This window comes from Sinohyriopsis cumingii, chromosome 15 (genome assembly GCF_028554795.1).
Source record: "Sinohyriopsis cumingii isolate HCF-2022 chromosome 15, ASM2855479v2, whole genome shotgun sequence".
Lineage (NCBI taxonomy): Eukaryota > Metazoa > Mollusca > Bivalvia > Unionida > Unionidae > Sinohyriopsis > Sinohyriopsis cumingii.
In genome coordinates, this window is record NC_142975.1 from 55,285,239 (window position 1) to 55,573,596 (window position 288,358).

The 288,358-nt window shown below is 34.2% G+C and overlaps 6 protein-coding genes across 19 annotated transcripts in view; 1 reads left to right on the top strand and 5 right to left on the bottom strand.

Moving 5' to 3' along the window:
* The first annotated feature begins 3,289 nt into the window (after window positions 1–3,289).
* LOC149781831 (uncharacterized) lies at window positions 3,290–27,938 on the top strand. 6 transcript variants are annotated; one of them, XM_089934792.1, is made up of 10 exons: window positions 3,290–3,338; window positions 14,780–15,036; window positions 16,483–16,552; window positions 16,883–16,933; window positions 18,554–18,610; window positions 19,002–19,037; window positions 21,867–21,908; window positions 23,890–24,062; window positions 25,997–26,110; window positions 27,698–27,938. In XM_089934792.1, exons 2-10 carry the CDS (start codon window positions 14,812–14,814, stop codon window positions 27,788–27,790), a joined length of 861 nt encoding a protein of 286 aa, XP_089790918.1. In that variant the 5' UTR covers window positions 3,290–3,338; window positions 14,780–14,811; the 3' UTR covers window positions 27,791–27,938. The 6 variants fall into 6 exon arrangements, with proteins under 6 accessions (XP_089790918.1, XP_089790913.1, XP_089790914.1 ...); XM_089934787.1 differs by lacking the exon at window positions 3,290–3,338 and adding an exon at window positions 12,425–12,527; XM_089934788.1 differs by lacking the exon at window positions 3,290–3,338 and adding an exon at window positions 12,435–12,535.
* A 3,280-nt stretch (window positions 27,939–31,218) lies between these two features.
* On the bottom strand, window positions 31,219–42,899 carry LOC149781832 (uncharacterized). Of its 2 annotated transcripts, none has more exons than XM_089936014.1 (2): window positions 38,852–42,899; window positions 31,219–34,024 (listed from the first exon to the last, which is right to left on the bottom strand). In XM_089936014.1, exon 1 carries the CDS (start codon window positions 42,897–42,899, stop codon window positions 42,246–42,248), a length of 654 nt encoding a protein of 217 aa, XP_089792140.1. In that variant the 3' UTR covers window positions 31,219–34,024; window positions 38,852–42,245. The 2 variants fall into 2 exon arrangements, with proteins under 2 accessions (XP_089792140.1, XP_089792138.1); XM_089936012.1 differs by having other exon boundaries at window positions 38,819–42,899.
* A 9,643-nt stretch (window positions 42,900–52,542) lies between these two features.
* On the bottom strand, window positions 52,543–103,322 carry LOC149781833 (uncharacterized). Its single transcript, XM_089934793.1, has 18 exons — window positions 103,221–103,322; window positions 101,696–101,836; window positions 100,959–101,147; window positions 97,403–97,522; window positions 92,473–92,648; window positions 88,946–89,152; window positions 88,386–88,467; window positions 85,359–85,436; window positions 84,331–84,464; window positions 82,885–82,954; window positions 79,524–79,617; window positions 75,890–75,976; window positions 74,660–74,737; window positions 72,452–72,617; window positions 70,064–70,197; window positions 64,717–64,825; window positions 61,751–61,771; window positions 52,543–54,887 (listed from the first exon to the last, which is right to left on the bottom strand). The coding sequence occupies exons 2-18, from the start codon at window positions 101,794–101,796 to the stop codon at window positions 54,517–54,519; spliced, it is 2,217 nt and encodes a 738-aa protein (XP_089790919.1). The 5' UTR covers window positions 101,797–101,836; window positions 103,221–103,322; the 3' UTR covers window positions 52,543–54,516.
* Window positions 103,323–110,258: 6,936 nt separating this feature from the next.
* On the bottom strand, window positions 110,259–193,725 carry LOC149781834 (transcription initiation factor TFIID subunit 10-like). 4 transcript variants are annotated; one of them, XM_089936017.1, is made up of 5 exons: window positions 193,643–193,725; window positions 126,476–126,645; window positions 117,189–117,253; window positions 114,513–114,624; window positions 110,259–111,085 (listed from the first exon to the last, which is right to left on the bottom strand). In XM_089936017.1, the coding sequence occupies exons 1-5, from the start codon at window positions 193,656–193,658 to the stop codon at window positions 110,996–110,998; spliced, it is 453 nt and encodes a 150-aa protein (XP_089792143.1). In that variant the 5' UTR covers window positions 193,659–193,725; the 3' UTR covers window positions 110,259–110,995. The 4 variants fall into 4 exon arrangements, with proteins under 4 accessions (XP_089792143.1, XP_089792142.1, XP_089792144.1 ...); XM_089936016.1 differs by lacking the exon at window positions 193,643–193,725 and adding an exon at window positions 174,366–174,508; XM_089936018.1 differs by lacking the exon at window positions 193,643–193,725 and adding an exon at window positions 158,595–158,660.
* LOC149781835 (chloride intracellular channel exl-1-like) lies at window positions 161,015–166,839 on the bottom strand. Its single transcript, XM_089936015.1, has 2 exons — window positions 166,704–166,839; window positions 161,015–165,269 (listed from the first exon to the last, which is right to left on the bottom strand). The coding sequence occupies exon 2, from the start codon at window positions 165,103–165,105 to the stop codon at window positions 164,350–164,352; it is 756 nt and encodes a 251-aa protein (XP_089792141.1). The 5' UTR covers window positions 165,106–165,269; window positions 166,704–166,839; the 3' UTR covers window positions 161,015–164,349.
* A 21,685-nt stretch (window positions 193,726–215,410) lies between the features above and the next one.
* The window catches only part of LOC149781836 (ephrin type-B receptor 1-B-like), a 196,980-nt gene continuing 124,032 nt past the window's right edge, over window positions 215,411–288,358 (bottom strand). Inside the window, exons 4-18 of one of the 5 annotated variants that reach the window (XM_089936022.1) lie at window positions 270,219–270,374; window positions 262,785–262,965; window positions 261,789–262,125; window positions 248,872–248,944; window positions 245,333–245,450; window positions 244,446–244,510; window positions 240,172–240,213; window positions 234,274–234,423; window positions 232,926–233,111; window positions 232,346–232,407; window positions 229,175–229,273; window positions 226,285–226,398; window positions 223,985–224,179; window positions 223,106–223,248; window positions 215,411–220,378 (exon numbers count right to left, since the gene is read on the bottom strand). In XM_089936022.1, the coding sequence (XP_089792148.1) occupies window positions 220,096–220,378; window positions 223,106–223,248; window positions 223,985–224,179; window positions 226,285–226,398; window positions 229,175–229,273; window positions 232,346–232,407; window positions 232,926–233,111; window positions 234,274–234,423; window positions 240,172–240,213; window positions 244,446–244,510; window positions 245,333–245,450; window positions 248,872–248,944; window positions 261,789–262,125; window positions 262,785–262,965; window positions 270,219–270,374 (2,204 nt within the window). In that variant the 3' untranslated portion in view covers window positions 215,411–220,095. Of the gene's footprint in view, window positions 220,379–223,105; window positions 223,249–223,984; window positions 224,180–226,284; window positions 226,399–229,174; window positions 229,274–232,345; window positions 232,408–232,925; window positions 233,112–234,273; window positions 234,424–240,171; window positions 240,214–244,445; window positions 244,511–245,332; window positions 245,451–248,862; window positions 248,945–261,788; window positions 262,126–262,784; window positions 262,966–270,218; window positions 270,375–288,358 lie in introns of all 5 variants that reach the window. The other 4 variants (XM_089936021.1, XM_089936020.1, XM_089936024.1 and 1 more) reach the window with 4 other exon arrangements.

Here is a 288,358-nt window from a genome sequence, read left to right on the forward strand (position 1 = left end):
AATTATTGGATGAAAAAAAAATGTTCAGACAAGAAAACTATTGAGAATAATATGTACTAATAATACAGTCTATGATGCGCCACATCGTCTTCACCAAATATTAATCATAGTAAAATTACGGACCAAAAACCTGCTCCGGATCGGATAACGGCCCTTCATTAACATTTCGATTTACAGTAGCTTGTAGCCTCTAATTTTCCTATCAAACATGTTTTCCTTTATTTAAAAAAACAATGTTGCCAAGGAAAACACTAATTTATTTATTTATTTATTTATTTATTTATTTATTTGAGCAGTTATACAATTTGCTTCAGTCGGCTGAGATTTTGAAGCTAATGGAGACAAACCAGAAGTGAGATAAATGCTCGTGATTTTGGAAGATGCGATTGCTTATATTTGTAAGACTATGCAGAGTTAAATTTCAAGAGTTTCAAGTCGTCGTTTGGAGGAGTTATAATCTTTCATTGCCCATCATCCTTCGTTTATGTTTCAGCAGCAGGCCTCAGAATTGACTGGCACCTTTTAACCGTTTAACATGCAGTACTATATGTATAAGATATTTAATTATGTTCGACTTGGAGCGTTTCGTTTCACCAGTAACAGAGTTATAGCCCCTGGTTTTCTACCCTCTTGAAATTTATATTCTGCAGCAAAAATTGCTTATTTTCAGATAAATCTCGTGTGCAGTTTTAAATTGATGAGATCTCTGAATATTGTAATAAGGTTTGGATTGATTGTAGGAATTCAGTATAATTAATTCATTGAATCATAGCCCAAGAATGCAATTTGCTTTAAATTGTTGCTCTCTACCAGTACCAGGAATCGCTGGATTTCAATCGAATTTCCCGTGCAGCTTTATCTTGTTGAACTCTCGCTCCATTTCTGTTGTCGGTATTTTACAACCTTATCAAGTAGAGTTATTGCCTTTTATTTTCGATTCACACACTTTCGTTGTCATAAAGTACCTCCAGCAAGGCATGTTCACACAATAGTAGCGAGTGGGCTACTTTAAAAAAAAAAAAATCCATTGTTATGATCTCCACGTTTAGGCTTTTTACAAAAATGTAACCTACATTCGTTGTGTCTGTGCAAAATATACATACCTGTGTCCAAACCACACACACACACACACATTATATCTTGCAATAAATACTGATATAGACTACTCCCTAGGACATCACTGTTTACGAGGAACAATAATAACCAAACTGACTATTGTCAGTTCCATAAACCTTTAAAGCTGATTATTCAGATTTTTCACTTTTCTCGTGCGTTCACGTTGGTCTGCGTCCATCTTTTATTCTCAGTGACACCTTATCTCCCAAAATGGGTCAACTCACCAAATGACATTTATGTTAATCAGTATTGTGTTCACTTCTACTCGAATTTATGAAGTTACTCTAATCTACCAGCAAAGATCTCTTGTGTTAGGCTCGTAAATGTACTAACTAGCTGAAGATGAAATTTGTCGATTCTTACAAAAAGTCTGGCTTCTTATCATTTGTCGATTCTTACAAAAAGTCTGTCTTCTTGTCATTTGTCGATTCGTACAAAAAGTCTGGCTTCTTGTCATTTGTCGTTTCTTACAAAAAGTCTGGCTTCTTGTCATTTGTCGATTCGTACAAAAAGTATGGCTTCTTGTCATTTGTCGATTCGTACAAAAAGTATGGCTTCTTGTCATTTGTCAAAAAGTATGGCTTCTTGTCATTTGTCGATTCGTACAAAAAGTATGGCTTCTTGTCAAAGTTAAAATAGATGACCTAAACTTTTGATAGGATGTTTAAAACAAAACCTGGAAAAAGTACGATGCTTCAAGAACGCATCCTCAGCAGTAATTACCTATATTTTCTTTCGTGAGCGCAGCTATTTTTTTCTGTACCTACAACATCGACATTGCTGTCTATTGCAGCAGTGTTAACGCATGACAATCTCTCTCTCTCTCTCTCTCTCTCTTCGTTTTTTTTTCCAGATTCAAGGAAAATCTTTATTAATTTTTATTTATCATATTCCACCACCGTCGTTTAAATCATGTTTTCATTCTCCATTTTTCATGAAAGGCGCCATCATTAAATTTATCTATTTATCGTATAAGGGCTTGATGTGTTTACCTTCTGACTGCAATCTAATTGGTGTACCGGAACTATTTTATGGGTTGAAGCATTCAAGGTATTCCAAATAAGAATTGTTACCCAGTTGTTGGGTACTTGCATCATACTAATGTTAGTCTGGTTCTGTGTTTTTCAGTTTGATTCCGTTGCCTCTCAATGTAAAGACATTCAGGGAATCAGAGATGTGTTATGGCTTACGTGACCAGTCACATATTTTGACCAGTCACATATTTCTCCGTTAAGATTTTGCATTATATTAGGCTGTTTTACTGACCAGGTAACAATGGATCGACATGGTTGTTCAGATCAAAGTGTAACCGAGATTTGCCCTCAATTTTAAAATGGCGGACTAATGAAAGTATCTATAAGTAAGTAAACTACGTAAGAAAAAGCATCAAACAATTAAACAAAGTTAATACCTATAATTATTTTAAATCAGAAACAAATTAAAAATAACTGAAAGATAACTTTAAAATCCTTTTGAAACAGACAACAAGTAATTAAGTGAGTTACGTGTCCTTTTTGCTGACAAGAACCTGTATTGGGTCACCTAGTACAGGGCAGAACAGTCGTGTTTGGTAAGGTTGCCAGAACGCACTTGGAGTCGGTGGAGGTAAATTGCCACTTCCTCATACGCAGACAATGACATCAGCTAGAAGGACTTCACCGATTGGCGCTCGCTTCTATAAATGAAATCAAAATAACACCCGACACTGAGTGTCATTAGGAGGAATTCTACTTCCTGAAATAGATCACAAAAACACCAATTATTCAAGAAGAATCAAACATGGCGAAACTCCTCAAAACATCGATACACCGGAATCCTCTCAAGACCGACATTTTGGAACAGTCCCAAATTTATATTCTTTAATAACATCATATTTGCCAGTAAACCGAAATCTCTTAACTCTGTATACCGTCACAAACTTCTATCACAACAATTTTACAGTTATACAAAGCCCGTAAAACCGAAACTCACTTCAAAGGTACAGATGAATTTAGCTGCTAAATTCTTGGCACATACAAATTAATTAGGGTTAAAGGTACACGATCTATATATTAGGCACATCTGTCTGACAAAAACCCCTTAAATTGTCCTAATGGCATGCGAGGTTAAAAGAATGCTGAACACTGACACAGATTAGGACTGATAACATGCCACTCGGAAGTCTTTGCACCTTAAAACTGAGCTAGCTATTAAGGAGAATTATTAGCTGTCCATGCTTCTAGGTAAGTCATGTAAGAACAATTATGTTCTTCTGATTGTTACTAAATTACTTTTGATGCATTTGTATACGTGATGGACTGAACATTTTTGTTTGTCTTTTTAATTAAGTATCGGGGCTTTATTAACCAGACATGCTGTCTGGTTTTTGATGATTTGCCACAAGAACGTCAAAATAGTGTTTTAAACACCAGACTCACTCAAATGATTGTCAAATGGAGAAAATAATTGCATACATTTATTTAAGTACCATGACTAACATTTGTCAGAATGACCAGCTAAGAGTCGTCAGATTGAACTATCCTTACTGGATAAAATATTCCAATCAATGAGATAAAATTACTTCAATCAATGGGATAAAATTAGACCAATCAATGGGATAAAATTAGTCCAATCAATGGGATATATTAGTCCAATCAATGGGATAAAATTAATCCAGTCAATGAGAATGAATCTATCCCAAAACCTACATGAACAAACTATGAAAACATCAGGCATTTGAAAATCTATTGTTTCATATATTCGAACGAAAATTTAAATCTACACGAATAAATTTGTAAACAATAATGATGCCAAGATAATGATGCCAAGATGTGTCGTTTCAACATTACCTGTAAATTTAACGAACTGAATGGTCTTGTGTAGCAATGAATTAGCCAAGACAGGACGAAAACCATTTTAATACCAGGCCCTATAATACAATGTATTATCCAAGTTAGGACCAAAAGACCAAAACCATTCTAATATCAGGCCCCATAATACAATGTATTAGCCAAGTTATTACCAAAAGACCAAAACCATTCCAATATCAGGATTTTATAATACAATGGATTAGCCAAGTTAGGACGAAAAGACCAAAGTCGTTCCAATATCAGGATTTGTAATACAATGTATTAGCCAAGCTAGGACCATAAGATCAAAATCATTCCAATATCAGGCCCCTTAATACAATGTATTAGCCAAGTTAGGACCAAAAGAACAAAACCATTCTAATATCAGGCCCCATAATACAATGTATTAGCCAAGCTAGAACCATAAGATCAAAAACATTCCAATATCAGGTCCTATAATACAATGTATTAGCCAAGTTAGGACCGAAAGATCAAAACCATTCTAATATCAGGCCCCATAATACAATGTATTAGCCAAGTTATTACCAAAAGACCAAAACCATTCTAATATCAGGCCCTATAATACAATGTATTAGCCAAGTTATTACCAAAAGACCAAACCATTCTAATATCAGGCCCCATAATACAATGTATTATCCAAGTTATTACCAAAAGACCAAACCATTCTAATATCAGGCCCCATAATACAATGTATTAGCCAAGTTAGTACCAAAAGACCAACACCATTCCATTATCAGGCCCCATAATACAATGCATTAGACAAGTTAGGACCAAAAGACCAAAACCATTCCAATATCAGGCCCCATAATACAATGTATTAGCCAAGTTATTACCAAAAGACCAAAACCATTCTAATATCAGGCCCCATAATACAATGTATTAGCTAAGTTATTACCAAAAGACCAAAACCATTCCAATATCAGGATTTTATAATACAATGGATTAGCCAAGTTAGGACGAAAAGACCAAAGTCGTTCCAATATCAGGATTTGTAATACAATGTATTAGCCAAGCTAGGACCATAAGATCAAAATCATTCCAATATCAGGCCCCATAATACAATGTATTAGCCACGTTAGGACCAAAAGAACAAAACCATTCTAATATCAGGCCCCATAATACAATGTATTAGCCAAGCTAGAACCATAAGATCAAAAATACTCCAATATCAGGCCCCATAAAACAATGTATTAGCCAAGTTAGGACCAAAAGAACAAAACCATTCTAATATCAGGCCCCATAATACAATGTATTAGCCGAGCTAGAACCATAAGATCAAAAACATTCCAATATCAGGCCCTATAATATAATGTATTAGCCAAGAGAGGACCGAAAGACCAAAACAATTCCAATAGCATGTCTTATAATACAATGTATTAGCCAAGTTGGGACCAAAAGACCAACACCATTCCAATATCAGGCCCCATAATACAATGTATTAGCCAAGTTAGGACCAAAAGACCAAAACCATTCCAATATCAGGCCCTATAATACAATGTATTATCCAAGTTAGGACCAAAAGACCAAAACCATTCTAATAACAGGCACTATAATACAATGCATTAGCCAAGTTACGACAAAAAGACCCAAACCATTCCAATATCAGGATTTTATGATACAATGTATTATCCAAGATAGGACCAAAAGACCAAAACCATTCCAATATCAGTCCCTATAATACAATGTATTATCCAGTATAGGACCATAAGACCAAAACCATTCTAATATCAGGTCCTATAATACAATGTATTAGCCAAGTTAGGACCAAAAGACCAACACCATTCCAATATCAGGCCCCATAATACAATGTATTAGCCAAGTTAGGACCAAAAGACCAACACCATTCCAATATCAGGCCCCATAATACAATGTATTAGCCAAGTTAGGACCAAAAGACCAAAACCATTCCAATATCAGGCCCTATAATACAATGTATTATCCAGTATAGAACCATAAGACCAAAACCATTCTAATATCAGGTCCTATAATACAATGTATTAGCCAAGTTACGACCAAAAGACCCAAACCATTCCAATATCAGGATTTTATGATACAATGTATTATCCAAGATAGGACCAAAATACCAAAACCATTCCAACATCAGTCCCTATAATACAATGTATTATCCAAGATAGGACCATAAGACCAAAACCATTCTAATATCAGGTCCTATAATACAATGTATTAGCCAAGTTAGGACCAAAAGACCAACACCATTCCAATATCAGGCCCCATAATACAATGTATTAGCCAAGTTAGGACCAAAAGACCAACACCATTCCAATATCAGGCCCCATAATACAATGTATTAGCCAAGTTAGGACCAAAAGACCAAAACCATTCTAATATCAGGTCCTATAATACAATGCATTAGCCAAGTTAGGACCAAAAGACCAAAACAGTTCCAATATCAGGCCCTAAAATACAATGCATTAGCCAAGTTAGGGCCAAAAAGACCAAAGTCGTTCCAATATCAGGATTTGTAATACAATGTATTAGCCATGTTAGGACCAAAAGACCAAAACCATTCTAATATCAGGCTCTATAATATATGATCCATCTCACTCTCTCGTCACTTAAGCGCTAAGATAAAGACATCTTTTCACATGCGAAAAAAAAAAATATTCAGTAAACCGAAAATTTCTCCTAACCGAACATATTTTTTTTGTTCCGTGAGTTTTAGGTTTTGAGGGGTTTCACTATGTGTGTGTGTGTGTGTGTATGTGTGTGTGTGTGTGTGTGTTTCGCGTTTTAACCCAACGTAAGAAAATACATTACCAACTTCTGTTTCTTTAATAAACCTACAATTAATAATTAATTATTATTATTATTATTATTATTATTATTATTCCCATCAGCCCTTTTTGTTCACTAACATGATTTGTGGAACCTACATTTTACTACTTCCACCTGATATTCTATCATGAAAGATGCATGTAATTCCATTGAATTTCACCTCAGATATATTACATAAAAAATGTAACATTCGGTACTCGTAAATCTACAGAATTGAACACCAAGCCAAATACTGTGTTGACTTTTCTCAACCGCCTAATTTCCTTGTTTCCATTGTGAATTAGAGTCGAAAATTACCTTCAAGGCTTTTCACACGTAATCATGCTTTTTGTGTTTTTGCTTTGTGTTATTAACTTAACAGAAGGATATGTTTCTTTTTACAATCCTGTAAATAATCTCTCCTTCTTACAGATGTTGTGCATTGCGTTTGTTTTGTCTTTGTAATTACCATTTACCCCGTGACGAACGGAACGGATTACCAAGCACGAAACATTAAGCTACAGCTATGTGTGCATGTTTCATGTAGAGTAAGCGAAATTGGTCTTTACAAATAATGAAGAGTCCGTCATTCGGAATTTATAGCCTGTCGCTCATAAACAACTTCTACTTCATAGCGTCGCGATGCTGGAACTCAGCTCATGACCGCGCAGTTTCAAAGAAGGAAACTTTCTTATACCGGTCACTAGTGTTCGAGTTAACCTACATTTTTTATCATTTCTTATCGCAAATGACTCGATATTCCTTCTCGTGTACACTTGAAGACAGGACGACCCTCCGTCCCATTGCAGTTGATCTGGGTCCCGCCAAGATATTGAGACAAACAAGAAAAAATATTTTGGACAAAAAGCAAAAATAAAGGTGGGATTTACTAATCTTATTTTACGTAAGAGATTCGTTGTATATTTAGCATTGTATTTTATATTGATAAATATTTAGATAGTTCGAGAAGATAATTTCATAAGCAGTACCGAAAGTAATTGATTCATAAAATGAATCTCCTTTTTGTTAATAAGAAAAGCTGTCATGGGTCACTAGATATCAGACAGAACACGCGTGTTTAATCAGGTCGCATATTCGAGGTCAATTGGTTAACTGCTACTTCCTTTTAGGCCCACAGTCATATCAACTAGAAGGACATCTTTGACTTTGGCTTCCAATCATGTTTCGAATGTGAATAACATCTGGTGTCCAATTTGATTGGTATGAATTATATAAAGAAACATAGAGATAATACGTTTAGTTCTGTGTGTGTGTGTGTGTGTGTGTGTGTGTGTGTGTGTGTGTGTGTGATTTGGATTTTTAACTTAGCTTTAACAATTGTAAAGTCATATTGCTACTATGTCTGCAGTGTGACAGTTTATAGTGATGTCTAGCACTGGTGCATCATGCCGCAGACATGTGGCATCATGTCACATTCAGTCACATTATCCTGACACCAGGCCTACAAGTACTAACACTAACTTCTTAATGCTGAGTGACAAGCGAGGCAGCTGTTAGTACCATTTTTGTAAGTCTTTGGTATGTTTCGGCCGGGATCAAACCCGCGACATCCCGCATCAGAGGCGGACGCTCCAGCCACTAGGCCACCGGAGCGGTCACATTTAGTCCTTCTTAAGAAAATTTCGTATGTACTCATACTTCTTTAATAATAATAATAATAATAATAATAATAATAATAATAATAATAATAATAATAATAATAAATCAGAATAATAGTATTGATCTGATCACAAAACAAAGACTTTCTCATTCACATCCTTTACCTCAAACAATAAATATCAGCAACACCAACATTAAATTCACACAATCAGTACGAAACCTAGGTGTTACTCTGGACAGTACTCTCACACTGCACTAACATGTCATGAACATATGCAAGGCTGCATATCTTGAGCTGGGACGCATCAGCTCAGCTCGCACATATCTTTCAGTTGACGTCACTAAAACACTTGTGTGTTCATTAGTACTTTCAAGACTGGACTATTGTAACTCAGTTATGTCTGGTTCATCTCAATATCGGCTCCAGAAACTTCAGAAAGTTCATAATACAGCTGTTCGGATCATACTTAGAGTACCACGATCAGAGCACACCTCCCCGCTGCTCTGTACCCTACACTGGTTATCCATTCGATCCAGGATCAAACACAAAATTTGTTCTCTGTGCAAAGTTTCACTGTCGGACTCTAGTTCAACATAGCTATCAGACCTCACCCATGTGTACACACCAGCAAGATACTTACGCTCCTCCTCTGACAATCGTATACTCATTATTCCCACTATGAAAACAAAGTCATATGGACTGCGTTCTTTTGCATACCAGGGCCCAGCAACGTGGAATGAATTGCCCACTGAATTTAGACACAAAGACACAGTGATCACATTCAAGAAGGCTCTCAAAAACTCACTTATTTCGACTGCAAGAGCAAACTTAAAGACCTAATAATGTTTCCTACCTTAAATATTCTCATCATGTTTTTTATGTTTTCTAATTTCATGGTGTTTGTTTTTGTAATCATATCATTATGTTTTTTTTATCTTATAGGTGTTGTCTAATGTTGTAAAGCGCTTAGAGCTTCTAAAGATTAGGCGCTATACAAAGTCCTCATTATTATTATTATTACCATGTTATTATTATTATTATTATTATTATTATTATTACCATTGTTATTATTATACCTACCAGCCATTTTGTATCATCCACTTTTATTTTTTTAAACTAATTATTCTGGACTATTAAAACAGACAATTATAATTTTATTAAACTTCACGTTAATTATTTTACCCCGAATGTAATTGTCGGCAGTAATAAATCTATGAATTTTGTCACTAGATCAAATCGGGTGCTGACTTCTATCAATTGCATCATACTCTGTGCACACTATGAAACAGAGTTCATGGTTTCCTTCGTTGCTTATCGTGCATACTCGTTGTTCATATTTTTTTTTTCTGTTTTGTTACTTTATGATGGAACCTTTTGATTTCGATTAATACACCCTGCGGGTGTGTCTGCTAAAAAATGTAGTTCTACGATTTTTCTTGTTGTTCACAATCACATACGCAAATTGATAACGCTGACTGTTTTCTTTTTGAGTTTCTATTTTTATTCAGATTTATTAAATCAGTATAAGATACATTCATGATTTAAACATGAAATATGGATTTTATGTTGAAAGTAGTGCACTACAAACACGGTTAGCTCTTATACACTGAACCTGAACTATCAGACATTCACGTACTGGCGTATGGAAATTAGTTTGGAATAGAAACTAAGCGAAATGACGAACCAATAAGAGGTAATTAAAATATTTTAATATAATGACAGTTCATCAAATCATTATTCTGCTTTAATTAACACTTCTAAAGACTATAAAACTCTCTCTCTCTCTCTCTCTCTCTCTCTCTCTCTCTGGGCCCCGAGTGGCCGAGTACTAAAGCGCTCTCCGTTACGGATTACTGCCATCTCACCTCTGTCTGCGTGGGTTCGAGTCTCGGATTCAGCCAGTGTGGGTATGTGAGAAAGCTTGCCCTTCTCGTGGGTCGGTAGTTCTTCTCTGGGTTTTCCCGGGATCTTGCTCCATGATCAATACTGGCTGCCATGCATAGCCTATCGTGTGCTGAAAAATGGCGTTAAACCCTACAACAACAACTCTCTATCTCCCCCACCCTCTTTGGACGGTGACTAAACTTTACCATCTAGAGACATCGTCGTATGACACAAGTTAAAATCCCCAACGCTTGTATTTACGTGGATTTTCGCCCGTATCTAGCTACGACAATCCACGGCGAGAGAGAAAGAGGGAATGGGTCGAAGGTGACCATTTGGACATTTTTATATTCCTATGTCACTTGTGTAGGCTCGAATAAACAGTAACACAAGAAAGAGTGAAAATAACAAACTTTTAAAAATACAATAATTTATTTCTCTGGAAAAATTCTGTAAAAATGAAAAAATATGAACTTACGGTTTTATAGAATCAAATCCAAAAATGATCCAAAAATAATCCGAGAATAAAATTTTAGTAGTCCTAACAACAAAATGTTCTACTGATTTCACGTTCGAATCCCGACGAACAATCAAATATGGAAGACGATGACGTATGCTACAATCTGTTGTGTTGAAGTCTGCAGTTCATTGTAGAAATAAGAATTATCACTCCGGTTTTGATAGCTGAATACATTTTTATTACAAAAAACTGTCCTTGTTCCACAATATGACATGAGCACATGTATTTTCCAGGAAAATAACAGAATTAATTCTTTTGAATCCAAGTAATTTGAAATAACTCCAAACCAAGTAATTTGAAATAACTCCAAACATCACAACATACAACTAACAGTCTAACAGCCCAACTTCTACTGAGATTAATTCTCCAAAACATGGGTTGTATGGGCTTTCTAAAACGTAAACAAGGGTCACATGATCATCTTCTGGAAGATTATAGAAGCAAGTACTTGATACAGATCACGTTTACCCAGTGTGACCCTGACGAAAATAAAATAGAACTTGTTTACGAAGGTTGCTACACATTCTGAAACACGGTCAGGATTTAGATTAACACTTGGTGTTTATAAAGTAACACTCAAGGTCAAACTATTTTCTACAAAAAGTATCATCTCTAGTGAATAAATTTACATTACATTATCATCTAATGAAAAATAAAACAAAATTTAAAACTGACAGACAATTAAATTGAAATAAATATATATTAAATCAGATATAATTCAATCAAATAGACATAACAATATTTAATAATTAATAATCGATTTTTAGAACATTACAAAAGGTTTAAGAAACAACGACAGCAAAGCATTAAATACGCTACAGTATGTGTGCCTTGTAACCGACAAATGTAACATATAATCCTAATAACAACTGGCTATTGCAACTATATATCACTGATATTATGAACACTGTAGATAGATCCCAAACATAACTTTACGACGAACCAGATTATTATAGGTTACTTGGTACAAGTTCAGTTTTAATGTTTTTGTCCAGTGCAATATGTTTTTTTCTCTCACTCCAAGATTTTTGCTTATTTTGTCCTTTACGCTCGAGAGGGGAGAGGGGAATGGAAAAAAGAAAGGATTCTGATGAAAATGTGCACCATTTTAATTTCATTTAGAAAATAGTGACTATTAGTACTTTTTATCATTATTTTCTTATGTCATTTATGATTAAAGAATGAGTAGAAATTCATCATTGATCTATAGGCTTGCAGTTAAAAGAATGTGTATATATTCGTATTATTGCACCATGGGCGGATCACAATTTGATATACCAATATTACAACAGTATTGGTATATCAATTTGCTTTATACCAATACTTTAAATGACATGTTATTTTTAATGTATGTGGAGTATATATATATATATATATATATATATATATATATATATATATATATATATATATATATATATATATATATATATATATATATATATATATATATATATATCAGCATAGCGGATGAACTCTTAGAAGTGCAAACAGCTTAACAATCTTTCATATGTCATAATTATTGTTACTAGTTTCCTTGTTCCACAGACTGAATTTTCAAATAAAAGGGAAATATATTGCATGATCGCTAGGGTCTGATTTGTCCTACGCTTTTATCATTTCTTATCGCAAATGACACAATCTTCCGTCTCTTGTACGCTTAAAGACAGGACGATCCCCCAACCGTAGGCAGTTGGTCGGGACCGTGCATTTATATTGAGACGAACCAGAGATAAGGCATAACATCATCGACACAGAACAGGTATAAAGGTGGGATTTGATGACTTGATTTTTACGTGAGAAATTATTTTGTGTATTTACCATTGCATTCTATATTCAGAAAAAATTACATAGTTTGAAGTCGCGGGTTAGTGACAGAGTCTAAGTACAAGGTTTGTTTTGCAGTTTTTATACATATATTTGCTTGGTTCACTTAAGTAAGATTATTTGACCACTAAACACAGATATTAAAAAGTATATAAATAGTTTGCTTTTCAGCTTGATGAACTTCATCGGCAGAGCTTGGCTTTATTTATTCTAGAAGAATATTACCTATAGGTGGCTAGCGAACATTGTAGTGACCTTGAGTTGTTGCATGCAAGCAGCATATCTACGGTCATTCCAAGATTTGTATCCGTTCAGGAAACTCGTTTTGCCATCCTGGAATATGATCATAAAGATATACATTTAAGACAGAAAGACTAACGCTTAATGTATGTGAATGTTGCGGCTGTCAATGACGAAGCGTCCGACATTCATTATAAAGACGAGGCAGTGGGTAATAAAACCCTCAATGATTCAAAGACTGCACAGTCAATTCAACATCCAGCAGAATTATACTGGAGAATGAATAAAGGTTTCACGGAATGTATTGCTGTAGGATTTCCCAGGCATATCATTGTTGACAAAATAGACGAAACTATGACACGTTGACACTGGAGAAAATACTTGTCTTTCTTTCGTTGACGTAACCATGACAAAATGCAACTTATAATATTCCAAGAAAATTTAACCTGGTTATAATTTGTATGGTCTTAATAGTCTTTCTTTTGCCGCTTTAACGCCAGTCACTGCATGTATACAATCATGTCCACGTCAATTCCATGCACATTTTCTCTTTGAAAAGGCGTCTATTCTTGGAGCAATCACATGATGGGAATTCTAAAATTTTGAAAAAGCATTCTTTCCTCATAAAAAAGTAGCCAATTGGCTCCATGGATACCAACCACTTGCCATCTAATACATCTGCATAATCTGCCAAGAATGTTCGCAAAGTATACCGTATGTGCGTGGGTGCGCGTGTGTGTGTGCGTTCGTGTGTGTGTGTGTGTGTGTGTGCGCGCGTCGGGATGTAATTCTCCCGACCTTGTAAGACCAGATTTTCTAGCTGTTGTTTATTCATGTGAAACAGTTTTTAGCAAATAATTTGATCTAAAATTGATTATGTTGTATGTTTTTTCCAAGACCTGATCTGCAACAGCATGTCAATAGTTAAGTAAGGCGGGACTTGCGATTGTGACATATATAAATGGAGTTTCCACCAAAAGACTTCTTGTAAGATCTAGATGGTCCTTACTGAAAATTGATCCTCTCACACATCCAATAGAGCCGCCACAGTGACTATCTTCTAAATCTTCGCTATCGACATAATGTTTTCGCTAAAAGACGCCGTGCAAAGTTTAGATGGCTCAAAATGAAAACTGTGCGGATTTGGTATCTAATATGGCCGCCACAGTCTATATCTTGAAAATCTTGTTTTCACTCTTGAATGGAAAGTGGTTTGTACTTTTGCACATCAGACTGTCAAAATGTATTATGTCTCTTTGTCAGGCTTATATAATTTCAGTTATCAAAATGCTCGTTTAAATATCATTTTTCCTCAATCAATTTTAAAATTGATTTTTTTTCTTTCCTGCAAATAATTAATGCTATAATTTTTACAAATATTTTATCTAAAATGCTAAAATGCTGCTATTATATCTCGGTCTATAATTAAGTTGTGTCGATTTAATACCAAGGAGAAAAGAAAGAGGTCATTCTCAAGCGGAAAAATATCATGAATATTTTCTAACAAATAGAACCAGTTGTTAACTCTATCTGTTCCAGTCATAGTGAAGGCCAACAGCGCTATAAATTATATTCTGTCTGTCTGTCTATTTCTCCTATAACATTTACTTTCATAATTTCCTGATTAATTCTTTCATTAATTCTTTCTTTGTTCCGTTAGTTTCTTCCTTCTCCATTTCTTGGTCTTAGTTTGCAATCTTCCACTGCTAGTTCTCGTCCAATTATCTGAACAATCACCAAAAACGAACATATAAATATAGAACAAGTGCTCTTTTTTTTAAACACAAAACGAAATTATACAATTCAGTCTTTACTCCCCCCATTTAGCTGAATTTTAAAATAAATTGGTTTTGCATAGCCTTTGACAATTTTCCTTTTTTTTTTCTTTTTTTCGGGCAGGAGACAATTCGCAGTTTATTATATACTTATACAAATAATTTATTACAGGGAGAAAACTACATTGAAGGACAATAGATATTATGAGTCTCATACTTGGTTTTTTCTTCCTGGGATTGACCCTCCCATTGGCTTTAACCAGATGTATTTGCAATCGCCATGTTGAGAGGTCCCTCTATGGATGCCCTAAGGAAAACCAGTATCCAGTCGCGTTTATGTATGCGGACGAGCTGGATGATCCCTGCCTGCCAGTGGCCAAGTACGCCAACCCTCCACAGGGATGGGGATCAGTTATTTATCGGCGACGTGTAAGGCGACGATAATCATTTTCTGCTTCCTATCCTTTAAAGAAAGGCAAAATATTTGTTGTGAAACACGACATCTTCAGTAGTCTGGCTGTAAATGTAGCAATGTAAATAATATCAGCACTAACAGGAAGAGGCTGAGGAGAGGGTTGTTGAAAAAGAAAAGCTTACAAATAATTTGAAACAAATACGTTTGCTGTCATTTGCAGAACACAGAAGAACATATGTTACCCACCATTATATCAGTTGACAAAGATTGTCTTGAAATAAAAGATGGAAAATCTATCCTGGATGGAGAAGGGAACGAAGAAAAAAAAACAGTTCCCCTCCCCCTTCCGATTAAATGATGAATCCCTAAAGATCGAGGATCGGAAGGCTGGAATTATTTTTCCATCTTTAGTGCAGCTATTCATATCAAATTAGGTCTGTCATTTTAAAAAATGTATTATGTTAATAATTACCCTGAGCGTCAAACACGTAAACCATCTGCTTAGAACAACAACAATTGCCAGATTGTTAATGGAAAGTCTTTTCAAGGGCTTATCTCATATTAGAAAGCTTATATTGGATACGTGGTTATAATTTTCATGGGCTTATCTCATTTTAGAAAGCAAATATTGAATACATAGTTATAATTTTCAAGGGTTTATCTCATTTTAGAAAGCAAATATTGAATACGTAGTTAGCATTTTTCAAGGGCTTATCTCAAATTACAAAGCAGATATTGAATATGTGGTTAGAATTTTCAAGTGCTTATTTCATATCAGAAAACAGATATTGAATACGTAGTCAGCAGAGAAGAACATAATAGAAACGAACTTTATTGTCAGATTAAGTTTAAATACAATTTTTTTATTAGTATTATAGCGGATAAAAGACAGAAAGAAAAAGGTAAAAGAAAGATATCGGATATTTTGGATATACGTGGTAAAATGGGATAAAAAGCTAATTGGCATAGCTAATTTTTATTTTAAATCGGAATCAACGTGATTTAGATATCACTTCTATAAATTTACTTGATCTATACAGTGTTTAAACATTTGCGTTATTTAGCAACACGATAAATTTGTATGTAATAACATGTTTTGATATAATTCTTATTTATATATTGGTTTCTTATCTCTGCAATATAATGACATGGTAAAGACTAAATTTGTAAGCTATATCATGTGATGCAAATAACAATCTCATTTTTTTCTTCAGACATATGTATATCCAAATTGTCCTACCTCATATATCATCATTCTGTGTGTTGAGCTTCGTTAACATCATTCGACATGTATGTGGTATTCGACTTAACAAGGGTTCATCATTGAAACACTTGTTTTAAATATCAGATAAGTTCGATTTGTAGAGGAATCAAAACGCTGGAATGCCTAATTTTTGAGTTTTAATTTAGCACATAAAATTATGAAAAATTTGTACTCCTTGTTTCACATATTTTAATAGGTGGTTTATCTCCAACTGGACTACAACGCATACGAAGATCCAAACAAAGTATGTGAGGAACCACCTGACGGTGAGTTATATATATGTGTGTGGGTGGGTGTGAGTGGGTGGGTGAGATATGAGATATAAAAATATTAAAGAATTAAAGAACTTAAATTGTGGTTATAGGTTGTGATATATTATTTTTTTAAAGTGCAATGCAGTTTATGGATACCTGAAGCTGCAGCAGCAAAAATATGGCATGTTTCTCGAAATAAACAATTGAATCTCTCGTTGATTATCGGGTAAATACTAACAGTGCTTACTACATTACTGAGCGTTCCACCACTGTTTGATTGCCATTTTGCTCTTAACTTCTAGTCAATGCTAAGCTGATACAATTGCTATTTGTTTTTCGCAGATGCTCTAATTTCTACAGATCCGGCTTGCCATATTCCAGCGTATGACCCCAGTAAGTAAAACTCTACTGCAAGTAAGTTGAGAAATTATTTGAGATGGAAAAAAAATATAAATTACAAGATGCAAAATAAGTTTCCAAACGTTTCAAGCTAGCTCTTTGTCAGGGTGTAGTAAAAAAAAAACAATTACATAAGCAAAACAAAGCACTTGAGAAATTCTTGCCTCCTATATGTTTGAATGGCTGGGAAATATGTAAACAAAGGATAAAGAAAGAAGAACAAATTAAAAACGGTTTTAAAACTGGTAAATTATATATCGATTTTATGCTGCCATCAACTCAGCCAAGTTGTATATCAAAGATAAAAGGGATTGGCCTTGTTCAAGGTTGAGAACAAAGGACGGACACCATGTACAAAATGTATAAGTTATACATGTTGTTACTAAGGAAATATTAAGAGTATGATCTACTGTGTAGCGTGATAAAGGAAAATAATTAATTTACACAGCTAATTGTGCTTAATATGAGTGGTATTTCACTGAATTTAGCTATGCTGAAAGATAACACAAAATTAGTCCATGTCTGGAAAGTAGTTCAGTCCTACCGAATCGATGATTTGCAAAGATTGAAAATCATTTGTAACGCTTTCAAGTAGGCCTATCGCTACAGTTTGAACCAAATCAGCTCCACACACTTCATAACTTCTATTGATGTTTTTTGCCTTCTTCTTTAAAATCGGTCGCTTCTATTGATGTATTATGGGATTGTGGAATACATACAATATGTATTGACCACCAAAACTGATGGGGTTGGCAGCACATAAAAACTACGCACCTTCGAAGCTGAAGATATGACAAAGGAATTGCTCCAGTACAGATGGGCAATTTTACGTTTCGCAAAAACACACGTGAACACATTTTTACGAAGAATTTTACTAAAGTCCAACTACAACGAAGACATATTTCAGATTGACTATAAGGTCACAACAAAATAGGTCCAAGTGTTTTTAAATATTTCCTTGGACTCATACCATAGATAAGTGCTACCAAGATGGAGGATGAAGGGATGATATCCAAAAACTCGAAAGCAAATCGTTAGATAGCAGAGGTGCTTAATTAGCGTTTATGGTACAGTGTGACCAGCCATATATGTAACGTTCGCAACTCATTTCGAGTATTCAGAGTGGCGGAATGCTGGGAAAAAAAACAGAGATGTGTCCAATAAGATGTGTATGAGATGTCATTCGGATACATGTTCCCGCGATTTTCAACCACCGTCAAAACGGTAAATTCCAATGGTTTCTCTGCAGCAGCAATCTAAGGGTAAATAAAAAGAATTACAAAATGTTTAAAATATCTAAGACGGCTGAAGAATTTATAACCGTTTTTCAATACAGTTCATACCGCAATAAACGGCAAAAGCTGAACATAACGATTTTCGTTGCAAGAGTATGTGTTGTACTTCAGATACCTTATTTTAACAAACAGTCTTGGTAAATTTTTAAAGTCGCATTAATCGCAAAAATTTCAAAATTCTTACAAAATGGCGTATTGTGCCAAGTAGTAAATAACTTGGGTGACGATCCAGCACCTGCTCCTGAAGATTTTTGCTTGTATTATTATTATTAATATTATTATTATTATTATTATTGTTATTATTATTATTATTATTTAGCGACGACAAGAGCTCCTACAACACCTAGGATGACTACATCATGGATTGTTAATAGAAGTAAATTTCGTCCTTTCACTGTCTGTTTGTCTGCCTTTCTTACGTCACTTTTGAGTCTTTCATAATTTTCTTTAAATTATCTTTTCTAACTCGATATACATGGGGATCGCAAGCTCGTCCCATTGTACGCCAGTCTTACCCACAACATCCAACGGAAAAAGCACTATTATTATTATTATTATTGTATTTGTTGTTGTTGTTGTTGTTATTGAAACCGTTGGCAAAGTGGTAGTAGAAGCATTAGTAGCTTCTGATGGCGATATTTATGTTGTGTTAGCAGTTTTATTATTGGATAGTAATCGTTTTTATTTCAAAAAAATAAAATAGCAAATGAAGGTTTTAATGTCTTTAATTAAGACTATTTTAAATGTTTGCCCTTCATATATTTCAGCACATCGTCTTACAGTCCAAACGATACAACCAACAGGTCGTTTCTCTCTCTCTCTCTCTCTCTCTCTCTCTCTCATTTTTTTAAATTGTAAATTCCGAACGCGAAGCAATGTCTAAGAAAATTGCACACTATAAATTAAATTATGTGTCCGAAATGGAACAAACTTTTGAGAATGTTAGCTCACATGGCCGTAATGAAAAGTAGGACTATGGTATGGCCTTGCGTCCGTTGTCCATCTGTCTACCGTACTTGATGCCACTCTAGGTCATATTTCTTGTCCGATTTTGTTCAACCTTCAGATCAGGGCTTAAATCAGAAAAAGTCTACATCGAGTTCGTTAATAAGCAAGATCCCAACACAGGTGATACTGCATCTGTGTGTTGGATCTTGGCGCCCTTAGTGGAGGCCATATGTCTGATCTTGAGCTTGATCAAACTTGGAATAGAGGTTTATATTAACAATATCTCGGACAGGTTCCAGAGTGAGCGATATCCATGAATACTAATGGAGTGATCGTGCATCTGATTAGCTGCGCTTGTTACCATTCTAGACTCCGTTTATCCAACGATTTGATCAAGAAGTTTATGTCATCAAAAAGTCCGATGTCTTTTGCTATGAGAGAGATATAACCATATTAATGAGGATTCTGATTAGCCTAGCTTATCAACAGAGTCCTTATTTCTGATCCGAATTTTGATCATGTTCAATAGAGGTGTATCATCAAAATGTATACTGATTGTATTGGGTTGATCGCATTGAGTCTGTATTTTATTTATAGGAATTAATCAAACTTCGTAAATCTTGTTACAGCGTCAAGATCTTGGATGTGTACGATTATGAGCGAGATTAATGCGTATTAATAAGGTTATCTCGCGTCTGAATGGCAGTGCTTGTCAACACTAAAGCGACTGTGATCAAATTCTGATCAAACTTCTATTCATTATTAGATTTTTATGAACCTTGTTAATTCTATCATCAAGATGTTGGTTAAGTTTCATTATGTGCCAAATCAAAGCACGTTTATGAAAGCATATTTATGAAGAACTGTTGCATTTGATTGGCTGAGCTTGTTAACAATCGCCTCAGCTTGATTTGATGTGTGTGTGTGTGTGTGTGTGTGTGTGTGTGTGTGTGTGTGTGTGATTTGGATTTTTAACGTAGTTTTAACAATCTTTCAGTCATATCGCTACGATGTCTGCAGTGTGGCACTTTATTGTGATGTCTAGCACTGGGGCATCATGCCACATACATATAGCATGCTGTCCCACTCAGTCACATTATCCTGACATCAGGCCGACCAGTCCTAATACTATCCTCTTAATGCTGAGTGCCAAACGAGGCAGTTGCTTGTACCATTTGATATGACTCGGCCTGGGGTTCGAACCCACGACCTTCCGCACCGGGGCGGACGCTCTAACCACTTAGACCACCGGAGCAGTACTTGGTTTTTTACCGTCATTTCACATATTCTAAGAAGCTCTTTAGCAAGATTGCGCAAAAGCACGACCTATGCAAGTAAAAATTGACAAGCATGCTTGAATGCACATATCGATGTACTCAATTATATTCTCATGCATTTACGTTCGTTTTTCTTTTCTTTCTATTTCAAAAAAGTATTTAACTTTTAGACTTCTCTTTACGTAAACTTTCTAAGAATGATTAATAATACAATCGCTTGAGGTAAAAAAAAAATTCGATGGACATGTTATTCATATGTAGAAAACCTAATTAGAATTTCAGACCTGTACAGCCTGCTAATACCTTTTTCTAGGCACATTTAAACTGTTGGTACTTAGATATAGATCTTGTTGGCATGATTTTTTGACGTCGATATTGTTGGCATGATTTTTGACGTTGACATTGTTAACGTGATTTTTAACGTCGATATCGTTAACATGATTTTTGACGTCGATATTTTGACGTCGATATCATTAGCATAATTTTTTGACGTCGATATTGTCATCATGATCTTCTGATGTCGATATTGTTAGCATGATGTTTTGACGTCGATTTTGTTAACACGATTTTTGACGTCTATATTGTTATCATGGTCAAGCAAAAACCACTTGAGGCACACAAATGAAATTTGACATGCATGTTTATATGCATATATAGAAGGATTGTTTCGATTTGAAGCTATTAAATTAAAAACATTAAAAGTTTTTATTGACTCTTTTTTATCTTTATGATGTAAGACCTATTTTAAATTAAGATTGTTAGCGCGATGAATACTAACATCCACTTGGGGTCGATAGATTCATTGTCATGTTTGTATACCAGTGCAAATGACTTGATTAAACTTTCATGCTATTCTGGAAAATGTTCGAAATATTTCTTCGATTAGTCTTTCATTTGTTGGATTCATAATTTTTGTGTATGCAGTGCTGTTTTAAATTCAAAACCAAGTATGTCTGGGTCCCAATCTCTAACTGTCTTTGTTGTAAGGTCATGAAAAATGCAGAAATTTAAACACCTTCGGTGAAGAAAAGAAAATCAAAATATTTTTCGAAAAGTATGTCACTGGAATACATATTTCAAGGTTTCATTGATATTTGGGATTAATGATAATCGTTATCCGCGAACATCTCTACAATTCTTAGACAAATTTCCAACATTCACAATTGATTACTTTAAACTGTTTTCCTTGTTCCAACTTTATTTACATTTTCCTTGTAAATCATTATTAACAGCGTAGGATGTCTTCAATACGAATGAACAAGGAGGGCATTAAGAACCAAAATGGCTACATTTGCAGATTTTAAACTATATATATATATATATATATATATATATATATATATATATATATATATATATATATATATATATATATATATATATATATATATATATATATATTTGCAGCTCGACAGACTACAATCAATATAGTACGACCACCAGTATCAGGTACGTATTTAGATTAAGCCTCCGACAACGATTATGATAGTAAGGACAACGACGACAATGACGGCCATTATGATGATGATGATTATCCTCCTCCTCCTCCTCATTATTATTATTATTATTATTATTATTATTATTATTATTATTATTATTATTATTATTTGCACAGTGCAGAGTAAAGCTGGATAGTATGACAGCGAATAGTCTTGCACCATTTGTAGACGGGTCCAGTGTTTATAAATACTCAATGAAGGGAGTAATATTTTGGGAGCTGTGGTAGCTAGCTTGGTAGAGAGTCGAACTTTAATCCAGTGGACGCGGGTTTGATACTTAACTTAAACTGAGCCAAGTACATTGTTCGGCCATACATGCAAATGACTGGTTATTTATACAAGACAATACAGTACAGAAGCCCATTTATTACAGAGAGTAATTAATATCACGTTTACTGCATGTTTCTGTGCATAAATGACGCGAAAAATCATTACAAATATTGCAGTCTTTTGACAGAAGTGTTTATCATGTTTTGGATATGGGGAATGATGTATTCCTTTAATGCACATATTTCCTTCCTTCTTTCTTTCTTTGTTATGCTTATTACTTATAGCTCGAAACCCGTATTGGGCGGAAAGAAATAGAAGAAAGAAAAGAAGGAAGAATAAATAGCAGAAAGCACCGAATACTGATCTATTTCCATCACCATTTGTTTTTCATATCCGAAAAATGTATCAGAATTCAGTGATTGTGATGGGGGGGTTGTTAGGTAAATAAATCTCTTTTTTCATATATAAAGCAATCACATTTTTATTGGGTAATCATAACTCGAATGTAAATTAAATCCAATAGGATTGCTTGATTGAAAACTTTGCTATATTTCCTGGTTTTCTTTAAACAATAATAGCTAAAAGAAATAAAAGGCAATAACCTTCTTCCCATCCGTCTCCAACTTGAAAAACTATTTTTAAAATGACGGCAAAATAATGATTTAGGCAACATTTAAGGACGGCGGTATTTAATAATGTTGCATGACTTGATTCTGAGGACATTTAAGGACAGGCAAACATAAACAAAGTTACAGTGTGCAACTGAATTCATTGATGTGAATTTTTAATGCACTTCTTTAATGGTCAATAGTGACTTTAAAATTAACATTAAATTCGATTATGGCGTGTATTCAGTAACCTGAAATATTATGTTTATGTCGCTGGAAAATTCATGAAAAGACAAGGATCTCAAAATTGGCCACATTTAAATATGAAGGAAAATGCTGTTGAATAACTGATCCAATAAAGTATTATGATATACTTTCCTTGTATTTTATAGGCAAATTTAATTGCAAGTATTAATCAATCGGTAAAGTAGACCTTTTGCTATTCTGTTTAGCTACGTGTCATTAAAACACCGTGCAGTATTTTTCGGCATAAAGAGTAAAGTTGTACTTGAAGTGTGCAGCATTTTTGTAGCAAGTGTAGTACACATTCTAGCAACAGTTGTCGTGATTCCCAGAGATTTAGGAAAAACAAAGAAAGAAACGAAATGGAAAATAACAAAAAGATAGAGGTTGACGTTGCATAAACGTATTAATATATGGTTGCTGTTAAATTACCAGAGATGAACCTTTCGTAGGAGTGAATAAAGTGATTCTACATTTCATCACATATATATTATATATACCAGACCGGATCAAGACAAGTGTTGGAGGGGGCGGAATTTCAAAAGAGCTCTGTTTTTCCTCGATAGGGTACCAAAGCAAAAGCCTATGTGTCTATTTATTCAAAGTCCATGCAGGAATAATACCAAATAAACGTGGGCAACAATAAAATGATGGTCAAATTTCAAGTGACAAGTAACTGTACATTTGTGTGTGTGTAATTTTTTTAAATCTGGGGATCCGGACCCCCACCCCCCTTCCCCGATCCGCCCCTGTATATAGACACATTGTTGTAATTGCCCATTTAAAAGAATCTTTGATTTCCCATATTAGTGTCCACGAAGTGTGACCATCACAAGGTACTAGACTTCGCAATGAACAAACTTCCAGCCATTGATCCGTCTGCTAGACAATGCCCTGATGGAAGCAATGCACATGAAGAGGCACTGATACTGGCTTCGTGTAACGGTGCTACAGGGATCCAAACCTGGAAAAAAGATAAGCAGGTATAAACCCCCCATTCTGCTAAGACCAGTCTCATATAGCAATCGCGTTTGGTCAGTCCCACTTACCATTTACAGTACCTGGCTCATCGCCGGAAACGAGAGTTGTGAGCATTTATCGCACATTTTCGGATCTCTCTGTCTCTTTGTCTGTATGTCTGTATATATACGCATGGATGCATGTATACATACATGCCTCCTTACAGTACAACCTGTTGCCGTGAAAGCTATCTCTTTTACCCTAAGGGTGCAAGGTTGTTTTCCTTACACTAAAACAATATTTAATTTAATTTAACATGATGAATATCTGTTACGAAAGTTAGATGACATTTATAAATTTGTAAATGTTTCATACCAAATTATTAATAGGTATATTAATAACAGCAGCACTTTGCCCTCGAAAGGATACATACATACATACATACATACATACATACATACATACATAGAACAGGTGACATTTTTATCTCAAATAATGCACGCATAAATATGCGGTGTATCGATGACACGTATATATAGTAAAAAATAGACATCACCATCACACGATCGTTCCTCTCTGCGAGAAAAGGTTTAGTTTTATTAAACACGTCGCTAAGGGTTTTCCTTTCTCGAAATCACTGAAATTATTCAACAAGTCCAACTGCGTGCAGTATATTCAAACTTTTGTTACGCCGAGGTTTAGGCGAGTTCAATGCAAAATAAATTGGAATAATGATCGTTGTAAGATGGTGTGAACATGTTGTAATTGCCTTCTGGTAAGCATATTTCCAAAATAAATTGTATACTATACAGATCTGGATTGTTTCGATCGACCGCTGAAATGCATAAGGACGGGAGACTGAATATGGCGCAAGACAGAGGAATCTTTTTTTTTAATTGCAGGAATAGTTTTCTCCCTTTAGTGGCTATTCGATAACAACGGATCTGTGCATCAAAAGTGAGACATTAGCGTCATGATTTTCAGAATGACTATCCATGAAACTAAGCCTACTGGCTCACCAGTACACTTCCTCCAAGCTTGGATTATGTCTATATGGATAGACAAATGCATCATACATATACATTAGATTTGTACGACTTTAAAATCCTAAAATAATTAACAGGAAGGACAGAAAATCAACAAGTCATGTAAAATTTAAAATATCATTTATTTCCATAAAATATAAAGTGAATAAGTAAAAATAACTTACATTGTAGTGAATTAATTCCAAAGTCCTAAATGTTCTATCAATTCAAAAGTTTCGAGTGTTCCGAATGATGGTCAGTAATGTACTGATGTATCAACTGTATCGAAGAATCAGTATAGTATAATCCCAAAAGGTCTTTAAATGAATTCACAGTAAACCCGTACAGCTATTATTCCAATGAATCTGAAATATTCCAAGCACTGTAATTCCAACAAATGATCAAAGTAGATAAATGAACTCTTCTCAATATAACATCCAAGATTTATGTTTACTGCTAAGAATGTCTAATTCTACATAATAATTTTCTTGTATAAATTATTAAAAAGGGGTAGAGAGAATGCAATACGAGGCTTGAATAAATCATCTTGTCATTTGGAAATCACTATCAGTAAACAGAACAGCTGTTTTAACACCGAATGGCTTCTCAGTAGAACTCATGTCTTGAAGTACAATCACGTGATGCTTACCTGAATTATAGTATATCTCAACTTTGGATCTTTATGACTGAATCTACGCACTTGATACATGTATGATTCATATATAAAGTACTCAGATCATTGGGGAAAATTAGCATTTAAAATATTATTAACACTATAACCCTTGCAAAACTATTATTATGAAAATAATATAATTGATATAGATATACATAACAATATAGTATTTCATTTTGTCAGGGAATTTCTGTGTCTACACCGTAACGAAATTAGTTTATATGTATTTGTAATGTGTGTGTGTGTGTTGATTTTGTAGGTAATCACAAACTGCAATAGTATACCGAGAGGTGAACCCATTGAAGTGTTCGTTGGCCCTCGTGCTCTTGGCGTTGCGGCAATATTCTGGGAGTGTACAGCTACAGCCTTTAAGGTATACCTTGCAGTGCCTGATTTTATTGTTTGCGTCATACACTGAATAAACCAATCAGAAGTCAGTATTATTTCAGCTGAAGAGATCATTACTCCGACTATATAACAAAAGATCATTTTGTCTTCAATGACCAAACAAAAAAAAAGCTCTTTCTTTTCGCTTTCTGTGAAATTATTGTTATTTAAAGCTTGAAAGTGTTTTACTTCATCGAATTTCAGAACATTACATGAATGTGAAATTTAAGAGTTTAGAATGTTAGTACATTACCATGGATACGAACTACATGCGTGTATATATATATATATATATATATATATATATATATATTCTAACATGGTATTGACTCCGTTTTATACATGGAGGCCTTTAACTAAGATGGTCAACCAAATTCTTCCAGCCTACTAGTTTTGGTATAGAACTAAATCTGCATTGTTTGTAGCATAAGCAAACGTATTCTGCAGATTGTCAAAAGTTTAATTTTGATGCATTCTACGATATTGGAATTTAAGAAATTTTAAGGCAGCACGATAAACAAGACCCAAGTAAACCAATTGTTTTAATTTAGCACAAACTCATGATCTGGCTCGGTGTGTCCCGTTCTTGTCCGGTGTATCCCGTGTGTTCGATATTATGGAATATGTAATTTGGATAGATTGCAAACGGAAAGAAAAATAAACTTGACACATCTTCATTGGATATGCAAGTATTTACCTTCATGTCGATGAGGACTTACAACACAGTCATTCAAAATCGCTACTGATGGAGTTTTTCATTTTGTCGGGAAAATTCGGTATTTAGTCCGTAACGAAATAAGCTAATATATTCTGGTTCACGTATTACAGAGTAACAGGATTGTGTAGACTGGGAATTTACAGTGAATAATTTTTTTTTTTGGTATGGATTTAGGACACCTGGGATACGTAACGTGCAATGAATACCACCAATCTGATTTTGTATTATGGGATAAAACCAGAATTTCGATTGGATATGTGATAAATGAGGAAATAGAGGACAATATCTATATGGAAATGAAGATGTCGGACAACACTAGCTATGCCTGATACAAGCCTCGTAGACCTCATGTCATCAGATAATAATAATAATAATAATACGCTTGCGGTATATGCAGATTATAAATGTATGGTTCGCTGTCTTGCAGTTTGAGCACATGAATAACCACAGAATATAATATAACATATATACCAGTCTAATGTTTCAACCTTCTAATGCCGTTTAAACACTAAAGGGCTTACTAGAACAATCAAAATCCATCTACAAAGGTATTTAAACTGAACCAATATCAAATACCCAGTCATCATAAAGGATGGACCATATTTATTTCTTATTTTCTTTTGCTATCTTTACTTCAATTCTATAAGTAGGGCTTACATCTGGATTAATGCATAATATGAACTAGAATAGACCGGACTCGACTACTCTAGAGTGGAGAGGATAAGACCAGATCAGACTGGAGTCTCAAGAGACCAACGCAAACACGACAGACCTAATAAGAATATACTTGACTAAAACTGGATCTGAGTTGAACTTAATTGTTAGGACTAACACACAAGTTTGTATTTATTGCAGATAGCACAGCAGGTCTGCGGCAGTTCAGTAGAAATCGTGGATGTCGAATCCAGAATGTATGCAAAAGAACTCTTTTTTACATTCTCTTGGTAAATTGGGCTGTTGTAATGACTACTCGCATCAACGAAGGAAATAAACAGTCATATTATTTACTAAAGCAGTGTTTGTAATTGGTAACAATATATTTAATATTATTCTCTATATATGAACAATATAAACTAAATAAACAATTCAGAATGTTTTATGCATCTGCCTTTCTCATTAAGATAGAAAAGCATTTATTTTACGAACTGTGTTCAAACGATACGTCTTTCTTAAAACTTGAATATGCTTGCGTAATGGAACATTTAAAATTAAAACTACACCCCACCCCATAAAAAAGCCACCAAAACAAGAACACCAACAACATAAAAACAAAAAGAAAAGTAGAACTTCGACAACTTGAAGAGCACCAAACCATATTTGGAATTCGAGATTTTGGTAGTTTTAAGCCTTCCAAAGTCAAAGAATACAGAATACTCTAAACAGTCAACACGATATGCTATTTTCAAATTTAAAGTATCTTTTACAAAATATTCTTTACACTTTTCCTCAAAATATATATGCAAAATGCAAATTCTGTGACTTGTTTTTCGCCGCGTATTTTGGTGAAAGTACATAAACTGTACAGTGATGACAGAGATGAAGAGTTACTTGACAGGCACACACACACGCTTGACAGGCATGCAAAGTAACCAACTTTCACGGCATCTGTACCACAGAGCATTAAATCAATCAGTTGCTAAAGAGGTATGTAATTTAATTATTGACTTGGTCCTCAAACACACAACACTGAGTACTCTGCGTAACATGCACCGCTCCGGTGGCCTTGTGGTTAGAGCGCCCGCCTCGGATGCGTGAGGTCGTCATACCAAAGACTTACAAAATGGTACTAACAGCTGCCTCGCTTGGCGCTCAGCATTAAGAGATTAGTGTTAGGACTGATCGGCCTGGTGTCAGGATAATGTGACTGGGTGGGACATAATGATTCATGTCTGCGGCATGATGCCCCACTGCAGACATCGTAGTGATATGACTTAAGAATTGTTAAAGCTACGTTAAAAATCCAAATCACACACACACACACACGCGCGTACCATGCCTTGAGTGCTCATGAAAATGAGAAGAAAAAATAAAGAGTACAAAGGTTCATTCCTGTACTTCATACGGTCTTCAAGTTATAAAGCAAAACAAAACAGAGTTAAAAATATTACCGCTTAAACATTGGACCCTGGAAATAGTAGTCGATACATAGTGATGCCAGTCTACCAGGTTTTGTCATGTGACCTGGACATTGAAGATAAGACCCCCAATGTGATATGCGGCAGTCCGTCTAGTAACGCAGTATTATGTATACCAAACTTTATCTCAGATGGTTCTTAAGGCTTGGAGCAGAAGGTGAATTTACGGAACTATCGCCACTTGTCAATAACGCTCTTCAATAAACCAATTAGGGAACGTAAAAATAAACACACACCTCCAAGCAGCGTTGACGCCCGCCATTTCCCACCGACAAGCAGGTTGTCGTGATAATGAATTGGTTATCGTATATATTTGCAAATTTTGCAAGGGTTCGTCCATTGTTTGCTCTATAATGGTGAAAGGAATCCATGGGGCTTTGTAAACTGTAGCTGATTTCTAGATCGACTAAAAGGAGGAATAGATTTATTCCTTCCCCGAAACCTAGACGAAATTTAGCTGGATAAAGACTTGTGGTCGCCTGCACGATCTCCAGAACATGCACATAACTGATCTACAAAAATATGTGGAAAAAAATCTGCCGTCGATATTTTGAAGAAAATTAAATAGAAATTGAGAAAAATATGTAAAAATGAATGTGTCTAAAGTACAAATCACACGGGTCATGTAACTACATTTACTGAGATAAATTTAAAAAATAGTTTTATTTTTAAAATTTAAACGTAATATAGTTATAGCAAAGTTTATTCAATCGTGAATTAATTACACATTAACTGTTATAACAAAATTTTCAGACGAAAATTATCGATCGCTATGGACTGTACAATGGCAGTTTTGTATTACACTGGGCCAAGAAAGTCGATATTGGCTTTAATTATTACTAGTGCAGGGGGAATGAAGGTACGATCGCGTGAACAAGATGTCGCGCGCATCTTCATTCATCTCCTGTACACAGGGGCTCGTATCGTTGCTTACAATTGACCTGTTACATGTACTATATAACAACTAAAAGGGAGGACACTTTTCTCCTTTCTCGCGCGACCCATTTAAGAATAAACGCTATTATTTCAAGCAAATTTGGTACCGATGTTTAGCTCAGGCATTCGACATTGTATGCGTATCCAAAGTTTGGCTTACTATCATACCTTTAAGGAATGCCAGACCATTTTCCCACGCTACTGCTCGACATGGCCGTGATCGCGGCCGCTTAATATGCAATGAGAAGACAGTATTCCATTCAGTGGGATCTCGCTCACATATTAAGCGGGCGCGATACGAGCCCCTGTGCTCCTGTGTGGATGTTTAACTATAAATGGGATAGAGGAGTAACATACAACACATTTATTCTTAGCTTGTTCATGTGACATTTCTTCAAAAATGATAATTTGGCATGTCATAAAATTTAATTAAAATAAATCTGAATTGACAGCCGTGTTTCAAGCCTTCTGCGTGTATGAAAGCACATACTTGTATGGGAAAAATAGGTATTATGCACGAATTGAAATAAGACATGACATACCATACATTAGATATATACGAAGTTACATAATTGCCTCCTATTTATTGGACTTGTGTGCCGATTTTTTTCCTTCCTGCCGTTGTTCTCCCAGGCTTTGTATATAAAGGACGACATTGTCGCGTCTGTTTATGTTTGTAGTACAACTTTTTCAAAACTGCAGGCGCGTTCCCTCTTACTTCATAGCGCGCGACAAAACCAGTTTAAATGAGCTCACCCCGCTTGCTTAATTGTGCCTAAAAATGTCTAAGTACGTTATCACTGAATTTGCCGTTCGACATTTTTCGAGGAATTTATACAATAATTTTCAATGGAATTTTTAAGGACAAGGCGTGAAATAAAATGAATAAACGCCATTTAAAGGTATGTGTTGTCAAATTCTCATGTAGCTGCAAAAAGTGACTTTGCGGGCGTATATGAGCTATATGGCTTGTACTACAGAATAGTATATGAGCTATATGACTTGTACTACAGAATAGTATATGAGCTATATGACTTGTACTACAGAATATGAGTGGAGAATCCCTAACATCGGGCTTTGTTGTGTATGTTGTTTTTTCTTCTTTTTGTCTTCTATAGGAAGGACTGGACCCCAGATTATATCTTTAAAGTTTTGTCCAAAAAAAAAACAACACTTCATCGTCTAGATCTTTCAACATTTGCGTGACTCTTTATTTTCAGTCATTGACTTGAAGTAAGGTGTGTGTGTGTGTGTGTGTGTGTGTGTGTGTGAAAACTGTAATGAATGATAAATAAATACAAAAACAATGGCTTCAGATATTTATCTTACGATATATTAAACTTGTATTTACATGTTTACATCAACATACATCACTAATCAAAATTCCATCTCACGATCAGATGAGAACGTTAAACTTAATACGTAAAACAGTGTACTTCTAAACAGTAACTATTTAAGTAAAACGGTATACTTCTAAACAGTAACAATTTAAGTAAAACAGTATACCTCTAAACAGTAATTATTTGAGTAAAACAGTATACTTCTAAGCAGTAACTATTTATGAAAAAATATTATACTTCTGAACAGTAACTAATTAAGTAAAACAGCATACTTCTAACAATGTATCCCTTAGGGGTGTACGATTGAGGGTAAAAAAATCCCCATGGTGTCAGAACTGGGGGTCAGACTGAGTAAAATACAAACTTGGATATGAAAACTGTGGGTGAAATTAAAAGTGTGAGGGTCTCTGAAGCACAAATGAGGGTAAAGGGAAACACTGATTCTAAACAGTAATTATTTCAGTTTTGTTATGCATTTCTAATTCATTTACCTCTAAGGCAGCACAAACAACAACAAAAAGTCAGTTACAATGAATAAACACATGAAATGCATTAATATCTTATGGAGTGAATTTCCTTTTACATGAATATGTTCTGAAGCCGCTTTAAAATTGATTTTCACAGTTCACTGAAATGAAACACGTAGGTTATTACTATACAAACTTGAAAATGAGATATAAATATTGTCTACTGCATTATAATTTTATGTAACTTGGTCATTTTACATTTTAAGAATAATAAAAATCATTTGTAATAAACATACCACTGATATTGAAAAATATGTCTTTGCCTAATATTGAATGTTTGTCGGAGGTTAACAGATCGTCATGCCACATGATTCGGTAGGCGAAACGATCTATTATCTTGCGTAAGGTCAATTTTAATAGAAGATATAGATTGAGATGTGGCCTTGACCTTGAAGATTGGAAGATAGTATACAATTACTTAGTAAATGCAGAAAATATGACTGTGTAGAAGATGTAAAAGATGATGGCATCACTTGTCAATGAAGACTTTGATAAACCTGTCATAAATGATTGCTCCAATCGTGGTGTCTATGTGACCACCAAGTTAATGTTAAGAACATAGCTGGAACTCCTAACTATAACTTTGGATGCCTTAGGAATAGCATTGTAATTATTTGATATGCGTAGTTTGTAAACCAAAATCAGCTGACAGGGATACCTTCGTTATTACCATCGTGCGTGTCATCAATCTTGACAAAACATTATTATACTCGGGAATCAGAACTAGGACTTATAAAAGGTAATTAGACAAATCTAAACGATATAATGGCAGTCAATATAGTAACTGACATTATGACCTGACTGATATCTCATGTAGATTAATTCATCTTATTGTATCTAGCACTGTAAACATTTGGCAATTGATTATAATTCCGACCGAAACATCAATAAGTACCGATCAAGTTACGTTTCTGACCTATGAACCTAAAAAAAACCATCAAAGACCAAAGTTATACTTTTCTCCACAAATTAGACCCAGTTTTCCTGATCTCTTCTTTCAAAATGAGCTACTGCCAATTACAAAGTATGGCTGCCACAACTAAAACTTGAAAATCTGGAAGAAATTTCTCTTCAAAAACTGCTAAACAGTGTTTTATATGGTGTCTTTTAAAGCTTTTTATTAATATATTTTAATTTTAAATAACAGCAGCTGAGTTTGATAGTAGATTCGAGTTTGTAAGTTTACAAGTTTGTAAAAATCGAAAGGCTTGCATACAAGAATGCTTTTGTTAAATTTTCTGATCATTGTAGAGAAAATGACATTTAAAGGTGTTTTTTAATTGTGGCCATATTTGATGGATCAGCATCCTTTGTAAAAAATTTAAAAGTCCATTTGCTAGGATGCTTTCAGTCTGTTTCTGTTTAGCAGTTTTTGAAAACAAATTTCTTAAAGACTTTTCAAGTTTTAGTTGTGGCAGCCATACTTTATCACGGATCAGCATAATTAGTAACAGATTTTTAAGGTCTTTAGATCAGGATTCTTTCTGTAAATTTTAGTCAGTTTTCATCTAGCAATTATGGAGTAGTTTAATTTTTTGGGTTCTATTTTTAGTAATGGCTGCCATATTTGCTGTGAACTGACATCATTTGTTGAAACTGTCATTTGTAGGGGTGTAATGATACACATGTGTCGCATATCGATACGATTCACGATACGCGGCCTGCGATACGATAATATCGATACACATATGAACTTGATGGTCTTCCCATCTTTGGAAGGTAGGTGGTGCCCTTTCATGTATGTTGACAGTCTATTGCTATTCCTGAGGAGAAGATAACAACAATACTTTCAAACAGACTACCTATTGGTTGCAGTGAGTTTTATTTAACGTTTTAGGCCATTTAATGATGACTCCATTTAACTCCCTTTGTTTTGTACAACATGAATGATTTGAAAACATATTATTACCAATTTCGTCTCAGTTACACTTGGAAGACATTACGATCTTATCTTCAAAACAGAAGAAATAATGCAATTTCCTCGTGCAAAGAAAATCTCATCATGGGAATAAGGCTGAATACCAACAAAATCTATCACATTTTGTTTCCCGCAGATGCAAAAGACTGCTGTAGCCACATGTACTTGTATTTATTAGTTAAGAAGGAAACCTATTGACTACACTCAGTCCTATTCTACAATTTTATTTTCACTTACACAAGGTGATAAACTTGAGCACTTTGAAATCTGCCCCATCGCTAATTTCACGCATTCCATCAGCACCTTCATTCAATGGTTACATATCTCTGCATAAGAAAGAGAAATTCAAAATTTGTTTCCCATGTACAGTTTAAGGAGAGATGATGTCAGAATTTTATCTTATCTTTTATCTTTCTTTATCAAAGAATAAAGGATGGGATGAACAATGGTCATAGGTCAATATTAATCTAAACCTCAATATATGTCTCTCTGTCTTCCTGCGTCACTTTCTTATAGCTCTACTGAAATCAATTAATACGTTAATTAATTCTGAGCATACTATGCTCCTTTTCTTTGTATCAATATTGTTCTGTTCTTCTTTCTGAAGGGGATATACATCGATAGCTTTGTCAGCTTGAACTTGTTGGAACTTGATCATTGTGCCTGTTATGTACAATTTTCCAGAGATCGCATATATTATCTTTTGGATACATCTGCTCCAAAATAGGAGTTTTCACTGACATAAACTTCCTTTGTTAAATTATTAGTTTACTGACTAATATGCCAAAGTTCTTATCTGTCCAATAATGTTGCATAACGGTATTTAATCCATCAATGTTTCTGCAGACAGAGAAATTAAAATAAATATCTCTACTTCTTAATTGCATTTTTAACCCTTATTTTATTGAATTTATCTTAACCCTGATATGGAGACATGTATCCGTTGTTTTCACGTGACGCCACAAACGTGTGTACTTCCACAAAGCTAGTTGTTAATATATAATTTAATATTTCTAAAAGCATTTCAGGAATATTTCGTTTTGACATTCGACACAGTCATGTTCCGTTAGGCACGTGTTTCGTTTGAACACAATGAAGAACACTTCTTTGAATGGTTATCGTTTTGATTCAGTATCATCCTACATCCATCATTTCCACCACAAATACAATATCTGACCATACTAATTAAATTGGTTTGTCAACTGTCTTTGGCACAAACACTTGTTGACGCGAAAAGAATTTGTACATACATTTTCTGGCATAAAACACATGCTATGAAATTTTAATTTGTACCTGATATTGAATCCCTACAATCATTGTCTGGAAATACTCTTTCAAGATGACAAGCTTAGGGATATGATACGAAAGACTTTAAAAATGTCAGTATTGTCTGTTTGTAAAAAAAAAACAAAAAAAAAAACAAAAAAAAAAAAACAAAAAAAAACAACAACAACAACAAATGACTGCATTTCTATTTGGTAGCAATTTGCACGATTACGGTTCAACTTCTTTATTCTGTCTTTCGATATAATTAAGGGAACTTCCAGCTTTATTTTTATTTTCATGCTATAGGGTAATTAATTTTAAGTATAATCTATTTATCCTTTCCATGAAGTAAATGTCCTTGTCGACAGTTAAATCAGATTAATATCTTGAATATACATGAAAACTAATGTTGGCAAAGGTTTGTTAGGGACTCGAGATGGCGGCGCAAGGTATGCGCGCGTTGCATTGTTGGTAAATGTGTACTCAATAGTGACGTCTGTGAAAACAACCCATATGGTTTTGTAGCATATGATCTGCACCGCGAATTTGATTAATTAAAAAATGAAAAATGCGTTATACTTTTAAATTGTCTGTATAGTAATTAGGTTCAGTATTCTGTCCACTGTACATTTAATTTCGAAAACCACTGAAAGGGTCCTACCGTCTATTTTGTTTTGTCCATTCAGCATGTATATCTGACTCGTATTTAACGCCATTTTGGGCTCAGATGGTATCTCCAATTTGTTCGGCAAATACTTGCTGATGCTGGTGATGATGACAATGATTTTTAATGTCAAGATGTATATCAGATTATTAGAGCTGGTAAAGTGTTTTTCCCAGCTCCAATAATCTGATATACTTCTTAAGATTAAAAATCACTGTCATCATCAAAATTATCCGCAAGTATTTGCCGAACAAAATCGTAATGAACCACGCCAGGAATCAGACATTCTGTGTTTTCTAGGTAGCCCGTATTGTAAACATTCATTTGAAAACTTTCCTTATGAAAGATTCAAACAACGCCATAATTTGTATTCCTGGGCACGCTGTTCGAATCAAATTTATTTTAACAACCATTCAAGACGTACTTGAAGAACCCATATATGAAACAGTTGCAACCCGAAAAACAGATGTTGCGACAAGAACAGTTAAATAAATATTGTATACTTCGCCGAGCACATTTCCATATGTGGGATTTTCAACAAATTTGAGAGAGTTCTTGCGTTTCACTGTTCTCCAAGCACGCGAATTCGTACAAATTTTGCACGATTCGCGCCATCTCACACTATGACAGCATCTCCACTTCAGTACTTTACACATCTAACGACTTTCCGTCTAAGTCTCCCTGCTGCTCTGCCAATACATTCTGTTTGTCACGCAGAGAATAAGCTACATTGATTTCTGATCGATGGTTATTGTTTAACCTGGAGAGACACAAGCAATAACCACAAATGAGAATTCAGTGTAACATATTTCAATGTGCAACACACCAGTAGCCTAGCTTTCAAATCGACCAAAGGAGTCAAGATACAATTCAAATTAGAAACTTCGCGTGAAAATGGTTATTAAATGATAAGTAAAGTACTTCATTCAACATGTAGAACAGGTTTGGAATGCATAGCATATGCTGAACATACTTCTGGGTTAAGATAATTGGGGGTGGGGTCAGATTACGAACCATGTCACTTTGTGTTAACTTGTAGACGGCGAGTGGGTATTGTCAAAAAATCGTTTTCGTTTTTGCTAATAAACAAGAGTGCCTTGGCTGCTAATGCTGTTTCAGATGGATTATAATTTTCCAGAATAACAAGGCAACTAATAATAATTATTCACGACTACTGAAGACTAATATAAAATGCATACGTTAAGTATCGTTTTGTATCGATTCTCCGTCTCTTGTATCGATACGTGTAACGTTTCAGCTAAAGTATCGATGCATCGAAATATCGATGAATCGTTTCACCCCTAGTAATTTGTGACATTTTTAAATGGGGGATATTAATGCTTGATTTTATTTGTGTGTACATTTTGATAAAAATAACACATTCAAAAGATGGTATGTTAACACTAAATTTAAAAAAAAAATGAAAATCAGCTTCTAATGTACAAGAAGATAAGTATCAAACGTCGTCATGGGTGACAAATTACAATCAAATGGTTTCATGTGTGATACATTACAAATGCTTCTGGTGTCAGATGTGATAGACTACAATCAAATGGTGTCTTTGGTGTTAAACTACAATCAAATGGTGTCAAGCCTCGTTTCCTTTTAATGAAAAATGTATACATCTCGTGGTATATCATTGATAGTTCGTACATACTATATATATAAATGAATAATGTGCTCTTTTTTTCTTCGTTAACTTTACATATTTTTTCATACTGCACAATACATGTGTCTAAAAATACTATATTGTATTAGGAACTACTTTGTAAACAAACAATGTACGCTCATTTAGTGCATGCTTTAGCTTTTGGTTTATTAGATTTGTTTGTAGATGAACTAAACAAACTGTTTCGTCCATTTGAAAGCTGAGATGATAAAATTAACAATGAGGATGAGTTAACTGAGTCAAAAATGAAATTTTCAAACAAGCCAATGAATTAACATGATATTCGCATTGTCAGCAATAAACGTGAGAGACGCAGTAATTAAAAATACCATCCTGATCATAAGAAATTGATTCTCGCATTGTCAGCAACAAACGTGAGAGACGCAGTAATTAAAAACCCGATTTTTAAATATATTCATAACTTCTTGCATGGTTCAGACTATGACCAGTGCAGACTATGACCAGTGCTCTCGAGGGTCCATACAAGTAACACAGAAAAGCATACTGAGGCTCATGGCTATTGCATATCTATCAGAGAAGTACCGTTTTACAAGACAGTCAAAACACTCAATTTGTGAAAAATGAAACTAAACGTTTTGATAGAAAACTAAAAGCCTCATAGCCAATAGGAGAAGACAACAAGAAGTATTAATTCCATTGACTAAATCAACTCTCATACAACAACTGCTTTGCAATTTTCCCCATTTAACAATTTTGATACAATATTAGGCTAGCGATACAAGACATATAATGTATGATAGATGTCATAGCTGGGGTCCCTCCAACAGTGAACATGCAAGTGACAGGGCATAAAAATATCATCTTTAGCTGGCGATAAGAATGGAGATAAATATACCTACATTTTTGCACCTTGAATTTCTTCAAAATGTAATTTTTTAGTTCTGCAAATCCGAATGACATAACCCATCTCATGGAATAACTGATACGCACCAAAATGGTACTGTAATTTCAACTATATTTCCAACTGAAATCACATTCTCCTTACTGCACTGAATTGACACAATAAATCCAGTCCATCTTAAGCAGAAAAGCATAATTTTGTTGGATCAACAAAAAAACCAAACAAAATCCATCCATTCTGGGCCAACTGGAAAAGTTATTTCAATTTTCATTCATTCAAAATATGATTCTAAATTTTAATTTTAAGTAGGCCAAAATAAAAACACTAATGTCAATCACACGACCAAGTTCAAAGGTTGCTGGGTGGTACTATGTGTGCATTAATATTTTTACTGTGTATTGATGACTCTACAGTTGTGTATTTATTTTGAAATATAGCAAACATTTGTTTATTGTAATGCAATTCTTAATTATTAAGCCTTAGGTAGAAAAACAAAATTAGTCTATAATGAAAAGGTAACTACACATGGGAAAATATGAACTCGTTTTATTTGAATAATATGCACTCCCAAGGTCATGCAGAATTACTCAGAAAAAAAACCTTGTTCATATTTTCCCATACGAATGCAGTAACCTATAAATACACACACGCATTCAAACCTGTTCTAATGGTCACCTTTACTCAGCAGTCACCTGTTCACAATGGCCACTCCAGTTTCCCTCTCGCATATTTTCTTTTTATGAAAGTGATGAATGTAAGTCAGCTGCCTTCTGTGGTGGCCAGCCAGGTGTTTCCTAAGCAAACACTTGTTTCTCCCTGCCTTTAGTGGTCACTGGCACTTATCTACATCAGTGACTGGACAGTCTTTCACTTCATGAGGAAGGCATAGATTAGATAAAAGAAATATCATGTGAATGGAAGTGCAAATATGTCTTTTCTCACTTGTACTAACTTCACTCTAGTCCTATTTATAATGTAAGTCAATGGTGTCACTGTCAAATTTAAAAACAAGCCAGTTTTTATCATTATGGTATGGGTTCGGAGCTATTTGTTGCTGGATGGTGGGAAAAGTAGTTGCGTAATATCAGCAAAAATGGAAGTCATCTTGTGTGCCAGAATAATAGGTACAGTTTGATATTGTTTTCTATTTGCCTGTGAATTAAAACTATCCATGAAGAAACAAAGTTCACTTTGAAAAGCAATATGAGTTACAACTTTTTTCATTAGGGTCAGGTGTCATTCAGTATTAAAAACTTGTATGTAAAATCATGTCAAGTTTTGGTACATAGGTCGCAAATAATAGTCATATATGGCTAATTTTGATTTCTTGTTCATCATAAGTTTCTCCAATAAGTTTTGACTGTCTTTTGAACAACTAACTAAAGCATGAACAAACCAAGATGAGTTTATATTCTAAAACAGCAATGATTTCATTTGTAGGATTGATTAAAATGAGCAGGATATAATAATCTTGTGTGAGACATAAATTTGGGAAAGAACATATACATATAATTAATGATTTTGTTGTACATTGCAAATAAAACAATATTTAATAATAATAATAATAATAATAATATTAACAAAAATAATATCAGTACATATTGTTTGTTTAAAAAAACAATTTTAAAAGGTGAACCTGTGTACAGAGGCCACCTGTGTGCAATAGCCAGTTGTGCCTTTTCCCATGAGCGGCTGCAAGTGACAGGGTTTGATTAAATGTATATGAGTTTGTTACAACTGAGATATTATTCACAACACTGGAAGGGTAATTGCAGTATATTTCATAATATCCTTTATTTCGTTACATTCAATTTGTTATAAACAGTTTACTGTACATATGCAGTGGCATTATATTAAAATATTATATACTGGTTCAATACTGGATGGGACCCAACTATACGCTTCATATATCTGATTTCATTACAAATGAATTTTATGTAATGATTGTTGTTGTTGTTGTTTCTGGTCTAACATCGTTCTTCCAAACAGGATAGGCATTAAAACAGTAAGGTCAGTATAACTCATGGAGAAAGAACCTGGTAAAAACCAAAACCCATGTACTACATCAACATACATGTATGTTTGACATTTTAATTGTATCCATGTGAAGTAATCAGTTATGTAAACATATTTAAAAAATTTATGGTCAACATTTTTAAAAGATATTCAAGTTTAACAATGAACTTTACCAATTTTACTCATGTATAAGTCAAATCCAGCTGCAAACAACATGGACTCTATCTATCATTGCATAAGACAATGGCATATCAGGGTCTGTGTTATTTGTTCTACTGATTACTCCCAACAAATTACATAGACCCAGATATGACAGCACATTAAGCAGATCTTGGCCTGTGCAGCTGGACTCAACAGTGATTAAAGATGGTAAACATTCAGAATTGAAAAATTCAAACAACAAACTTCTTAAACCTTGTATGTTAACAAATAGGAGTGCTGGTACCAATACTGATACAACTGGAGAAGCTGTGGTCCAGTAACAATAATGACACAACTGTGACAAGATTGGGTCAGGTACAAATAGTGATACAACTGTGACAGGACTGGGTTAAGTACTAATATTGATACAGTTGTGACAAGATGGGGTCAGATACCAATACTGGTACAACTGAGACAGGACTGGGTCAAGTACTAATATTGATACAGTTGTGACAAGATGGGGTCAGGTACCAATACTGATACAAATGGGACAAGACTGGGTCAATTGTGACAAGATGGGGTCAGGTACCAATACTGGTACAGCTGTGACAAGATGGGGTCAGGTACCAATACTGGTACAGCTGTGACAAGATTGGGTCAGGTACCAATACTGATACAAATGGGACAAGACTGGGTCAATTGTGACAAGATGGAGTCAGGTACCAACACTGGTACAGCTGTGACAAGATGGGGTCAGGTACCAATACTGGTACAGCTGTGACAAGATTGGGTCAGGTACCAATACTGATACAAATGGGACAAGACTGGGTCAATTGTGACAAGATGGGGTCAGGTACCAATACTGGTACAGCTGTGACAAGATTGGGTCAGGTACCAATACTGGCACAACTGTGACAAGATTGGGTCAAGTACTAATATTGATACAATTGTGACAAGATGGGGTCAGGTACCAATACTGGTACACCTGTGACAAGATGGGGTCAGGTACCAATACTGGTACAGCTGTGACAAGATGGGGTCAGTTACCAATACTGGTACAGCTGTGACAAGATTGGGTCAGGTATCAATACTGATACAGTTATGTCTTCCATATAACTTGTTTAAATTTTTATTAATGGAAAATAATCTCTATTTCTTTGTTTTTGAACCGAAACACCAAGATTGGTAAATATGCACATATTTTTGCACTAGATATCAAATTATTTTATTGTTGTGAACATAAACGAATACTTTTCATGAGAAATTTAAAATCTTTCTTTAATAGCTACAAATTCATAAAATGTAATGGTCTTGTCTGTATAAATGCTACCTATTTTATGGCAAAAGCTACAATTTCTTTTTTTTTATAACTTGACTGAAATTCTGTTGAAAGCCAAACAATTCTAGGCAGACAGGTGAATTGTTACTAAATGGAATAAATGGTCAAAGAAATTTTATTTATCTGAAAGTTAAATATGCAATTGTGTTTGGGCATCATACCAACAAAAGAAATCTGTAAATACAAAATATGGACATCTATAACTTAAACCACTGACTCTAATTCTAAACAGGGGGAATACAATTAAAAAATACAGAATGACCACAGAAGCATTCAAGAAAAATCCAAAATTTTGACCACATTTACAGTAATATGAAATTATACATCCACCCACCCAGACCAACCTGGGTTGACTGTCTCAGTATGTCCTTGTAATACATACCCAGACCAACATGAGTTGACTGTCTCAGTATGTCCCTGTAACACCCACCCAGACCAACCTAGGTTGACTGTCTCAGTATGTCCTTGTAATACATACCCAGACCAACCTGAGTTGACTGTCTCAGGGTGTCCTTGTAATAAACACCCAGACCTGTCTGGGTTGACTGTCTCAGTACATCCTTGTAAAACCCATCCAGACCAGCCTGGGTTTACTGTCTCGGTATGTCCTTGTAATACCCATCCAGACCAGCCTGGGCTGACTGCCTCAGTATGTCCTTGTAATACGCACCCAGACCAGCCTGGGTTGACTGTCTCAGCATGTCACTGTAATACCCACCCAGACCAGCCTGGGTTGACTGTCTCAGTACGTCCTTGTAAAACCCACCCAGACCAGCCTGGGCTGACTGTCTCAGGATATCCTTGTAATACCTACCCAGACCAACCTGGACTGACTGTCTCAGTATGTCCTTGTAATACCCACCCAGACCAACCTGGGTTGACTGTTTCAGTATGTCTTTGTAATACCCACCCAGACCAACCTGGGTTGACTGTCTCAGAATGTCCTTGTAATACCCACCCAGACCAACCTGGGTCGACTGTCTCAGTATGTCCTTGTAATACCCACCCCAATCAACCTGGGTTGACTGTCTCAGTATGTCCTTGTAATACCCACCCAGACCAACCTGGGTTGACTGTCTCAGTATGTCCTTGTAATACATACCCAGACCAGCCTGGGTTGACTGTCTCAGGATGTCCTTGTAATAAGCACCCAGACCTGTATATGTTGACTGTCTCAGGATGTACTTGTAATAAGCACCCAGACCAACCTGGGTTGACTGTCTCAGTATGTCCTTGTAATACATACCCAGACCAGCCTGGGTTGACTGTCTCAGTATGTCCTTGTAATACCCATCCAGACCAGCCTGGGTTGACTGCCTCAGTATGTCCTTGTAATATGCACCCAGACCAGCCTGGTTTGACTGTCTCAGTATGTCCTTGTAATAAGCACCCAGACCAACCTGGGTTGACTGCCTCAGTATGTCCTTATAATACGCACCCAGACCAGCCTGGGTTGACTGTCTCAGTACATCCTTGTAAAACCCACCCAGACCAGCCTACCCACCCAGACCAACCTGGATTGACTGTCTCAGTATGTCCTTGTAATATCCACCCAGACCAACTTGGGTTGACTGTCTCAGTATGTCCTTGTAATACCCACCCCAACCAACCTGGGTTGACTGTCTCAGTATGTCCCTGCAATATATACCCAGACCAACCTGAGTAGACTGTCTCAGTATGTCCTTGTAATAAGCACCCAGACCTGTCTGGGTTGACTGTCTCAGGATGTCCTTATAATAAGCACCCAGACCAACCTGGGTTGACTGTCTCAGTACGTCCTTGTAAAACCCATCCAGACCAGCCTGGGTTTACTGTCTCGGTATGTCCTTGTAATACCCACCCAGACCAACCTGGGTTGACTGTCTCAGTATATGTCTTTGTAATACCTACCCAAACCAGCCTGGGTTGACTGCCTCAGTATGTCCTTATAATACGCACCCAGACCAGCCTGGGTTGACTGCCTCAGTATGTCCTTATAATACGCACCCAGACCAGCCTGGGTTGACTGTCTCAGCATGTCCTTGTAATACCCACCCAGACCAACCTGGGTTGACTGTCTCAGTATGTCCTTGTAATACCAACCCAGACCAACCTGGATTGACTGTCTCAGTATATGTCTTTGTAATACCTACCCAAACCAGCCTGGGTTGACTGTCTCAGCATGTCCTTGTAATACCTACCCAGACCAGCCTGGACTGACTGTCTCAGCATGTCCTTGTAATACCCACCCAAACCAGCCTGGGTTGACTGTCTCAGCATGTCCTTGTAATACCCACCCCAACCAACCTGGGTTGACTGCCTCAGTACGTCCTTGTAAAACCCGTCCAGACCAGCCTGGGTTTACTGTCTCGGTATGTCCTTGTAATACCCATCCAGACCAGCCTGGGTTGACTGCCTCAGTATGTCCTTATAATATGCACCCAGACCAGCATGGGTTGAATGTCTCAGTATGTCCTTGTAATAAGCACCCAGACCTGCCTGGGTTGACTGTCTCAGGATGTCACTGTAATACCCATCCAGACCAACCTGGGTTGACTGTCTCAGTACATCCTTGTAAAACCCACCCAGACCAGCCTGGGCTGACTGTCTCAGGATATCCTTGTAATACCCACCCAGACCAACCTGGAATGGCTGTCTCAGTATGTCCTTGTAATATCTACCCAGACCAGCCTGGGTTGACTGTCTCAGCATGTCTTTGTAATACCCACCCAGACCAGCCTGGGTTGACTGTCTCTGCATGTCCTTGTAATACCTACCCAGACCAGCATGGGTTGACTGTTTCAGCATGTCCTTGTAATACCCACCCAGACCAGCATGGGCTGACTGTCTCAGGATATCCTTGTAAAACCCACCCAGACCAGCCTGGGCAGACTGTCTCAGGATATCCTTGTAATACCTACCCAGACGAGCACGGGTTGACTGTCTCAGCATGTCCTTGTAATACCCACCCAGACCAGCATGGGTTGACTGTCTCAGCATGTCCTTGTAAAACCCACCCAGACCAGCCTGGGCTGACTGTCTCAGGATATCCTTGTAATACATACCCAGACCAACCTGGATTGACTGTCTCAGTATGTCCTTGTAATACCTACCCAGACCAGTATGGGTTGACTGTCTCAGCATGTCCTTGTAATACCCACCCAGACCAGCCTGGGCTGACTGTCTCAGGATATCCTTGTAATACCTACCCAGACGAGCATGGGTTGACTGTCTCAGCATGTCCTTGTAATACCCACCCAGACCAGCATGGGTTGACTGTCTCAGCATGTCCTTGTAAAACCCACCCAGACCAGCCTGGACTGACTGTCTCAGGATATCCTTGTAATACCCACCCAGACCAACCTGGATTGACTGTCTCAGTATGTCCTTGTAATACGTACCCAGACCAGCCTGGGTTGACTGTCTCAGCATGTCCTTGTAATACCCACCCAGACCAGCCTGCCTTGGCTGTCTCAGAATGTCCTTGTAATACCCACCCAGACTAGCCTGCCTTGGCTGTTTCAGTATGTCCTTGTTAAAGGTACTCAGTTCCCATTTTCTCAGCATCAAATAGTCAAACAAAATTGCTGAAAGTAGCAATAAAAACCATCCAACATGAATATCAAGAAAGTGTTGAATGGAGAACATTGTTTGCAACGCTGCATAAACATAATCACATTGATGTAGTAATTACATTTTTCATTTTTCATAATATTCTTCAAAAACTAAAATGACTCGTGGAGTGTAATTATTTGGAAAAGTTTTAAATAGCTGTTGAGATACAGTTTAATGTCTTATTAAGGTTGGCATGTTCACCTAGCTCAAGTACAAGTACTGCAGTGGTTATGAAGCTAATTAACTGCTGGAGATTTCTATGCTGTTTTACATTTATACTGAAGCAATTATGATGCTAATTAAGTATAATTTGAGATTTTTATGCCATTTTATATTTGTATTGTCCCAAATGCCTTGTTTTGTGTACATCTGAATTTGTAACCTGTGCATTTTACATGTGGAACTTCAATAGAATTGTTGACTCACTACTGATATAATACACAGCACTTCAATTAGCAGTTCTTAGCCTCTTTGGGCAGCAACCCAGATTAGGATTGTAGTCTTAGCCTTGTGACCTCTCACCTTCCACCCATTAAATGCTAAAAAACCACTTATGTAGGAAATTTGAAATCATTTAGGTTGATCTCGGTAACCCACTCAAAATAGCATGGCAACCTGAATTAGGGTCATGACCCTTGGGTTAAGAACCACTGACTTGAATAATAGCTATGAATGTTACCTCAAAGTGGCAATGAATTTCACATTAATTTTTTTATTGTCATTTACCAAGGAGAGTTTTTTAAAAACAATTATAGATCTAATGAAAATGACAATATGATACTATCCCAAATGAAAACACAATAATGAAAGAAAATAATATAAGCCACTGGGTGATGACACTTTTTTATACAAATCTGATAAGAATTATGGCTTTCTGAATATAATTAAGCTGAACCAAACCATCTCATTCATATTCATATCTATTACTCATTATCAAACCTGTCCAACATCTTGACGACATAAGGATATATTCCAAATTTAATTAAAATCTGATCATCAATACAACCTCCAGAGTGGTATCAAGCTGCCAGTGTGATGCATGATAACCAAAAGGGGTCCATGCCCCTTCATTAAAATGTGTGGATTGTCCTCGTTATTAAATCTATCCAAGATCTTGATAACATAAACTCATATTTCAGTTCGGACATGTGGCTGCCAGAAAGGTCACAATCCAAGATCTTATTGATATAAGCATACATTTCAAGTTTGATCAAAGCTAAATCTGAAATATGGCCTGCAATGGGGTGACAAGCTCAGCCAATGAGATACAAGACCACCTAAGATGCATAAATCTCACTCATTATTGATCTCATATGTGATCTTAATGACATAAGCAGAACAAAATTAGATCAGAAATATGATCTCATGAGGGGTAACAAGCTCAGCCTATCAGATGCAAGCTCAACTAATTATGCAAATGGACTTAACTCATTATCAAAATTGTCCATGATACTAATGAACTAATTATGCGTATGGACCTAACTCATTATCAAATTTGTCCAAGATACTAATGATATAGGCAGATATTCCAAGTTTCAATGTCGGATCAGAAATGTGGCTTCTAGAGTGGTAACAGTTTAACCAACCAAATAAAGATCACTTTATTAATATATACAGACTGCTATCAAACTCATCAGAGATTCTTATGATATAAACTCGTATTCCAAGTTTGAATGAAATCAGATCAGAAATATATGCTCCAGAGTGGTAACAATTAATTGTTGACAGACTGGTGATGGATGTTCACAGTGAATGCAGGGGAATACCATTAACTCACCTGAGCTCAAAATTGGTGTAGAAACCAAGGGCAAAATACACATAAAACACTAAACATTAGAATTTTTTTTCAGTTACACTTGTCAATCACAGGACTCAATTATTCAATCACATAACTCTGTGATTTATATACTGTATAAAAAAATAATTAAATGAACACAACTCTGCAAACGTTATATTCATATGTATAATGGCACAAATTTAAGATGTATACCCAGTACTGGTCAGTAACTGTAATGTACAATTCACTTTTGTAAAATCCCTTCACCAAGAAAATAATCCAGCATTTTGACAAAAAAGAATGATATAACAAACACTCTCTAATAAAAATGTTGTTAAATTTAAATGAAAATCAAATCATTAAGGTTCAGAATAAGGGTTGAAAAGATAGTATGTGATGTTTTCTTTCAACTAATCTGACTGGATAAAATTACATTATATCTTCTGCAAGGTCAGTGTGTGGTCCAAGCATAATTTTCATAGAGGTGGGGTTATTATTGCATGAAAATAATATTTTTGTAAATACTTGCCATAGTTTTGTAAAAGTAATGGTGTGTTTATCATCAAGATAGTGGATACTGATGGATAAATATGGTATGTTTGGTGGTAGGACATGTGAAAAAATATGGATACTAACTGATAATGACACCAGAATAACAGACAAAAATGTGGTGAAAAATGAAAAACAGCTTCAAAGACCTGCAGAAAATACTTAAATGCAATATGTTTATCATAATGAAAAGTTTTAATGCTTAAAAATATTTTTAAAAATGTCAATGCAGGTTTCTAATGCTACAATACGAGATTAATTGAATCCATCAGATGCATTGCAGTGGGATATTTAAGTCCCACTTAAGGGTAAGAGGATTATCATGTAGGATTATCCCACATGACTTTTTCACATCACAAATTGTATTACACATTTACTGGAATGAGTATACCTCTAGCTGTATTTATTCTGGTTTTAAATTCTTGTATATTACAGTGGTTAAATTACTAATTGGAACAAATGAGTATTACTAATAATGACTAATAATGAGTATTACTAATAATAAGAATGACCAATGATGGGAAATGTCAGATATATATTACTCCATGTAATAACATAAATCCAATAAATCCATTTTAAATCACACTGAGGTATAATGGTTGGAAAGACTCCTTATTAAGAACAATTTTATATATGTACACAAGACTATTTATTTCATCTGTAAGTGATAGGAATGGCCTTTCTACATCTTAACGCAGGATCTTAGTTATTTACTATTATCAACTTCATTCACATATTAAAAGCTTTAGACTTACGCCATTTTTTTCAGTTATTTTATTCATTTTCAGTTTTTGATATTTCATTCCACAGCTGTACTTGACACAGTTTGCATATAGCCAGTAAATCAGACGTCCTTGTTATTTTTGTTGTTGTGAGATTTTCAAGACAGTGTATAGATCAGGGGTCTCAAACTCAAACCACCCTGAGGGCCGCATGAGGGCATTTTCGATGGCCAATGGGCCACACCACCTTAGTTATTTCTCACGACACATTGTGACCCCAATCATTTTGCAGGCCAAAGAATATATCTTGGTGGGCTGCATGCAGCCTATGGGCTATGTGTTTGAGATCCCTGATGTTTAGCATAAATTTATATGAAATGATACAGTATTTCTCCATAATGCAGTGTTGAATTTAGAACTGCCTATGAGTAGGTCAAAAAGTGGACCATCTTTTGTTTAGCAGAGTAAAGATGGGTTAGCCTTTCTAGCAGATACCAAAGAAAAAGCAATATAATCAACATATCCATGCAAAAATAAAGATTTAGAAAGGCTGCTGAACAGAATAAATTAGTTCCATGCAGATGTGAAAAATAAAGATTTAGAAAGGCTGCTGAACAGAATAAATTAGTTCCATGCAGATGTGAAAAATAAAGATTTAGAAAGGCTGCTGAACAGAACAAATTAGTTCCATGCAGATGTGAAAAATAAAGATTTAGAAAGGCTGCTGAACAGAACAAATTAGTTCCATGCAGATGTGAAAAATAAAGATTTAGAAAGGCTGCTGAACAGAACAAATTAGTTCCATGCAGATGTGAAAAATAAAGATTTAGAAAGGCTGCTGAACAGAACAAATTAGTTCCATGCAGATGTGAAAAATAAAGATTTAGAAAGGCTGCTGAACAGAATAAATTAGTTCCATGCAGATGTGAAAAATAAAGATTTAGAAAGGCTGCTGAACAGAATAAATTAGTTCCATGCAGATGTGAAAAATAATGATTTAGAAAGGCTGCTGAACAGAACAAATTAGTTCCATGCAGATGTGAAAAATAAAGATTTAGAAAGGCTACTGAACAGAACAAATTAGTTCCATGCAACATGACAATTTTAATAACACCTTTTTTTTTCATTTACCCATTCCTGAGAAACACTGATATTCTTTTTAATGCTTGGTCAAAGAAACTAAATGAAACCTTTCATGACTGAAACTTCACTAAACTGGAATCCTCCTGAAATCCAAACATTTTCTGGTTGAGAATTTTTCTTCTTTAATTTAAAAAATAAATTCAGTAACTGAAATCCATCTATTTTGAAACCTGAAACAAATCTGTGGTCCCAGGATTCATTTTTACACTGAAATTAACCTCAACAAAACCAAAACTACCTCAAAACAATGGCAGAGAGCTGCCAGATCCCAGTTATGAGATTGGCTAATGGTCAGGAAATAGCCTACAGTCATGCTTTAAGAAAACAACAAAGAATGGCTCTCACACCGGCATTCATTACAGTGTAAACAAAAGGCTGATTAGAAACATTTACATCCAGCTGAATTTACAACTTTCAAAGTTAATTGCTTGTAATATCAGTCAGTATGCAAAGCAAGGGTGATTATGTTGATCTGCCAATCACCTATGTCCAATCATGCCTAATCCTCAATCAACTGGATTCTAAACTAAAAACATGACTTGTGCTGTAACAATTGACACTTTAGCTGACAAATGCCAACATAATACAAACATTTTCAACTCATATTTACTGGCTTGTCACATTCTGTATAATCATGTAATTTACATAAACGTAGAAATGTGTGAAACATTTACAGGATAATGTCAACATGGACATGATCATTATGTTAATTAAACATTAATTAGGCACTAATCAATATAAACATTATACATGTACTGCAGCTCAGGGGACATAACTGATCACATCTCATTTTATATGAAATCTGAGAACCCCATTAAACCAAAAACCTCTCCATCCAAAACTTTCAATTGGTTCCATGAAATTTCTGTCTTAGGAGGTTTCTAAGTACAAATAAATTTCAAATTACTGCTCGCTTACTAACTGCAAAATAGTGATCAATGAAGCAACTAGGTTGACACTTTACATTATAGTCCATCAATAATCTTTACTTATCACAATGCACAGCACATGATGAAGATCACAAGTCTGAAATATGACAGAGTTCGAACGATTAGCAACCAATAAAAGCAAACTACTGGAAATTGAAAAGTCTAGAGGATGATACCAATTATAAAAAATAAATAAAGCATAGGAAATTAAGTTTTGCAAAACTATGATTATTTTATGGAACAAATATCCCACAGGACTCAGATTTTGCACTGGCTTTTATAAACAGGAATTAATTATTCAAAATGCACTCCAGAAGCAATGCTGCCCATGTATATTATTAACATAACTGCAGATCCTGATTTGCTGTCACATAATGCACTGGCTGATCCAGCTCACACTGCTGACTTGAAATCATGTGCAGAACAACCAGCATAGACCCAGATCAGCTGTTCCATAATGCACCAGGAAGTTCTATCTTATACTATTGGATTAAAATCATTAGCATATATATATATATATACACCTCTCCCTTGACAACTCACGCACAATGGGGTCCACAAACACTGACCACACTATAAGCGAGGGTGCAAGTTATCAAAGTACCTCCAAATAATGAAAAAATCAGCTTAAACATCGAGAAAAACGTGAGGGAGGAAGTTAGAGGACCAGGCTGTTTAATGACTGAATCCTCGTTTTACAATAATAATTGTTAATAACATGCTTTTTCTAATGAAGTTGTTCATTATTCTGTATAAATAACATTTATTTTCAAAATGTCCAATATGTGAAAGATCATTCCAACTGGTTTGAACAACCATTACATTTATGCGAAAAAAATCTGTGTATAATTTCACTGCTTTCTGTTTTGTTGTTAAGTCTGGTTCCTGGAGTGGTATTTAATTATATCCTCCCAAATCAGGAGTCTGTTAGCAGGGAACTAGACAAACTGTTGATACACCACCAAACAAGATTCCTTTTTTTTTATAAAAACGACATCATTTATTTTGTGAGACAATCGTCTACATCTAAACTCAATTTTTGATTTCTTTAGTTAGTACAATATTGATGTTGTGATTTCATTAAAAGCAATAGTGAAACTTCCTATCATCCCTGAGAATGTCTCTAAATGCCACTTCAAGAATTCTCTGAAACTCACTTGCCCACAAAATTCTCTATCTGTGAAACCAAGCTCATTATTTTACAAAGTATTCCTTTAGCTTGGTTGCCTTGTTATCTTTGATCGCAGTTATGAATGAGTTGGTTAATTTAAGGTAGCTTAATTATGTTACATACACAATAATATTTTTAACAGTGTTCAATTGATCCATGAAGTGAGTTCACTCAACATATGACTGGGGCCTGCTAGATTTTAAATTATAGGATTTGCATGCCTTTTTAACTTTTCTTTTAATCCACCTCTTTTATTTGATTCAAAAGACATAATTAATATGATAATACAAAGTAGGCCAGCTTTAAATTCAGTGCAACACTACAAGAAATACTTTGGTAAGTCAGCTATTAAAACACGGTCGGCACTTAATTAGGTTCTCAAAGAAACATTTGCAGACATAGCTGTTATGGTAGATTTACACATTTTATATTAAAATATACATTGCATTTATGATGATTACACTTAAGTGAAACTAAAAGATAGAATTAAAACACAAATTTCACTTAACAAAAATTATTTAATTGGTATTTAATTATTAATGTACAGCCTACACTAGGCATAAGTGACATTTTCATTGATCAAAATTTCCTCGAATATTTTTAATTACGGTGTACTAAGAGTGTCGTTTTGAAAAAGAAAATGTAACCACTTATACGACTTCTTATTAAGAGCTGATAATTTCAAAATGTCGATTAAAATTTTGAGGTCCTATCTACCATTTGCAACTATAAAATGAGCGATATGTAAAGTTTTCAGTTACCAATTTTGACTGTGATTTTCTTCAAGTTTTAAGAAATAGGGATCATTTTTTTTGTATTTTCTGGTTTGAAAAAATGGGATCCATGCCTGACCCTGCATTATAAGGGAGTTTGCAAGTTATCAGGGCGCAAGTTATCGAGGGAGTGGTGTGTGTGTATATATATATATATATATATATATATAGAGAGAGAGAGAGAGAGAGAGAGAGAGAGAGAGAGAGAAAGAGAGAGAGAGAGAGAGATCTGCCATCACATAATGCACTGGCAGATGTAGCTTATACTGCTGGCTTGAATACAGAGAAAAAAGAAACATATAGACCCTGATCTGCCACCGCATTATTCAATGATAGATTTGTGTATATGCTGTTTGCAGCTGGATTGATATAAAGCACAGATAACTATAGTGATTCAAACAAATACACTTTGTAAGAAAAGTAGATATTACTTGTGACAATTACCATATTTATCCAATGATAAATCCATGACGGCTGATAATCCCACCCCTAACTTTCTGAAAATTCAGCAAAACATTTACCTATGATATATTCTGCTGGCAATAACCCCATACCCTTCCTTAAGGAAATTTTCTAAGGCTAGCTTACCGGGCTTATCATGGGAGAAATACTGTAATTTAGCTTTTCTAACTCAATTAGCATACATTTTAATGGTCCCCTACTTGTACATAATTTATCATAGTAAAAGTTCTAAGTTTGGAGATCTTTGAAAAAAATGTAAGATGAATAATACAAATGATATTAAAATAAATCAATGATATTTGTTTGTGCAAGATTATTCATAATTTCATTATATGATTCGCAAATTAAGTTTATGATATTCATAAGGGAAATTGAATTTCCATTATGAATTGTGGCAAGAGTTTAAGATGACACTGAGTATAAACATGTTTTCGGTCAAACTTCAATAAATCAAATATCAATGACTAATGGTTGGCATCACTTGAATAAATTATACAGTCTTCATACAAATCTTTCCTTTGCCAGTGATGTCAAAAATTCAGAAGAAAAATTTAAACTCAGATATAAAAGGTTGAAATCTGCAGCACTTTGTACTATTTAAGTTTGAATGTGTTTACTCTAACATTCAAACTTTATACATGTATGTATTTTTATAACTCTAGTTGTATAAGACATTGAATAATATGATACAGTTAGAGCTTGCTTCACAGTACCAGAGTTAATTCAGAGTGGTTTTTAACAGTAACAGAAACCAAGAAACCACCAAGCAAGGACAAATCTCTAGTTTTAACTAAAAATTACAACACTGAAAATCTAACCTTGGACCTACTAACTGCAGTGCTACTGCTCTACCACATCATCACCCTCTTGTCACCATTGGACAACCAGACTGAAAATTACATATGTTGGAAAAACATTCAAAATACACAAGTGGTAAAACTGCCACTTAACTCATTCGGCCCCAATCCCGTCTGTAGGCGTGATGAGGTTGTATCCTATTTCCGAGCTCTGCAGCATCAAGGTCATTTAAGATACACCAAAGTATGTGGTATTACAAAAAAGCAGACAGATATAGCTCTACAATGATACCAAATAATCTGGAAGTACTAGTTGTACTACAAAACACAGAGGGAAAAACTTAATTTTTTGGACCCGCTTCTTTTTCACCCAAAATTCGTGCGTGGTTGGAATGCGATTTGGTGTCAGGATTTCAGACCTTTTGGCTTCAGATCTAAGGCAGACCAGTCTGAACTGCACACACACACAGGTGAACCTTTGCAAAAACTAGGATAATGTTGGCATTTGGAATAAAGAGAGATCTCCATACAAAAATGATGGGTCCATTAAAAAAATATATAAAAATGAAACAAAAAACTTCAACTTTTACCCTTCTGCTCATGCGCAAGCAAAATAACCAATGGAAAACGATGTTTCTAATCCAACTAGGCATTAGTCTCATGGAAAATCTGTTGAAAGCCAATGTATTACGATGTATTCAGAAATAGCCCCCAAAATGTCTTTACTACTCGCATTTCAGGTGAAAACGACAAAAACCTCCAGGGCCGAATGAGTTAATGAATGGCAAACTTAGATGTCTGCAATTGAATTGTTGAAAAATATGTAACTACTGGCAATTATTCCATCACTGTCACAGTCAACAGAATTAAAACATTATACATATATTTATATTTTTAAATGCATCTCAGGAAATTTATATAAATAAATACTTTGCACAATTTTGTTATTTTCGTCCTAAAATTGCTGCTATTCTTCTCCTGTTTTGTGCTAAAGTATTTGTTGCTTTTGGTTTTCCCACCTCTTGTGGTCCACCCATATCCTTTGGGAATGTTAAATTATTGTTCTTCGTAACAGTATATTCTTTTTGTGGCGCTGAGAAAGCTTTATTTCGTGATCCTGAACTCGTGTTGGGTCGTGGAGACTGTGACGAGCTTGGGACAGAACTACTACGATGCAAAATTTCTTCTTTAGCGACTGATTTTGCTCCACTTTCTCTCAGCTCTGGAAGATGTTTATTGTTGTTTGGTAACCGAGCTGGGCTAAGGGTTCTGGGAGATCTAGTTCCCCCTGATGGTTTCTTCACAGAATATCCTCCTAAAATACATAGCACAATATATTTAAAGGATTGTCCATGTTACCATTATCTGTTTTATTATACATATATTTTTCAGAATTTTAGCATTATTACATTTTATACTTTACAATGATTAGGAAGTGTCTTTCCTTCCAAAGATTGTATTCATTTCATTGTTACATTTTTAGAACATTTACCATAGGAATTATATGTCCATTATTGTGCTGAGTACTGTAAACTCTACTACATACACTGTACATGGTTGTCAAATAACAGCTTTGCTGTACTTCATTTTTACACTTAATATCTGAAAGGGTTATCTTTGTAATGTTTTTATGCAATTCATTTAAAAAAAATTCAAATAATTACCTTTAGTTGACACCTTATAGCAACTAATGTCATGAGGTGCCATAAAAGTATACTACCAACCTCAATACCTACATACACCCACACATGCATATATACATACTAAAATAGAATTTCTCAAATGAAGAATGATTTTTTGTCACCAAGTAAAACTGTAATAAGGAGACAAATATACTGCAAACTGTAGTATTGTGGTGTTTTTCTTCTACATCCACATAATACAGTAATTTACTGTATGTGAAGTTAAACTTAATATGTCAGAGAGTCATTCCAATACACATGTCAGAGAATCATTCCAATACACATCAGAGAGTCATTCCAATACATGTGTCAGTCATTCCAATACATGTGTCAGAGAGTCATTCCAATGCATGTGTCAGAGTCATTCCATGACAAATGTCAGATAATCATTCCAATACATGTATCAGAGTCATTCCAATACACATGTCAGAGTCATTCCAATACATGTGTCAGAGAGTCATTCCAATATGTGTCAGAGAGTCATTCCAATACACATGTCAGAGAGTCATTCCAACATGCAAGTGACAGTCATTCCAATACACATCTATTATTCCAATATATATGTCAGAAAGTCATTCCATTCCGATACACCAGTCAGATAGTCATTCCAATACACATGTCAAAGTCATTCCAATACATATCAGAGAGTCATTCCAATACATGTGTCAGAGTCATTCCAATACATGTGTCAGAGAGTCATTCCAATACACGTCAGAGAGTCATTCCAATACATGTGTCAGAGAGTCATTCCAATACATGTGTCAGAGTCATTCCAATATACATGTCACAGTCAATTCAATACATGTGTCAGTCATTCCAATACATGTATCAGAGTCATTCCAATACACATGTTAGAGAGTCATTCCAATACATGTGTCAGAGTCATTTCAATACACATGTCAGAGTCATTCCAATACATGTGTCAGAGAATCATTCCAATATGTGTGTCAGAGAGTCATTCCAATACATGTGTCAGAGAGTCATTCCAATATAAATGTCAGAGTCATTCCAATACATGTGGCAGAGTCATTCCAGTACATGTATCAGAGAGTCATTCCAATACACATGTTAAAGAGTCATTCCAATACATGTGTCAGAGTCATTTCAATACACATGTCAGAGTCATTCCAATGCATGTGTCAGAGAGTCATTCCAATATGTGTGTCAGGAAGTCATTCCAATACACATGTCAGAGAGTCATTCCAACATGCAAGTGACAGAGTCATTCCAATACACATCAATCATTCCAATACATATGTCAGAAAGTCATTCCATTCCAATACACCAGTCAGATAGTCATTCCAATACACATGTCAAAGTCATTCCAATACATATCAGAGAGTCATTCCAATACATGTGTCAGAGTAATTCCAATACACGTGTCAGAGAGGCATTCCAATACACGTCAGAGAGTCATTCCAATACACATGTCAGAGAGTCATTCCAATACATGTGTCAGAGAGTCATTCCAATACATGTGTCAGAGAGTCATTCCAATACACGTTTGAGAGTCATTCTGATACACATGTCAGAGTCATGCAATACATATATCAGAAAATCATTTCAATACATGTGTCTTTCTGTGATAGTATCAGTTATTTTCATTGGTTAACTGTCCAATACTGCAGTTTTGAATTCTGTCTGTTTGCTGACTGCTAATTTATATTCTTCAATATTTTCTAATCAATAACACAAAAAGCATATTTCTGATTCTGCCATCTAAATGCACAACTGAACTACCACTATAATGAAGATGTAAAGTATACCTGATAAACTCAGGTATAAGTTGATTGCAAACAACACCGAGCCTGATTAAACTCAGGTATAAGTTGATTGCAAACAACACCGAGCCTGATCTGTCATCACACAATGCACCTGAAGACACTTGTTGTTTGTGCTACTAATCACTCCTAAGAAAGTCCCAGATCTGCTGGATCATTATACAATGGCAGGACAGGGTCTGTGTTGTTTGCAGTTGGACTCACTCATAAGCGAGTATATATGATAGAATTTAACACTCAGAGACAAAACAACAGAATCATTTGAATGGGAATCATAAACTGTATTATCATCACTAATAAAGAAAGATACATGGAGATTGCAAATGTGATTACACACAGTGTGATTGTTACTTTGAGAGATATAATCAGGTTTCCAGTCTGTCATATAGAAAGCCAAGTTAGGATACCATTCACCAAATAGAATCAGGTTTCCAGTCTTTACTAAGGAAACCAAAGTTAGGATGCCAGTCACAGAAATACAATCAGGTTTCCTATCTTTACTATGGAAAGCAAAGCTAGGATACCAGTAATAAGAAAGAACCATGAAGAAGTTAAAGTAGTGATGGGTACACATGGGCTGAAAAAGCGATGAAAGCGTGATCAAATATCCCGAGACTGTTTACCCAAAATTGCCAAGTCGTACCACATATACTTATTTTATAAGTCAAGTCTAAGCGCAAACAACATATACCATGATCCCCCATTGCATCATGCACCAGCAGATTAGGGTCTATCTTGTTTGTCTTACTGATTACACCTAACAAAATGCATAGACCCAGATCTGCCAGCATATTATGTGACAGCAGACCTGAATTTATGCAGTTCGCAGTTGGACTTTACTTATAAGTGGGGATATATGGTAGCTAAATATTGTACATCAAATGCATGGCAACAAGAAACATCAAGCATACAACAGAAGTTGTGACTCTTATAATCATTCTTTTTGCTGTAGAAAAAAGAAAACCATCTTTTTATGGTATGAATCCTGAATATAAAAACTGTATTTGACATAATATCTACACTATAATTTTGGCAAATTTTTTGGGGTATGGTTGAAATGTCAATGCATGTCACCATTGCTTGCATGTCAATACTACAAATATTGGCTTTTTTGAAAATTCATCACATTTGGAGGTTTATTCTCACTACCAAGAATTGAATGATTGCCCCGAAAAAAACATGTTTTTCTAAAGACTAAATGAACCCAAGCTGTATGAAGACATCACACATGTATGATGTTAATTCCAAGAAAATCATTATGTTCCAAGCAGCTTTTAGAATCTGCCTTCAGCCCAAACAGCAAGTATGCTGAGAAGTTCCAAGAAAATCATGCTGTTCTGCGCAGTTTGCAGAGACTGCATTCATCCTAAAGAGCATGCATGCTGCTGATTTCCAACAAAAGCATGATGTTCTAGGCAGCTTTTAGAGGCTGCTTTCATCACACAATGCATGCTGGAATCGATAAATGTCCTTGTAATGGCTATTATTACACAAGTTTTTAACAAAATGAGAGGTGTGTACTTATTGACCTTTCTGGCAGATCAGTCCTCTTTTCTTGCTCCATTTTATCAAATTAACTATGACCAAGGGAAGAGTTGTCAGGTTTGACATGGTGTATCAAATTAACTATGACCAAGGGAAGGGTTGACAGGTTGGGCATGGTGTATCAAATTAACTATGACCCAGGGAAGGGTTGTCAGGTTGGGCATGGTGTATCAAATTAACTATGACCATGGGAAGGGTTGTCAGGTTGGGTATGGTGTATCAAACAATTAACTATGAAGAAAGGAAGGGTTATTAGGTTGGGCATGGTGTATCAAACAATTAACTAAGAACAAAGGAAGGGTTATTATGTTGGGTATGGTGTATCAAACAGTTAACTATGAACAAGGGATGGGTTATTACATTAGGTTGGGCATGGTGTATCAAATTAACTATGACCATGGGAAGGGTTGTCAGGTTGGGCATGTTGTATAAAATTAACTATGACCAAGGGAAGGGGTGTCAGGTTGGGCATGGTGTATCATATTAACTATAACCACGGGAAGGGTTATTAGGTTGGGCATGGTGTGATTAGTTGTATCATGTTAAATTATGTGGCTCAACATTTGGGAAATGTTCTCACAGCCAGGGCTATATTCTTGGAAATGTACAATAATTTTGAGGAAAACACCTTTTATTTTTACCCATATTCTGAACTTGTCTTTCTTTTAGTTCATGTAATCCATCTGTAAAATTTCATATTTGTTTTAGGTACAATTTTTTTTAATTGTAAATGAGTTTGGGCACATTTTTAAAATGTCCACTGACTAAAAACCCAAATTCAAACCTGGCTACTGGTATATTTAAATTAAAATCCAGCATTAACTGACTATTTCACTCTATGTAAAGTTTTCTTCTTTTTGTCTCCTTGTTTGGGTTTAATACAATATTTCAGCACATGATAATCAACACATGCCAGCGAGGTTGTCTGTTGGAGGAAAACCCAGGGGAAGAACCACCAATTCAAGGAAAGCTATTGGCAAGATTTCTTACATACCCACACTGGCTGAGCTGAGACTCAACCCATGCAGACTGAGGTGAGATGTGAATGATCTGTAAAGATGAATGCTTAAGACCACTTGTCCGCACATGACCCCCATACAGGCTATCTTAGCAATGCTCCTAAATTATAATTTCAGAACTCTAATGACAATTAGCTAGTAATATGGTGATGTATACAGTTCATTCCTCTTGCCATGATAATACTGTCACTGGCTTGTGCTAAGAGAAAAGACTGGTACCATATATACCTGTGTAAAATTAGGATCCAATTGCAAACAACATACACTTATCTGCCATTGCATAATGTGCCAGCAAATCAGGGTCTGTGTTGATTGTTCTACTGATTAGTCCTAACAAACTGCATAGACCCAGGTCTGACAGCACATGAGATAGTGATTCTGGTTATATTTTATCTGCAATTACATGCCACTTATACACAAGTATATATCATAAATTAAATGGTATAAAAGTTTGAAAGCAAAGGGAAAAAAGAACTAAAGAAGGAAAAGCAATCTACATTCAAGCCTGTGTTAATCAGCCATAAACAAAATACCTGTAGATCTGTGAAAATACTTTCATGCCTTTGAAATCAACTGGATATTTGGTAAATTTAAATTTTACATCTGCTAAGTGTGCAACAAATCTTTACAACTTACATGAAGTAATCTCAAAAGTTAAGATGATGGGATAAGGTAGTTTTGAGGTAATGTAAACAGGACTTTTTTCACAGAACCCAAATTTCATGCTCCTGACATTTTATAGTGCTTTAATTTGCACAACTCCCATTTTAAATTAAAATTTATTATAACTATTTCATTTTCATATATCCTTTTATAAATATGTTCACTTATATTTTATTTTCATGGAGGATTTGCTGATAAAAAATATTGTGAAAATAAACCTCTGGCTAAAATAACTTGTTATACAGACTAAAGGCATCCAGAGATTATGGAGAGTATTACCAACCTGAATGGTTCTTGTTCTGGGTTGAACACCATTTTTTAGCACATAATAAGCCTTAAATGGTGGCAAAAATAACTGGTGGAGGAAAATCACGGAAAACCCCCAGCAAAAACCACCCACCCACTGGTCCTAGACCAAGACTCAAACTTACATAAACAGATGTAAAATGGCAATGACCTGTAAAGGTGAGCATTTTAGACCACTCGGTCACCCAGGGTCCACCATCCTGAATGGATGACCATTTATTCAAGCATAATGTAGAACTGGGGATCAAACATGAGACTTTAGAGGTCTAAAGCAAATGAGTTACAATTATGGCACTATCTAGACATTCCATACATGGTCAGTGAAATTTATCAATGGATATCCATAAATATACAGATCCTGGCAACAAAATGTATTAACATTTACACAGTTGTCAGTCTTGAATGATCTAATTTGGCTGATGCTGATAAAGGATTGTGCATCATAAAATACTCTATTTTAAGGGTTGTGAATACAACAATCATAACTATTCTGACAACCTTACCTACCCTTGTTTGTCCTAAGTTGGTTAAAAACTTCAATCACTTCAAAAGTTTGTTGATTAAACCAATTCTGAACTAATTATTAAATTGGAAACTATGATGGAAATCAGCTGTTTAACACAGGCTTCTAACAGAATATGGTTTAAAAAGGTCCAATACAAAGGAGTCTAAAGAAAGTGGTAACTTGAAATAAATCGATTAAGAAGATGGTGGGACTGTTGATACTGAGAGTAATAATCTAGGTTCACTGAGTTTCCATGACAACAATATTTCCAAAATCTTAAGCATGTAACCCTATCTCTCATTTTTGATGTCCTGAGCACACCCAGCCTGAATTTAACTAGACATAAGACTTATGTTGGCAAATATAATATCTTGCCTCAATTTCACAAACACAAGTCTTCAGCTAAATCTAGACTTCATACAACTGATTGGTCAATTTTAAGCCACATCTGAATTTTAGTCAGTCATATCACTAGATTCTAAACTTATATTTTTGTCGTGACTTCAATTCTACAGGTGAATTCAGGCCAGGTTTTTATTTTATCACGATAATTCCAAACATGTGAAACAATAACGTTTAATCAAAATAAGAATCAAGGAAATTCAGTAAAACTAACATTGATGGTATAGTATTGTGACAAGAAAGAAAATGGGTACTGAAGTCCTCCATAAATTTACCCTGAGGCATCCACTCACCACCTGAATAAACAAAAGGACTTTACTAAAATAGGTCCTCACAATGAGGACAATTAAAGTCCTCAAAAATAAGAACAAGTCCTAAGAGAAAGAGTAACTCCTCACAACTCACTATTTGGATCAAAATGAGTGTAACTGTACAGCTCTCCCTCATTTTAACACATTGTTTAGAAGCAATTCCAGGTATAATGCATTACCACTATGAAACTCAAGACCAAAATTTAACCACTGCATTTTAACTGGTTTATGAAATTTATGACAATACAGTCTCAGAGAAAATAACACTACTGTGGAAGCTTAGTATTATAGTTTTTATTTCACTTTAAAACATTATTATTGATAGAAAATGATAATTTTTATTTATAATGTGGATTGCTAAATAAGTGGTTCTCACTATAAAATGGTTCACACATAACACAGTTCTCGTTATTCCACTGTTCAGTACAAAACACAGTGAGCAATTATGGACCCCAAATACCATGTTATAAGAAGGGATAGCTGTCCAACTCTAGCTGAAAATATTCCATTATTATATAATTATTATAATGAGGTAGTCAAAGTCTATTCAAAATGACATTTTTGTAATAGTTTTATAACATTAATCTATCCTTATAGTGACAACCCTAATCATTGGAACATACATTTTTATATTTATACACATTTCACTTATTCAATAATCTCATTACAACCAAGATCTACTTATGTTAAGTAAAACCATTAGGCGACAAAAAATGTTCATTGTCTGGTGACCTTTGGAATCTACTTAATTTTAGTAACTTATCAGAGAAAAAACTGCATTTCATGTTTTAGGGAAAGTTGTTGTTAGAAATATTATATTTTGAATGATGTTTTTCAGTTTAATAATAAGTGTGAATGTTGTAATTTGATTATGAATCAAAAGGTCAACAGAACAAGACCTTGCATTGGCATCCATCACATCTCTGTTTTGTCAGTGGCTGAGATCTCAACTTTAATCTGACTTCTTGGTAAAGTGAAACAAAATGTCCAATAACTTGTTACTTTTTATGCCAAATGATAGTTTTAACAAAAGAAAAAATTAATTTATTCCAAAAAGTATAAAATTTCTTAAAAGTGAATCAATATTTTCAAAGTAATCATCTTTAAACTTTCAAAACATGAAAAATCATAATAATAACAGTATGATCACAATGGTGAGTTACAGTTGGATTCCTCCTCCTGACAGTAGGTCCTCACAATAATGACTTAGAGTAGAGCCCTCATAAGGACAGTAGGTCCCCACAATAATGAGTTATAGTATGAGTCCTCATCATGACAGTAAGTCCCCACAATAATGAGTTTCAGTAGAATCATCATAATGACAGTAGGTCTTCACAATGACAAGTCACAGTATGGAATCATCATAATGATAGCAGGTCCCCACAATGGCAAGTCACAGTATGGAATCATCATAATGATAGCAGGTCCTCAGTATGATTCTTGTATGAATCCTCTTAATGATAATAGGTCCTCACAATAATGAGTTAAAATTGTTGTCATAAATTAATAATTGAAACAAAGAGAAACAAATACAAATAAAAATAATAGGTCTAAATTAAGCACATTTCATGGGCTCTATAACCCCAATAATACTATAAAATGGGTCAGGATATATAGAGAGGCATTACAATGATGGTCCACTTCATGCATTTTGGGATTACTACCAGGATAAAACCAAAATGACTAGAAAGAGCAAGCTAGGTGATCAGGACCCTGAGTATTCTAGTCTTTTCTAGTGGATAAAAAACCGATTTTGTCTTACTTAGGACACTTCCAATTTAACATACACAATACCAAAGAAAGACCCTCCAAAATGAAACTCGTAAAGCAATGAAGGACAAGCTAGTAAATTTCATGTCTAGACATAAGTACAATGTCGGTGTTTAAAATACTTCATGGGCCAAAATTGTAATGCTGATCATTATATACTGTGGGCCAAAAATTGTACTGTGATAAATTTTACACTGTGGTTCCAAACTTTTTTTAAAATTGTACTCTTGATCAGTTTTACACTGTGGACCAAAGATTGTACACTTGATCAGTTTTATACTGTGAACCAAAGATTGTACTCTTGATCAGTTTTACACTGTGGACCAAAGGTTGTACTCTTGATCAGTTTTACATTGTGGACCAAAGATTGTTCTCTTGATCAGTTTTATACTATGGACCAAAGATTGTACTCTTGATCAGTTTTCACTGTGGACCAAAGATTGTACTCTTGATCAGTTTTACACTGTGGACCAAAGATTGTACTCTTGATCAGTTTTACACTCTGGACCAAAGATTGTACTCTTGATCAGTGTTACACTCTGGACCAAAGATTGTACTCTTGATCAGTTTTACACTATGGGTAAAACAATTATACTGCCGATCAATTTTACACTGTGGGCCTAAAACTGTACATTGAAAAGCTTTACAGTGTGAGCCAAAAATTGTATTGTTGATCAATATTTCATTTATGATGGTATAATCAGTGTAATGTAATATAAGTTTACTAAGTACTGTATATTCTCAATTATACTTGAGTCCAACTACAAACCCTGATCTGTCAACACATAATACATTGGCAGACTTGGGTCCATGCTGTGTGTTCTATTGATTACTCCTAACAAACTGCATAGACTCAGATCTGTTAGTGCATTATGCAACAGCATGTCTGGGTCTTTGCAGTTTTCAGTTGGACTTGACTTATAAGCAAGTATATACAGTAATTATCCAACACCCATTAACCACAACCTTGATGTGACCTTGGCATGTGAATTTTGCCACCTTTTATATGTGCTTGACTTTTCATATGACTGCAACTGTAAAAATCAAACACAAAAAATCTGAATATAAGCTGTAGTGCATTAAGAATTTTAAAAAAATGCATTTGTAATTAGAAAAGACCATGACATATGATTGCTACAAAAATTATTAACATTCTTTACCTAGTGGCTTTTTCATCTGCAATAATTCTTCTTTAACTTCACCCAATGCCTCTGTCAGTTCCATTCTCTCTTCACACTCCTTGCGGACAGTCTCTTGCAATACACCAATCTGATAACATTTCAAAGATCGGTTCTGTCAAACCATCAAATACAGCATAAATGATACATTACTTTGTCATTTTCAATGGAGATGAAAGACAGGTACAATATTCAGACCAAAAGGAAACTGGGTTAAGTATTGGACACATAAGGAAAACTGTTTGAAAGTATTTGGATGCAAACACATAAGGAAACTGTAAAGTAGACAGGCATATAAAGAAAATGGATAAAGTATTCAGACAGATAAGGAAACAGGATAAGTATTCAGACACAAATGGAAACTGGGTAAAGTATTCAGACACAAATGGAAACTGGGTAAAGTATTCAGACACAAAATGAATCTGGGTAAGGTATTCAGACATAAAAAGAATCTGGATAAGGTATTCAGACACAAAATGAATCTGGGTAAGGTATTCAGACACAAAATGAATCTGGATAAGGTATTCAGACATAAAAAGAATCTGGATAAGGTATTCAGACACAAAATGAATCTGGATAAGGTATTCAGACACAAAATGAATCTGGATAAGGTATTCAGACACAAAATGAATCTGGATAAGGTATTCAGACATAAAACGAATCTGGATAAGGTATTCAGACACAAAATGAATCTGGATAAGGTATTCAGACACAAAATAAATATGGGTAAGGTATTCAGACACAAAATGAATCTGGATAAGGTATTCAGACACAAAATGAATCTGGATAAGGTATTCAGACACAAAATGAATCTGGATAAGGTATTCAGACACAAAATGAATATAGGTAAGGTATTCAGACACAAAATGAATCTGGATAAGGTATTCAGACACAAAATGAATCTGGATAAGGTATTCAGACACAAAATGAATCTGGATAAGGTATTCAGACACAAAATGAATCTGGATAAGGTATTCAGACACAAAATGAATACGGGTAAGGTATTCAGACACAAAATGAAAATGGATAAGGTATTCAGACACAAAATGAATATGGGTAAGGTATTCAGACACAAAATGAATCTGGGTAAAGTATTCAGACTCAAAAGAAATCTGGATAAGGTGTTCAGACACAAAATGAATCTGGATAAGGTATTCAGACACAAAATGAATCTGGATAAGGTATTCAGACACAAAACGAATCTGGGTAAAGTATTCAGACACAAAAGAAATCTGGATAATGTGCTCAGACACAAATATAAACTGGGTAAAGTATTCAGACACAAAAGGAAACTGGATAAAGTATTCAAAGACAATTAGAAACTGGGTAAAGTATTCAGACACAAAAGGAAACTGGATAAAGTGTTCAAAGACAATTAGAAACTGGGTAAAGTATTCAGACACAAAAGGAAACTGGATAAAGTGTTCAAAGACAATTAGAAACTGGGTAAAGTATTCAGACACAAAAGGAATCTGGATAAAGTGTTCAGACACAAATATAAACTGGGTAAAGTATTCAGACACAAAAGGAAACTGGATAAAGTGTTCAGACACAAATATAAACTGGGTAAAGTATTCAGACACAAAAGGAAACTGGATAAAGTGTTCAAAGACAATTAGAAACTGGGTAAAGTATTCAGACACAAAAGGAAACTGGATAAAGTATTCAGACACAAATGGAAACTGGGTAAAGTATTCAGAGACAAAAGGAAACTGGATAAAATGTTAAGACACAAGAGGAAACTGGATCAAGTGTTCAGACACAAAAGGAAACTGGATAAAGTATTCAGACACAAAACTGGATAAACTGTTCAGATACAAAAGGAAACTAAATAAAATGTTCAGACATGAATGGAAACTGGGTGAAGTGTTCAGACATTTAAGGCAAATGGATAAAGTGTTCAGACACAAAAAGAAACTGGATAAAGTGTTCATACACATAAGGAATCTGGATAAAGTGCTCAGACACAAAAAGAAACTGGATAAAGTGTTCATACACATAAAGAAACTGGATAAAGTATTGGACACGATAAGTGTGTCCATTGTGCAAATGAAAGAAAACAAGTCCAATGTAGAAATGTCACATATATCTGAATTAGTTTCAAAATCAACAGCTGTGAAATTTGGTTCCAAACAAAGAAATGTTTAACTAAACCATTCAGTTACAGCTAAGAAGTTATGAACTTTCAATGTTGTTACAAAATTTTAATTCAAAAAGTGCAGGAAAAATATCTAACAACTGTCTACAGGTCATACAAAGCAAGTGTCACTCTGTAGGTTATACAAAGCAAGTGTCACTCTGTAGGTCATACAAAGCAAGTGTCACTCTGTAGGTTATACAAAGCAAGTGTCACTCTGTAGGTTATACAAAGCAAATGCTTGCTCTGTCCCCTTTTATGTGTCAAGAGTAAGAAAAGTACAGAAATACATCAAAATAATCAAATGGATAGTTGGAATGCTCTGAAACATAAAATCTGAGTTGAATGTAACATGTAAATGATGAAAAATGTTTACTTGTTCACATGACCACGTATTTTTGTGCACCTAAAATAACTACTGCAATGAAGGATAAAACTTCTATTAATAGTTGGGTCAAAATTCACACTTCCTAACTAAGTAGGATTTCTGTTGATGGATTTATTCACCCACTCCACACTTGTCATATGAAGTACATTTTGCTTTCTCAAAATTGTCTAGACTGAAAGCAGAGCAAGAATGGTAAAGCATTGACACTGTGTGGGATTTAGTAGGAATGGTAAAGCATTGACACTGTGTGGGATTCAGTAGGAATGGTAAAGCATTGACACTGTGTGGGATTCAGTAGGAATGGTAAAGCATTGACACTGTTTTGGATTCAGCAGGAATGGTAAAGCATTGACACTGTGTGGGATTCAGTAGGAAATGTGCGTCTTCAATATGTCATACACTACATCTTGCTAGACGAGATGTTTGAGCATAAAATAAACATAAAATTGGCTTATTACAAGTGAATAACATATATTTCAGCTTATGAATGAAAAACTTACGTATTTTCACTCATGGCTTTGACATTTGTGAAAATACTGAGTTTTCACCCACTTGATAAAATATATCCATTATTCACCTGTTTCAAGCAAACTTCTTCTCAGTAACTAAATGAAAACCCAAGTCCTAATATTACCCACTCGGCTTACATAATTGAACACCTGACCATTTCACTATGCATGCTAATTAATAATTGTAGGAACACAATCCTATCTAAAATATAACTGTATATCATGTCAACTTTATCAATTTTATAATGGTAAGAAAATTTTATATCTAAGGATAAAAACATAATTAATATCCACACTCTTTTGTGTATAATCCATAATCTTGATAATAAAAACATATTTATGAAGTTTTAATTCAATCGCATAAGAAATGTAGTCTCTGGATCTAGCTAGAGAATACCATTAATACACCCAGATTCCACCTATAATATACATAACCTCCCTAAGACCATAATGAGATAAGCCCTTTTTACCAAGCTGGTGAAAATTACAATTTGGTCATCAGAATAGCAACAAAATCAGCCAATGAGGTACAGCAATAACTCATAAATATGCATTGATACTGCTCATGATCAAACTTGTCAATCATAGTGATAATCTAAGACTATTTATCAAATTTGATCAAAATCTGATCAGAAATATAGCTGCTAAATTGTTGACAAGTTCAGCCAATTAGATGCAAAAGCCCATAATTTATATACATGGATTTCACTCATAATCATACTCAACCAAGGTCTTGATGATGTAAACCTATTTACCAATTTGGATCAAATTTGTTTCAAATATGAAGTCTCTTGAGTGGCAGAAAATCACAGCCAATCATATGAAAGATCACCTCTTAAAACAGGCATAGGTCTTATTCTTGATAACACTCATCCAGCATCTTTATGACATTAGCTTATTTACAAAGTCTCATTAAAATCTGATCAGAAATTGAGTTTTTGAAGTGCTGAAAAGCTCAACCAATCAGATACAAAATAACTTCTTTATTATGTGTGGATCTTCATCATAATTATACTCAAATCTATTTATTAAGTTTAAACAAAATCCTATCAAAAATGCAGTTTTTAGAGCAGTAAACCAGCTCAGCAAATCTGATGCAAGATCACTTCGTTAATATGCTTGGATCGTGCTCATTAATATGCCTGAATCATGCTCATTAAGGTGGCGCTCTACAGTTTTGTATTTTGCATAGGATTTTAAAGAAAAAGAATTTCCGTGGCTTTCCTCACTGGTTATACTGGCTATTTAAAAATAACCTTGTATATCTTAGGTATAATTAAAAGAACCTTTAATTCCCTTTATTTTGGTGTATGATTGATGGGTGTAATATGGGTTATAGAGTATACAGCTTGGCCTTACTCCAGATGTGCACCTTTCAAAAAAGTGCTAGCTCCATTTGGTCATTTTCACTTCCTCAACTTCAGAGGTAAGTTGTATAAAAAAAAAGCCAATCACCTTTTTTACATTTTATATATTTGGTAGTTCATTCATTGCACTTTCAGAAGCTGGTATTGTCTAGTCTGGCAAAATTCATTTTTTTAATATTTTAATAGCTGCTATCGATAGTGTACTTTAGACTAATTCAGGCTGATTTTTTAACACAAGGGAGCAGTCATTTTAGTAGGCAGTGTGTTTAGATCATGTACAATTTCCAAAAGTACAATATCCAAAAGAAATATCATCCTCATTACATTAATGTAGCACAGAGATATGCCACCATTCTCTCCACTGTGCATGTTTTACATGCAAACAACTTCAATGAAACAAAACTGTTAAAATATTCAGAACCTTGAAAGACCCCTCTTAAAAGACTTCATTAAAAATTAGGCAAGTCTTTCTTGTTTATGGTCAACATAATTAACCTAGCTCTTTCCATTTCAATGAATTAGTGGTATGTGATCCTAAAATTGTCACATGTGACACCAATAAAATTAGGCACGCCTTTTCTGTTTTGAGTCAACTAGTTTATCGCATAAATGGAATCCAAGCTCAGTAAAGAAGCAGTCAGTGATCACATGGTCCAAAAGAGATCTCAAAAGTAAACCCAGTCAAAATATTATGCTATCTACTATTACCTTCACAACTCTGAAATCACTACAATTAAACTAGCAAAATTTTTAAATTGCATGTCTTTCTCTGCCAAATAAATTTTATGTCAACAAAACACCCCCCACTATATGCATTTTTTGTGCAATTCATTAAGTGAAGATATATTTTTTGAAAATGAACTGATATTGACCACATATACATAATTAATGAGATCATCATGGGTGAAACAATTCTGTGTTGAAGTACCTCTTGTTTTGCCCCCATCAACTCCCTGTCCTTCATTTCTAGAGTATTACGTGTGCCTTCCAGATCATGGTGAGTTTCCTGAAGCTGTGAGCGTAGTTTATTAACCAGTTCTTCATTCTCATAGTCAATTCGAGCTTGAAAAATGAGAACAATAATTTCATTACGAAACATTTTTGATACACTTTGCCCATGACAAAATTGCCATGTGTGATATGCCTACGAAAACAAAGTGAAATTAATGACTATATATGACGATACATGTGATATATGTCTTCTGTGTAGCAAAAGATTTGTATCTGAAGAATCAGAGTTACCAGCAGTTTGTACTTCCCCAAAATCTTGATTCTGGTGCACCCCATGGTCATGTTCTTCATTGCTGTGTGCTTAGATATTGCAGGGAAAAATCCAACTATCAGCCTATAGTTTTTCTACGGGGCACATCTGTTTTCAAATACATATATGCTGGCACTAGAGAGCACCTTAATCACCAAAGGTGATACAAATTTTCTGATGACAAGAAGTTCAAACAAAACAAAAAAAATTGGAAAATGTTTATTCAAAAAGTTTGTTTAGTTGCTTGCTGAGTCTCAGTGCAAAGTATCTGACATCTAATAGTGTTACATATTTTCAAGGTTGAATTAAGGACAAAAGGGACAACACAACTATTGGAAGAACTTGCAGAAATACATAATTTAGCATGTAATCAATGATTGTGATTTTATCTTTTACAAGAAAAATAACTCTGGGAAAAGCAAATTTTTATATGTAGCACTACTGGATCATGGGTGAAGACTTTAGTTATGACAACAAGATCAGGAATTGAAACTTCCTCAATGAAACTCTTTTCAGGTAAAGCAGATATTTGAACAAATAAATCAGAGTTTTAAGAGTTACTTGAACCCTTGATAAAACATTTTGAACAATAATGTAATCAGTGGAAATGAAGGGCAGACAATGAAGTTAAAAACACCACTAAAGTAAATAAGAGTATCTCATTATTTCACCACTGTTAGTGCTTAGTATTTTCTAGCATATTTTTCTAGTCCTTTTTAAATTTGTGTGTCCGAAAGGTTTAGAATACACTTTCGTATCCAAGGTGCAACATACAGTAAATGAACATTTTCTGACATTGTAAATTAAACCTATAGACTTTTTATAAGGATGTGAAATTTTTTTAAAAATATTCCATTTTTTGTATCATTATGTACCTACAAATGTGGCCTGATTCATGGGTGGGACTGTCTTTTCCACTGGTTCCAAACCACTAGGTCTTGACCATAATCAGGGAGAACATTCAATAGCATTGATACAACACATACACAAGCATAAAAGTTACACAGGCTCTGTAATCTTTGGAGTTACATATATACACCCATGATCAGTCAGCAACTTAATTGTTCAGTCACAGATTTACATCCAACTTTTCAGTTACATATACAAATCCAAAATCAACCATAAATTTAATTGTTCAGACATGTATACACATCTAAGGTCAATTAGTAAGTTAATTGTTCAGACCTGCATACACATCTAAGGTCAATCAGTAACTTAATTGTTCAGACATGTATACACATCTAAGGTCAATCAGTAACTTAATTGTTCAGATATGTATACACATCTAAGGTCAATCAGTAACTTAATTGTTCAGACATGTATACAGATCTAAGGTCAACAAGTAACTTAATTGTTCAGACATGTATACACATCTAAGGTCAATCAGTAACTTAATTGTTTAGATATGTATACACATCTATGGTCAATCAGTAACTTAATTGTTCAGACATGTATACACATCTAAGATCAATCAGTAACTTAATTGTTCGGACATGTATACACATCTAAGGTCAATCAGTAACTTAACTGTTCATTGTCACATATACATATCCAAGATCAATTAGGAATTTACATGTTCAGTCATATCTACAATTCCAAAATCAATGAGCAACTTAATTCTTCTTGGTCAAATATATACATCCATGATCACTCAGCAATTTAACTGATGAGTCACATTACAAATCCAAGATCACACAGCAACTTACTTATTCATATAAAACACATACACATCCAAGATCAATCACCAACTTAATTGCTGAGTCACATATACATGTCCAAGATCAATCAGAAAACTAATTGTTGACAGTCACATATACATGTTCACGATAGATCTGCAACTTAATTGTTCAGTTACATATACATTCCAAGATCAATGAGTCACTTAATTGCTCACAGTCATACATCTATGATTAATTAGCAACTTAAAAAACTGTTCTATACATGCACATTTGCATGCAAATTTCTTCACTCACAAACTGGCTGGAACACACACACACACACACACACACACACACACACACACACACACACACACTGAAAGATAATAATTTAAACCTAATCTGTTCTCCAGATCCCTTATTAAGCTCTTGAGATTCTCAATTTCCCTTCTGAGTGCTGCCTCCATCTCTTTAGCTCGTGTCTTGTTCTCTGCTAGAAGTGTCTGCAAGTCATCAATCTCAGCTTTGTACTTGCTCTCCATTGACATCATATGTGCCTTCAACTGTGAAAATAGGGGCAATATGAGATATTCACCAACTTACATCATGTCTTAAAATGTGAAAATAATGGCAATGCCAGATATTCATCCACTAACATGTTTTTTACAGTGAAAATAATGGCAATGTGAGATATTCATCTACATACATCATGCCTTAAAATGTGAAAATAATGGCAATGACATATATTCATCCACTGACATCATATGTGTCTTCAACTGTGAAAATAGGGCAATGATTGACATAAATAAACTGATATCATATCTTAAACTGTGAAAATAATGGCAATGTGAGATATTCATCCACTGACATCATATCTTAAACTGTGAAAATAATGGCAATGTGAGATGTTCATCCACTGACATCATATCTTAAACTGTGAAAATAATGGCAATGTGAGATGTTCATCCACTGACATCATATCTTAAACTGTGAAAATAATGGCAATGTGAGATGTTCATCCACTGACATCATATCTTAAACTGTGAAAATAATGGCAATGTGAAATATTCATCCATTGACATTATGTCTTAAGCTGTGAAAATAATAGCAATGTGAGTTATTCATCTATATACATCATGTCTTAAGCTGTAAAAAGAAGGACAATGTTAGATATTCATCTATATACATCATGTCTTAAGCTGTAAAAATAATGGCAATGTTAGATATTAATCTATATACATCATGTCTTAAACTGTGAAAAGAATGGCAATGTTAGATATTCATCTATATACATCATGTCTTAAACTGTAAAAATAATGGCAATGACAGATTTTCATCCACTGACATCATATGTGTCTTGAACTGTGAAAATATATCAGTGTGACACATTATTGAGAACATGTGTCTTCATCCGTGAAAATAGGGCATTCTGAAACATTTATTCATTGACATCATATATGTTATTAACTGTGGAATCAGGGCAATGTGAAATATGTATGCATTTTTTATTTCATTACATATTATCTTTCATTACATTATATATTTTCAACCCCGTCACTTTGCCCATGCTCCTTACTATTCATATCTAGACCTGCACCTGACTACAATATATACTTCCCATAACACTCCAATAATAGCAATGCAGTTGATATTTCCCATAACACTCCAATAATAGCAATGCAGTTGATATTTCCCATAACACTCCAATAATAGCAATGCAGTTGATATTTCCCATAACACTCCAATAATAGCAATGCAGTTGATATTTCCCATAACACTCCAATATTAGCAGATGTGGTTCATACTTCCCATAACACTCCAATAATAGCAGATGTGGTTCATACTTCCCATAACACTCCAATAATAGCAGATGTGGTTCATACTTCCCATAACACTCCAATAATAGCAGATGTGGTTCATACATCCCATAACACTCCAGTAATAGCAGATGTAGTTGATATTTCCCATAACACTCCAGTAATAGCAGATGTAGTTGATATTTCCCATAACACTCCAACAACAATATTCGAATTCATACGCAATCTCTTCCCCAAAATTGTAATACATTTTTTATACATTAATTCACAAACTTGGACCCGAAAAATATTTGTTCACATGCCAATGAATAAACAAAATTTCGGGAGCCATGCCACAACTGCGTTATATCCATATTTGCATTATCTATCTCGAGGCGCATTATGGCAGGGTTGCACTACATTTGAAACAATAACCACACTTTAATGATAAAAACATTTGTTGCTTTTCCACTTGGTAGGGGAGCCAACCGATTCATAACTGTGATTTGGAATATCTTAAGATCAGTTAAAACTGGCAGGTCATTCTGAAGAAGCTGAAAATTGGTTTTCCATCTGCTTGTTATGGAAGTGATTCTATACTATATTTAGATACCCATGGTAGCTATAAACTACAACATGTACAAGAACTTTTTTGTACTCAGTCCAAGTGCACTGACATTTTGCCTTTACATTTTAAGTAAATCTTATTTTCCTACATCCTTCTACTCGTATAAGAGATATTGGAACCAACCAATATGAATATAAAAAAATGCCGACACATTGCATTCACAAATTATATCAATGTTTACCATGTCTTCGCTTGTTTTGCTCCCAGACTGATACTTCCTCAACATTTCCTGATATTTTTGTTTCTCAATCTCTAATTCCTGAAAAAGACACAAACAACTTTATAACTGCATATAATGACATGTTTTAATGCATTCCAGTGGTATATTGCATTACAATTATGTTGAAATTGTCATGGGATATTGAGATTGTTATCATATAGGCCATACATTAGTATTCTACCTATGGCAAAAACATCAATTATCCAGATTAACTCAGATGGACTCTTCCTGAGTGCTTCATTTCTTTACTTGTTCAACTAATATATGGATCCTAATGTTAACACAGAAATTAATAAAATAAACCAAACATACACAGTTGAATGTAACCTCATACAATCAAAATTACAATGATTTCATGAATAACTTAAACATAACCAAATAAAAACTGAATGTAATTAAGGAAAAGAGAAAGAGGGTGTGAGAAAAAACAAAACGGTTTATTTTTACACAGTGCTGTTACAATATTTAATTTGTCAAACAGAATTCTTAAAGTAATCAAGCATGTTTAAATACTCATCATGGTTTGATCAAAGACATTATGTAATCCAGCTATCTAATTACATACACCTCCCAATCAATAATCAATGGTGACTTAATGGGGGATAGAAGTTAGTCACCAACTGGCACAGGTGCAAATGGAATACATTCACAGTACTTTAGGACCAAAATTTGATTATCCGGACAACCAGTTCTATATGAAATCTATATGCACCAATGAGTCTGGATAATCAACATTTTACTGTATTTGTCTTCATCTTTGTACTACTATATGTAGGACTGTAGCATTATTGTGTCAAAGGCTGCTGCTTTCAAATACTACATGATAATCAATCATCATTCATGTATACACTGCAGCACACAATGAATCACTTGATTTCGGGGCTCAACATTTCCAACAAAATTAATAACCTGTCTTATTTTAAAGATAAAAAGATGTTATGCCTTTGAGTTAGATTGTACAAAAAATTCTTCAATGCTAAATCATGGAACCTAAATGGATTTTAAATACAATTAATTTTACATTGATTTTAGTCTTTTTATGACTGAACTCAAGCTTCTAAATTTATTAATTTTTTCTATAACCAAAAAGTAAAAATGTTTAAATAAGTACACAATAAATAACTCACAATTCATTAATGTTATCAACAATCCAATTTATTTCAAGAGTGTACAGGAGTGATTTTAGCTCACCATAATAAAGCTTTCTTTCAATTTCTGTTCCAGAGATCTCAGATCCCCTATGTGTCTATCCCTTTCTTGCCTCAATGCATCTTCCAGCTGAAAGTCAAAACAATCATGATATCTTTATATGTCCACAACACTAAAATAACCTACACAATTATCTAAAACTTCCAATTAGCTGATCTATTTACACTTAAAAAAGTGTTGGTAATTAAGGGTTCACTATCCAAGTAATGAAACAATATAAATAACCAGATGATTTTCAAAATGAAGAATATTTATATAAATATCTCAAGAACATTGAACTAGAAAAAAGAAGATGGTCAGTTTCATCCTAAATATCATTTATTTCACATTTTCAAAAGAATATTTATGCTGAGTAGGATGCAACCATCAACACTCCTCTTCCTTATGATCTACTGATATCACCAAGCTATTCCGTATCAAAGTAATGTAAACTGGTTGACTGTAGCACTGACATGGTTCCTCACTATATGGATTTCTTACTGGTCTTCATTCACAAGTACATGAATAAAATCTGCATCAGTTATCTGAATTACGACAGTGATCAACACCACAATAAAGAGACAGAACGACAGAGTGCAACAGATACAGGATGAATGTAACACTTGTTTGACCTTGTCTGCACTCCAATGCATTATAATTACTTATTTAGGGATATAAAAATTGTCAGAAAGCAATGTTGCCCTCCAGATAATCAGACTTCAAAAATCTGGTTTTCTAGCAAAATCATGTCTTTCCAACTAGACATTCCCTAATACAGTTTCACTTCAAAATGTTTACTCAATAGTAAATCAAATCGATTTTGCCAATAATCTCGCTCATTTGTCAATAAAAAAAATATAGTTTTGTATTTAATCAAAATTAAGAATTAAATATAAGTTAAGAATTACAATAGACACTTTCTTAATATTAAGCTTATGCCAAACCTTTCAAAATTTGTTTAACTTACTAATTTTTTTACATTATTTGACTTTACTTCATTTTCTAAAGGTGATTTGTCTCTTGATAACTGCATATGAATGTATCAATCAAATTGTAGAATATATCCTTATCTGCCCCCTTCCCCCATACAAAAAGAAAGAAAGAAAATGCAATCGTAATAAGCACCAGAATAAGTACTGAACATTTAACAATGCATCTGCCAAGAACGATGAAAGTCTGATTGATGTTGGAAAACATGCATAAATAAGCACTACACGATGTTGCGACTCGGAGAGCAATTTCAGCTTGTGACAATTGAACTTTAGGTGATGTAAGAATGGTGGCTAAAGAGAATGTAATTATTGTTAGAAAAGAGTTGTTCCTGGGATCTCCTCCCTTGGATAATTGTGGTTTTGTTTACCATATATTGGGTCAGACATGCCTATCATACTGAGTTACAAGGAGTGGAATTATTTTGAATGACTGGCCAGCCAAGTAGGTATTATGTTTTAAATAAACAACTGGCATGAAAAACACCTAACACACCTTCATCAAAGTAATCAAACATTATAAAATACAGCCATCAAAATCAAGTTGTCTGATGGGGCTGTAACTGTTAGACATAATGATTACCAAAAATAAAATTGAGTTGTCCTGGGCTGCCAGGTAGTGGATTTTTTCTACCCCCTATAACTATTGATGTTTTTTTAAAACAGTCATTTATAAATGTTGGATTTTGTTAAAACTGTATTTTAAAAATTATAAATTTGACAACAAATTTGCAACCATTCTACTGATATCCTTTTTTTTCTCAGAGAGAGAAAGAGAGAAAGATTCATGAATCCCACAAATTCTGCCTTAAGTTAACTGGCACATTTTCAAACATTTTTAGGAAAACAGTTTTTATTTTATCCAGTTTCTTAGCACAATAATAATTTTATAAACTCATAAATGATCACCTAATTTAGCCACAGAGAAAAATACACACCATTTAAATTCCATCACCATCATTCCTGTGAATATTGATGTACCACCAGGTCAGGGTCTATGTTTATTCTACTGATTACTCAACAAAATGCATATACCCAGAATTGCCAGTGTATTATGTGACAAGAGATCTGGGTCTCTGCATTTAAAAGAGAGTTTACATGGTGCAAATGGCACACTTTGATGCTCTTTACTGACACTGAAGAAAAAAGTTGTTATTTCAAACATCACACCTTGCAATACAAAGGATTGAGAAACAAGCTTATGCTTTTTTCCAATTCTTTCCTTAATAACAACAATCTTTACTTTGATAATCTGACTGATTTGCAGAATAAAAGACAATAAACAAATGCAGAATCTGGTACAAGCTAAAAAAATATTTACTTTGTCCGTAAAATATTGTAATAGTATCAGATGGAAAATAACAAGTATCCATTACAGAAACATAGTACACACTAATGGACAAGATCCCAATAAAGCCAGTGCTGAATGATAGGATGGGAGTGTGGATAGGCAGACAGGATGGACCTGGGTAACATTGCAACATGTGTATCAAAGGGCTAAAAAGCTATACACTATATGAGGTAAAGGGTGAACAAATGGGATCCATGACTGACCCCGCATTATAAGCGGATTCGCGAGTTATCAGGGTGCGAGTTATTGAGGGAGTGGTCTATATATATATAGTCCCAAAATATAGATTTATCATTGTATGTTGGGTAACCCTTGCAATTGCTTGAGGCAAATAAGGAGATGTTATCAAGTTCCAAAAAATTCTCAACAGAACCTAAAACATTTCTGTTTTTTTTAAATAGCTTTTCACTTTTCTGTTATGACCCCTAGTGCATATGTTTATGTAGTCAATGTTTGTGGATCCCATGTGCATGAGTTATCGAGGGTGAGGTGTGTGTGTGTGTGTGTGTGTGTGTGTATATATATATATATATATATACAACATGAAATGTTCTGCAGTTTCTGGTTCACTGCATGAACAAATTATTGTTCTTCATGACAATGATTTCTGAATAGATCATTATACAATCAGCTACAAAGTGCTGAATGTAAAATTTGTGTGTGTCTCAAAAACATAGACAGTTCTAGATTCTTGTTTAAGTATAGATTAATGGAATATAATAATGGGTTGTACCTATTGTCTAATGGGTCAAGATTCCATTCAGTAATAGACTTTGATTAAAATGAATCTGGATATAAATCTGTGATGGCAAAGGTATTTGCAGGTTAAATCTATAATGACCTTGCCTGTTACTTACACGCTGGACTTTATATCTGATGCATATATTTTTTAAAATTTATTTATTTTGCAGTTTATAAGATGAGTTTGATGCTCTGAATGCAATTACATGGGATTTATATAGAATATGTCATAGATTTGATCTCACACATGAATTCATAGCATGTTAGGGGTATCATTGGCAATTTTGGAAATGTAATATTCAAATTTATTACATCATGTAAATTCATGTCATCAATATTGTATGACACACTGTGGCTTAATTATAAGCATTCAACATCACATGACTGACTGATGTCAGATTTGTGCAACTATGTTATAACTGTGATATAAAACTCACTATACAATATATGCTTCTCACTCCATACAAAACATAGCAGTCGTAATACTCAAGTTGTGTCACAAATTTCTTTCCAGAATGCAAAGTCATACAATAACTTTTGTATGTGTATGACTCACCCTTTGAGGCCATTTCTCAGCATCTGAAATCTTCTCCTTAAAACTGTCTCGGAGCTGCTCTATCCTTGTTTGATGTGATGAAATCATAGCATCTCTGTAAAGACGATAGGATGTAAGTAATACTATTTATAAAAATACCATATATACTCACTTATAAGTTGAGTCCAACTCCAAACTGCACAGACCCAGATCTTCTATCACATCATGATTCAGTAGATCTGGGTCTATGTAGATTGCTAGGAGTAATCAGAAGAATTAAACAAAACAGACCTTGATCTGCCCGCGTGTTATGTGACAGCATATAAGGGTCTATGATACTCTGCAACTGAACTCAACTTGTAAGCGTTATGACATTATGATTTTAACTCTTTAACTACTACTGTTGCTGTAGTGGTTCAATGCTCTGCCTGGTGGCTGATTTGCATGCAGACTACCAGCTGATTTGCATGCAGACTACCAGCTGATTTGTATGCAGACTACCAGCTGATTTGTATGCAGACTACCAGCTAATTTGCATGCAGACTACCAGCTGATTTGCATGCAGACTACCAGCTGATTTGGATGCAGACTACCAGCTGATTTGTATGCAGACTACCCGCTGATTTGCATGCAGACTACCAGCTGATTTGTATGCAGACTACCAGCTGATTTGCATGCAGACTACCAGCTGATTTGTATGCAGACTACCAGCTGATTTGCATGCAGACTAGCAGCTGATTTGCATGCAGACCACCAGCTGATTTGCACTACCAGCTGATTTGTGTGCGGACTACCAGCTGATAGCTCATGATTTGTGCACTTTTTGTTATTTTCCTATTACCTAACTGTTTTAAAATTATGCATATATTAAAGTTATGACTACATGTACCTTTTGTCTCTGTGATTCTTTTATCCCAATGACTTCCATAAACTTGATGAAAAAACTGCATGAATTGAGTTTAGAACACACTATTTGTAACACTATAATTTGTCATCATTATTTTATACAGTGATATGTCAGATCTGTACATATAATTATTTACAAATATTTAAATGGTCATTATGTTATATAAGTTTTTAATTTGCTGTTTGTGACAAAAGTAGTTTTATTTTACACAAAGACAGACATTAAACGGCTTGCACATTATGGACATCTCGTACTACATCTTTTTCTTCAAACTTCATCATCATGTTTCTAATTCATTCATTTTACTCCAAAACTGTTAGTTTCAGCCACATTTCTTTCATTTAATACCCGGGAAAAATATTTAACTAAAAAATCTATCAATTTGTTTTTCCTCTCATCCAAAAGTAGGACAATGCTTTCAGTGAACTTGGTGACCTGTAAAGCACATGGATCTCTTATTCACACTGCACTGTCTTCATTGTCTGATTCAGTCTCAATTTCTGACAAACTGGACAAAGATGATGATTCGATGTCACAGTTAACACTTCTTAAATTAATGTCATCAATCTTATTCTAAAAGAACTACAAATTTTGTCTAATCACAAACAAAAGCCATTGTTTCCACTATCAACAACTGCATGTATTAACTATCACATGTTTGTGAAATTCCTGAAAATTCCCATATTGAGTAACCATATTTAGCATATATACAGTAAGTACAATTGTTTCCTAAATTGGCATCATATTATAAATGCATGCCACTCAAGCATATAACACCCAGATATGACGTGTATAATATATAATGGGTATCACCCTAATGTGAATGCTCATAAAGGTCAAATCATAAATGTCAAAAGGGTCAAATCAGATCATAATACTTTTAAGGGATAGAAAAGGAAATCTTATCAGATAAGAATATGCACTGCTGGGCATTGATTCAACCAACTAACTCAACCTATGTGCCTTACAATCAGAGTCATCTAAGAATACATAAGTCTGATCCAACCCAAAACATGTCATTGCTAATTTCAAAGTTGATCAGAAAAGCAATGTCCTTCCACATCTATCCCCAAATAACTTGCAAACAACAGGTTCCATTCCAAATTCCTAACTGCCATTTTTGAAATATAATGAGCATCATACATCAAGATTTCCTGTATCAATTTAGATCAATATTTATTTTTCATTTAAGGAACTTGGATCAAATTGGTTGCCCTTTCTACATAAAAAAATGGGATCTTAGCCTGTCTCCACATTATAAATGGGTTTGCAAATTATCCAGGTATAGCAAAATGAGGGAGGAGTGTACTAAAATCTAGACTAAGTGTAGATTTACTAGTCAACAATACACTTGTACCTCTAATTCTTTAATCTCTTTAATAGCAAATAAAAAATATAATGGAAAATACATTTCAGCAGTAATTATACTAAGATATTCAAGTGTTAAAAAGATTTAACCTGCAAATACCTGGCAATAAGTTATATGTAGTTCTTTGATCTCATGCATGTAAACCCATGGGAGTAAGTTACATGCATGTTAGTTTAATCTCACATATTAATCTCACACATAAGCAACTTCTTTAACAGAGAGCTGACACACACCCAGTCCCAATTCAGCCATCATTTTCAAATGGGACGAGTGTAATGAGAGTAAAGTAGCTAATTAAATAACTTAAGTACTATATTTAATCCAGGGTTTTGCCAATTTGTTATAGAGTGTAACAGGTCAGTCAAGTTCAGTCAATGACAATTTGTATCAATTATATAGTAAACTATTTTAAAGTACTTGAAACCAACCTGCTGTTGTTTGGAGCTTGTTTTAGTCATTATTTATTGCTTAGTACATATATCAGTATCTATGTTATTTCTCCAATTGATTATTTTAAACAAAACACATAGACCCAGATCTTCTGGAACATTATGTAATACCAGATATGGGTCTATGCAGTTTGCAGTTGGACACAACTTACAAGTGAGTATATATGATAGTTCCATAGGTTATGTTGCCAAAATGCTGATACCAATCTATCACCACTTTGGTGATACCAATTTTTCTCTGGCTTATACATTTCAATATATCATTATGAAATATATAATAAAAAATGTGTAATATATCATGTTATATGGATTTTTTTCTTCCTTGTTTTACTCAACAAAATGGTTACTTTGTTTAATAGTTTTATGAGGCAAATGTCAAGCATATAAATCTATGGTTTCATTTGCAATTATTAATAATAAAGTATTATTTCACATGATTTCAATGTCATTAGGTCCACAACTTTTGCAACTGAGCAAATAAGTGTTATCGAAATCCTGTCCACTTGTAAAGTATTTTCAACCAAAGATGCATTACAGCGTCACAAATTAATTATTTCCTACATAGGATTGAGCGAACTATCGGATATATTGATGAGTTATGCACTAGAAAATTCCATTACAAAAGGTTACAGATTACAATACTTGACCATATCATACCTCTCCTCTTTAAGTGCAGCAATCTCCTCATTAGCTTTCATCAGCAGGTCTTTTAAATCTTTTGTTTCATCTGGGTTAAAGAGAGATACATGAGAAAAAAATTGCTATGTAAAATGGATCACATCTGTTATATGTACAACAAAGCAAAAGCAGTTAAATGTAGAAAGAAAGAAAAAAAAACATTTATACAAAAAAGGGACCTAACTCCATAGGTCTTACGGAAATCTGACAATAATGTCAAGCACTTGTCTCTCCATAAGGCAAATTACAAACAAAAAAGGAGATATTATGTTTTCTTCATTTTTTAAATTTTCTCCATCTGAAAAACTACTTCAAACAACTCCTATCATAAAAATGACTTCATATCCTATCAAACAGCAAGTCAAAGTCAAAAACAAATTTTGTTTTCTCAGATCTAAAAAAAAATATAAAAAAATCTATAAAACTTACACAATTATGCAGATTCAAAACATAATTATTTCTTATTATTTATTTAAACTGAATTTTTTCAAGAATAAATAATTTAACCTCATCTGGATTTTTAAAAAATTCTTAATATCCTGGAAGACACTTACACCATGAATATAAATATAAACAAGATCAATAATTAATAAAACATTAAGTACTCACCAATTAATATATACCTTATGTTATAACAAGGGGAACATAACTAACTGCATCTTATTTTAGGTGCATTCTGAAAAATGGAATCCCCTCAAAACCAAAATTTTTACTTGGTCAGACTGGTTTCAGTTTTGAGAGTTTTCATACTATGGTCTATGAAATACTAAAATAACACAAATTCACACTATAGTCTATGAAATACTAAAATAATGCAAATTCACACTATGGTTTATGAAATACTAAATAACAAATTCACACCATGGTCTATGAAATACTAAAATAACACAAATTCACACTATGGTCTATGAAATACTAAAATAACACAAATTCACACTGGTCTACGAAATACTAAAAATGTATGCTATCACTGCTTCCGAGTATGATAGTGGTCATTTGCATATGCTATATCCTTGAAAGGACATAAGTTTTGAAAGTGGTCATTTTCATATGTTATAGCCTTGAAAGGACATACGTTTTGAAAGTGGTCATTTTCATACGTTATAGCCTTGAAAGGACATACATTTTGATAGTTGTCATTTTCACATGCTAGAGCCTTGAAAGGACATAAGTTGTTTCAACTTGATTGATAATTAACTAATTCATTGACTGATTGGTGTTTAATGGCACATGAAAGAATGGTCAGTGCTTGGGCAATGAGAGTAAAATGCCCTGCTTAAAGACACACCATGAAAGCCAATCTGGTTGGGTCTGGTAAGGATTGGAACCTGCAGCCCAATCTTTGGAGTATTATACATTACAACAAGGTTAAGAATTATTACAGAGTGATCAATAAATACAATTGTAGTTTCAAACTTTTCTTACTAATTGTCCGGGAAATTTTCTGACTGACACTCTCTTCCTGCTCTTGTTGTTCCTGAAACTGATACTGCAGGGATTTTAATTCTTTTTGTGCTGCCACTAATTCTGCTTCTTTTCTCCTCAGTTCTCCCTGAACTCTGAATAGACATAAATTCAAAACTTGAAAGTTTTAATTATAAATAACTAAACACAAATGACGCTACAATTTAAAAAGTTTATGATCCTCTCAAATGTCACACACACACACATACATACATACATACATACATACATACATACATACATACATACATACATACATACATACATACATACATACATATATATATATATATATACACACATACATATATATATATTCACATGATATTGGATTGTAGTAGTACAACTGTTATTAACAGACTGTTGTAAAACAATGGGGCTTTCACTGACAGTGCATACTCTCAAACAAACAAACATTTTGCAATATATCATGACATGGACAAAGAAATATTAAGAGGAATTTTTTTCTCCATGGAGTTTTTATAAGAAATAATGTAATGTACTTATTACAGTTTTATTACCTACCACAGTATTCACTGTATACTTTGAAATCATTTATTTTGTGGCTTTCAATTTATGTAGTACAGTAAAAGAAGGCTACTTAACAGGAACTTAAACTTGCAGATTTGGGAATGTTAGTTTATTGAATTTTTAATTTGTGCTTTGTAGCAAGCTTAGCCAGCCTGTAAAACTGATTTGTAATGAATTCACAGTGACTCTGTTGTTGCAGTAAATACATTATTAGCATTTTAAATTCTTAAATGCAAAAACTTTAACATCTAATTGTAGAAATATGAAAACATCTAATTTCTTGAGGTAAAATATCTTTGTGACTGCAATCTTCAAAATCTCTTTAATGCTCTGTGAACAATGCCACTGTAATTTATAAAACAGAAGCAATACACAAAGCATTTGCATTTACCTAATTAAAAAAAATATATCTGTATTTGTGAAAATACCAAAACAAAATAAAAATTAAAAACATTTACTTTTGTGAAGCCATTTCAAGATTCTGTTCCTTTTTTCTGAAGTTTGCTGTCAGCTCTTCCATCTCCTGAGCTTTAATTCTGAACAATATAAACAAGTCATAATGTAGACTTAATTATGAACAATATAAACAAGTCATAATGTAGATTTAATTCTGAACAGTATCAACAAGTCATAATGTAGATTTAATTTTGAACAGTATCAACAAGTCATAATGTAGATTTAATTCTGAACAGTATCAACAAGTCATAATGTAGATTTAATTCTGAACAGTATCAACAAGTCATAATGTAGATTTAATTATGAACAGTATCAACAAGTCATAATGTAGATTTAATTATGAACAATATCAACAAGTCATAATGTAGATTTAATTCTTTACAGTATCAACAAGTCATAATGTAGATTTAATTCTGAACAGTATCAACAAGTAAGTCATAATGTAGATTTAATTCTGTACAGTATCAACAAGTCATAATGTAGATTTAATTCTGTACAGTATCAACAAGTCATAATGTAGATTTAATTCTGTACAGTATCAGCAAGTCATAATGTAGATTAATTCTGTACAGTATCAACAAGTCATAATGTAGATTTAATTCTGAACAGTATCAACAAGTCATAATGTAGACTTAATTCTGAACTGTATCAACAAGTCATAATGTAGATTTAATTCTTTACAGTATCAACAAGTCATAATGTAGATTTAATTCTGTACAGTATCAACAAGTCATAATGTAGACTTAATTCTGAACAGTATCAACAAGTCATAATGTAGATTTAATTCTGAACAGTATCAACAAGTCATAATGTAGATTTAATTCTGAACAGTATCAACAAGTCATAATGTAGATTTAATTCTGAACAGTATCAACAAGTAAGTCATATTGTAAATTTAATTCTGTACAGTATCAACAAGTCGTAATGTAGATTTAATTCTGAACAGTATCAGCAAGTCATAATGTAGATTAATTCTGTACAGCATCAACAAGTCATAATGTAGATTTAATTCTGAACAGTATCAACAAGTCATAATGTAGATTTAATTCTTAACAGTATCAACAAGTCATAATGTAGATTTAATTCTGTACAGTATCAGCAAGTCATACTGTAGATTTAATTCTGAACAGTATCAACAAGTCATAATGTAGATTAATTCTGAACAGTAACAACAAGTCATAATGTAGATTTAATTCTGAACAGTGACAACAAGTCATACTGTAGATTTAATTCTGAACAGTATCAACAAGTCATAATGTAGATTTAATTCTGATCAGTACAAACAAGTCATAATGTAGATTTAGTTCTGAACAGTATCAGCAAGTCATAATGTAGATTTAATTCTGTACAGTATCAACAAGTCATAATGTAGATTTAATTCTGTACAGTATCAACAAATCATACTGTAGATTTAATTCTGTACAATATCAACAAATCATAATGTAGATTTAATTCTGTACAGTATCAACAAGTCATAATGTAGATTTAATTCTGAACAGTACAACTAAGTCATAATGTATATTTAATTCTGAACAGTAAAAACGAGTCATAATGTAGATTTAATTCTGAACAGTATCAACAAGTCATAATGCAGATTTAATTCTGAAGAGTATCAACAAGTCATAATGTAGATTTAATTCTGAACAGTATCAACAAGTCATTATGTAGATTTAATTCTGTACAGTATCAACAAGTCATAATGTAGATCTAATTCTGAACAGTACAAACAAGTCATAATGTAGATTTAATTCTGAACAGTATCAACAAGTCATAATGTAGATTTAATTCTGAACAGTACAAACAAGTCATAATGTAGATTTAATTATGAACAGTATCAACAAGTCATAATGTAGATTTAATTCTGAACAGTACAAACAAGTCATAATGTAGATTTAATTATGAACAGTATCAACAAGTCATAATGTAGATTTAATTCTGAACAGTATCAACAAGTCATAATGTAGATTTAATTCTGAACAGTACAAACAAGTAATATCGTAGATTTAATTATGAACAGTATCAACAAGTCATAATGTAGATTTAATTCTGAAGAGTACAAACAAGTCATAATGTAGATTTAATTCTGAACAGTATCAACAAGTCATAATGTAGATTTAATTCTGAAGAGTACAAACAAGTCATAATGTAGATTTAATTCTGAACAGTATCAACAAGTCATAATGTAGATTTAATTCTGAACAGTACAAACAAGTCATAATGTAGATTTAATTCTGAACAGTATCAAGTCATAATGTAGATTTAATTCTGAACAGTACAAACAAGTCATAATGTAGATTTAATTCTGAACAGTATCAACAAGTCATAATGTAGATTTAATTCTGAACAGTACAAACAAGTCATAATGTAGATTTAATTATGAAGAATATCAGCAAGTCATAATGTAGATTTAATTCTGAAGAATATAAGCAAGTCATAATGTAGATTTTACAATTTAAAATATGAAATAAGTTTGTATCACATCTGTGTCATACCTTCAAACTTAAAAATTTGTAAGTGGAGTGTATTATCTGTCTTTGGTAATAATTTCCACATATAAAAAAATCCAACTGAAAGAATTTTCATCTACAATAAAATTATTTTAAAAGAAACAAATCCAGGCTTGCCAATGCTAGCAGATGATGAAAATTCAATTTAACTGAATGGAATAATACCTTGGCACAACACTATATTTAACAGTTGTCAAATATAATGTATGTCCGACCATAATACCTGGACCACTCTAGAATATAGATGTATATCTTTTGGATAAATATCTGTACTTTATACAATCTGAGGTCCTTTATACTTTTTGTCTACTTTTAATTTGCACTTTGCAAAAATTTACATATTTTATTCGTGTAGTGCTGAAATAATGAATAATTAATTAAAGTACTGAGTTTAAATTATTGCACTTTCAAATCATGCTGTAAAATTTTTGAAACACCCTAATCATGGAATACCAGTAATTTAAAAAATGATGCATTATAAGCTCTTTTTTCCAAAAAATTGTGTATGATAATACAACATACTTTAACTGATCCTTGAACTGTTTACATTCTAATGTAAGACCTCTGGTACATGCTATGGATTCTTCTAGTTCTCTCTTTATCTCTAAAAAGGAAGAAAAGAAAAACATTTCTGGTATATTTCATGTATTGCGTTTCTTAAATTTAAAAAACAATGTAATTGTAAATGCCTATGTTAAGTAATCAACAAAAAGAAATGAATGTACTCGTTTTTATCAAGGACAATAAAAAAATAGAATGTCTACAAATATATACAATTAAAATGCAAGTCCAGATTTTGCCATTAAAATTATATGGTTTTGAGAATGATAATTAATATAATTCATTTATTTAATTCTTATGAATCCAGGAAAAATGAATTTTGGAATTTGAATCAACTGAAGAAATATATTCATATACAAACAAATATATAAAGAAAGAAAAAATTATTGAATGAAAAAAATAAGGAGAAAAAGATATGATGAGCTCATCAATATTTTTCAGAGACGTTGCTGGTCAAAAAGATCAGATCACAACTACCTTAAAAACATCTGACATCTGATCAAGTTATAATCTTTACTCACTTTCAATATTCCCTTCCAGTTCTGAACACTTCTTCTGTAAATGCCTGTTTTCATACTGTACATTCTCCAGGTTTTTAATATGCTGTTCTTTTTCTTCGAATTTTTGCTTCATCTCTGATGACACGTTGCTAGAATCCTTGTACTTTGACTCCATCTCTTTGAGTTTGGTACTTAATGCATTCTTTTCTTCTCTCAATTTTTCTTGTGCTAGAAATACAGAAATAAAAGGCTTTAGAAAAATAAGATGAATTCATAATAATTTTCAATGATTTCATGATTAGTATGAACAAAAAAAATAAAGACAATGTGCCTTCTGTTAAAATAACATGACACATTCATCAATTGACCACTTTATGTAATGACATAAATGTCATTTTTCACAAAAACACAACAAGTGAAAATAAACAAATTCTCAATATTCCACTTTTCCCTCAACAAATATGCATTTTATGGCTCACTTACAGTGTGATAACCTTGTACGACTCAGTGTAGTAAACTTACAGTGTAGTAAACTTATATTACCAACTTACAGTGTGGTACACTTGTATGGCTCACTTACAGTGTAGTACACTTGTATCATGCTCACTTACAGTGTGGTTAATTTATATAGCTCACAGTGTGGTACACTTGTATGGCTCACTTACATTGTGGTAAAATTATATGACTTAATTACAGTGTGGTCAACTTGTATGATACACTTGCAGTGTGGTAAACTTTAATGGCTCATTTACAGTGAGGTAAAGTTGTGTGGCTCACTTACTTGTGGTGCACTTGAATGGATCATTTAGTGTGGTACACTTGAATGGATCATTTAGTTGGTACACTTGAATGTACCACTTACAGTGTGGTACTCTTGAATGAATCAATTAATGTGGTACACTTGAATGGACCACTTACAGTGTGGTACATTTGAATGAATCGATTAATGTAGTACACTTGAATGGGTCATTTACAGTGTTAGACTAGTATGGCTCACTAATGCAGTGTGATAAACATGGATGACTCACTTACATTGTCACTTATTGTGGTACATTTAAATGGAACATAGTGTTGTAGACTTGCATGGCTCCCTTATATTGTATTACACTTGCATTGTTCACTTACAGTGTGATACGCTCATATGGTTCACGAACAGTGTGATACACTTGTATGGATTACTTATAGTGTGATACATTTTTATGGCTCACTTGCAGTGTATACACTTATACAGTTCCTGTACAGTTTTGATACAATTGTTGTTGTTGTTGTTGTGGAGTTTAGCGCCATTTTTCAACACATGATAGGCTATGCATGGCAGCCAGTATTAATAGTGGAGGAAGAACCTGGAAAACCCAGGGAAGAACCACTGACCCACAAGAATGTATTGGCAAGCCTTCTCACATAATCACATTGGCCGAATCCTAGACTCAAACCCACGTAGGCAGTGGTGAAATGGCAGTGATTCGTAATCAAGAGCGCTTTAGACCACTCAGCCACTCAGGGCCCCTGATACAATTGTATGGCTCACTTAAAATGTGACACACTTGTATGGCTCACTTGCAGTGTGGTACACTTGCATGGTTCACTTGCAGTTTGATACACTGTTTAGCCTCACTTATAGTGTGATACATTTTTACGGCTCACTTGCAGTGTGATACACTTGTATAGTTCCTGTACAGTTTTCTTGCTGTAGGGTTCAACACCATTTTTCAGCACAAGATAGGCTATGCATGGCAGCCAGTAGTGGAGGAAGAACCCTGGAAAACCCCGGGAAGATCCACTGACCCATGATAAGCTATTGGCAGGCTTTCTCACATACTCATGTTAGCAGAGCCGGAGACTCGAACCCATGCAGACAGAGGTGCGATGGCAGGGATTTGGAATTGTGAGTGCTTTGGACTACTTAAGGCCCAATGTGACACACTTGTATGGCTCACTTGCAGTGTGGTACACTTGCATGGCTTCCTTACAATGTGACACACTTGTATGGCTTCCTTACAATGTGACACACTTCTATGGCTCACTTGCAGTGTGGTACACTTGTATGGCTCACGTGTAGTGTGATACAATTTTTTGCCTCACTTATAGTGTGATACATCTGTATGGTTCACTTATAGTGTGATACATCTGTATGGTTCACTTATAGTCTGATACATCTGTATGGTTCACTTACAGTGTGATACATCTGTACGGTTCACTTACAGTGTGATACACTTTTATGGTTTACTTACAGAGTGGTACATATCTATGGCTCACTTAAGGCATTGCATGTTTCTATTTCTGTGGCTCAATTACAGTGTGATATATTTATACGACTCACTTGTAGCATGGTACACTCTTTTGGCTTAAATGAATAGTAATGAAACTGTATTAATAACCTCTTAACCATGGAACCTAAAACAGAAGGATACCTTGATTCTAATTTTCAATATTTGTCTTTGTTTATTATTGTTTCTGTCTTCATCCCTCCTCCTCACTGTTAAATTAATTAAACTGTCTGCCTGTATCTTCTACAGTAATTTAAATCTGACAGTCTGCTCTCTGCCCATTCCTAACACCTTATGCAATGTCTACCTGTCTGACAGTCTGTTCCCTGTCAATCCTTAACACCTTATGCACTATCTACCTGCATGATAGTCTGTTCCCTGCCTATTCCTAACACCTTATGCACTATCTACCTGATGACAGTCTGTTCCCTGCCAATCCCTAACACCTTATGCACTATCTACCTGACTGACAGTTTGTTCCCTGCCAATCCGTAACACCTTATGTGCTATACACCTGACTGACAGTCTGTTCCCTGCCAATCCCTAACACCTTATGCACTATACACCTGACTGACAGTCTGTTCCCTGCCAATCCGTAACACATTATGCACTATCTACCTGCCTGAGGGTCTGTTCCCTGTCAATCCGTAACACCTTATGCGCTATACACCTGTCTGATAGTCTGTACCCTTCCTATTCCTAACACCTTATGCACTATCTACCTGACTGACAGCCTGTTCCCTGCCTATTCCTAACACCTTATGCAACGTCTACCTGTCTGACTGTCTGTTCCCTGCCTATTCCTAACACCTTATGCACTTTCTACCTGCCTGACAGTCTGTTCCCTGCCAATCTCTAACACCATATGTGCTCTCTAGTCTGTTCCCTGCCATTCCTAATACCTTATGCACTATCTACCTGATGAGTGTTCCCTGCCAATCCCTAACACCTTATGTACTATCTACCTGCCTGACAGTCCTGCATAACCCTAACAACATATGTACTCTCTACATGTCTACCATGTTATGTTAGATTCATTCCATCAAACACAAAACATAAAACATAAAATCACTCCCACCAAAAACATCAATTTGTCACTTCCATTTACTTTGCACAAATAGCAAATTCAGCCTCTGAATCTGGCCATCTCTATAATTTAACTTTTTTATTTTCCTAACAAATCTTCACAATCACATGAGCATTCTTAACTGGGAGGTGTCTGCAATATTTATTTATTACATATTAAATGATTTTTCCATTACAAGAAAACATTAAGTGTACCTTTTATTTGTGTCTCACATGATGTCCTGACATGAGACAGCAGTAAATCCATTTCTTCTTTCATGGCTTGATCTCGTGCCTCCATAAATGCATGAATATCCTGCAGGGCTGACTTTTGCTGACGCAGTGAAAACTTTATTCCTGGAAGACCTCGTTCATATCTACGCACTTTTTCTCTGAAAATACAAGCAATTTTACATGAATTGTAAACTGAAACAATCTTTTACTCATATTCTAATTCATACAGCTATATCCTCTTCATGTAGGTAAGTTATTGATTAGAAAGGTGTATAATAAGCATACATTCTGCCAATCTGATTAATTTCTAACATCATCTGAGGTCAAAGTTGCTATATTATATTTATACTATTTTTATATTTATACTATTTTTATATTTATACTATTTTTATATTTTTACTATTTTTACCATAATAGATGTAACCCATCTCCCAGATATAAAGTTTTAAATTATTACTCTGAGTGTCATTTGAATTTGTTTATATAGGGTTATTTCATATATATATATATATATATATATATATATATATATATATATATATATATATATATATATATATATATATAACAGAAGGGAGTTAGGGGGAGAGGGACACTTTTTATGAATATTAAATAAATGAAGTAAAATCTACAATGATATAAAAAATGGAAAAATATTAGTTCAGATCCTTCTCAGCATCTATCTTGGACATAATCAAACATCTACACAAATCCTACTGATATTCAATGTTTGATTGTTTAGATTACCATATGTACTTGCTTAAAAGTTCAGGCCAACTGCAGACCGCACAGATTAAGAACTGTCATTACCACCATGTCGGCCAATTCTGCGCGTTGGGTAATTCTGCGCAACGATACGTCATTTCTGTAAACATTGGATCACATGCTATTTTGGGTCAAAAATCCATTTTGTCTCCAGAAAGAACAATCAACATTAATTAAGAAAAGTGATATTCATAAAGTGTACAAAAATATCCCACATTTAGACTCAAAATAAACATAAAAATGTGATTTCTAAATGGCAATGTGAAGACCCACTCCATGACCTTCTTGAACCTGTAACCCAGAAAATTTTATTTAGACCTACTATGCATCTTTTAGAATCATACAAATAAATACATTATATAAAAGATGGAAATGTGTACCTTAAAACAAAACTGTATTTTAATCCAAGTTTCCAATTTTGCAAGAAGTTGTCCCACACGTACAAAATCATCTGCTACCCAATGTGTCTACTTGCCGCTAGAACATAAATTATCAACAAATTCCCCGGCGTATAGTCTGTTTCTAAATTCTGTAGTAATCTTTCCCCATCAACAAGATGTTGTAATCACATTACATCCTATTCATTGTTGTTTCTCTTCCACGTAATAGCTTATTTTTCATAAAATGTTGAGCTTTACTTTTTTACAAGATCAGTTTAGTTTCCTTAATATCTCTTGCCAATTATTGGCATTTTTACATTGAATTTTGTAAAACTAGCTATAAACCTGACCTAATTACTTGACTAAACTGCTGATGGAAACAGTCCAAAGTAACATATTTCAATTCTGTAGCCCGATGGATAAACATTACATCTTTTCAAAGCTATGTGCAGAATAGGCAGACATATCAAGAGTCAGGAAAACACGGGAGTGGTATCCTATGTGTCAAAAATTAATATTATTTTTAACAGAATATTCTGATGACAATTCCATCTTTTCAAATGGTAAGCATTGCTGTATTTTATTTTTGTCAATCGCTCGAATTCGGTATGCGTTTTGCTTCAATATTGGAAACAAAAACCTTAAGTGCGCAGAAATGCCCGACAGTAGTGTACATAATATGCCAGCAGATCTGTGTCTGTTTAACTTATTACAAGCTAACAGTAAAACAAGAGCTTAGATCTTTATCTGCTGGCACACTATGTGATGGTGGATCAGGGTATATGTTGTTTGCAGTTGGATTCAACTTATAAGAGAGTATATACAGCATCTGAATCTTATAAAGTTTTCTAAGCCCGTATTTCTTAAAGAAACAGGTTGATACAATTAAATCAGTACTAACATTGTGATAAACCAGAGAAAACAAGTAAATGGCAATGTATCATGAACAGCACATGATACAATGTTATTTCAACCTAATGACCTTGATTTTTGTGATCAGGTATAATATGGTGTGGACATGGGTAAAGTTTTAAGTGATGGCCTGGATAAGGAAATAGACCACTGACTCACATTATCCTTGCTTTGACTTTGACCCTTAGGCAGTAGTACAATTGTTAACGTGTCAGACACTGTCAAGTCATGTCATATCAAGAGCTAAAGTTTCACTGGCTCAAAAGTTATATCTGCATATAGAGATCTATATCTTACCTTGCCATGACACTGACCTTGAAGCTGGAGGCATGGCCATGGTATATGACACACTGTCCAGTCATGATATATAACTGGTTACAGTGTTATTATATATCTTCAGTAGTTCAAGGACATGGATAACAAGGCAAAAATACATTATCTCTCCTACAACCTTGACCTTCAGAAATACGGTATGGCGGTGGCAATCAACGTGCCTGCCAGTCATGAGATAAATATGTGGGTAAAGCTTCACCAACTGTTAAAACATTAAGGGTCATACAGTTTATAGAGATATGGACAAATAAATGGGCAGATAAAAGATGCCCTAACACAATACCATTCCCCAACTTGAGACAGGCATATAAGAATCAATACCTTTACTTCTTTGAGGGGTCAAAACAAATAATATACCCTAAATATAGTTATGGTAGACACCAACAGCATAACTGCCATATTACCAGACAGTATTGGTGGTGGGGTCTGGGGACTCAAAAAGTGTTATGAAGTCACAATGGGGGAGGCAGTGTCTGCCCTGTAAAAAAGTGGTATCCAATTTAGAGTAAGTTATATTTTCATATAAGCCTATTAAAAATTACTGGAATTCAAGTCTGATAAAAAAAGAAAGAAAATAACATCTCTGTTTTCTCTGAAGCATTTAATATACTTACAAGCCAAAAATAGTCTGTATTTTAACATTTTCCAATATAATCATCATTTACATGTGCCCAAACTCAAAACCACACAAATTTAACAGATTAATATTTTCTTCACTAGATGCAGCCTTTGCTGCTTTCAATAGTTAAGAGATTGGGTTCAAGGTCATACAAATGGCATCTGTGTTCATCTTGGCAATCATCTGAGACTGGATGGCACTGTTATTTAAACTTCCCTTAAAGATCTTGTTGAACTTTTCTTAGCATAGAAAACAATCTTTCTTGATCTGCATTACTCAGAGGGAGTAGCAAATATGCTCAGTGGCACTGCTATATTGACAGATGTCATACACTACAGAATGACTAATGTTGATAAGGTCTTTACAGTGCAAAAAATAAAATGCTTCCCCTTGCAGCTGCACTTCATAAAATCAAACTCCATTCAGCTGTTCTGAAATTTAGTTTTTCTTGTTTTGCAGATGCCTCATACTTATGTAAATTACAGCTCCATTGCTTTTAAAAAGTGAACCACACTTGTACACTTGCCAAATTAATTGTGAGTGGAATTTTATATATGGGGTAAAATCTAACTTACAATAAACATTTATGCTCATCACAAACTTGCCAGAAATCTTTAATAATGATGGCTTAAACATTCTCATTCTAGGCACTGATGTGTAATAACATTCTCATTCTAGGCGCTGATGTGTAATAACATTCTCATTCTAGGCTCTGATGTGTAATAACATTCTCATTCTAGGCACTGATGTGTAATAACATTCTCATTCTAGGCTCTGATGTGTAATAACATTCTCATTCTAGGCACTGATGTATAATAACATTCTCATTCTAGGCTCTGATGTGTAATAACAGTCTCATTCTAGGCTCTGATGTGAAATAACATTCTCATTCTAGGCTCTGATGTGTAATAACATTCTCATTCTAGGCACTGATGTGTAATAACATTCTCACTGTAGGCTCTGATGTGTAATAACAGCCTCATTTTAGGCACTGATGTGTAATAACATTCTCATTCTAGGCTCTGATGTGTAATAACATTCTCATTCTAGGCACTGATGTGTAATAACATTCTCATTCTAGGCTCTGATGTGTAATAAGAGTCTCATTCTAGGCTCTGATGTGTAATAACATTCTCCTTCTAGGCTCTGATGTGTAATAACATTCTCCTTCTAGGCTCTGATGTGTAATAACATTCTCATTCTAGGCTCTGATGTGTAATAACATTCTCATTCTAGGCACTGATGTGTAATAACATTCCATTCTAGGCACTGATGTGTAATAACATTCTCATTCTAGGCACAGATGTGCAACAACATTTGTTCTTCAGTACATGTCTTTATTGTTATACTTAACTCAAACAAAGTGTATTTTACTGTAATTTTAGCTTGATGGCCTGTCTACAGCAGTGTTCAAAGGACTTGATATGTTATCATTTTAGCTCAGTCAATTATGTAATACGTGAAATGGAGGTTGTTCATCTTTGATTGCTTTACATTTCAATCGACTCCACGGTAATGAGATGTATAAACTGCCTAGAGAATCATTTTACATGGGCTCCAAGCAAGACTTTTTGCTGTTAAAACATACTACACACTTTGGACATGTACAGCTGTGGTAAAAAAAAAATCTTTTTTTATTCCAAAATTATTGAAAATAATTTTTGTTCTAAACATGACTGTCAGGAGATTTGGGAGTCCAAAATTGAGTTTTTCACATGAAATGTTATGTTGTGGCAGGTGAGCCAAAAACTAAATAAGAACCCCTTATTTCACATACAATGCATAGTCAGGGTACATTGTTTCAATGAATTCCCTGCATTAATTAATAACTTATACTTTCCCAAAATTTGCCATTACAGAAGAGGTTTATTGTAATAACAACATTTTTGCAACTTAGAATTACCTGTACTGTTCACAGGATTTGTCAGCATCTGTCAGTCTATCCTGGATATCTTCCTTCTCCCGTTTTAATCTGCATGAAATGTCTTCTTGATTTTTCAAGTTATTACTTAAGGTGGCAATCCTTGAAAACAGCAAAGGAAAGATGAATCAGCTTCATATGTCATTTTTATCAAAACAGCTTATGCTGAAACATGAAGTAGAGTAGAAACCTGTTTATCCAGTACCTAAAAAGGAGCTACAAAACTTGTCCTTTATGGACTGTTGTTCTTACTGAAAGGGTTGATAATAAAATTAACACAAAGAGAAAGACAAGTTCAACTGAACTTATTTTTTGGCCTACAAAAGATTCAAATATGGACAATGGTGTCTTTAATATAGAAGGCTGTCCCAAACCCCTTGGTCTTAATCATTCATACCTTTGCATTATATTAGTTTTCATTTTTATGCCACATAAATTATAATATGAAAGATAACATTTTACAGAAGCAAATGCATAGGATTTAAATTTGGCATGTCCCAATCAACAACCCTTATAATAATTTACAGTGAGAATTATTTGGAGGGATAATGTGGAACAGTGGCTTCTGTCCATTTTGGACAGGTGTCCTTTAATAGGTATTATTTCAATAAAGATTTCAGTGGCAATTCCCATAATAGCAGGACCAAGTGATCTTAATATTACTCACTGGCATATATAGCTAAACAGTTGGTCATTTCACTAAACAGGCTTATGTCTTATTATTACAACAAAACATGTGTAAACTATATGCCTAACCTTATAGCACATTGATTTTACTTATTTTACCATGTCCTGATACAACTTTCTTCTAAAGATATCAGTATAATTAATTTCCATAATCCTAGTTGTCCAAGATTTTTTCAATTATAATCAGAAATTGCATTGTTACTGCGTTGACTAACACAGCCAGTCAGATACAAAGATACCTCATTAATAACCATGGATGTTGACCACAACTGTACTCATCCAGATTCTTGGGTTAATTAAGCCTAATAATCAGTGTGTGTGTGTTTTATTGAAATTTTAACGTAGATTTAACAATTTTTCAGTCATATTGCTATGATGTCTGCAGTGTGGCAGTTTATAGTGATGCCTAGCACTGGGGCATCATGACGCAGATATGTAGTATGATGTCCCACACAGTCACACAATCCTGACTGTTACCAGGCCAATCAGCCCTAACACTAACCTCTAAATGTTGAGTGCCTTGCGAAGCAGCTGTTAGTACCATTTTTATAAGTCTTTGGTATGACTCAGCATTGAGGTCAAACCCGCTACCTCTGCATCTGAGGCAGACACTCTGACCACTAGGCCACCAAAGTAGCCTCATATCAACCAAGTTTGATCAAAACTGGATAATAAATATAGTCTGTAAAGTGATAAACCTCATTTGTGGCTCTTATTCTATATCAAACCAACCAAAAATATTGATGATGAAAGCCCATATTTCAAGTTTTATAGAAACCAGATTAGAAATTTGGTTTCCATAGTGGAAACAAGTTTAGCCAATCAAATGCAAGGCTACCTGATTAACATGCATGGATCTCTCATTATCAAATTCATCCAATATCTTGTGATCTAAGCATATTATTCCAAATTTAATCAAACATAACAGGAACAAAGATACCTGCATGGTAATAGGCTTGGCCAATCAGATGCAAGACCAACTCATTAATATGCATGGATCTCATCAATCATTATCTAACTTGTCCAAGGTCTTTATATATATATATATATATATATATATATATATATATATATATATATATATATATATATATATATATATATATGTATGTAATAAATTGACTACAAACAGTGCAAAACTAGTATCTAGCTAGCCTAAGCACTTTCGACTCTTAATGAGTCTTTTTCAAATGCAAATACAAAACATAGACAAGGCAAACAAATAAAACAGACAAACCGATGTCTTTGTAAAACTTTACATGACTATGACTTGTTGCAGATGCTGAAAGATATTTTATATTGACCAAGAAATCAATGAGCCATAGCGTCATCTGTTATTTTATGTAAATTTATGTACACACAAATTATATCCGGGATATTTCATTGTTATAGTTGTAATTATAGGTTATTGGGTGACTAATAAGCAAATTTAGAGAATCATTGAAAAGAGAACATGCCGTCTGCAACAAGGTAATTTTATTTGTGAATGGCTGTCTTTTTCTAGTCTTCTTGGTTTAAACCACTAAGTTTCAATATTCTATGGCAGCACATCCAGTAGATTCCTTTTCTTTCCTGGTTTTGGAACTCCATTTTGGGTTGTGAGCAATTGCTATAAGTGTTATATCACCGAAAGTGTGGCCATGGCAGGAGAAGTGTTCTGAGACTGGGCTTCTGTACAGCTTCTCTGTCATCCAATCAGATCTAAGAAGGTTTATCCTTTTGTGTAGTTTTTCAGTTTCTCCAACATTCTGGATGCTACAGATCTTATATGTGATGAGATAAATTACATTCTCTGCTTTGCAAGTTTTGTTTGATCCATGTGTGTTCAGTTTTTCTTTATGCAAGATCTGTAGCATCCAGTATTGTCAGAGAAACTGAAAAACTTTTACAAAGACAAAGGTTTGTTTGTTTTATTTGTTTGTCTTGTCTATGTTCTGCATTTGACTTTGAAAAAGACTCATTAAGAGTTGAAAGTGCTTACACTAGCTAGATACTAGTTTGGCACTGTTCATAGTCAGTTTATTACATTTATCTTAATCAATCCCTGACAAACGTGATCCCTTGCTGGATCCAGTGCAATTGAAAGGACTGTTATTCACCATGGTCAGTCAATCATATGCAAAATCACCTCAAAAACATGCATGGATCCCTCTCATTATCGAATGTGTCCAAAATCTTTATGATAGAAGGCAGTATTCCGAATCTGATCAAAATCAGATGAGAAATATGGTCTCCAGAAATGATAACAATCTTTGCCAATCAGATGAGAAATATGGTCTCCAGAAATGATAACAATCTTTGCCAATCAGATGCAAGATTGCCCCATAAATATGCATAGATCTTGCCAATTACTGAATTCATCAGAGCTAGAAAGGGTAGATGGCATGTGTTACACATACACTGATTTTTCAAGGGCAGCCTTAGTAATCAACCACATCAAACTGATCTCATGGTGGATGGAGCTGCTTGCTAATTAGCCTACCTCTACAGTCAAACTAATACTGTCAAGCAATCAATAAGGCATCAACCTTCATGTCTCAAGTAATGTGTCAGGTAATAACCCAATCAAACTTACACTCTAATTGAACCTTGGTAGAAATCTATCCTTTTTATAGAAGAGTTTCTGTCTTTGCAATCAAGTATCATTTGAAATCAGTAAAACCTAACTTAAAAGATAACTCCTATGACAGACCACCTGTCCTGAGAGCTACTTATCAACACACAGATTTATCAATTATATAGTGTTATAACTTGTCATAAGAGACCACTTGTCTTCAGAGATCATGATTTTTGGCAGAAGGGGTGGTCTTTCAAGAGAGGTTTTGTTAAACAAGGAAACTGATGTACATACGCTGCCTCCTTGACTGTGATTGTCATCTCATATTCTCCCCTCTGATCCTGGAGTGCTTCTACCTCCTTTTGAAGGTCTGCCTCTCTATCTTCTAGACCTTTATATCGCTCAAGTTCTTTCTCCAGGGACTTCATCCTGTTCTCCAAATTCTTAATTTCACTATGAATTAGGTAGCTCACTCCACAGTATCTGAAATTATTATCATTATTCTTCTCATTTTTGTAATATACGTGTAGTTTCAAAAAACATGCCCAGAGACATGGGGATGCAAGACTGTTGGTTCTGGGATACTGAATTCTGGTGGTACGTTTTCCAAACATAAAATAACTCACAAAGAGAAAATTGAGTAATAATTCAAAACAAGGAAGATATTATGGTTGCAAAGATTACAATATTTAAGCATATTCTCCAGTCATCTGAAGCAAACACTGGCTATTTTTGTTTTAACCTCCTTCAAGTTTTAGATTTTTAAATTTGTTGGACCATTTAGTATCAGTATCAGTAGCATTATTTTATAATCCTCCTACTCTTCCTTATCATCATCATTGCCGTTACAATGATATCCTACATTGTTTCTGGTTTACCATCTAACTAAAGGATGGATGAATGGGCTGACAGGCAGAGAGATAGGTAATGATATAAATAATAAAACACAAACAAGCAAATGATTGAATGAACAAATGAGTACATAAATATACAAATAAACAAACAAACAAAAATTGCAAAATCAAACTTACTTGCACACAGTTTTATCTTTTTCCATTTTTCTAATTTCATCAGGTAAGGGATGCTGTGGATTGTACCTCTCAAATGTTTCTTCTACCTTATCCGCCATCATGGTTCTACTAGTGGTAATCTCATAGTTCTAGTAGTGTTATCTGTTTTACAGTAAAAAATATAAATGTAAATATTCTCTAAGGTTATGTAACTGTAAAAGAGCTCAAGATAAAGATTTCAGAAATTGGTTACTTTACTCCCTGAACAGAATTAAATTAGATTGGATGTATTTTGAAAACCACAAAACATAAACATATTCTTCCAGCAAAGAACCTTAATCATCAAGGTATTAATGATGCCTTTTTGCATGCATCAAAGTCTTAATGATCCAGATTAATTACGGGTAGATTTAATTATATGAATCTGTTTGGGTTAATGTTCTCACAATGATGAAGTATTATTATTTCAGACATGAAACTGATATTATGCCAAACACACTGTTTGCATTGATCAGACACATCATCACAAAACATGGAATGTGCTAATTAGAGTAGGAGCAACATAAGCACATAATACTGGATTAAATGCCTCAAATCAAACTAGTTTGCATAATTTGATTGTATGTAACAATATCATAATGCATTTTTGTCAGTTTGTTTGCATATCTAGAGCTCTGCTATAAATAAAATGCTAAATATAAAACTGACATGAATGCATCTATCATGACATGACATACATGGGTTTATCTCTGCACGGAATTGTGCAGCTGCTAAGAATATGTACTTGTCAACAACATCTGATATTCCTCGTTTTTAATTATTTTTTATTTTAGGTAAAGTATAATGAAATATCTGACATATGCTTTTGAACAACATTTCAATTTTTAGTTGCCATATTCTCTTCTCAAAATGGTTGTGGCACATCAGTTAAAGAATCTGGTGTTACTTGTCTTGTTATATTTCCTTTTAAACAAGGTAAATTAATTCATGTTGTGGTGATCCATACTCAAACAAGAACACTTAAAACATCCTGTGCTAAAAGCATCAAATCACGTTATTCATTCTAAGAAATCAAAAGTATGTATGCAAAAGCTGGTACACCTCCAATGTAACAAAATATTGTGACACTCAAATATGTACAAATTTTGCAACAAACCACACACTGAGTGAATATAAAATGTATGAGAAAGTTCTGATTCACATTAAAATATAAATATCATCTTTCTTCACTACAAATGTAAATTCAATATTTTTATTGGCAAAGAACATATTTTTTTCTCGGTCGTCTATATATTCTTCTGTGCAGTTGAAAGCCAAATATCAACCTAATATTTAAATTTTCTGACTGATACATATTGCAAAGAAAATGTTTAGTACGTTTCCTAAAGTGAAAAAGTCATGATTATATAGCACTTATTTTTTTATGCTTCATCATGTCCCTTGGCGCTGATCTGCTTATGGATTATATCTGTACAGTATAGTTCTCTACATTTTTCCACAGAGACTACTGCAGTGATTTCAATTCAATAACTATTTTCAAACTTACTAAAAGTATTATGATCAGCTATATGTATTAAAGAGTCATTGTTTCTTCATGGAAACAGTGCTAGCCGATGTGTTGTGCAGTAGAAACGAACAGACTTTCGCCATGTTGAAACCAATGACAACATCCGGGCACCTGCTAAGTGGTACAAAAAATTATCAACACGTATTCCGCTCGTGTGCGACAGAGAAGCTGTAACTACGATTTACCGTATACGGCAATATTTCCACAATAAATAACAAAACCATATGACCAATCAATAAGAACAGTAAAGCAACAACAACAAGAATACCAATAATAATAATAATAATAATAATAATAATAATAATAATTTTTTAAAATCATCATCATCATCGTCGTTGTCATCGAGCAGTGTCTATTAGATGAAACATTGTGCTTTATATTTATGTTATCAGTCAGAACATTTAAAATGATTTTAATGATTATTTGCAATTTTGTCAATTAATTTAAGCGTTTAGTCTCAGTTTTATTATTCTTGAAATTCGTTAAAAGAAGATAAGCAAAATAAGGGAAGAATAAGTGAAATTCAGTAACTTTCTGATCAATAATGCAAAGAACAGTTATTTCTTATGTGAAAATGCAGATCAAACATGAAAATGTGGTTGACTTGTAAGCACAACTTACAAATGTTCACTAAAATCAACAAAGCAAATGATTTAAATAATTAAGTTCTTTTATTCTTTAGTTGAATTATTAATTTATTTTCTCTAATCAAGTGATTTAAATTATTTTTTAAATTAATTAAATCCTAAAAGAATTAGAAGAAAAATAAGTTATGAGACCACTAAAAATATGATAGATTTGGACTTTGATAAATCCTCACAAAATCATGAGGCACTTGAAGGGACTGATGTCCAAATAGATATTTCCAGGAATTTAAATGACCATTTCTACTTTTTAATTGCTGAATTTTGAAACCATTTTTGAAATGCTTGAGAATGATTTTCAAATTAGCCACTGTAGTAGTTACAATGGATGTAAAAGATACACCATTTTCATTTAGGATAAACTAATGAATTAGTGAAACGATTTTCAATATGTTCATTGTGGCTGTCGAATTTGAGGTCAGACTGTTTGTATTCAAGACCAACTAGATATCAAAAGGTGTCTTCTGATTAAAACTCTACATCATTATGATTTCCCATTTAGGAGAAGAAGAAATAACAAGATTTTCATTATGACCATGATGGCTGTACTGGATGTCAGATCAGCAGCACCATTAACACCATTTTCATAACGGGAAACTAGACATCATAAGAGGTCTTCTGGTGAAAAACACAATTTTGATATACCTTCCATTCTAGGAGAAGCAGCAATACAAGTTTGAAGATGGGCACTGTGGCAACCACATTGGATATCCTATCTGCACAATTGTTGTATAAGACACCTAACCAACATAAGAAAACCCAATGATGACTTTCTGTTCAAGAGTACCAATAACAAGACATTAAAGATAGCTTATGTCATGGCAATTTTGAATTTCAGATCAGCACCATTTTCAATGAGAACCAACTAGACTTCATAAGAAGTCATTTGGTGACAGGCTGACATGACCATGCATTGAGGTTGACAAGATTTTCAAGATGGCTGCTATAGTTGCCATACTGGATGTCTGTGATGTACTACTTCATTCTGGACCAACTAGACACAAAAGAAGTCTTCTAGTGAAACCCAATGTTGAAATGACTTCAAATTCAGGATGGATGATAACAAGATTTTTTTTCAAGATAGTCATAGTAGTACTGGTCATCAGATTAGCACCATTTTCAATTAGGACCAACCAAGTCATATAAGAAGTCTTCTAATAAGAACCACAGGCTAATATGACCATCCACTGATGAGGAGTAGCAATAATAAGATTTTCAAGATGGCCACTTTGGTGGCCATATTGGATGTCCAAGTGGAACTGTTTTCATTTAGGACCATATAGAAATCATACAAAGTCTTTGAATAAAATGATGTGATTATCCATTCAAAAAGAGTAGTACCGGTAATAAGATTTTGAAAATGGCTGCTGTAATGGCCATGTCTGACCAAACAGACCTTGGGAAGAATCATCCAGAAGTTCAGGATCATTGATAACAAACTTGGATGGATCAGAAGATGAACATTTCAATGAAGTGGCATAAGGTCTTCTGGTCTAAGATCAGCAGAGTTAAAATAAAGAGTTTCTTGTCATACTGAGTTATTTAGGGTCTGTCTGTATGTATGTATGTATGTATGTATGTGTGTGTGTGTGTAATTATTTTTATTTGTTTTTACTTTGCAATGAATATGAAAGTGGGTATACAAGGGATATACATGTACCCATACTTGTCTCTTCATTGGTTTGTCTATCCATCCATCTCATGGTCATGTTTTGCTTTTAGGTCAGGAAAGTCATAGGAGTGGGGCTGGTGGGGCATTTATAAGAATACATTTCTATTTCTGCCTTATTTTCTGTTGCAAATAGCATAAATCCTGATCTGATGGCCCATCATGCAGTGGTAAATCTGGTCTCTGCTCTTCTGAACTGCAGTGGTTGATATGGGTTTCTAATTGTGTGCACAGTGCTCCATCACTATAAGGCACCTCATTATAAGGTGATCTGTTTTATAAGGTGTGTATGGTAATGGATCCTATTTCATTATTTAACATAGTACCATCATCCTCAGTGGGTTACCTCCCTTTGGTAGGTAATACCACTGCCACAACAGTGTAAATTTGTTAGCAAAATGCCACCCAAGAAAATTGTATGCTTAGCTAACTTAGTTAACTGAGATTGCATCTGCTCAGGTCTTGTCTTGGATTCAAGGCAAAAACTGAAAACTTTACCTGATGCATAGGAAGAAAATATCAGGAATTATTAAATTGCTGAGAACGAGCACAGTGAGGATATTATAAAGTTCCTTGCAACAGATTTGACAATATACCAATGCCATCACCATAAGGTGCATCTGAGATGTCATACACAGTCTGGTTCTTTTCTCTTTGTTTGATTGATTTCAATTTGTGATGAGAGAAGTATGGTAGCATCCAGTCAAGATGCTTCACTAATAATATGCATAAAAGATGATGTACTAAGGTTTAGATGACCCAGAGGTCAAAGCAGTATAATGACAGCAATATATTCTGAAAAAGTATGAGCTGTGAGGAATGTGATATGTATAACATATAAGGTAACCATTAACAACATCATAGTGAGGGAATAATGTATATGTGATTTTTTTTATAATGGCAATTGAGGTTTGTCACAGTGAGGAACCACCTGGGTAATATGCAACCTCTCTTTACCAGACAATGAAGGAACAGAACAATTTTTACAGTTTAATAACTTGGAAGCTGATTAAATGAAGCAAAATGTCTTGAAGAAATAAGACTTTTAGTTTAGAAAACAGCTGGATGGTGGCCATTACAGAAAGGTAACAGCAACAAGAAGTTTGATTGAATGTGAGAGAGCCTTGGTGGGAAGAGTCCAAAAAAGAATTAAGAGAAAATCAAGATAAAAGTATTTTGTGTTTGTGACTGCTGAGTGTTTAACCCATCTTGTATTTTGTTAGTATTATCAAGATCATATTGGATGTAAGACAAAAACCATTTTCATTTAAGATCATCTAGACATCATAAGGAGTCGTTTGGTGAAAACGTCATTGGACAAGACCAACCATCAAAGAGTAATAGAAATAGCACGATTTTCAAAATGTCTACCATGCAGCCATAGTAGAAGTCAGATCAGCACCATTTTAGTTTAGAGTAGACAAGATATCATAAGAAGTCTTTTAGAAATCCATGTTGATTTGGCAATCCATTGAGAAGCAGCAATAACAACATTTTCAATATGGCTTCCATGGTGGCTGTTTTGAAACTTTTGTTATTGCTACTCCTCAGACTGGCATATTTCAATCTAGTACCAGCTAGATATCATCAGAAGTCATTTTAGGTGGTGCTCTACATTTTTTTGTTGTTGCATTGGGTCATATTTTTAAAGAATTTCCCTAATTTTCCTCACTGGCTATTTGTAAAAAAGACCTTTATGTCTTAGATATTGTTAAAAGTACTTTTAATTCCATTTATTTTGCTTATGATTGATGGATGTAAATTAGGTTGTAGAATATACAGCTTGGCTTTGATTCAGATGTGCATCCAAAAACTGCTAACTCTGCTTGGTCATTTTCACTTTCTAAATTGTAAAAAAAAAACAATAACATTTTTTCAACATTTTATATATTTTGCAATTCATTCATTGCACTTTCAGAAGCTGGTATTGTCTGGTCTGACAAAATCGGTTTTCCCTATGTTAATAAGTGCTAAAAATAGTTTACTTTAGACTAATTCAGGCTGATATTTCCAGAAAACGAGAGCAGCCAGTTTGGTTAGCTGTGTGCTTAGATCATGTACAATTTCCACAAGTACAATATCCAAAAACTTTCAGCCACAGTACATGAAAGTAACGTACAGGTATGCAACCATTCTCTCCACTGTACATGTTGCAAATGCAAACAACCTCACCTTACACCTGTCACTCTCTTAGAAGTTCATATCCACTGAACATGTGACCCCTAATGAAAACCCCATACTGATATGACCATCCATTCTGGAGGGGTAGCAATAGCATGAGTTTCAAGATGGCCACTGTGTTGGCCACAATGGATATCTGAGCAGGGCTTTGGCCACAATTATTACTTCTGCATCAGTACCCATGAACTTACTCTATTTATAGTCTCTCATTTGGTGGTGATATAAGAGTTAGATTAAGGCATTCTCGATACTGGTTTAAAGGTAACCATTTATTCTTTAGAATGTGAATATTACAGTGTGGTTATCTGTGTGTATTTTGGCACCAGTACACTGTGAGCAAAGAGGCACTTATGCATGTCCTGAAGTAAAATTTGTAACCCATGGCCTGTTGCTTTGTTTCCAGTCCAGTCTCTCAAAAAATGCCATAAAACCTTTAATACAACTTTCAGTGTGAGTTCATCTTTGAAGATACTTTAGATTAGGTACGATTTATTAGGATTTGAACACACTAGAAAGTTATCCCAATACATAAAAGTATCCCACTATACCACTATGTAATAGGATCCCACTATACCACTATGTAATAGTATCCCACTACACCACTGTGTAATAGTATCCCACTATGTAATTGTACCCCACTATGCCACTATGTAATAGTATCCCACTATACCACTATGTAATAGTATCCCACTATACCACTATGTAATAGTATCCCACTACACCACTATGTAATAGTATCCCACTATGTAATTGTACCCCACTACACCACTATGTAATAGTATCCCACTACACCACTATGTAATAGTATCCCACTATGTAATTGTACCCCACTACACCACCATGTAATTTTATCCCACTATACCACTATGTAATAGTATCCCACTACACCACTATGTAATAGTATCCCACTACACCACTATGTAATAGTATCCCACTATGTAATTGTACCCCACTACACCACTATGCAATGGTATCCCACTATGTAATAGTATCCCACTATGCCACAATGTAATAGTATCCCACTACACCAGTATGTAATAGTATCCCACTATGTAATTGTACCCCACTACACCACTATGTAATAGTATTCCACTATACCACTATGTAATAGAATCCCACTACACCCCTATGTAATAGTATCCCACTATGTAATTGTACCCCACTATACCACTATGTAATAGTATCCCACTACACCACTATGTAATAGTATCCCACTACGTAATTGTACCCCACTACACCACTATGTAATAGTATTCCACTATACCACTAACATTATCCCAATACAGCTGTCTACGAAAAATTCCACTTTGGTATTTGCATATTTAAAGATATCAAATTCAATATTTATTACATATAGCTTCTTTCTAAAGTATAAAATGATAAACAGTAACATTTGTACTTACTTCTACATTAAGCTGAGAGTCAGGGGTTAGTTGTATAAATAGATTTGACTCTGTGTTGGACTTTAAAATTGGCAATCATTGTTACTGCGATGTAAGCTACTTGGGATTGTTTTGTTCTTTGTTTTTGTTTACAAAAATTAATTTGGATTCTGTGATTTTATTTGCAAAGACAGTGGGGAATTTGGCAGCTACATGCATACTGGGGGAATTTGGTAGCTACTTGCATACTAGGGGAATTTGGTAGCTACTTGCATACTAGAGGAATTTGGTAGCTACTTGCATACTAGAGGAATCTGACAGCTACCTTCATACAAGAGGAATTTGGAAGCTACTTGATTACTGGGGGAATTTGGTAGCTACTTGCATACTAGAGGAATTTGACAGCTACTTGCATACTAGAGGAATTTGACAACTACTTGCATACTAGAGGAATTTGACACCTACCTGCATACTAGAGGAACTTGACAGCTACTTGCATACTAGAAGAATTTGACAGCTACTTGCATACTTGAAGAAATTGACAGCTACTTGCATACTAGAAGAATTTGACAGCTACTTTCATACTGAAGGAATTCAGTAGCTACTTGTATTATAGAGAAATTTGGTAGCTACTTGCATACTGGGGGAATTTGAAATGTTCTCTTGTCTCTGCATGGCTATATGGGATTCATCTATTATGCAGGACATGTCATAATATCATAGGAGCTTCCAGCAAGCATTTTTACTAGCAAAGATATTCCCTTTCAGATAGCACTATATACTGGCCACACAAATGGCAGTTGTTTATAACATATATATGGAAGCCTATGTATGGAGATCTCTAAGAGGCACTGAAATGTGCTTACACTAAAATGTGCTTACACTAAAATGTGCTTACACTGAAATGCAGTAAAGGCATCAAAACACACTTGCATAAAAATGACACAGGAGCATCCAGATCTGTGTGTACAATGGGTAAAGCAACCACCTGTCTTTAGAGGCCACTTGTCCCACTTTTCAAAGTTGTTTGCTAATAACTGGATTGATTATAAATGGCTCGGAAAGACAATGATGAGTTAACTTTCTAAGGTGAATCATCAATGAAAGGACAAATGCAGAAGATAAATAACACAACACAAACTGTACCTAAATGTGCTTTATTTGTTCCTGCCTTTGCTGTATGAAGTTTACAAGTGCTAAATTAAGATCTGCATCCACAAGTAAAATTTGCAACAATAATACGTTAATCTAAATGATTAATGACAGCTGTACAAAAGTTTGCATGCACAAGTAACTTGTGTTCTTACTTTTAATCAAATAGTTTATAGTATTCTGAAGTAACTGGTGTCCCTGACCTTCACAAAATAGCTTATGTATGCACAATCAACTTATGTCTTTGACCTTAGCAAATTAGCTGATCTATGCACGATCAACTTGTCTTCACCATTTAAAAAAAATATTTCACTGCTCTGAAGAAAAAAAGAAATAAGTATAAAAATGCAGAATCTTCATGATTATAGACCAATTTAACGGATCATCAAAAGAACATGTGTGTTGATGATAAAGGCATATACCATATATGGTGTTGTCACATCATTGCTTGTTCATATTGCAAAATGCGGAAATGATATCGGAGGTATATGCATTATGGTAAGTAAACTTTCATGCAATATATTTATTCTGATCAATGATTTAAAATCTCTGTTCCACCTGTAAAACATGGATTCCATTTCTGCAATTCATTCTATCTTCTCTGTTTCTACTATAATTTTACTGTTACTCTCAAACTTGCTCACGGGTTTTAGAATTTCAGTAATTTTGTTAAGTCATGTAAAATTTCTTTCACTATACACAAAGTCCATAATTATTTCACTATAGTTATGTGTAATAGTGGGGCTTTTTGACATTTATGCCATATTCTGCCAGTGCTGGTGTCAGGTCTTCCATTGTCAGAGTGAACTTCTTGTCCTGAAAAGGAAAAGTAAATGATGATTTTACATCTTAAAATTTTTTTAAAAAATTTTAAGACTGTTTGCCTTTTTAACAACTCCATTCAAGTTTATGAAGTCTAAATGTATGTAGTTTGGCTTATGTTTGTTTTTTACAAATCATTAAAATAAAAGAATAAAACAGAGACAAACAGTCATTCATATAATTATATTGTTATAAAGGATATACAATATATCAATTTAAATTATACAATTTTATATAATGCATTGGCATGAAGTCCATTAGGATACAAAGTATGTAACTTATGAATCCAGTAAGTTTCTTTTATGAGTCTATTCATGTCACCATGCACAATATCTATTGGCATGAAAGAAAAATCAAGTAGAGAGTGATTATTGGTGTTAAAGTGTGTTGAAATATTAGAGGTAAACTGTGGATCTCTATAAAAAAGATTTAAAATGAAAGCAATCATTGATTATTCATTCTCTTAGAAACTTGTTGAAGTGTTTGTCCAACATAATGCATGCTACATTTTTTACAGGTTATGAAATAAATCACATCAGTTGATATCCAGTTAGTGTTATAATGTAGAGAAAATAGCTCTTTTGTATTAGCGCTACTGAAAGAAGTACTTTCTCTTATGTTTGCACATTGAGAGCACCAGTGTCTGTTACATTTTGATGATGAAAACTGTCTTTTTTTATTTTCTGTCTGTTTAGTTTTAATTATAAAATCTTGCCAACTCTTGGGTCTTCTATAAGTGAGAATTGATTTAATTTTGTAAAGTGATTTTATGCTGGTTTTATTTGATAAATTTAGGAGACTATAATATTTATTAATTATACGACATAGATTAGGCAATGAAGGATTATACTGCATTGTGAAAGGAATTATATTTTTCTCTATTTTACATTCTACTGTGTTTAAAGTTTCATGTTGAGTAAGATTATGGGCTTTGTTCAGTGCAGAATCAATTATATGTGTAGGATAATTACTATTTTTGAAATACGTTTGTAATTTATTCAACAAATTTTGTAACTGACAATCATCTGAAATAATGCTTCGGTATATTTTGGCCTGGCTATATGGTATACCATTTTTACATGACATAGGATGACATAAAGAATATTCCACATATCAGTGGATATTAGTTTCTTTGATATAAATATTTGTAGAGATAGAGTTATCAATATTTTGTATTACATTTACATCTAAAACTGAAACATGCATACTAGATGCAGTATAAGTAAATTTAATCATTGGGTGAAAATGGTTTAGGCTATCAATACATTTTTTTCAGTTCTTCATTTGAATGGTTCCAGATCATAAATATGTCATCTAAAAATCTGAACCAAACAGATGGATTAAACTTTTCGTTTTGAAGAAAATCTTTTTCTAATTTACCCATGAAAAGGGAAGCGTATGAAGGAGCCATAGGACTACCTATTGCTGTACCCATTATTTGGATGTAATTTGTATTATTAAATTGAAAATAATTATTTTCCAAGATAAGTTTTTTTATTTTACAAATATCTTCACTGAAATGTGAAACTAGTTGCACAGAAGTTTTGGCATTTGTGTTTTTAAAAAAATCCCAATTACAAATCAGTAGCAAGGACCCTGAGTGGCCGAGTGGTCTAAAGCGCTCACCATTCCGGATCACTGCCATCTCACCTCTGTCTGCATGGGTTTGAGTCTAACGCTCGGCGAGCGTGGGTACGTGGGAAAGCCTGCCAGTAGCTTCTCGTGGGTCGGTGGTTCTTCCCTGGGTTTTCCAGAGTTCTTCCTCCACCAGTTAATACTGGCCACCATGTATAGCCTATCTTGTGCTGAAAAATGGCGTTAAACCCAAGAACAACAACAACAACAACAAATCAGTAGAAACTCATAAACAGCTTAAAAGATCTTGGTCTCTGCAGTTTATCAGAAATAATCAACAAACAGCACAGACCCATATATGCCAGTGTATTATGTGCTTGATCAAAATTAATTATTTCCAAGTTACATGAAACTTAACTGAATTATTTTTACCTGTTTGTCAGCTGAGCTGATGTTATGAGTAATGCCAAGGAATGAAGAACAGCTAAGAAAAAACTGGGAGCCATGATGTGACTGTGTTATATCTGAATTTGTGTTATAACAAAGTGTGTTATAGTGGGGTTCCCTGTGTACAATATATTTCATCTTCTACAAGTGACAATCTTCAAATAACTGGGATTGATAAATGCTGTTTCTCTATGTTCATCATTCATTCATAAATTAAATATAAACCATCAGGTTTATGATTGATTCATGAAGCTATTCAAGCACTTTTGATTGGATCTGATTCAGACTGTTTGATAAAGTCTTAATTCCCATGTGACTGTTTGATAAAGTCTTAATTCCCATGTGACTGTTTGATAAAGTCTTAATTCCCATGTGACTGTTTGATAAAGTCTTAATTCCCATGTGACTGTTTGATAAAGTCTTAATTCCCATTTGACTATTTGATAAAGTCTTAATTCCCATGTGACTGTTCGATAAAGTCTTAATTCCCATTTGACTGTTTGATAAAGCCCTAATTTCCATATGACTGTTTGATAAAGCCTTAATTCCCATGTGACTGTTTTGATAAAGCCCTAATTTCCATATGACTGTTTGATAAAGCCTTAATTTCTATGTGACTGCTAGAATAAGCCTCAGTTCCCATGTGACTGCTTGATAAAGCCTTAAGTCCCATGTGACTGCTTGATAAAGACCTAATTCCTATGTGACTGCTTGTAAAAGCCTTAATTCCCATGTGACTGCTTGATAAAGCCTTAATTCCTATGTGACAGCTTGTAAAAGCCTTAATTCCTATGTGACTACTTGATAAAGTCTTAATTCCCATGTGACTACTTGATATAGCATTATTTCCCATGTGACTACTTAATAAAGCCTTATTTCCCATGTGACTGCTTGTTAAAGTCATAATTCCCAAGTGACTGCTTGTAAAAGCCTTAATTCCCTTATGACTGCTTGATAAAGCCTTAATTCCCATGTAACTGCTTGACAGAGCTTTAATTCCCTTGTGACTGCTTGATATGTCAAGAAAATCATCTGGATTCTCACTTTATGAGAAAAGTCCTGTTCAAAATTTACCTCTATTTTGCCTATCAACCATCTTTTTAAAAATTTGGTAAGTGTACTGACTCTCCTTCATATAATACCTCTTATAAAGTACTTTCTTTCCAACATTGCTGAAAGGATGATTACGAAAGAATACCAAACATATTATTTCGGTAATGAAAAAAATACATAGGAAATTTTCTACCTAGTTTAATTAGGTCTGTGCAGTTTATTAGGAGTAATCAGTAGAACAAACAATAAAGACTCTGATCCGCAGGTACATTATGGTATGGCGGATCAGGATCTTTGTTGTTTGCAGTTTGACTTGACTTATAAAAGAGTATATATGGTATATTACCTTTCCCTGCTTCTTAGAACTCTGTCCTGAGGCTTTCATCTTACAGTGTTGTAAAGCATCGTTGGCTATGTCTGAGATAAACTTCTGAGATGCTAACGATATTAGTCGTACTCTGAAAAGAAGGGGAAAATTAATTCCAATTATTTCATTTCTTATTAAGTCATTACACTTGTTGTTTACTATCACATGCCACCTCAGTGTAACACTATTATAGTCATATATCTTATTAAATTTAGTAATGCTACTCATTTCACCCGATTTTAGTTCTTGCCTCTTGAAAATCAATTGTTGTGTGGTTTCACATATAACAGCACTGTTTTTGTGATTTTGTACATGTATACCAACCAGGAAAATTCGGCTACATCCAAATCTAACAACCTTGGACAATTTTATTTGTGAAAATGGAAAGAAATTAAAATGTTTGGATTTATTTCAATTTTCAAAGATTTTTAAAAACCTCAGGGTAATCTGCTTGGTTTTCCCGAACTTACAAGGCCTTGAAAATGTAACCTCATTTTTCCCAAACTGTCAAAGACCTCCAAAGACCATTGGAACCCTGCAGTGATTGGTAAAAGTGAGTGCCTAAGACCATTTGGCCACCCGCAGCCCCTAGTTTGTTGTCTTGTGTCTGCTTGGTAAATGTGCTTCAAAAGATTTATATCGTTTAAACAGAGATTTATAAATCTATCCTTTTCATATACTATTTACGCAGAAGTGAATGTAATAGTCCATACAATTATTTGTGATAAATTTAATCAACAGGTTTTAAACAAAACTCAGAATGGAAAATTAAACTATGTTGTTGAAGATTTTTCAAAAATAAAGTTTATTTGAATTTATCAGCTCACCAGGCTGTGAGGTCAAGTACACTTATTGACCTGTTTTCATTGTGTATCATGGAGTGTCTGTCATCTACCATGTGTCATTGTGTATCATGGAATGTCTGTCATTTATCATGTGTCATTGTGTATCATGGAATGTCTGTCATCTATCATGTGTCATTGTGTATCATGGAATGTCCGTCATCTACCATGCATCTATTAACAAATGATATTTTCAACTTCTTTTCAAAAACTATTGGAAAGATTTCAACCAAATCTGGTAGAGAGGATTCTAGCTTGAAAAGCCTTCAAGGTTGTACAAATGATGCTGTTTTACCATGATGAAATGCATGGTTGCTGTTACCAAAACTTGATAAATCTTTTGTCAACTTCTCATACACTGCCCAATGGAATCTGAAATTTTTTTACAGAAAGCATCCTAGCATGAAGGGGTATGAAACACATCAAATGTAGCAATCACTACTAAAAATAGAAAAGCATTTTTTGCAATCTCTTTCTGAAAATAACAAGATTTGACCAAATTTGACAAAATGCATTTATACAAGTCGGGCTTGAAAAGTTTTTTAAATAATGCAAAGCCATCATTTTATGTGGCCATTGTAACTAAAAAAAGAAAAACATTAAAATGATTTCTAAAAATGCTCAGCAGAATTTGACCAAATTCAACAAAAAGTATCTTAGCACAAGGGCTATTAAATTTGACAGAAAGTATCTTAGCACAAGGGCTATTAAATTTGACAGAAAGTATCTTAGCACAAGGGCTATTAAATTTGACAGAAAGTATCTAAGCACAATGGCTATTAAATTTGACAGAAAGTATCTTAGCACAAGGGCTATTAAAATCTGACATAAATTATTTTAGCACAAGGGCTATTAAAATTTGACAGAAAGTATCTTTGCACAAGGGCTATTAAAATTTAACAGAAAGCATTCTAGCTTGAGGGCTATTAAAATTTGAGCATCGAAGCCCATGGCTATTAAAATCTAACAGAAAGCATCCTAGCTTGAGGGCTATTACAATTTAATAAAAAGCAGCCATGCTTGAGAGCTATTAAAATTTGAGCATCGAAGCTCATGGCTATTGAAATCTGACAGAAAGCATCCTAGCTTGAGGGCTATTACAATTTAATAAAAAGCAGCCATGCTTGAGGGGTATTAAAATTTGCAACAAAAATGCAAATCCTCCATCAAATATGGTCAAATATATTACAAATAAAAACTATTTAAACAATTTATCTCAAAACAACCACTCCACACAATATGACAACTCTGACTGAAAGCATCTTGGTATAAAGGCATTTAAATATTGGACAAAATGATGCAGAAGTGACATCAGATATGGATGTAGGTACATAACAGAGTAACCTACAAATATTTACTTTCATAAGCAATGTAGTAAGTAGAAATGGAAGAAATTCAACAGAAGGCACACTACTGACCAAGATATGGCCATATGCCATCGTATTTGGCTATTAGGCAGATGTCAACTAAGTGAGCAACCTCTGACACACTTGGGCCTCCTGTTTGATATGCTTAATTTGTATTTCTTACATTGTCAAAAGTAAAAAGCTATGAAACTTTCCAATATTAATAAAGTCTGTAATTCATTTCAAGAAAGAAAGAATTCTGAAATAATTTAAAATTTAAAATTTTTGGTCGATGTGATTAAATTTCTGACAAAGGTTTGCAGGCACATGGTTGATTCCAGCAATATAAAATTGGGGTTTCCATCCTTACAATTAGGAACTGAGTGACAGTAAATATTCCGTTAATCAATTTCCAAGTGACACTTTTGAACAAATTTTCTAGATATAATCATGGAGAATAAACTTACATTCTAGGATCTGTTGCCTCAAATCCAGCTCTGTTGAGGTAATAGGCAGTCACTGAATCTGGAATCTGAAAATGACATGACTACATTAAAACACATGCATTATTGAATATATGACTTTAAATTCAATGATTTCATGATTACATACACTGAAACTGTTGAGCCTTACTTGTATAAAACTCAGATTCAACTCGAAAAAATACAGATATGCCATCACATGATGTACAGATCTGGGTTTCTGTTGTTTAGTTTACTGATTGGTCCCAACAAACTGCAGAGAACCAATCAGCTGGTGCATATGGGATGGCAAATGTGGGTCTATGCTGCTTGCAGTTGGATCTGACTTGCACATACTATTTCTACTGCCACCTCCATGATACAGATGAAAGAAGGATCTGGCTAAATAGTCCCTTCACAAGAAAGGAAGATTTCTGCTGAATGTAATATCTCAACTGTGAACAGTGGTAAGACAGAAAAATCCAGGCATTTCAATGGCTCAGACTTGAAGCATATAGTACATTTCTAGCAAAGATGCAGTTAAATATCAGGTAAGGCAGAAACTATATTGGGGATACAAACTTGAAAGATATATTATAATTCTAGCAAAGATGCTGCAATTGAAATGCAGGTAAGACAGAAACTCCAAGCAAATATTGGTACAAACTAGAGACATATATTATTGTTGTTGTTTTGGGTTTAATGCAATTTCTCAGCACAAAATAGGCCATACACCATAGCCACCATGGCCAGTACAACTGGTCGAATAGGAACCAGGGAAACCCATGGTAAGAACCACTGACCTATGGGAAGCTACTGGCAAACTTTCTCATACACCCACATAAGCTAAACCTGAGACTTGAACCCAAGAGGACATTGGCGAGATAGCAATGATCACTAGTGAGCACTTTAAACCACTCGGCCTACTAAGGCCACTGAGACATATATTAAAATTCTAGAAAAGAGGCAGCTGAATAGTTAGTAAGTAAGACAGAAACTCCAAATAGGGCACAGATTTGAGATGTAACATTCTTTCAAAGATGCAGCTAAATAGCAGGTAAGATTGAAAGTCCAGGTATGGCAGGGGTACACCTTTAAGACACGGAGGAAAATTTAAGCAAAGATGTAAATATATGTGATTCTACTGGCAGTAGACAAATCTACCATTTTAATGGCAGCCCGCTACACATATTGTTTTATAACTGAAATCTACTGCTTTTGAAAATTAAATGTTGAACAACAAAAATAATTAAAGAAAAAACAGTATTTTTAAGAGTTCTATTTGCATAAACCAGTCATAACCAGTCAACTGGTGACAGGAATTGTTTCCACCAGTGCAGCAACTGGCACAATGATAAATGTTGAGCGATTACCAGCAAGATTAAGAACTGTTATACAATGGCTGACTCACATACATAACAAGCTGTAAATTTTCTACCTTAATGTTATACAATGGCTGACTCACATACACAACAAGCTGTAAATTGTCTACCTTAATGTTATACAATGGCTGATACATGTACACAACAAGCTGTAAATTGTCTACCTTAATGTTATACAATGGCTGACTCACATACACAACAAGCTGTAAATTTTCTACCTTAATGTTATACAATGGCTGACTCACATACACAACAAGCTGTAAATTGTCTACCTTAATGTTATACAATGGCTGATACATGTACACAACAAGCTGTAAATTGTCTACCTTAATGTTATACAATGGCTGATACACATACACAACAAGCTGTAAATTTTCTACCTTAATGTTATACAATGGCTGATACACGTACACAACAAGCTGTAAATTGTCTACCTTAATGTTATACAATGGCTGATACGCGTACACAATAAGCTGTAAATTGTTTACCTTAATGTTATACAATGGCTGACTCACGTACACAACAAGCTGTAAATTGTCTACCTTAATGTTATACAATGGCTGACTCACGTACACAACAAGCTGTAAATTGTCTACCTTAATGTTATACAATGGCTGATACACATGCATGACAAGCTGTAAATTGTCTACCTTAATGTTATACAATGGCTGACTCATGTATACAACAAGCTGTAAATTGTCTACCTTAATGTTATACAATGGCTGATACACGTACACAACAAGCTGTAAATTGTCTAACCTAATGTTATACAATGGCTGATACACATACACAACAAGCTGTAAATTGTCTACCTTAATGTTATACAATGGCTGATAAACATATACAACAAGCTGCAAATTGTTGATCTCATTATTAATACAATGGCTGACACATGTACACAAAAGGCTGTAAACTGTTGACCTTATTGTCATGCTAAGGCTGATACATGTACACAACAAGTTGTAAATTGACTACCTTACTGTTACACAATGGCGGACACGTACACAACAAGCTGTAAATTGACTACTTTATTGTTACACAATGGCTGACACACGTACACAACAAGCTGTAAATTGACTACCTTACTGTTACACAATGGCTGACACATGTACACAATAAGCTGTAAATTGACTACTTTATTGTTATACAATGGCTGACACATACACAACAAGCTGTAAATTGACTACCTTACTGTTACACAATGGTTGACACACGTACACAAGCTGTAAATTGACTACTTTATTGTTACACAATGGCTGACACAAGCTGTAAACTGACTACCTTATTGTTGTAATTTGGAGAATTTAAGGTCACAGGTGGGATATTTAATGAGAAGTCATAAGTAATAAAGGGATCAAAGGTGGTCCATAGTGGTGTCTTTGAATGAAGAACTGACCATCCTATGGTAGAGGTGAGATAAAAGAGAGACACCAGCCAAAACATTATTTTTTTAAATACCGAAACACTTGTATAAGCATTATTTCTGTCCTGGTTATTATTGTTTTTCAATATGTTTTAAGATGAATTTTTAAGTCAAGATCATATTTCTGGTCAATTCATGTTACAATGCCGAAAATTTGCACTTCCTCGCAATTCTAAAATCTACCAGCTAAGAAATGTCACATGTTCAGCAGTGCATGGAAATCATTAAGTGTGTGTAGGCAAGTAACAAAGGTTCTTAGTTTGCATTGTGTGTTTCAAGGAAAGTGGTTTTTAAGACAGTATATGGAGGAAGAAATGACATTACCAGACATATGCAGACACCATCACACTGTGGAAATCTGGACAAGAAAACTACTGACAGCCTGTTATATGTGAATCTCAATAAAAACACAGAATGTCATCAGTTCAGTCCAGCAGTAAACTTATGAAGCACACTAAAAATCCTTGTTGATTTAACAACAACAATCTTCACAGTTAACTATGAGATATACAACTGTTCCGTTTTAACTGAACTGATACCAGTGCTTCTGTCACCTCCAGAAAGTTAATACATTGTACCCATGTCTCACCATTCACACGCAGTAGAACATTACAAGAAATCTGTTCCCATATTGAATTGTCAAAAAAATGTATCTGTACTAACTTGAGAGGTCTGGACAAAGCATGGCATTAACACTTGCCTTTTCTCTCTGTGCTCCTGTGTTCAAATCCCAGTTTCAATATGCATATATATTGGTAGGTGATAACACATCAAACATTGCCGGTTTTCTCTGGCTCTAATTTCTTCAAAGACCATCTCAAATAAGCAGGAAAGCAATCAAGTGATTTGTTACACTTGGTATTCTCACACACTTTTGTGTGTGTACAATTCTGGTTCTTAAAATTCTAAACAAGGTTCCTCAAAAGAGAAACTGATGCTCTAAGAATTTCCAGGAATTCAAGACTATTTCTTCCTTTTAACTGCTGAGTGCTGAAGCTAGCTCTGATATTCTTTAAATTAGCTGCTGTGATGGACATGTTCTCAGAATGCCACCATTTTCATTTAGGACAATGTAGACATCATTGGATGCCTTTTGATGAAAACACCTATGTCAATATACCATCCATTCAAGTGATTAGCAACAGCAAGATTTTCAAGACAGCTGCCATAACACCTGTACTGCATGTACAACTGGCACCATTTTCATTTTGGACCAACAAGATACTATAAGCAGACTGTTGGTGAAAGCGCCACGTTGATATAGCCATCCATCTCAGAGGAACAGAGATAGCAATATTTTCAAGATGGTCTCCGTGGTGGCAATATTGAGGGTCAGTTTGCATCGTTTTTATTTCAGAGCAACTAGGAACGATATTAACTCTTCTGATGAAAAGACTTTCCATTTAAGAGGAATGGCAATAATAAGATTTTCTAGATGGCAACCATATTGGATATTGATCAAACCATTTTAATTTAGGATCAAAAAGACATCATGAGAAGTCTTTTGTTATAAAAAAATGTGAATATTATTTCTCGATCTGAAGGAGGAAGAATAACAATATTTTCAAGATTGTTGCCATGGTGGCCATATTAAATATCATGTTTGCACCATTTCTATTAAGGGCCAACCAGACATAATAAGAAGTATTCTGGTGAAAGCACAATGCTGATATGACAAGCCGTCTAGGAGAAGTAGCAATTACATGATTTTCAAGATGTTCATTATGGTGGCCATATTGAAGGTCAGATTGTCACCGTTTTCATTTATAATCAGCTAGACATCGTAAGAAGTCTTTCAGTGAAAATCCCATGGTGAAACAAACATTCATTCAGGAGAAGTTGTGATATCAAGATTTGAAGTAGCACCATTTTCATTTATGACCATCAAGACATCATAATGAGCCTTCTGGTGAAAACCCCATGTCGATATGACATTTTGTTAAACAGAAATAGCATTAACAAGGTTTTCAAGATGGTTGCTCTGGTAGCCATATTCAACATTAGATTGGCACCATTTTCATTTAGGGCCAACTAAGACACTTTTTTAGTGAAACGCAATGTTCAATGAAGATAAGTAGAAGCAGTTTTTCAAGATGGCCAATTTTTCATTGGGACCTACTGGATAATGGGACAAATGTGTACGTTAAATTTCATCGTGATCCTCCAAGTTGTTTAGGATGAGTATCAATGACAAACTTGCACTGAAAGACTAACAGACAGCAGATTACAAACAGATGACAGAGCATCCTATAAGGTCTTTTGGACTATGACATGCAGAACTTGAAAGCTTGATGAGACACTAAGATTATATTTTTGTCAATACATTTTGGCAATAAAGGACAGGAACTTCAGTTATACCATTTTAATTAAGTGAAGGAAACCATTACAGTTTTATTTAAAGTTACAAACTGTTAAAGTTTAGTGAACTTGACCTTGACCTTGAGTTTCTTGCTTAAAGCATTTGGAGAAAAAGGGAGACTGGTTGATTAGTTTTGGTGGGTTTTAATTGCACATTTTACACATTACTGGCTATATCATGCCAAGGAAATGGGAGCTAAGTGCATTTCCCAAGGACACACCAATGTGTCAAAACAGTAACCTTTAAACCACGAGTCCATCATTCAATTATCAGAGTTATCATGAGTCCCTGGCCTGTTGGAATATGTGATGCAAAAAATAAACTTTAAACATTGAACTGATTCATCAAAAATTAATGGAGGTCACTGTGTCATTTCTGCAAATGGTGTTATGATATACATCAATGTATATATCATCAAAAATTTCCATAAATCCTTTGCACAAAACATTACTTATGGGAAAATGACACTTATTTCTCACTATGTGCTGATGCAGGCAAAAAAAGAGGTCCAAGTGGGCCTGATATCATTCACCTAGGTAAGTGACATACTTACTTCACACGTGTACTGAAACTGTTGAGGGAAAAGATTGGACCTAGGAATTGCTACATTGTCTATGTTAATGTTGGTGTCATTTTTCTTCTTTTCTATATCATATAATAATAATAATAATAATAATAATAATAATAATAATAATAATAATGATAATAATAATAATAATGTAAACTTAGTACAGAACCTAATCTTTAGAAGCACTCAATGCTAGATAACACATACAAACGTATTCAATGACAAAACATCTAAAACAAACACCATGAAATTGCAATCAAAAATATGCTGACATTAATTAAGGAAGTATACAGTATTAAGACTTGAAGTCTGTTCTTGTAGTTGAAATAGGTTAGTTTTAAGAGCACTCTTGAATGAGATCACAGTGTCCTTGTGTCTAAGATCTACATGCAATTTTTTCAAGTAGCTGAGCCATGGTACACAACAGATTGTTGTCCATATGACTACATTTTAACAGTGGGAACAATGAGAATTTGAGTGTTGTAAAAGAAGCATAATTTTCTAGATGGGGTGTACACATGGGTAAGGTAAGATAGGTATAATGGACTGGAGTTGGTCAATGAAATGTAGCATAATGAACAGATTTTGTATTTGATTCTGGATCAAACAGGTTGCCTGTGGAGGTTACAGAGCAGGGAGGAAGTGTGCTCAGTTCCATGTATTCCAAGGATGATTCCACAGCTGTGGTTTTGAAGTTTCTGAAGTAGATATTGAGATGAAACAAACGGAATGGAATTACAATAGTCCAGTCTTGAAAGTACTAAGGAACACACAAGTGTTTTAATGGCATCAACCAAACGAAAATTGCAAATGGAGCTGAAGTATCTCAGCTCCAGATATACATGATCACTTCCTGGAATAGAAAGGACACATCATTAACAGAACCAGCCTTGTTACCCCTAGGAAGCAGACCATAATTCGTAACTTAGAAACTATTCAAAACCAACCCCTCAAGCAGCATATACACTTACTGTGCATTACAAGGGGAGTTAATCAGTGCAATCAAAATTGATTCATGGGTCTAACCTTACTCTCTGGGGGACCTGCCCCATGAAATATTAACTTTAAAACCATTGAGAATCCCACCAAAGGACACAGCAGTTGTTCACTGGTTAAGGTTCTGGACTCATGACCTGAAGGTTGCAAGCTCAATTCCCACATCTGATCAAAATCGTTTCAATACCAAATTTGTTAGGATTTTTTAAGGTTATCTATTGCCTGATCATAGTCATTTTAACCAAACATATATAACTTGCTTAAAAATATTCATCAATAATTCTTTAAGTGAGGTTTAAAACTATCATTCTCTGCACACATTTTTTTTAAAACATGTTCAAGACATTTTATAAAAACAAAAGTTCTTCTTAGAGCAAAATCTTTCTCATGCACATAATTAACTAAGTAAAGAAATTCTGATACTGAAATATATTTACTAGAATTCATTAGCATGCATGTGAATTTCACAGATGGGAGGGTTTCCTCTGAGATGAGGGGTGTCTCTTGTCCCTCCCATCTCCCAATGAATTCTCCTGCATATGCAAAATTATAAGTGAAAAATTTTATTTTATTGTATTTTTTCACACCTTGCTTTCAGTTTAGTAGATTTATGGTAATGCTAATTGTGATCATAGGATGGTGAACTGGCTTAAACCATGCAAGACCATTTAGTTCCTAATTTCACGCATCATAAAACAATTAACATCCCTTTGATTCTGTAATTTGGCATCAGTGTTTGAAGTCTGTAGACATGGATTATATTATGTGTGATCAGAATTCCAAAACAATTAATGAGATTAACTAATTATGGTTTCAATACAAAAGAGCTCAAGCAGCATAAAATAGGGTCAGTTTGGTTTCAGTGTTAAAAGTTTACCAATGCTAAAACTCAAATTTAAGCAACCAAAATAAAACATAATTCAGTGAAGGATAGAAGAAAGAATATCAGTGGATGGAATCAAATTCAAAGGACACACATTCTGTTCTTCCTGTAAAGTGGATTTTAAAAACTGCTATGGCCACAAGAATGACATTATTTGTCATGTAGCATAATAAAGAATATTAAATTGGACAACAAATACACCAACACTGAAATCTACATTTGTGGAATCTGCAACAAATGTGGAAATATATGAGCCGGGACAGTTTGCCAAACATAATCTCACATTTACGATAACAGGTCATTTTTCAGATCTAGTCAAAATAATGTTCCCTGACTTGGAAATCACATAAAAGTTCTCAAGCAATGAATGAAAACTACTCACATTGTGACACAAGCACTGGGTCCTCATTCTCAGTCAAAATCCTTCCTCTTTTTAAGTCAAAATTTTGCAAATCACCCAGTTTGTCCAAAGCTGACTTTTTCTCTGTTCTGTCTCATGCACGTGCCAGGGATGCTTTCAGTTGTTCAGCTTAGTGGCTACACTGAATTATCAGTAAATTTCAACACGGCTTTTTTCCTTATTAAAAGCCAGACACAGTATTACAATAATTTACTCATATTTTACAAACTATTCCTCTATTTATTTTTCCAATTATTATCAAGAGTTGCTTGTTTAATTGTTATTTCATATTTTTCTTCAGTATAAAATATAAACCATATTTTGTTGTATGTATAACTTGTTCTATTGAAATTTATGCGTCCTGTCTTCTGATATTATTAATTTTTGTTTCTCTGCTACAACTCTGCATAAACCCAAACCTATGAGTCTACATAGTACTTACCACTGACGATTACTTCCCATGATTTTATCTAATAAAACTGTCATGTAACTGCATGCTCTGTACCATGGATAAACATGATTTCAATAAGAATTGACTTTATCTGACTCTCATAAGATTCAGTATGTGTTATAAACTAGAATCTAAATCAGCCAGGATCTGAGATCTTGATGACATACCATAAGTGATAAGAATACAATCAGAAATAAGGTCTTAAGAGTGGTAACAAGCTCAGTCACTTAGATGCATGATCACCTCATTAATAATCATGAATGCAGCACATAACTGAACCTATCTGAGATCTTGGCTATATAAGCTTTCATAACAAGTATGATCAAAATCTGCCTCTACAGTATTCACAATCTCAACCAACTAGATGCAAGGTCACCTGACTAATATGCATCAGAATGTCATCCATAATTAAAATCATCCAAGATCTTGCTGATACAAGCTTACATAGCGAGTGTGATCAAAATCTGTTCAATCACCATATATATCTCTATAATGTTCACAAGCTTGGAAAATCAGACGCAAGATAATCTCATTAATATAATAGTTGTCTCATCACTGAACTCATCTGAGACCTTGATGATACAAGTTTACATAGAATATGGCCCTTAAACTGTTGCTAGATCAACTTGTAATATTCCTTGATGTCACTTACAATCAAACTCATCCAAGACTTGATGATATAAACTTAAATACATTTTATCAGAAATGAAGCCTCTAGAGTGTTCAAAAAGAAGTAATGACAGATAGATGGACAATGGACGCATGGTCAAACCATAAGATCACTTTGCTTTAGTCAAGTACAAAAAACACCAATTAATTAGTTCATTTTACAGTAGGGGCATAGTCTTCCAGTTGCTGGACAAAGTCAGTCAGTGGGATGTTAGGTAGCCGAGACTCTTGGGATGGCAGGCTAATATTTGGCATGGCAGGGGTCATAGGTGTGGCTAGGGTGGTGCTAACAGGCAACATGCTGGCACTGGAATCGGCTGTCGCATCATTTTCTATGAAAAGTAAAACAAAACAAAGGGATTAAGAATTTATTAATTTCATAATTCTTATATAGTCATTCTAATACAAGATCATAACAGAAAGGCAAGGCAATAAAACCCCATTTAGCTTTTAAGGTTAGAAAGTTTTGTGTTATGAGCCGACATATTTTTATTTGCACTCAGATGCTGATCGATGATTCACTTGTTTCGCATACTCCTTGATTTCGAAAAAATAATACAGCACTCCCTTATTATAATGCTGTTTATGGGAGCTATGAAGGTGTAGCATGACAAGGATAAGGTATACTCATACTGGGGTACATAATACATAGCAACATAGTTCCTCATTCTAATGCTGTTTAAGGGAGCTAGGAAAGTATATTATGACATGATTGTAAGTTGAGTTCAAATGCAAACTGCACAGACCCAGATCTGCCATTGAATAATATACCAGAAAATCTGGATCTGTACAGTTTGTCGGGAGTAATCAGTAGAACAAATAACATATAAACCTGGTCTGCAGGTGCATTATGCTATGGCAGATCAGGGTCTTTGTTGTTTGCAGTTAGAATCATCATATAAGTGAATATATATGGTAAATTGTTGCAGGTCTCTGTCATTGTTGTGTGGATGTCTGTTGTGTGTATTTGAGAGAGACAGAGAGAGAGAGAGAGAGAGAAAGAGATAGAGATAGCGGGAGAGAGTATACATGACTGAGCTGTCTTGTGTCATGGTGACTACATGTGATTACCTTTTAATGAGGTGACAAAAACAAATTCCTGGAAAAATCTAGAGCAGTAAATACCATCAATTAAATTAAGGCAAATTAGTTGGGAGTAAAACAGGATAGAGCATTAATGACCTTGCTGAAACCTTATATGTTTATTTACCACAAATACTGTAAACAAGTGTGTCATCTTAAGGACTAAATTTCACAAACGAAGTCCTGATATTGGGCCATTTCTCTCTCAGCCACCCCCATCCAGTTGCATAAAATATCAATGGTGCCTTCTCTGAGGTCTGGCAATAATATTCTTTGAGATTTAACCAATTTCCATGCGATTTTGGATTTTTTTAAATGTTCATATACATTGGTAAAATAAAAATTGTTATGTGGGTTCACTTAACTAAAATGTACAAGATGTGAGCATCAAATACATGTATCAAAACTTGTTGATAGGTATAATATAGGTATAATGTTTGGCTTCTGTTTCATGATTAACAAAGAGGCTGGACATTCATCAATATATATATATATATATATATATATATATATATATATATATATATATATATATATATATATATATATATATCGAAGTTCATGTATGTGTGTGTGTGTGTGTGCTATAGAAAGACAGACAAAGGGAGACAGAGAGACTGATAACATCCGTGTTACAGTATTTATCCTAACATAAAACAAGGTAGCCTGACTCATATTTCAGGATTTATTAATGGATTAGAAGGAAGAAAAAAAAACTTTACAAAGAGACTTGTCATGGCAGAAAATATGATGGGTGGTTTCAGAGGGCAGTGTAGAAAGGTGGTGAGAGAGATAGTACCTCCCATAATTTTGCCAAATGGGATTAGTTATTTTAAGAAATCCTCCACTAAACCATAAGAGTTTTTCAACTATAACGTTTGTTATATCGCAGCTTTGTGTTGTTAAATTACAGATTATTCAGATCGTTTGAATCATATACTGTAAGTGCTCACTATAAGTCTATTCAAACTGCCAACAGTACTGACCCATATAGGCCACTGCATAATGTGCAGACAGATCTGAGTCTATGCATTTTGGTGTGAGTAATAATGTGGTGGCAGGTCACAATCTATTGTAGTTAACTTATGCATGTGTATATATGGTATTTATTTATGATTATCAGGTACTCTAAACAATCATTTGTTCCCCTTCAACCAATTTTCAAAAGTAATACCTACTTGGAGGTGATAGTCTCTTATTTGACTATAATACAAGTGTGAAATATTTCATACATCTATGACTACAGGACTGCATAAATAATGTCTAATGTTATTAAATTATCATATTAAACAGAATACAGAATTCCCTTACAATAACAGATTGAGGTCATAGAAGTGGATCACGTTTAGATGAATTAGCTTTATACTCAGGTATTTTTTTAAATAAAAAAATGAAATGGAACCCATGACCATTCCTACCACATATACAAGACTCTGATACTGAAGTCCATTACAGTGAGGTAGTTCTGTACAACATACACAAACCAATCTTACAATAAAATGCAGATCTACAACTGTATATTGTAGATGCTGATCAATATTGTTTGAAGGCAATGATAAGTAAAACAGTACAGACCCTGATACTATCTGCATTATGCAGCTCCAGACCAGAGTTGATACAGCTGCTGTACATACATCACATATACGAAAATAGATTAAGGATGTCTGCAAGCAGGTATTTTACATCCAAGAATTATCAATGCTATGATATACATACCAACTATATTCACTTATAGGTTGCATCAAACTGCAAACAACATTGACTCTAATTTGCCATCGCATGATGTACCAGCAGATCGAGGTCTATGTTATTTGTTCTACTGATTACTCCTAAAAAACTGCACAGACCCAGATCTGCCAGCACATCATGTGATAGCAAGTGTGGGTCTATGCATTTTGCAGTTGGGACCTGACTTATAAGTGAATATACACAGAAGGTAAAAAGGAATGTCAATCAGTGATGTCACTGAAAGGTGCAATATAATCACTATGTTACAAGAGTAGACATATTTATCATTGACAAATACTAGTGACTACTGAACAACAAAAAAAGACAATGAATTAAATAGGGAAAAAATATATATGGTCTTTAAAGCTACAAATAAAGTACAAATTACAGCTGTTATTTTAGTTTTAATTTTGTCCTCACCTTACCCGATGACTCACTTTTGTTTCTGGTGGAGACATAAAATTCTAAGCCCACACTTGTGTGAGGTGTGGCCATGTGTATAAAGTTGGTTGGAAACACATGTAATCAGTGATGATTAAGAATGTCATAAATGTCACAAAGTAACAACACAAAGTAACTTTATCAAAACATATACAGTAAATTCATTTTAAAAATTGAAACCCCAATTTTAGTAGGTTTCAATGTTGACTAAAGCAATGAATTTAAAAAGACATTGTTAATATTTATCAATATGTAATAACAATATCATGGGACCCACTTTTAAAAAATATCAATTACAAAAATGCCATTTTTCTTTGCAAAAATGTAAACTGATACCTAAAAAATTTATTAATTTATGGTTATTGACTTCATTGTTTTTTAAGAGTTTAGCTGAATGGAAGTATTGGACCCACACCTGTTTGATTGCAAATCCAAGGCTCTGCCAAGTGAACTACTGCTACACCAGGTGCAGGATATATCAATAAATACCCACTTATAAATCAAGTAAAACTGCAAACATAGACACTGATCTGCTATAGCATAATGCATCAGCAGATCGGGGTAGATGTTGCTTGTTCTTCTTTGTTTTACTGATCACTCCATACAAACTGCACAGACCCAGATCTACCAGCACACAACCTCTCTATACATCACTTTGAGTTACAAAAAAGTGGATGCCTCTACAAAAGTTAGTCTAGAGAGTTATGTGGGGGTATGATTTGTATTAATCTTTTTTTGTTCAAGATGAAGAACTAGCAGTTATTCTTTCATGTTCTTACATGTGTCAACATGTTCCTTAATACATTAAATATGATATGTTCTGGTAGTTATCATACATACCAGCAATAAGATAAAATTTTTCAACTATTATAATTGATAAAATTAGTTTTTTTCTTGATTTGGATTTGGATTTTTAACGTAGCTTTAACAATTTTTCAGTCATATCGCTACGATGTCTTCATTGTGGCAGTTTATAGTGATGTCCAGCACTTGGGCATCATGCCACAGACATTTAGCATGATGTTCCACCCAGTCACATTATCCTGATCCACCCAGTCACATTATCCTGATCCACCCAGTCACATTATCCTGATCCACCCAGTCACATTATCCTGACACCGGGACGACCACCAGTCCTGACACTTAACCTTTTAATGCTGAGTGCCAAGTGAGGCAGCTGTTTGTACCATTTTTGTAAGTTTTTGGTATGACTCAGCTGGGGATCAAACCCACAACCTCCTGCACCCGAGGCGGACACTATAACCACTAGGCCACCAGTGTGGTCTTTTGATAAATCATAAAATCAGAGGAAGATTTTTTTCTTCAGGCTATTGGCCCACCAACCAGTCAACTTCCATTTTTATAATTTTTATATACATACATGTATTTTGAAAACTGTATTTTGGACAATCATTGGCAATTACAGAAAAGTGAACTTGCTGAATCTGTCAAAGACAGAACATGCAAAACAATTTTGAGGTACATTCATATTAACCTTATTTTGATCTTGTAACTGCTGAAAAATTTTGATTTCACTTATAAAAAAACATATTTAAAAAAAAAATATTCTAAAACTTTCTATGACTTTCATGTCAGTTTCATATTTAAAACTTTTCAATTCGAAAGCTTCGCAAGCATTTTCCAAATAATTGAAAACATTTTACTGAAGATATATTGCTGTAAAACAGGAAATGGCAATTTTCGTTCACTTCACATACTGTATACTGCTGCTTACAAGTCCACTTGCAAACCCAGATCTACCATCACTTAATGCACCAGTAAATCTGGGTATATGCAGTTTTTCAAAGTAATCATTAGAACAAGCAACACAGACCCTGATCAGCTGGCACTTTATCTAATGGCAGATCAGGGTCTATGCAATTTGCAGTTTGCAGTCTTGTAAATATATACACTATGTTCAACAACTAAATTCTACACTTTTCTCCTCATTCATATTTCCAATAACTTTCAAATCTTTGAAATATATTTTGTATAAACTTCAGTTTCAAAAGCTTCCCAAGATTTCTACGACTGATGGGTAAGCTCCCATAACTATACAGTATATCATTGTAAAGCTGATTAACCCAAGCTTAGGTTTAAGAGAAAGAACTTTATCAAGGAATCAAATTTGGCTCCTTTCACAAGAACCTACTGAGCTTTGTAGATCTATTTAACAATCTGACAGGAGTTTATTAATTTCTGGAGTCAGCAATGTCATGATTATACACAGTAAAAGCTTAGATAACAAAAATTGTATGTGACAAGCATCTTTTAAAATCACAGACTGTAAGAAAAATGAATACTACTGTTGGTTGTTGTTTCAGTGTCTGAAATAGACACCTAGAGGCTTGCAATGTTTGGACCAAACTGAAAATCGAGTTTTATTTTCAATTTATTTCTTCAAAGTGATCCCTTATTGTAATTACTCCACTTGGGTACTAAACTATGCTGAAACCAATCCCTTGATACATTATGTTAAAACTTTTGTTTAACATTTCTGCAAGTACCATTTAACTCGCACACAAACTAGAAATAAGACATATCTCTTATGATACACCCACATTTAATAAAAACACATTCCACACATTTGCCAACCTGACTGTAATCAGTGAATGAATATGGATAGGGTCACCTCTACAAAGTTTCTAGTAATCTCTAGCAGACTGCACTCAATGAATATGGATAGGTCACCTCTACAAAGTTTCTAGTAATCTCTAGCAGCCATTGTAAACAGGAATTTTCATTCCCGTGATAAGCCTACAACCCCACTTAAAAAAAAAATTGAGTGAATTCTACTTTCAGCTACTAAACTTTATCAAAATGACAAGACAATTTCCCATAATTCCCATTTTCATATTATTTATCATACAGGCCCTGGAAATATATCATGGAAGAAATACTGCAAAAATAAAATGCAGTTTTCCCTCACTATAACACCAAGAAAGGGGACACTACAACTGCACTATGTTATAAGTGACATTACCTTATACTGAGGTAGGTTCAATATCAAAACAATATTAATCCTCAAAATTAGATCTGATCATACATATATGTACGGGTCTGCTATACTGAAGTGATTTATACTGAAATAGTCTGCTATACTGAAGTGATTTATACTGAGAGAGTCTGCTATACTGAAGTGATTTATACTGAAATAGTCTGCTATACTGAAGTGATTTATACTGAAAGAGTCTGCTATACTGAAGTGATTTATACTGAAATAGTCTGCTATACTGAAGTGATTTACACTGAGAGAGTCTGCTATATTGAAGTGATTTATACTGGGGGAGCTCAAGGATAAATTATATTCAGCATGCATATATAGTGAATTCATCATGGTGATATTAATTCTGGAAACAAAACATTACTTATGTAATGGTGGGTGGAGGTCAGTATCTTAAAAACTGTCAAATACCGTATGTACTCGCTTTTAAGTCCAGTCACATTGAAAACAGCAAAGATCCTGATCTGCTGTGTCACAATGACCTGCATATAATGATCCATTTTTATTGTTCTACTGTTCACTATTAACAAACTGCATAGACACATAATACGTATTGGCAGATCTGTGTCTGTGCAGTTGGCAGTTTGACTCATCCTATGAGTGAGTATAATTGGTCTATTTTCTGCGTCTTGTTACTAAAATCCTATATACCAGGTAACACTACACACAAACAGTCATACAAATTGAAGTTTTAAAAAAAATAATGTGAATTTCACACACTGAAGCCATGTTAACATTGTGTGGCTGGTGAGTTATGAATGTTGAAAGATAAGTAGACTCAATGTTTATTGTGGAACACACATCTCTGGATCTGGCATTTGAACCCACACAGTGATTATACTTTTTTTTTACAATGCCCTATTTAAAATATGAGTTCCAACAACTAAGAGGTATAATTAACAGCAAAAAGAAACTCACAGACTTGCATGGCCACAGACAAATATCTGTCCCCCCCCCCATGTTGTCTGGTAACGTTTGTACTCATTTACAGGTCCAACTGCTAACTGCATAAACCCAGATCTGCCACTGCATAATTTATTGGCAGATCTGGGTCTGTCCAAAAGTTTCTTAGGAGTTATCAGTAAAACAAACAACACAGACCCTGACCTGTTGGTGCTCAGTGCTATGGCAGATCTGGATCTTTGTTGTTTGTAGTTTGAACTGATTTATAAGTGAGTATATACAGTAGATTGGTGCAATCAAGTCATTCCAAGTGTACTAGTGATTTACAAGATCTGAATTTATTTTAGCTTCCATGACGTGAAGCAACTTAAAATGTATTACTCAACCTAGATAGGATTCCAATCCATGCAAACTTAACTGATAGTAGCTGGTAACCATTTTAAAGCTTGGTCAAGACAGGTCCAAAGCCTTTCTCAAAGACAAAACATAATGTCAGAATAGAATTCCTTCTTAGGTCCTTCTGACCATTGCACCATGTAGATGGAGTGTGTGTGTGTGTGTGTGTGTGTGTGTGTGTGTGTGTGTGTGTGTGATTTGGATTTTTAACTTAACTTTAATACTTTTTCAGTCATATTGCTATGATGTCTGCAGTATGGCAGTTTATAGAGATGTCTAGCAGTGGGGCATCATGCCGCAGACATGTAGCATGATGTCCCACCCAGTCACATTATTGTGACACCAGGTCGACCAGTCCTAACACTAACCTCTTAATGCTGAGCGCCAAGCGAGGAAGCTGTTAATACCATTTTTATAAGTCTTTGATATGACGTGGATGGGGATCGAACCCATGACATCCCACATCTGAGGCAGACACTCCAACCACTAGGCCACTGGAGCATGTAGATGTAAAGTTAGCACATGAATGTGTCACTGCTTAATTAACCTTGCACTTCTACAAAGAGCAGGCATACTGTCATCTCTGTTCATTGATCTATCCATCCATGAGGAAGCCTGGAGGAGTCCATCAATCTATCCATCCATGAGGAAGCCTGGAGGAGTCCATCAATCTATCCATCCTTGACAAAACTTGTAGAAGTCCATCAATCTATCAATCCATGACAAAGCTTGGAAGGAGTCAATTGATCTATCCATCCATGACAAAGTTTGGAGGAGTCCATCAATCTATCCATCCATGACAAAGCTTGGAGGAGTCCATCAATCTATCCATCCATGACAAAGCTTGGAGGAGTCCATCAATCTATCCATCCATGACAAAGCTTGGAGGAGTCCATCAATCTATCATTCCATGACAAAGTTTGGAGGAGTCCATCAATCTATCCATCCATGACAAAGTTTGGAGGAGTCCATCAATCTATCATTCCATGACAAAGCTTGGAGGAGTCCATCAACCTATCCATCCATGATTTTTAGTATCTGGTTGGTGTTGATACACAATAATGATTTTTAGTATCTGGTTGGTGTTGATACACAATAATGATTTTTAGCATCTGGTTGGTCTTGATACACAATAATGATTTTTAGCATCTGGTTGGTGTTGATACACAATAATGATTTTTAGCATCTGGTTGGTGTTGATCCACAATAATGATTTTTAGCATCTGGTTGGTGTTGATGTACAATAATGATTTTTAGTATCTGGTTGGTGTTGATACACAATAATGATTTTTAGTATCTGGTTGGTGTTGATACACAATAATGATTTTTAGTATCTGGTTGGTATTGATACACAATAATGATTTTTAGTATCTGGTTGGTGTTGATACACAATAATGATTTCTAGTATCTGGTTGGTGTTGATGTACAATAATGATTTTTAGTATCTGGTTGGTGTTGATGCACAATAATTATTTTTAGTATCTGGTTGGTACTGATACACAATAATGATTTTTATTTTTTCCTCTCCCCATTTCTGGAGAAATTTTAGATGTAGTTTAGATATATGGTTGAAGTAGATGTATAATAAGGTTTTTATCTGGTACATGTATAATTTTGGGGACCAATACTGAAAAATTATCAATAAATATATATTTTGAGAGAATGGTTTGTGATGGCTTCTCCAAACACATAGTTTCGAGGATTATATTGAGATCTGGTAGGTTAGATATGTGGTTTATATCAATGTACAACAGAATTTTACTAATACCCTCTGGTCCATTTTGGGCAAAAATTATTGCAAAACTCTCCCCCAAAATTGGATTTTTTCAAATTTCAGCTTGTTTGTTTGGTAGTCAAGCAATGTATTCAATATTAATACTGAACATTTACAGATCTATAAGAAATATTCTGATCTTTCATGGCTCCAAACCAGTCCTGGGAGAGAGAAGCATTACACTGCTTGTCGTATTTATACAAGCATGTTCAGAACAAAAGCCTTATGGGATTGGCATGTCTGTGACTGCATGTTCATGTTCATTGAAACATGTTCATACTTTTTGCTGACGATTAACTGCAACAGAATTAGATACAAAAGATGAGCTTAATAAACAATTTATTATGAACGTATTCCATATATACTCACTTATAAGTTGAGTCAAACTGCAAAAAACAGACCCTTACCTGCCATCATATAATATGCAGGCAGATCAGGGTCTATATTGCTTGTTCTAATGATTACTCCAGCAAAATGCATAGACCCAGCTCTGCCAGTGCATTATCCAATGGCAGATATTGGTAAGTGCAATTTACAGTTGACTTGACTTATAAGCAAGTACATATGGTACTGACTTATTTATTGACCTTTTATACCAGATGTGCACAACATGTTCTGTCTGGCCCTCAGTGCTAATTAAAACAACACAGAACTCTGGCCCTTGGGGCAAATTAAAACAACACAGAAATCTGGCCCTTGGGGCAAATTAAAACAACACAGAAATCTGGTCCTCGGGGCAAATTAAAACAACACAGAAATCTGGCCCTCGGGGCTAATTTAAACAACACAGAAATCTGGCCCATGAACAGTAATTATGTTAAAGAAATTAGTGTTTGCAGCCCTCGAGTGGTCTAAGAAAATGCAATCTGGTCGAAAAAGGGTGTGCACCCAAAATGGAGAATGCTCCCTCGGTATAAGTGGGTTAGATATGAAGTAGTAGCTAGGTGAGAGAGACATTAAGATTGTACATCAAGTATTTTGTATCTGTTATCTTGACACAAATTCTCTGGTAGTTTATTGGCAAACTTACCTGTTCATATCTCATATACTGTTACAAGAAACCTATCTCTTTGCAAATTCTTCCTAAGCTTACAGATCTCATTTATTACATAGATTATATGACTTATGATAGGCCTGTGACATGGTATTTTCCAGAAATAGTTCCAATAGACTGGTGTTGTCCAGATAGGTCAAATTTTTGGGTGGGTTTTGTCCAACTTTGCGTGATCCCTGAGCGATAATTAATCTGAATGCATGCAGTACAACATAACATTTATCATCAAATCTGCAATTTTCAAATACTGTCACCACCACATTTATTTTGATATCTACAGTGATGGGTGCAATGCTCCTGAGGAAAACATCAAAAAACAAAACTATTTTGACCTTTATGCCAAATTTTGTTTTGTTTGGACTATCTTCAAACAGTTTCTGCAAAAAGTAAAGCAAACCTGCAGGCAAACAGGTCTATGAGAACAGTAGGTGAGAACAGTAAGTGGTGGTGGTTGTTTATTCTCCTGGTTACATTGGTAAATTGGTACATAATATTTTCTACATGGCATGGAATAAAGCACATCATTGCCATTGATCTGGCTTAAACCCATGACTACCACATTTAATGATACTCCTTCCAAACAAGCCCTTTAAACCACTTATGACGGATTGTTTTGGTGCACACACCTCACAGGGCACAAATTACTTACTCATTAAGTTGCTGCAGGTAATGGATAAAGACCGTTCATATAACAATTGTTTCAGTGAACCAGTGTACAATCTAATCAAGTGCATACAAATTTACCAATTTTTTTAATGGACATTCTAATCTCTATTAAAGTGCATACAAATTATCAACTGTTGTAGTGAACCATTCTAAAATCGATTAAATTGCATACTGATTATTAAATATTTGAGTGAACCATTCTTAAATCTTTTAAAATGCATACAAATTATAAAAAATTAAGTGAACCATTCTAAAACTGATCAAACTGCATACTGATTATCAAATGTTTTAGTGAACCATTCTTAAATCTATTAAAATGCATACAAATGATCAATTTTATATAATTACATGCACAAACCAACATCCAATTGTAGTTATACACCTCCTTTTAACATCCAACTCTAAAATACATTTTCTTTCCCTCCTGTTAGTTTATGCTACATATAGATATTATGAGGGTTCTCTTTACAAGCTCAATTTGCACCAGGGCCAATTTTGGCTCCTATTTTCCTCATACATGTATTCTATTTTAGTTTACATGCCATGACACAGCTGTAATGCTACATGTAACACAAACAAAATGAACCATTATAAGGCTCCACATGAATTTGTAGGCAAGAACATGTTTTTGCTGGTTCAGTGGCATGCTTAACACATTTGGGCTATAATATACGCAGGAAATGGGAGCTAAGGCTAAAAGTGACTGCTAGATGGAAATATAAGGTAATTTCAGTTCTGTTCATGGAGTATCCATTTTTGTTTAACATTGATAGAAATCATTGTCAAATTCAAAGATCCATCTATACAGGACCTGCTTCTTAAGAACAAAGGACCAGCTCCTTTACATTCATAGATATTAAACATCTACATGTATACAATCCCTTGAATATAAGGATATACTGATAAAAATGAAACTAGAGCTATTTACATTGTTATGATTCTATGGTCATAAACCAAGTAAAAGAAAGAAGCAAAACTAACAAGTTTTGTAATACTTAACAAATAATTTATCTATCAAAGTTATAAAATGAAATTTAAAGAAGAACATACAGTATTACGAATTAAAACCAAATAATCCCAAAACAGTTCTACACAAATCCAAAAGAATAAGAATGTTCTGATTGAATTTCAGATCCTCGAATGTACTGGTCTGCCAACAGTCCTGATGTATCACAATGGCATTTTCAAGAAATCTTTTGAATAAATTCACGACGGTTCAAGAATAATATTTTAGTCCAATGAGTACTTGGTAATTCCGATGAATAATCCAAACGTCTCCTCTCAAATTATATCTAAACAAAACATTAAAACATCTGCAGACTGATTTTAACATGAGAACATATGAAATAGGAATCCAAAAATAGGAATGAACTTCTCATTTTTCTTCTTATATACAAATATACAGGCCTAAAACTCAATTTTCTCCAACTTATCATCTTCACTAGCCAAGGTTCCAATATGATAACCCAATCTACACCTTGGCAGATCGAACAGATATTTTAGTGCTTTGTCCTAGAAACATCTATTGGATTTCACGAGTTTCCTCCCTTAGTTTGTAATGGCAACTAACCGATAGTGTGCAACAGTGGTACACTATATATGGCAGTAATGGAGGCAATTGGCTTAAAAAGGATACTTTGTAAGTTTAACATCAAAATTATGACTATGTATCAAAGGAAAGCCATTATATGTGTATTTGAGTGGAAGGTATTTGTACAAACTTGAACTGGCAGTGAAAAATTGCTTATTTATCAGTTCACTGAAGTTGTGTGCTCCTTGTCTCGATCATGTATGAACAGTGTTTAAATATGAACAACTTAATTTTGATTGGATGCAGTGGCTTGCCACTGCATCCAATGAAATTCACAAACCCAAAGCACAGAAATATCTACTCATTATGCCAAGGTGTAGATAGGGTTATCAATATCGGAAGGCTAGCAAAGATGCCAAATTATGTGACAATATCGGAAGGCTAGCGAAGATGCCAAATTATGTGACAATATCGGAAGGCTAGCGAAGATGCCAAATTATGTGACAATATTGGAAGGCTAGCGAATATGCCAAATTATGTGACAATATCGGAAGGCTAGCGAATATGCCAAATTATGTGACAATATCAGAAGGCTAGTGAAGATGCCAAATTATGTGACAATATCGGAAGGCTAGTCAAGATGCCAAATTATGTGACAATATCGGAAGGCTAGTCAAGATGCCAAATTATGTGACAATATCGGAAGTGAAGATTCCAAATTATGTGACAATATCGGAAGGCTAGTGAAGATGCCAAATTATGTGACAATATCGGAAGGCTAGTGAAGATGCCAAATTATGTGACAATATCTGAAGGCTAGCGAAGATGCCAAATTATGTGACAATATCAGAAGGCTAGTGAAGATGCCAAATTATGTTACATTTCTTAATACCCCACATTGTAAAAGAATCTATCTGACTGACCTATCCAACAGGAAGTAACACCAACCTCATTAACAGGTTTATAATAAATATTATAAAGGATTGTAAACACCTATTTAGAGATCCTATGCAATCTACATTTGCTATTAGTATTTTTAAATAGAACATACCCATGTACAAAAATTACTCATCTAATATCTTGCTTAAAGATGATCACTACAATATACAGACAAAAACAAAAAATTTACACAAAATAAAGATAAATTCATGTACCAAACGTTAAACAAAATATAGCAAAATGGCTCACTATGGTTAATCCATAAATGGGAATTAAAGATTCCCCACCCCCACCATATCCCCTTCTTCAGGTGCAAGACTCTGAGAATGTAACCCAAATGTAACCCTAAATACACTGCATATATTATGTGTTCACACTTGGTGAATGCCTATATAAACTAGGTCCCCCAAAAAGTGTTCAATTTATTCATGTAACTGGGATTCTAGGTAAGAGAAGATAAAATTACACCCCCACCCTTCCTGAAAATGGTAACCAGAACCACGTATGTTCCAAGTTTGGAAATTTTCTTCCAGCAATTAGTAGGAGCGAGATTTAGGGAAAGATAGATGGATAGAATCCTCAACATTGAGATAAAAAAGAAAGTGTTGACAAAAACACAAAGACAACATCAAAGAAATTAAATAAATATACAAACTGCATTTCAAATACGACTGATTTGTAACAAAAATTGTTCATTAGATTTCTGAAAGAAAAAACAAAATCATACTAACATAAAACTGTCGACTATTAGGTATGGCATTGTTTTCTAGTCCTTAAGTGTTCTGATTAGGTGCTTTGTATGTCTGACATATAGATAAAAAGAACACTGATACCTGTCTAAGATAAATAATGATGCCATTCAACGTCCATTATGTGTCAGATGTAAGCAAAAATAACTTTTCATGTAAAACATGTTTATTCATGATGTAATTAGTCTGTTGTCTCCCTTACCAGGACTGCCTCAGTCTTTATTGGTATGCAACCTACCATTATTGACAGAAAACAGAAATAAATTAATTCACGTCCATAATAATGTTGAGTTTTATGAAGAGAAGACATTCAATAAACCTTAAGAATTTTACTTAATTAAACAAGTAATACAGTCAGCACTGCAAAACTAAGGTCCTAAACGTGATGACTGCAAGAAGAAAGCAAGAGTTTTAATGTCAATCAAATGAGGTACACTTCAAAATATCTGGACATAAAAACTATTATTTCTAGAACCAAACCTAGTTCTAGTTGCATTAATGTAATGAGCATTATGACTAAGGATGAAACTTTGCATGTGGTCCTGATATGTCATTTGCATATACCTCTTAGATGCATACTGGTGTATTGGGGGTGTACATATTTTGGAAGATGCACATTTATCTTGGGTTGTTTAATTGTTAGTATGGGGGAGTCTTCTTATTTTTTGTTTATTTTATGATAGTTGTGCCTTTGATAAGCCTTCATAGCACCAAAAATATCATACAAGAGTACCTACTTTCGGGGCCCCGAGTGGTCTAAAGCGCTCTCCGTTACGGATCACTGCCATCTCAACTCTGTCTGCGTGAGTTCGAGTCTCGGATTCGGCTAATGTGGATATGTGAGAAAGCTTGCCGGTAGCTTCTCGTGGGTCGGTGGTTCTTTCCGGGTTTTTCCGGGTTCTTCCTCCACCATTAATACTGGCCGCCATGTATAGCCTATTATGTGCTGAAAAATGGCATTAAACCCTACAACAACAACAACAACAACCTACTTTCACAACCCTTAGGCTCGTACTTCAGCCACTGGATAAAATTAATTGTGTTGGACACATAAACCTTCCACATCTTTAGTTGAGATCAATGAAGCAATAAACCTTTCAGCAAAGAAAGCTCATAAGGTGCCATATATACTCATGTATAAGTTGTTTCAGGCTGCAGACAACAGTGACCCAGATCTACAGTCCCATCATGCACCAGCAAATATGGGTCGATGTTTTTGTTCCATTGAACCCTTCCAACAAACTACACAGACTTAGATCTGACAGTACAATATGCAATTGCAGCTCAGGGCATATTTAGTTTCATCCAACTTGCATGTAGATATATATGGTAGCCATATCTTAAACTCATTTATATTTCAATACTTCTAATTATCTCAAGTGGAGGTCAACTGATACTGTCCATCCTGAAGTGCATATGCCATCATGGACATACATGCATAATGATGATGCCAATACAAAAGTATATATGCCATCATGGACATACATGCATAATGATGATGCCCATCCAGAAGTGCATATGCCATCATGGACATACATGCGCAATGATACTGCCAATCCAGAAGTGTATATGCCATCATGGACATACATGCATAATGATACTGCCAATCCAGAAGTGTATATGCCATCATGGACATACATGCATAATGATGATGCCCATCCAGAAGTGTATATGCCATCATGGACATACATGCATAATGATGCCCTTCCAGAAGTGTATATGCCATCATGGACATACATGCATAATGATACTGCCCATCCAAAAATGTATATGCCATCATGGACATACATGTGCAATGATACTGCCAATCCAAAAGTGTATATGCCATCATGGACATGCATGCATAATGATACTGCCAATCCAGAAGTGTATATGCCATCATGGACATACATGCATAATGATACTGCCAATCCAGAAGTGTATATGCCATCATGGACATACATGCATAATGATATTGCCCATCCAGAAGTGCATATGCAATCATGGACATACATGTGCAATGATACTGCCAATCCAGAAGTGTATATGCCATCATGGACATACATGCATAATGATACTGCCCATCCAGAAGTGTATATGCCATCATGGACATACATGCATAATGATGATGCCCATCCAGAAGTGTATATGCCATCATGGACAAACATGCATAATGACACTGCCCATCCAGAAGTGTATATGCCATCATGGACATACATGCATAATGATATTGCCAATCCAGAAGTCTATATGCCATCATGGACATACATGCATAATGATACTGCCAATCCAGAAGTGTATATGCCATCATGGACATACATGCATAATGATACTGCCAATCCAGAAGTGCATATGCCATCATGGACATACATGCATAATGATCCTCCCCATCCAGAAGTGCATATGCCATCATGGACATACATGCATAATGATACTCCCCATCCAGAAGTATATATGCCATCATGGACATACATGCATAATGATACTCCCCATCCAGAAGTGCATATGCCATCATGGACATACATGCATAATGATACTCCCCATCCAGAAGTATATGTGCCATCATGGACATACATGCATAATGATGATGCCTATCCAGAAGTGTATATGCCATCATGGACATACATGCATAATGATACTGCCAATCCAGAAGTGTATATGCCATCATGGACATACATGCATAATGATACTGCCCATCCAGAAGTGTATATGAAAACATTTCTAAGAACTTGCACAAGTCCTCATCCTCTGTTCATGTTAGAAACTTGAAACTTGATTAGGGTACAACATGTTTGTCGATTTATACGCCAACTGCTGGTGGGGAAGCTTCAGGGTAAGTGGGGATCCTTTTGCATCAATGTAAAATAATTTTAATTTGTGGTACCATATGTACTTGCTTATAAGTCAAGTCCAACTGCAAACTGCACATACCCATATTTATCATCCAATAATGTGCTGGCCGATCTGGGTCTATGCAGTTTGCAAGGCATAATGAGTAGAACGAACAGCACAGATTCTGATCTAACAGTGTTTTGTAAAGGTAGATCAGGATCTATGATCTTTGCTGTTAGATTTGACTTATAATCAACAATACATGGTACACTGTATTTCAAACAAGACCAGTCTGGATAAACAATATTCAATATTCTTCTGGAAGTCAAGAACAGAATACTAACATAAAACTGTCCACTATAAGTATGACATTGTTTTATAGTCCTTAAGTGTTCTGACTAGGTGCTTTACATGTCTGACAGATGGATAAAAGAACACTGATACCTGTCTAAGATAAATAACGATGCCATTCAAAGTCCATTATGTGCCAGATGTAAGCAAAAGTAACTTTTTATGTAAGATATGGCTGTACATGCAACTCAGGCCCTCAGTATTTGGGGCTACACAGGCCCGTACTCCTCTTTTGGAGGTCAAAATTTTGTTGGGTGCTGAATTTCAGCTGGTATTTGTTAGGGTGATCCTGATGATGCCTGTATTTTTTAACATCACCCTCTTCAAAATATGTCTATGTCAGCTGTTTTAGACATATACAGTAATAAAATTACCATTTAAATGAAACATTTTATATCACTAACTAATATAGCTACATACAGTGCTGTAAAGCAATAATGCAAAGGGGTACTATACAACAGTCTATTGTCATGAATGTACAGACAGGTTTTTCTTGATTAATTGGTTTATTGTTGTCTCCCATACATGGCCCAACTCAAGTCTTTATTGGTATGCATGCCACCGTTATTGACAGAAAATTAAAATAACTATACTGAGTTAATCTCCATGAACATGCTGAGTGTTATGAAGAGAAGGTCACTGGATCATGCTGGACAGCAAAGATTCTACATCTTGATGATGTAAACCTTTCAGTAAAGAGGGCAAACAAAGTAATGAATTTACTCCTTTGTAAGTCCAGTACAACTGCAAACAAATAGAGACCCAGATCTATAGTCCCAATATGTTAGCAGATCAGGGTCTATGTTTTCATTCTATTAATTACTCCTAGCAAAATATATAGATCCAGAGCTGCCATTGCATTATGTGATGACAGCTCAGGGCATATGCAGTTTGTAGCGTGCAAATATATATAGTTGTCATATCTGAAGATCATTTATATTTCCATATTTCTAATTATCCTTGCATTTCTCAGTTGGGATGAACTGATGCTGCCAATCCAGAAGTATATATGCCATCATGGACATACAAGCATAATGATACTGCCAATCCAGAAGTGTATATGCCATCATGGACATACATGCATAATGATACTGCCCATCCAGAAGTGTATATGCCATCATGGACATACATGCATAATGATGATGACCATCCAGAAGTGCATATGCCATCATGGACATACATGCACTGACAATCCAGAAGTGTATATGCCATCATGGACATACATGCACTGCCAATCCAGAATTGTATATGCCATCATGGACATATATGCACTGCCAATCCAGGAGTGTATATGCCATCATGGACATAAATGCATAATGATACTGCCAATCCAGAAGTGTATATGCCATCATGAACATACATGCATAATGATTCTGGTGCAACATTTATGTAAATGTGTAAAGTGGGGAAACTTGGAGGTAAGTGAGGACCCTTTATATCTAAATAAAACTGGGTCATATATACTCATTTACATGTGATGTCCAACTGAAAAATGTACAGACCCATAACTGGCTTCACATAAGGAAACATCAGGACAATGGCTTATGTAGGTTGTTAGTAGTAATCAGCAGAACAAACAATACAGACCTTGATATGCTGGCACATAATGCAATGTCACATCTTAATCAATGTTATCTGCAGTTAGGCTGTACTTATGTGCAAGTATATAATGTAATTAATGAGTTTTGTTAAAAGACATTTCAGTTAATCCAAGTAAACATGGAGGACAGATGTGCAGCTCAGTGCTTCAATAAATTACTTGTCAGACACAAAATGAGGGTGGGTAAATTGCCTCAGGGTTAAAGCTTGAAAATTACTGAGATTTTTAATCTAGAAATATACATGTACATATATATTTACTTGCCATGAAATACATTTTTGTGTATGCATGTAGGACTGACTCCAAGGCATGATGTATGGTTAGATGGAGCTGAATGCATGCTGTGCCTGCATCATAATTTAAATTATAAAGGTTTCACCTTCACCCCCATATATATATATATATATATATATATATATATATATATATATATATATATATATATATATATATATATATATATATATATATACTAGATTGGCCCTTAATGTATGATGTATGGAGTGGAAGTGCTGCTACTTGTTCAAACATGGAAACTATCAAGATCCACACTCTGTAACAATATACATGTACATGTAAGAGCTTACTGACTTAGGGTGACCCAATTAGTAGCATTAACTATTTCTAATTTTGGTTCTCTTTATTTCCATATTTACCAAGTACATACATATTACATAACTGTAAACACAATGAACATTATTCCAAATAATGCAAGCAAGTAGGCTACATGACTAAATGAAAAATAGTGTCAGCAATAAAAAAAAGTTCTATCAAACAAGCTTTGCTTCCTGTCCAGTGAATTAGATTTTAATGAAATTTATATTTGTACTTTCTCTAATTTTCTTAGGAATTCTGTTCCAAATTAGTGTCCCTGAATAATAAAAACTCTTACTGGTAATCAAGAAAATTCTTTAATTTAGTTTTGGAACAGAAAGATGGTCAGTCAAAACTTATCTCAAATTTGTTTAAACCTTAAAATCTATATTTTTCAATAGTTACAGATCCAAGAAATCAGAAACTACTTAAAACGCATAGGTCAGTGTACATTTTCTTGCACTACTCTTCCATGGATTTGAAACAATGCCCAATTAAGGGTCATTACATGTGAATATGTGCCCAATTAAGGGTCACTACATTGAATCTCTGCCCAATTAAGAGTCATTACATAGAATATATATCCAATTAATGGTCATTGCATAGAATCTATGCCCAATAATGAGTCATTACAGCGAGTCTATGTCCATTTATGAGTCATTACATAGAATAAATGCCCAATTAAGGGTTATTAATTAAATCTCTGCCCAATTAAGAATGATTACATAGAATCTATGCCCAATAATGAGTCATTACAGCAAGTCTATGCCCAATTATGGGTTATTACATAGAATCTATGCCCAATTAAGGGTCATTACATAGAATGTTTGACCTCATTACATAGAATGTATCCCCAAAAAGATGGGTCATTATACAGAATCTATACCCAACTAAGCAAAGAATACCCAATTAAGAGTCATTACATTCAATTTATTCCCAATTAAGGGTCATTACATTGAATTTATTCCCAATTATGGATCATTACATTAAATTTATACCCAATTAAGGGTCATTACATTGAATTTACTCCAAATTAAGAGTTGTTGCAATGAATTAATTCCCAACTAAGGGTCATTACATTGAATCTATGCCCAAGTGACAGTCATTACATTGAATCTATTCACAATTAAGAGTCATTAAATTGAATTTATTGCCAATTAAGGGTCATTACATTGAATCTATTCCCAAGAAACAGTCATTACATATAATCTATGTCTAATTAAGGGTCATTAGAATGAAACCCACCCTGTCATTAACTGGTCATAAAATAATAACTGAATGAAGTTTTAAACATCATATAATCCTCTTATCAAATGCACACAGAATAGGCTATGCTGGGTGACTGACAAAACCAACAACGCCAACTTCCTTAAAAGGTCTCATATTCTTTTCATTATTTTCTGTTATGTGATTCTTATTAGAGTTGATACAATTGTGTAACAGTCTTATTTCATAATATAAATAGGACCAGAAGTCCAATATTTTACATTTCTCTCATAGTTCATATTATTACAATTAACCTAGGCAAAAAGTGAAATCATACTGATGACATCACAATGTAATTTTCACATCATAATCATTATAAGCTGTGCACTACCTTAAATAAAATCTGAATTGAAAAAGAAAAGTTTAATTACGTTCTTCCTTCTAACACACAATGTTTCAAAACTTGTTTCCTATATAAGCAAACCTACACATATATACTGATAGGAAAGTAAGTAATGCATGTATATGAAACATAAATGCATGATTAACATTTATTACAATCTGTCCAAGATAAGCAGTCTATGCTGTTATGACAGCTCCAAGTGTCGCAAAGTCAAAGTTGTATCTGTCTGCAAGTTGTCACACTCAGGGTTGGATCAGAGCTTTCAATAGCAAGATGTCTAACTCAGAGAAGGAGCATTTAATACTAAGCTGTCACAATCAGGGTTAGACAAGGAGCTTTCAATGGCATGTTGTCACACTCAGGGCTAGACAAGGGGATTTCAATAGCAATTTGTCACAATTATGATTAGACAAGGTGTTTTCAATAGCAAGTTGTCACACTCAGGGTTAGAAAAGGAATTTTCAATAGCAGATCTTAAACAGTGATCACAGATGATGTAATTTAAATCCAACAATTTAACTGACTACCACCTCTGTACTTTCCAATAATTTTATTTTTTAAATGTTTTGAAAAATTATTTACAAAATATTTCACAGATGAGGAATGTAAGACCTTACATATGTGAAGGCTCAGCAAATAGCAGGGATTTTTGTTTTGTTTTTATTTTTCAAAATAAGGGTCCAACATAGAAACTGTCTGCCTGTGAACATTATTAGATGAGATAGCTTTGTCAAGCTGGGGTAGAAGTTAAAACATTTGGAATTATAATATCAAACTTTCAGTTAAATGCAGAACCTGATGTAGAATATATGCAACTTTCAAAAACTTTGAAATAAATCTTAAAACCATTAAAGCAGTTAGTCACTGCCAGAGTAGTGATACATATGTTACATATGTTACCATTAACTGGTAAAAAAAGTTTTAAAACCCCTATAAATAAATTTTGACATGTTTATCAAAATGTGATCCCCACAGCTGAATCAAATGGCATGCAATGCCATGTAAGCTGGCCTTTTTGACTTTTGATTCCATCCCCACAGCTGATGAAAATGGCATGCCGTAACATGTTTTGTAAACTAGCCTCTTTAGCTTTCAGTTTCTATATTTGAACAGTTAAGCTTTCTTATCCAGGTGTGAAATGGCAATGATATAAGACAGAAGGTTTGCATAATGCTTGTATATGAATAATGTGTGTGTGTGTATATATATATATATATATATATATATATATATATATATATACATCTTAATTGGGTACAGGCAAGCCTTTCAGCTGCCAGTTGAACAGTGTCTGTTTACTGTCTGTCAGTGTCTGCATAATACAAATATCTGCGGTTTGTCATAACAATCTGAACACCTCACGGTTTTTCCACCAAAATCCATCTCTGAATAATCAGAGTGAATGAGTAACAGCAGAAAAGCAGGAAATTGGTGAACAACTTATTCACATTCTGATGTAATATAAACTAATTGACAGAACCATGTATAAAGATATTTGCACACGTTCAGTAAAAGAAAGTTCTGTAGCAAGTTCACACTTTAGAAAACAGCGTGGGAATATTTTGGCTAAGAACAGATCATCTGAAACAATAAGCGATCATGATAAAAGATGATGGTGTGTGTGCACATGATGTCAATCATTTAAGGTGTGTGATGTGCATATGTCACACTATTAAGATATGTGACATTTTTATATGTCACACTATTAAGGTGTGTGACATGCACATGATATCACAATATTAAGGTGTGTGACATGCACATGATATCACACTATTAAGGTGTGTGACATGCACATGATATCACAATATTAAGGTGTGTGACATGCACATGATATCACAATATTAAGGTGTGTGACATGCACATGATATCACAATATTAAGGTGTGTGACATGCACATGATATCACAATATTAAGGTGTGTGACATGCACATGGTATCACACTATTAAGGTATGTGACATGCACATGACATCACTATTAAGGTGTGTAACATGCACATGGTATCACACTATTAAGGTGTGTGACATGCACATGATATCACACTACTAAGGTGTGTGACATGCACATGATAACACTGTTAAGGTATGTGACATGCACATGACATCACACTATTAAGGTATGTGACATGCACATGATATCACTATTAAAGTGATGTGCATATGATAGCACACTATTAATGTGACGTGCACATGATAGCACACTATTAAGGTGACGTGCACATGACATCACTGTGCAAACAAGGTAAATATAAATGCAATGGCAGCTGCTCTTGCATTTCAGATCAATGGTATAAAGCTAAAACAGGTTCGACTGCATGTTAAGGAAAATTAATGGCGGAAAAACCAAAACATTTTGGTCACACAATTTCGAAATAAGTGATCACTCTTGTGATTGCAACTATTGCAAAAGTCAGGGGTTAGCTGTATCATTATTATTTTTGTTATCACATCATAAAAATCATGCCACAGAATGAAACCTAGCTGCATCAGATGTAGTAAGGGCAAAGTCCCAAGTCCTTTGCATTATGAACTACATTGTACATCAATCATGTGTTCATTTAACAGAAATTCCATCAAACCAAATAAAACATCATGTCACACTATGAAAGCAACTCAAGGCACACAAAAAATTCAAATAACTGTGTACAGTTTAAATCAGATGAACAAGCCTGTAAGATCTGCTATACATGTACAAGTCACAATAATAATGATAATAATAATGACAAGAAGAAGAATCACAAAACATGACACTTTGATCTTGTGATTCTGATGGCCTTCAGAGTATGCATCTTTTAAAATCTTGGGTCTAAACTTCATTCTTAGCCAATCAAAAATACAATAATGATATTAAAACAAGACTCCCTTGAATGAACAGATGCTCTCCTGGGTGAAAGGATTTCTAGGAATTCATGACAAGACCATTTCTTCCTTTTACCTACTAAGCATTAAAATCATCTCCGATTTTCTTCAGTGATAACAAGATTTTCAAATTAACTGCTGCAGTGGACATAATGGATTTTAAATTGGACCATGTAGTAGAAATTATAATAAGATTTTCAAATTAACTGCTGCAGTGGACATACTGGATTTTAAATTGGACCATGTAGTAGAAATTATAATAAGATTTTCAAATTAACTGCTGCAGTGGACATACTGGATTTTAAATTGGACCATGTAGTAGAAATTATAATAAGATTTTCAAATTAACTGCTGCAGTGGACATACTGGATTTCAAATTGGACCATGCAGTAGACATGGTAAACATTCCATGTCAATATGACCATCCATTCTGGGAAAGCAGCAACTAGATTTGTTTTCAAAACAGCTATACTGCATTTACAATTGGCACCATTTTCATTTACCATATATACTCTCACTTATAAGTCAATTCATATTGCAAACAACCGAGATCCAGATCTGCCATAGCATAATGCACCTGCATATCAAGATCTATGTTGTTTATTCTACTTATTACTCCTACAAACTGCACATATCAAAATCTGCCAGCACATGTTGCGACGGCAGATCTGGATCAGTGCAATCTGCAGCTGGACTCACGAGTATAGACAGTAGGTCCAACTAAGTACATGTATAACAAAATTCTATTTGTGAAATGCCCATGTTTATATAACCATACATTTGGAAAGAACTGAGATAACATTTTCAAGATGAGTGTTAATTTGCATTTTTTTAATTTAGGACCACAAGAACTCTTCTACTGAAAACCTGATTTCAAAATGGACTTTCCATTCAAGGGCAGCAGCAATAACAATACTTTTTAGCTATATGATCCATACCATTTTAAGGCCAAAAGAAATTATAAGATATCTTCTGGTGAAAATACAAAGTTGATAAGACTTTCCTTTCAGGAGTAGTGATAACATGATCTTCAAGATAACTGCTGTGGCAGCTCTTTTGGACATCACACTGGCACCATTTTAATTTAGGACCAACACGACTTTTAGTGACAAACCCACGTTGATATAATAATCCATTGAGAAGTATCAATAACAAGGTTTTCAAGATGGCTGCTGTAGTGGCTATATGGTACGACCAAGTGACAAGATGTGTCAATCATCCAAATAGTTAGGCGGAGCAGCAATAACAAACTTGCACTAATGAATGTGGGTCAAAACCATCCCATAATGCTATGGTCAACCCAGCTACAAGTACCTTTAACTAGCATGGCCATCTATTAAAGTTGACGGGTGGGTTGGCAAACTGGGTGTGTGTGGGACCGCCCCCGATGCGGATATAGGTGTGTGTGGGGGGTATGTAACAAAGTCTATAGTAAAAGTAGCCAGGAAAATCCCCCCGATCTCAGCTGACAGAGAAAGCCCTGACTAGTATCACAATCACTGCAGGGTGTGGTACAGGTATGTATTCTCGGTTGCTTCATGTCATAGCAAAAAGATATACATTCCATTCTCCTGAACGAATATGCCCATGGTTGAAATAGTGCTATCATTTAAATATATCTCTCATCATTTATTTGGATGCATCAACCTTTGGTTCCCTTCCATGCTGGTGCTAACCCTGTCTATTTAAAAAAAAATTGAAGTGTGTAGTGGACCATTCATTCACTGCCAGTGCACCACAGTGAGATGTCACTCTTGACTGTTTCAAGGCATGCAAAGAGCCCTATATTGGATTAGTGCTTCTTCACAAATATAACACTATTTCAATCACAGGTATATTATTTTCTGGAAGAAGTATTGTATTTGATAACACTATTTCAATCACATGTATATTATTTTCTGGAAGAACATGTTGTGTTTGACAGCACTATTTCTACCACATGTATATTATTTTCTGAACCTTCAAGCTTGGCAAGGAAGTATTTGGGAAAATATGCAAAACATTTTCAAATAAAAACAAAGCAAAAATGTAATTTTTGCTCACTTTAATAGCACTTCAGCATCGAAACGCTGTCATTTACACATAATAATAAAACATGTAGATACTTGCTGTAAATTTAAACAAGCATAGTCGGATAAGTAAAACTCTGGTCACAACTCTGTGTTACAGTAGATGAGTAAGTAAACAGTCTTTAATATTCAGTCTAATGGTGGCAAAGCAAAACTGACCCATCAGGAAATATATAATGCTCCATTTGTTCATCTGAATAAAATTCTTTAAAACTGACACAATACTGGAACTTTTTTCTAATTCAATAATGTACTTAAAATACAAACTAGTCCTTTCAAGCCATTTAAAGTAAAAATACTATGAAGAGATCCCTGTAGCTGTGGGATTCAAACATCTTGCTTTTTAAGTCAACAGAATGACACTGCCTTTTGTATAAAAAAAATTGTTTAAAGAAATTTCTGAGGCTTTACAACTTTTGAAGAACTTTAATAATAATCTATTTTATATCTATTATCATATAGAAGCAAAAATGTGATAGAATAAATGACATGGTTTACAGTAAAGCATCACAAAAAATTTCTAAAGCCCTGCATATTCATTCCCTGGGATTTCATACCAAAATATCCAGTATTGGGATTACCACATTCAAACTGGCAGCTATCTAGTGCCTTTGCTTCTATATGAATAAAGAAATCATTAAACTTGAAACAACTGCCGCCCCCCCCCCCAAAAAAAATGTATCCAAGGTGCCCACCTCTTTCATGCCATCATCTAGGCCGAACATTCCTAGCTTCAGCAGAACATAAATGATGTTTTACTACACAGCATTTGCCTAGATCATGCATCCTTAGATTTTGGTCTAACTTTTGTCCACACCCTGTATAAATACATCTACTGCATGTGCACTAACTGAACCTCAATATACAAAAACTCACATAAGCACTTCAATCAGAAGCAAGGCAAGCAGATTTTGATGCATACATACCACTTAATGCCTTATCAACACATCAAGTTTTAACAGGAAAATAAGGTCTAATCAATCCTTAATGTTTTATGATCTCTGAGATGACAGAATGAAGTGGGTGGGTGGGAACATTTGTTAGCCAGAAGAATCTAAAACATTTCTACTTGCTCTCAATATAAATTTTATTGAAACTGTACTCAAATCCGACTTCAGACCACCAGGCCACCCAAAGCAACTGAAATCTGAATGTAGACTACTAGGCCATCCGAAGCCACTCAAATCCAATCTTAGACCACTAGGCCACCTGAAGCCACTCAAATCCGACCTTAGACCACTTGAAGCCACTCAAATCTGACCTTAGACCTTAGACCACTAGGCCACCAAAAACCACTCAAATCCGACTGTAGACCACTAGGCCACCAGAAGCCACTTTAAGCAATGGACCACAGTTACAATACACAGCAACTTCTTATAAAGAAAACCTGAAGAACACGACTCTGCATCAGCAAGACGTGTAATGCATGGTGCAGAAGTGACATTAATGGTGTACAACAAAAGAAATTATTGCATATTTGTTTCTGAAATGTACAGATCAGATTGACCACTAACATCAGAAATACCACTGAGACAAAAAAAGATTACATAGCATCTATAACATATTGTACCAGTAGATCAAATGAGAAATACCATTCGAGACACAAAAATCCAGTATCATCCAATACACATGTACAATGGTCCCGCACTATATGGTAATTATGTATAACAGTCACGGGGTATAATTATGGATCTCATAATAATCGATGAATTCTATTTTTAAAAATTCCACTTAATTTATTTTACGTTATTTCACATAAAATATACACCATTATAATGTGGCTTTGACTGAAACATATCCATTGTTGGATAACCATGCTTTTGTCTTGTACCCCAATTGTAAGTCCTCTTGCATATAACAAAATCTTAAAAATATAATCAATTCCATAGCAGAACTGCTGACAAGACCTTCTCAGTAAGGTAGTCAATTTCTTTTGGAAAGTTAAGCCAGTTTTCATTAAAGTGTAACAAAATATCATTTAGAGTTACTGACAAGCTGAAAAGCTCATTTTAAAAAGTTATGTAGCTTATCGATCTAACTTTAGTGTTTCCAGTTGTTTCAAACACAACATTACCATTTACTAAACATTTCATTCAAAGCTATGCCTCAAAACTTTATTTAACTGTTTGCAAGGCCAACAATATGAAACTTAAAAGCTGCAGTAATTGAAGATTTAGACTAAATAAAACAAATATATAGCATTATATCACTCTCTAAGATTTTTTACAAAATGTAGTGCAAAAAAATGTACTTTTTAGAGATACATATGCATTTTATACCGCATATACATGTATTAATGTGAGAAACACAAACTGAACCCTGTATAAATCTAGCAAATAGCACTAAATGGAGATGAGACAACTTTATAGTATAATCAATCGTAAGTCATAATATATAAAAATGTAAACAAAACGTACACAAATGATGATGTATAGGTAGACATATTATTTTTGTAAATGTTTTCGTGCAGAAACTATACATGAATAAATGTGCATAAAAAAGAAAGCTCCTATTCGTGTTTCCACTGGTAACCAAGAAAAATGTATACTTGGAGGATTATATTAAATTAAAGATGGAAGAACTTAATCTTACAGTAAAAATGGCAAGTGATTATGCTGGTACATCAAGTAGTCAATTACATGGTTAAGAATGAAATCTTGAAAACAAAATCATTCTTCTCTCAAAGAAAAGTGTCAGAACCAATTTAATGAAGCAAATCTACATGAAAGGCTCTCTGTCCAATCCAGAAAAAAAAAGACAGTGGTCTACTAAAAAATGCGTCATATGGAGTGCAAATTTGTCAAAATACATATAAAATTTTAATAACTGTTTAACTGCTGAAGTATTTATATTTTTAAATCACTTTAACTCAGTCTTTTTTCATGACCAAGTAATAAATGGACAAACACATATACATGTAAGTACACATGTATTCATGAAGAAAGAAAACTATAATATGACACCATTACACTGATCTAATACACAAACTAAACTTGTCCATAAAAGGACTGTATTAAATAAACAGGTATAACATATCTTTGAATGTAATCATATAAAACAATACACAAAACAATAGCACATAAACAACAAATGTATAATAAAATGACTAGTGGAATACAACGTATTGAGACACTAAATTGACAATCAATACTGATCATCTTTAAACCAAAGAACAACAAGCATGAATACAAAATAATATTCAAAACATGTGCTATAAATTTACCATATATAATCACCTAAGTCCAACTGCAACTGCACAGACACAAATGTGCCATTACATAATGCACTGGTAGAATTGGGTTTTATAAATGTTTTAAAAGTACAGCTCTCCTCCCTTATAATACACCTCATCATAGCACCATTTTGGATACAAAGTGGTACTAATATGGACCTTGTTATCAAATGCAGACCAATGTATAATAATAAGGGTTGAAATAAAACATGAAACTAGGTCTAATATTTTCATTTGTTTTTCAAACCAACATTACTTAACGTTGACAGTGCCATTATACCATGGTTGTGTAAATTATGCTATTCTCAATTTATCACAGCTTCAGATATATCAAGTTTCTTGTTTGGTACATGAGGTATGCGGTAATAGGCCCTTAATATTGCATTATAACGAGGAATAACTGTAATATGAGGAACAAACAACACACACCCTGATATGCTGGTGCAATATGCAATGGTAGATCAGGGTCTATGTTGTTTGCAGTTGGACTCAACTTGTGAGGATATACAGTAAGTAATCATTCATGCTGCACTTAAGCTCAAAATTCATAATTACAACAGCTCAGAAATGAACCACCTTAAAAGCGTCATTCAATTTCTTGCACACATATGCATCGTTTTAACAGCACATCAGCACATTCCTAGCTACTGGTATATAGTTCCAAGTAAAACAATACTACCACTGCTTCAGATATTACATAATGAGATGCACCTTTCTTGTTAAAATGCTAATGACTTCACAAGTTTCAATCTAATGCAGATTCTGGGGGCTTTGTAAAGTCCTGGTAGTTCAAATGACAGTGTCCAACTCATAATCCAAAGTTTGCCGGTTTCATACCCACCCAGACCAGCCTGGGTCGACAGCCTTGGTGTGTCCTTGGGAAAGACACTTGGTTCCCATAACAATATTTGCAAATTAGGATTTGCCATGAAAACTATGAATGTTAATTTTTAATTTGCACATGTTTTTATGGCCGAATCTTAGCAACAGAGACAGCTCAGAGTGTTGCCCATGTTCATCAACCTCGTTACATCAAGTTGAAATTTTGACCATTTTCCCAAATAATTTCATGAAGTAATGGCCCAATTTTCATTGCACTGCCTACAAATGCATTATATTGGCAGAGACATCTGTGTCATATGGACAGATTTCTAGCTATTTTTTCAGCATACAGAACATGAACCACATCGACTTGGGGATGAAGAATAGGCCTGATGTACAAGTCAATAGCAGAAAAGCGATGTTGCCGTGTCAGAAAACACCAAACCAATCAGAACTTAAAATCCACTTGGATTGGTGAGATCGAGTGGTTGATGGAAGCTCTTTTTTTTTAAAGCAAGAAATTAGTCGCCTTATTCTCTTAGATATCAAGTAAAACTCTACCTCACAATAAAGCGCTTCATTATAACAATTTCTACAAGGTAAATATTATGGAGCCCATTTCCATTAAGTGGTAACAATATCAAATGTACCATACATACTTGCTTACATGTTGAGTTAAACTGCAAACAACAAAGATCCTGATCTGCCATAGCATAATGCATCTGCAGATCAGAGTCTATGCTGTTTATTCTACTGATTACTCCTAACTGCACAGACCATGATCTGGCAGTGCATTATGTGATGGACTCTTCATATAAGCAAGTATATATGGTAGTGTACTTCACCATAAGGCACTATATTCAACAGAACCAATCATTTTAATGGGGTAGTACTGTACATATGGCATTAAAAAAATGTTAAGGTGTGAGCTTATTGTTCTGTATAATTTGAATCCCTTTTGACTACAACATATAGAACCAGTTCAATATGACTTTGCTAACTGCTGCAAGATCTTGGTTAACAATATTTCAAGTTTAAAATGTCAGTGATGCGCTAGTACAATATTTCTAGTTTGACATGTCAGTCTTATGAGCTAGTACAATATTTTTAATTTAATATGTCTGTCAGTCTGATGAGGTAGTACAATATTTCTAGTTTAACATGTCAGTCAGTCTGATGAGCCAGTACAATATTTCTAGTTTAACTTGTCAGTCTCATAAGCTAGTACAATATTTCTACTTCAACATGTCAGCCTCATGAGCTAGTACAGTACTTCTACTTTAAAATGTCAGTCTCATGAGCTAGCACAATATTTCTAGTTTAACATGTCAGTCTGACGAGCTAGTACAAAATCATGGCATGGTCAAGGGATACAAATGCTAAAGTTAATGACAGGAAAGTACAAAATTAACCCCTATAAGTAATCAGTGTTTTATGGCAGAACTCAATCTCTGTTCTTTGATACCTACACATTTATCTGCAGGCAGAACATGAAAATGAACATGTCCTAACATTACTACTGTACTTGACAAGATCCAACAATGATAACATGTGCCTACTGCTAATGTGTACAATACAACATGAACAGTCTCTAAGTGTTTTGGTAAATGTCAATCCTCAAACTTCTTTAAAAACTGAACAATTAGTTCATGATAAGATTCTGCCCATAATGCCTATTATGTTTCAATTCCTCCATGACTTTTCCAACAAATATTTCCAACTCTAGGATACTGATATGGCTGCTTTTTAGATTTGCACAATTAACTGCCTTAGAACCTTGACATATATGTGCACACCACTGGAAGAGGGATGTCAATAAAAGATTAATTGAAAAAAGAAAAAAAACTATTTTTTTACCCAGATAATCCTACACGCCTGATGTTCAACCCTGTATTTCTGAATAAAAACCATTAAAATGTCATCGACTCAAATTTACCTGTGCCTAAAAGTTATTGGTTTCAAAAAGTAGTTGAAATAACATTAGCTGTTCACTATTATTCATGAATTTCAAATCATAAATTTTGTTAAAGGTTATGCCACAATCATAAAATCACAGGATTGTTTCATACCTGACAGTATAGATCAGTCTGTTGATATACAATAAAACATTAAAGCCAACAAGGTGTCCTTCAAAAACAAAATAACCAGTTATACTACCTGTTACAAACTGCATGTGAAATGTTATTTGTGCATTTCAGATCATAAATCTTCATACAGTTATACATTAAATATCCTTGAATATTCTTGTCAACAGTAATACCTGGAAACAGCTGCAAGCGACATTTAACAACCAACTTATAAGTGGAGTTCCAACTGTTTGTAAATCATAGCATTTTATAACAAGATTGATTTGTACAGTATGCTACCATGGCAGTCCAAAAAGTAAAAAAACTAAAATTGTACCAAGAAGATAGTAAGCTATTTTTACATTCCCCCCCCCTCCAATGCATCCTTCAATGTGCCAGCTCAGGGATGTAGAAAAAGAAGAATGTACCCTCCCCTGTTTTAAGAGGCAACAGAGGCACAGTCTATACATCCTTGCATGCATCCAGACATGATCATCTGACAGGTGTGACGAACCTTTCAAAAAGCATGAAGGTTATATAAAAAATTGAACTTAGCATTTTAAAGATTTTACCCATTCTGAATTGCCTTTTTGGAGATGCTTAAACTTACGGTACTCAGCACTATATTGTCAGGATTGTGCTATCTGCTGTACACAGACACAGACACACACACACACCTTATTTACTTGGGGATGAAGAATGGGTCCAATGTACCATTCTGCAAGTCGTACAAGTCAATTAATGGAGACAGGAGCTGTATTATCTCTATGGTTAGTATGCTGGACTCATGGGCAAAATCATGCTTGTTTGAATTCTATGACTATCAGCTACCATAATGTGTTCTTGGGCAGGACACTTTACTCCAGTTGGCTTTGCATTAAAAAAACGTACTTGTATTGCTGTGTCATAAAATATCCCAAAAACCAAATGTGCATACACATCTCTCACGTCTTACCTCTACCACTATAATGGATGGGAACCTATAGCCACAATATGAGGCAAGTTTTACAGTGACCTATCAAAAACTGCAACACAAGTTGCATTCACAAGAGAATGTCTTACACTACGTCCAGCAGCAAGACAAGAAGGGCAATAACTCCAATAAAACTCAGGAGTAAAGTGCATTTCTAGATCCGTAAAATAAGTTGAAAGTATCAAATTAATCCTTTTAAAAACTCAAGACCAGTCGAGTTCACTACACTGAAACAAGGGGAGTTTTTGACAAAAGCATCTGAAGAGGATTATTATATTGACCAAGATTCATGGCAATCCATCAAAAACTGGAACTACTGTGTTCGCAAGATTGTGCGATGGACAGATAGATGGTAGGACAGATGAAAACTGGAATAATGGCATGAAAATCATCAAATCATCTTCACATGAAAACATGCCAACAAAATACCATTTCTCCACCTTTAAATGGATTTTGGGTAATTATTCTATCCATGCTTTTGTCAAAACAATGTCAATGTCCAAAAAGCTCATATAATGGTAATAAAAAGATGAAAAATTGTTTTTAAAGAAACTTGAAATCCAATCAGGTCTTCTATTAATGCGTTCTCCTGCCAAAAGCAGATCTCCAATACAGTATTCCCTCATTACAGCGTCGTCCATGAGACAAAATATACCACCTAATAGTGGGATCACCTTATAATGATGTACATGACAATTTTACTACCACTTAATGAAATGGAACCCACAGTCATATTCACCTTATAACCAGAACTGTGTTATAATGAAGAGTCTTTATAATGAGGGAATGATGTACATGCAGTTGAGTGTGCATTATACCCAAGAAAATGTATACTGATACAGGGCTCAAAATTAGAATTTCTTTTCACTGATTCAAAGTATCACCATGAAAGTTTTTTCACTCAACCTGAGTATATAACACTACTGTATATATAGTATTTCTACATTGCTGTGCACAGTGTATTCAATTTACAAAGTTCAAGTTAGGCATGTATATATGAATGTATTTTCCATTGTCATTTTCATGACTGACACCTCACATATTGGCTGATTTTCAAGATTACTGTATTTTCTCTCTCTACCATTTTAATCTGTGTGCACAGCCCAGAACTGACTTTTAGTATGTGCTAATATGGCGTACAGTAAATACTTCTTACACTGACAAAATACTAACATGAACAGCCGTATCTATTAAAATTGAACTAAAATGTAGGTAAAGCCAAATGATTAATAAGTAACTGCTAAGTGATAGTGGTTAGCACATTTTCTCAACAAAAGGTTTTACACTGGATTTAAAATCTGCTGGCTATAGTATATGACATGCTAAATATAGGAAGATTATTTTGATCATACACATCTGCGCACATCATGCATTCATTGCACCTCTTTAAGCACTGGGTCTAAGTGGGTCATCAGTTACCACAAAAAAAAAAACTGATCAATAAACCATAGAAAGGATTTAATTGTTTTATTTGATACATCAAGTAAATGTGCTCTGAAAGTAACTGGGAAGAAATTTCTTCTGATACAATGTTTTTTAGAACTGGAGTCCACTGATAAATCTGAAATTTAGTTGGTCTCAGATCAGTGGATAAAGGCTCATTATGGGCCCTTTGGTAGTACGGTGCAGGTTAAATTCAATTCAGTGCATGATGATTAAAGTCATTAAAAGTTAAGGATGAACAGTAAATAAAGACCTTTAGACTACATATTTGCTCAAAGAACAAAATACTGCATAAAAGGTAATTCTGCAAGTTATTTTTGCTATATTCACAATAAACCCATTTTCAGTGCAAGGAAAACATCTATGAAAATTCTCAAAAGTTAAATAGCACATAAATAATAAATACGGCAATTATCTGATGGACAGCAAAGTAAAATTTATACCTCGTGTAAACACAAGATCAAAAGATCACAAATTTGGCGCTGCATATATAACCCAATATACCTGTGTGAGACAATTTATTCAACAGTTTATCAGAAGATGAACAACATATTCATGTTCACATGATTACAATGATACATAAAATCTGACAAAAATTAAAAGGAAGCACTGGAATAACAATCTGTACTATGGCAAGCTTACTAATTATAATAAACATTAAATGTACTGGCACATAGATAACTGACATTGAAAAATAGCACCATACCTTAAGAGGTCAATATACATGACCACCATACCTAATGAGGTCAATGTACATAACCATACCTAAAGAGGCCATTGTATATGTAGATACATTTCAAGATATAAAGTTTTCACTTTTTTTCTAATATTGCCTGCTGAAAAATGAAACAAAGACAATGCAACAACATAAAAAAAGCTTTGTAAAAGTAGACAGATACCAGGTTAAAACTTGGTAGGTTTTTGAGCCTGCTTCAAGCAGCCCATGAGAAACCACTATCAACAAACGTAATTGCTTAGCATAAGATTTTCAATATGGTGACACATATCCCTTATTTGTGCAGCTTTAAGAACTCCTTCTAAAAGTACCATAAGGTCCAGCTCTCACAATATATATACTAGTGCTTCATTATATAATTTGATATTCCTTAATATTGTTGTTGTTGTTGTTGTTGTATGGTTTAACACCATTTTTCAGCACACGATAGGCTATACATGGCGGCCAGTATTAATGGTGGAGGAAGAACCTGTGAAAACCCCAGAAAGAACCAACGGCCCACGAGAAGCTACTGGCAAGCTTTCTCACATACCCGCATTAGCCGAATCTGAGACTCAAACCCACACAGAGGTGAGATGGCAGTGATCCATAACGGATATTCCTTAATATAAAATTGTACTTCTGTGCAGTTTGCTTAATGTGTACCAACAGCTTTAATAATCTGAGATTTATGTTCTGGAAACAAAAAGGTTTACTGGCAGACAGACAGACATTTCAACAACAGTATCCCTCTGTATAACGGGGGAGTGAAGGTGGGGTGGGTAAGATACAAATAATTTGGTACAGCTTTTATGCTTGATTTCAGGCAAGGAAAATATTCTTTGGTGAAAACTTTACTGTGTAGTATTATTATTCATATCTGACAATGTTTTAACTGGTCACATACACAAACAGTATAGGGAAAGCTAACCTGAAGCTTTCATCCTCACCATTCCATTGAGTGACATTAACAGTCAGTTGGCAGAGCTTCTGATTCTAAGTCCTTAGTGCTTCAGGTAAGCTTTCTCCATAAGTGTATCCCCTAGGGGTGAAAGACTGAGAGTCAAAAAATCCCTTTGTGTCAGACATGGGGGGCAGAATGAGTAAAAAACAAACTTTGGTATCAAAACTGGAGGTCAAATTAAAATTTTGGGGGTCCCTGAAGCACAAATGAGGGTAAAGGGAAACAATGCAATTTCATAAGGGATTTTAAAAAATGCAGAAACACCAAGTAATTTGGATCATTAATATCATTTTTCATTTCAGTGAAATTTATCTTTATTTCAACAAGTGTATGTTGTAAACCCAAGGTTTTTCAATTTGAATTTTTGCGCTCAATTCTTAAAGTGAAGTTGCAATGGCAAATGCCCGTGCCTTTAAAACTTTCCGCATTATCACTAAAAGCAATTTAAACAAGACGAATGGTGAGCAATGAATTTATGTAATTATACCTCTACCTCTCCGGAAGGCAAAGTCAACATTTATGAAGATGACAAGTGTGATGATTTTTCAAGATCTGTATCTTCTGATAATAATGATATCATGTGCTAAGTTTCACATCAATCCACGAAAAATGCAAAACAGGACGCATCTGCACAATCCTGTCATCCATATGCATGGGAAACAGCAATATTACAAACCATAAAGGTATACATAAATCTTTGTTAAATGTGCAACTTTAGATGATGACCATGTTTTGTACCACATTTCACAGTATTCCATAAAAAAAAACTGCAATACAAAGTGCTAAACCTTGTTGCATTAACGAGATTTTGTTATGAACTACATACATCTACTAAACTGGTGGATCAAAGTGAATTGTTAATATGTAGATCTTCAGGTGATTTCCTTAATATTTACCAAGTTTCATGGCATTTGTCCGAAACTGCAGGACTAGTTGCAAAACAAAATTGCCACACAGCATGAAGCTACCTGACAAAATGGGCAATAACTCTGACAACAATTGTGGGAGCTTAGATATTTGTTGACATGCACATCTTCAGGTGATGACAATAATATTTACCACATTTCATTCCAATCAATAAAATTCTGCACGACTAGCTGCGTTAACAAGAGCTGGATGGATGGGCATTACGATTATTAGCTGGAATATAACAATACATAACTTACAGTGCTGTTCCCTTTACTTGTCCCAAGATTTGTTTCAGTAACTGACAATTTCAATACCAAGACAAATGAAGATGCAATAGAATTTTCTTTTCTTCAAGCCTTTGCATATATGCAAACGCAATTCTTTAAAAACAATATTTTATCAAATAATTCCCCATTTATAAGAACAGCGACCTTCTGCACATATTTGACATGAGACACCAGAACTGTATTTCCAAAATGGTACTGATGGGCATATAAGTTTCACCCAGTGTTTCCATTAATACAGCAGATTACCATAAATACTGTGCTGTTCATGTCGTAAACTAGAGGTGCAACATTTCTGCAGAGCCTCATTTTTTAGCAATTTCTGTACATCTCTTCACAACAAAGGGCAACACTCCAAAACGTGCTCAAATACAAAGATCCATTATTATGTGTCTTGCTATCATGTTTACAGTTACTATTTAGACACCTGTAGAATTAAAAACTATTTTCAATAACTGTATTGATGGAATTCATTCCAAGTCACTTGGAATATCAAAAGAGAATCGTGGCTCTCCATCAGTTGAATAGTATCTCTGCTTCTCTTCTGCCAATTGGGGCGTCTCGGACTTCTGGCTCCAGTGGTATACGATCTCTTGGTCAGATGGACAAGTCTTGCGGAACGTGTCATTGTTGTATGCCGTTTTCAGGTAGGACCACAACCCCTTCATATCAGATGGTATTTCAAAATCTTTGAATGCCTTGGCAGCCACTCTGATGTGTTGCAACTTTGGCAGCACAAGGCAATCAAGATTTGTGATGTGGTTTCCACAAAGAAATTTGGTACCTGCACTCTCCAAGAAATCATTAATTGCATCAAATTCTTTGATCAATGGTTCAGCACTGTGACTGACTTGCTTGATGTAGGATGAGAATTTTCCGAATACATCCAGGCATACAGAGTTGGCTTTCAAATTATCATACCTCAGATCTGGATATGGAAAAGTCAGATCAAGATAATTTACAATTTCATCATTGCCGGACAAAATTTCATCCATATGCCGCAGGACTGGTAGACGGTTGGCAAGTTTCTTGAACTCTTGTGGAGGTCGAGACATATTTATTGTGATGACATCATATGTTAAATCTCCTTCTTTGGATTTGGTATCTAAAATCATGTATACCATTTGACAAAATGGACATGCTCCATAGTTCAATCCATTTTCTCCAGCTTTAACAAAAAGTTCCACACAATTAGTTGGAGCTAAATTATCACCATTTGCTTCCATTTTAATTCTTTTTGTATCGTCACCACAAATCAAATATAACTTTCAGTTTATTTATACAAGTCTCCTGAAGTGCGTATGTTAGTAAACCAGTCTCTACTTAAAGATTAGGAAATACCCCTCCAAAGGCGATTGCATCAAAGCTACAAGATCAAAGTCAGCCACACCTGTGAAGATAGAGAGAATACAGTTAAAAATGGTGGGAATGATTTTTTAGAATACATTTTTCATTGTACTTTGCCAAGTAAAACCAGAAGTAAATGGATATCATTTGTCGAAAGAAGTTCAGAAGCACTCTTGTTACAATAATTCAGAGCCAACTGTAAACTGCATAAACATAAATTGGTCATCACTTAATGTGCCAACAATTCTGGGTCTATGCAATTTAAGTGAACTAATCAGTAGAAAAACAGACCTTGATCTGGAGGTGCATTATGCAATGGCAGATCAGGGTCTATGTTGTTTGCAACTGGACACGACTTTTAGGTAAGTGTATATGGTATACCTAAAACATATACACTAACTCCAACCACACACCCAGATACATGGTATGCCTAAATCATCTACACTAACCCCACCCACAAACCCAGATACATTGATATGCCTAAATCATCTACACTAACTCCACTCACAAACCCAGATACATGGTATGCCTAAATCATCTACACTAACCCCACCCACAAACCCAGATACATTGATATGCCTAAAACATCTACACTAACCCCAACCACCCATCCAGACCATTTTGACCAGAATAAAATGTTGGTTTTGTGAGGTTTTCAGTTTAGTGAGTACACATTACTAAAAGATGGGAAACAATAAAACTTTGTTTCCAGGGGATTTCAGTGTAAAGGTGTTGGTCCTGCAAGTTTTCAATATACTAGATGACATAAATATGTTCCATTTCCAAATCAATGTTGGTCCAATCCTATCATAAGTAAGTAACAATCTGACCTTGCCCTCAAATATCTTACTCGTGTGTTCCTCACAAGAAATTTAACATAATTTTTAAACACCCCACCCCAAAACCCTACTAAATAAGTTTAGAGATGCATGTCAAAACAAACACTGATCTATAAAATTCAATACATTCAAACTGGTAAAATACAGCAGGATGACAAAACATGACAGAGAAAAAAAGTTTAAACAAATGACTGCAAATATATCAGTCTGGAGGAAGCCATGGTGTCTCAATGGCTAAGGTGCTGAACTTGAGACCAGTGAGTTAAATTTCCACCATATGATTAGCCTGACCAATTACCATGGTGTGTCCTTGGGTAACGCACTTCACCACTTGTTATAGCATGACATTAATGTTAAAAACATTGCAGTGCCATTAAACACAACTGAAAAAACCCAAATGTCTCGATTTTAATTCTTCTTGCATTTTTTCTTGTTGTTGAGAATAGTTTATGTACAGGAGAGCAATTCCTTGAAATCAAATGTTAACTCACTGTAACTACACATACATGTAGACCTGACCATGTTTAAATAAATTAGGACAGAACATGGATCATAAAAACAAGACAAGAACTTTGAATATTTTCAACAATGTAAAAAAAGAACTCTTAAACAGCACAGAAAATTTTTAAAGTACATACTGGATGGATCCTTTAATGTGTAGACTGCTCAAGAACTGCAGGTGCATGCACATTTGTTTCAATCAAGACACCAACAGGATTCCATAAACAAGTGTCACAACTGCATGTCTAGCATGCATGCATGAAAACAATTTAGCACAGTATGGACTGGCAGTTACAAACAACTCAGAATGCTTGTCATCTGAAAAGAACTCACCAATACCAGGGTTAATAAACATTCCTGTGAAGGTTGGCTACAGGCCATTGGTCACAACAGGAACAGAATGATTTAATTAAATATGGAATATGTGATGCACCTACAATAAACCATTCTGCTCTACATATGGTATATACTCACTGACAAGACAAGTCCAACTGCAGAGACCCAGACCTGCCATCACATAATGTGCTGCAGATCTGGATCTATGCAATTTGTTATGAGAAATCAGTAAAACAAACAGTTTAGACCCTGATCTGCAGGCACATTATACTACAGCATATGTCTGAAGTTTGACTCAACTTACAGGAGACTATAAACAGTATGCCAAGCAAAACAACACAGCTCTGGCACTACAATGTAGTTCTGATCAATGCTGAATGAATATGTAGAATGTTAAGGTTCAACAGCACAATCCAGGATAAACACATTCCTGGTCTAAAAGGTTGCACCCATTAGTAGCCTCGTACAACAAGCAGGATGATGCATTAGATTTGTTCTTCAAGTCCACAATGTTGGTCAACTGATCTAATTTATAGATGAGCAAAACACTGTTAATTCTGAAGTAATACTAAATGTTATCTAGAGGTGCTATCCTGTCAAATATTGATGTGTGTGTGTGTGCCATTTGGATTTCTAATGTAACTTTAATAAGTTTTCAGTCATCACTATGTCTGGATTGTGGCAGTTTATAGTAATGCCTAGCACTGGGGTTATCTTGCCACAGACATGTAGTATCATGTCCCACCCAGTCACATTATCCTCAGACCAGTCCTAACACTAACCTTTTAATGCTGAGTGCCTAGCGAGGCAGCTGTTAGGACTATTTTTAGAAGTCTTTGGTATGACTCAGCTGGGGTTTGAACCCATGACCTCCTGTATCCAAGGCAGATGTTGCAACCACTAGGCCACCTGCAGTCAAATATTGTGTATAATTATGTAAAAATATTGAAACAGTAGTGAAATCCACCAAAACAAGTATTTCTTCAATTGAAGAGGAACAATTCAGTAATAAAATAGTGATTAGTGGTCCACAGGTATCAGCACTCGTTACCTTTTGACTGATATACACATGTCCAGCAATGTTAATTCTCAACAATCAACATTAAATTGAAACTATCAAAATGGTGTTGTTGTTCTAGGGTTTAATGCCCATTTTTCAGCACAAGATAGGCTATACATGGCAGACAGTGTAACTGGTGGAGGAAGAACCACCAATCTATGAGAAGCTACTTGCAGGCTTTTCCATGTACCCACGCTAGCCGAGCATTGGACTCGAACCCACGCAAACAGAGGTGAAAGGGCATGTGCAGGGTGTTTAGGAGTACCATATGTTACAATCATCCATGAATAAACAAGTCAGCTGACATGTTTTTATAATACTCATAAAATGCTCAAAAAATAAAAATAGTGCAATTAATAGCAGGAAATAATTCTTAAGCTAACCTTGCTGTACTGCAAAAACAAACAGTTAAGTGAAAATAAATGGAATTAAATTTAGGTAATAAGAATAAATATACTTTGGTGTTTTCAGGTCTAAAATCAGAATCATTGACCAGACTTCATGGTGTGGCCATGGTATGGTGGTAGAATAGCTTATAAATGTATCCTTCAATCATCCCTTTGGTGCAATTGTCAAACTGAAGTTTGGCCACTACTACATACACCGTCTTGTACTCACTTATAAATCAAATCAAACTGCAAACAACAAAGATCCTGATCTGCCATAATGTACCTGCAGCTATGGGTCAATCTTGTTTGTTCTACTGATTACTCTGATCAAACTGCACAGACCCAGATATGCCATGCCTGTGCGACAGCAGATCTATGTCTGTGCAGTTTTGCAGTTGGACTTGACTTATAAGTGAGTATATACGATATAATGAGGAAAGGCAACAAAAGATCAATTCCATGTCTATGAGTCTGCATTAAAGCCAGGAACAGTAATGACCAGACTAAAAACTAGCCATTCTGACGGTCAAATACATGCAGGTTTGCCATATTAGCCATTAGACTAGTGACACAATGACATGTCTTCTCTCCAAATATCATTTCCTGGACAAGGCTGATGATAGATGTGACAATTAAAAAAGCATCATGACAACATGGATGACCCCACCAATATGGGGTGTCTGAAGAAATCTGCAAGATTTGGTTGAAGATTTAAGATATTTTTTTAGCTTAACATGGCAACATTTTTACTGAATTATCTGAAAATGGAACCTGGTATAGGCTATATCAATATGAAGGTCCATTACTATAGTTTTGGAGAGAAAAAAATAGATGTTTATACGTGGAAATGGAATTCATAATGCAAGACAAACAGAAACTTTGAAGAAGAAAAAGCATTTAAGTCCAATATTCACACACAAAAAATCGGCTTGACCTAGATCTTATCATTAAGCCATATACTAGACTGCATTTCATCTGAAAAGTTTTGTCTCGGTGGTTTCAGCCAACAAGTCCTTACAAAGATTTTGTACTGAAACAAAATCTGAATTCACTTTTATTTTTGTTAATAATACTGAACAATCTCTCACAGTCAGCATTAGAATGGTAAAGAATCAATATTCCTTTCATAACCTGACAAAGGAGAGGAAATTTATATCTTACAGTTGTTGGGTCTTTTAGCTGGGAAATAAGATGAAAAAAAAAAAAACTCTGTCCACATGAAGTACATTGTCAGGTAGAGTACCAACTTGATATTTCAGGAGTTATTCTTCTAATTTATCAACAGCCTTTACTGCAGCATGGTGCATCAAATGACAAGAGACAACCTGATATGTACAATGATGGAGACATTTTTCAAAATGTAGAATGCAACTCCTTTACAAATTCCAGTTATCACTGAAGCAGTATCAGCTGAAAACCCCATACAGTTCTGCCAACGTGTTTATTCAAAGCATTATCAAGCAAATAAAAAAAATCTTTTCTCCAGTGGAATCTAATGTTAATTCTGGTAATGAAAGAAGAGCACTCTGATGTTGCCCTTTTCAAAGTCTCTTACACAAGTATCTTCTGCTAAACACCTAACAATATTAGATGATTTTGTTCTTGCACATGCATATTTTCTCCAATTTTGGAATCAAGAAACATCCGTTTGAGGGGCCCCGAGTGGCCGAGTGATCTAAAGCGTTCTCCATTATGGATCACTGTAATCTCACCTCTGTCTGCATGGGTTCGAGTCTAGGATTCGGCCAATGCGGGTATGTGAGAAAGCTTGCCAGTAGCTTCTTGTGGGTTGGTAGTTCTTCCCAGGTTCTTCCTCCACCATTAATACTGGTCACCATACATAGCCTATCATGAGCTGAAAAATGGCGTTAAACCCCACAACAACAACAACATCCGTTTGAACAAAGGACCAATGTAGTCTACTAGTGCTAAGGGTAGTCTGTGTTCTATTAAGAACTCTGTAGATAACGCCACTGCATTTATAAAGTTTGTGTCCACAATTTAGTTCTGCTGTAAAAAAGAAGTTACCTTAGTATTGGAGTTAGTAGAACGAGCTAATTCAAGGTTTCTTTGTTTTACCACCATGACCAATATTAAAATCCTTTCCATGTAGCCTGCAAGGGGCATAAAGCTGCCCTTGAATGGAATGCTGAATTCCATTTGTGTTCATCTCTGAATCGGTTTTTCATCTTTTGCTAATCCACTTGTGAAATTATTTGAAAAAATCTGACTTTAGCGCCAGACACCTACAGACTGGTTCTGTACCAGATATGAATTAGAACAAAGAATCTGCAGGCCAAGATTAAAAGTTAGAAAACCAGTCTGTTCTCTCCTAACTAAGCCACACAGTTGCTATAAATAGAAACTGAAGTCAAAAGTAGAAACCATCATGTTTCTTGGAAATAGGGTAACTGCTATAAATAGAACATCATATTGTTAGGAAAGTGCATGCAAGCCTTTGGACAAGCGTACTCTTATGTCGTAGTTACATAGAAGCCGTCTTTTCTAGAATACGGTCTGTGGGATTAATAGGGTGTTAATAAAAATGAGAAAACAAATTATTAATTGTTTTGGAGGGGGTATACCGAAAATGCATAATCCGAATACAGTTATGTGTAAGGTGTAATTTAGTGAAAAAAAAGCGTAATGATTATGCCAAAAGCGTAATGGTTGGCATGCATGCTGTGGCAATGTTTAGACATCAAACCATGGCTTGTAATAATACCTTAGTTTATACACAACTAACTGGGGCTAAGCAAACGTGACACTCACAAATAAAAATCATTTTTCCAAAACAAACTGACATGAGTGCAAGTGACAATCATTTTGCCAGCACGGGTTACAAATATATCATTACTATTTACCCACAGACATTATTGCTCCTTTTTAGTAATTATTACTACAGATGCCAAGCACATATAAGCCTGGGTTGTGAATAAACACAACTGGCAGTGAGCAGTAAACCCTTCTTTGAACTTGCTGACGGGATATCAAAGACAAAGGTTATTTGTATTACAAAGCAAGCCGACTTCCAAAGCCGACCATGGATTCTTTCAAGGGTGACAATTTTTTTTATTATGGAATATACAAAGACGGCTGAGATATGGAAGTAAACTTCAGTTCCTTTTCACCAGTATTCACAGGATTTTTGAAAATAAATTGAAACAATGGAATAAATTTTGAAGTGACACAATACAGTGCTTCATGCACGGACATCAATGACCCAGCATCACCCAGAATATTTGGAGAAAATAAAATTATGTCATGAATTTGTGAAGGCCAGAAGAGAAGCAGATGAATTTGCTGACAATATGATCATTAATGATGGATGAAATTCTAGTGTTCTCTGATTGCATTCCAGACAGACAGACGATAAGATGGGGGTCAAAAGTGTGAGAATTAGCAAGACTTGTGCAGATTTGAAAAAAAAATCCAACTTTAGTCCTTGCAGTTTCTGCTTCAGGTGATGTGTTGCCTCTAACAATTATTCATGGTATGAGAAAGCTAAAAAAAAATATTAAAGCACCGAAAGAATGGATTGTACATGTGCAGGAGAAGGGTTGTGTTGATGAGATGATGATGCAGTGGATTAAAGAGTTTTATCTCAAGTACACAGTTTTATATTTTTTTAAATAAAATTTCAGTTGGAGTGCATTTTCCATCATGTAATTTTCAAATGATTTCAAAGGTGTCCCACAACTTATGACTCAAAAAAAAAATAAATAACTGTGTCCCAGAACATACAGTGTACAAGAAAATTACTTTTAAAACTAATTTATGGTGTCCCAACATATACGGTAAATTGGAAATATGTAATGATGGACATAGGATCTAGGTTAACACTTTATAAGACATTTCCAGCTGCAAACAACAATGACCTGGATCTGTGATCACATAATGCGCCAGCAAATTAGGGTGTATGCTTTCTTTTCTACTGATTACTCCTAACATACTGCATGGACCCAGATTAACTGGTGGATTTTGCTACTGCATATCTGGGTCTGTGCAGTCTGCGGTTGGACCCGAATTGAGCATATAAGGTACCTCACCTTTAAACTGCAATAACAGACCTATCATCACTTGTCAATCACACAACACCTTATTAACCAATCAGTGAGTGTGACTATGCACAGCTCCAGGCATTTTTTTAGTTCACTATTTCTAATTTTTAAATGTCTGCAAGAGTTTCATTGATAATCGTGTCTATGGAAACTTTGCAATTCTGCCAACTAATATCCAGATCATCAAAACAGATTAGTCACATTTATTCCATTCCTGAAACAGAGACAAAGCTTCAGTGGATAAAGGCTTGTGCATGATCAGCTGAACATGGACACAATTGATGGCAATTATGTTTGTCTGCACAAACCTATGTAGAAGAGCATGTACACAATAATTTGATGAAAAACAATGATAAGAAAAAAAAAAAGGAAAAAAATCTGTTAAAATGAGCATGCCTAAAAGATGGGTGGAGAACCCCCTAACATCTGGTTCTGTTGTGTATGGTTTGAATTCTGTAGGAAGCACTGGATCCAAGACTGCATTATTTTAAAGTTTGAAAATTTTCATTTTAATACTGGTTTGTCCCCATTTCCCCTTTTAAAAAAATGTAAAATCAACTCGATCTTTCAGACAATTGAGTGACTTTTAACTTCCAGCAACTAAACTGAAAGAATACAAAAAGGAATTGTTTCAGATATTTATCTTCTGATATATTGAGTATGTATTTGTAAGTTTATATCAACATACAGCACTGATCAAAATCCCATAACAGGATTAGAATGAAACTTGAAAATTGCTGTGTACTACAGTATACTTCAGAATAATAACTATTTATAATAATAATAATAATAATAATAATAATAATAATAATGACTTTGCATAGCGCCTAATCTTTAGAAGCTCTAAGATTTTTACAACATCAGACAACACCTATAAGATAAAAAAAAAATATGATATGATTACGAAAACACCATGAAATTAGAAAAAAAAAACATGCTGAGAATATTTAAGGTAGGAAACAATATTAGGTCTTTAAGTTTGTTCTTGAGGTCAAAATAAGTGAGTTTTGAGAGCACTCTTTTTCTCTGAAGTCAGTTAAAATTAATAAAGATATAACAATATAGGAAATACAATTTCATATATATAGTCAGGAGAATTTCCTGTGACATGAATATGTTCAAGTAGCTTTAAAATTGATTTTCATGATTTAATGAAATAAAACACATAGGGTTATTACTATATGAACTTGAAATACAAATATAAATATTGTCTACAACAGAATAATTTACTAAAATCAGCAATTTTACATTTGTAAGAATAATAAGAATCATTTTTAATAAATTTATCACTTCAATTGAAACATATTTCATTGCTAAATACTGAATGTTTGTCGGAGGTTAGCAGGTTGTCATGTCACGTGATTAGGTAGTGTTCTATCATCTCATGCAAGGTCAATTCCAATATCAGTCTAATTGAAGCAAGTGTTCTACTTACGGTAAACCCAAAAGACTTTGCCTATCCCAAACCTCATAATAGTATAATCCCTATGTTGTAATCATTAGGACTGACACTCACCTGTTCCCACCCCCCTTGCAACACTGTCAATAACCCATATAAATATATACAGTTGCAACGAACATGTTAAATTATTGTTATGTTTAGAACATCAAAGAAACTATCACTACTATAAATATTGCCAAATATTAATATCAATCGAATGAAACTTTGATCTACATGACTAAGAAGTGATGGAATTAAACAAGAAATTTAATTCAAGTACAATTTTTAAATGTACACTGATTCTTACAATAACATGTCCATGCCAGGTGAAAATTCCATACCCCAATTTTTTTTAATTGTAAATTTCCTCTAATGAATCCTTTTTTCCCTCAAGCAAAAGAAAACCCAGATACACTTTTCAAAGTTTTACACGGCCAGTGGTTGACCTCTGAGGTTATAAATGGGAAATACACTGTAATTAAAACTGTCCAAAGTACTAAAATTAAAATTACCTATATAGCAGTTCCTAATAGTCCTGGTGGAACTAATATAATGAGACCCGAATAGCATGCATCAGTAAATATTATCAAGCACCTCCCCACCATCAGTCTGTTGTCAATCCCCTGCAATCCAACACTGGCAAACTATCAACTGCTCATCAATGTGGTGGTACTGTATGTATTACCTACCTAGACCTGTGTACAGCCAATATCTTACTGCAAGTGGCAATTAGGAGCCCCACCCAAGGCCAAAGCATACCTTGGTTGCAAGGTGTGTCCCTGAATAAAGGAATACTGGAGTCACACTTGTGATACTACCATGTAAACCTACATGTAAGTATAGGGCTGGGTCTATCACAACTGTCAGTAGGAAACACCCTGAGCAGTTACTTTTTTAGTATTTGGCAGTCCAAATTTAGTTTATCACCACAAGGACCCACCCATTTACAACATGTTTGACAAAATAACAAATAAAAAAGGCTGATAATATACAATTTTAAGTTCAAGTTACTTTCTATAAAAGGAATACAAACAATGTGTATTTACTGTGCAATGTGAGAATTTAAAAAAAAAACATTTCAACACTGGGTGCAAGTTGGAAATAAATGACAAAATACAATAAAAATAATTACCACTATTATGTAAAAAAAAACATTAGCAAGAATTAGGCATAAGACAAGTGATTCTAGAAAAAAATCGAAAACCTGAATAGGGTCTTCGCTTCATCATGGGTCTGAGGGGCAACACCCCTACTTGGGGTGTGGGTGGGGCAGGGAAATTGTAAACGACCTAAACTGGCATGTATGGCATGTCTTCTCTTCTTCTTACTATTAGTTTTTGTAATCCACAGTAAATGCCTACCTTTTTTTAAACAATGCCCACACTATTATGGAAAATAAAAGACTCAGAAAAATAAGATGAACCCTTAAAAACATCAGGCATAGTTGGCCATTATGGACAGAGAACAACTGCCTTTTTTCTCTACCAAATTTTATCCAACTCTCAACAAGGATTTAAATTTCTTGATATAATAAGAGTAATAACATTTTGTTTTAAAATTCATCAATGTGAAGCTGACATTCACCTGGCAGACCGTACTTCATTAAAACATCAGGCATAGTTGGCACTTATGAACAGAAAACAACTGCCTTTTTTCTCTACCAAATTTTATCCAGCTCTCAACAAGGATTTAAATTTCTTGATATAATAATAGTAATAACATTATGTTTTAAAATTAATCAATCTGAAGCTGACATTCACCTGGCAGACAGTACTTCGTTTCTCTGGCTCATTCTTTTCTACTGAATATTCGCTGCCACATAACTATCAAATACCCTGCTTCCACATGAAGCCCAATTCACATACCTCTGACACACAGTGCAGTATGCCTTTTTGGAAATTTTGACTTTTGAGGAATAATGTCAGTGTACAGCCATCAATTTTCTACAGTGCCCGCTCCTTCACAAAAACAGAACTGTTTAACTTCCAACATGTTCCAGAATGAAGCTAGTGAAGATTAAAAAGTTGTTGTTGTTGTAGGGTTTAACGCCATTTTTCAGCACACGATAGGCTATACATGGCGGCCGGTATTAATGGTGGAGGAAGAACCCGGGAAAACCCCGGAAAGAACCACCGACCCACGAGAAGCTACTGGCAAGCTTTCTCACATACCCACATTGGAAGAATCGGAGACTCGAACTCACTTAATAAGAATTATTCTCAATGCTAAATTCATGGCACAAATTAGCATGCCATTCCCTAATAGTTAAAATGGGTACAACAATATCTAAAAGGTGATGCAGAACGTTGGTTTAACAATTAAAAAAAACTGACAAAACTAAATCATTTTTGTGCAGATTTGAGCAAGACTGCTTTAATTTAGTCGGATGTAGAAAAATGTACAAGTCAAAATAGGTCAGAGTAAAATATAGCAACAAACATTTAACACATTCAAAGTTATCACTGTTTCATTCAGCTTCGACAAGTTTCATTTTAGTAATATTTATTGTAGTATGTACTTTCTGAATTTTTACACAACCCTAACTTACCCTAAAATCTGCTATGTGATGAAACTTTTGACAATTTAATTATGTTGACATGTATGTATCATTCATTTGTACAGTATTTCAAAGGAAGCCAGTAGGTCAGTGTATATCTAACATACATATCATGCCAAGCAACAACTTAAAGGCATGACAGCTAATCTGGTCTTGGAAGGTTTTCAACTGTTCATACAAATATGATGATGATACATATAGCTCATCTTGTGGGAAGAAACTGCCATGCTACAAGAAGGCACTTACAGTATTTTAAAGTACACAGTACAGAGTTCAGTTAAGACTGCAATTTTGCACTGACTGCACAAAATATGCCTCAAATATGACCAAGAGTCCCTTGAAGGGACTGATGCTCTACTTGGCAAAATGAATTTCCTGGGATTCAAGACAAGATCATTTCTGCCTTTTGATCATCTCGTAAGCTCTTCTGGGCTATAGTGATTAGATCTAAAACACATCCATATGACACAATGCAAAGTAATCAGCATAAACTTAGCATGTCTCCACACTAATCATGTTCCTGGTTGTGAATTCAGATCTTTAACCTGTGATGTGCCTTATACCGATAAGCATCTGGCTCACACATGCTGATGGTTAGCTAAACTGGTCATACTGCCATATGCAGCTACTAGAGATTTAACATGGTAATAAAAGATAACATGTAAAATGAAAAAATGTGTTTTTGCAAGGTAATCCTTGAACATGCTAATTATTTCTTTCGAAGAAATTCACCTAAACATGCAAGTCAAATATATATACTCCAACTGAAAACATTTATAAAAGCCAGATTTTCTTCGAAAAAAATAACTTTTGGTTGTTGTTGTTGTTGTAGGGTTTAACGCCATTTTTCAGCACACGATAGGCTATACATGGCGGCCAGTATTAATGGTGGAGGAAGAACCCGGGAAATCCCCAGAAAGAACCACCGACCCTCGAGAAGCTACTGGCAAGCTTTCTCACATACCCACATTAGCCGAATCCGAGTCTCGAACCCACGCAGACAGAGGTGAGATGGCAGTGATCCGTAACGGAGAGCGCATTAGACCACTCGGCCACTCGGGGCCCCAATAACTTTTGGAAAGAAATTCAAGTGGTAACAAGTCAGTTTTCCAGCCATAATGGCTTCCAACAGCAATGGTAAGGACACTGTCAAAAGGCAAAATTTGCTGATTCTTTTTGTTAACACATTAACCCCTAGTGATGACTTTACGGGGCAGGAGGTAGTAGCCTACTGCCGAGCTCTGTAGCGTCATGGTCATGCATGATACACTAAGGTGGGTGGTATTATACAAAGGTAGACAGATGTAGCTCTACAATGGTACCAAATAATCTGGAATACCTAGTTGCACTACAAAATACAGATATAAAGACCTCATTTTTTGGACCTGACATTTTTTAACCCAAAATTTGACCGTGGTTGGAATCCGATTTTGTGTTCGGATTTTAGACTTTTTGGTCTCAGATCTAAGGTAAACCGGTATGAACTGCAACAGACAGATGAGCCTTTGCAAAAAGTAGGATAAGATGGGCATTTGGAATAAAGAGTGGTCTCCATATAAAAAAAAGAGAAAAAAGTCCAACTTTTGCCCTTCTGCTCATGCGCGAGTCAAATAGCCAACGAAAATCTATGTTTCTAACACCACTAGGCAGCATGTTATTGAAAGATGACGGGATTTGGTGTTTTCTAGTCTATTCAGAAATAGCTTTTAAAATGTGTTTCCTACTCGATTTTCAGGCAAAAATGACAAAAAGCTCCAGGGGTTAATGTGTTAATGGTGGTTTTAACAACACTTTTAACACCATAATACTTATATCATGCCTAGGAAACACAACAAGTGCCTTTCCCAAGATCGCACAAAGAGAGCTTATTTGGGTTGGTACTAAATCTATGACCTTTTGGAATACATGTCCTACGCTCTATCAAGTGATCAGCTACGGTAACTTTCTTCTCAGACAGGCAAGAGTGTAATAAAGTAGTAGTATTTTTAAAATTATCAAACCTAAGATAGCTACTCATTTAAATATCATTAGATGTTTGCTCTTGAAATTATGATACGGTATTCAATACAAATCGGCAATGAGTAGTGACTTAACTGCACATGATTACACACCTTGGTAAATTTAACTAGAGTACAAATTTGGACATTCTTTTGAATTCTACACATTACGCCTTACTATCTATAACACATAATTCATCATAAACATGTAATTAAACAAGCAATAAAAAGTCGACAATTCATTTCAATGACTGAGAGAAGAGTGCTGATGACGTCACAACAAGAATTTAGAGCTTTAATTAGTTTACATTCAATATTATTATTGTTAAATTACTAAGGAAAGAAAAGAACTATGGTCAGTTTAGCAACAAGACTACCATGAATAGTAACTTGTACACACCCCCCATGTCATAAATTGTACGTATTAGCACACTTGTTTTTACATTATGTGGTTACGTTAGATACTTGACATCATGCATCGGAAATCAATATAAGGCCCAAAATGGGCTCCAGTGGGGACCAAGTGACTTTTCTCTCCCACCCAAATAGGTCAAAATTAGTTCAGAGCTTGCTCAAAACTTTGAGTCAACTAGCATAAAAACAAAAACTTGCAAAAAAGACATTTTTCCTTTAACAAATTTATTGTACAACATAATTTTGGCAAAAACTGATGACTTCATTAATAGGTTACTCTATATATACTGTATATATCCAACTTTTACAGGCTGAAATTTGAAATGAACTTGTTTAGATTTACAAGTATTCAGCCAATAAACCTCCCCTGAGTAATAATTTATTCTTGATTGGGCTACAAAGGCATGGAATTTCACTTTCTTCCTGAAGTTCATGTGTGAATTTTCAGTGTAAATCTCACAGATATGCAAATTCTTCTAACATTTCCCACATAATTTTAGGATGGTGTCATGCTATTCTGTTTTTGTTGCCATGTCAGGACATTTTTTATATTAAAACTGTTATTCATCACCCTTTGAGTACCAAAAAAAGTTTCAATAGTTCACAATTTACTCAGAATATACACTGCATGCGATGTCAAGGAGGGTGGACTCGAGAAAAGCTAACATCAGGATTGCTTTCCTTGCATATTTGCACAAAATAATAGCACTTGTGGAAATGTGTTTTTTCCCCCCAAAACAACACCATAGTGTGGACAATGCAAACAAATTTGGTCAAAGTAAAAGACACAGAACTCAATTTTGTGGAAACCATTTTGTATTCATAGTGACCTTGACCTTTGACATACTGAAAACAAAACTGATCAGTACCTTTGTTCTCAAATGCATGCAATACACAATGTATGGTCATACTTTGTGGTATAGGATTTTTTTGAGTTTCCCTGACCCTGACCATTTAGCTTTTAATCCCAAATTAATATTTTCTTCCTTGACTAGTGACCTTTTTAGTCCAAAGACAGCATCTTTCTTGTCTCTAATGCAAGCTATATACAAAATTCAACCAAGGCAATAGGTACTGAACTTAAGTAGTTTTGTAAAAATCTCCTCATTTGCGTAACCACTACCCTCTTCCCCTCAAAATAAATACATGTCTTCAATGTCTCAAATGCATGTCTTCCATAACATTTGGTCAAGTAGGTGATAAAGAACTCAAGAGAACACATGGAATCCACATTGCTTCAGCCACCGCGGCCTTGCAGTTCGACTCCCAAATCAATGTAGGGCTGCAACAATATACCTTCAGCAATGTAACGATATTTCATGTTGCATTTATTTAAAATGATAACACTTGTACAAATTAGGAACAAAATAGTTTCCTACTGCACTGGTTTTAAAATTAGGGTAGGCTGGTCGTGTTTTCTTAAAGAAACAATTTTTTTTAAACATGGGGGAAAAATTTATAAGAGTTGACAATGAAAAACAAGGACGGCTGACAAAGTGAAACACACATTTTTCTTTGCCTTGTAGTAAAATGATAAGACCATCCACATGAACTCACTGGCATAAAATTAACTCAGCTTTTCATTAGGTTTTTTTAATGAATCTTTGATCCTGCCAAATGCCTTTAATGAGGAATTGCCATCAAATAAAGCAGCATCTTTAAAGTTAAAACAAAAATCTTAATATCCCTTTTCGTTAATTTTATTGGTTTTGAAGAAAGAAAGAAAATATCTAAAGTTAGTCAACTGACAGCAAATAGGGTTCATAGAAAGTCAAGACATAAATCACTTGATGACGTGGATTTGGTTATACCACAGTAAACTGAATTTTCTGTAGTGTAAATTTCATGTTAAAACTTGTAAAAAGTTTTCTGAATAAATATGAGCAAAATATAGTGACGTACAAAAATTGTATCATGATAATATTGCGGCAGTCATATCACAATAAATTGATGAACCATTTGATCTTGATCTATACAACATTTTTTTAAATTCAACAACAGAACAAGCAATGACCTCGATCTGTCAATGCAGTATGTGATGGTACATCTGGGTCTATGTTCTTTGTAGTTGGACATAATAAATGCAACTGTCTCCATAAAAAATGCATACCTCAAAATTATTGTAAGTGGGACCCAGAATAAGTTTTGCAAGTGTGGCAGGGATGGGGTGGGGTATGAATTTCTTGCCATGTTACTAGTCTACTTTCAATTTACATACATCCAATAAAGTGATTCAATCAAGATAGCTTACATCCTTTAACTGTGAATTTTCAAACAAAAAATATCATTCTACAATCTGAATGCAAACATGACCTTGCAGGTGCCATATGCCACATGGCCCTTTTGCAATTCTACTTGAGCACTTTATCTCTTTTACAGAATAATTTTTATCTCCTTCAAGAACAGAGAAAGATATTACCGTCTTCATCATACCACATCTAGAATATTCCTGTTCTATATGGGGTAACTGTGATGAAGAAAACAGAGATTAATGAAATTTTAACAAAAGACCAGCTACAATTATCATCAAAAAAATCTACTCTGTTTTTAAAACCCCAGTGTGGATTCCATTTCAACATCAAACTAAACTTCAGAGAGATTAATTAGTCTACAAATCCTTATATGGGTTGCTTCCTGATTATCTTAAAAATAATTTGTGGAATATGTATATATGTATGACCGAATCTCCCTCTCATACAAAATGTATACTAATCCAAACAAATTCAGTTTTATAATAAGAGCTTTGTTTATACTGGTGATACACTATAAAAGGTCATTTGACTCAGCCCAAGGTCTTTATAAGCCTCATAGTCAACATCAACAGTAAAAACAGCAGCAAAAATTGTACATCATGTACATGTACATGTAACTGGAAGGAACACAAGATTGGTCAGTTGACCAAATCAGCTTATATAAAGTTATTATTATTACTACTATTATTATTATTATTATTATTAGTAGTAGTAGTAGTAGTAGTAGTAGTAGTATCATTATACATCAGCACACTTTGAGTGTATAAAGGATCTGAGCTTCTGGATCAAATACATGTAAAATTCTCAAAGAATTCACCATTTTCTTCCTCAGACACCTAAGGACACTCCCCGTTTTCATATTATGATCAGCCATAGCCAATTTGCTGAATAGCTAAAGGCTAGACTTACATTAAGTATACAGGCAAGAAACAAGTGTGACTTAAAGTAACAGTTAATCCTTATCAAATGAAATCATCTTGTGAAAATAATTGCCCTTCCAAAGGCTTATCAAACATTATTCAATGAAACCTGTTCTACTGATTGTGTATGTAAACACCTACAACTTATTGGGAAATAAACTCCACTATATTTTGTTGTAACGATGTTTAAATTAAACTGGTAAACCATGAATATAATCAAAGCTTTCTCCAAGTCCTACTTGTCAGATCATTGAGGTCATAGTAAAAATATGAATAACTGCCATTTAAATATGTGTGATTTCTAAAGAGCTCTATAACATCAGTAGAGACTTTATACACTGACTTGTAAAATTGAGTCGGCAAATTCTGTTTTTATTTTTCTCAGTAATCGGAATGTCCTCTTTCTTAAGTTCAAATATGGTACCCCTAGGAAATGGACATGATGGAAATGAGATATCAAAAGGAAGAAAAAATGTGAAAGTTCCAATTTGATTGGTGATAATGGATTATCACTACCTAATGCTTATGCTAATTTATCTTAACAACATTTTAAATCTGCAGTCTCAAGCTATCTGAATTTAGGTACCTTGTATGTACCAAGATTAATTCATATTTTTCTATAGAACCAAAGTTTTACGACACCTTTATTCTTTGGGTCAACTCATAAGGCACTTAATACTATTTAGTAATTAGCATAGTTTTTTGGAACATAAGCAACTTAGTATATTTTTCATTCCTTCTTTGTTTAGTTTCATGATGGAAATTCATGTTTATATATAAAGTGTAATACCGGATGTTTACTCATGCAAATTTCTTTGGAGGGAAATGGACATACTTTTTTTATTGTTAGAGAAAACTACAGAGCATTGTAAGTTAAACCGGTAATCATTCTTGGGATTCACTGTTCACAATTTTATTGTTGTGGTTTACTTTTTTGTTTTCAGTACTGTTGTAGGGGTAAAATTATTTATATATTTACATATAATAATGTTTAAACAACATTCTATCCACCGAAAAATAATTTTCTTTGTAGTGTGTAATTCTAAATAGTTAAGAATGCAATCCTAACAATATTAAAATAAAGAACACAAGCTTTTATTTTTCTTTCTATTCTTCTGAATGTGAGGGACTCCCAAATTTATGCCAGGGACTCAGATACAGACTGAGGACTCCTGAGTCCAGGACTTCTCATCCTAAAATTCAATTGAACTTTGTTTAGTTTTCAGAGTCTTTAAGTGACATTTCTTTTTGTCTTCATGAACTAGTTGGTTTGGTTGATTTGGTAGTTTTACAGCATGGCAACCTGAGCAAGTATCTTGTCCAAGAATGCACAACTGAAGCTAACCTTGGCTGATCCAATGGTAGGATCAGAGCCTACACACTTTCATACTATCAAAATGGCCCTGCCTCCATCAGTTGCCTTGTGTGAGAGCATCGTGTATATTCTACACTCCCAAACCCACAACGGAAGATCATCAACAAATGATAACTGTAAAGTACCTAAAGTGCGCTCCGAGATAACAAGATACTTTGTCTGGGTTCTTAACAGATGCACCATTCTTACTTACTTTCACATACCCACTGCATGTGTCCAGCATAATACACAAATGTTTTTTTAAAATAATTTTTAATCTTTATAATTAATGTTTCAGTTAACATTTAAAAAAAACAGAAAGAAAAGACAAACTTTGCTTTGGTTTGTTCAATGAATTCAGTCCATCCTACAAAAGATTTATGCATCGATACAAGTGGTGTTTGTTACACTCTACAGTATGTTATTGAAAGATCACCTGGGATTTGGTGTTTTCGGATCTATTCAGAAATTGCTTTCAAAATGTGTTTCCTACTCGAATTTCAGGTGAAAACAACAAAAACCTCCAGGGGTTAATGTGTTAAACATCTTCACATGTTGTGTAGTGCGATCTATATAAGCAAAGGCTCCTGTGCAATTTACATCTCCAACTTTTACCCTTCTACTCATGCGCAAGCCAAATAGCCAATGAAAAATGATATTTCTAACACAACTAGGCAGTATGCTATTGAAAGATCACCTGGGATTTGGTGTTTTCAGATCTATTCAGAAATTGCTTTCAAAATGTGTTTCCTACTTGAATTTCAGGCGAAAACAACAAAAAACCTCCAGGGGTTAATGTGTTAAAGATCTTCTCATGTTATGTAGTACGATCTACATAAACAAAGGCTCCTGTGCAATTTACATCTTCTAAACTCTGACCATACCAATAGCTATGGGATAATGCTGACAAATCTGGGCAATCAAGTTCCCATCCTGCCCACGAACTAACTTAACCACCAGATTATTACCAACAAATGACATGGTTATCAATAAAATATCTATACTGCTTGCAGAAATGCTGCCAGATCACTGAATTTTCTTCAATTTTATTAGGTATCAACTCAAAATATTTAAGGCTAAACATCCACATTATTTGGGTCATTGACAATGCAACACTGTGAAAGGCACTGAGGACTATAACATGCAGTTCAACAAGGTTCTTGGCAGAATGTATCAAATTTTTGAACAACATACTGTACACTGAAACAAACATAAAATGAAAACAAATTAAAGCTAAGATAGAGATTTTATCTGCATACTATTTATAATAATACGGAGAGAAAAAAAGTTCATTTACTATGTACAGTAAAACAGTCACACAACCAGCTGGGTCCATACCACAATATACAGATATACAGTAGTGGTAAAACAACACAACCCTAACTCTTAAAGGGATTGTGATGCAACATGACTGGCAATACCCAGCTTAAATCCTGAATGAAAAATTCCATGCAACCCATTCAAGATAAATCAAATAATAAAATAACCACTGCCTTTATGTTATCACATTTGGCAGTCACATGTAACTGGTGCCAAACTAGCTCATATAGTGCCTGAGCTAAAAAAAAAGACAGACAGCCTGACACCTGTAGATCAGGCTCCTCCAGTATTTAAAGCAAGTTACATGTCATGCTCATAAAAAAGAATAAAGTGATCTAATTTGCCTGAAAGAAACCTTGAGCCCACCAATGAAATGCAACATATTTGTTCTGAAGTGAATTGCTACATATTTATTCTGAAGACACTGATAATACTCAGTCCCCCCACCCACCCAATCTGTATAAAATCACATCTCCATAGTACTACTTGAAGATCTGACAGCAACTGCTGCTGGGTCATGTTCTGATGACCTTTGAATTAGCCGATGGAAGTACAGCTTTCAAAAACCTGATGCACTTCAGCCATACTCCTCAGTCTTCCAAATGTGATGATGTAACAAGTCATCTGATTGGCGGATAAAATTAGCAATTATGATAACAACTTAGATCACCAGAACCTGACCCCTAAGTGGTTCTTGTCAGATCTTCATGTATAACAGTGGAGATCCAATTTTAATCTGACTCGGTCCACTGCTGCGACACCATCTTTAGGTCCCTCACTGTATTAAGATCATCTGGCTAATTGTACTGAAAGCATTCAACTTTGTGTACCAACTGAAACGTGTTATTTATGAATTGGTGACAGCACTCACTGCATAAATGTATTGAGTGGTACAGATGTAATTGTTTGACAATTTATGTAGGGGATTAGCGACTTAAACAAGCCACCAATACAATGTTTTTCACAATAAAGGAACTGAGATCATTACGTTGTATTTTAATCCATTTAAACACATTGCTGGATTCCTGAATGGTCATGTTATACATCATGCTGAAATTGGAGAACTTTAGTTCTGGGTTTGACTCCCATTCTATTGGTTTAGCTCATTACAATACTTAATTTAAAGGCATTTAACTCTAGCTTGCCTATGTTCCTTTGAATGTACAAGCTCATAAAATATGGGAAAAACCCACATGTAGCAATAAATAATACATGTACTACATCTACTAACAAAGGGGGGTCACTTCTCCCTTTTCTTTAATGACCTATTTAAAAATCAACAGTGAAATAAATCTCGCTATGTGTCCATAGTAATTCTACTTCCTTCCCTACCTTAAAGGAATGCTGGCATGTTTTTCAATGTAACCTCTCAACGTGGCCATGATCGTCCATACCTGACATGGCTGTAAATCGTACTGAATGACACAATGCACTTTCATTACAAGTCCATACATTGTGCAATGCACTTTTTGATTACTTCATTTTTCATCAACCAATGAGTGCAGTATCTCAATCAGCACACTGCACCATCAAGTCACATTGGGTGGTTATGGTCATATAGGTGCATAACATTATGCAAATAGGCTAATTTAATATAGTAAATGAAAGCTGAATCAGCAAAAGGTACAAAAAGTAGTGTATCTGCATTAAACATCAGTACCAACTTTGTCTGCCTATGCTTTGTATTTCCTGTCACATTTATATCAAAGCAGGTCATGGGGAAGTGCTGTCCTTTGTATTTTTTATTGTTACATTAGTAACGATACAAGCCTGTGGAAAACAATGCATAGAAACAACAAAACATATTTAAAAATTCAAAACGTATTTAAATGACATTGTCTATAACACAAGGTATCATTGGTTGTTTATGTGTAATTCCTATCTTTGATAATTTAATATTAGCGATATAAATAAGGATATAGAATGAATTAATGAAATGAAGAAAAAAGAAAAGAAAATCAAGCAAGTGTGTTTGTGGAAAAATATAGGTGCACGTACTGTAACTTGTACTTCTCCACATGTGAAGAAGTTTTACATTGTTCAGCAACGTGTTGTAATGGTCCCACACAACAATCAGTTTGCAGTGATATAGGCTTTGTTATACCATTATGATGCATTGCAGCTCCTGCACTGGGCTGATACTGCTTTATATATCTTTGTCAGAAATTTAAATCTGAGGTCTGTTTTCTATTCCATATTCCCCCTTTAATCACTGTCTTCTTAAGATTGCTGAATTCTCTTCATTACTCAGCCAAATTATGTTCATCCTGAGGAGATTTTCTTTGAATTTGACACGAGATATATTCATATTTCATACTGGCATTTCTTAGCATGTGGTTGCTTTTTCTTCAGCATTGAAAAACTGCTTATTTCAGCATTTTGACATGAAATGAACTAAAATTTCAACTGTCCTTAAATATTCCTCGAGCACAGTTGTGTCCTACCTTTTGCATTTCCAGAGAAAATTCACTTGAATTTAACAATTTCATGAAATAAATTCCAGCCCACATGGACACAACAATAATACTGCTTGTTTCTGCTAGATCTTAAGCATAAATATTTTTTTCCATTATTAGATTATAAAGTCTCCTACATGATCTCACATCACAATTAACATCTTCTATTTTTAAAAAAACATTACCTAATGGAGAATAACCTTCTAGAAAGTTCTTAATGTTTACGGCCAAAAAATGCTATCTATAATTTGCAGTCTGCTACTAAAATTATGATCTATAACCTGGACAATGTCAGGTACAACAGGTATATTGTAGTAAAATCCCAATAATCTAGACCCAGACCCAAATAAACATTTACTTCTATTAATAATGATCCTGATAATAAACCCACTGAGACTGAGAATATCTTAACTATGTATTGGTTGTTTAAAGAATAATAAAAAAATGATTTTTTTAAATCAATAATTCAGGCCAAGTAGAAGATAAACTTGATTTTGACAAGGTTAAGTCCAAGATACAATGTTACATTACAAAAGCATATAATAAAATGAATTTAAAAAACCCCACAACAATGCAAATTAAATATTTAATAACAAGTGTTATGCTCAGCTAATGTTTCTCCATTTTGTCATGAACTAAACTAAAATGTATCAACTGTCTTTAAATATTCCTCTAGCACATCTGTGTCCAGCCTGTGCCCGAGGCCTTCACCTTGTGAAGTTCTCAGCCATCATCATGTTGGCAGTCCTTTCGAAAATATGCATTTTCATTAATATGCCTAAATTGTGATAAGAAACTGTTCTTGCTCATGTGGCCTGGAAATTTAAGCAATTTATGTTTTGGTCCCCCAGCCAAAAAGGGTTGGATACCCCTGCTCTAGAAAAGCTTGAAAGAAAAAATGAGAATTTAACAATGCAAACACTTAATTATGTATTCTTGTTGAAACCATTTATTGGTTGGTCTCTCCTTTTAATCTTACTTCCACTGAATGTCAACTGCTTTTTAATAAAAGACTTAACGCTTTCATGGACACCTTCAATTCCTTTATTACTTGCAACGTCTCATAAAACAACCTGCATTCGGAATTAAACTTCCAGATTACAACAGCAAAATAATCGACAATTGTTGTGCATACATATTAGCCTTTGTTATCTTATTACGTTACAATGACCATAACATTTTTGGTCCCCAATAGACTGGTTCCCACTGGATTCTGTAACCCCGGACACAATGCTGTGACAGTGATCTACCCAAATTTTGTTTTTGTCTTAAAATAATAACATTAATGAAACAATAATAATAAAATAATCATCTTTAATTTTTCGAAAGCAGTAGGGTAATTTCCACTAGAAAACTGTGCTGTTGACATCCTTTAAAATGGCATTTTTGTCCTACCACAGGCAGAATCACATATAATAATGGGCAATCAAACAAACGCCAGTCAAAAGTTAATCCAATAAACTCATAATTGATTAAGTTTTCCAGTAACTATAATAAGAGTCAGTGGCAGACAGTGGTACAGGTCCACTGGATCTGTATGGGATGGAATGAGATGTTTCCACCCCCACAAGTTTCCGAACTATGAGTAAAATAATGTGAGGATAGCACAGCATCAATGGGCGGATGTCTTCCTCAATGAAGTCAATGGCTAGGTTGGAAGGGCTTTAAGATGAGCTCAATGACCATGTGCTTATGACCAGAGCATGCCACATTTTATCAGTGGATTTCGGCTGTGGTCATCCAGTCTGGAGAGGGATGGGCTCCGCCAGGCTGTATCTTGCACTTGACATACCACATAAAGACAACTAACAACAATTCCATACTGGATCGGTGGCAGCCCAGGTCAAACAATGACTGCGCCTTCTGCTGCACACCAGGATGGAGGTGACAAGTATGCTACTGGTGCTCCCACTACCAAGATCCGTGGGAGAGACAGCATCATCATTGGCACATGGAACGTTAGAATACCAAGGGCTATCGATAAGTTGAAGAACTTGCACATGAGTTGGAGAGGTACAACTGGAACATTATTGGTCTCTGCAAAGTGTGCTGGAAAAACTTTGGGGAAATAACAACTTCAGCAGAAGAGTGGACAAACACAATCATGGTATTGGATTTCTTGTCCACAAAGGCATTGTGAACAGCATTATGGGTTGCTGCCCAGTCTCATTACCATGTGACTGAGGGTGACTCCTGTCAACATCACAATCATACAAGCCTACGCACCTACATCTAACTACGATGACAACGAACTGGAGACATTTTATAACCAACTGCAAGATGTCATTGACAACTCACCCAAGAAGGACATTCTGTTTGTACAAGGAAACTGGATTGCAAAGGAAGGAATTGAGTCACAGACAAACTAGCAAAGCACCTATGGACCCTTCTGCAATGCAGAAACAAATGAAAAAGGAATCAGACTCTTGGATTTTGCTGCCTACAACAATCTTGTGCTAGCCAACACATTCAGCCCTCACAAAGCATCTAGAAGATGGACCTGGCACAGTCCAGAGGGACAACATCACAACCAGATTGACTACATCTTGGTGAAAACAAAATGATTCCACACAGGACTGAATATCGCCAGAACACAAAGTTTTCCTGAAGCAGATATTGAAGTGGCCATGATTTATTAATGACAACATTTCGCCTGCACCTGAAAATGATCAAAAAGCCTAACCAACCAAGAATTAAATTTGACCCTGAGAAATTCTGAAGATCCAAAAGTCGCAGAAGCCTTTCATGCAAGGTGGTAAATTTGCACCTCTGATAACCCTGGACAGCCAAAACACAGCTCTAAAGTCCTTAACAACCACATTCAACACAGATAGCAAGGTTATTGGCAAATATTGTCGAACAAAGAAACCTTGGGTCACAAACAAATGACCTTGAACTATGCGACAAAAGAAGAGAACTGAAAAAGAGATCATAAAGGAGCTAGAAAATACAGAGGGATAAACAACATGATATAGAAAGCATTTAAAAGGCAAAGGAATCCTGGATAGAAAGACAATGCTGCAAAACTGAAGAGTCTGAGTAGAAATAATAACAAAATGGCATTTCAACTGGTGAAGATATCACAACCCATAAACAAGGGAAAATTATCACCATCCAAGACAAATCAGGCAAACGCCACAAAGAAGATAACTGTCAACAGACTAAAGCCTCAGCTGAAATTATTGCTGAAGAGCATGCAGGCTACAGAGCAGGAAGGAGCACCACAGTCAGAACAAATCTTCAATCTCAGACTCTTTGCAAAAAATACCTTCAGCATCAGCAGAATCTATACGTCTTTATAGATTTCAAAAAGGTATTTGATAAGGTATGGCATGTGGTCTTATGGGCAACTATCAGTAAGTACAACATCAGCTCACACCTAGTGCAGGTCGTTAAATACCTCAATGAAAAATCCACCAGTGCCGTCTTCATCAATGGCAGCAGAGGAGATTGCATTTGAACAACAGTTGGAGTAAGACAGAGACGTATACTGTCACCTACTCTTCAACATTTTCCTGGAAAGGATCATGGGGTATGCCTTGCAAGACCACAAGGGCTGTCAGAACTGAAGGAAGAACTATCACCAATCTTTGCTTCACAGATAATATTGATGGTTTAGCAGGAGACGCAAAATAACTGGCTGACTTCACTGAGCGCCTCAACACAACTTACCAGCATACGGTATGGAGATTAGCGCCTATAAAAAAAAATCTGATGACAAACAACATCAATGACATCAGTGCAGAAATAAAGGTCAGTGGAAAGAAGCTGGAAAGAGTCACAAGTTTCACATACTAGGAATCAGTTATTTCATATGATGGCTCCAAAACCAGAACTAATTTGCAGGATTGCCCAGACAACAGCAGCAATAACAAGGTTGAGACCAATAAGGAAAGATACCAACAATGCTCTTGGTTCCAAAATAAAGCTGATGCGCTTAATTGTCACATCCAGACCTGCCGACATTGGAAAAAATCAAAATCTGTAATTTGCCCTCAAATCACCATTAAAAATCAGGAGTCAGGGTAAAAAGTCAGGAGGAACAAGAGTAAGGTGTATATATCATGATATAGATGTTAACTTTTGTTATTTCAGTCCATTGTATTTTGCAGATTTCCATTTCCAGTTCATCATTTATTTGTCCATGGGTGCAAAATTTGCTAACAAGAATAACTTCCAGGGTTGATGCTGACAGGCTGGCTCATTGGGCTGGTTCTGTTTTTTCTGACCATTGAGAATGCTCTCTCAGCATTGTTGTTGCTATGCTGTATTGAAAGTATTGATAGCATTACTCTTCCAAGGGTTGCAGACAACAGCTGGCCAGGTTAATCCTTTGTTCCTGAGAGCAACCCACTAAAGGATGACTAACTTATTCATGCAAGTGTTGCAGATGTGTTTAAACAATCTGCAGTATCGTTTAAGGACCTGGCCTTTATCTCCAACCGAACAGAAGGAATCAACACTGATGATCTGCATAGTGTTTCAGTTTTTATCAAATCTACAATTCTGACGTAGAATTTAATGTGGAAAGAGCCAATCATCAGAGGCAGAATGCATGATAGGCCCTGCGAGTCGACGACGAATGAAAGCAAACTGCTTCTCCCAATCATTCTTATATTTTTTATCCTATTTCTTTTTCTTGCCTGGTGAAAAGACGTCAGTTACTTCCTTTTCTTCTTTTTGCTTCTTGCTGAGAAACTTATCCATTATGATGCTGAGGGCATCAGATAAAGAGAACCACACTGTGAGACAATCTCTTTGTAGTGGTAGACGAAAACCAGAAATCAAGTCTGATATGGTAAAATACTAAGAAACATACCAGACACAGAAAAACCAGAGAAACAGAAAATGATGTTTTTGTTTTTTTTTAAAAATGTTTCTTTTTCTATCAGGGAGTTGAAAAATCTGGGTTTTTAAAAGCATCATAAAACTGGGAGATAGGGCTGTCAAAAGCCACAGAAAACTTCAACTGGGTACCCATTGCAACGTTTAACGGGTAACCGGGTACCCGTTAGAACATGAAAGACATGAAAAACCTTAGTTATCGAAATGTCAAATTTTCACAAACCTGGATTGTTGTAAGGTGACAAAACAAACGGACTATTTACATCATTTTACACATTGTTTACCACACTTTATCAACTATTTCGCATTATCTTTTTCGCATTCTACCAATTTGCACTTTCGCAACGAAACTTGAAAATAGGTCCAATTCTTTTGTGAGAATTTGAAATTTATTAGAGAAAAGACATCAGAGTAAGTAAAGTCTGACTAAAACATTATGACTTTACTTTGTAGAAAAAGCATCGTTATTTTAGTTGTCATTTGTTTGAAATATTCCTGAAAATTTGACTTTCGTAACGATGTTAGTTGACATCAAAACACGATACACAGCACCGTTAGTTAGGCTGTAAGACCTTGACACCCACAACATAAATATCAGTGTCAGGTCTTACATGTAGGACTACCACATGAACCTACTTCGGCATATCTTGACTACCTTCGTATTGCAACAAATTCAAATGTATGTCAACGGAACATGAAAATGCTTCCGTTTGCTAGTGTCATATTTTCATTCCGCCAGGATAAAGACAGCACAGTAAACATATTAATTACACATAAAATTGTGGAAGAATGTCGATATATGCTGCAAAATGTGTGAGATATTCCTGAAACTTTGACTACTCATTCTGATGTCAACGACATCGGAACAGGCTATACAAGGCCATTATTTGGATAGTAAGACAAAGCACTAAAACAAAACCAACATGTGTTATGTCTTACATTGTAGGACTACAAAAACCCTGCCTAAAAAATCTTTTAAAACATGTGCAACAGGAAACACAATTTTGGGGAGCCTTACTGGCCGATAAGGGGTAAATACTATCTAAACAGTAAATGTCAATCACCAGTGCATGCAGTCAATTTGTTATATAGTATATATACTGTGCTCGCTTAAGCAGAAAATTTTGCAAGAGGCGAATCAAGGGTTAATTTCATGACAGATGGCCCGGCTCTAATCAACGTGCGTCATAAAAGCGCACTTTTGGAATTACCATATTTAAACTCCAAATGTCAAAATCCGAGGATAAGCGTCTTCTGAGAACCATGTTTTGCATCACTGTTGTCATTAAGTACACATTACTCTATTATATAACAAATAATAAATTATCAAGTTATGAATTAACTTGTACATAACCTTTTCGGTTGTTCTACGCAGTGTGGGGCAATTTAGATACTGTTTTCGATAACCAGTCTTGAAACGCTCTCTTTTTACAAATGCAGTAAGTCTTTATTAAGACCCGACAATGTTTTTATCATGTAAATTCACTACAGTACTGCCAGTATCGATTTTTACATCGAAATTAGGTACCTTTCATTATGCTTCGAAATCTTTTCCACATTCTCACAAGAAAAAACCCTACATTCAGTCCTCGTCAAATAATGAACTGAAACAAAACATTTAGAATTTAAATTTGTAAGCAAACTATCGTGTCAAAGTAAAATAATTGCACAAACCTGTGCCTTGATTCATGATTCGTCTCCATACAAGATGGCGTAGAACAAAAATTATTACGGCTCATTTGATTGGCCACAGAAAAATCTTGCATTAACCAATGATTGAATACCATGTAAAAGTGAATTATTAAGAAGAAATTGAGACAAACATTCAAAGACATAAGAAAAAGGTGGAAGAAAGACAAACAAAACCCCCACGTTATAAAGACCGAAATCGTGAGAGTAAAGAAGCAGAATCTATGTTTAGATGTGGTAGGCAACATCAAGTACCAAGAACCATATAGGATATAAAATTAGTAGAATTTCAAACTGTACTGAATACATGTATAAAGCAGGAAATAACAGTTCAGAAAATCATTAAAATAAATCAGTTGAAGAAATTATGGTACTCACTGAAAAATGAAATTCAATGAGACTGTTCAATACTTGGACCAAAAACACCTACCATAGATTATATAAGAAATCAAAAGGTTGATCAGAATATACACTATCTGTACTAAAGATATTAGAGGTATTTCAAGGCATCTGAGAAAAATCATCTCATTCTAATGAGGCATTTGGTACAAACAAGTTTTTAAAAAAAAACACTGAGCAGTTATCCTGACTTGTAAGTCAAGTCAAATCCAAACTGAAAACATATATGCCACCACATAATGTCTGACACATTACAGATTGTTAGAAGTAATCAGTAGAACAAACATCATTGACTCTGATCTGCCAGCAAATTATGTGATGTCAGATCAGAGTCTATATTTTATGGTGTTGGACCTAACCTATAAGTGAGTAAATACAGCTATTAAGTAACAAAACATGTAAAAAAAATTCAGTAAAGAAACATTTCACTCATAGAAAAAATGCTCACCAGGACTCACATGGTGTTGTTTCATTAAAAATTTGACACAATGAAAATCTATATACTTGAAAATGAATCCTTTTTTAAAATACCAGTCCCATCAGAATTACTGCAAGGTTCTGTTCTTGGTCGTATCCTGTTAATGCTGTTGACGACCTGCCTCAAAGCATTCATTCAAATGTAAGAATATTTGCAGCTGACACGGTGCTATACTTCACTGCTGATAAACTCCAACAAGACAATGCTATTTTTCAAAAATTGAGGAAGTTGAGGAAAATGAATTTGAACCCTAAATGTTAAATCTTACATATCTCTTTACTACAACTCTATACAATTCTTAAACTGTGTAACATAAAGAAGCAAAACCAAAATTTTAGTAAAATAAACAAATGATTTAATTGTTATAATACAAAGTGAAAATTCAAGAAGACAAAGTATTGTGAATTAAATTCAAAATAATCCTAAATGTCCTATTAAAAGTCCAAACGTATAAAAAATTCCAAACGAATTCCAAGTCTTGAATGTCCTGATGTTCCACAAGTCTTGAACGTGCCAATGTACCATAACGGTCCAATTCTCAAGAATAACAACCAGTACCAATAAAATGCTCTGCTTTCTTCAAGGAAACATCCAAAAACTTAAAAAGCAGAGCATCTCTTTTTGTCAAAACTAGCAACTTGCAAACTACTAATTAAGTGATACGCAAACCATATTAGGATGAAGATCCCTTCAAGTTTGGTGTTCAGATACTTGCTTTGTTATATTCTGCAAAATTGTACACAAACTCATGGATATTCCCTTACCACTTCATATAAGACAACATACCAGTGTGACCAGACACATACAACCTCTTTCATTTGAACAGCCAGAGGTAACTCTGACCATTGCACAGTGAAACAAAGTCACACAAAATATTTCTCTTGCATGAACTCTTTTCCTTTAAATTAGCTGTTTGCAAAGTCTGTCAATTTATGTCCTAAAAACCATTGTTTTTTTTCTAGTCTCCTCATCTTTTACTAGTTTTAACATTTAAAATGATCCAAAATTTGACTTTAGCTCATTTTTGTTATATTAAAATATTTTACTAAAATTGTACAGATCTGCAACTGCATATAATACTCAATTGATATACCTTATGTACTCACTTACAAGTCAAGTCAAATTTCAAACAACAAAGATCCAGATCTGACATAGCATAATGCACTTGCAGATCAGGGTCTATGTTCTTTTTGGTACTGGTTACTATAAACAGGCTGCACAGACCCTGATCTGCAGGCTCATTATGTGGCTCATTATGCGACAGCAGATCTGGGTCAGTGCAGTTTGCAGTTGGTCTCATCTTATAAAGGACTACAAATATGGTAGTACATATTTATTATAGATAGATAACAAATAATAAAAAACATGCATAAATATGTTTTCTTTGTTTATTTGGATTTTTATCCCCATTTATTATCACCCTATTTTTACATGTTTCACCACATTCTTTCTAGGAATTGCCTCGTGTATTATATTGATCATAGGCTTCAGGCTGTGGCTTTAAGCAAGGATGAGGAACCACAGACATGGTGTTTGCAGCTTGTTAACTCTAAGAGGAATACCAGGAACAGAATCTAATGTGTACATGATCTGATGAAAGCCTTTGACAGTCAGTCATAGAGGCCTTTGGCGGAACATGGCAAACTCTGGCTTGTCAACTCCAAGAGAAAACCGGGAACAGAATCGAACATGTACATGACTTGATGAAAGCCTTTGACAGTCAGTCATAGAGGCCTTTATGTACATGACTTGATGAAAGCCTTTGACAGTCAGGAGCCATAGGAAGATCATGGCAAAACTTGGCTTGTCAACTCCAGGACAAATGGAAGGAATAAAACTCCAACATGTACACATTGATTGACCTGACAAAAGCCTTTGACACTGATAGATTTTGAGGCTTTTGGAAGATTATGGACAATTTTGGTTGATGGTTCAGCATTGCATGATGAAATTTTCGTGGACGATGATGAGTCATCTGAACCATTTCCAGTTACCAATGGAGTTAAGCAAGGTTGTGTGTTGGTCCCAACCCTCTTAGGTATGTTTTCTATCATGCTTACAGATGCTTTCTGTGACTTTGATGCTGTGATCAACATTAGATACTGGACTGATGGCAATCTCTTCAATCGGGTAAAGACTAAGGAGGTAACTGTTTGTGATCTCCTGTTTGCTGATGACTGTTCCCTGAATGAAAAAGATGAGTTTGACCTGCAACATAGTATATATTGACCATTTCTCATAAGCTTGCAACAATTTCAGTCTCACAGTCAACATCAAGAAGACAGAGCTGATGCAACAACCCTCACCAGGAAAGCCTTCAATAACACCTACCATCAAAGCCGAACCCTCCTTGCAGTGGACAAGTTTGCCTAATTAAGTAGTACACTGTCACATGCATTTCACATCAGTGATGAAACCAATGCCAAAATTGCTAAAGTAAGTGTAGTCCTTAGCAGACTGTCAGGTTGCAAACAAAACTGAAGGTCTATGATGCCACCGTGTTACTGCCCCTGCTGTATGCATGCAAATTCTGGATGGTGTACGGACTCCATGCCAAGAAGCTGAACCATTTTCACATAGATTGCCTAATGAGGATATGATGAAAGGACAGGGTCCCACTCAGAGGTTGTCACACAGGCAGACATCCAGACTCTGTTGATGAATTCACATCTGAGATGGGCAGGCCACATTACCAGGATCTCAGAAGAGCAACTACCAAAGAATATTTTGTATGGCATTCTGAAGGAGGGAAAACAATCTTAGGGTCATCAGAAGAAACACTTCAACAATTCCCTCAAGTCATTCTTGAAACATTTCAACAGTTCTCTCTCGTCATCCTTGAAACACTTCAACATTTCCCTCATCCGTAAAACATTTCAACATTGACCCTGAGTCTGGGAAAGATTTTGTGCAGAATCAGTGCAGTTTCATCCATACTGGAGCTACTGACTTTGAACTGAGAAAAAAAAAAGACAGTGTAGAGGAGCTAGCAGCATAAATGTCAGAGAGCACATCCTATAAGTCATCAAGCAATCCCAGGCTGCATCTCCTGTGCTGTGTGTAACATACAGTTCAGAGTAAAAATTGACCTGATCAGCCATGCTTACTGACAGAAAAAAACCAGATAGTGATGTCATAGTGATGTCACAGTCATCTTTAAATTACAAAAATCCCCGACGAGATGTAATGGCAAACATTTTTTGACCCTTACATGCAGTGACATGTTTATTGTTGTAGTTTTGCTATAAAATTGGATGTAAAAAGACTTTAGCGATTGCATCATTATTTTCTCAGTATTTCATTTATTGTTAAACAATGAACCCAGAAACTACCATAAAAATGAGAACATTGGACTATTGCCATTTCCTCCATGCTTCACACAATCAAAAATTCTGGAACAAAAAAATGGTTTTATGATAGAATAAGAAACGGAGAGCGTAGAAGCTTTTTTGATCTCTCAATAAAAATGTAATCACTGGAATAACCATTTATTTACAAATCTGGCAGTACTTATTGTATTATTTCATTTTAAGTTCACAGCATAGTTTTATCCATTATACGATCTTTACATAACTAATGGTTTTGGCTATATTCATTATAAAGAAACATTACATGTATTCGTTATAAAGGATCCAAAAAATCAACAATGCTTAGTGAACAGATGTTTCACAAAAGATTGGGGATAGGATTTACTCAAGTTTTGTGAAAAATCATCATGTGTGATTTGCATTTTAATTTTTCAACATGAAAACATTCATGCATAGACATTAAAGAAAATCATTCACAGTTTACCTTGTGCAAATATTTGCTACAAATAGAGCATGAGGAAAGGTTGAAGCCTAAAGCCTGAATAAGAATAATGTTACAAAATCACATGACTTCAACCAGCTAGAAGAACAACCATTTCTAAGCCTGCAGGTATTTTTAAAATATTTTAACTCTCTCTCTCTCTCTCTCTTGTATGTATATTTAATTTGCATTGTTTGACAAATTATGTTTTTTTTTATTTTATTATTTCATTATATGCTGTTGATAATGTAGCATTGTAAGTTGGACTTAACCTTGTCCAAAATCAAGTTCATTTACTACCTGACCTGAATGATTTTGTTTTTGTAGTAAACATGTTTATCTCAGTCTGAGTCTAGAACTTGGAAATTCCCCATGACCTGAACAGTCTACCTGTTGTTTATGATATATTTTATATTATAATTTTAGTAATAGACTTCTAATTATTACTAAGATTGTCTTTTGTAAACATTATGGACCTTCCAGAAGAAAACTTTCCATTAGGTAATAGTTTTCTTTAGAAAATGCAATTATTCAGCATTTGCCAAACAGGATGAACTACGTCATTATGTTGTCTGATGGAAATAAACAAGCCTATAGTGTACACAATATGGCACAGTGTTAGTATGGAAAGTCCGTTAAGCATGAAATGGTGCAGGGGATGCCAACATTAGTGCCATTCTGGTCACAGTCATGTTAGAAATTATAAATCAATGATTCAATTGACTTAGCTCTGTGCACTTTTTATCACATTAAATGTTCTCGTTTTTGAAATCAGTAGGGGGTTACAAAAAAACGGGTTTGTATTATCAGACTATAATTGTGACCTGAGATAATGTAGAGGACCATGTAATCTTGTTTTTCCAGAAATTAATTGTTCATGATGTAAGATCTTGAGACAGAATCATTTGTGTTACTGTTGTGTTCAGTAGTTTATTTGGGCTGGGATTTTATTTATTTCAATTATTTAATTCAAGTTATTCTTCTCTGGAAATGCAAAGTGCTCTCCAAAAATAACATTCATGGAAACAGAAACTTGATTTTATACTGGATGTATTTTTGGATTGAAATATTGTGATCCAACAAAAGACTTTTGACACATCACCACAACATGGGCCACCACAGGAAATCAACATTTTCAGTATTGGATTTAATTTGGATTTCTGCTCAAGTTTATTCAGAACTTTAATCATTAGGACTTGTGTCTGTAATTCAACGATTATTTGGGATTTTAATTTGAAATACTGAAAGTTCTTATTATTTGCATTTTCACTGCGTATTTTAGGAAATAAATTATACAAATCTTTATAAAGCTTATTGCTTCTCACTCTTTCCTATTGCTTTAAGATCATATAGTTGTAATACTCTCTTTCTCTCTCTTTATATATATATATATATATATATATATATATATATATATATATATATATATATATATATATATATATATATATATATATATATATATATATATATATATATATACACACATACATATACATATATATAAATATACACACGCAAACATAACATCCCTTATTTTTTGTGCCAAATGCATTTATCTATCCCACCAGTCACAGTGCCTCTGTCAATGTTAAGAGTAAAGACATACAATTACATCAGTACTTAGTCAAAACTCAGCAATACATACATACATATATCCACTACCTACCACCTACCTATGTATATAGTCAATACAAATAACCTAGTTTGTATTTGAAAGGAATGCAGCTAAAAATGTATAAACCATTATTTATGTGCTGACACAAAAATGTTTGATGTTGAAAAGAAAATGCCTAATAGTTCCCAACGTAAACCTTTAGAATTGGTACCAAAAAAATGAATGTGTCCTCTGTCATTGATGGACATAACAAATTACTTTTTTTAGCATTTTTTCAGTTGCTGATATAAATTTAGCAAGAAATATATCTAGGTTATATTCCAAATTTTAATGAAATTGGCTTAATTAAAAATTAATTACATGGCAATCTTGGAAATGTGCTTGCATTATGCAACAGATATTATGAAAGGGAGACAACTCGTGATATATGAATATAGCATAGATGATTTACATCCCTTTGACCACACAAGCAAACATTGATTTCTACTCTTGTTAAGTTTTAAGTTTTAATTATTTTTAAAATGTATTTATTATTGATTTATGTGCTAATTCTTTGCTCATATTTTTATGGATATAAGAACATATTTAACCCAAAACATTTGACTTTTAAAATTAAACGTAATTATCTCTTTGAAAGGTTACAGAAACCTATCATACAAATGACACTGAAGTAAAAGAACACCAATATAGGCATTGCACTTAAGGATCCCCTTTTTATTCTTGGTCATATCTATCCTACACAGAAATCCCTTATTTTGACTTTAATGGACATTGTCCTAAAAATATGAAAGAAATTTCAATTAAATAACTTTTATTTCATGCATGGTCACTTGTTAACTATCATTATATGTGAGAATATTATTAAAGAAAAAAGTTTTCAAAACATTTCACAAGTATATTAACTTTCCTCTGATCAACTTTTGGTGATAATCAAGAGAATACATACCTTCATTGTTTGACTGCCTGTCTGAGTATATGTGTGTGTGTGTGTATATATATATATGTATATATATATATATATATATATATATATATATATATATATATATATATATATATATATATATATATATATATATATATATATATATTTTTTTTTTTTTACATAAATGGGTATTAGTGATTGAATCATAAACTTTTATGATCAGGCAACTACTTCAAAAATTAATTCTGAATAAATCTATACTAGTGGGTATTTGGGAAAAGTTGGGATGAAATAAAATCATCAGGAGCATCTCCAGCCTTAGGTAAAGTCTCTTGTATTTATAACCCATGTCTTGTTAGCCTCAGAGCACTGAGAAGAAACAGAGACAAGAAATTAGTGTGCACATGGTAGCAAAAGATACAATACAAAAAATATTTAGGTTTGAAAAGACTTTTTGCAGGTATTGGTTACTTTTACAATATTTTCAAAAGTAATAATTATGACAATTATCTTCTTTTGTTCCTTGTTTTATGAATGGAAATTAACATTTATTATTATTATTCTTATTATGAAAATTAACATTTATTATTATTCTTATTATGAAAATTAACATTATTATTATTATTATTATTATTGTGAAAATTAACATTATTATTATTATTCTTATTATGGAAATTAACATTTATTATTATTATTCTTATTATGAAAATTAACATTTATTATTATTATTCTTATTATGGAAATTAACATTTATTATTATTATTCTTATTATGAAAATTAACATTTATTATTGTTATTCTTATTACGGAAATTAACATTTATTATTATTATTCTTATTATGAAAATTAACATTTATTATTATTATTATTATTATGAAAATTAACATTATTATTATTATTCTTATTATGGAAATTAACATTTATTATTATTATTCTTATTATGAAAATTAACATTTATTATTATTATTCTTATTATGAAAATTAACATTTATTATTATTGTTATTCTTATTATGGAAATTAACGTTTATTATTATTATTATTATTATGGAAATTAACATTATTATTATTATTATTATTATTATTATTATTATCATGGAAATTAACATTATTATTATTATTCTTATTATGAAAATTAACATTTATTATTATTATTATTCTTATTATGGAAATTAACATTTATTATTATTATTATTCTTATTATGAAAATTAACATTATTATTGTTATTCTTATTATGGAAATTAACATTTATTATTATTATTCTTATTATGAAAATTAACATTTATTATTATTATTATTCTTATTATGGAAACTAACATTTATTATTATTATTATTATGAAAATTAACATTATTATTATTATTCTTATTATGGAAATTAACATTTATTATTATTATTATTATGAAAATTAACATTATTATTATTATTCTTATTATGGAAATTAACATTTATTATTATTATTATTCTTATTATGAAAATTAACATTATTATTATTATTCTTATTATGGAAATTAACATTTATTATTATTATTATTCTTATTATGAAAATTAACATTATTATTATTATTCTTATTATGGAAATTAACATTTATTATTATTATTATTATGAAAATTAACATTATTATTATTATTCTTATTATGGAAATTAACATTTATTATTATTATTATTCTTATTATGAAAATTAACATTATTATTATTATTCTTATTATGGAAATTAACATTTATTATTATTATTATTCTTATTATGAAAATTAACATTATTATTATTATTCTTATATGAAAATTAACATTATTATTATTATTCTTATTATGGAAACTAACATTTATTATTATTATTATTATTATTATTATGAAAATTAACATTATTATTATTATTCTTATTATGGAAATTAACATTTATTATTATTATCATTATTATTATGAAAATTAACATTATTATTATTATTCTTATATGAAAATTAACATTATTATTATTATTCTTATTATGGAAACTAACATTTATTATTATTATTATTATTATTATTATTATTATTATTATTATTATGAAAATTAACATTATTATTATTATTCTTATTATGGAAATTAACATTATTATTATTATTCTTATTATGGAAATTAACATTTATTGTTATTATTCTTATTATGGAAATTAACATTTATTATTATTCTTATGTTTTTGATGTAGTATTTCAGTATAGCAGTAATGGTTTTTGAAAAATCCATGCATCATCTTTTGTAAAGACTTGACTAATGCACACTTCGGGAAAGAAATGAAATCTGTAAGGGTAATTTTTATCGATTAAACTTAGTGCTTAGACAACAACAAAATACATAATATAAGAACCTAATATTTATACTGTCCAAAAGAAAAATGTTAAATTTAAAAAATTTTTCCTTCAGTAGATGTCTTCCAACAGCTACAAAGCAATATAACCAGTCCAACCAATTGGTAGACAAATGTTAGAACATTGTGACTTCATAACATCTTTGATGCTTATTACAGGCAAGAAAAACACCTATATTAACATGCCCATTTTTTTTAAACAACCGTATTTTGTTACACATTGTTGAGAATCTTATACATTGGTCCATTGCTACAAACATTTGAATGACTGATACTTATAACTTAATGTAATGTGGTAATTGTTTTTAACTAAATTACAACATGTAGGCATATTGTTCATTATAATGAGGTGTTTTACACTAAGGTGCATTTTTATGTATGCAAGCTTTTCATCACAGTAAGATATCTTATTTTATGATATTATGCAAATTGTTCAGTTGAATGAGGTATATTATGTTTAATTATATATACAAATTATTCATTATAATGAGGCGTTTTATTCTCGGGTATGCTTTATATACAAACTGTTCATTATAATGAGCTGTTTTATGCCAAGGTATATTATCTAAACAAATTGCTCAATATGAAGTATTTTCTATTAGGTGTGTATGCAACTTGTTTATTGTGAGGTGTTTTATAGGTACTAGGACAAAATGGTAGCGGACAAAATGTTAAGTGGACATAATGGTATTGGACAAATTGGTATGGTATGGATAAAATGGTGCGGACAAAATGGTACGGACGAAATGGTATGGGACAAAATGGTACTAGGATTAAATAGTACAGACAAAATGGTACGACTACAATTTTATTAATATGAAATGTAAAAAAAAAAAGACAAGTTTTCACTAAATAACATTAATAGACTGCTATTGTGAACTGACCATGGATGATTTATAATAATTACCTTTACAAACAATTTTAAATTTTAAAATAAAAAAGCAATTCAAGTAAAATAAAGTGCAAACTATAAAGCTACATGACAAAAGACAAGTAAAAAACCTCTGACTACAATTTTAGAAATAGAAAAATAAACTAAAAAATGTCACACATCCAAGGCATACTCAAATAAAATTTATCATATGAGGTCAAACTTTTTAACCTAGTCGCAGTCAGATAACATTTATATTGAACACTCTAGCAATATCTCCCAAATATGTAACCGGATCTCGGTTATTGTAATCGACCACTATGGTATGAAGTGCTTTGTTGATGCGAACATATGTTTTCTTCTTCTTGATCGTATCCACTCGGGCTGACTCAAAATGTGCCATCAGCAAACCAATATTGGCATCTCAAAAGGAAATCCAGATCATCGTCGGCTGCAAAAATGATCATGTTATCTCAGTTGACATGGATGAATGGGCGGTTGCTCAGTGTCTGAGAATAAACCATAATGTCTTGTTGATGGTTCGGTCCAGCCATTTGACGATGCCTTCATACATCTCATGATAAGGTTGCTCATTTTGGAAAATTTTGCACAGCAGACAGTCACTAAATATACACAATATACACAGGTCTCGTAAGTCTTACCAGGCTTTCTAGGATGTCACTTTTCCGCTAATCGCAAATGTCACAATTGCTGCAATATATTGTCTGCGCATTTTTTATATGCGCCCAAAGATAAGACACCAAAAATTAAGTGTAGTTAGAAGAACTTAAAATTTTGTAATAAAAAAATAACTTTTTGAAAGCCTTTTTAAAGGCAAGGAAGAGCATGGAAGCGTGACACAACACTAGATCAAGTTATTCCTAGGCTTCATGGTAAATGCTTAATTTCAATGCCAGAAAGCCAGGTTGATGAAGGTCATCATAAAGTTTATTTTTAGTTGTCTGATTTAAAAATGAGACCAACATAAACTCTATCTCAGATGATATGAATAACCATTGTCCATAAGTTTATGTCTGGATTGAATGCACATGTATATTGACATAAAATTGCTTTCTTAATTGTTGCGAATTTTTTCAGTCATTAAAATTGCATTGAATTACTATTTGGTATCGTTGCACTTGGTAGATTTGGCATTAAGTTATTTGCAGTTTCACTAGAGTTTTTTTAATAAAATACAATTAACATTTCCGAAGTTACACGAATTTGATAAAAATCATTTGTATTGGTATCTTATTCAGTTAGTTTATGGATGCGTGTATATTTTAATATGTGTATAAAAATTAAATTTTATTATGATTTTAGGTAATTATTATTTTACATTAGCAAGCGAACATCTAATATATGTACCATTTTATCCCATACCATTCTGTATGCAACATTTATCCATACTATTTTGTCTATACCATTTAATCCTAGTACCATTTTGTCTGCACCATTTTATCCATACCAATTTGTCCAATACCATTATGTCCACTTAGCATTTTGTCCATACCATTTTGTCTACTACCATTTTGTCCGGCCACCATTTTATATTGAGGTATGTAATGTCACTTGTTCATTGAGATGTTTAATACTAAGGTATGTATGCAACGTTTTCATTGTAATTAGGTATTTTATACAAAGGTATGCTATTTGCAATGTTTTCATTATAAAGAGATGTTTTATACCGAGATATGTATGCAACTTGTTTATTATAATGAGTTACTTTGTACTAAGTTATGTAATGGATACTTGTTCATTATGTGTTTTATACTAAGGTACACCATGGATGCAACTTTTTTATTGTATCGAGGTATGTTATATGAAGGTATGCATGCAAACTGTTAATTATGATGCTTTATACTTAAACATATTTAATGTATACAATCTCTTTATTATAATAAGGTACTTTTTTCTAAGGTATGTAATGGATACAACTTGTTCATTATAATGAAGTGTTTTATCCCAAGATAAGTAATTTATTCAAATTGTTCATTATAAGGTATTTATACAATGGTCTGTTATATATGCAACATGTTCATTATAATGATGAGTGCATCATTTTGATATGAACTGAACTATATTATATAAATAATGTTGCAAACAACTGTTTTATTTCGTTTGTATATACATGTACTTCTGTACATATTGTGATCACATGCAAATGTAACCAAATGTCTCTTATTTTACTTATCACCTTTTATCCCCCAAAATGCATGCATTTTATTTTTGGACTAGAATTACAGAAAATAAATTCATCTAGGAGAGTTTATGAATATATCAGTAACAAAGGGCCTAAAGGAAGATCAGCTCCTCAAAACTCAGCTCCTCAAAACTATGTCCCCCTTTTTAATAATAATCATCGCTGTTATCATCATCATTGTTCAATTTGTTCAATGTAATGTTGTGCATTATTGTAAGATGTTTGTTCATTATAATGATCTGTTATATTTTTGTACATTTATACATGCAAAATTTGTGTAGCTGTTGTATTGATGTATTTTTCATCTGCAGGTCCATCATAAACAAAACTCTTGTGCTGTGGCCCATCCCCAATCGGAAATTGTGCATTAGAAAACAATTTCAACCTCAATGCAGAATTGTGAGCTGTGTGTTTCATTTATTTCAAGGCACTTTGCATTCAAGTGTGTGTGTGATTTGGATTTTAAACGTAGCTTTAACAATTTTTCAGTCATATTGCTACGATCACATTATCCTGACACCAGGCCATCCAGTCCTAAATCTGACCTCTTAATGCTGAGCGCCAAGCAAGGCAGCTGTTAGTACCATTCTTTATAAGTACTTTGCATTAAAGCAAGATAATTTTCTATACAGCTGAATGTACATGTACACATTAGGTCCAAAATGTGCTACGATCAAGACTGTAATGGTCATGCCACCCTTTTGGCATTTGTCTTTTGGGATCCTACGACAATATTTTTTTAAATAATCTATTATCCATACTGCCCATGACGACATTGGTATGTATACGTCTTTTGGTGTCCACAGATTGGATCTTTTTTATTTGTTATCTGTGCTGCCTATAATGTCTTTGATGTGCACATCTATTTGGGTCCAAAGAGAAATTTTTTACCACCCATGATGGCGTCTATTGAGTCTCCATATTATCTAAGATAACCTTCATAGGAATGTCCTCTGGGGTCCAGAGAGAATTAAAACAATATTTATTTTATGTCTGGAATTGTTAATACCAGTAATATGTTTGTCGTTATGAGGAATTACTGTGTCAGTAAATGACATGTACCAATGCTGACAAGAGACTAAAAAGTATTATCCAATTTCTTGCTAGTTTTCAACAGATATTCAAAAAAATAAAACCACATGTAATACTTTCATTTGCATTTATTTTGTGATAGAAATATTCAACAAATCTTTTGAAATACAAGTCATGCCTACATTTTTTGACAAGACAATTTTTTTATACCTTTAATGCAATACTTAACAGAGTATATATTCTCAGAGATATAGACAGAATCTGAATAAAGTGATAATTCTACTTTTTGGAACCAATTGCGATTTTATAAATTTGATGATGCATTCCGAGAACATTTGAAAACACAATCTTGTGATACCAATCATGCCATTTGAAATGTGTTAAAATGGCTTACTGACCAATCATGCCTTTTGAATTATGTCAAAATGGCTTATTGACCAAAACTAATTCAAGTTGCATTCAATCACATCTCTCTTATTTGAGCAAGTGTTCTCACAGTGATCGAGAATTATCCTTTCAAACAGATAACAGCTTGAACCTAAACCGATACCATAGATTACATTGATCAAACATACCCTCACACAACACGGACAGTGCTTATGGACATCAGGAGCAGAACACCTACAAATGAGGACTAATTGCTTGAAATTAAACTGTTTTGCATAATTTAAAAGCATTTAAAATTTCAAGTTTATCCGTCTTTGTAAAAGATGCCGACACATAGCTGATCTAGAGCTCTGATTTCTTGTCATTCTTTAAAATAAAAACAAATGTACAGCAAACAAAATCTATATTTAAATCAACACAATTAGTCAGTGTCAAAATGATGCAATCAATCAATGACTTAATCAGTCAAAATATCTGAGCAGACAGACCACTGACATCCATCTGACATGTGTTCAAAAGGTAATGTTCAAATGTGATACTGACCTAACATTGTGTATAAGTGGTGGGAATGACTGTCACATTGCTAGTGTTAGAATATCATGACTAAATCATTGTTTAATGGTAAATCATCACTGTGTGTAAGTGGTGGGAATGACTGTCACATTGCTAGTGTTGGATATCATGACTACATTAGACACTGTTTTATGGTAAATTGTCACTGTGTATAAGTGGTGGGAATGACTCACATTGCTAGTGTTAGATATCACGACTACATCATTGTTTTATGGTAAGTCGTCACTGTGTATAAGTGGTGGGAATGACTGTCACATTGCTAGTGTTAGGGTATTATGACTACATCATTGTTTTATGATAAATCATCACTGTGTATAAGTGGTGGGGATGACTGTCACATTGCTAGTGTTAGATATCATGACTACATCATTGTTTTATGATAAATCATCACTGTGTATAAGTGGTGGGGATGACTGTCACATTGCTAGTGTTAGGGTATCATGACTACATCATTGTTTTATGGTAAATCATCACTGTGTATAAGTGGTGGGGATGACTGTCACATTGCTAGTGTTAGGGTATCATGACTACATCATTGTTTTATGATAAATCATCACTGTGTATAAGTGGTGGGGATGACTGTCACATTGCTAGTGTTAGGGTATCATGACTACATCATTGTTTTATGATAAATCATCAATGTGTATAAGTGGTGGGAATGACTGCCACATTGCTAATGTTAGAATACCATGACTACATCATTGTTTTATGATAAATCATCAATGTGTATAAGTGGTGGGAATGACTGCCACATTGCTAATGTTAGAATACCATGACTACATCATTGTTTTATGGTAAATTGTCACTGTGTGTAATTGGTGGGAATGACTGGCACATTGCTAGTGTTAGAATATCATGACTACATCAGACACTGTTTTATGGTAAATCGTCACTGTGTATAAGTGGTGGGAATGACTGCCACATTGCTAATGTTAGAATACCATGACTACATCATTGTTTTATGATAAATCATCAATGTGTATAAGTGGTGGGAATGACTGCCACATTGCTAATGTTAGAATACCATGACTACATCATTGTTTTATGGTAAATTGTCACTGTGTGTAATTGGTGGAAATGACTGGCACATTGCTAGTGTTAGAATACCATGACTACATCATTGTTTTATGGTAAATTGTCAGTGTGTGTAATTGGTGGGAATGACTGGCACATTGCTAGTGTTAGAATATCATGACTACATCGTTTTTTAGTAAGTCGTCACTGTGTGTAAGTGGTGGGAATGACTGTCACATTGCTAGTGTTAGGATATCATGACTACATCATTGTTTTATGGTAAATTATCATTCACTGTAACAACCCTTCATATACCTGTGTATAATATACATCCAGCATAAACAACATATACTCATATCTGTCACAAATTGTTGGAATGAAATCATAAGATAATGAGCACTTAGATCAGGGGCTCAGCAACCTATGGCACATGCAACACGAAGGGCAGCCAAAAATCTTATTTTAATAGTATTACTCTCTTACTGATGGCACACGTGAGTTCATTTTTAATTAATCTGGAAAAAAGTGGCACTATATGTAAAATAGGTTGCCGACCCCTGACTTAGATACTTATTTGTCAGTGAATTATGAAACAAAAAAATCTGGGGCTATGTTATGTCATTTGTTACTGCAATATGTAATGACAGATGTGGGTCCATGTTGTCAATTGTCAGCGCATCATGTAATGACAGATGTAGGTCTATGTTTTGTTATTTGTTACTACATTATATAATGACAGATGTGGGTTTACGCTGTGTCATTTGTCACTGCATTATGTAATGACAGATGTGGGTTTACGCTGTGTCATTTGTCACTGCATTATGTAATGACAGATGTGGGTTTACGCTGTGTCATTTGTCACTGCATTATGTAATGACAGATGTGGGTTTACGCTGTATCATTTGTCACTGCATTATGTAATGACAGATGTGGGTTTACGCTGTGTCATTTGTCACTGCATTATGTAATGACAGCTCTGGGTCTATGCTGTTTTATATCTTCATTTGGGTGCATCTTGTACAGGTGAAAATGTGGTTGATCTAAATGTGGACATGATAGCAGTATCTGGTTTCAACAGGACTTTTTTAAACACAATTTAGGATATTTCATGCCAAGGAAATGGAAACTAAGTGACTTTTCCAAGGACACGTGGATGCTACTGGCTCTGGCTGGCCTGGGTAGGCATCAAACCGATGACTATTGGACTTCCAAGTCTGAGACTATCCGAGAAACTGCAGCACACCAGAAAAGAATTACTCTGCAACAAAAGTTTGACATCATTTTCAAATACTTCCTGACAGTTAACTGGCAGGCCAAAATGAAAGTGAAAAACACATTCAAAAATATCTCAATGAAATTGTGAATTATAAAGTATGACAGTAAATACCTGACCATCATACTTCTTTCTTTATGACAAACTGCCTCATATTATTCGTTACTTCCACTAAATGTGGATTTTAAAAATATAAACAAATTTACAAAAATAGAAACCAAAGATTAGGTTTTCATTTATTGACATGATGAAACTTAAATTCAGAATACATGATGATGCTAAAATGTTTGACCAATTACAGGTAATATTATACTGTTCTTCCATAAGAAAGACTGTAAATCGTGTACCACACTATTGTCAGAAATACAACTTTACACCCTTGTACACACAACTTTAACAATGTTTACGCTCTAGATCATAACTGTACCATCTATACTTTCTTATAAGTCACATACTCAATGCATCATCAGATCAGCGTCTATGTCTACATCTGCTGGTTTTGATGGCAGATCAGGGTCTACATTGTTTGTTCTATTAATTATGCCAAACAAAATGCATGGACCTACATCTGCTGGTTTTGATGGCAGATCAGGGTCTACCTTGTTTGTTCTATTAATTATGCCAAACAAAATACATGGACCTACATCTGCTGGTTTTGATGGCAGATCAGGGTCTGTGCAGTTTGCAGTTTGACTAACTCATAAACAAGTATAAACGGTACTTAACAGAACTCGTTATACTTATCATCTCTTGAAAAATGTATGCATTTCTACTTTTAAATAAAAATACATGGATCTACATCCTCGAACCAGTTGTCATGAAATCAGAGAAAGTTTTCTGCATGTGCAAGATTCTTCAGTGAACTTGTACTCATACACTCAAGAATTAGGTTTACTTTTTTATTTTTCCAGCATTCAAGGACTATTTAAAAGCAGGAAAAACTAGCACCTTCTGGTACTACATGGAGCATGTCAAATGTCATGGGGGGGGGTGTTTGTCACTTTAACTCTTTTCATGGAGTAACTACTAATACTTAACAAGTCATGTGATTTTTTTAATTAAAGGTTTAAACATTTTCAATCTTGTAATTATAACTACATCATAACTGTATTTTCTGATTTAAATATCTAAAACTTGATAGTTCAATGTACAATTATAGCTTTTTATTTCAAAGTGATATTTTGTCAAACACAAATATTTTGAAAAGCAGGAACTGCACTTTCAGATTTGTACATAAAAGTATGTTCAAATTAAATTTTATAGATTTCTTTTTTAATGAGAATAAAGACTATACTAAGATTGTAACATTTATAAAATTTCTAAATGTGTGCACGGCATGCAATAACCAATCAAAACAACCATTAAAACTGAATCGATCCCCCAATCAAAACATTAGACTTAAAGCTAATAGAGATATGTAAATCATAACGTGCATGCTGTTTGTCACTCGTCGTTTCATTTGCTGCATGTCTTGTACATTTCTTTACGAGAGGATTCAGTTTCCAAAAAGCTTCTTTGTTGAATAAATTAAGTAAAGCATACATATCGTTGTGAGACTGATTCATTCTGCTGTAAATATTAATGTGATGAAATAACTGATAATACAGCTGGTAGTACTAGCTGGACATAATCATGACGTTTTTGTGCCTTCATGAATATGATATCAAGACTGTACCACACGGGACAGCAAAAGTTAGGGCAACTGTGATTTTATCATGTTGTCAAAATTAAAATTTCTAAATTAAATTTCAATCCATGAGGAATCAAATATTTTCAATAGTTTTCATAAATTTCAGCATGAAGAACCCTTGTCCACATGGTGTAATCCTGCCACCATGAATTAGATGATAATGATTAGTCAAATGACCATGTTATGCAGTGTGTAAAAGGGCTAGTCAACTGACCATTTTATTATGTGTAAAGACTATTCATGTAACCATGGTAAGAAGGGCTAGTCATGAGACCATGGTAGACAGGGTGCACATGACTAATCATGTGACCATGGTAGGCAGTATGCACAGGGCTAGTCATGTGACCATGGTAAGTAGTGTGTGAAAGGGCTAGCCATGTGACCATGGTAGGCAGCATGAACAGGGCTAGTTATGTGACCATGGTAAGCAGTGTGCACAGGGCTAGTCATGTGACCATGGTAGGCAGCATGAACATGGCTAGTTATGTGACCATGGTAAGCAGTGTGCACAGGGCTAGTCATGTGACCATGGTAGGCAGCATGAACAGGGCTAGTTATGTGACCATGGTAAGCAGTGTGCACAGGGCTAGTCATGTGACCATGGTAGGCAGCATGAACATGGCTAGTTATGTGACCATGGTAAGCAGTGTGCACAGGGCTAGTCATGTGACCATGGTAGGCAGCATGAACAGGGCTAGTTATGTGACCATGGTAAGCAGTGTGCACAGGGCTAGTCATGTGACCATGGTAGGCAGCATGAACATGGCTAGTTATGTGACCATGGTAAGCAGTGTGCACAGGGCTAGTCATGTGACCATGGTAGGCAGCATGAACAGGGCTAGTTATGTGACCATGGTAAGCAGTGTGCACAGGGCTAGTCATGTGACCATGGTAACTAGTGTGTGAAAGGGCTAGCCATGTGACCATGGTAGGCAGTGTGCACAGGGCTAGTCATGTGACCATGGTAAGCAGTGTGCACAGGGCTAATCATGTGACCAAAGTAAGCAGTGTGTGAAAGGGCTATCCATATGCCATGGTAAGCAATGTATGAAACGATTAGTCATATGACCAGGCTAAACAGTGTGCAAAAGGGCTAGTCATATGACCAAGGTATGTAGAATGTGAAAGGGCTCACAAGGGACTGTAGTGGCTTTTAAATTTCAAATTGTATTTCAACAAAACAGTCTGTTGCTCATCAAAGGTTCTGTTAATCAGCATGTTTTTCAAAGGTAAACAATTTAGTTTTTAAATAATCTTTTGTCATTGAGATTTCAAGATCAGTAACTTTTCTGATGTATCCATGGTAGCTAAGTTGTCAAATAGTTGCAAGTTTGATACCCATCCCGGTCAGCCCAGGTTTCTGCATGTCCTTGGCAAGGCACTTAGTTTTGATTTTCCTGGCAGGATAATTCTGCTACAAGCAGCAAAAATCAAAAAAAAAAAAGATTCTGATGTATAATGTTGTACATTGTGTGATATAACCAATTCTCACAAACATTTGCTTTTTCCTAGCAATATCACACACTGTGGTAAAACCAATTCTCACAAACATTTGCTTTTTCCTAGCAATATCACATCCTGTGTGATATAACCAATTCTCACAAACATCTGCTTTTTCCTAGCAATATCACACACTGTGATATAACCAATTCTCACAAACATTTGCTTTTTCCTAGTTATATCACATCCTGTGTGATATAACCAATTCTCACAAACATTTGCTTTTTCCTAGCAATATCACATACTGTGTGATATAACCAATTCTCACAAACATTTGCTTTTTCCTAGCAATATCACATCCTGTGTGATATAACCAATTTGCACAAACATTTGCTTTCTCTTGGTAACATCACATCCTGTGTGAAAATCATCCATACTTTAAGAAATGAATAAACATAAAAATCTTGCTAAACAACTGTCCTAAGGAGAGATGTTAACATATACAATTAAATTCAGCCATGTGCAACCTATGGGTCACAACCTGATTTTGTCCACTTTTTTTTACACCATAGCTTTAAAAAAATGTTTATGTAGATTGCACTCCATAATTTGTACATGGCCGATTTTATTGAAATTGACAGTTCCTGCATCCCTAATGGCTAAATGCATGCTCATCTACATGGTTACCAATTCTTTAAATGTTCATCTGACAAAGATGTGTAAGATACAGCTCTACAATTTCTTATGAACAGTCAAAACACGACTGGATGTAGTCACAGTAATGTTTAAATTGACAAATATTTAAATAGATATCACAATATGAAAGGTTGATATACACTTGCATACATTTCACATTATGAATATGATGACAGAAACAGCATGTGAAACTCGCCAAAGAATCCTGCAAGCCCACAGGACCAGCAACCTTGAAACGTTACTGGTCCTGTCCATAACCAACTGGTCTTACATTCAATCAAACAGGAAGACACAAATATATCAATGACTCGATGATAAATGCAGCCCAACATGAAAATTGTCTTCAGCATGATGATTTAAATAAGAAAACAGGAAGAAGAAAAAAAAACACAAAATAATATAATTGTATCACATGGTCAAATTGATTAAATTTGTCTCAACATGGCCACTGTTTACTGACCAGGAAAATGATGCTCGCTGTCCAGCTGATCCAGAGCCAAATGTAAGTCATCTTGAGTGACCAGAATCTGTTACTGCCATCAATGACCAGTCTGAATCAGTCAAGATAAGAATCATGGTCTTTCGCTTGTCATCAATGACAGTATCAGACCCAGCCTCCCAAGATGAGACTCTAGTAGCTGCCCCATGAACTCAGGTCTGCAGAAAGATGAGTTCCAGCAGCAGTGGATTGCTGAACTGGATCCACATTAGCAAAGTACAGCTGAACAGTTAACAGCACTGTCACAGCCTAAACATATACAGTGTGACCCCGCTATAACATGGTAGTTGGGAGCCGTAGAACCCGACTGTGTTATAGACTGAACCGTGTATTAAGCAACCAGGTCAGTTAGCGTAAGAAAATGATGCATGTATCCCAAAAAATTTGTGGGAGGGTGGGGGTGGGGGTGAGTGGGTGTAGGTAATAAATGCAGGAGCAAAAATATGTGCTTAATTGGCACAGTAACCATCTTAAATCGATGCATATTAAATGAGAAATAAACTAGTGAAAACAGAGAAGGCATATATAATATTTTACTTTATTCAGAGAACCACGCATTGGTACATATACATGTATATTGTTTATATATACATGTCTAATGTATAGCATGAATAGAGTATCAACACTGTGTACTCATCCGTGAATCTCCTCACATACATTGAATCCACAATACAAGCAATTCCATCGAAAATATGCACACACACATTTAAAATATTCAATAATCTTCTCATGGGTCATATAGGCCTGAATTCAGTGGGAAAAAATAGCACAATCACATAATGAATGATGAAGCACATTTACTTTTCAGTATGTCTCAAGTCGATAAAAGTTAGTTTGCGTTTTAAGCTGCTGCTGTTTTTCCTGCAAAAAGGAAACTTTCATGGCACAGTAAACATGTTCCAGTCACATTGGAAAAATGAAACAATCCATCAGACTCCATTGCTTTTATTTATGTTTGGTACTGACTTCCTTTGAAGAAAGGTTCTTTATTTTTATTGGAGATTTTTTATGAAGGGTGCTTGCATTAATGAAGTCATCGCTAAAGGACAGCTCTGGAGAATCAAACAAATGCCCGTTTCTTATTGTGGTGGCAACATCAAATAATTGTATTGCATGATTGATGATTTATTTTGCCTTTTGCTTACTATGTTTTCGTAACAATCAGTGCTTCAAAGCTAATCTGTTTTCTTTGAAATTTCAGCAAACTATTTTATCTAGGTAAATTTTTTTAAAAGGAATTGGCCATTGTTTGGTCGATTCAAGTTACTGTTCCTCCCCACCTATCAAACAGACCATCAATTAAGAGCATGTTTTTTGTTGCATTTTTTTAAATACATTTGTGGTAGCAGAATGATGCTGCCTTCCATGCATGTGTCAGAAATTTAAAAAAGGGTCATTGGACAACAGAGATGCAGGTGTTCTGGTCTGATGACAGGGATTACTACAGAAAACATGAGTGTTCTGAAGGATTTAATTCTGAGTGAAAAGAAGAGGAATTTTACTTGCCATCCACATACAAATATAATTTTATGTAAATATATTAATTACTAGTGAGTGGCCAAAAATCCGATGAAAGATAGATTATGAGATATTGTCTCACCCGGTTGATCTCTGCTACCAGAAATGTCAATTAAAAAAAGGGGGATATCTCACAACATACAGTACTCATGCTAGATGTTAACATAAGTGGATTATGATATAACATTAACAATGCACTGTTAAGATGGTTTGTCAATATGGACAAAGAAATTGTTTATGTAACAATAGATACATTTCAGTGCATTTTATACAAAGTTTGTGGCTTCCTTTCATGCGGCCTCTGAATTTTTCCACTAAGGCCACTGGTTGAACATACAAGTTTAAAGGGAAAACAATGTCGCCAATAAAAAAAAATTGCCAGATGGTATATTTTGCCATCAATAAAGGAAAAAAAACTGCGACATTGGTGAAGCCCTGCGCAACCCGTGAATAAACATTTTACTTGTTATTTTTTGTACTTTTAAAGAAGAAAAAACTATTTTTTCCTGTAAGTACATATAAATTTTCAATAGCCATGCCATGATCGTCTATGTATTATTCATATCTGTTTTCTTCCCCAAAATGATAATACACTTTTTACATTTTATTCATACTTTTAAGAAAGAATGTTTTTTTCGTGTACAAGAAAATACATTTTATAAAATTTTGGAGCCACACCACGAATGTGTTATATCCAAATTTGTTATAACAAATCATGTTATAGCAGGGTCACACTATAATCCAAGCATACTTTTTCTTTTTAAAACATCACTTTTGTTTGATATTGTCATATTCCTTTCGAATAGTTGTTTTCCTTGTCTGTGTTTTGTCTTTTACACTCTGGTGGCTTTGAGACATCCAAATATCTTTACATGTTCACTTTTGGCAATCAGAAGTAGCATGTGTCATCAAGCATCAAACAGATTTAATAACTAAAGTTTCATGCATTTGTGGAACACAGATTACATGCAAGTTATTTATCTTCTCATCTCATCCAGATTCCCAAGCAGTCATCAGAAACAATTCCCATTATTTATCTATCACATGGTTTCTCTTGTTTCTTTCAACAGATTAAACTGACTTGATATGCCTAAAACTCCAACTGGTCGGACAGACTGTTTACTTCTCTTTTTTCTCCAGTCCACAGTGAAATTATCTGGCATTGGACTGGAAGGCTGGCAACAACTTCGCAAGGTGGATGGCATCAGAGTATTTTTCCTCACCACACAAATCCTACCAATCTACCATTAATTTACATCAACAATAGGAACTTGCTATATTTCTGCCCCCTCCAATCCCATTATTCACATATAGTCTAAAGTACATAATATCACCCGGAAGGAAGTATAAAACCAACTTTATATATTCTGCTTCCTCAGACGAACACATAGATCTTGGTCATTAATACCATGAACTGTACTGGTCCTGAATGGACAATGCCACTTACCAAGCACCTACTGTACATTTAATAACGTCTTCATTATTAATATTTACTAAATTACCTCGATTAGTTAAAAATTAAAAAGTTCCGACTTAAAATAAAAATTAAATTACATACCAGTAGTCTTTACTCACCTGATTGGATTTAATTGAAATAAGTGGCTTTTCCAAGTTCATTAATCCACTCAAGGCAAATTTATGCCCATTTTGTAATAATACACTCAAAGATGTATTTACTTTGAAAACGAAAGAGTACCAAGATAACCAAATTTTACATTTGAAAAGAAGAACCCACCCTCTACTCTACAAATGAAATTCTTGCAACCCAAAGTGGGAAATGCATGCATTTTAATGAATAAGAACGCATTCTATATTCAGTGTTAATGACATGCTTGTAATCCAAACTGAGGAATTTCATACATCTGTACCACCTTGATGCCTCCGGATGCTGCACAAAATACAAAGATACTGAATACTTCTGTACCACAGGCTTGTGGCAAATTGCAACAATGAATAAAATTGGTAAATTCTGCAATCCTATGTTACAAATATATACATAATGAAATTGCAATAAAATAAAATATGTTGCCAAGCAACATATTATTTATCCCTTTGTAAACCTAAATCACATACACGTGAAAGAAAGGGATCGATTTACTAAGAATATCCAACATGAAACAATGAACCTGATAGTGATGTTTTTAATACTAAAATTATCTTCACATCCAAAGCAATCCAGAAAGAAAATATTGTGTTGGAATATGGTACTACCACAAAAAATAATTCTGAATAAAGATGTGGCAGACAAATGTTATAACGAACGTGCGAGACAAGATTTCTAGCTGAGATGTCATTATCTACAAAAAACAGTGGTACTGACATGGACATAAATGATGTTGACATTAAAAACTGGAATTAACCATGTTTGGGTGAATTTGCTGAACCCTGTATACAATTTTTAAAAAAGGTGCTGACGAAAGTGAAGATTTTCTTCACCATGCTAAACCTTGTATACAATTTTATTAAAAAGCGACGACATCAGCAGATTTTCTTCACCCTGTACTAGTAAAGATTATTATGTTGGTCTCTTTTTGTTAATGTAACAACAAAGAAAAAGGATATCAACAATAATTAAATTATTATTGTAGATCAGTGATGATGAAATGCATGCCTAACCTGATACCTCATGACCGACCTACTGTACGGAAACTCAATGTTTTCAATATGGCTGGACTGCTGGGAGGATTATGTGTGGTTCATGCACTTTTGATTGTTATACCTATTCAGTTTGGGTGGGGGGTGTCAGCTTATACACAAATGGGTTCATATGTGAGTATATATGGTACTTTAAGAAGAAAAATGGCACTGGATAAAACAGAACAGGAATGTGCAAATATAAAAAGTCATTATCATATATTTAAATACCAATTTTTGACAAATTTACAGACTTCAAGTCAATGATAAAACCAAATGTCTACGTAAAAGATCTCTTCATAAAATGTGTATTTCTCCTACATCAAATCATATGGTAACAATAAATACCATTTAAAATTACCAGATATTACTAGCAACCATTATGCTGTAAACAAATCTATAGAATGCTATCACGTTTATAAACTTCAAAAATTCCTAATAATACTGCTTAAATTCTAAAATCAAATGGCCATCAACTAGGATAATTGTACAAGGAACCATGTTTAGAAATTATATCACCAGCACATTACAAAGTTACATCCCCTGAAAGTAAACGTCATGGTGTTAGGCTCTGACATATTTTCACATGTAAATTTATTTGCTCATTTTCATTTGTAAACACCTCAAAAAAGTGATCCAGTTTTACTGGAATATCCTGTCCAGATGCAAAAATAAAATGAGGCATAATGAAAATTTGGAGAAAATGAGGCAGAATGAAACAGAAAATACAAATCACATTTTTAATGTTGCCATGGCAACAAAGTCTCTCTCTCTCAACACATACACACACAACAAAGTCTCTCTCTCTCTCTCTGTCTCTCAACACATACACACACACACAACAAAGTCTCTCTCTCTCTCTCTCCACACATACACACACACTTTTGGACATATGGAATAATTGTATATGGATTCGCAGATCCTATTCATCATGTGACCTTGCACAATGTTGAACCTGGGTGTCTGTTGATTTTGTCTTTAGGCTACAAACTTCCCACAGGAACTGGAAAGCAAACAATAATTTCTGGAATCAATAGGCTGTGCAATTACAACATTACTATACAAGAAATCCTTCTGACATTTGTGGAAGCTGTGGACCAAGAATCTGCACTCGTCGTGTTTGTATACTGTTCATAATTTTTTTCTGATGTCCAAGTAACGTAATTCCTAGAGCATCTAAATCTTTCACTGTCAATCTCACCACCTGATCAACCCCTATTAAACCAGCACGGTGAAAATTGTCAATATATCGCTCCATTTTTATGGCCACAAGCCATTCTTCCACAGAGGAGAAAGTAGTATTGTCCGGTGGTGGTGAAGTGTCTACAAAATGTTGAGGCCTGAAAAGGACAAGAAACTAATTAGTCTCAATAATTTATTAAAGAAAAACAAAATTGTTCTTTGAGTTATAAGCAATTTAACTTAAATATCCAAAATCCTCTTACTACAACCATTAATTGACAATTAGACAAATTTTTCCTAATGTTTAACAAAGTGTACAGTTCTATATATACTCACTTACAAATCAACTCCATCCAAAACTTAAGACTTAGATCTGCCAATGCATATTGTATTGACAGATCTGGGTCTATGCAATTTGTAAGGATTAATCAGTAGACCAAACAAAATAGACCCCAATCAGCCCATGTATCATGAGAGCAAGTCAGGTTCTCTTTTGCTTGTGCTGCACTTGCAGGTGAGTATATAAGGCACATTCCATTGCATGCCAGATTAAGTGAGGAATGGTTTGCTGTTTTAAGGTACAGCAACAACAGAGGTTTTCTTATAGTGCTGAGGCAAAATGAGTAAGCTCCTTGCACAATCAACCTGGGTTGATCCAATGGTATGACTTTTCAACACAAACTACTGAGCCTACACTACTCCCTCAGATACAAGAATGTACAGAAAAGCATGCCATTAGAAGACACCTACGGCTCAAAGACACTTGCTCATAAGATAAAAATAAATCCATGAAAAAAGAATCTATTCCTTTACCTGTATTTACATATTTCATGTCTAAAACAGGACATATGTCTACAAAGGACATAATTCTGTAATCCCTTTGCTTTCCTTTATACACAGGTTTCTTTTTAATAAAGAGATGCCAAGCCCTACCAACATGAAACAGAAATGTTAGCAGTAAGAAATAGAATATGAACACAAAATAAGAAATATTTCAAACTGCTGTCCAAAATTTTTTGGAAGCAATAAACCTTATTGACACCAAGATTTTTAACTGAAATGCGCTTCATGCAGTGTTCTTTCCAACCTTGTGCCTTGCTGTAGTTCATCAACAAAGAACTGCAAAGGCATGGTATTCCATCAGTGTTGATGTATTGAATATTCGGTTTTAGGCTTCTGTAGCAAATGATTTTGCATGAAGTTATAGTCTTAATCATGGTTTTTGTTTCAAGATCTTTCAAGACAAATAAATTGCAATCAGACATTATAAGCTTTTCAGTGATCGAGATACACCCAAATTAATTTTGCGGGTCACAAATATAAAACTGTATCTGACCAGAAAAATGCAACATGATGAAAGATAGCATAATTTAGAAATTATTTCATCAGAATGGCTAATATTTGTGTTGCTACAAATGATGAAGGTAGTTGCACAAAAAAATGGGGTCTGGTACTAAAAATATTAATCAGCTTTATTTTGAAAGAAATAATAATCACACACCCCCAAACAACACCCCCAAACAACTGAGATATCACAACATCAACTTCAAGTGAAGGTTTTGTACATAATAGAAACCCATTACACACAGCACACAAAATCTTTCAAGAACATTTTTTTTAAAATCACAAGAAAATTATCAACCATTTGCAGACAATAACATTTATAATATTCAAACTATTTATATCTTGCTTCTGGAATCTTTAAGGACTGAAAGATACCAAATTATAAATATAAACTGAATCAGAAAATTGAAAAATACAGAAGAGATTTTTCATTTCAATCCATTCTATTTCATTCATATCTTCTTTTCAACTGAATGAAGATTGTTTCATTGAAAATTCCTTTACTTAAAATAAATGAAAAGAAGACTCCTTAAAGGTAAATTTTCAACAGAAACATTTAATATATTACAACAACAACAAAAAAACAAGTTTGAAGTTACCAGTGGAATTCTGAGATTATTTTCAAAATCTTTCCCTGAACACAAAGTGAAACACAGCAGCCAGTATGATGACAAGTGCAAATCTGCAAATTCCATCACAAATTCTGAACACCCATTACCAAATCAACATATACCTGACACTTTAGCAGCAGACGTAGGTGTAACATCTCTAAAATTTGATAAAAACAATCCATTCAATATCATGTTTTGTGATGATGATGATGATAATGATGATGATATGATTTCAAGAGGCTTAGGAACAAAATCTTCCCTTTAATCCTATTTTTTTTTGATGCTGCAATTGTTTTGCAACATTTCCAAGTATACCCTCTCTTTCTCTCTCTCTCACACACCCACACAGACACGATGTTAATTAACACTCTCAACTTCAACTGTGATACTGTATATATTTGCTTTTAAGTAAAAAAAATTAGAAACTTCACAGACCCAGACAAACCACTGCAAAATGTTCAGAGAGATCAGGGTCTATGCAGTTTGTTAGAAGTAATTAGTAGAACAGCACAGACATGATCTGCTGGCACATTATGTGATGAAAGATCAGGATCTACCACATATGCTCTCTTAAGAATCCAACAGCAAACTTGCACAGACCTTGATCTGTCATCGCATAATGTGTTGGCAGAGATGGCTCTGAGTATTTTGAGTAATCAGTAAAACAACACAAACCCTGATCTGCAGGTGCATTATCCTACAGCAGATCAGGATCATTGTTGTTTGCAGTTGGACCCGACTTATACGCAAGTACATAAGGCATTCATTTGTCTTCATAGACAATTGTTCTATTATTTAATATGCCAGTATAACTCTGGGATTAAGCTATTCCTAAAGAAAAGCATTGTTTTCAACAAAATGTATTTGTTCTGCTACTTAACTTGTTATCAACAAAGGGTATTTGATTGTAGAAGTTATTTACGACTTTACCTTGGTTTGGCAAATTTCCTGAGAAGTTCTGGAGCTCTAATAAGTTTGTCCAGGGTTTTGACAATTTGTTGAAACTTGGGCCGGTTTCCGCGTTCCTTCTGCCAGCAGTCCAACATCAACTGGTAGATGGCTTCAGGACATTCCTGTCAAGCAAATGATATTATCATGGTATTCATTCATAAAACTTCTTGGAATTTTCTAAATGCTTGTCAACCAATTAAAATTTTGCAGTCTAAAAATAAATCTGGTTGATTATAGAATAAGCAAACCTGAAATTTCACAGGTCACCAGAATATTAACTTTAATCCATGCTAACTTTAATCCATGCTTGTCACATTACATTAATCCATGCTTGTCACATTACTTTAATCCATGCTTGTCACATTACTTTATTCCATGCTTGTCATATTTGTTTCATCTTGGACATTCAGATTTTACACATGTCACCTATAGTACTGACACAACCAGTTTGAACAATTCCAGAAACAGGTAATGTTTGAAACAGTAAGTTTATTAATTACCTTGACTCCAGTAAGTTATCAATCAACACAAATCATCATATTTTCCAACCATTATATCAAGATATCCTATCAATAACAAATATACCATAATGTCATGTATTTAGAGATAAATAAAAATTTAAAAGTATGGAAATTACATTTTTTTTGTACCTAGCAAAGGTTACTACATTTGCACTTAATACCTTAATATATCCAAATTTAGTAATAAGCTCTAAAATGGGTACAAAGAACACTAGTGCTATACTTGAAAACTGGGCAAATTGTAAAGCTTAACCAGATGGGTAGATGAAAAAATGATTGTCAAGGTTGGAACATGATACACTCCTGTGGAAAGAAAGATAAAAAAATTGCTGTTTACCATTGGTGGTGGCAACCTGTATCCCCTTTCTACTGCTTTGATAACATCCTGGTTAGACCAGTTCCAATATGGCCGTTCCCCATAGGAGATGATTTCCCACATCACCACACTGTAACTCCATACATCAGAGGCAGACGTAAATTTACGGAATGCAATGGCTTCAGGGGCAGTCCATCGCACTGGGATCTTACCTCCCTATAAAAAAAGTATATAACCTGAAACTATACTCAACCTTTTATATTAATACTACAGCTTCAATTATACACATTTTTTTTATATAATCTGAACCACAACCATGTACCCAAAACATAAATTCATGTATAAACTACACTGTCTACATTATTTAGTTTTCTCTAACTTTGAAATATCAGCAATCCACAGACATACCTAATATTTTTACTCTCATATTTGGCTTCAAGGCATTTAAATCCCAATGGCATAGTGCCTGTTCTTTGCCTGAGACAGTTTATATTACTAATAGCAGTACCAAACTGTATGGTCTTACTAAAATTAGTGTTGAAATATAGATCCATTGGCCTTGCATTCAATTGTAAAGGGAGGCAATTCATATGTAAATGACTAGTGTTAACAGTAGTTATATCCCTTGGATAGTATTGCCCATTCCTATTCCTAATACCTGAAATAGCAGCAAATGCATTCTCAAGGAAATACCATAACTTTTCCTCAAATGCTGTTTAAAATTTTAATATAATTCTCAAGTGACTTATAAAAGAAAGTTGAGAATAATTTTTAAATGATTACTGTGTAATATTTTTGCAATAGTAAATAGACTGGTTATCCCTATCCCCAATTAAACCACTGCCTTGAATAGAGACAAGTTATCCCAACTCCCTATTATCCCACTGCTTTATATAGAGACTAGTTATCCCAACTCCCAATTATCCCATGGTTTTAAACAGAGACCAGTTATCTCTACTCCCATTTATCCCAATTATCTTACATACCCCAAACGATGACAGATGTTGTACATAAAATCATAATGTTTTATTACTGTTAAATGTTTGTCAATACATGTATTTTATAACATAAAATTCACCTGCAATAAGTTGAGTCAAGATGGATACCTACAAAGAGACTAGTTTGTCTCTCAGCAGCTTAACAAAGCTGCATGTTAAATAAACTTTCAGCAAAATGTCCAAGTCTGACATTTATAAAAACTTAATTAAAAAGGACAATTTGCTACAATGCCATGAGAATCCAAATGTGGGCATCACATAAGTATGCAAACATTCTGACCATATTTTTAATTGGTCTAACTTAAGTACATTTTGTTGGATCATGGTAACAAGGTTCTACTCAAAATAGTCTAATTTAAAAAAATAGCCCAAATTAAATAAAATAATCTAAGTTAAAAAAAACAGTCCAAGTTCAATAAAAGTCCAAATTAAAAAAAAAATAGTCCAAGTTGAATAAAAAATTATCGAAGTTCAATAAAAATTGTCCAAATTGAATAAAATAAAAAATATGTACAAGAAACAGAAAAATGTTTTAACAGCTAGAAAATCTAATCAGGTCATCTACATTTAAGTCCAAATATGCCTAATAAATTTAATTCGTCTACCATGCCATAATAGGGGAACCAGTTGTGCCTCTTAGTGATCATGACAAGCTCCATCTAAATGCATGATGGAGCCAATTTTTTGTAATAAGCACTACTCTCGTACACAAATGAATTCGCTATTCCAAAAACTGAAGCGCTTGGGAAATCTCTATGAGCAAACAAATGATTAAGTTGTCAGGATTTAGATGGTGCATGATTACATTGTGAAAGCCTAATACTTAAACATGAAATTGTTGGATACACATGTCTTGGCACAGAGACATGGAAAGCAAGTTTCCAAATTGATCATCTTTGAAAGAACTGAATAACATTCATCCCATTTTTAACATCCCATTTTTATTTTGTCAGATATATATTACAGATACAAGCTGCTGAGAATTCAAGAGAAATCTAAAACAAAACTTTGCAAAAAAATGTCTGTTGCCAAAAAAGTTCAAAAATGTATTTAAAAAATGGAAAAATTACTGCAAAAGCTTGAAAATGTAATCAGGTTATGTACAGACACAAACTAAATTTAATTTGTCTATCATTAGTGGTTCTTACACAATCTTACTAAAGAGATTGTGAGGATTCATTGAGGGAAAAGAACAATAGCTTTCAAAACTTGACAAACAAATTTCAGCATTAATCAGCATAGTTGCCAGCTTCACCGCTGGAAGAAACAGATAACGAGTTATCTACTAAACACAAACACAACACAAACTGGATAAATGTTTACCTTGGTTGTGTAGGCACCATCTGTGGTGTCAATATCAACTTCTCTTGACAACCCAAAGTCTGCCACCTTGCACACAAGGTTTTCTGTAACAAGAATGTTTCGAGCTGCCAAATCCTGAAAAGAACAATGTACTAAAAATGTTCAAATATTTTGAGCAAATTTAAGAGATCATTTATTTCAAATAACAACAAGCCTTTGCCTGCCAAAGCATCTCCTTTAGGAGTCACAGCCATGAATTCTTAGTCAGCAAAGACAAAGTTTCAAAAACAATTTATTTTTTGTCAAGTAATAATTGTTATTGCAGACAGGAGAATCTCATGTAAGATGTTCCTACTGAATAATTAGAATAATTTTCCAACAAGATTTGGAATCAAGATTTTTTGTTTAAAAAAATGGATGGATGAGGAACTTGTAGCTCTTTATGGTGGTAGTGGTATTTCTATAAATTTCTAAGATAATGTTGGGAGCACTGAATAATATTACAGTACCATATATACTTGTGTACAAGTCAGATCCAACTGAGAATAACATAGATCCAGATCTGCCATCACAATGTGCCACAACATCAGGCTCTATGCAGTTTGCTACGACCAATCATTAAAACAAAAAACAAGCTGAGCCTTATCTTCCAGCACATTAAACAATATCAGATCTGAGTCCATGTTGTTTGCAGTTTGATTCAACTTGTACACAAGTATATAGGGCTATTTTTGCTGCATCTCTGGATTCAGTATTCTGTTTCAGCCATGTATTAAAATTTAAAAGATACAATGACTGACAACTGACTGCAAATAAGTTGAGCTTAGCACTGCATTGATTGTGTCTGCTTCTCAGAAGTGGTTAAAAAAACATGTATACTCATCTAAAATACTGTAATCAAGATTGATTACTTTGCATATTGTATGTCAAATCACCATAAAGTCTTTACCAAGGAAAGTCACAACCAACATATCTCCTTATCCTAATATAATTGGCTAGATAATGAAAAGCAATCAGCTGTCAGGAAGTGTATGATGTGCCTAAGTCCTAATCCCAATTGATTTCCTCTGCAAAAAGCATGCCTCTGTTGGGTGTCACAACAGGGTCACAATGATAAACGATGTGCTAAAATTTCAAACAATCAGTAATGATGACTGTCAGATGAAGCTAGAATGACTCTATGCTAAATCTTTTAAGTGTCTTAAATTTGGCACCAAATAACTTGTAACCAGTCTAAGCAAACAGGAAGAATGATTTATTATTGACCATTCCAATCAAAGACCTATAAACCTAGCTATACTGACCTCTGAGTTCAGCCCACACCAGATAAATATAAAAAAAAATTACAATTAATATTTTATCTTCTTTTGCAATCATGTTCCTTATAATGAGGGATATCTGATTGTTTTATACTAATCAAAGCAGAACTTTAAGCCTAATTTCAAGTCAAGAAATATTTAAGCAACACATTATCTTGGCCAGGTTTCTGCATTTCCCCGTAAACAGAGTAATAATGCAGCATTCAAAGAAATAACTGATCAAAAATGACTTCAATATAATAGCAATCTGAAATACCCAATATCTTCCAGTGTTCAAAGAGTCATCACCAAATTTTCTATAATTGTATGTTCATTCCCATTTCAGATCAGCATGCCTTATAAATGGTCCAGCACAACCTAATGTAACATATAGATATAATATGCAATAACATCTTTGATATTACAGTTATAATATGTAAAAATAAATCTATGCAGATGAGTGTGTGTATGTGTGTGATTGTGTGATTTGGATTTTTAATGCAGCTTTAACAATTTTTCAGTCATATCGCTACGATGTATGCGGTGTGGTAGTTTATAGTGATGTCTAGCACTGGGGCATCATGCCGCAGACATGTAGCATGATGTCCCACCCAGTCACATCATCCTGACACTAGGCCGACCAGTCCTAACACTAACCTCTTAATGGTGAGTGCCAAGCGAGGCAGCTGTTAGTACCATTTTAAGAAGTCTTTGGTATGACTCGGCCAGGGATCAAACCCACGACTTCCCACATCCGAGGCGGACGATCTAACCACTATGCAGATGTGTGATAAATAGAATGTTCACTTGACACAATGTTATGACATCCAATGCAAATAAAAAATGCCACACTGTCGGCAGCTTGTGTGGCAAGGTATTACATCACTACCTCACTATAAGGCCCTTCACTATAACACTTTTCCTGAAATAAGGTGGACATGGTCATAGATCTGGTATTATCAAGTAGTACTAAAATTATAATTATCATTTACTTCATTTATAAATCAGTCTTGCTATAATGGTGTATACTCTATGACCCCTATGGACAACAATATAATGAGTACTATATCATGTACCTCTTTACAAGACAGTTTTACTAAATGGGATAAACTCAGGCCTGCATGAACAGTGTTATAAGAAGGGTGCATTGAATCAAGTACCTCATTATAAGGCAGTCGCACCCTTAGGTGATAGGCTATGACTCCCATGGACAGCATTATAATAAAGAGCTGTAACGTAAATTCATTATATGGCAGTCTCACTATAAGGGGTATATTCTATGACATCTATAGACAGCAATATAATTAGGGAGTACTGTAAATTAATTATACAGAATTCTCACTATAACTTGTATATTCTATGATCCACAAAAACAGCATTCTAACAAAGAGTACTGTAGTTATATTCCACATAATAACTAATGAAGTTTGTTTTTAAAAACAAATGCCACTTGTGACAATATTTAAATAGATTTTTTGTGTGTGAATTTATTACAAATACTATATATCACTGAGCTATCAATTGGATGCGGAATAATTTCTACTTGTTTCATAAATTTCGCATCAAATTAACTTTAAAGCAAGATTCCAGAAATAATAGTAACTTGGCCTCACCCTGTGTACATATCCCATCTCCGAAAGATATCTCATTCCTGAAGATATACCCCTCATCATTCCAACTAGCTGTATCACAGTAAACTTCCCATCATTGTTCTGAAAGTTAACATGTATATAAAGAAATTTAACATTAAGATATATAAAGAAATTTAACATTAATTGTTATTGGTTATATTAACTGTAACATGCATTCTTCAAAATAATCTCTTGCCTGCATCTATGCTATATAACTGTCAAAACATTACACCAACTTTCAAACCTGCAGACAACACCAGTACCATCTGTCAATTATAGAAATAAATTAAATATCTACATGTCCTGCATTGTACAGTGAAAGACAACAAAGCAAAATTAAATATTGTCATATCATTTTTGTTGGGAACCAATTTTGGTAGATTTTATGGTTTCAATTAACCAAAAATTTGGAGACCAAAGACCAAATTTAATGATCCAAGACCAAATTTACCAGTAATGCTCAAAAACAAAATTTAATGCTCAAAGACCAAATGTAATGCTCCAAGGCCAAATGTAATGCTCAAAACCAAATTTAATGCTCAAAGACCAAATTTCTAGACCAAAGACAAAATGTAAAGTTCAAAGAACAAAGGAACAATGATATGTGGAAACAAAAACTACAGTGTCACTTCCTCAATCAACAAATGTAAAGATAAACATGTCACTCTTTAAAAAACCCTTAAAATTTATCTCCATGGAAAGAAACAAACTGACAGTAACTGTATTGATCCATTATCATATACACTTGCTTACAAGATGAGTTTAAGTGGAAACTGCACAGATCCAAATCTGCTCTCTCATAATGTACTGGCAGATCAGGGTCTATGCAGTTTGCTAGGAATAATCAGTAGAACAAACAACACAGACCCTAACCTGCTGGAGCATTATGCAATGGCAGATCCTGGTCTATAATGTTTACAGTTGGATTTGACTAGTACTAAAATGTATATGTTAACTATTAATTCATTAACTGTTGATTCTTTCATTTGTTATTATCTCTTCACAAAAAGTATACATACAAATGCTGAATCCTCCAGACAATGATTTCACAATAATTTGATAATATAAAAAATTCAATTTTACTGCTTATCAAAATGTATAAATACATAAAATTAGTTCACCAGCAATAACTTTTAAGAATTACTTTTTTACGATATTTAGGAATTTAGGATATTTTTTTTCTTCATTGTTCGATTTCTATAAACTCTTCACTAAACCAAGACTGCCATTTTAAACTGTAATACAGTGTGTGTTACTGTTGTTGGAGGGGGCAATGCATTTTAACATCAATACTTCAAAAGCATACATTGCTTTTATTTTCTTTTCTTCAGTAACATCTTAAAATTCTTCTAAACCTTCAGCAGTTTGAAAGTTACTCCAGTCTGGTTCACATATGTATTTCAAAACTTTTCATCTTGAAATGACTATCAAATCTGTAAAGGTAAGGTTTGGAACCACTTGGAACTTGAAAGTGCACTCAGTAGTAATTGAACACATCACTCATCTTATACCCTTTTACTTTTATAACTGATTTGCATCTTCAAGGTAAAACTGTATTGTTCTTTTATGTGATTTTATCAATTTCTTCTTCACTAAGAAATTGCATTTTCTGAAGATCTAATCAGACTTGCCTCTGGTCTATCCCACAGCAGTTGATACACAAAGGCTACAAAACCATACCATCTCACTCAGCCTTAAGGCCAGGAAAGCTAAATGTATGAAATGAAGGGGCATTTGGGTTTTATTCATAAAAAGTAGGAAGCAGTCATAAAATCAAATAGGAAAAAAAAAACAGGAAAGAATACAAGGTCATAAAATAAAGTGGGTAATTAGGAAACTAAAGGAAGGTCATAAAACAAAGTAGATACAGGTAGGAAATCAAAGTATTCATAATACTGATGGCTTGCATTCTATGACTACATTAAACAGGATCAATAAGATCCACACACACACACACACACACACACATATACATATGTTCATTCTTCTCCTTATCTCTTATTATCTCTTGACTCATTAACCCCCATTTATGGGTAATGATTTTGCACCCTACTTCAGAGCTCTGTAGCATCAATGTCATTTAAGATGTAGCAAAGTAGATGGTATTACAGAAAAGCAGACAGATGTAGCTCTACAATGATACTAAATAATCTGGACTTTCTACTCGCATGACAAAATACACAACAGGGAATAACGTTAATTTTTTAGACCTGATCATTTTACACCAAAAATTTGCTAGCTGTCAGGACCGGATATTGTGTCCAGATTTTAGACTTTTTGTTCGAGATCTAAGGCAAACTGGTCTGAATTGTACAAGAACAGGCCATCTTTGCAAAAAGTTTGATAAGTTTGAGATTTGGAGTAAAATGTCCAATAAGCAAAAAACACAAAAAAAGAATTCCAAATTCTACCCTTTGGCACATGCGCAAATGAAATAGTCAATACAAAATTATGTTTTTAATGCAACTAGGCATCCAGCTAAACGAAAATCTCTTGGAATCAGATGTATTTGGTTGTATTTTAGCAGTAAACCCCAAAATGTGTTTCCTACTCCCATTAAGGCAAAAATGACAAAATTCTCCAGGGGTTAACGAACTAATGGGCAAATATTCATGACATAAATAAATATAATATTCCTTGATTATTTGTGCATCAATACCGCACATTACAAAGATAGCTATTCCTTGACCATCTGTAAGAAATTTCCACACAAAAAAACCTTGTCAACAGAGAACTGATTATAACATTCATAAAATCTTTGAGGAAAAAAATCTCTAAGCAATTAACTTCTGATGAGCATATTCTATTGAAATCATTCTGTATTAATTGAAGTGTTACATGGAGGCTATCAAACTCGATAAAAGGGAGGTAACTACTCAGACTTAACAAATCCTCTCAGGATCAGAAATTTAGTTATATCCCTTATCACATCTTCAATGGTCATGTCACTGTTTTAAGGTGAGAAGAGCTAAATATAGACAATACTACATTAATAGAAATATAAACTATTTTTAGTAACAGAGTTGAAACCATGCCACCGGCTTTGAGTCTCCAAAACTAAAACTGCTGGAAAACGTTTTTTAAACATTATTTTCAGTGTAATTCCATGTTAGGTATGAAAAAACAGTCATATAAGTAATTACTTATACTTACTCTTAAGAAGGTGTCAAGTGATCCATTTGCCATGTACTCTGTCACTATCATTATGGGATGACCTAATAAAAAGAGATTGCACCATCCATGAACGCCTGAATCAAGTGAAATGTATATATAATTTACCAATAATGCCAAATGGTATGAATAAAAAACTGACAGATGCAAGATTTAATTTTATAAAAAGGCTAGTTATATAATAAAGAAAAATATGTATTGCATACATTGTATATACTGCACATTATTTGTATACTATTCAACAGCAGATGTATACTTTGAAACATGGTCTCATATTTTGTATGATATTCCTCAACTTTGACTTTTCCCTATCAATTCTTCCACTCCATATGCATCATTTATGAATAAATGTCACCTTCAAATACTGAAGAATTTGCCTATATTTATGACATCCGAATAAACCAATATTAAAATGTACTATTTCATTCATCTTGTAATTAAAGCAGAAATAAAACATAAACATGGAGTTAAATTAATTATTTAGACAAGATGCTGTAGGCTGACACTGTAAAAAACTTTAATATTTGTCAGTCAAGTATCAGAACTGTTTTCCCTTGCTCACCTTTTGTGACAACGCCCTCTAGGAAGATGACATTCTGATCATCAAATTGTCCCATAATGCTTGCTTCCGTGAGAAAATCCAGCCGATTTTTATCAGTAGCTCCTGGTTTAAGAGTCTTGATGGCAACCATCATTTCTGGACGGGATGGGATGCGTAATTTTCCTTTGCATACATCTCCAAATTCACCTAAGAAATTATTTAAATAGTGTCCTTGATTATTTCAGCACTGAGACAGATGAAATATGAAATAAGTAACTCATTTTAAAATTCAACCTCCATATACCATCACCCTTCCTCAACTTGCACATCTTCCCAGTTTCTGGTTATCTTTATCAACATTTTGTTTCCTCATACTGCACCCCCACCCCACCCCACACCTTACGCCAATCTGTCATAAATCTAATCATTCCACCTATATCAAGAGCATGCAGAATACCTCTGACTTGCTGGAAGCGCTTAATTTGTCAGTACATTGTACCAAATTATCAATGTGTTTGAAAATTTTAAAAATGATCAAAAAAGAAAACGAACAGAGATAAATAACCACTCCTATGATGTTTTTAGTCTATTATTATGTTTGCAATGCAAAAACTTCTAATTTTTCTATAATCAACATTTTGTGGAAATGATTTTGTGCACCAAAAAATGTAAGTTACAACTATTTATCTCGTCAGTTTTCTCATCAGTGTGGTTCTGATTTTTTCCCTTAGACCAGTTGCTTATCAGCAAAGATTATAAAGCTACTGCAAAAAGATTAAGGCAATCAAATTGCCTGTGACATAGTGAGACACTGTATAATGGTCAAAATTACTTCCAGCCCTGGTCAGCTGAACTGTTGTGTCCCTGTTGGCTTCCATTTCAATAATGGGTATTGTCAATAACAGGTTTAGAATGCCATTAAAACCTAACTGACAACAGCAATCATCCTCTGGCTGTCTTATTTATAGAGGATGCAATGTAGTATTCAAAATTAAATTATGAAATGATACATCTGTGATGTTAATTGATGTAACTGGTTTATTTACATTCTTCAAGCATGTAACAAAATTTCAGGAAAACTATGATACTTTGATATTGCTCCATCGAAGATTAAATGTATCACTTGCAAAATCCTAGTAAATGTAAACTGATCAGTTTAAAAAAATGAAATACAAAATAGTTATTCAATTAATTATAGATTTACAAACAAACAAAAATAAGACAGTAAAAAAAACTGCATAAATAATATTATCATCACATATTTTACATGTGAAACTCGACAGTACAATCACAGGACAAATCATTTGAAATGAAATGAGGTGACATGCATTTGCCACTCAAACATCATGCAACTGTCCACATGACCTACCTCCTCCAATGACAGACTCTATGGTAATGTGGGATGGATCAATCTCCTTGGTGAACTCTCTAACTGCCTGATTGGGATCTTCATATGTATGGGGATCAACGTAAGTCTTTACTGAACCATTGGGAGCTGGGTGAAACAAAGGCATCGTCACTGAAGAAAAGAAAATAAACTATTGGTTACTTCAAATCCATAGCTGTGGATGTAATTTAATTTCTTCTCAAAACTACTCCATAACAACAGATTTGAGAGAAAAGCAGTTTTGCAATCTAAATTTGACCTGACATATCTAACCTAGAATTGTCATGTCGTAATCGATGCATGATTTATCACCTTGCCCTTCAATTTTGTGTTCTTCATTATGCTGTAATCTTTAGGTTAGTTAGTGAAATTCTGGTGACAACCTATTCATGCAAACATCACACTAATGCAGGTTTACCTCCTCATAAGTGCTAAAAAGGTAAATTGACTCCAGAGTTGGCTATAATGGATGCAAATCATGCAATATTGCTACTATGTCTTTCACTTGTTACAGCAACCTGATTCAGATCTTCTCTTTTCAATGAAGGACAAGCACAGACATGAGAGGGTAAAAAGAATAGACTTTATTTAGATGTGATCAATATGCCTTAATTTAGAGGTGATCAATGTGAGTTGATTTAGATATGATCAATGTGTCTTCATTTAGATGTGATCAATGTGCCTTAAATTATATGTGATCAATATGCCCTGATTTAGATGTGATCAATGTGACTTGATTTAGATGTGATCAATATGCCTTGATTTAGAGGCGATAAATATTTGCTGTTGCTGTTATTGGATTTAACAAAAACTTTCAGCACATTTAGATGTGATCAATATGTCTTGATTTAGATGTGATAAATATGCCTTGATTTAGATGTGACCAATGTGCCTTGATTTAGATTTGATCAATGTGCCTTGATTTAGATGTGATCAATGTGCCTTGATTTAGATGTGATCAATGTGTCTTGATTTAGATGTGATCAGTGTGCCTTGATTTAGATGTGACCAATGTGCCTTGATTTAGATGTGATCAATGTGCTTTGATTTAGATATGATCAATGTGCCTTGATTTAGATGTGATCAATGTGTCTTGATTTAGATATGATAAATATGCCTTGATTTAGATGTGATCAATGTGCCTTGATTTAAATGTGATCAATGTGTCTTGTTTAAATGTTATCAATATGCCTCAATTTAGAGGCAGTAAATATTTGCTGTTGTTGTTATTGGATTTAACAAAACCTTTCAGCACATTTAGATGTGATCAATATGTCTTGATGTAGATGTGATAAATATGCCTTGATTTAGATGTGACCAATGTGCCTTGATTTAGATATGATCAATGTGCCTTGATTTAGATGTGATCATTGTCTTGATTTAGATGTGATCAATGTGTCTTGATTTAGATGTGATCAATGTGCCTTGATTTAGATGTGATCAATGTGCCTTGATTTAGATGTGATCAATATGCCTTGATTTAAATGTGATCAATGTGTCTTGTTTAAATGTTATCAATATGCCTCGATTTAGAGGCGATACAAATTTGCTGTTGTTGTTATTGGATTTAACAAAAACTTTCAGCACATTTAGATGTGATAAATATGCCTTGATTTAGATGTGATCAATGTGCCTTGATTTTGATGTGATCAATGTGCCTTGATTTAGATGTGATCAATGTGCATTGATTTAGATGTGATAAATATGCCTTGATTTAGATGTGACCAATGTGCCTTGATTTAGATATGATCAATGTGCCTTGATTTAGATGTGATCAATGTGCCTTGATTTTGATGTGATCAATGTGCCTTGATTTTGATGTGATTAATGTGCCTTGATTTAGATGTGATCAATGTACCTTGATTGAGATATGATAAAAAGGCCTTCATTAATATGAGATCGATATGCCTTAAGATACAAGACATATCCAATATACTAAATCACCTTAATATAGAGTATAAAAATATCAAACTCAAATTAAATCAGTAATCACTAATCCTGGAGTACAGATGCAAGTTTATATAGATGTTAAAATATATGTGGATCACACATGTAAAACATGACATGTTCTTTTCCATCAGAAATATACCAGATTGTGAAATGATAAATGAAGATGTCATATATTGTTGTATACAAGTCGAATCCAACTGCACACAGAACAGATCCTGGTTTGCTGTTGCATAATGTGCTGGCAGATCAGGGTCGATGTTGTTTGTTTTTCTGAGTTGTCTTACACTCTGCACAGTGCACAGGCCCAGATTGTTGGTGCATTATGCAACCACATATCTTGGTCTATTATATCATGCAGAATGAAAAAGTAACTATCAGCATACAAAATAAAAAGCTGATAAAAAGACTTACCTACAATAATTAATTTATTCATCACTTAAAATTATTTTAATTTTTTTTTACCCCATATGGCAATACTCTGCAGTGGATAAGCTTAAAGAAAATGTGTAAGTTTTCTCACATAACCAAAGGCCAAGCCTGAGACTCAAACCCATGTGGACATAGGTGATCAGTAAAGGCAAGTGTTTTTAGACCACTTGGCCACCCACAGCCCCACTAAACTTATCCACGTACATAATTTGTCATTTAATTAGCAAAGTTACTCTTCTTTAACAAGAAAGGACATGCACAAAAATTAAGTAAAAAGATTAATGTTAAATATAATAAATATAATCTAGATGTGTGAAAAGATGAAAAGCTTGATACACATATGGATACAAAAGTGATGGCTACGTGAAACTTCTGCCAATATGGACTTTATAAAAATAGAAACATACTTATGTTTTCACTCTTGAATGCAGCAACATTCAAACTTTTTATTTTTTTACCATTTTTCAACAACCGGGTATGCAGTTTTGTAGTCCATTTTACATCTCTGTGCATCAGTATTTAAAATAAACATATCTTTGTTAAAAAAAATAATGGAATATCTTGTGTCAAAATTATTTAGCTATTTCTTAAGGGGAAAATTCATTTTCCCTTGTATATTTTTATCAAACAGTTTTGATGATATCAAACTTGTATACATGGGGTTGTAAATTCAATTGTCCAAACTCAAAATTGCGGGTAAAGCTGTCTGAAGATTTGTCAAATTAATTGCCCAATCAAGTGCTGATTCAGGGTTGACCAACATTTCACTATAATGAAAAGAATGTTCTTTTGAGAAGATCACTGGCTTTGTTCACTGAAAGTCCATACTTTATACTGGAAGTTTGTTTTCCATTTGTTTTTACCAAGCTCATACAAGCAATTTGCTCGTACTTAATGATATACACATAACCAGACGGAGACTAGACTGGTCTAAGTTTGTAATTGCTTACTACTGGTGTTAGAAGGGACAGAGAATAAATTCTGGAAAACAACCTTTCACTGTAAAATTCAGGCTGTTAACTATCATTTATATTTTTATAACAGCCAATTGAGTAAGTGTTTATTCGGGCATGTGAATATTCTAAGGATTTTCCAGACTGATTTTCAAACCTTATATACATAAATAATTCACATAAATAATTCTCCTACAAAGGCAGAAATGTTTCTCTTTCACTTAGCACTCTCTTTTATACTATTGTAACAGATGACTTGACCCAAAAAATCCAGAACTAGAAACAAAGTCAAAATCCACATACTCAAAAATCTGACACATTACTTAAAACTATATATGACATATACCTACTTATAAGTCAAGTCCAACTGCAAACAACACCAACCCTGATGGGCATTTCACAATGTACCTGTAGATCAGGGTACAAGTTGTTTTTTTCCTAATTACACCAAACAAACTTCAAAGATCCAGACCTGTCAGCACATTATGACATGGCAGATTTGAGTCTGTACAGTCGAACTAGGCTTACAAGTAAGCATATATGGTACTAACGTGCTACCTTCAAAATTAGAGTGATTTCTAATAATCTAGTGTAAATTCTAGTGTTAAAACACATCTACAACAATGTATAAATTTCAATTAAAACAAATTCATACAATTTGACGATGGTAACATGATTACAGAACTCTTGTAGGAATAAAGTTGGCAAAACATCGAAACTCATAAAAATTATTCAAAATAATTTTATATATAATTACTGAAAATATTACACAATTTTTGTAATGTGAAAATGCTACTATTACAGAATTTACAGAAATTTAAATAAATGACATGATGAACTACCAAATCCTCAAAGGATTAATGAAACACTTTTTTTATATATAAAAAATGATACACTCTAAATATCAATGAATAATGAGACTGGGTTATTATCTTCATTTTTCATTTACAAATAATATTCACTACCAACATGATATATCTAAAATTGTATAAAAATACAGAATGAAAAATTATGTGTCATATGCTTGACTCCAGAAAGAAATTATGTGCCATAGGTATAACAGGAAAATTAAGCATCAAGAAAATTTAGCTACATAAGCAACACTGTGATAAATGATTAGCATGCAAGACAAAAGTAGATGTTATTAGAAACACTGAAAAGTACCCTGAAAAGCATGCATGCGAAGCATGGACTTCAATTTCACACTTCACTAGTATAATTCAAGTTTCACTTGAATATTTCACAATGCAGACAAGGTTCTGGTGCCTAAGAACAACAGGAGTTTAATTATGTATTAAGGATGTACACAAACAACAGATAGTTCCTGAATGACGTCATCAGCCACCATATTTGTGGTCAACTGGCAGATTTACCCTTTACTTTATATGGTGTTTGGAAGCTGAGATAAATTCATTGAATCTCAATATATTTGTACGAGAATTACATACAAAAACAGAATGCAAATCCAGCTTTCTGTGACTATTTAAATTTGTGATTTATAAGTTGACATTGCTTAAGTGTGCCTTGTTAAAAATGGTAAATTTTGGTGATCCCATTTAGAAGAAACTTCCAAGTTGCCCATCGTCCAGGTAAAATGGGCAGAATGTAGTCTGCTAGTGACCTTATCAGGAAGCATCTATTAAAGAACTCTGGTACTGGTGCTAATGGCTGCATCACAAACGGTACCTGTCTACAATTTATTTGAGAGGGCTTAAAGAGAAGAATCTGGAGAAATAGTTATTCAGGGAATGCAACTCTTCCCTGGCGAAGTTATGCGGAATCTGAAGCCACATGCCAAATATGGTTGAAATCCAAAACACTTTGGTAAAGGTATCTTGTGGAAGCCAAAAGGCTGGAGGATCAGCAGTGGGTGGGTGGGTGGGGAACAGACAACTCTTGTAAATGAGACTAAAGCCATAAAAAGCACATGCAGGTTTATGAAGTGCACCACACTGAATGGTTTTTGAGCTCTGCTGGTTATCCATTATGTATTAAGCTATCCAGGGTCATAACTCAATCTGAGATGGAGCCAAGGAGACAAATCCATAAAAGGGAAGATCTGGGTCATGAGACAACATCCACATCAAATTGTATCAGTATGTATTGAATAAGCTGTATGCTGGTTACAAGTATATGCTGCAGCAAATACTGAATACTGATGTTAAAAGGGGAATAACTCCATTAAAACTTGACCCAAAAGAATATATCTTTAAAAAGCATATCTAAATATAGTAAGCAATTCACATACCAAATGACATCCGATTGTGCGTAAGGATTGATGAGCAAAGCTGGTTAGAATATATGTGAATGGAAGGACAGATGGACAGATACACTAGGTGATTTAAAGTTCCTGCAGCTCGATGTGGGGATCCAATAAACCGATCTTGTATTTCGATCAAATGTGTTTAGTTAATAGCAATTAAAGTCAAATAGAAGTACTAGCTGAATCGACATCATGAAAGTTGTGAAACTGAAGTCCTATAAAATATGGCAGTTAGACAAAACTAGCATGTTAGAATAAGAGCCTATAATAGTCCTTGTTACTTACTGCTTCCATTGATATGGGGGCCCATTGAGGGACACTGAAGGACTAAAGTAGTAAAAAATGGATCTAGTGAGTTATGGACCTTCCTGCATAGTTCTGTTACCACAACAACAGTGACAAATCTGATATATTTTGGTATGTTGCCATGATAACACTGTGATGTATTTTGGTATGCTGCCATGGCAACTGAAAAAGTAACATGGGTCTAATGATAGGACTGGACTATTAAACTTCATCTGTGGTAAAACTAGACTACAAAGACTGCAATTTTGAGAAAACACCTGTCATTTGTGACCAAATTATTAAAGCATTGATAAATGTTGTTATATATTCTGAAAACATGTACTGAGAGATCACCATGCCCTGTCCTTAAAGACCAGTTGTTCTTTCTGTGTTTGCAGAATGGGTATTCTAGTCTTTTAATTTGCCTGATTTTAATGGCATGTTTAACATTTCATTTTGGCTATTTCATGCCTTGGAATTGGAACCTAAATGCTATTTCACAAGGGCACAGTGAAGCAGCCAACCCAGCTAGGTGCCAAACCCACTCACATTCCTTGGATTACAAGTCCAACACTTTTCTAACTAAGCTGCCACTGCTCCATAGACTTCTGGGAAAGGTTTCAAATATATATATATATATATATATATATAGCATTAAGACTATGCAGACTGTCTTTAAAGACTGGGTACACATAAGTATAAAATGTAGTACCATTCTGTCCCATAACTTTTAGACATCTGTGGTCAACTGGATAAGACAGTTCAGGAAAAAACATATCATCACTGGCCAAATGAAGAAAAAAAAACCAGTTTTGGACTAACAGATCAACTTGGACCCTACACAGCACTTCACGCCTACTGACCCATTATTTCTAATCACATTGAATAGACAGCTGGAAGATGACTGATAAATTATGAAACCACATTACATCTCATATCCTGCCCTGTTATCTCCAATGACCCAGTGGATAAGATAGTTAAGGTGGTGACAAATCAACTATGAACTGGTGATCATGGGTTCGAGGGCAAATGTGCTTGTTTCCTAGGTCTTTTTTAAAAATCAAGTTCCAGGATCAACAACAGCAACAGCTGGAGCAGCCACTACCTTTGATTCTCACTGGCTTGCAAGACTGAATGAAAGATTATTTTTCTGCACAAATGGTATTTATATAAAGTATAGAATTTAAGACAAGGCAGTCTATTTACAATGGTGATCTTGCTAACATGTGGGCCTTCAAGTAAAGGTGTCATTTTTGACAGTAGATATTTTTACAAAAAATAACCTGTACCAAAAGCCCTCTAACTACCATCTATACCTGCTCAAAATTCTAGCCCAAGTGAAAGCAACACAGACCATGATCTGCCATCATATCATGCACCTGCAATTCAGGGTATATACTGTTTGCTCCACCTATTAGTCCAAACAAACTGCACAGACCTAGATCTGCTGGTGCATTAAGCAAAAGAAGATCAGGGTCTATGTAGTTTGCACTTGGAGATGACTATTAACTTTCCATCAGTCTATATGGCATTTCATTTCTATGCAAACAAGTCATGTCTAAATGGCTCAAGGTCATTATGTGAAGGGCTTCACAAGAAAACATTTCTGGAATAGACATAATTAACTTAATGTGTGTGAGAATAAAAGGAGTTTTCCCACCCCTTCCGTATAACACGGTTATAATATGCAACCCACCTACCTACACCTATGTACCCTATTTTGAAATATAATAAAAAACATTTTATTGATTCTGTATATAACAAGAAGCTGGCTGCATGCCACGTCTGCCCCTAAGCTATTGGTAAATTAGTGTTGCACACTAGATGTATCCACACACCAAGCAACATGACTACACCACATAAAAAAATTGAAGCACTGAGATTAATCATGGGTTTGGATGGACATACCGATGGAAAAACAAATGAACACAAGGACAATCAAGTAATCTCTAACTGAGCAGGCAGGCTCAACAAAAACTCGACTCACATTAAACTTGTTACAGTTAATTGCTATACAGTTAAATAAGCTTCCTGTCTTCATTGTGAGTATAGATTACAAGCATTACAACCTCCTATATTCCTTGATGAATGCCACAGCTGATGAGTGATGGGGTCAGAATTTCCAAGTGACTAGTGACTTGATTACAAGTCCCTCCCATTCCCATTTATACATCATTAATATTTGTCCCATAGCAAACTTCAGATTAGGGCATATCCAAAGACCCATGCAATATTCTACTGTTCTCCATGCATTTGTTGGTGACTGGTCAACAAGCACCTGCCTAACAGTAATGCTCATATAACTATATACATAATGTATTACTTAGTTATATGCATTTCAAAACACAGATAGCAGTTCTTTTGAATATGGCTTGAAACAAAAATCCAGACACTTGAAGTCAATTAAAATTAAGTAAATGAGCCAATTCACAAACATAAGATACTGTCTAAAGTCACTTACAAACCATTTCATTTGGGCATCAAGAAAATATACTATTTCTATAAAACAGTAATGCTTTTTTCTGAGCAGAACGATATCCCTTTTCATTTCATTTTTAATTCCTTACATTTTGTATTCACTAGATGGAGGAGGTTTTCATTAAAGAGGCTCTTTCTATATATTTAAAGTTCAAAAATAAATCCGATTATTGAGGTATTTAAGCATGAGCAAGAAAAGCTAAATAAAAATAATGACTGCACTGGACTGATGATGTATGAGAAAAAAGGAATTTGAAAGCGCTATGACAACACTGGTATGTGTAAACGTTACATGCTAGTGGCCTGGAAGTGCCAAGAGTTTACTCAAAAAATGCATTCTGCATATTCTTTGGCATATTTACGTGTTTCTTCATAAAATATGCAGACTAATATACCGTAAAACACTGAAAATATGTACAATGTTTCTCCTGACTTCCCAACTGTACACATCCATAAAGCATCTCATAAATAAAAAAATGTATTCCTATAAATCCACCAGCTATTCAAAAAAGATGCAGGTCTCCTGACAAGACTACATAATGTGCATTTTAGTGTATCAGTTTGCCCAAATAACTTGCATGCATAATTTATTTCTAAACATTCTTTTCAGAGATCACCTATACAATAATTGACCAATGGTAAATGTAGCTGTCATGGATTATCTGGATCCATGTTTCTGAAGCTTAGCTCAAAAGTGAAACCCTATAAAACAGAAAAGCAGTCTAAAAATTCCATAGCATACTTCCATCCTTTAGCATTTTACTAAAATGATGGATGTATTCCACTACAAAGGAATATTTTTTATCATATAAACATTTTCTCAACAGCTCATGTATCAAATGGGAAATTACAGGTAAAACAAACATAATAACTGGATCATCTGTCAAACTGCTCATGTAAAGAAGACAAATCTTTGCTGGCATGTACATATAATATACAATACTATATTTCCTGTTTTCCAACTCTTCAACATAACTACCATTTATGGAAGATTCAATCGTAAACAAGGAACATTCTTATTGCTTTCTTCTCCTACTATTTTAAATTATTTTTACTTCTGTATATTTGATGCTTCAAGTGCACATCTGAGGTGACCCTCTGACCTAAAGAAAACAGGATGACAGACAAGACAACTGATCTTGGTTGGTAGCCACTTAGTAACAACTCATTTTCACTGACCATGGATTTTCATAAATCACTTCATTCCACATCAACTCTGAAAATATGGAACTATCTGAAACACCGTGTACCATTCCGCTATCTGACTGGATGTAGTTCAAAGAAAAAGATCCAATCAGACTACCAATAAAACTTGTGAATAATTACAGAGGAATCCATTGATAATGTCACATGTTGCATGCAAGTTTCCCCAATCTCAACATTTCACATACAGGTTTCTCCTTCGAGTCAAAGCATGAAGACAACATAATGAAAATGTCACGTAATTTGCTTCTTCACTTGTCAACTAATTTCACATGCTCTGAGCAGTAACCCTTTCATCACCAAAAAAGGTTCTTGTCTAAAATAAGGTTTTGGCTAACTTAGGGTCAGTGCAGAATGAAGCTGTTTGATCATCAATGGCCAGCGAAGATGGTAATATCTTTGCAAATGTCACAACAATGCCTAAACCGGGGTCTGAGGCAGTGCAAAGCAAATGTGTTATCACTTTTGTTGATCAGCACTAATGTAAACAAAATAAGCTAAATCTGCTTCGGCAAGCAGTACAAAAAAAAATCTACATGCAATGCTTGCTGTAGCTGTGTGCATGTGGTGTTAGTGTAACAACATATGCCTACCCTCACCATGGCTATAGTGTAGAGTGTCACAGTCTGCGGACTTCAAGTCATTATTGTGTCTGCTCCTGAAAATAACACGAAAATGAGGTTATGATGCAATCATTCCTTTTTTCCTTTCCTAAACAATATTATAGCATGTAAAATGATTTATTTATTTTCATGGGTAACCATTTTCATGGTTTCGTGAAAAATGACATTTTCATTGGTACCTAATTTACAGATACGAGGTCCTGTTGAGTCTGCAGAAAAAACACTGCCTGTTGTACCTTTACGTTTGTGGTTTGTGACAAACAAGAAATTTATGAAAACTGGTCTCACATAAAAATAGTAAATTCACAGAATCTATAGAGAGTTTGAAACTTCCAAATAAAAGAAAATGTTTAACTGTGATAATCTTTAGTAAAAATTTAAATGAGATAATCTTTGTAAAGATTTAAATGAGATAATCTTCAGTATGTATGGTGCATAACAGGTGTTATAAATAGATCCATATTTTTCAATAAAAGAATATGATGATCTATTCTGAAATCATGGAATAATAAGCAATGGGTTCAGGTGCCAAGTTTGAAATAGTCTTATCCGGTTTTGAACATCAACAATAAAGTTACTGATCTGACCTCTATGTATTGCACAAACACTGATATAGCACCATAAATGGGAACAATTTAATAAAATCTCTTTAAAAATTTAATACATTTATCCAACAGCCACCTTTAATTGGCATTTTTATCACCAATTATGCATCAGATAAATGAGACTTGACTGTAAATTAGAAATTAAGGCTTCATATCTCTCTGATCACATTTAACTTTCATGATGAAACTTAATTAGCATTTATTAGGATTAAAATAAGATTATCAGCAGTGGATATATATTATGCTACCTACCTGCGAAGTAAAAGCACGATCATGATCGTTGCTATAGCCATGCAGAGAAGAACTGCAACGACAGCCCCCACAATGATTCCAACTGATGGGAGGGGTGCAACCAGATCGTTTCCAGATTCTGTAAAACAAGGTAAATTACACTCGAACTACACTTCAGAATTTTGCAACTATATTTGATATGTTGAAAGATAAAAGATACAAATAAGGTACATGCAGTAGATTATGGATGTAGTAGATTATGGAATATGAGAAGCCACCCAGTTTTTTGTAATGACAAGGTCAAAAAAATTCTGTATCATTTTCAATGACCTAAGAAAGATCTAAGGATTTATTTGGCAAAAGTGAACAATGATCTCCATTTGGTAAAGGCTTACTCATAAACAAAAATTTCAATCAAAACATTAATATTTTTTCACAAGCTGAAACTGATGGTTAAAACAGATGCCTGAATGTAAAGAACATGGAGGGAAAATGTGGCCTTTGTAGAAATTGCTGTCTTGTCTATGTGTGAGTAAAACATTGTGTGTACATGTGTGTACAATTTGTGCTTTTGACTGCCCCCCCCCCCCAATCAATAAGAACATGGAGGGAAAATGTGGCCTTTGTAGAAATTGCTGTCTTGTCTATGTGTGAGTAAAACATTGTGTGTACATGTGTGTACAATTTGTGCTTTTGACCGCCCCCCCCCCCCCAATCAATAAGGTTCTTTCTTACCCAAAGTGCACACAACCTACAAAGAAAATGTAATTAGTTGTTGTTGTAGGGTTTAACGCAATTTTTCACCTCAAGATTGGCTATACATGGCAGATAGTATAAATGGTTACGGAAGGAAAACCCCGGAAAGAACCACCAACCCATGTGTAGCTACTGGCAAGCTTTCTCACATACCCACATCGACTTAAAATGTAGCAACAGACGGACAGATGAACAGATATCACTGCATAATATGCTCTCTCATATTGCAGATATATATAAAACTGGATGAAAAATAGTGCTAGACATTCAAAACATCCCAAATATTATGACATCAGTGATTCACTCCATTTCATAATCAGTCAAGCTTTGCACTCCAGGTCTCATTAAATAATGGCTTAAACGCAACCCAACTCAAGAATGCTCAGTTTTCCATTTAATATCAAATAACTAAGGAATAATAAGGTGGACCTTGGGGATTGGTCAATTCAATTGGACTGGATATGATTTACAAAGTACCCTGTTTATAACAAACTCAGAAAAAGTAATAGATCAATTTAAGATAATAAAATTAATCTATTTTTCCTTGTGTTTCAAAAATATTTCATTTAAACAAACACTCCACTTTAGTCAATAGTTTGTTTTAAAAGTGTTCCACTAAACAGTGAAACCTGTTAAAAGTGTTCCACTAAATAGTGAAACCTGCCAACATGTCATAAGCATTCATCACTTCACAAATTACAAAATTACGAATCTTGTATTGTTTTAACCAATATTCAGATTCGGCCAATGTGGGTATGTGAGAAAGCTTGCCGGTAGCTTCTCGTGGGTCGGTGGTTCTTTCTGGGGGTTTTCCGGGTTCTTCCTCCACCATTAATACTGGCCACCATATATAGCCTATCGTGTGCTGAAAAATGGCGTTAAACCCCACAACAACAACAACAACAACCAATATTCAGTATATACTCACCCATAAATCAGGTCCAACTGCAAACAACAAATACCCTGATCTGCCAATGCACTGTGCACCAGCAAATCAGGGTCCATGTGGTTTGTTCTATTGATTACACCTTACATATACCTGGATCTGCTGGCACATTATGCAACAAAAGAAATGAGTCTATGCAATTTGCAGCTGGACCCAACTTGCAGGCAAGTATATACAATAATCAAGTTTCACAGGACACTGTCAAAAATGGACACAATTTTAAGGTTCTTCGGGTTACATTTCACTACAGTAATACCTCGTGCATTCGCGTTTCTGGATTCGCGAAATCACGGATTCGCGAAATTTTCATTGGTACCCTCTACGTACCTGTTTTCTTTATTTTATTGAATTGTACCTTCGTTATATGACTTCTGTGACATATGAAGTTTACCTAGTTTACCTTCCTGACAATGACAAAGAAAATGTCAGTCATTAAGTTTACAGTCCCATTCGTTTTACCTTACTGTGAGTGCAAAAGAAAACGGCAGCCAATGAATTAGTATAGGGGTAATATTAGTATACATGTACCGTACTGTAAGTGCGCTAGTGTGGCAAATACCCATTAGGCGATACTGTACTCTATTTTTACGTCAACCATTTATTTCTCTTTTTAAGGGTAATGTATTAAGCTAACTTTTAAATGAAATTAAAGTGCTTTGGGAGCATGATTTGGGTCATATTTATGGTTTAAACCCTAGAAATAAGCATTTATTAGCATTTTTAGTGACTCGTACCAAACATTCGCGATTTCTCCTGATCTGTGACTGGTTATGGAACCTAACCTCGCGAATGTTCGAAGTATTACTGAATCTGAATTTTCTAATAGCTAAAAGACAATCATTGTTTTTTCATGTCAAAAAATGGCAGCAATGAAAATGCAAGATAAAACCAAACAAAATCCATCCAAAGAGACAGATGCTCTAACAGGTGACAAGATCTCCAGGAATTCAATACAGGACTGTTTCTTCTTTTTAAGTGCTGAGTGCTGCAACCATCTGATAATCTTCAGTGATAACAAGATTTTCAAAAGAGCTGCTGTAGTGGACATACTGGATGTCAGACTGTCAACATTTTCATTTACAAAAAAGACATCATTACCAGTCTTTCTGGTTAAAATGCACTGTCAACACGACCAACTCAATCAGACCGAGTAGTGACAGCATGAATTCAAGTCAACTGATGAAAACCCAATGTTGAAACAATGATCCCCTTGGCAGAAGCAGAGATAATATGTACAAGATGGCCACCAAGGTGGCCATATTGAGGGTCAGTTGGCATTGTTTTCATTTAGGACCACTAGGCAACATAAGAGCTTCTTATGAAAACCCCCATGTCAAATACAGATGTAGAAATAAGAAGATCTGATATGCCCACCATGGTGGCCATATTTCTATATCAGATCAGCATCATTTTAATTTAGGACCAACAAGACATTAAGTGATGTCGTCTGGTGAGGAGTCCAAGCTGACATGACTTTCCATTTAGGAGAAATAACAATACCAAGATTTTTAAGATGAAAGTCAGATCAGCACAATTTTCATTTGCAACCAATCAGACATCACAGACAGTCGTTAAGTGAAAAACCCATGCTGATATTACCATTCTTTCATTCTGAAGAGTTTCAAGATGGCCTCTGTGGCAACCATATTTGATGCTCATGTGGTACCAATTTTATTTATGACCAACTAGACTATGGGATGAATATGGGTGTAAAGTTTAATGGGAATCCTTAATATAGTTTAGGAGCAGTAGTGATACAAACGTATATTAACGGACTTACAGATGACAATGTTCCATTAAGTTCTTTGGTCCATGACAAGCAAAGCTAAAAGAGCTGAATGATACAAACCTATCTTACCATAAACTGAACCTGTTTTCACCAACAGTTCATCACTGTACTGGCCCCAGCCCTTTTGGGTCTGACCCCGAACCTGTAAGAAAATATAAAATTTGTAAGACTTGAAAAACTTAAGATAAAAGAGAGACCTGAAATTTAACATGAAAGAAAACTGAGACATGATTACATAGCTATTGAAATAGTGTTGTAGAAAATAAAGAATCTGAATAGAAACCTAAATCCACGTTTCAATGTGCACTCATATCATGATGTAAAGAAACCTGTAACAAGGTCACTGTCGGACATGCAACTGTATACAGCCAAAGTCACTGTAGCACATGCAACTATACACAGCCAAAAAAACTGTATCACATATTAACTGTACACAGCCAAAAAAACTGTATCACAGAGAACTGTACACAGCCAAAAAAACTGTATCACATATAATTGTACACAGCCAAAGTCACTGTGGCACATGCAACTGTATACAGCCAAAGTCACTGTCGCACATGCAACTGTATACAGCCAACGTCACTGTAGCACATGCAACTATACACAGCCAAAGTCACTGTAGCACACACAACTATACACAGCCAAAAAAACTATCACATACAACTGTACACAGCCAAAGTCACTGTGGTATATGCAATTGTACACAGCCCTATTCAATGTAGCATATGCAACTGTACACAGCCCAAAGTTACTGGCACATGCAACTGTACACAGCCCAAGTCACTGTGGCACATGAAATTGTCCACATCCAGTCACTGAAGCATGTGCAATTGTATACAGACCAAGTCAATGTAGCACATGCAACTGTACACAGCCATGGTCGATGCAGCACAATCAACTGTACACAATGTCACTGTACAGTCAATCAATAATTAACTCAAGCAAAGTGTAGAAAGCATGTGCTCTCACTGTTCAAGTTTACAAGACAGTTTGGCCCTGACCTAGAACCTGGCCTACCTACAAGTTACATAGCAAACTCTGTCAAAATAATAATAATCATCTCAACACCCTTGAAATCTGTTTACAATTTAGGGAAAGAGAGTCTCACTATCAAAACCCCAATAAGTGTAAATAAAATTATATATCGACCACAAAGAAAGAGGCCCAAGATGGTCTTAGATCACTGACATAAGGCTCTCAGTTAAATGCAAGAGCAGTTGGCCAAGAAATCTAGGTCAGTAGGATACCTTCTGATGAAATTTCTTCCAATGCTGCTGACTGGATGCTATAAAAAACACAACTGTTTTAAAATTTCTCTACTTGTTCCTTCTTCCATACTTCAGGATTTCTATTAAATTTTGTAAAATTCTGTTTTACAAAGTGAATCATGTTTGAAATTCTTCATATTTTCAGTAATGGTGGCCACATTTGATAACAGGCCAACATCATTTCCACAAAGTCCATCATGCCACGATGCTTTCTGCATCATTTTTTCAAGTTCTGTTGGCTTATTTTGAGAAGTTGTTTTAGGGTTTAATGCCATTTTTCAGCACAAGATAGGCTATACATGGTGGCAAGTATAACTGGTGGAGGAAGAACCCTGGAAAACCCCAGGAAAAAGCACCAACCAATCAGAAGCTACTGACAGGCTTTTTCACATACCCAAGTTGGCAAAGCCTGAGACTTGAACCAATGCAGAAAGCAGAGAGATGGCAGTGACCCGGAATGGTGAGCACTTTTGACCACTCGACCACTCAGGGCCCTACTGTGAAAAGTTATTAGTAGATTTGTCTATATCTGATTACAAACCTGCATTATTTGTAAAAACTTCAAAATCCTTCAAGCTTGGATGTTTTCAATCCAATTTGTTCAAACTTCAAAATCTTCAAGTCTGGATGTTTTCAATCAAATTTGGTCAAATTTCTGTGCAACCGTTTTTGAGAACTCATTTGGACATTTCTTTCTTCTATTTTAGTAACTTGGGCATCATTTGTACAAATCAAAAAGCATCCAGATTCTGTTCATAAGTTTTGGAGATATCTTTTAAAGGCTTTTGGAGATATCTTTTAAAGGTTTTTTGAGATATCTTTTAAAGTTTTTTTTAGATATCTTTAAAATGTTTTTGGAAATATTTTTTAAAGGTTTTTGGAGATATCTTTTAAAAGTTTTTGAAGATATCTTTTAAAGGTTTCTTTGAGTAATGGCAGCCATATTTTATGGCATAACATTGTCAACTGTACAAACTTCAAGGCCCTTAGGTCCTGGATTATCCTGTTTTTCGAGCACAGATTTAATCTATCATGAAAGTTAAGAAAAATATGTAGTATATCCTTCTTCAAACGTTTTCTATATAAAATGGCCAAATGAGAAAAATAAATTCTCAAAGTATCAAAATGTATTTTTATATATTTTCACAGTGAAACCATGAAACATCATGATATAAAAACCACTTTAGATTATGACAGATTCTGATCTATCGTACATACTCACTTGCAGTTTATTAAGAGTAATCAGTAAATAAAGTATACCAACCCTGACCAGCTGCTGCATCATGTTAAGGCACAATTAGAGTCTATGTTGTTTATGGTGGGACTGAACCTATAAGTGAGTATATATGCTATTTTGCTACATAGAAGAATCCTAGACACTTGTCAAAGCAATAATTTTGTTCTCTTGCTAGCCTGAAAGTCTCAGAAAAGCCATAATAATATAAAAAAATCCCTTGATCGAATCACTAAAGAATTCTTTATATTCAACACTAATAACATCAACGATAGTGATGCCATTATACCAATATGGCTGACACACTAGTACCATTATTGTCAGATGTAATGTTGCTTCTATTTTCACAATGACCACAGAAAAGCACTTAAAGAAAAATAACTGTCAGTACAAGTGAATCTTAACATTTCTGCCTTATTGCAAGTCAATGTTGTTAGTGAACTCAAATTCTAATACAGTCTACCTAATATGTGACTCAGAAAGAAAAATAGCACTAAAATGTGTGCATGACACTTTTACAGAGAAAGTTTCTGTAAATTTTGAAACTGTAGTAGCAAACATTTGTTGGTAGTTAAAAGTGCAAAAAGACATTGAGCATAATGCACCAGCATGTCTGGATCTACTTGTACCATTCATTCTATTTAGAACATCAAGCTGTGAGCAAAAAGCACCAGCAGGTCTGGGTTTATAGTACTGTTCATTCTATTTAGGACATCAAGCTGTGTGGCATGGAGTCAATCAGGCAATATATTATAAATTGGCAGATCTGAGTGGTCTATGCTGTATGAAGTCGGATGTGCTTATAGATGCATATATATGATAGCATCCACGAGGATGGAGCTTGGATACCTAATATACTTGCTGTATGAAGTTGGGTGTATTTATAGACGCATATATATGGTAATATCCACAAGGATGGAGCTTGGATACCTAATGTACTTGGTTATGAACATGATCCAAATATACCCAGATTAGCCATTGCATAATACGCCAGCAGATTTGGGTCTATGCAGTTTTCTAGGACTAATAAACAACCAAACAAAAGCCTCTGATATACTGGCACACCTGTAGCCTGAATACCTGGGTCTGTGTTGTTTGCAGTTGAATCTCACATGTTCAAGAGTAAACACATTATATATAAAGCCCAAGGTATTTGCATCCAATTTTTAATACCCTCTCATTTTAGGAATACCAATGATCCATACAAATAAAAATAAAAATAAATTATTTTTTTTACTATTTGAAGCAAAAGAACTAAAGAAATCATTAGTTATATTTTAACCATTAGTTTATGGAATATGTAATCAAACCTTTTTTAATAAAAACACAAATTTACTGACTATTACTGAATTCGCTTTTGTTTCTAAATTTAGCCTAGAATAACTTGATGTTTTTTGTTTGTTTTTTTCTACTGAAAACAGATGCAAAGAACAATAATTTTAAGAAAGAAAAAACTGCAGCAAACCAGGCCAAGAATTTTTGTTCTCTTCCTCTTAGAAGTAACAACCTCATTTCCTTTCAGAAAGTTTAAATGATTGGTCCCTAAAGATAAATTAGACATCCCCCTAAGCAAAAATTACATTAATTTTTATTGACTGAACCATTTAAAAATTTACAACACTGAAAGAGCTGAAGAGCAGACTAGTCCAGGCGGCAGAGTAATTGCTAAATGTGAAGTCTCTAAGGAAAATTAATGTATGTCACAAAAGCTCTTGTTCTAATCCCATTTGGGTGTAATAAGGTCCTAAAATTTTAATGACAATAAAACCCCAATTCTGAGAGTTAATACAATGACTTGCTCAACTACAATTTGTCAATCTGCCATATCTCAGAAGGCACTTATTGAGGGTTTTACTTAATGGGTGCAATTTCGCCTTCACTGCTTTTCTCACCAAAATGTTTCCTGCTCATGTTTTGCCCACAGGTCTAGAATTTAAGTGCAAATTCAAATTTTGTCTTAAAGAAGGTGAAGTTGGGGGCAATTTACATATTAATTATTTGGATGAACAAATATTTTGAAAGAATGCATGTCAAAAGTAGTTAAGAGGTGATAGGATGCAATATTAATGATATATTGGGATTAATCATGATTTATCATAAGAAAAAAGGCAGATAAGTTTTAATGAAATGAGTATTTTATTTCTTGTATGAACCGATGTCTTCCCTCTTTACAATGCAATTCATAGCAGGCATAAATGTTATCAATATTAAAAGTGTTCCATCTTTAGAATTCTGTTCTTGTTTACTGAACCGTAAATATTGTCAAAGATACAAGTGAGGTAACTTTACACTATGGGATGAGGGATTAGGGGGCACTGGGTAAAAACAAAGACGGTATTCAAACATTGAGCAAATGGAAGGGGTGTGTGTGCTGAATATGCTCTTCACTTGTGGTGATATTTGGTCTATAATAAACAGGTTTTCATTTTTTTTTTAAATAGGGTATTAGTAAATTTAAAAATAAAAAAATCACATCCACAGAATGTTTAGTGATGAAAATGGTGCCTGATGAACTTTGACAGGAATTCAAAGATGACCAATACATCCATGACAGTGCTTCCCAAACATGGATGAGAGAGAGAGAGAGAGAGGGTGGGTGTGTGTGTGTGTGTGTGTGTGTAGCATAATGTCCCACCCAGTCACATTATCCTGACACCAGGCCAACCACTCATTAACCTCTTAATGCTTTAGCGCCTGCCAAGGCAGCTGATAGTACCATTTTTGTAAGTCTTTGGTATGACTCAACCAGAGAACGAACCCACGACCTCCTGCATCCGAGGACACTCTAACCACTAGGCCACCAGCACGGTCGTAGAATGCTTAAAATGAAGTATTCTGGTTAGTATGACTTCCTGTCTGATATCAGCAAATTTTCAATATTTTCATTATGATATTTTTCAAAATCACTTACAAATTCTTGTTCCTAACTACTCTCATCAGTGGTAAATTTGTCCCCTTAAAATTTTTAAATGTGTGTGGTTTTCTTTTTTAAGCTATCATCATTCCTTTCAGCTATTTAAGAAAACGCTTATTTTTGAAGTACAATCTCAAGAGTTTCAAAACTTGCATCTGTCCTCCCCCCGTTTTGATATATATATGCACAAAACAAACAAAATAACAATATTATGTCCAATTTGGCTTCATTGCACGCACACAATAAACATTGATTTCTTACCCCTTTTCTTCAAAAAACAGTTTAATCTCTTTTAGAATAAAGTAAATAACAAATACAACTTGTCTACAACTAAAATATTCCTCCTAGTAACAGTAGTAACAGATATTAATCAAGTAACATTTCAAACACTATTTATTCTATCAGTGCGTTAAAACTAGTTAATATTTCTTGTTTATTCCTACATGTTTTATTCAATATTTTTACTTAAGAGAAGTACAGCTTCTAGTCAATGAGTGGTACTACTAGAGGAAAGTACCATCACACCATCAGTGGCAGCCATACTGATAACTGATACTTTTGATTTTGTTGCAGCATCCCCCATGTGCAGAAGTTTAATCTAAAAGGAATCATTTGCTTAATGCAGCATGACTTTGTACCAAATGTCAAAACCAATTATTCTTGAAATACTTTTAGAAACATGAAAATATATATTAACAATTGGCTTTTTAACTTTAATAACAGATGATTGATTTCAGCCCATGTAAATTGAAAATCATTACATGTTTCTACTTGTTTGTGTATCCATTTGCTTATGTGTCTGTCTATTGATGGATCCATTTGTTTATGAAAGAATAACAAAGACGGTTGAAATTTCAATGCTTTACTTGAAGAAAAAAGGGGAAAAGTCACGCATTTGGTCTCGTGCAGTTGACACGCAGAACTGAGTGTGATGTTATATTATATCCATGTGCACAAAATGAGATATGCCTTCATCATTTTGTGGGATGAACAATGTTGGTAGGTGCCGGCTTTTGTGTGGCTAGAGAATCAAAATGGTAGATATGAAGTACACGTTTTGTGACGTCACGTAAAAAAACAACAGATATAAAGGGACAGAGTTAAAGTCTCTGAATTCGAATTTATAGTGTGATTGTAAACCTCAACTTATTTATCCCTCTTTTATTTCCTAAACCATACAACTAAACACATACATTTGACATCTGTTAACACCCTCTATTTAGAAAATGACAATTTTCTACAAGTCTTCTTCAATTTTCATCAGTCATGCCAATTACAGCCAACATTAATCTCACAACCTGGAGAAGATTCAAATTATGTAATTAATATGCTAATTACACTGAACCAATCTGCATCAAAATCAGCCAAGTTGGCAACTTTCAGGCAATACCATATTCCTCCCTAATTGAAAACGGCATAGATCCAGATCTGCCATTGCATGCTGCAAATCCTGATCTGGTGTGTGCTGTTTAAATGAAATCAAAAGTTCAATGGACAGACAATAACCTGACCTGTGGGCATACAGTGAAATGGAAGATATGTACATAAGCAAGCTATTTACAGCTGTTGTCATCTTGTACAGCAGTTTATACAGCATTGTCTTTGGTCCTTACAACCACATACTGCATTTGATTTTATGAGGATGAGCATTTTCATTTTGTTTCTTCATCTACAGTTAGATGATTGATCCTGCTCCCTCCCCTAACAATTATTAACTTGTATTAAAATTATAGAAAGTGCTGAACTTACTGTAAGTACAGAGGAATTTGTTCACAATCATTTAAAAGATTTGTTGAATAGTTTTTTCTTCCCTCAATTAAGTACTGTACAGTCTAGTCTCTCTGATCCATCTTATATTTATTCAAGTGCTGCATTTACCAAAGTACAGTTTCCATGGTTACCATGCACATCACAAGATTCCATATATAACACTGTTGGGAGCTTAACATTTTCAAGATGACTCCATGGTGACCATACTGGACATCCAAGCAACACCATTTTGATAAAGAACCAACTAGACCATGGGATAAATGTGTGTAATGTTTCACTGCACTCCTTAAAGTAGTTAATGGGAAGAAGCACTATGATACTTGTTGTACTGGATGGACAAACCAAAGATGGAGGTCAAAGAGACCATCCCATGAGCTTTTCTGATCATATACTGAAGTGACATATACTAGAATCATTACTATATACTGGATTGACATTTTAATTATCCCTACCATTCCTCACAACACACATGCATTCATCAAATTTCTGATCATTCTCACTATTCAGTTTTATGTACACAAAATGTAAAATGGAATTTACAGATCTGCCACATTTACAAGATGGTCAGCTGAACCAAACTACAAATATTATTTTTAAAAAACCATTTTCGTTAAATCAGAATAAATTTTTAGAGTGGAACATAATTTCCTTAAAAATGACAAAACAGCAATCTGTTTTTCTTTAAAATGATATTTTACTCCTGAAGTCAGTGGCAGGTAATATCTAGTGACATGGCAGAAGGCAGAAGATCTGTCTTTGTTCTAGCGATATGTCACCTCCACATACATATAATGTGCAGATAATATATCATGGCCTGATGACAGATTTGTTTGCTCTTATGATGAACAACTTCCACATATGTGTCTAGGGCAGGTAATATCTGTAACAACTTTTTCGAGATTCATACTTTTAACTGCAATTGTTAATAATTATTGTTATGGAAATGTAATAATAAATATGGGGTTGACAGGGATGGCAGAGTACAAAATGATGTTTCAACAGAAATCTCTATAATTGACCTTTCTATAATTGACCTTTTAAGGGTTAATGCGGTTAAAATAATTTATCAGCAGATAGATTTGAGTGGACTCGATTTTTACTTTGTTCAACATATTTTACAGAAAGGGTTATTACTGCAATGTACTGTACATGGTTGCTTACAAGTCCAACAGCAAAGTGCACAGACCCAGATCTGTCAATGCCAGCAGTTCTGAGTCTATCAGTTTGTTAGGAGTAATTATTTGAACAAACTAGATAGACCCTGATGTGTGATTGTGAAATGCACTGGCAGATCTGAGTTTAAGCAGTTTGTTAAGAGTAATCAGAAGACAACACACAATATACACCCCGATCTGCTGGCACATGTTAAAACAGATCAGGGTCTATGTTGATTGTAAATGGAGGTGGCAAATTTCATCAACCTGTAATCATAACTTCATTTTTTTTGTTGACTGTTGAAGCACAGTGGAATGGTGAATAATATTATTAAAAGCTATTCGTATATTCACTTAATCTGCTTTTCTCTCTGCCTTATGTATACCAAGAAAACAGTCAAAGAGTCAAAGGTTAAATTTTATTGCCTTCTCATTGATCTACATACTCAAATTTTTCCAATTTGCAGCAAGCTTTCTAATAAATAAGGTGTTAGTAATCACTGGTTTTCAAGGAAAATGATGTAAACAATAATTGTTGGTAATCATTGGTTTCCAAGGACAATGATGTAAATAATTGTTGGTAATCATCAGTTTTCAAGGACAATGATGTAAACAATAATTGTTGGTAATCATCGGTTTCCAAGGACAATAATGTAAACAATAATCGTTGGTAATCATAGGTTTCCAAGGACAATGATGTAAACAATAATTGTTGGTAATCATCAGTTTCCAAGGACAATAATGTAAACAATAATTGCTGGTAATCATCAGTTTCCATGCAGAATGATGTAAACAATAATATCTATCAGAAGGAAAAAAAAGATTTGCAGAATAATGAAAACAAGTGAAGTGCAAGCTTTGTCCATGAAATAATTAAAGGTCCAGAAAAATACCATAAAAGTGGTTTGACCCCACCAACAGAAGCCAAAATACAGGTGACAGTGGGACATCGAGTGTTAATCTTGATGGCATGTGGTCCAATTAAACCATCATTTAAATGGTCAGGGGATCAGCAAACAGGACACATGATACGCCTGATGCCCCTCAGGATAAAAGATCCAGAGAGCTTAACAAACTAGATGGCAGTGTGACAACAATCATCTTCAACCAAGACAGTGTACTTTCAACTGGCAAAAGTTTGCCTACATTTAATTATAATACCTGGGACACATTGCCCCCTACCCGGTGCAGTTTAAACATCTCTATGAATTGTTGTTTTCCCACTTGAATGACAGCCATGACCCCTGTACAAAGCTAATCCTGGTTTAGATGGACATTGCCATTTAAGACATTTATTCACTTGTCAAAGACTGACAACCCAGTGCTTTGCTACAAGTGTCTATATGGAACATTTAATATCTTAATTTCAGGGGCAACATGGGAATCAGAGTCAAAAACCATCTGTGGCCAATCTGAAACAATCATACCTCTTGGTCAGTTAAAAATCCATAACCCAACAGTAAACTGCACTGCCTGTTTCCACTTGTCAGTTGGCATCAGAGGAAACATGTACAGATCTAAACTGTAAAGGCAAGCAGATGAAGGGGTGGTGGGGTGGGGGGGTGAAGAGGGAGGGACCTTTCCAAAACTTAAAGTTAAATGCAGCTTGCAAAATTCAAGAGGGACAAATGCTACATTTAATTCATAATGTATGTAACATTATAATGTATGTAACATTCTCTGCTAGCTCCTCCACTGTTTATCAGTAAAATACATTCAAAATGTTTTGCATGTAAAACACCTTGTTTACTCCTTTGAAATAATCACAATTCTTTATTAATAGTATACACAGCTGGGGCCCCGAGTGGCTGAGTGGTCTAAAGCGCTCACCATTACAGATCACTGCCATCTCACATCTGTCTGTGTGAGTTTGAGTCTCGGATTCGGCTAATGTGGTTATGTGAGAAAGCTTGCCAGTAGCTTCTCGTGGGTCGGTGGTTCTTTCCGGGGGTTTCCCGGGTTCTTCCTCCACTATTTATACTGGCTGCCATGTATAGCCTATCTTGTGCTGAAAAATGGCGTTAAACCCTACAACAACAACAACAAGTATACACAGGCACTTGCAAAGATATCAACTTATAATAAATAAGATTGTATCACTCCAAAGCAATATTCACTAGTCTCATTTAATTATATCTCTTGTGCATTTGCACAAATCTCAGACACACAAGGACCTGGCACAAAATTTGTTTTCCTTGTAATGCCAGAACAAGGGTTTCCTAAAATTTGGAAAAATGACTTTATTGGCTGTTACTATGAAACCATGTGATACATCTGAGCAATGAGATGATACCATGTTTCATAAACATGAACATTTTCAATATACTATTCAGACACACCTCCTGCATCAGCATCTGTGTAATAAATGATGCCTGACGACATTTTAAGCTAATGAAAGCATTCTGGATTGAATGAGAGCAGATTTAGACAAGTTTTAAATTAGCATGAAATATCTGGTAGTTTCTTTTGAACAAAGTCTGACAAAAGCACCTGTTAAAGTTAATAATGATCAATGAAACGTTTCACCATATTTCTGTATGGTGGCAATCCCACTGAACCAATGAGACTATGCTTTTTAAAAGTTTTCGTCAGCCAAAAGTCCTACATGAAATTATAACATAGATGAAGACTGGAAAAGAGCCTAACATCTTTAATCAATTAGACTGATTTCCTTTCATAGATAAAATTTTAATGAATAATTACAACCAAAGAAAAGCAAGAAAGGTGTGTGGAAAATAGTTTTGAATGTTAATCATTTTAAAAAACTTTAAATTACTATCTTTATTACTTATTTTTAAAAACTTTAAATTACTATCTACCCTATAAAGCTAATTGATTGAATAAGAAATTTATTTCATGGTTATTGACATGACCTTCATGGTTTACTCAAAGTTTATATGTTACTATACTACTTAATAACAAAGTAATTATTCACAAATGCTGTTAAGCGTACATTTAAATTTCTATTCTCAGCAGTAATAAATCATTTATCTCTGTTTGAGTTCATGATGGTTACAGTTCATTTTCTATTGTTAGTAATTCATTCTGGATATATTAAAAAAAAATCACTTTTTTGTGATTTTGTACACTTTTGCTATTCTTTTTATTTTCCAGTGTTTAGGCATATCTCACTTTAGTCATGCATGGAGCTACCACCGTGATCTAATTATTTTGGCAAGAAAATGTTAAGTACATCAGAAAATGATAAAACTAATACTGACCCTATAATTTCTATTTTGAAAAAAAAACTATCTGATTTGCCGTATATTTTTTTGTCTTAGAAAATACATACAGATTCAAACTGCCAGACAATGAAGTAGTATTTGAACTACCAACTATGCAAATACCATGGTGGTAAATAATGGGCAATTTAAAAAACTTAATGGTAGAGTGGGGGTCCAATAAGGCCCACAATGGGCCCAATTAAACCTGTATACATACCATGCAGCCCCCACAGGGCCCCACAATTAATCTTTGTGGTACAAAAGTCTTCCTGAAACATTTAAAATTTCATTTTTTCTGAGAAACATCTGAATTTAATCATAACCCATCTGTTACCTCTCTGAAATGAATTTCTTTTTCATGTTAAAAATCCACAACGATATCAACTTTATTAGCTCTGCTTCCTCATATCAAATGTCTCTAAACTGTATGTGTAAATAATATCTTTTTCTATTATTTCAAACAAATCTCTCTTCTGTGAACAAATAGAAAATGTGTCAATGTGCAATTTAAATTTGTGTTTTATTATGTATATTTGATTTAATTTGTTTTTAAGTTTTAAAATCTTTTTATTTTTAATTTCATTGTATGTCAAAGTAGTGTAATTTTTTAAACTAGGAATTTGATATTTTCCAGAAATTAGTTTGACCTGACTGCTTAGTCATAAACACTGAACTCTATCTTTTGCTGACCTAGTTCCTGGCTTTGATTGAGAATCAAGTAAACAGCTTCATTTTTTAAATTTATTTTTTATGTATGAATGATAATAATGAAATCAAGGCTGTAATGTAATATGTGACCTTAGACATTTAAATAGTTTCTAAACTGTTCTGGAATGTGATCACATGACCCTCATATGGGTATCTGTCTTGCACATTATTTGACTGTATAACCTTTGTTTATAGAGAAATTAGTCTGGCTTCTGAACACTGGGATGTAAGGTGTTAGTTTCATTGTGACCAGTTTGGAGTAACATTTTTTTTAATTCAAATTATTTGGATTCTGAAAGATTAATTCTTTTTCCTGGAAAATTTTTGAGTGCTCATACAAAATTCTCGGAAACAAACTGTTTTTCATACATGCCCAAGTTAACATGTTCACAAAGTACATGTACCAGCATGTACCAGCAGTACACATTTCGCTGCCTTGACCTTTGACCATGAACCACAAGTTATGTTTAGGTTAATCTATAATTATTAGGATTACACTCCATGCTGTGGACATTTTAACTTTTACATCCTGTGAAATAGTTATTCAAAAACAACATATTTAATATCAACAATATGAAAAGGGGTTTGTAAAACATCAAACTTAAGAAATGGGGCTTGTAAAACATCAAATAAATAAACTATAAACAAAAACAAAACTTTGTTACAGATGTCCTGTAATAAATCAAATTTACACAGAAAAACTTAAAAACTCACCTTAAATACATATTCTTGCTCTGTGTGTAAATCCTTGAATGAAAACGTCATGAGTTGTGTGTAATTTTTCTGACTTGCTGATGGCTGCCCACGCATGTAATGTACGACCTCAAATTGGTCAACAGGTACACGTGACTCTTCATGCAAATCCCATGCAACTGTAACAGATGTTGTACCAATACTAACTGCACGCATGTTGACAATTGCTGGCACTGAAATATCAGTTGTAACATCCTTTGTGACAAAAGCTGCTTTCTGATTATATATTGAAACTCCATTCTCTGCATATACGAAAATTGTATATTTTGTACTTGGAGTAAGATTTGACAAGGTGGCACTGAAACAGGAAAATATTATGTTAAAGATAAATGAAAATTCATTGAAATAAAAACATAATATTCACAGCTGGTAAAAATTACCAAACATTTACAGCCTTCTGATTTATATCTTAATTTCTAACTTGAACAGAAATCTGCAAAAATATCTGCTACAAATGGCACCATATTCTGTGCATCATGTCCTACCCATACTTGTGACTGTATTCCAGTGATTCATCTCTCCAAAACAATGAAATTGTTTCCTCATGAAAACAGGATATCTGTCCTATCTACACCGAGTTACAGAAAATTATATTCGTTTGTGTGGATATTTTTTTAGTTTCTTTTCTGTCCTCTGCGTTATTTTCTAACCTAAATTCACACTTCTCTCCCCTGCCAAAAATAAGTGAATACTTTGTTTAGCCAGTAATACTGATTTCCATGTTGTTGTAGTACAAAATTCAGAAATTAGGATGATGTCTGTCATTGACTAACTTTTAGCACAGATTTGTTACTTTTTAATTTCTGGATTCACATGGGAAATTCTATCACTTAATTCACCTTCCGGTATTACATTTCTGACTTCTGGAATCATCTAGGAAATTGGTATCACCTAATGCTCCTTGCATGATTAAATTCTAGACTTCATGAATCTGGTAAATTCTATAACCTAACTCACCTTGTGGTATTAAAGCCTTTTTGCTTTGGGCTGACCATTACATTGGATCCACAATCTGGACACTCAATACGATATGTAATGTCTGTCCGTCCACCTGCATCTAAAGGTGAATTCCACTGAAGTGTAACTATCATATCTGTCACCTCTACGATGATTAAATCCCTTGGTGCTGAGGGTGGTCCTAGTAAAAAGAGTACAAAATTTTATGATGAAACAGCTATTTTTTTATTTGTTTTGAAGTGTGAGCCAACAACAAATTTCAAAGACTGTATAATGTGCTGGCAGTTTGTTCGGAACAAACAGTTTAAAACATGGACCTGTGATATGGTGCATTATACAATGGCAGATCAGGGTAAATACTGACTGCAAATGGAACTAACCTATAAGAGAGTATATATAATAGGTAGTACATGTATTCCAAGAGTATATATGATAGGTAGTACATGTATTCCAAGAGTATATATGATAGGTAGTACATGTATTCCAAGAGAGTATATATGATAGGTAGTACATGTATTCCAAGAGAGTATATATGATAGGTAGTACATGTATTCCAAGACAGCATATATAATAGGTAGTACATGTATTCCAAGAGAGTATATATGATAGGTAGTACATGTATTCCAAGAGAGTATATATGATAGGTAGTACATGTATTTCAAGAGTATAAATGATAGGTAGTACATGTATTCCAAGAGAGTATATATGATAGGTAGTACATGTATTCCAAGAGAGTATATATGATAGGTAGTACATGTATTCCAAGAGTATATATGATAGGTAGTACATGTATTCCAAGAGAGTATATATGATAGGTAGTACATGTATTCCAAGAGAGTATATATGATAGGTAGTACATGTATTCCAAGAGAGTATATATAATAGGTAGTACATGTATTCCAAGAGAGTATATATAATAGGTAGTACATGTATTCCAAGACAGTATATATGATAGGTAGTACATGTATTTCAAGAGAGTATATATAATAGGTAGTACATGTATTCCAAGAGAGTATATATGATAGGTAGTACATGTATTCCAAGAGAGTATATATAATAGGTAGTACATGTATTCCAAGAGAGTATATATAATAGGTAGTACATGTATTCCAAGAGAGTATATATGATAGGTAGTACATGTATTCCAAGAGAGTATATATGATAGGTAGTACATGTATTTCAAGAGAGTATATATGATAGGTAGTACATGTATTCCAAGAGAGTATATATAACAGGTAGTACATGTATTCCATGCACCTGTTACTGAATGTGCAGTACTTGAAGAGGGTACACTCAGATATTTCCAGAATAGCGAAATCTATTCCAGATGCTTTTAAATATACTTTTTCAGATATTTACCATATATACTCACTTATAAGATGAATCCAACTTCAAATTGCACAGAGCCAGATCAGCTGTCACATAATGGGCTGGCAAATCTGGATCTGTGCATTTCTACAGGAGCAATATGCTACAGCAGACAAGGATCTTTGTTGCTTGCACTTTTACTTGACTTGTAAGCGAGTATATAGGGTATTAGCATCCTGAATTATGGACAAGAAAAATAAGGTAATATTTGAGTCTAAAAGGTGTGCTTTTATCTGATTTCATCCCATTCAAGCAACATTTTTGTCATTTATAATGGATAAAACTAAATTGCTACCAATTTTTATATTAAAATATATACACTCACTTGTAAGATGAGTCCAACTGCAAAGTGCACAGAACCAGATCTGCTGTCACATACTGGGCCAGCAGAAATGGGTCTGTGCAGTTTGTTAGAAGGAATCAGTAGAACAAGCACAGACCCTGATCTGCAGGCACATTCTGCCATGGCAGATCAGGATCATTGTTTTTTGCAGTTTTACTCCACTTTTGAGTATATACTATAAATAAAATCACACACGATACACCAGTAATGGTTACCCTCAAATTCTTGTATTTGTAGCAGATCTAAAAACAACCCTCCCAAATACTATTATTTATTCAAAACTAAAATTATATTAGTCAGCAAACAGATTTTTAAACCATTACACTATGCAAAAGATAAATATTTTGTTGTGCATTGATATTTCATCGACAGTTGAGAACCAAATTACTTGTACACTGTCCAATTACAGTTAAATCATGTACTAAATTGACTTTGAATAATTTCCATTCATCTCCACAATCTTCAAGAAAACAAAAGAGAACAAAAATGAAACACAGGTCTCAGTTTGGAATTATATCAAGCAATCTTGCTCTTCATACAATGTTTTGCACTGGTATCTTTCTTTGACACAGCTGCTTGCTGAAAGAACACTTCCAAATATGAACTATCCCATACCAGATCCATTTAGGCAAATTTTTATTCAGGTTCTGACATTTACAGCAGTGATATAATCTAAAAAAATTTGCCAACTCCCTTAAAAAATCCTTATAATGATCATTTTTCAGATGATATCAAAAAACTAACTCCATTTCAAAGACAGCTCCTTTTATTGTCATATCTGATTACCCATAATCATCCGTGGTATTAAATACTTTTTATGGATACAAGACAATTTACAAAGAAAGGCTTTTTCCCCCAACATAAAGCCAGATGCTTTCTCCTGATGCACTTATAGTCATTATATCTTCACCTACTTTAGATCAGTACTTATAATCAAAAAGCATTTTGTAATTATTATGTAAACCATTTCTGCAATAAAAAAATACCATGTTTGAAAAGGTTTATCTCCCTTGATCTAAGAGTTCTTTGGTGATTTTCAGTAAAGAAACTTGGTGGGCTAGACTAAGGGAATTGATGTGATAACTGATAATAACTCATCCACCTTCTTTATGAAAGGGGTGCCTTTTTCCATTATAAATTCATAGGAGATATATCATTGCCAAGGTTTTGATGCATAGGTGAATTCAAACAATGTGCCGAGGTCTGTAACTGATATATCAGTTGTATCAAGAAGGTAAATTGTCAATGCACACAAAGCTGTATAAAAAATGTCAGCAATTTACCACCAATCTCAAGAAACATTATCAAATGTAGACAGCCATGCTTATCAATGTCTTTTCTTATCATACTTAAAAGTCAGTACATCCATTCACTGGGGAAAAATTCAGTGACAGCAAACAAGATTTAAACATGTAAATAGGTTTCAAGCAAAAGGCTAATGATTTACAAAGTCATTATGTAATTTGAGAGATTGAGCATTATCAGTGTCATGCATCCTAACTAATGTTTTCTTGGAGGCGATTTAAAATGGCATCTATTGTGCTTCTGATTTTGTCCATCTATAATATACTTGGAGATTTTTTTACATAAAAAAAGTGTACAAAGAAGATATATAGCATTGCAAAGAAACAATCTGCAATCTCGAGAAGGAAATTATACCTATCAAAAGCACTCTAAGGAAAGAGACCAGTTCTTTTTTTCTTGGATTTGGAACCATATTGACATTATTGTGCTGATGTGCAATTAAATGCTAATTAACATGAACATATTTGTTGTTAAAACGGATTTATCCTGGTACCTCACGATAAGGCATATCAGTGTTTTTTATTCTCGGCAGGTACAGTCTTAAATCCAAATACATTCTGTAATTACAGTACCCAGTATAACATGGTACCTTATATAAAGCAGGTATGGTAAAGGATCCAAATACATTCTGTAATTACAGTACCCAGTATAACATGGTTCCTTATATAAAGCAGGTATGGTAAAGTATCCAAATACATTATGTAATTACAGTACCCAGTATAACATGGTTCCTTATATAAAGCAGGTATGGTAAAGGATCCAAATACATTATGTAATTACAGTACTCAGTATAACATGGTTCCTTATACAAGGCAGATATAATTATGGATCCAAATACATTATGTAATTACAGTATTCAGTATAACATGGTTCCTTATATAAGGCAGGTATGGTAAAGGATCCAAATATGTTCTGTAATCATAATGCTCACCATGATGTAACTAGGCAAGTTTAACAGCATTACAGTGAGGGATTACTGTACCATACTCATCCATGCAGAAAAAATACCCAAATGTAAATAACACCGAACCAGATCTGCTCTAACACTCTGAGCCAGCAACCTGGATCTGTGTTATTTGCCTAAAATTATAAATGAAAGGAAGATGATGTACACTCATCTGCCAGAAAATTATATGATGACAGATTCAAGTCTGTACCCTTCACACATGGGTGTGCTTCATAAATAAAACCATGATCTGCCAGAACATTATGTGATGGCAGATCTAAGTCTATGAGCAATACAGATAGGTGTACATTTCAGACGCGATTTCGCTGTGTTCAATCGCCTACTGAGGATACTCACTTATAAGTCAAGGCAAACTGCAAACAACAAAGATCCTAATCTGCCATAAAACAATGTGCCTGCAGATTAGGGTCCATTTTGTTTGTTCTACTGAATTCTCCTAACAAACTGCACAGACCCAGATCTGCTGACACATTACTGGGTCTGTACAGTTTGCAGTTGGACTCTTAAGCAAGTAAAATCAATACTTAAAAGTCCAATTTTGCCACTCCAAAGATGGGGTGGAATTTTACTATCCAATATTTTTAAAACAAGATCCATGGAAATGAGCTGAGTTTGTTAGCTTATGTATTGAGTTTGTTAGCTTATATATAAGTTTGTTGCTTACGTATCGCTATGTTTAACAATTACAACACAACACCTCACTCCCATAGTCTCTGTAAGGCAATTTAATTTGCCTATACCATTGTTTTACAATTATAACACAACACCTCCCTCCATAGTCTCTGTAAGGCAATTTAATTTCCCTATACCACTGTTGCATCCAATACCAAAATTGCTGTTAAATGGGAGATGACAGTATCCTAGGAAATGTATTACAGAACAGAGACTAAATTAGTAATGTTACACCAAATTAATCAAGCTGTCCACCTCTGCATTTACATGGATCACTGGTTAAAATCCAAAAGCCCCCATATGCCACAGCATGTTTGGAAAAGAAATATTTTCACTTTACAACAGGAAATTGACTCTGATGTCACTGGTCAACTTACTAGCATCTGAGACACAAACCAGATGTTCAACAGCATTTAACAAACTGTAACAAATGTCAGAAGAAAAAAAATTTGTTGCTAATAAATTGTCTGATAATACTCAAAGAACAACATTCTGTGTTGCAATTAAACCTAAATTTATTACAGACTATCATCAACTTTCAATTATTATCGGGGCCCAGGTGGCCAAGTGGTCAAAAGCTTTAGCCTTTACCAATCACTGCCATTGCATCTCTGTCTATGTGGATCCAAGGCTCAGGATATGCATACGTGGGTATGTGACAAAGCTTGCCAGTTGCTACCCAAGGGTCAATTGTTCTTCACGAGCTTTTCCTGGGTTCTTCCTCCACCAGTTATACTGGCTGCCATATATACCCTGTCATATGCTGAAAAATGGCGTTAAACCCACAACAACGACAACATCAGCTTGATATTATCAGCGGAAAAAGGTAAAAAATGTCAATATGATTTAAAACTGATAAAAAAAATCTATAAATGTGTAATTTGTTTGTCAGTTAATTACAATTAGCATGTCAGACTCTTTCACCATAATGGGAATTCTGACTTGCTACAGCTAATTTCCACCTGTAAGTTGGGTAAAGTTGGTTTACAACAGTAAGAATTCTTTTTTAAAAAAAAAATGACATGACATGTGCATTAACAATTTAAAAATGGGAAAGACTTGGGCAAGAAAATGCATTTGGTAGATGTGGTTGATTTCCCCAAGTGACCTTGCTGGTCAAAATATCAAATGTCAATTCACTAACATGTAAACAGATAAAGTATCTGATAAAAATCTACTATATGTCAAGTAAAGTGTGCGACTGTTCATGGTTCATGGAAACAACTGGAAATGACAAGAACTAGGGTGGCCTCAATATATAGCTTATGTATTATTTCTGCTTTTATCCTGCCTGAGAAAATAATTCCCACTTAAAATGGGGCACTGGAGGTAATTTTCTCATAAACTTAGTGTGGATGTCTAATTTCTGAAGGATAGTGTATAAAATAAACAGCACACACCTGACAAGAAATTTCACACTGGCAAAAATGATTTTTATCAGCTGTGGAGACTAATTTACTTTGCATTATAAGTTTGATTTTCATGGGTACAGATGTGTGGTTGAAAGGGGGGAGTGAGTGATACACTTTGGCAAATTTCATCAATTTGGTACTCTGGCCTCAAGACAGGAAATTTCTCAAGGAAACGAGTACTTGATGATACATCTGAATCTGCTGAATTGTAACTCAGTAAAGCATCAGGCTTGTAATCGAAGGGATCTGTGTTAGAGATCTGCCGAGGCCAGCCCAGACTGGCTGCCTGTTGTGTCTTTGAGAAAGGCTTTTGGTACCCATTTCTTCAGCATGATATGGCCAATGAAGTGTTAAAACCAACAAACCAATGATGTCTTAAACGGGCTGTTAAAACCAACAAACCAATGATGTCTTAAAAGGGCTGTTAAAACCAGCAAACCAATGATGTCTTAAAAGGGCTGTTAAAACCAACAAAATCCAAACTATTCAATATGGAATGTATTATTTACTCATGAAAGACAGACAATAACTCATGCCTCATCCAGATGTAAAATATATTATTTGGTCAGGAGTGGTCTGAGAAAACAATGCTGCTAGTCATGCTGATTGTCAGCTAACTCATTTCTAACTGTGCTGCTCATGAATAGATTACATGGACACAGAGGTGGGGGTGGGGGTGATATAAGTGTCTAACATAGCATTAACAATTTCATATCACTATGATGCCTTCAGTTTGGCACTTTATAGTGAGGTCAAGTACTGGCACATCATATCACAGACATGTGGCATCATGCTGCACCCAGTCACCAGGCCGAACAGTCCTAACACTAACCTCCTATGGCTCAGAACCAAGGAAGGCAGCTACTAGTAGCATATTTTGTAAATCATTAGTATGACTCGGCTGGAGACTGAACATGCAACCTCATGTGTCCGAGGCGGATGCTCTAACCACCTAGGCCACAGAGAAAAGGAGATGACTTGCTAGTTCTACTTAATATAATCTACAACATAAATCAGTTATCAGTTCTTGTTTTATCACTGCATTTTTTTCTTTCACTTCATCAGTCAAGATTTGAAAAGATTTCATGTATGGCTTAGAGTCCATCAAGGAGTCCAAACAAATTTAAAAATAAATTATTTCTTGTTAAATCACCACATTTAGGATCATAGATATTTCCTAAAATCACTTAATTCTTCATTTGTACAAAATAAGATAGTCACAAGGTACAGCAGTACTTACTGCTACTGACATTATATTTATATTATTATTTATTACATTAATTTCCCTAATCTGAATATCTTTCTAAATTCAGGAGTTACATGCTCATTCCAATTTCACTAATGGTGAAGAAAGATCTGAAACTTACGTGTGCATGGATCAGACTTGGGGTCCGAGTCAGCTCTATAATACCCGTCAATACAGAAACATTTAACTGAACCCATGGCACTGGTGAAGCTGTTAGCTGGACAAGGCTGACAAGGCTTGTTTCCCAATTCCCATTTGAACTTGTTTGTTGGGCACACTGGAGAAAAAAAAAATCAAAAGAAACTGAATGTTATGGTTAAGTCTGCATGAAACAATACGCCTGTGTTTGAAGATTTCACCAAGGGCTACTTCTTCCTAAAGCAGCCGTAGCTACACACTACTCAACAAGAAGCACATCACATACAGTGAAAGTATTTTATGTTGATGCTTAACAATATGTGAATTTGTGTTAATATTTCATTGCATGTTGAATACTTCATACAAAATGGTTGAAAAATGTTCAAGTGATAACAAAGTGAATTTGTAAAGGTTATAGAGAGGTCATTGGATAGGTTATAAATTTGGTCCTAAATTCCAGCAAGCTGCCAGTGTGCATATAAATCACATTATCAACACTCCTCTAACAGTGGTAGTAGGGGTCAGTAGTCTATATGCATGTGTTATGAGTTACAGATCGCAATAACTTAATTAATGACAAAAAGTTTGGTTATGTGAAGATATGCAACATTATTTCTATATCAATGGGGCAAGAAATTGTCACCAAAATAAGAAATATATCTTCTATACCCATATCAGACATATCAATACTAAAACTGTCAGTGCAGCTACTCCTGAAGTATTATAAATTTCAGACTTAAACCTTTCCAATCATGGGCAGAGGGGGCAGGGGAAGGGGGTGATTCCAGGCATCTGCTGCATAACTCCATTTCCATATGGTACTATAATGCCCACCATATTCATATATTAGTTTTTTTTAACCCATTTCCCACAAATCTTATTAACTACCATATCATAATCTGCATTACAAAAAATTAGTTTTATAACCCATTTCACTATAACACCAATAACTACCATATTTTTCCTTGGTATGACAAAATATTACACAGTTATATAACCCATTTCCCTATAACACTATTAACTACCATATATTAATCTTTTATGACAAAATATTATAGTTTTATAAACAATTTCCCTATACCACTATTAACTACCATAATTTTCCATTGTAAAATAGAATCATATTACGCTATTTCATAACCGACTTCAATATAACACTATTAACTACCATATTTTAATGTGTATGATAGAATGATATTACACTTTTACCAAAATATCCAACACATGAAATGAGTTCATTAATGTACCATATTAATGATGTCATGTGATAAATATCTATACAACACTGCCCTTATTACTCAGTCATATCTGCATGCTGATAGTGTCGTGTTACTCAACCATTCCTGCATGCTGGTAGAGTCACGATTCCCAACAATTTACATACATCATTTTATGAAACACACTAAGGACCCATTTTCTGTCTACTATGACAATGTTCAATGTGGGGGAAAAAAGATTATTCCAATATTTTCATATAAAAGTGAATCCAGATAGAAACATTTTTGAAATTAGATTAGACAACTTTGCCCGTGTCAGGTAACTAAAAATAGCATACCATTTATACCCACATCAGTCCAACTTCAAAATGCACAGACCCAGATCTGCCATCCTGTAATGCACTGGCATATCTGCATCTGTGCAGGCTGTTAGGCAAACAGTACAAACACAGACCCAGATATGCCAGCAAATATGCCATAGCAGATTAGGATTTTTGTTGTATGCATTTAGATCTGACTTACAAGTGAGTATATACAGTTAATGTTGTATATGATTCCATATTATCTTTGGTACAAAGAGCAATATAGTTGTGACTGGATGTCTAAATGACAAGGATTAATGCTCTTCAGATCTAACAGTTATTCATGGGGGTAAACGATAAGTAATTCTCAAATTATGGGCCCCATATGTACAACCTAGCAAACTTCCTTTTTTTTAAAAATAATTCTGCATACTAAATGGTATAACACCTAATGGTAGCTTAGCATGCAAGTGCTCTCATATGTTCTTGATTACAGTTAATTATTCATAGTTTAACATAAAACAGTGCGTTTCTAGTTTCTAATGTGACTGTGCGTTTGATTAAGGACTTGCTATACAGAAAACACTGCAATTTGGTGTTTCATGGAATGCACGACTATAACACTGTTACAGGAATGCACTGCAGAGACTAAAAATAGGTATTCAAGCTTATCCAATTGCTTCTCAATTTTCCTTCCATCTTCAGTGAATGATATATTTAATACACCAACCTAATTTAGGTATCAGATATGTGATATTTCAAATATCCGATATCTGATACTTGTACATGCTAATGTTAACACTATTTCTGTGATCAAATATCCGATATCTGATACTGGTACATGATAATGCTATTTCTGTGGCTGCTGGTTGGACACAGAGATGTCGCTTCATCAGCATGCTCAAAGAACAATAATACGGCAATATGTCTGGGCATTTCTCAAATTTATTTAATAACTAATACAAAGAAAACTTAGCAAAAGCTTGAAAAAATATCAAGCCTGCAAGCATGTTTCTATATATATCCAGTAACAGTGATTAATTTGATGATGTGGGATAATTAGCAGAACATTTGCTGTCTGTTGTTGAGTTTTCCTATCACTTCTCTGCTCACATCAATTAGCTTTTCCCTGTATGAAGTTCAGGTCAAATTTCTGTACTAAGACTGATTTGTGGTCTGAAAGACCCAACTCCTATGTACTATTAAGTATCCATTGCTCAAAAAACCAAAGAGTAACAAAATCAATCAGACAATTTTTATATAAATTAGTTTCACAAGATACAATTTTTAAACAAAAACTAAATTGTTGCTGCTGAATTTAGTGAACTCCAGAATAACATTAAAAAACAATTCTTACACTTGCTTCAAAATCCATGATATTTCTGAGAGAAAATAAACTTAATGAAAGAAATGACAGTAATTGTACTTACCATATTTACTTGCTTATAAGACAAATCCAACTGCAAACTGCACAAACCCATATCTGCCATCGCTTCATGCACAGGAACAGATCTGGGTCTGTGCAGTTTGTTAGGAATAATCAGTCAAACAAACAACACAGACCGTGATCTGCAGGCACATTATGCTACAGCAGATCTGAATCTTTGATTTTTGCAGACTTAGATGTGAGTATATATGGTATTTAAAAGCGTTGAAATGAAAAGAGCATGATTAAACAATTTACAAAAATATCATTACATGTAAGTGTATGATACCACCTACAGAATGTCTGGTCAATGAATGATTAAACAAAGAATTGTAATATACCATAACCTACGCACACACACAGAGAGTAAATGGTGAAATTTAGGAGGATTCCAGTTTCAGGGCACACTGCCATAATGCATTATTGTTTTCCAAAGTTTATTTACTCCAAGTTGGTATGCTGAAAAATTTCAATCCATGAGTACTTTGGAAAGTGCTCCTTGGGAAAATCTCCAAGTAACTATACAAGTTGGTTATATAATTTACATCCAATTATGTATAAAAATATTAGGATACACAAAACACTCTAGGACATCCCCCCCACCCATGATGATACATTGCCAAAACTTCACCTCATGACACCCTGTCACCACTGGGTATCAGTGTTTGATAATTTAATTCCATATCAGTGTTATAATTTAATTCCATATCAGTGTGTGATAATTTAATTCCATATCAGTTGTGTGTGACAATTTATGACAGTTTGATGGTCATTGTTGTCTCTACACTACATGAAATATGGCTCACATAAGTGGGTGGATGGATGGAAAGAACAAGGGAGGAATTGTCTTTGTCTATGAATTGTTACATGTATGGAACAACCGACATACCAATCAATGTACTATAATAATGACTGAATGTATAAAACCTTACACCAGATCTAGATGGTATGCTTATATTGTTCGCTACAAATACATTCACATGTATATCTGATTACAAGGGGCATACCAACAAAATAAGTGTACATGTACTTTTGGGGAAGGGGGTAGAGCAAGGCTAAATGGAAGTGAATAGTTTAAAAAGCAGGTTTTTAATCTAAATAGCTGTCAGTGATTAGGCCAAATAAAAAAATGTGTGATACTCAGGTTACATTTGAAAAAAATTAGGGTAGGTAGGTCGGTACAAACATTTTCTTTTAATCCAAAAGGATTTGAATGAAGCATAGAAAATAAGTGTTGTTCACATTCAGAATTTATCTATGAACATAGCTGCATCTCTTTGTTAATATTTGTTTCTCCTGAATTTAATTTTCTTCTTTTTCCAAATTTTGTTTTGCAAGATCAGCGGTAAAAAAATAGGATCTATCAGGTAACTATGCTTAGGTACTGTTTATTTTGCCTTAGCAGCATTTTCCATCTTCGTGCAGACATTTTCTCTGAATATTATGCATTCTACAGGAAACAGGCTATTTTTACACAATCTGTATGTTTAAACTATTCGCTGGACATAATAAAGAAAAAACAAAAACATCCATAACCAACAATGACTCATCTTTCGGTGGAAGCTGTATGATCAACCTCCCAGTAAAATACATGTCCATTTTCCAGTCACCCTACATGTTGCACCTGATTGAGAAGGAAAAATATCCACTAATGCAGAACACTACACACTTGCAGCAGTCACTGATTAACAATTAATGATTTCACTGTCATCAAATGCAAGCTGTCTCCTTCAATGATTCTTAGTGAGCAATCAAGCCAAAACTTCAAAGACTCTTCCTCATTAAATATGCAAATGAAGCTGACATGAAGCCGACGAAGTATGATTTGTAGTTGTTAACAGTTAACACTCCATCATCTTCAATTATCCACAGAAATCGAATGGTGTGATGAATGGATAAATGGTGAATGTGAAACAATATTTTTTCTTTTACTTTTTTTTATACTGCAATTAGGAGGAGTGAACAACTGAATCGAAAGTCTTAAATGCAAACATGTCAGTTAATCTTTAACAGCAGTTTCATCTGGGAGTTTTCCCTCAAAATGTGAATTACAGAGTACATTGTTTCAGTCATTCTATTACTGTGTTTTTTTTCATTAACAAAGATTGATGGCAACTGTGACATAGAAGAAAAAACCACACACACACACACACTTTTCCTCCTTTTTTTACACAATAAAATGTCCAATTAAACTTCAAAACACAAAGTCAAGCAAATTATTTGAAGGTTTTATCTCTTTTTCTCCATGCAATCTGAAAATTAGACTGCTACAGCCTTGTTCTTTTTCTTGTTTCCTCTTTTGTTCATTTTGTTATTTGATCTACAAGACATACATTAGATCACAGACAGCACAAAGAATATGAGGAGGAAAAAGAGCATATTTTTACATACATCTGTTAATAGCCATTAGAATACAAAACCATCTGGCCATGCATCATATGGCATTCTTCAATGAAATGTTAGTTGGCTTTGGGATGCCAAGTGATCTCTGGTCTATGATAAGTTGTTAATGTGGCCTAACTGTAAACCCCACAAAACCAAACCATAATGATCAAGTGGTTAATGCAGCCTAACTGAACAGTTAAAATGACTAAGTAACCAATTCTGGGTGTGTTGATTATTTATTTGTCTCTGAGTGAAGAAGTGCTTGTAAATCAAAGATAAAAACATAAAATTTGTAACTTGAACTAAGAGCATTTATATTGATTGAATTCCCACTGCTGTACAGCAGGGACACTGCTCTGTGTGTGTGTGTGTGTGTGTGTAAATTCAACACATGATAAACATCCATTTTTATTTATCCTTGTAAAATAACTATATAAACTGTTTATCAGGAGCTCTGTGTATGCCGTAAACGAAAAGGTCCCTGTCAAACATTGTCTATGATCTGATGAGCAAGAATCGGATGACTGACTGTCATGTTTCACCATTTTCACCTGATAAATACCCATGTAAGGGATCAGTGCAAGACACTGCCCATTTCAAGAATCAGAAAAATTGGCTATTTCCCTGACTGTGACCAATAATGGCCACAAGTCATGCAAATTGAAAGTCACAAATTCATTGTGTGGAAACAAACTTTTGTTTGTGATCACCTGTTGTTACTGGAATAACTCAACTCCCAACAATCTGATGTTCTGTCAAACATGATCACCTTTAACCCCCATAATCAACAAAGGAACTAACAATACACAAATTGAAGTCAATAATGTTTCAAACCATCAATTAAACATGGGAACTCAGCCAAGGTACTCCAAATAACTACATAATTATCTTCAATATTAATTTAATTATATGTCTACTGCTTGGCTTTTGTGTTTCGGTATTTATATGAGTAATAGCTGCAAGAATAAAATAGAGCGCTTTTCTGACATGAAATAATTGGAGATGGAAACTAATCTAATTTGATCCCACAAAAAGTGAGTACACACAATTCTTAAGAAAAAAAGCACTTTATTTATCAGAAATATGCTATGGGTTCCTACCCAATAATTAAATAGGATAATTAAAAACTAAAACTGGTATCTAAATTCTATCTGCACTACTTTTTCAATCAATGCTTCTCTATAAATCCTTTTTGCAGTCATACTGCATTTGACAACTAGTGAAGAAAATACTATTAACCCTGAATAGAATAGGCAAAGCTGGATTTAAAAACATGATTATATTAGCACCATGGATTTATCTCAGTTTATGGTTTGACAAATTGTTACAATTTCAAGCCCAGAATCTCCACTGTAGGAAACAAGTGGTTTGTCAAGCTAAGCAGATTTGGGAAAAAACCACAGCTGGACTGGGAGTCAAACTCACCTTTTTAATACACATCTGACAAATAAAGTCTGCCTGGAATTATTTTATAAACCAATCATTCAATTTTCAATTTTGTTTGGGCTGATTCCTTCTGAAACCAGTGCAAATTAAAAGTATGTATGCAAATCTGAATTATATAATGACAATCCAATATTACAGGTGCTTTACAGGCTTCTGTAGAAGGTTTTCCTGTTTGAGTTCCATTAACACTATGACATCCAATGGGATTAAAGACATTTCACACCTGAGCAACATCAAGTGAAGCTGCCTGCTTACTCCCAACAGTAGTCAATTCAAAGCCAGTAGTGCAAATCATGTACAGTTCAAAGAAGATTCTTCTTCAAATGAAATATTCCATAATCTGTGGCAATGTCAAAAGCGGACCACCTTTCACACAGGCTTCATTTAATGATTGCCAAGTCAAGCGTGGTGATACACTTAATTTATCATTGTAAGGGCCCAAATGTGCCTTCAAAAACCTTAAAAAGATGTGAAATTTTCCACACTAATGGCTTTCTCCATTTCCAGTCAAAGAGGAAATCTTTCATAGATTATTGCAAAGTGAGAATTATGAGTATCTAGAATGGAATAAAAATTGCAAATTTGTGAGGGCCTCCCCTGAATACATTGCTGCAATTGATCTCACCAAAGTGACTGTAGGTCAAAGATGGAATTAAAACTCATTATTCAAATAAAATAAAATTTTAACATGATAGTGCATGAATCAAGGTCAATGTGGAGGACTGTTGTCTGATCCAATATTACACCATTTCAAAACAAAAATCAATACATTTCATCCTGTGTTTTACAGCTTAATGACAATTGTGTTTAAAATCAATCTTGATGCCTTTAAGCAGCAGTATGAAAACAACTTCCTACAACAAGATGTATTGTAAATCTCTACATCTAAGGAAAGGTATTAGATGCTGGACAAATTCGGTTGAATGGATCAAGAAGTATCATCCAAGCTGATGTATTACCTATGTCAATGCCATGATGCAACTAAAAAGAACTTTGACATAAATATATATTGTTTATAACAATGTTCCCGCCATAAAGTAATAGCAAGTGAGACTAACGCATTTATAACATTAAATCTTGACAAAATGAACATCATTATCATTATTTAAATAGTATTATCGTTATTACACCAAGCATCATATAGATACAAAATACTACATTTTTTCTTGTCTTTTTTTCTTTAATTAAGCAAAAATATTAATTCCTATATTTAGGAAATGACTTCTCTGTGTGTGTGTGTGTGTGTCTGATTTGGATTTTTAACATAGCTTTTAACAATTTTTCAGTCATATCACTACAATGACTCCACTGTGGCAGTTTAGTCATGTCTAGCACTGGGTCATCATGGCACAGACTTGTAGCATGATGTCCCACCCAGTCATATTATCCTGACACCTGAGGCCGACCAGTCCTAACACTAACTTCTTAATGCTCAGTGCCTAGTGAGGTAGCTGTTAGTACTATTTTTATAAGTCTTTGATATGACTCGGCTGGGGTTTGAACCCGCAACCTCCTGTATCCGAGGCAGACACTCTAACCACTAGGCCACCGGAGCAGTAAATTTTTTCTGCAAAATACTAACATATCATAATTACTGAATGATCAAAATTTAAAGGATGATCAGAAACAAATGAAAGCATTCTAAGTACAGCATCATAGTGTTGTGAAATCTATGATAAGCACAACGAGTCATATTACTAATTTCTTTATGTACGTGTTGTTGCTGTTGTTGTTGTTGTTGGGTTTAACACTATTTTTCAGCACAAAATCCAGGCCAAATATAACTCTGAATCTTTTTAATGAAAGCAAATGCCTTCTTCATAAGTGGATCCAGGATTTGTTTCAGCTACATGGGTTACACTTCAAATATTCTGTTTTTCAATGAAAACTATATCATTTTCAATAAAGGGTTCAAAATGAATCCTTTGTAATCCCTGTAGTTTTCTACCATAAATAATGAATGCTGTATGCCTCTGATATACCAGGTATGAAATAAAAGAAAATTATATTGTATGACCCTAGAGTTATAGGTCCCAAAGACCACATTAATGAAAAAGTCCATAAATACTTGAAGGTACAGACTGTCAACATCATTTTTAATGATAACGGCAAGAAATGACTCTTATGATGAAGGATCCTGAAAAAAGCTAGACTAGAAATCATGGTTCTGGGATTGAGACTGAGACAGCATATGTGGAAAGCAAGCACGATCCCACTGTATGATCCCAACCGCGATGCTCTATGGACTCGTAATCAACGGACTTTAGGTACTTGGTGGCTCAGTGCTGGACTCATGATCAGAACGATGCAGGTTTAAAGCCTGCCCAGACCAGGCCAGGTCAGCTGCCATGTTGTGTTTCTGGCCAATGTATTTCATTACATATGTCACTTGATATAACCTGTTATTTGTTGATCTGCCAAAGAACACTGAACCATACTGTAGTGTACATCATTGGGCATTTGGTACAGATCTAGTACAATCTCCAAGTGTCCTGTTTTCAAGCTTCAAGCCCAATCTTCAACATCCAATTATCTTTCCAATGAAAATTATCTTCCATAAATCAAAAAAATTTCCTCACTCAATGGCCCTATCCTTATGTTATCTGGACTTCAAGTGACCAATAGCTAATACGTCCCATTGTTCACATGCAAATTAGCCATCAAAGAGTGGATGAAGATCTAATAATTCCACTGTCCATTTAACATTTCAGCTTTAAACTGCCTACTTAGTGCAGATTTAAGGATAAAGGACCATCTGTTCCTTTGGGCCTATAATAAGATGGCACAAAAGCATCGCAACTTTCTTTGTTTCAGGAATAAACATTACTTTTATATATATAAAAAACATTGTTTGAAAAATGAACACTACTTAAAATACAAAAAATAAACTACTTAAAATACAAAACATAAAACACTACTTAAAATACAAATAAGAAACTACTTTAAATACAACACTACTTAAAATACATAAAAAACACTACTTAAAATACAAAAAAATAAACACCACTTAAAATACACAAAAAAACACTATTTAAAATACAGAAAATAAACACTACTTAAAATACAAAAAATAAACTACTTAAAATACAAGAAAATAAACACTACTTAAAATACAAAAACTTTACTCAACGTAAAATACAAAAAAATAAACACTACTTAAAATACATTTTTAACTTAAAATACCAAAAATACATTACTTAAAATACAAAGAATAATCACTACTTAAAATGCAAAAAAATTCATAAAATACAAAAAAATACATTACTTAGAATACAAAAAATAAACTACTTAAAATACACTACTTAACATTTAAAAAAAATTAATACTATTTAAAATACAAAAAATAAACACTACTTAAAATACAACACTACTTAAAATTATAAAAAAATAAATACTTAAAATACAAAACATAAAACACTACTTAAAATACAAAAATTAAACTGCTTAAAATACAACACTACTTAAAATACAAACAAAACTACTTAAAATACAAAAATAAACTACTTAAAATACAAAAACTAAACACCACTTAAAATACACAAAAAAACACTATTTAAAATACAAAAAATAAGCACTACTTAAAATACAAGAAAATAAACACTACTTAAAATACAAAAACTATACACTACGTAAAATACAAAAAAATAAACACTACTTAAAACACACAAAAATAAACATTACTTAAAATACATTTTTAACTTAAAATACCAAAAATACATTACTTAAAATACAAAGAATAATCTCTACTTAAAATACAAACAAAATACATAAAATACAAAAAAATACATTACTTAAAATACAAAAAATAAACTACTTAAAATACAAAAAATAAACACTACTTAAAATACAAAACATAAAACACTACTTAAAATACAAAAAATAAACTACTTAAAATACAAAACATAAAACACTACTTAAAATACAAAAAATAGACTACTTAAAATACAAAAAATAAACTACTTAAAATACAAAACATAAAACACTACTTAAAATACAAAAAATAAACTACTTAAAATACAACACTACTTAAAATACACAAAAAACACTACTTAAAACACAAAAAAACCTACTTAAAATACAAAAAAACCTACTTAAAATACAGCACTACTAAAAATACAAAAATAAACACTACTTAAAATTAAAAAAATAAACTACTTAAAATATAAAAAATAAACACTACTTAAAATACAAAAAATAAACACTACTTAAAATACAAAAAGTGAAAATTACTTAAAATATTTCCTCTGTGGTAATACAATTTTTTTTTATAGTTTCCTGTAGCAATCTGCCAAAAATGTAAATCAGCAGGTAGTTTTTACTATTATTATTATTATTATGTGTTTCATAGATGCATGTGAATTTATATATTCTAGATTAGTTCTGACTGTTCAAGGGCCCTGGGTGGCTGAGTGGTCTAAAGTGCTCACCTTTAGCGATCACTAACATATCACCTTGAGCTGGGTTAGAGTCTCAGGCTTGACCAATGTGGGCATGTGAGAAAACTTGCTAGTATCTTCCCGTGGGTTGGTGGTTCTTACCAGGGTTTTCCTGAGTTCTTCCTCCACCAGTTATACTGGTCTCCATGTATAGCCATCATGTGCTGAAAATGGTGTTAAACCCCCAACAACATCAAAGTAAAGAATCAGTAAATTATTTGAATTAAATGCTAAATACCAAAATGAAAACAAAACTCCAGAACAGACCAGGTGTGAAAATTTCTGGTAAATAACATTTGCTCAGAAACACAAAGTTTAAAAAAAAAAGAAGGAATTTGTGGGATTGTAGATCCCATGGTTGTGTGACGGGGAAACACTGATTTAGTCACAAGCAGAGTACAGCTACAAACTGTACAGATCCAGATTTGATGTTGCATAATGTGCTTGCAAATCTGGGTCTCATCATAGTTTGTTAGGAGTAACCAGCACAACAAACAACAAAGACCTTGAACTGCTGGTGTGTCATGCAATGATCATGATCTACCATGTTTGCAGTCTTAATCAACTTATAAGCAAGTACATGTAAATAGGGTATCCTGAGAACCAATTTCTGGACAGTGGGACCAGTGTCCACTATAATTCAGCCATTAAATACCCCACACAATTATTGGTCTAACTGATGAGAAACATCATGTTCATAAATCATGTAAATGGATCCTAACTGAAAAGCAAGACCTGGTGGTAGCAACTTAATTTCTTCAATAAAAGAGAATCCAATTGGGACAAAGCGGTTGATCTGAGGTCATTCTATTTACTAGTCATCAGTCACTGGTAAATTTTGAAATCAATGTCACCTTCTGTGATTGTCCAGGCTAAATCTATCAACATGTGAGAAAATGATGAAAAGGAGATGTATGAAAATGCTTCCCCCCCCCCTTTCATTTAACTTTAACCTGTGGCTTTAATCTGCTTATGATAGCTGGAACTTGAAGAGAAAGAGGGATAGAAACCTTGCTTTTATCTTGTTATAATAATTATCCATGTAATTGGAATTAATAACAAAATCAACATATACTGGAATCAAGCTACACAAAACAAAATGAATAAGGTGCAAATTTCAATAAAAATTCCTATTAAGTTCACTTATATATTATTATAAACTGGGCTTGAACAAGGGTAACATGAAAACTTACCCAGAGTCAAGATTTTAAAGTAAATATACAAAAACCTGATTGTTCCCTTTATAGTGATTAAACAAATGTCCATGCAAGTGACAAAACAAAGTTTATATGACAAACTAAATTTTAAACTTTTTAAGACTGCAGGACAATTGATTACTCCACTCCTGATAAGGTAAAATTCATGATGAATATCAGGTAAAACATAGAACTAATGAATATATACTAAAATGTAAAACTAAATGTATATTAAAATGTAAAACTAATGAATATCTAGTGAAATGTAAAACTAATTATATCTTCTAAAATGTAAAATTTATATTTACTAAAATATGAAACTGATGAATATTGACAAAAATGTGAAACTGATAATAATCTACTAAAATGTAAAATTTAAATATTTACTACAATGTGAAATTGATGAATATATATTAAAATGTAAAGCTATTGTATATATACTTAAATGTAAAACTAATGAATATATACTAAAATGTAAAACTAATTATATCTTCTAAAATGTAAAACTAATGATATATATTAAGATGTAAAACTAATGAATATTTACTAAAATATGAAACTGATCAATATATACTAAAATGTACAATTGATAAATATTTACTAAAATATTTTGAAAATAATGAATAACTATCTTGACCAAGCTGCAACTTTATGAAATTCACATGATCCGATTCAGACAGCCTGTAATCGATGGGCACGTTTTGTCAAATTTTCAGGAAGGCAAATTATGTCATAATAAAACAACAACACTCTGAATAGGAATGTAAAAATTGGCTGTTTTACTAGATGTTTTGGAATGAATTGATACTTTCTTGAAATCAGATGAGGGTATGTATTATCATGGATGTTCCACCAACAATCTCAAAGTCAGAGGATACTATGGCCCCATGTCTTCAAATTTTAGGGAGACACAAACTTTCAACGGGACAAAGCAAAATACTAAATAATATCCATATTTAATGCACTAGTATTGATAAAATAAAAACAAGATAATCTTATTTGCTTTGAAAATTCTAACTTTGCCATCTGCACTCCTTGCCATCATCTTTTTCTTAGACATTTACATCACTGTATTAAATGTTTTATCAAGAGCTCAAATAATTCAAAAAAAGACTGCTACATGGAGGAATATCTGATTCACTCGAAATGAGCTGTTCTATGGAATTTTCCATTCTGGATATTGTTCCTGTTTAACTATAGAGTTTACTCATTACCTACCAGGGCCCTGGGGTGGTCAAGTGATGTAAGATGCTCACCTTAAGCGATTGATCACTATCACCACACCTGTTTATGTGGGTTCAAGTCTCTGGTTCAGCCTATGTGAGTATGTGAGAAAGCTTACTTACCAGTATCTTCCTATGGGTAACGTCTTCTTTCCAGGATTTTCCCTGGTTCCTCCTCCACCAAATAAACTACATGTAACTGCCATTTATCATGTTCTTAATGATGGTGTTAAACTTGAACAATATTACCTATCAGAGATTATCATAATAAAGTCAAAATATTTTTCCAATTTACTTTTCGTTTCAGACTAATAATTAAATTAAATGCCAAAGTATACATTTCTCAAAGTTTTTTGCCTCTAAATTAAGACTATTTGCCTTTAACTCAATGCTGAAAATAATTACACAAGTGGCCATCGGTGTCTTTGTGCTGCAGACTAATAATAACTTTGCATGTTTTTAATAATAACAAGCATGCAGTTTTAAAAACGAAGTAGCTAATACCAATAATGATATGGACAGACATGAAAAATATTAGACAAACTTTTGATTATTCTAAGATGTAAAAGCATGCCCAGACAGGAGCACATACGTCAAGATGGGGGAAACATGACAAAAATTGATGAAACTCATGATCTCATGAAACTCATGATAAAACAATGTATCATGAGAAACTAATCGCATCTTTTTTTTATGAAACAGCTTAGTAACCAGTTGTTTCTGGGTACATTTGATTGTACAGCTCTATCTGAGTAAGTCCATGGAACATCTGAACTTGAACCAATAGCATAGTCCATACTGATCAAATGCGCTATTACACACATGAACCACACTTAAGGCAAGAAAAATGTGCTGACATCTTTGGACTTAATGCTTAAAATCAAATAGTTTGTCTTAATTTTTTTCCACATTTAATAATTTGTCTATTTGTAATTTGAATCAATTTGCAAATACGCTTTTAATCTAGAGCTCTGTATCAAATTTCAAACTTTGTATCAATTATTTCAAATCTAAAAAATCTAAACCTTTTTGGCCAGTATATGTACATAGATTTGCATTTCAATACATCAACAAAAAACTTATTCAGACGACCCAACTAACATAGGACAATTGATGAAAGCTTGGTTCAATATGCAATTGCACTGTTCTGAATTGAACCAAGGTGATAACCATGATAAATTTTGCAAGTACATATTGAAAATATCCCAAACCTTCTAATTAACAGACTATGTAACAAATGTGGCTTCAAATCATTAAGTCCTTCAAAAGTTATGGAGTAGCAACCAACATGACAAGACATTAAAGTAGTGTGTAGCACCCTATGTCCCCTTGATGAGTTACTGCAGGGACATAAAAATACATTTTAAAAATGGGGCCCTGAGTGACAGAGTGGTCTAAAGCGCTCTCTGTTATGGATCACTGCCATGTCACCTGTCTGCATGGGTTTGAGTCTAGAATAGAATTCGGCCAATGTGGGTATGTGAGAAATTTAAGCTTGCCAGTAGCTTCTCGTGGGTCGGTGGTTCTTCCTGGGGTTCCTCCACCATTAATACTGGCCGCCATGCATAGCCTATCGTGTGATGCAAAATGGCATTAAGCCCCAAAACAACATTTTCAAAATAACAGCATGCAAAGGAACTTTAAAAATAATTTGTTTTCAAATAAGTCCTCCTTTAACTGGACAACTAGGAAAAGACCAGCATCGTAACGACCTTTACAGAATAAAGTAGCCAACAGTTTTGTTGTCCATTTTGTATGCAAATGAACAGTCTGACATCAATTAATAAACCACTCGTACAATTAGTTTTAAACACATATAGCAGGGTTAAAAAATGTACAGAGCATTTTTTGTCACTGGCATAATTTAAAAAAGTAACTGGCTCCTTACAAATATCTTGCTGCAATGTGAGCACATAAAAAATATAAGTGATGCACTCTCGATACTTAGATTACTAAAACAAAATTGAACAGTATATTTAACAATAGTTAAATTACATGCATCTACATCGAGTAGTCACATATCAAAATACTAACAAACTGAGGTGTGGCGATGCTTAGCTGAATATATAGTCATGACAGTTTTGTTTCAAGTTATTGCAACACCTTCATACACTTTTCTATCAGAAGTGGATCTATGCTGCATGCAATCCTGAAGTCATCACCAATTTTAAAGCAGGCCCGAAGAGAGAGCAAGCAATTTGCCTGAATTTGGCAATACTGATAGCATAGCAGATCCTTAACTGACCTCCAATACTGATCATGAACCATTAGCATTGAAACTGCTGAAAGTCGATCTTAACCTTGTGAAATAAATTCAAGCATAAACTGTAAACAAACCCTGCACAATTATTACTTACATGCAAGGAAAATACTTAACATTATTCAGAACAAGATGCGATAACGATGCAATGATTACACATATTTCAAGTGTTACAAATTTAGTTTGCACAGATCATTATATGAAATCTGCCACTGTTTTTTTTATGACAACACCAATCATAATTCATTTCACTATCAATAACAAAAGTTCTACATTTTGGATTATAAAATTATTTTGAACTTCAATGTACAAAACAATGCTGAAAACGCTGCTATTATAGGAATAGTTAATTTTTTAATGCATCATTTTGGGGTATATTTTTGGTATGAAAGCTGTAATTGTGATTTAGTGTCCAAAAGTGTTTTAAAAGAAACAGTATTGTTAATGTCAGTTTATGAACGAATACCATATATGCTCACTTATAAGACAAGTCCAACTGCAAAATACAGACCTACCCAGATCTGCAATAGCTAGCAGATCTGGGTCTGTTCAGTTTGTTAGTAGTCAGTAGAATAAACAACAATGACCCCAATCTGTAGGAGTATTATGCTAGGACAGATCAGGATCTATGTTGTTTGCAGTGTGACTTGACTTGTAAACAAGTCAGAAAGGAAGTAAAATGTGATTCTCCCAATTTCAGACAATTTGAATCCCAGCTTCCCAAGGATAATTTCCAATGGCTTATTGAACAACTTTCCAAAGTCTGTTTCTTATCAGTGGAAATATGCAAGTGGGTTCAACAACAGAAATGCATCAATAAATTTCTTTTAAAATGATGCCCACAAATTACAAGACAGGAAAATCAAAAGTTTTGACCCGAAATAATTGTAGTCTGAAAATGAACTGAAAATACAGTATACAAAATATTACCATATTCCTTATCATGCGTGGCCGGAACACAATCAAATTTACAAATAGACCATTAAATGTGTTTTAAAAGCATGCACTATATTCCTTATGGTACAAGGCCAGAACACAGACAAATGTACAAACAGGCCATTGAATTTGTTTTATAAGTGTTTAATTCTCTTTAAAATATTTTCCCCAATTTTATCTACTGAAAAACCAAGTTGATAGTAAAAATTTTTTTATAAACAATCAAATGTGCATCATAGAGAAAAAACATGCAGACTTGGTTTTGGAATGACTGTCTGAATGGGTCATTTTCATTATGGGTAGGATACATTTTTTAAAATGAATGGGGAGGCCATCAAAGAATAATGTACAAATTTGGCAAAAATTGAAAAGTCAATGTGAAACCTGCAGCAACCCCAGGTCCTCTAACTCTTTCCACCTTCCACTCCCCTTGGTAGACAGACTTGTAATCTTAACACATAGAACTTGAACACAAATTTCAATTGATAAAAAATTATTCAATTTGTATTTATTTATTAATACATTAACCCCTGGTGACGAGTTTACGTGGTAGAAGGTAGTAGCCTACTGCTGAGCTCTGTAGTGTCAAGGTCATGCACGATACACTAAAGTGGGTTGTATTATAGAAAGGTAGACAGATGTAGCTCTACAATGATACTAAATAATCTGGAAGTTCTAGTTGCACTACAAAATAATGAAGGAAAAACCTAATTCTTTAGACCCGAATTTTTCCACCCAAAATTCACCAGTGGTCGGAATCCAATTTTGTGTCTGGATTTTAGACTTTTTGGTGTCAGATCTCAAGCATTCAAGCAGACTAGTTTGAACCGCAAACAGACAAATGAACCTTTGCAAAAAGTAAAATAAAATGTAGGCATTTGGAATAAAGAGTGGTCTCGATACAAAAATAATGGGTCCGTTAAGCAAAAAAAAGAAGAACTTTTTATGATGGCCATTGATGGGTGCCACTTTAACACCCATAAAATGGTCCCTCTCCCAACCAATAATTACCATGTGTATGCTGCATATAAGAGACTCAAGTTTGATGAATGTAGCTCCAAGTACAATATATGACTAAAAATGTTCTCCACCATTCTTTTACAATACAAAATGCATTATGCCATTTTGATGGATTCATCAATATTCCAAAGATGTTTCTTTCAAAACCAAGAACAAAAGTCCAATAATGCAACTTTGGAAACCCTTTGATGAAATTTAGAATATATCATCTTTGACCTATATACATTCATGGTTATTTGTTTCTAAGGATTTGAGGAGTTGTTATTTGTGTAGTTT

What these genes read in the sequence shown, in the direction of transcription:
- LOC149781832 (XM_089936014.1), bottom strand. Translation starts at nt 42,899, where the DNA reads ATGTATTACAAGGACATACTGAGACAGTCAACCCAGGTTGGTCTGGGT.
- LOC149781833 (XM_089934793.1), bottom strand. Translation starts at nt 101,796, where the DNA reads ATGATGGCGGATAAGGTAGAAGAAACATTTGAGAGGTACAATCCACAG. An exon ending in CTTGAAATGGCTTCACAAAA is followed by an intron (nt 84,465 to 85,358) that starts GTAAATGTTTTT and finishes ATGTCTATTCAG; the next exon opens with AGTTCAGGGAGAACTGAGGA. An exon ending in GCAGATGAAAAAGCCACTAG is followed by an intron (nt 61,772 to 64,716) that starts GTAAAGAATGTT and finishes TTGTTTATTCAG; the next exon opens with GTGGTGAGTGGATGCCTCAG.
- LOC149781831 (XM_089934792.1), top strand. Translation starts at nt 14,812, where the DNA reads ATGAGTCTCATACTTGGTTTTTTCTTCCTGGGATTGACCCTCCCATTG. An exon ending in ATGTGAGGAACCACCTGACG is followed by an intron (nt 16,553 to 16,882) that starts GTGAGTTATATA and finishes TGTTTTTCGCAG; the next exon opens with ATGCTCTAATTTCTACAGAT. An exon ending in CCAAACGATACAACCAACAG is followed by an intron (nt 19,038 to 21,866) that starts GTCGTTTCTCTC and finishes ATATATTTGCAG; the next exon opens with CTCGACAGACTACAATCAAT.
- LOC149781835 (XM_089936015.1), bottom strand. Translation starts at nt 165,105, where the DNA reads ATGGAAGCAAATGGTGATAATTTAGCTCCAACTAATTGTGTGGAACTT.
- LOC149781834 (XM_089936016.1), bottom strand. Translation starts at nt 174,423, where the DNA reads ATGCTATTCGGGTCTCATTATATTAGTTCCACCAGGACTATTAGGAAC. An exon ending in GAGGCAACAGATCCTAGAAT is followed by an intron (nt 114,625 to 117,188) that starts GTAAGTTTATTC and finishes CCTTCTTTTCAG; the next exon opens with AGTACGACTAATATCGTTAG. An exon ending in GTTCTAAGAAGCAGGGAAAG is followed by an intron (nt 111,086 to 114,512) that starts GTAATATACCAT and finishes TTTCCTTTTCAG; the next exon opens with GACAAGAAGTTCACTCTGAC.